Here is a 253,552-nt window from a genome sequence, read left to right as displayed (position 1 = left end):
TCAAATCTTTTTGGGATGATATTAAGTTTAGTATTTTTGATGAGTTTAGCTCTTTTTATAGAAACACTGTCATCCCTACTACTTTGGGCAAAACTTATTTGGTCTTCTTATCAAAGATTCAATGATTTCAAACATATCTCTTTGTGTAATATTTTATATAAATTTTTTTTCTCAAGTTTTGGCCAATAAGGTTAAATCTTATCTTGATAATCTTATAGTTAAAGAATAAGCTACTTTCATTCCTGGAAAAAGAGATGAATTTATAATAAAGATAAATTTATCATTTACTTTCCTAAATATTGTGATTCCTCTATAAATTAGAGAATTTATAATAATATTGAAATTCAAGTATATCGAACCCAAAACATTATAATCTTGAAATGCATAATAGTATATGAAACCCAAAACATGATAATACTCAATTTATTTAGATGAAAGCTGAATGGTAAACAATATGATATTGAGGTGTCAATCATGTGACGTCGAGATGTCAATTATATGATGTTGAGGTTTCCATCGAGTGGTGTTGAGATGTCGACCACGTTATTATTCATCAATGATCAGTCGAGCACCCAAGTAACATCTAAATTATCTTCGAACTCGTATCTCCGAGACCAACAAGTCAGACTGTTAGAGACATATATTTTATAAAACTCTTTCCGATTAATTAACAAAAGAATATTTGAGGATTTATAGGCATAAATATTTTTATAGAGCCAGATATAGAGTCCAAAGTGGTGGGCCGGAGATTTCTCCTAAAAGTCAGGAGAAAGTGGAGGTCTATCGGAGACTAGCGCGGAATCATCGGGCGATTTCGATGGTCGAAAATTGATCAAAATGTTAGATGCTACGATTTATGCCGTCATGCGTCGTATTAATCTGGCGGACTTCTCGATCCAAATGTCAAACGATGAGATGAGGTGCATTTGAGTCGACGTAATATCGAAGATGATATGAGATTCGATCGTCCACGTGTCAAACCACACAATTTTTTAGATAAACTGAACTTTGAATAGAAACGAAATTTTATGTTCTCCGAATATTAATATAAATTATTGCACTAATTTTGTGGATGGATTGATTAGTTTCATAGCCATGCATTCATGTTATCACAAAGCTTGCCAAGAATAGGGTATGGGTGGCTTGATTAAGACGCGTACCAAACTACGACACTGAGACGGATGGGGCCCAGGGCCCCACTTATTAATTATCCATTGCCCGAATCATATCGTGGTGCGGGGTAGGGGGTAGCTTTGAAGGGCAAAGGCTTCCCCCACTAGGACGTGGCAACATAGTAATAATTCATCGTTCGTCCTTCACTTACACATGCAGGCACACGCGATCCGCATCGCAATAACTCCTCTCACCCTACTGCATCAATTTGGAGCGTGCACGCATCCTCTCATCACGTGACTTCCATTAGTGATCGCTACCCTGTTCTGTCTCGTGACCTGGACTTTAAGAGTCGGGCATTCCAGATCGTATAGCTCTCTCCAAGTTGCGGCCGAAGCAAGAGCGAGTTAAGGGGGACGAGTGAGGCCTCCATGTGCCTCTGTCGACACCTTCCCGCTTCTCTCTCTCTCACTCTCTCTCTGTAAGGGAAAAGTGTGATCGTGAGAGGTGGCTCCCACGACATCCTACGGATCATTCATTGTGGCTCATGTGATACAACCATCCAACTCAACCAACCACGAAACGGCTGGCCATCACATCTCCCTGTACTGTTTGCAGCAGCAGGTGGGCCACTCCAATGACTGCGACCGGCCATTCTACTGGAATTCGAAGCGCCCATACAATTGAGGGTTAATTCCGACCACGGCAAATGAAATCGTCGTCTCCGATACGATGAAGTAACTGATAGATAGTTATCTGACCTTCATCCAAACCACCACCACCCCCTTAAAGGCCGTCAACGTCGGTGGCTTTGTTGACTGATTGGAGGGCCCTACGCAAACGTGGGAGGGACAATGACTATTAAATACGAAGAAGATAAACTAGAGAGATATGGCTCACACAAAGTTGGATGCCGATCACTTTTACTTCTTCTTCCCATTTGAATTGAATGATTTGGTTCTCAATAACTTAAGAGTTTCCACAGGCACTGCACAATTTACTGGACCATAGAAACGATTCTTGTGTGATCTCGGCCTTTTTGTATCTGTAAGCACAGAGAGTAAGTGATGCCGACACAGCCAATAAAATAATTGTGTGGTCGACAACATGATCATCTCCACACCAAAGCCAAAACTTAGTACAAGCTCGTTTCACAACATTACTACCATCATATCCTCCCATCAAGACTCTGCCACTAACATTATACATCCACATATTTCTTCTTCCCCATCTCCTTCAAACACTGCATTCTCTATACCTACGTTTCTACATTTTATATATATAACAACGATGACTATAGAGATAGCCGAGGCGGTGGTGGTTCGAACCGGGTTCAGACCCGGGGAGAGAGCCGGTTCACGAGAGCCAAGGCGTTGCTGGTGACCTGCGCCACCTCCACCACCCGCTTCCGAATGGCCGCCCGGACGGTGGGGCCGGCGTTCTGCGAGAGGCTGTCGAGGCAGGTGCCTTCGTCGGTGAGGGCGGCGCTGACCCAGGTCTGCACGTTGCTAAGGTGCCAAGCGAAGCGGGGGCTCCGAGCCCGCCCCATCCGCTTCATCTCTTGCACCGACCGACGGAGGCGGTCGACGCTGTCCCTCATCGTCTCCATGCAGTCCTGCACCGCCCCGGACTCCCGGGACCGCACAGGCCGCACCCCCACTGACACCCGCCTCACGAAGGCCGAGGCCGACCGCGCCTTGTCCGCGCTCACGGCCAGGGCGGCCGCCGCCACCCCGCGCGGGCTCCGGCGAACCGGCGGCGCGTAGGTCGAAAGGCAACGCTCACAGAGGTGGGGGTACTGTGTGGCCCGGCACGAGGAGTGGATGAAGTCGCTGGGGATGCCCCTCGCGTCGGCGGCGAGCGCACCCGCGAGCGCCGCGCCGAAGAGAACCATGGAGAGAGTGACAAAACGCTCCATTGTAGAACCCACTTCGTTTCCCGGCTTTTCTCCCTTATTATGAGCGCAGGGCTGGGCTGTTGGAGGTCTTTATGTAGAAGAATGGTGGCGTGGGTGTCACGTGATGCGCCACGTTCGTCTTTATTATTACGACTTAGTACACAAATAAAAAGAGGAAAGAATAGATGGAACACATCTGTATCCCATAAAGAATCAAAGGAGCATCATAATTGATATCGGGCTCACAATCAACCATAATGGATCAGAATGAGCTAAACTCGAGTTCGTGTGACGTTAATATTTTTCGCACGCAAGAGTGAAGAAACAGAAAGTTCGACGGGCGTTATCGATGCAGACACGTGCGAGCCACGATACAGACACATGGCCACCTGTTTAGACACACTTCAATTATTCAACTTGCCAGGGTACGAAGAGATTGGCCCGCGTGGGTGGGGCCATGGACCAAAAAAAGCAGGCGTCACCGGTTTATAGGAAAACACCCGCCCTAACCAAGACAGCATTTTTGGTAATAACACTGGTTTAATTGCATAATGTGATTCATGAGAGTTGTTGGATCTATAGATGTTGTGATGGATGGATTTATAGACGGTGGAAATTAGGGTACCACAGTGCTTAGACGTACCACAACGCTAAAGATTTGACACGAGTGCTGCCGACACCGCCAGCACTACGTGCCAATACAACGATCCACAACGCTCTGTCACGGGGTAGCGCTGTAATTAATTATAAGGAATGAGAGAGCGGCGTGCTGCGTTGGTGTTGGTATTATAAGCGCGTAATGGACGTACGTCGCGAGAGACAAGAAGCGGTGGAGCCTCGTCGGCTTAAAATCTTTTGAGACAAGAAGGATCGGATCACGTGGAAGTGATCGGTCACGATATATTAGCCGAGATGAGGACTCACTCAAAAACATCGGTGTCTGATCCCGGTGACACGTCGATAGTGTAGAATATACAATAAATCTTGTCAGCATCGTCCCAGCTTCCCATTTAGAGTAATGCTTTCAGATGGAATCGACGAAAAGATGACAATTACAATTTACACACGGTGAAAATATTAGATGAAATCATGTTCTTATTTATAAAAATCTCTTATGATAAGTTATTAAGATTACATATCTATTCTCAATCTTCCGTAGTCTCTAATTTATTACTCAGGAGTCCTGTAAAGTATACGAAGAAAAAAATAGATAAATTTAGTTTTCCATATAAATCAGAATCATTATAGATTTTGGATCGGACGATAGTGTCTGTAGATCAAATAAAGATTTTCTGAATGACATTAAAACGTAAGCATCATAAATTCAATCTATTATTATTTAATTTTAATTTTAATAGTAAAATTTTTTATATAACAATAATATAATGATAGTTTTTATGCTTACAATTGGTATCAGAGTTATATTTTTAAAATCAAATACCTTAGATCTATTTATTAGCATCTTTTGCTTATGAAAAAGTGTTATTCGATTTTGATTTACAATGCTTAAACGATCTATTTGTGTTGTCGATCTGCTTTTCTATCTTATCTGTCTTAGTACTTGTTTGCGGGTGATATGAGATTCTTTGTGTTTGATCGATCGAATACCATTGATAGCTTATTATCAATGATTGCATTGTTGAAGGTGGTGACCTCCGATAGTCGTTGGCCTAATCACGAGCAACACTTAAGTATAGGTGCTATCATACGCAGTAGAAGCATGGTGGGGTGCAACATATGATGGCAGTCACATGCACGGTTACCTTTGTGTAGTAGTATTACGACAATCGACATACTGACACGGACTTAGCTGGTTTTGCCTAAGTCGTGCGGCACCCTTGCGCGTCCGTCCGCAAAGGTCAGCCTCCCCGAAGCCTCCCATTGTCCCTTAGGACCAACAAAAGAGAGAACGGGTTAAAGAGAACGCCTCAAACGGGATCCACAAGCAAACATGTCCGAAAAACACTTCATAGACAAAGCAAATTACAAACAGACTTTACAAGCTCTGAACAGTGGCACAACAAAGGGTAAAATGGTCCATTACAGACCGAAAAGCTCTCGCACGTGTCTACATGACACAACCTTTATTTACAAGCCTAAAGAGGCCACCAACCCAACTAAAATGGGACTATTAAGCCTTCGGCCGCCCCTTTACATGTTGTACAAGGCATGAACATGCCAAACGACACGGACATACATAAGCATTACATCAAACACCTTGTTTAGAAGTTTGTCCGTGACATTCTCCCCCACTTGTCCCTTCGACGTCCTCGTCGAAGCCTTTGTGAACACTGTATCTCTTCGCCTTTGCTGAGTCTTCAATCTTCTGCTCCAGCTGCAATGCGCCTCCTGGCTCCCAGCTGCTCTCCGCTGCTCTTTTTGAGTAGTCGAACCTTTGATCCGCCATGCTGCTTCTACTCGCCAATGACTCTTACTCTGGTGTGGGGTTGGCTGAGTTGTGTTGATCCTCGTTGATTCCTGCGGATCCACCAAATGAAGGAAAAGATCATTCTTACTGCGCCAGTTTCTCAAAATTTCCACATGCTGCTTGAACTGGGTGGATGCTTGTTGGAGCTTTAACGAGCATCGCCTCGCGAACTTCTGAAGTTTTGGGTCCTTCCTCCACAAAATCTGCTCATTGACTCTTCTTTCAGTTAGTTGTCACATCCAAGTAGGTTCGCATCACTTCCGCTTTCGATTGGCATTTTGTTGGGAAATGAAGCGGACAATCTACTCTCAGTAGCACTGATCACCGTTGGTGAGGATTTGACAACTATTGTCTTCCATTATCTTCGAAGGGTCTTTGAACTTGTGCAGAGCTCCTCTGCTGGATAGATAAGAGAACTGGGGTACTCGGTTTCGCCCATTCTCTTAAGAGTTGAGAAGGCAAAGGTTACTTGACTTCGCCCGCCTCCTCGAGGTTGTACTTCATGCATCGAGCTGGTTACTGGCCTTCGCCTGCTCTTTGCTCACACTTCTGAAGCACTTGAAGTGTTTGCACTCCTTGCGTTGAGTTAGCTACTGTGATTCACCTTCTCAATGCCATTGAACTTCTGGAATGCAGGAAGTTTTCACCCCAACTTGGAGTAATTCTCTGATAGATGAGGTCGCCTCTGGGATTGTACCGTCTTCTCCATCAACCCTGCCGCCTACTACACTGAGTAGCAAAGGTACAGCACCGCGTACTGCTTGCTTCGTTCCTTGGTCGTGCACTCTTGCATGACCCGAAGTCCTTCACTTACGGCCATCTTGATGAGACACTTGTTGACACCGGTCTTACGAAGTTTCTTGGCCTCTGCCCTTCAGCCTTGTCTCGGTACTTGGAGATTGCCTCTGCATGCTCCACCTCCTCGGCCCCTTTCACGACCAAGCGCTCTCCCTCCGTGAGAGCAAGGGATCAATGACTTTGACGGAAGTCCCGCCTCTGCGGTACCATGGCGCTGCCATGCCCATGGCCCTACTATCCGTCGCCTCGCATCTACATCCCTTTTCTTCACAATCAGTAGATATGCCTTCGTGACACTCCGCTGAGTCCACCTCCATTCTCACCGATTGCTTGATTTTGGGTAGCTAAGTCCCTCTGGACTTGTCGTCGCTTCCTCGCCCCTTTCGACCTCCTGCTTCAACACCTCTGTGTTCTCCAAGCAGTCTGTTTGGTCGATGGAAAGACAGACTGCAACTCCCATGCATGGCCTCTGCCATCACATTGTAGGGTTTGCACCGATTCTGTTCTCCTTAGCTTCCTTGGTAGCAATGTTCGCTTACTCGACCTTGTCCTCCGACTTGTCGGGCTCCCTTAAGCGAATATGAGCTCTGGAGCAATCCAACTCTCCAGCTGCTTCGATCATACCTCTGCATGATCAAGTCCCTCTCATGGGACTCACTGGTACTTGCATTCGAACTTTTCCCTTGGTGGAACCCAGCCCCCATATGCTGATGACCAAGGTTTTCATCCGATGCAAAATTCGGTGCACGCCCGGAAGACCCGCCTCTGCGGTACCATGGCCTTCACTCCTTGAATCCATAGCCCTTCTTGCCGTCGTGTTGTTCACCAAAGCGGAGCTCCCAGTAGCTCCCGATCATACCTCCATATGATCTAGTCCCTCCCGGGACTGTGTCGTGTGTGTCGCATTGCCACGAACTGTTCCACCACGATCCGCTGCACCATGTCGCCTCCTGGTGACATCTCCATTGCATTCTGATCCTTGTGGAATAAACTCGAATTGTGAACCCTCCATGTGTGGCCTCTGCCAATACATCGCAGGGTCTCCTCCACCTTCGATTTTGTTCGCTCCTTTGGCAATCGACCTTCATCCACCCACTCTTGGGTCACACCTAGATGAAGCACCGCTCTAGGACAGTCCGTCGCCTAGAAGCTCCCGAAGTCCACCGACTTCGCTGTAAATTATGCACCATTGCCTGGATCCTGGGCCTCTGCCCCTACCAGCACAATCTCCGCTGCACACCGCTTCCTTCATAGCAACTCGAATGGCAACACTGTGGCATATTCTTCAAGAGTACCCGCCTCTGCGTCCTCTTGCCCCGTGCTAAGGCCTTCTGAACCCAACTTCGCCTCCGCAAATTGAGTCGCCTTAGTTCCTCCATCAAATGCTCCTCCGAGATAAGGTGCATGTGCCTAGAAGCTCCCTTCATCTTTGGCACCATGCAAGATGAGTCCGCTCCGTCAGAATGAAGGACCCATGGAACAACATGATCCTACTCTTGCCTCTGCAAGAGTTCATGTCTTTGACCTCTGTCTAAGGAAAGCACTGTGCTTCTGCTCCATGTTCCAACTTCTCTGCTGGCTCCCTTCATGCGGCTTGGGTACTTCACCAAGTTACGCCCAAGTTGCTCCGCTCCTCGTTTTCGCATTGAGTCGATGGTGGCCCTCGTGCCCACCATTCCACAGGTCAGCCCTCCCTTGAGTCCGATCTCCACATCGACTCCAAGTGTGCCTTCATTTAAGTTGCTTCAGGTCGCTCCCCCACTTGATCTCGCAATGCATCCACCCATGCATTCTCTCGAGCGAGATCATGTGACAACTCCTCGCTGCTTGCTCGGTCCATTGAGCTTCGTGGAGTTGTTGTTTGTGAGGTACTCCTCCTCAACATGTGAAGTCCATCTCACATGATTCTCCCTCTGGAGAGCCGAGACTTATCCCTCCTGGATAACTGTCCCATTGGAGCAACATCTCTCTTCGTTTCGGAGACCACCATCCCCTTGGACTACTCCGATCTGCAGAATAAACTGTGCATTGTTCTGCCTCCTGCAAACGCACTTGCTAGATTGCGCCTCCACGTCAATACAGCCACCACTGCACCCCTCAAGGCCTAGCAACATGCTGAACTCGTTGCACACTTCAGCCTCCTCCGGACGTATCCTTCGCATGCCGAAGAGAAAGTTTCAATGCTCCATAGCGTCGAGACTCGGTCGCCTTGGGATGGCCACGAACAATCCATCGTCCGCATACAAGCCCATGCATGAGTACCGAATTCTTCGAGTTAGCAATTCCCCTCACCTCTGTGAGCTTTGCACAACTCTTTCGGTCGCTGAGCAACTCATTCCACTTTGCATGGTCTCGTCCTTTGCCAAGCGCCTCGCTTGCCTTGAGCACCATCAAGTAAAGTTGTCAACGTTGAGCCGTAGCTCAAACTCAGCCATCCCAACCTTTGTGCGCTCCGCATTCTTCCAAGCTTGCCTGTTCTCGTGGTGCCTCTTGCGCGAAGGGTTGGTCATTCCTCTGAATGCCAATGTAAGATGCCCGCTCCTCTGAGCGACTCTTTTCCCTACATCTCCATGCCCGTTTTCCCTCAAACGGTCGCGCGTGTGCTGACTGCCCTCCATGCAGCCCCACTAGGTCCCCCACGTTTGCATGTCAAGTGTTTCTATGAGTGCTTGTCCCGCTCTGATACCATATGACACGGACTTAGCTGGTTTTGCCTAAGTCGTGCGGCACCCTTGCGCGTCCGTCCGCAAAGGTCAGCCTCCCCGAAGCCTCCCATTGTCCCTTAGGACCAACAAAAGAGAGAACGGGTTAAAGAGAACGCCTCAAACGGGATCCACAAGCAAACATGTCCGAAAAACACTTCATAGACAAAGCAAATTACAAACAGACTTTACAAGCTCTGAACAGTGGCACAACAAAGGGTAAAATGGTCCATTACAGACCGAAAAGCTCTCGCACGTGTCTACATGACACAACCTTTATTTACAAGCCTAAAGAGGCCACCAACCCAACTAAAATGGGACTATTAAGCCTTCGGCCGCCCCTTTACATGTTGTACAAGGCATGAACATGCCAAACGACACGGACATACATAAGCATTACATCAAACACCTTGTTTAGAAGTTTGTCCGTGACAATACGTTGGTCATAGGTGGCTATAGTAATGTCACTACTTACGATGGTTGTAATGCTTCCTTTAACCATCAACTATAGCAATGTCGCTGTAGTGGCATTTGCTGGCCATGGCTGGCATCTACTAGACACCAAAGTTCATGGTTCCTAACAATTGTGCAATAGACAAGAACAACTACAACGACCTATGGGGTCATCAGGTGAATGCGTGAGCACAACCACACCACACAACGATCGTGTGGGTTTATCGATCCACGCATATGCATAACTCCGTGGTGGAATGATAATCAGCAATGCTAGGTCATAGAAGTGTTCCATCAGTGAGGAACCAGTACATAATTAGAACAACCACATGTGGGTGCGTTGGCACAATGTGACGACCGATGAGGTCATCGATTGGCTGAATGAGAACAACCATGGCCCAACATGATAGCAACAAGCAATGGCCAGGTAGTTGCATACCATGATAGCAATAAGAGAAGAAAAAAATAGGGTTTCATTTATTAAAAATATAGTTTATATCCATTTAATAGTTTTTCCCTTCTAAAACTATGCATTTTCATTATGTGCCCCAAGTAAAATTACAAATTTAACTTGTATCATAATGTTATAAAATTAACTAATTTGATTTATTTTAATCAAATATTTTGATAAGGTTTAATCATGATTATATCTTGATTGTTTAACTGAATTTAGATTTGATCAATCAAGTTTTGATCGTAATCAAAGAAAATCAAATTTTGATCAAATTTTGACTTTAATTGATTTTAATTTTTGACTAACTCAATTAGGCTAATGTTTAGCCAATTCTAAGCATAGCCAATGAAACAGGATTGACCCGTCTAATTTAAGATTTCATACAAATTTTTTTAAAAAATATATGTTATGATTTTCTTTTATAGTTTTCTCATATGACATATTGATAAGATTTTTATATGTAATAATTAGATTATAATTATTATTCTTAGATATTTATTTAGTTATTCACATATATATTTAAAATTATAAAATAATATTTAATTTTTTTTTAATAAAAGTATGATTTCATACAAAATTTTAAAAAATATATATTATGATTTTCCTTTATAGTTTTCTCATATGACATATTGATAAGATTTTTATATGTAATAATTATATTCTAATTATTATTCTTAGATATTTATTTAGTTATTCACATATATATATATATTTAAAATTATAAAATAATATTTATTTTTTAATAAAAGTATGATTTATATTTTATCATGATTACAATTATCATTTTTTTTCTTTTATTTTGATTCATGTTTAATAATGATTATGATTATGATTATTATTAAAATATTTTTATATAAATCAAATTAAAAGATATTTAGTTAATATTATTTGTAACTTATATTCCTAAATTTTATTTGACTAGTAGTTGTCAAGGTAGCTTAGGATAATAGATTTATGATATATAAATTATAATAAATATTTTATCGATTATAATATATTTTAAATTATTGTATTAGTTTTATAGCGATCAAGCATAAACGAATAACTTATAAAATTATATTAAGAAATTAAATCTAAATAATATTAAAAAAATAATATTTATAATAGTACACATAATTAGGAGATGTAGACAATTCTAAAGGAGAATCTATTTTAAGTATTATATGATAAGATAGGATAATATATTTTTATAATTTAAAATTATATACCTAAAAATAGCAACATTATTCGACCTCTATAAATAATTTTGAGTGAACACTAAATATATCTATATTTTATCGAAAGGTAAAATATGGATAATATCAATAATTTATCATATTTTAAAAACTCAAAGTATTAATATTATTTCATATTTTACCATGGTATTTCCTCTATATACTCTTATGTTTCTAGTATCATTATACTCTTTGGTTCAAATTATTTGATTAGAATATGTTTGAAGATAGATTTAAATACATTGATAAGTCATTGATTGACACATTAATGAATGATGACTATGACTCAATATGATAGAATCCAAGAAATTCATAATTATACTCTCGATAGGCTCACAAAGATATAAAATTTAAAGTAGTAAGCATGAATATAAATGAATATTTCTTCATATAATTTATTTTCAAATATTTTTTTTTTAATTTAGCTTATTTAAGATTTAATATAATATAAATAAGGATAAGTGAGACTTGAATGAACTAATATATGTGTTCATGAAAAATAAATATTAAAATAAAAAAAATCTTATAATATTTTAATTATTAGTTAAGGAGTTAGTAATAAGAAAAGTAGATTAAAGCATCATCTATCAAATAAATTTATTAGGTCTAAAAATATTAAGCAAATTAATGAAAAAAATTTTATATTTCTTTTATAGTAAGAAAAGATGTGTGAAAAATGATTACACTTAAGATTTGATTTAGAATGAAATGTATAAATTCCTTCTAATATTTGATAGATTAATTCTGAATTAATTCTGATACTTCAATTTATGTTAACAATAAATTGAATCGTGTGATAGTAATGGAAACCTATAGATAAATTATCTGATACATCTTACAAATACATACTGCGTTCCTACCATTTCTAAAAATTTAATATTTTATTTAAAATTGATGAATTATGATACTGTCATTAAAAAAAAGACCACATATATAGATTTGGCAGATTTACACTTGCTATATGAAATTACTCTTATTTACTACTGCACGGGTACCACCCGCACTTCGCACGAGTGTTACGCCATAAGAAATTTACCCATTTACCCTTGCTACAATAATAACCATGACACGGGTACCACCCACGCGTCGCCCAGGTGTATGCCATGCGAGAGCGTGTCGTTGTATCGCTCACTATTGTGTTTGCAACATATTTGTGGGATAACACATATTTGATTTATTTTTAACATTATAAAATTATAAAATTACTTATTTCCCCTTGCTATGTGAAATTACTGAAGTGTACTCGCATTGCATGAGTGCATGCCATGCAAAAATTACCAATTTACCTCTGCTACAGTAATCGCCGTTGCTCAAGTACCACCCACGTGTTACTCGGGTGTGCGCCATGCGAGAGCTGCTTGTTGTATCACTCACTGCTCTGTTTGCATAGAGATCAAAGATCTTGTCTGCGGCCTCGGAAACAATCCGTCACAACGGAGACACGAGGGATGAAAGGGTTGGAGTCGGGATGTGAAGATATCGGGCTCTAAGCTTCATCGACGGCACGGTCTCTTCTTCTTACTCGTTATGGTCGTTTGCAACGGGAAGAGAAAGTCCATCAATTTACATTAGTAACGGACGCTACAATACTTTTATAACATTTCGGGTGTGAAATTAGGAGGACCAGATCCGACCCTTTTAATGTCGGGTCGGGTTAAATAAGAGATCCGCCAAACCGTCTTGTAAGTTTGTAGTCCCCCGTAGCAAACCACAGAACGAAAGAGGAGCGGTGTGCTTTTGCTTGGGCTGTGTCGCTGCGAGTGATTTTGGGATGGACTTGGTGAGCAAGGAGGGCAAGGGGAAGGTCTCGTGGCGATCAAAAGTGGCGACTTCGGTAGCGGGTTCGCTAGGGCGGCGGCCTGCATCAGGTATGCGTATGGCTAAGTTCTGAATTCAACACTGCACTCAAAGTGTTCGACACTCGGCTTACAACAGAAACCTCATCTTAGGTAAATGGAGTTGGTGTGTTCTAAAGTAGCATCAAGCAAATTAGATGTTTGGATCAAATTTGCAGATCAATGACGGTAAAAATTGTATGACTTGGTCGTACTCTGAGTTCGGGAGCCTCGGTGGATGGAGTTGGTGAGTCTTAATCTATTATCAAGCTATAGCTTCCAAATAATAACAAGCAAATTAGATATTTGGACCTCACCAATCAATGCAAATACATGGTTTGGCATGGACTTTTCTGAACCGGTAATATTCTTGATAAAGTCATTTAATCCCATATTCGTTTAGGAGTACGGAAACCAAAGACTCATAAGTCCGTCAGGTCTATGTTTTTTGAAGTTCACATGCTCCTCCGAAAAGGATGAAATCGTACAGATACATCCAAAGCGAATAACTCAAGCTATTTAATCCCATGTTGTGTCATAGACAAACTTTTAAATAGGATATTTGATGTAATGCTTATGTATGTCCGTGTCTTTTGGTATGTTTATGCTTTGCACAGCTTGTAGAGGGACGATCGAAGACTTAATACTCCCATTTTAGTTGGGTTTGATGATCGCTTTAGGTTTGTAAATAAATGTTACGTACTGTGAATACTTGTGAGAGATTTTCGATCTGTAGTGGATCATTTTGACCTTTACGGATGGACACGCAAAGGTATTGCACGACTTAGATAAAATTATTAAAATTATTATATCTATAAATCCAAAACTACTTGATAAAATATGCATCATTTAATACAAATTCATGTTTTGCAGATATTGTCGACACTTGTACTTTCAACAAGGAGGAAGAAACAATGCCTTTGATGTGTTCTATTTCCTCCGAAGATTACAATAGAGAGAAAGAAAGCCGGATGGGGAAGGAATAAGAAAAAGGTGATGTGGAAATCATTTTGTCGCTTTGAGGTTCGTGCTTTAACCTTTTTGACTCTGATATATATTTTTATTTTTACTCCCTCGTTAGGATCAGAAAACGAAGGCTGTACGGGGAAGCCCCCAAACTCCATCTCTTCTCTAATCTTCGAACACTGCCTCGAGAGATGTTTCTTCTCCTCGTCTAAGAAACCAGAAGAGAAGGTATCAGTTTCTTGGAGGGAACCTACACTTGCCATTTTAATCATGACCATAAGAGTGGCATCTCGATACAAATGTCTAAGCGAGGACAAGTATTTTTGGTTGTTTCATCTTTCGTTTTCCTTGAGAAGATAACCACGACAGCTATCCGTTCATTCGATGGAAGGATTCTTGGGCCCGAGAGCCTTCTCTGGAGGGGAATCTAAGAACCCTAAAGCTTTCGGCATGGACTTGTCTTGAAGAAACCTTCTTCTTTTAGCGATGAAGCAATGGCCCGCTTTCAACTTTCTTTTGTTTCTTCCCCCGTTCGCTAATCGCTCTGATTCCGAGTTGCTTCTTCCGAGGTTAAAACCCTCGAGTTCCCATCCATTCCAGTCATCACATGCATCATGCCTCGCAACCACAAGTGGGGCCCACTGGGCCTCACGAGGTTGGCCAATCGCCGAGAAGGTAAGCGGTGCGGGCCGAGCCGACGGTGACAAGGAAAACGTTACTCCCCGGAGATTCTAACCTCCCCACGCCGCACATGCACGCACCCGTCCACATCCAGCCATTCAAATGACCGGTTTACCCTTCGATACATGCGCTTCTCGCCGATGTACTTTTTTAGATTACTAAAAAGCCTCTCGGGGTAGTCATTATGACGAATCTGACCTCCTCATCCGACGGCCGATGAATTTTCAGACTTCAGGCCACGGACGCGATGAATGGAGCAGAGGTATATGGTAATCTTGTTATTATGACAACTTGGGAGGCCATTTATGTGATAGGCCCACTATATATATATATATGAGTCCACCTCCCCAAACTCCCTCGTCCGGTCTTTTCCCACCTCTCTACTTGTGTTTCTCGCGCTCCTTCTCTTCCTTCTTCCACAGCCGTCTGCCGCCGGTATCACGGCGGAGGAACCCGGCGGGTTCCGATCGCTCCTCTTCTTCCTCCTTCGTCGTCCCTTTTTTAGCCCTTTTGTCTGCGGCCCATCTGGTAACTCGTTTACTATCTTCGGGCCTTTTCTTGGCCTCGTCTCTTTAATCGATCTTGATCGCACCAAGCTGACGTGGCGAGAGGCGGAGGCCCACCGATGTCGATCCGCGCACCGAAACCTGGCGTGCTGGGAAAGCGGAAGGACCGCGGGCCGTCCGACTCAACCCGCACGCAATCCCAGAGCAAACCCGAGCCGCATCTGCCGGACGCGGCCACGGCGGCTCGGCCCACGCCGGTCGGGGACAACCGGCTGCTGGCCGGACTCCTGGCGCAAGAGTTCCTCACCCGGGGAACGCTCTTCGGGAAGCGGTGGGGAGGGGGTCAGGGCTCCGACCCGGCCCGGCCGCCAGGCGGCACCGAGGAGGGCCCGGCCAGGCCGGGTCGGCTGGGGTACTCCGAGGTGTCCTACCTGCTGAAGTCGGACGCGGCCCATATCCCGGGCGTCGTCAACCCCACCCAGCTCGCCCGCTGGCTTCAGTTCTGAGTGAGGATGAGGTGGACCCCGACGCGGTCCGCTGGTGGGTTTCCCTGTGCGCGCATTAGCCTCCTTCCTCGATGTGGTGAGTGACCCAAAACCACCCCGCCCATGAAAAGACAAGAAAAGGTAAGCCTTTGACATTGGTGGGCGTTCTTTTTCTTTTCCCTCATTTTGATTTCCATGACCCCTCTCTCTCTCTCTCTTCTTGATTTGCTTGATCGCTGTAACTATTCATGATGGCCTAATGGCTGGATTTGACGATGGTTTTGCTTGCCTTGTCGTCTTCGTTTCCTTCGGCGATACTCCTGAATCATTGTGTTGTGTTGTGGAACTCGTACTAAATTCTGTAGCAGCGTGTGTGTTTCTTCCCATGCGCGCTTTTACTGTATGCAACGGTCCATGGCATAGAACTGCTATTTTGTATGTTGCGGAAGTCCAAGTATTCTATGGCTCGTCACACTCATATGCTTTCTACCTTCATGGAAGTTTCTCCCTCCCTTTGTTCCTTTGTTCTTACAAACGTAATACAAGAACATTTGTGTGGTGAGGACGCCGATGCATCGCGTCTTCCGTCCATAAATGCTTGAGAGTAAGTCCAATTCTTATTGGATGAGGTGAGTTGTCCGATTAGAAGAGATTGGAAACTCTTTAAAATAAGGAATGAGATCAAATGTGGTGGATCTTATTGGATGAGGTGGGTCTTCCGATTAGAAGAGATTGGATACTCTTTAAAATAGGGAATGAGATCAAATTAGGTGGATCATCATATTGATTTGATGAATTATTCCATGTATGCGTTTGAATATTTCTAAATAATATATATGTTAGTTGAGATTAATTTTTGTTGGTACGTGGATGTTGTCGACAGATAGACTAATTCGATCTCAAAGGCGCAAGATTGTCCAGGGTCACGTGAGAATCTAGCAGGTTTGGTCCCGAGATGCATCTCATTCGCCAGGTTGGGCGTTGTTTCGAGGTGTCTTAACTTCGTCAAGAGTTTTACGCAAACGATCAGCATCGTGGGATATTCCTGACTCAACTCCTCTGAAGATTAAGTTAGTAGTGTGGTGATTATAATAATCTGTCTGCTCCTCTGGGCTTTAGGGTTGCTTATATACCTAAGTGGCTAGTGGAGGATAGTCAATTGCTCGTTAAGGAGCCTCTTTATGTCGTCAAGGACTCATTTATGTCGATGGCTAGTGAACACGTCTCTTTGAGGGTTACGTTAGGGAATAAAGATTGTGGGCACGTCATTTCTCAAGTTTGGATTTCGTCTAGAATGAACATAATATAATACTCGGTGTCATGTGTTCAGAGAGAAGAACTGAATCACACCATCTGGGATTAATGCTCTCTGTGATTACGTGTTGAGCCCTTCGAAAATCGTGGTTGACGAGAACGATGGGTAACTAGTGGTTGGTAACCCACACGAGGAGGGGGAAAAACAAAAGAATAAGCCTCATTGCTGTGTATCAATATTCTCAATAGTAGGCTCGTGTGACTCCCGAGGATGAGGTGGGGGCTGAAGGATCGTACGAGAGAAAGCTCTCTCGAGTGGGCCCCATCTCAATCTCCAATGACAAAGAAAAGATATGTATAAATTCTGAATCTCTCGAAAGGATTAATTATAATTTTTTGTAATTAATTATCTTTAATATTTTAATATTTATATTTTTAAAAAAATTATATTGAGATAAAATGAAACATTAAGATTTGTATATAAGATTAAAAAATAATCTTAATCTTAAGCCAGCGGGCGAGTTGGGTGGGGTTGACGACGCCCGGGATATGGGCCGCGTCCGACTTCAGCAGGTAGGACACCTCGGAGTACCCCAGCCGACCCGGCCTGGCCAGGCCCTCCTCGGTGCCGCCTGGCGGCCGGGCCGGGTCGGAGCCCTGACCCCCTCCCCACCGCTTCCCGAAGAGCGTTCCCCGGGTGAGGAACTCTTGCGCCAGGAGTCCGGCCAGCAGCCGGTTGTCCCCGACCGGCGTGGGCCGAGCCGCCGTGGCCGCGTCCGGCAGATGCGGCTCGGGTTTGCTCTGGGATTGCGTGCGGGTTGAGTCGGACGGCCCGCGGTCCTTCCGCTTTCCCAGCACGCCAGGTTTCGGTGCGCGGATCGACGTCGGTGGGCCTCCGCCTCTCGCCACGTCAGCTTGGTGCGATCAAGATCGATTAAGGAGACGAGGCCAAGAAAAGGCCCGAAGATAGTAAACGAGTTACCAGATGGGCCGCAGACAAAAGGGCTAAAAAAGGGACGACGAAGGAGGAAGAAGAGGAGCGATCGGAACCCGCCGGGTTCCTCCGCCGTGATACCGGCGGCAGACGGCTGTGGAAGAAGGAAGAGAAGGAGCGCGAGAGACACAAGGAGAGAGGTGGGAAAAGACTGGACGAGGGAGTTTGGGGAGGTGGACTCATATATATATATAGTGGGCCTATCACATAAATGGCCTCCCAAGTTGTCATAATAACAAGATTACCATCACCCTCTGCTCTATTGAAATACCTGAAGTACCCTCCATTCATCGCGTCCGTGGCCTGAAATCTGAAAATTCATCGGCCGTCGGATGAGGAGGTAAGATTCGTCATAATGACTACCCAGAGGGGCTTTTTAGTAATCTAAAAAAGTACATCGGCGAGAAGCGCATGTATCGAACGGTAAACCGGTCATTTGAATGGCTGGATGTGGACGGCTGCGTGCGTGTGTGGCGTGGGGAGGTTAGAATCTCCGGGGGAGTAACGTTTTCCTTGTCACCGTCGGCCCGCACCGCTTACCTTCTCGGCGATTGGCCAACCTCGTGAGGCCCAGTGGGCCCCATTTCTGTCATCTGCTATATCTTTTTTGATCTCCAATTTGGTTCAGTGTGTCACAGGTTTGAATGATTGAGTCTAATGTCTTTGGCAACTAATTGATTTGTGAGAGCACGATGCACCGTACCAGCCGATACATCACCTTTGGTTGATACATTGCCTGGTTAGTACATCCGTATCGATCGATACATCACCCATACAAACCAAGACAGATTGGTACCAATCAGAATTGGATTGATACTGACCCAAATAAGGTCAAGTTTGACCCCAACGGTCATTACATTACCCGTACTAACTGATGCGGGTCGGTCCGATCGGAATTTAACTAATGCCAACCCAAATGGGATCAAGTTTGACCCCGATGGTCTAGTTGACCGTTGGGGCCTCTTTTGGGGCTTTATAAGTTGATCATAATTTGACCATTGGGGTCTCTTTTTGGGCTTTAAACCTTGACCGTTGGGGCCTCTTTTCGGGGCTTTAAAACCTCCTCCCTCCCCTCTCTTTCACTCAGTCTCTCATTCTCACTCTTTCTCACACTTTAAAATTTTTAATCGACAATTAGTGATAATCAAGCTATCAATTGAAGTCATTCTCTTATGTATTGTCTCAATTAGGTCCATTCTCTTACATTTAGCCCCAGCTTGGGGGTATTTAGGTCTAATCACAGTCATATTAATTTATTCATGCCTCATGTGTACTCTATTCTTATTCAAATATAATAAAATTACTATTAAATTAGGAAAAAAAAAACCTAAAAAGTATTTTTTTTAATGAATTTTCAGCCACTTTTTGGTCTTTTATCAAAAATTGGTACCTATCGGCGTATGTTGATACGGTATGCTTGTACGGACTAGTATGTGTTGGTCTACCCATGGACTGATACCATCGGCCGAGACGGTATGGCTGTCCATGATTTGTAATACAGGTTACTACTACAATTGCCAGTACTCATTTCTCTAGATAACTTCAGAAATACCTTGTAAATGGTTGTGTGGTTGCAATTTATTGGATCTTTTCCTGCCGTTTAGAATATCTTGTTCTAGTTGCATTTTGCCATGTGATTATTTTTTTGTATATTTCTGATATTGTGGTAATAAGCTGTTTTTTTTTATTTTTTCCATTCTATTATTGAGAGTTAACATTAGCTTATTCCATGGTAGGTACTTTACAACCAAAGAAACTGAAGGCCAAAGTAGCTTGTGAAGCCATGGGCTTATTATGGCTTAATGAAGACATGTCTGTATTTATTGTAGGAGTCGTGTGTGACTCATGTGAGGTATGTTCGCCATGTCATATGCCTTATAACTCCTGTTAATTGCCTATAGATGATCATTACAAAGCAGATTGTTTTTAATCTATTCTGAATTTATGAAGGTAAGGAAACAACTGCATTTAGAACTTAGGAAAATAAAGAAACAACTCATTTTGCTTCCTGTTACTAATATTTTTCTAGAATCACCATTAAAGACATTAATTCTATTCATTTGAAAAAAAAAGATCAAATGTTATTGAGCTTTTCTTTTATTTTCTCTCTTTTTTCCTCCTGCATGGGAACAATTATTCTTTATTTTTTTTTATTTTTGATTACCCTTTTTTTTTACTCACTAACAGATATATCTGATTATTGGTAAGCGATACAAGTGTAAGGATTGGAAAGAAGCAGTTGGCTTTGACTTGTGTGAAGCATGCTACAAAACCAAATCAAAACTCCCTGGCAGGTTCAACCAGCAGCACACGCCTGACCACAAGTTTGAGCTTGATGAGCTGCGAAGAGCCAGTATGTTTAACATTGCTCAACAACGTCCTGAAGTAGTCTGACCCAATGGATGATGATCCACATGATGGAAATCACGACAACGAAGGGGGTGGAAATGAGGAGGATCTGAGATGGAAAGGGAAGCTCTTTGATGTCCTTGGAAGCAAAAACCGTTGTGTATTATTATCCAGATTTCTGAAGGGCACTACAATACAAGAATAGTGTCTGATGTTATCAGAAGGGCGCTGCAAAACAAGACTTCTATGGCTAGCATCTCGCTTCAAATAATTTGATTGATAAGGTCCTTTTGTTCTCTTCTCCCCCAAACCAAGAAGATTTGGAACCTCCCCCACCTGCGCCACATTGGTGGCGCCACGGAGAAGTGGAGGAACCCAGGTATCGATACGCTACATTTTTGTGTGATGAGAGAACATAGTTCAAGATTAAACGTGCATGGAAATGAGGTTGATTTATGTATATATTAATGCTGGTGGTACCATAAATATTTACGATGGTTTCTCTATTTTTGCTTTAAATGATTACGATGCACAAGTCATTAACTAGTGTGCAGCTATGCAGATTTTGGACTGCTGTTGAACTCCATCCATCTCTTTTACGGAACACAGCAGATGTCGGAATGCTGCACACCGGAAGTTAGACGTATGGATAACCTTTGGCCACTTAATTCTCCATCAAATTAATCGGGTGGAACAAAAATGCTCTGAAACCTTGTGCAGAGAGATTGGTAGAAACCATCTTTTATGGCAGTCGATGCAGCGACTTCCTTCCGACCAAACACTACTTATCTGAGAACTCGGTGGCTTTGAGCTCTGACATCTCTTACCCGTTGCAATCGAACACCCCCTTCCCTTGTTCTTGTTGAATTCAAAGAACGGTGTACTTGTGCGTGAGCATTGCCTCCGACATTTCGTCAAACACTCAGATGCTCAACAAGATGCAAGTCATTCATTACATGACGCACACCAATTGTTTTTTATGACACCGCTGTAAAAGTTTGGGTGGGCGTTCCAACAATTATTGGGCCACGTATGTGCAAGAACCATTAGGCGACAACAGAACCCTACTTTGTGACGCCATGATGCCGTAGGAAATCTTGCGGTATTTTGGTTGATTCCTTCCATGCACGCGAGTCCAAAGCCAAGTTTGCTACAGCCCGCACTGAACCATCAAAATCCGGAGTTCACAACCCTCATCCCACGAAGCAAGATGCCAAAATGACACAGTGAAGGCTGAAACGAGAGCCACCCCAGCTCACCTACGACTGTTCCCTTGTCCTCCCGGAGGACAGCCACTCCTGAATGGCCTTTTGGTGCCATCCGTGGACTTACTGTTCCCTCTCTGACTCCCGAAAGCGACTTGGCCTTGGGAGATTCCTCTGCGGCCTCTCGAGAATCCATTTGAAACTATGGTAGATGATGCTGAGATTGGACATGGTGAAAGCTGGGAGGACACCTGTTGATTGCAGCATTAGGTAACAAGCCATCTCTTATTGGTTGCAGCATCTTGTCGCTCTTTAATTTTTACTCCCGTTAAGATGACGATGATGTTTCAGTATTCCTGATTTGATTGATAACAAATCTTACTGTTTTATTAAGAAAAATTCTTCATCGTAATATGTATAAATAGAAAGAACATATCAATAAACTTCAATGAAAAATATATATTTTATTATCGTGGTATAGCATGTTGCCTAGAGCAAGCTCTCTTCTTGCCATCTGACAACAACAATCACTCCTCATCGAGCCCGCCACCTTTCGAAGAAAAATCTTAGTTGTTTTGCGATGCCTCTACTCTAATCGCTCATCTGCCCCTAGCAACCCCGTCGTCGTTCTTGTAAAAGCACGTCGTCTCCTCACTGCAATCGATTTCTCATTTGAAGATGTTGCAGTTCATACCTATTCCAGATGGTTGAGTACAGCGGTAGAAACGTTTAGTGAGTCGCGCATGCATCTCCCTAGGCTTCCTCCTCTGCCTTGACTCACCTCCGACGACGATTGATCAGCAGCAACTGTAGCGCTTTTTCACATCTCCAAAGTCGACTATTAGACGCATCATATCACTGTTGTCGCTCGGCTAACCACAACTCAGGACTCCATCCATCCCTTGTGCTACCCTCGTGCGGATTCATCGTATCAAGGCAACTTGTTGCTCTGATAACAAATAAGATTTTCTTAATTGTACTAGGAAATCTCATTACTTTATCGAGAAAAATCCTTCTTCCTAATCCATATAAATAAGAAAAATATGAAGGATATATCGATAAACTTTAATGAAAAATATATGTTTGATAACTTATAGCGATCTCCAGTAATCAGAAAGGAAGAGAAGCTTAAATCAGAAAACAAGTCTTTTTATTGATCCTGGTCTCCATCATTATCATGCGGTATGACTGCATTCTCCATCGCCATCAAACTTTCCAAGGGGGATCCGATTCAGCTCAACAGCAGTTTCCCGATCAGAGCAGACCCAGCATGACTCAAGAACAGTTCGTACTATTCTCGGCCAGCAAGAGAATGAAACAGAGATGGGCCATTCTGACATGTAGCAAGGTTGGTGCACGCCTTTGAATCTTTTGGCGAATTCCATCTCGCAATGATACAGACAGCGTACAGAGGCACCGAGTTGGACTAGGAGAAGAGATAAACCAGAGTGACTGGCTCCTCATGTCCATCATCTCCCACCGGGGAAGTGAAATAAAGCTGGCTTTCCACGGGATGCAGCAGCAGTGCATGCATCAGAGAACATATGTCACGGAACAGCCAACCCCTCCTTGCGTTCAGCAAAAGCAGGCAGGAAAACAAGGCCTCAGAACAAGAACACACAGCGGAGAAAAGTAGCTCGGATCCTTGTCCGCTGACGACCGATCCGTCTACCCTTTTCCATCAATCTATCATAGAGATCACGTTCCAGAACAGAAGCTTAACACAGTCAATCCTCGTGCTACTGAGATCAACAAAATGACCACCAGAGAAACACCATTAATGATGGCGGCCCGAAGAAACCTAATCCTTCGTCACCTACGCACCATTCCGGAATTAGGTTTCACGAGGGTCATAAACAAAGCATGCACGCATGCATGCATGTATATAAAGCTGTAACACCTGAGAATAGATTTGCATCAAAAGCATAGACATCGATTTGACACGTGAAATTGTGGTCAGATGGTGACGTCACCATGCTACATCGAGTACATCTGAGTCTGTCTATGCTCGAGGTGTCCCAAGTCACATAAATGGAATCCAAATTCAAGATCTCGTGGATTCGTACGAATATTATCGGATCTGTCTTCGCCGGTGCAGATCCGAAAACAAAAAAAAGATTATCTATGAAATCTTTTGATGATAAGAAAGTAAGATTTACGAACACTTGTGCTAAGATTCTTTTTCTGCACCCCAAACTACGACTTAGTTTTGATGCGTATGATTATGATTTCCGCACCTCAAGAAACACTCTTCCAGGCGGTCGGGTCCCACTTTGGCGGATGACCGTTGCACGCGTCAAACGCGTCCGATCGATCACCTGGATTCCTCGCCGATGAATCGGCCACTTCGTTTCCCGGGGCGGAACCCGATTGGCCGCCGAGCCGGGTGGGATCGGCCTCGGGTGGACCCCGTGCGTACCAAGTGGCAGCTGGCCGAGGAAACCGAGGAGGAAACGGCGATGGGACTCGCGCTCGCCCGGTTTTATTTAGACCTCCTCTTCCCGTTTCCCTTCGTTCTCTATCGTTTTGGAGGGAATGGCGACCCGTTGGTCGGGCACGTGCGGAAACGGGTCTATTTGATTGGCGGGAAAATCGCACGTGCGGGGTTGGTTTTGGCGCGCAGTCGGGGTCGGGTTTTCCAATCCTTGGCGGGAATATCCACAGCCAGAGATGCCTTTCGAAGAGAGCGGAGAGAGCGAGAATATACACATAGGATACCCCTCTCTCTCTCTCTCGCCCTCTCTCAAGTCATTATAACCATTAAATTGTCTAAAGCTTATCTTATGCTCTTTTTCCTCTCTCACTCGCCTTTACGTTCTTTTACTTTGTCACTACTAATCTTTTGTTGGAATTTAGAGGGGGGAGAAAGAGAGAGAGAGAGAGAGAGAGGGCGGTGACATAGACCATAGCATTTATGAGCATTAAAACAACTAGTAATGCGACTCTTCACAGTAGAGCTAAGCATAGGATTCCTTGAAGCTGATACGCGCGGCTTGGGGATGTGAAAACTTCAAAGGAGACGGGTGTTTCCCATCCGGTGATCATTGTTTATTGTTTCTCTTTGGAAGACGAGAATGGCCAGAGATGTGACTCCCTGCACCAGTGAGAATTTTCTATATCTGTTGCAGAGAAGTGTAAGATTTCAGTGTCATGCACCCATGTAGCTGCCGTGACTTTTGTGAGTAGTCTCTCCTGTTCCAGTAGATTTCTTTTACATGAGGATTTAATGGCGTCTCCCCCATACCCTATAAATAAATCAGAGTCCAACCAATCCGAGAAATTCTAGTTTAAATGATCGCAGGAAAAGGAAAATAAAGATAAATAATCCCTCAGGTGTTGTTGAATGGAGATTACGACGCATATATATATATATATATATATATATATATATATATATATGCGATGGTGTCAGTACCAAACCTTGTAAGCTAATTCATTAAGGAACAGCAATTAAGTACACCTGGGCCTATATTTGGCCTCAAAAGTACCAGTAATGTGTTGCCACTGCTTGTTATTTGACTGCTATTAGCATCGAGCTGTAAATGCTCGGAGCAAATGTTGACTTTGTGCTCATTTAAGGTCGAGTTTAATAACATTGAATCGAATGAGACAGTCAAAGTTCATATGAATCAATGAGCGATGGAGTTTGTTTTCGACCCCATGCAGAGTCCCTCCCGGTGATTAGAATCGCCGAAACCGCTCACCTCCGCCGCACCCTATTTTGAACTCAAAAGAGAATCCAATGAGCGTCGTGTCACATCTTATCGTCTCGTGACAAATTCACCGTCTTTTCGCGTTTCTTTCACATATCTCTATTTTTCTTCGACGTTACGAACCTTATCTGTTTCCATGACATATCGTAGAAACAATTAACCTTATATCGCTGCTTACGTCCGTCACCTTCCACTTAATATCTCGCCAATATATCCTCTCCTCAACTATTACTACATCCAACGCAAGTACGTATGCATCTCTCTCTCTCTCTCTCTCTCTCTCTCTCTCTCTCTCCACTCCTAATACAAATAGAATACCCCTTCCTATCGTTCCTCGCCCACTTCCATCGCCTATCCGTCGCTCTCCCCTCCCCCACCTCTTGATCTCTTTCCTCCTACCTTCCTTTCAAAAACTGTCTTTTTTTTTCTCTCTCACCTTTTCCTCCACCACTTCGAGCTTCCTCACCTCCCCTTCCTTTTTTATTTCGCATTTTCCCACTTCGATTCCCTCCACCAGCCTTGTGTACTTCTCTTTCCCTTTCTCTTGTATGTGCTCAGTGTAGATTGTAGAGAAGGGAAGGGGGGGAAGAGGAGATATAGGATATGGGCAAGTATATGAGGAAGGCTAAGGTCTCCGGTGAGGTGGCAGTCATGGAGGTCTCCCACCAATCCTCCGTCGGCGTCCGCACCCGCGCCCGAACCCTCGCCGCCGCCGCCGCCGCTGCGCAGGACTCCTCCCTCGCCTACCTCGAACTCCGGAGCCGCCGGCTCGAGAAGCCCCTCCCGCCCCCTTCGGCCTGCAAGCCGTGCAAGGACACCTCCAAGCCCAAGCCTAACCCTAGCTCCAAGACAGACTCTAGATTTAGCTCGCAGAAGTCTGGCCCCAATCGGAGATCGAATTCGGGATCGGTGGAGTCCGTCTCGACCAGGAGATGTTCGGCGGCGCTGGAAGCGGAGGCGCCGCCGGTTGCGGAGGTCTCGTTTGGGGAGAATATTCTCGAGGCTGATTCGAGGGACAGGTGGGTTTTGCTCGAATCTGTAGGGTAAAAAATCGAACCTTTTCTGCTAAAATCAGGATTCCTTTTTTTTTTTTGGGTTTTGTTCTGCCCGTTCTTCTATCTTTCTCCCGTTTTCTCTGTTTCTTTCATTCATCTTTCTGTGATATCAAAGTCGAGCTTTGCTGTTACTTGCAATGATTTTTCTCCTTGCTTGTTTGCTTACTACTATATTTCTCTTTTTATGGTCTATCTCGATCTCGTTTTTATTTTCTCGAGGAATTGTTCCGTGTTTTCAGCGACACTTCGTTGTTAAACATAGGTTTTGAGCTACATGTCTCATTTTTAATGAAGTAGTCCGACATCGGTGAGCTCTTCAACATAGTCTTCATCCGAAGCCGAAGCCTGCCGTGAGCTAAAACCTCTATTCTTCGCTAGAATTTATCCTGTTATAAAGAGTATCCACTCCTTTAAGCAGGACATTCATCTCTAAAAATGCTTCTTTTATTTTGCTTATTTTCTCGCGTATGTAAAAGTTGTGAAGTTGATTCTTCTTCTGTACTTTCTCAGCGAATGTTTATGTTTCCATTTTCTTTTTGTTCTTTCTGTGTGGATTTTATTCTCACAAACCTTATCATCACAGAGTTAACCTAGTTAATATTGTGCACTGATGCCTAGCCTTGCCTCTCTTCCGTTCTTAATGTTCTCTTCTTTTAACTATATGGCTGGACTGCCAAGGTTTTCGGTGCTGCCGAGTAATATTGCTTTGGATTGATTGTGTTGATTCCATTCCTCTTTTGTTACTATAGAAATCTATTAGGTTCTTGCAGTTTCTCCTCTATGGGTTGTTTCCGGAGCATGAGTACTTTTCAGTCATGGTTCTTTCATTACTGGAGTTATTGTGATGAATGGGGTTTTCTTTTGTCTTCAGTGATTTTGGTACCGGAGGGACAACATTAGTTGGTGATCATTTATGCCTGCTTGAGGAAGTTCTGTTGTTTACATGTCCTGACATTAATACCCTCTTTCTTATTTATTATGTTTCTTGGAATTACTTGCTTCACATTTTCATGCTCGTGGAAGACCAATTCATTTTCCTTCATGTTCTCCTTTAGCTTCGTCTTTTCACTTTTCCCTTTCCGGTGCTTCAAGCAGTGCAATGCTGTACATGATTTGGTTCATCACATGCAATGGACCTGTGCAGGCCAAAGTGCATGCAGTTGACCTGATTATTAACATTAGTTTTAGAACTACTTGGCAATATGCATGACTGGTAACGCTTGGCAGTATCCACAATAAAGTTTGAAAAGATAAGTTGGAAATTTTGGTCCCGTTGGAAACGAGTACCACAATGTCTTGTAATGATTTCTTTACTGACTTCAAACATGCCACAATGGTGTGGTCATTGCTTGGTACATGCTTTGCTGGCTCTCTTCTTGTATCAGAGAACATGATAAATAACAATACGCATCTGGACAGGAAGGAAAAACCAAAGCCTATCAGACTGAGGTAATTTGGATTATTGTACTCTATGTCTGAGCTACCATTAGAGCAATCAATGAAGCATTGTCCTTGCTGCTGTTGACTGTGCAATCATGAGCTTAGCTAAATAATTGTATTCTGTTTTCATTGTGGAACACTTTTGTTGCCAAGGTGACATTGGGTGGATACATACATGAACCTCAGGCCAAATGTTTGAGGGACTACGGATGGCACTAATAGGGAGCTTTCCATCGTTTTGTCCAGTGCGTGACAAATTTTGGGGCCCTTTTCTTGGTTGTCTATTGCCATTTATTGCTTGAGGTCCTCGTCACACCTGTAATAAATCTTCTAGATCTGACTTGCACATGACTTGGAACTGGTAATGGATCTTTGGTTTCTTTCTGAGTTGCAACTACATGCACAAGGCAATTACGTCTTTGGGATGCTAAAGTAATATTCGTTTGGTGGTAAAAAAAAACATTGTCCTGTTTCCTGTTTTTACTTGTTTGAATGATTTTGGCTAATCGATTAGTCTACACTGGTTTGAGCTATCAAAGAAGCTTTTGAGAGTTTTAGCGCTGTTCTGAACTATATTTAAGTTTCTGGAGGCTTTTCTAGTATGGATTAGATCTAGCAACAACATTTCATCGAGAAGCATACTTCTTTAGAAGAACCTTAATTCCATGTGATTGTTATGTTGCTGATGACCACTTGTTTGTCTCAGGTGTTCCAGAGAGACCACCCCTTGCAGTCTGATCAGGAATCCAGAAGCGATAAGGACTCCAAGTTCTACAAACAGGCCTTCCAATTCTACAACCACTAACCGGAGGATGCAAATTGTTCATCAGAATATTCCTAGTGCTCATGAGATGGATGAGTTTTTTGCCGGCGCAGAGCAACTCCAGCAACGAATATTTATCGAAAGGTATAGGAGGTCTTCAAGTTATTTTTTCCATTTATCTACGTAAGCTTACCTGAATTTGACCATTGTGGATGTACTCAGTCTATTTTTTCCCTTCTCTTGCCATTATCTCTAGGTACAACTTCGATCCTGTAAATGACCGCCCGCTTCCTGGTCGGTATGAATGGGTGAAAGTTGACTTCTAGATGGCAGATCTCTAGCTGGGCGTGGACCTTCTTTCCCTGCATGTTCTCCGACGATCTCTGCCCAGAATTTTCAAAGGGGGGCAGGGCTGCAATGCAATGTTGGTGGTTGCAATGACAAGTTGTTCCCAAAGGTGTTAGTCTAGTGCTGTGTAACATATAGAGCTGATGAGACAATGGTAGAGAAAAGTGAACGTGGCAAGTTTAAGCTTCATGTAACTTGTTTAACAGATCACTCACTACAAAGGATTAAAGGGGTCAATCATCTGCAAATGTCACTGACTTTAGAGACTCAGCCTGGGAGTATACAATGCTGCACTTGATTGGGTTGTCTTGGGTCATTTATCTATGCTTCTTATGGACCTAAAGGCCAATGGTCTAGGCAGATCTACTACATCTTAGGAGGATACTCTATTTGCCTTTACCATGATGTCTATCCTTTTATCTTATTAATAAATTTAGCTTTCCATTGATTTTTTTGCTGTTGGATTTAATCCAGTCTTACTGTAGACAATCTTTTTATTATGATTTTAAATGTGTCACATCCTGAATGTATGCATATATAAATTTGGAATATTCTGAACGTGTCAAACACTTCATTCTAATTGTCGAAGGCACAAAAAAAGGATGTCACATTTATTCAAAACTCAAATTGTTCCGAGGCTTAGAAAAAGATACTACTATAGTATCTTATCTCGAGTTTTGACTCTCTCTAGCAAAGTTGATGGATACTAGGTTTGTCGAAAGCCTTTAAACAAGGCATTTGGATCGAAAAAATCCTAATATAGTAGTTTTTAAGTCTTGACATATGAAGAACTTCCTTTTGTTTGTTTTCAACGCAATTGTGTTGGTCATAAAAATTTCAAATGCCTTAATATTAATCCCTCTTTTAAGGGTAATGTTGGAGCAATTGCTTGTGTTCCTTTACCTCTATATTTTGGTGGTCCAACTACTTTTACACCTTCTTACCTAAACTACTAAATTAGGTAACTCAGATCCTTTCTATTATAAATGTCAATTGAAAATATCCTATAAATGATATCCTCGGAAATCTCTCTTTAGTATCAAGCACATTTTTAAGAAGCATGAGATCCTCCCTAACTAAAGAATTAACCAAAACTGAAATCTTTTTTTCTAGATTGACTTCTCAAGTTAGAAGAGAGGAAATTTATTAGACCTTCGGTTTTAAGGAGGGTTCTTTTCCTTTCATATACTTTGGTAATCTTATTGTCCCCAGAAGGATATCTCTTATTGCTTTTGAATCCCAAATCCTGGGGTTTGGCAAGCCTCCTATCTTTCCCAAATCCAGAAAATTGTTAAGAATTTCTTATGATAAAAAAGTCATGAGAGCAAGGACATACACTTAGTTGGCATAAATTGTCCAAGTCTAATATAGGAGTGCTTAATATTCATATTCTCCGTCTTACTAAGGCGGCTCTTCGATTCATAATCGAGCTGATTCAATTTAGATTAACTTGATATATATCAAATATAACCATGTTAACATATTTAATTATCTAATCATATGAGTTGGAGTCGAAGATCCTTCTTGAAAGCTCTCGAGCAACTTTGTCCTAGCTTTAATTTTAAAACTAGGTATAGTATTTTAATTAATATTTTCAAGGATAACTAGTTATTTGAGGCCTTGTAAATTTAAAGACTATATTCCTCGACTGCAATTTGGTTTTTATTAATGTTTGGTTTCTTCAGTAGTGTCAGATGTGTTGTTATCTCATCAATGTGATGATAATAAATGAATATATAGGCTTATCCTTAAGGGCAATCATTAACCAAGTCTGTTTACACTTTGTTAAGCTCTTAATATACTACCTCTTCTTCAATATCATTTATTAAAATACCTTTATTTTATTTTATTTTTGTTAAAAACCATTGCTTAACCAACTATCTACTTTGGAGCTTTTTGAATCTCTTAGCATCGGAACTACTGGTGTGTGCTTCCTTTGCCAGCAGCATTCAGACAATTGGAGTCCCAGAGAGTTGATGATGCCAAGTGGATCTTCCACCTTGGCGGCGAGAGAATTGGGTTGCTGAGATAAAAAAGATTATTCCCTGTTTCTTAAATTTTAATTTTTATATATTTTAAAATAATAATAATAATAATATGATAATTGACTGACAAATAAAATCATAATTTCTTCATCCAATTTTGTATTCATTAGGAGCTTTCCTCGTGAAATCCCGCTGAACTTAGCACCAGCCACAAAAAATTTCTTCATCGAGTTTATTTCGAACCTTTTTCTTTCGGAAAAAAACACACACACCAACAATATTAAGTGCACTTTGCCAGAAATCAAGAAAATAATTGATACCCTCCCTATCCAAGGTGGAGTTCGCTTAAAAGAATGACCAACGCAGTCAAAGGGTGTAGGCGGTGCGGTAATTTGCGTGCATCCTTATTACGAGGGTCCATTAAATAGCAAAGAGCAATTATCGTCCCAAGTATTTGTGACTGCCTTCCCAAAATGATGGTGTTTACCAGGTCACAAGCTTTTCTCCCATCTCCCATTCCCATCTCCCATCTCCCATCTCCCATCTCCCATCCATTGAGCTGTAAATCCAAAGAAAACAGATTAAGAGAGTCAAGAAAATTAAAAGGAAAAGAAAAGGCGGCCTTTAGAACTTTGTCTCTGGGGGAAGAGAGAGAGAGAGAGAGAGAGAGGAAAGAAAGCGCAATATTTCTATTTCTACCCGCGAGAAAGAGAGAGAGAGAGAGAGGAAAGAAAGCGCAATATTTCTATTTCTACCCGCGAGAAAGAGAGAGAGAGAGAGAGAGAGAGAGAGGCAAGAAAAGAGCAATATTTAGAGAGAGAGAGAGAGAGAGGAAAGAAAAGAGCAATATTTAGAGAGAGAGAGAGAGAGAGCGAGAGAGGAAAGAAAAGAGCAATATTTCTATTTCTACCAGCTTATGTCTCACCCGCCGTCCGTGCAGTTAAGCAGATCGACGGTGTCAATAAAGTGGGTAAAGAAGTGGGTAGCGAAGCGTTGTCGGAAATGCAAAAAAGGCCGCAACGGTAGACTCGGTCGGCGACGGACATTTGCGGAAACGAGTTTTCTACGTTTCCCGCCGACATGAATCAATACTGGGATATGGAATCGCTGTGCCACCTGGCAAATCTTCGGCCTCAGGCGGCTTACGACCCCTCCGCGGGCCCCACCCAGGTAGGCGTTATCGGCCGTTCTTTTTTATAGAAACAAATTGATTATATATATATATATATTCTGTGTTAATTAAAATAATAGTTCCGTCCGTCGACCTTTCGCCGCGCCTCCCAAAATCTTCTCCTTTAACCCCCACCAACCCCCCCACCCCGGGTGATTTGAATCGTTCTGCCGAAGCGACTCATCCAAGATCGAAGGCTTCGAAGAATTAGACGGCGAAGGGAATCTTTTTATTTCGGGTTCTTGTGTGGACGCATTGGTCGGGGGATTTCTTGGTGGAGTTGGGTCGGAGAGATTCTAAGGGGGTCGGTGTCTTCTTTGATGGGCCAAGAACAACTCTGGTTTGGTGGGATTTAATAGCCGCCTGGACAGGTACGGTTTTTATTGCCCGCCTTTGATGGTTTGTGTTGCCGCCTTCGATCTCCGTTAGACGACAAGCCGCACTAAATATGGGCAGGTTTGCAGAGTCGGCGAGAGGTCTGCCGCCGGGTTGGAGTGGGATCATGCGGTGAAACGGGGGACATTTTGGCCAGTTATTCTTTTTTTCTTGGCCCTTTGCAATTGGATTAGGGTTTCGGGAGGACTGGGAGAAAGGGGTGGCTTAAGGTGGGGTTTGGTATTTTTGATGCTTTTTGGTGCTTCTTGGGTTGCTGAATTCAGAGTCTTGCATTGTAATTGATGCGTTTTAGGGGTTGTGTTTTGGGATGGGTTTCGCAAGAGTGAATTCTTTATCAGTTTTCCTTTTTATGTTTCCGTCAAACTTGTCTGTAGTTATTATTCATGCTTTGCATTTGAATTCTTTCATTTGTTTACTTGTTTTTCCACGATTCCGACTTTTGTTGATTTTCCTTTTCTTTTTTTCTTTTTCTTGAAATTGGTATTGGACATTCATGCAATTACCACCTTTTCTAGGTGTTTGGAGAAACAGCTTTTGTCAGGATTTAATGGTTCAATTGCTTAAGCGTTGCTTATGAGGCATGGATTAGTGTATTGTTAGTTCTTTCGCCTATGCTTATAATTCATGGAGATGCCGAGTTTAGACATAATGTTTCTGACCTTGGGGCATGCTTGATTGAGTTACGTGTCATTCTTCCTTCTTTTCCCTACTTTTTAAATTGGCAAGGTGGGGATATCAAGTGTTAAATCTGTGTAAAGGTCCCATCTAATTTATTTTCTGATTGATCACAAATGCTTTTTTGTAATTTGGATGGTGTATCTATCTTTTTTTTGACAAGATTTTGACTTGTCCCAGTCTGATTCAGTACGTGTTCTGTTGTAGTTTACATCAATACAATTGGGTCAAAAATGAGTGGCTTACTTTGTCAGTTTTGTTTCCTGGAAATTTTTGTAAATTTACTGTCCCTCAGTTGGTTGGCAATTGTTTAAACTCTTGTTTTCTGTGTTTGGTAGGCACTTTGAACAGGCAGATGGTAGATGTAATTTTCTTCAACAGAAAGCAGCATGAATGGTAAGAAATGAGTAAAGAGACAAGGAATTTTCTCATCTTCTAAGGAACACAATGAAGTGTTTGTGTTCGGATGATCAATTGCGAGTAGATGAAATGGTTCAATCGTCTGGGTCCCTGGCCACCAAGGACTGCTTGCCTGGCCATTATTCATGTCGAAATGGTGAGGTTGAGCGGAGGGTTGACACTGTAAACATTGAAGAAGCTGAATCATCTCTCCGTGAAAGTCTTTGCTTAAATGATGAGGTTGGTTCCTGAACATCTTTTTTTGTATCCTATGCATGAAGGAGCTGCTGAGGCTTGACAAGTTTTCTCCAAGTTCAATGTTAAACCAGGTTTTCTTGGCTTTTGATTTTGGTCAAATATGTTGTCTTCTCTAAGTATTGAAGATTTTTTCTTTTGGTTGCCAACTGAGGATAGTGCTAAGTCAGAACATGTATTTATTTGGATTGAAACCTATTCAACCATATGGTAGGGATGTAACTAAGTCAAGATTTGATGAGTTTAACCATGCTTTAGCTTGCCTTGTAATTAATTTCTGGGCTGAAGATTGATCAAGCTTGATATGTTACATAATCAGTGAAGCCTAATTTTGAATCAAGCCAAGCTTGAGTCTATGTTGAGCAGCTTGACAAGATACATTGTGCTTCATTCATGCATTATGTGGCCCTATACATCAATCCTTCATTTATTTTTCACAAGGTAATAATGAAGTTATGATCTTAATTCTACTCTAATAAATCAATGTTGATGGTGGAAGCCTTTACAAGATCCTTCTAATGTATAGGATATATGTAACACTGTCACTTATTCTGAATTTTGTGTGGTGTCTTAATACAATATACAAATGTTTATAAAAATTCTTGAATATGTGTCACACTGTGTAGACATGCAAAATAAGATTAGTTGTAATGTCTAGTGGAGCTTTATATTTTGCAGGAAGCAAGAGCCTTGCTTGGAAGGATAGAATATCAGAGAGGAAATGTAGAAGCTGCACTTCATGTTTTTGATGGAATAGATCTTTCTTCAGTAGCTCCTAAGATCAAAGCTGCTATTGCTGAAAGAATGGAACGCCCCAAGTGTCACTCAAAATGGGATGCACGACCAATGTCCATACATGCAATAAGCTTACTTGTTGAAGCAGTATATCTGAAAGCAAGAGCTCTACAAGATCTTGGAAGGTTTAAAGGTAGAGATCATATGTTGATCAATTTTTTCCAGTACCTTTACCTATTCAATTTTCTTGAATTTATATTTTTATAAATTATCATAGTACGAAATTTATTTTTGTTTTCTCAGTCCTCTCTTTTTTAGTTGGGAACCACCAAAAGAACATGTCAGTTGTAGGTGATATTCATATTATAGTTAAGGACATCAATATCCATATATACAATCTAATTTTGTTTTTAAGCTTGAGATTTCTTTCAGGTTGTGATTTGGTCCATGAGATTTCTTGTCTCCTGTCAGATTTTTCATCCTAACTTGGAGTCATTTGACCTTTGCCCCTTCATGTTCGTATCCATTGCAATCAACATGTATTGGTTGTGCAACTCCTAAGTTTCCCTCCTTTTCTTTGAGAAATGCTGTACTCAGGTATTCACTAGAAAGGTGGCCTCAGTGCCTTAGCAAGTGTTGTCTGTTGCAACATGGGCATGGGTTTAATTGAGGAAATTAATGTAGTTGTACGGTGGGTAAGTTTTAGTGCTTCTGACTTTCTCCAGAGAATAATGGAACAGTGGTTTGGTCAGTGGAAACCTAATGCACTGGGCTATTCTTATATAATTATTAGTTTGGAAACATGATGCACTGGGCTAATTCTTATATATCTATTAGCTTCACTTCGCAAATTTAAATGTCTTAATACCCATTTTTGTCTATTCTTTAGTTATTATCTCTCTTCCTTATGATGTCTGTATCCATTTCACAATGTTGAAATCAATGTTTTGTTCTTCATGTTGCATTATTGTACATGGTGCATGATAATAGATGTGTGTACTAGGATTCAGTTTTACTCACTCTCCATATAGGAAACCACGAGACTGGTGATAAGTGGCACATGTTGTCTCTGTTGTCTGATAGTAGTTTTACATGCGGGCAGACATCTTTGTTGTATAACATAAAACTGTCTCTGATATCGTTCTCATAGCAGTGTTAATCAATGATGTGGGGACATTTGAGGAAACTGGAGATGAAGCTGTACAAAGGCCTAAAAACATCTACTAGAAGATGAACTAAAATTCATGTTTTTTTATGGTATCACTATAGTTTTTTGCGGTGATTTAAAAAGCGCTAGGCGCCAAGGTTCTAATTAACAAAAAGTCAAGTATCCTCAAATGTCTCCAAATTTAAAAAGCTATAGTGATACCATAAAAAAACATGAATTTTTATTAGTGATACCATAAAAAAACTAACAATATCACATTAACAAAAAGTCTCAAAATTCAAAACAATAACAACAATTTCGAATAAATAAAAATTAGTAGTATTAAAATCAAAATAATATATTATTAATCTAATAAATAAAAAATATTATTACTAGTATACAGTTAACAGTATACTATCGAGTCGATGTGAGAAGAGTGAGTAAGACAACAGCGACGAGCAGCTACAACAGTGGCAAGTAGCGACAGTGGCAACGACGAGCATCGATAGTGGCAGCGGAGAGAGGCAACGACAGTGGAGAGGAAATGTCGGTTGCAGAATCGCGAGCAGGGTTAGGGTTGGAAAAGTCACGAGAGGGATGTTGGGAGCTGATATCGGTGCTTTAGTTGGTTCGATTGAACCAACTAAAGCACTGGGGTCGCTTGGTTTGACCTGAGCGCTCGTCCGAGCCTAACCGTCGGACGCTTTGGGCGAACGCCCAAGCAGCGCCTCTTTGAAGCGAACCACCTGGACATGAAGCGAGGCACTCGGGCCTCATCTCGCCTCGCCCGAGCGCCTATTGAAATCGTTGGTTTTTTTGTTATAAAACATTATTTCTGAGACTATTATGAAATCTAAATTGTGCTGTTTGGATTTTGATTGTACTTTTCCCCCTGAGACCGTTATGGCCTTGGGATTTATAACATTATATTTATCACCTGCAGCCCTTTTCCTCACGTCATATGCTCTGTATTTGTAAGAATGTATTTTTATATTTGTTTTGAAGAATAACACCTTCTAGAATTATTCTTACTTGTTTAAATACAAGATAATTAGGTACACAAATGCCTTGTGTAGTTCAGAATTCAGATTTTGTTGGTCTGATTTGCTCCTGGGGCTATTTGCTCATTTCTTAATTCTATTTGCTCATTTCTTAATTTCACATTCATGTTCTGTGATTTTTTTTAATATTAGTTACATTCCATCTATCATATACTATTTGTTCTTGTACAAGTATAATTTAGCTCCAATCTTCATTGATAGGTAAGAAACTTTTAGCTTGGTTCTTTAACGTGTTTTTGAACTTTTGGTTCTTCCCGTTTGTTAAAAGTGTCAGTATTCTTTCCATATGGACAAAGACGCGCGCAATTGTTTTTTTATGTTTTCACCTATAGACTGTTGAGTACTGACTATTATAGCTTATATGTTTATGAAGAAAATGAATTATTTTCCAAAGCCTGCTGAATTGCTGCTAAAAAGGTGATCACCATATTAAGGACCACAGAGAGTTCTTACTTATAAATCATTGTATGTCTCACTTATGTCAAAGACATGGTTATTCTGAAATCAATAGCCAAATGTTAAAATGCCTGTTGCATGACTGTAACAGTATTCATTTGGTCATGCAGAAGCTGCTCAATCATGCAGCATTTTTCTGAACTCTATAGAGTCTGCGTTACATGATGGCTTGCCAGGGAACTTTATTACTGATAATAAATTACAGGAGATAGTGTGCAAGGCAGTTGAGTTGCTTCCGGAGCTATGGAAACTGGCTGGATTTCCTCATGAAGCCATCTCAACTTACCGAAGGGCCCTACTTGGACACTGGAATCTTGATGATGTTACCATGGCAAAGATACAAAAAGAATTTGCTATCTTTCTTCTTTATGGAGGCTGTGATGCTAGCCCTCCAAACCTTCACTCTCAAATGGATGGTGCATTTATACCTAGGAACAACATGGAAGAGGCAGTTCTTCTGTTAATAATTCTTTTGCGGAAAGTTTCTCTTAGGAGAATTGAGTGGGATTCATCTATCATCGATCATCTGTCTTTTGCACTATCTATATGTGGGCAGCTTAGTTCTCTGGCCGGTCAGGTAGAAGGGTTATTACCTGGTGTCCTAGGTATGAAAGAACAATACTATACCTTAGCCTTATGTTACTTAGGAGAAAATGATGACCTTACGGCTCTGAATTTGCTGAGAAAGCTACTGAATGCTACGGATCCAGATTGTGTAAAAGCATTGATACTTGCTGCTAAAGTTTGTGGTGAGAATACTTCTTGTGCAGAGGAAGGTGTTTCCTTTGCACGCAGGGCACTCACCAACTTGCATGGTTGCTGTGATCAAATTGAAAGTGTAACTAATTGTTTACTTGGTATCTCACTTTCAGCTCAGGCTAGATCTTCTTCCTCTGATTCAGAAAGAGTTTCAAGGCACTCTAAGGCACTTGAGGTGCTTGAAAAAACTGAAAGAACGATCCATGGAAAAGACTGTAAAACCATATTCAATCTCAGCTTAGAACATGCTGAACAAAGAAAGTTGGATGCAGCACTTCGTTATGCCAAACAGCTTCTGAAACTAGAAGCTGGCTCAAATGTAGATGCGTGGATCCTTTTGGCACGAATATTAACTGCCCAGAAGCGGTTTGTTGATGCTGAGACCATTATCAATGCTGGTTTGGAGCAAACAGGAAAGTGGGACCAGGGAGAACTACTGCAAACTAAAGCTAAAATTCAGATTGCAAAGGGACAACTGAAGAATGCTATTGAGACATATACTCATCTTCTTGCCATAATTCAGTTGAGGACTAAGAGTTTTAATTATGGACTAATGTCATTGAAGGTAGTGTCTACTTTCTTCGACCTACTCCATGCAAATTTGTCCTTATTGTTCTTGTTTCTGTAGCCTTTCTTCAGCCTAAACTTTATTTTATTCCTGTCTATTAATTTAGTGCCTATTTTCTGTCATGCAGATTTCCCTTTTAGCAATAAGATATTCACTTATTTGCACATAGCTATTATATTATCACAGTAGGTTTATGACATTATAATTTGCACGTACAAATGTATTATGTGCCTTTATGTTATCAGCTTCGTTTTAATTATATGGAAATTCATGTGCACTTACTTTTCACATAACTTTTTAACAGGGTGGAAAAAGTGATAGAAGTTTGGAAATCCAGACGTGGCATGATCTGGCTAATGTCTACATAAGCATGTCACTGTGGAGGGAGGCTGAAATTTGCCTATCTAATTTGAAGGCTATTTGTCCTTATTCTGCTTTAAGATGGCACGCTACTGGTAGTCAAGATTTTGGACATTAGTTTATAGTTTCTACTTTCTACTATGTTTTCATTTTTCTATTATGATATTGATATGCTTGCTTTTATTTTTAGTGTGTGTTTTCCTTGTACTTTTAGTATGCTGATTTTGATCACACATATAAACCAAGAGTTTCCAAAATATTATGATCTGCTTAGTATTTAGTGGGGAATATGTAACTTAGTATTTGCTGGTTGCTGGATGTTGCATTTGTTGTTTTCTTTAGTTTGTCTTAAGTAATGAGTTACAGAACAGAAACTGGTTAGATTAGAACGTGTCGTGCAGATAAGCTTATTAGAGAATATCGTATGTTATATGGGTTGGGTGGGAATTGCTGTGAACGTATCCATAGAGACAAGTTGTGGAAGATTTTGAGTGATTTATCACCTAAATATATCCTCCCATATATACATTGTTCCCTGGTTAATCTAAACAGAAGTAACCAGCAACATAAGTTTACAACAAGAAAATAGTGTTCATGTTTATTTGGTAAGACTGTCACGCAAGATAGGTTTATATATACATATACATACATATATATGTAAACATTCTCATCATTTGATTGATTAGTTGCCTCAGCTCCTTATTCAATTTGATTATGTTTCGCTTCTTCCTCGGAGTAAGACGATTAGACAATTCCTAATCGTGGTCCTTGCGGATCGGATCATTTATATGGGATAAAAAAGAAACTTCATGTATTTGTCATCTTTCTCTTTGAATGATCTCAATTCTAGTTATGGTTTCATTAGATATCTTACAACTAGAACTCATCTTTTTCGATCAAATTCCTCCACCACTGCAAAACTCCGGTTAGATTCAGGCAGGAAAGTAGATTCATATAGGTATTTATTCATTCTGATATAAGTACACTTGTTTGCACAAAAAACATGATTTTTTCATCGTGCTGGGAACTGACTTTCCATGGGAAAAATAGTCCATTGGAACCCAATTGTTATGTCATAGTAGATCCAAACACTTGTCTCGAATTGACTTCAATATCATAATTTCTCTAGTGAATAACTAATAGTTGCTCACTTGCTCTAGTGAATTGCTAAATAAAATAGCTATCTTTCAGAGTTTCACGAAAAACTTATTTATATATATATATATATATATATTGAATCACAAAAATACTGTATTACTTATTCAAAATGTAATGTACAAATCTGGGATCTATACCATCCCAAAAAATGGGGGAGCAAAAGATCTAAACCTAGCAGCTTTATCAACTAGTTGATTACCTTTCCTATGGATATGCTCTATCGTGCATATGTTTAGTGATTTACAAGGGCTAGTAATGTCAATAACTATACTCAAAGAGACCAAGGAACAATAGAGATTCCTCGGACAAAATTACATAGGATAATAGCATCAATTGTCACCAAAATGCTGGACAATTTGAGTTCCTAAACCTCACAAAGCCCCATACGCAAGGCTTTGCACTCAGCCATAGTATTTGCAGAAGAGACTTGGCAAGGCCTGCCATCACACCCAAGCACTGAGTTGTCCTTAAATTTGATAGTAAAACCAACACCAGCCTGTACATTCTGTGAGAAAAAAGAACCATCAAGTTCTAGTATACAATCAAAATTAGACAGTTCAGACAAGTCTTCCCCAGCAGCATTTTGCATTCTCCTCTCAGACTTGTTTCATCTAGTGAAATAATCACAAGCATATCATAAGATCTTGTGCAACAAAGAGGTTGGCTTAGTTTGACGGTTGCTATATTTGGCCTCGTTGTGGAAGAAACCAAAGTTCGGTTTCAATAACAGGGAGAATCCAATCCTTGGAAATTTTATCATCAAGGCTATGTGTTTCCCAAATCCATCCCCACCAATCCAGAGGCCATAAAACAAAAGCAGAAACCTAAATGCTGTTGAATTAACAGCCATAACTCGAATGTGACCATACATTCCAATGAAATGTGATTGGGGGAATCTGAAGAGAGATGACAAAGATGAGAAGGTTCCATCTGGGAATGAGAAGCACAAGATAACCTGTTAGAGTAGGCAACCTATTCATGTAAGCTTCGATAGGAAGAGCTTCATTTTTGGGGCTACTCTCAAATACCAAATAGCCTTCCAGCCAGACCAACACTCCTCTCTATATCATGGCTGATTTGTCAAAGCCCTATAAGCTGCCTTGACAATCAGCACCCCTTCGGGGTTTTCCGACCATCACCATCTGTCGTCATTGGCTAAAGCAAAATGATGAATTCTAAGGATACATTCCACCACTGAAGAGCCAATGATCATTACACTCCTATTCACACTCCATTGACCTCCTGAAAAAAGATCAACCACTTTAGAAATCAACAACATTTCATTCACATTTACAAAAAGTAAATGTGACCACCAACAGTCATGCTAGTTGTTCCTGCCTCCAATAATAACCTGAAATCCCTCTCTAACATCCTTAAGAAGATTATGGATGATCCTATCAGAACACCTCTATATATATATATATATATATATATATATATATATATATATATATATATATTAAGAAACAATCTGTAATGTTTGTTTCCTATAGTTATTCTGAGTCTATGAGTTGTAGATGTTGATTTTCATAAGTTTTATCTTTACCTTGTTGGTCATCTGAATGATTATTTAAGAGGTTTCTTAGTTTATCTCACTCTTGTTCTTGTATATATAGGAAATATTTTATTTTAATATATGATGATTTTGTCATTGTTTACTTGAATTACCTTAAAGTTGTCCTTTTTGACTTCACATATGCAAAGACTTAAGTTATGCATCACTAGGTTTTCTTTTCTGGAAAAATTTCTTATACGAATCAATATAATATCATATATATCCCTTAAAAAAAAAGCAAACATCCTGTATATTTGTGCAAAACTTAGAAATCTCTCTCCCTTATATGCCGTTGATGGTAGACTTTGTTAGATCCTGTTAGGACCTATTTGCCTCAACATGGGTTGAGGTTGATTGGAATTTATGGCTAGATAACCTGTTAAATGGTTACTAGTGAGACCTAATAGGTCTATTGCTAGGGTGTAGATAAGGAGGTACCTTTAGATTTGTTAGATACATAGGATACTAGCATTTTTGTGTCTAGGATACTCTGGCACATTGCATGGGAACACCAGAAGATTTCCCTTTTTCAGTTGGATCATGCAATGATATAAATTCTATGCTGATTTTTGTAATTTTACAGTAGAGGATTTTCTTTGTGGGAATTATGGAACATGTTAACTACCAAGAATATTGAAGACCTTTTTTTCATTTTTTAATCAACCCAAACTTTTTGGAAATTAGCATTTTATAATGTAGATATGAATCCTTGACATCTCTTGCTAGGCTCCTTTTGGTCTTTTCTTGTGCAATTTCTCACCCCTTTGGTAGCTCACCTTGCTCTTCAGTCCTCCCTATCCTGTTCCATTTTTTTTTTTTTGGGCCATCCTTCATGGATGAAGATGGTGATGATGATTCCATGTTTATTTTTGGGGGGTTTGCAATTAATTTGCATTGTCTGGACTTGTAATACATGTAATATGAGACTTGTCAAACATATTCACATATTCTCTCTATTGAAGCTCATCCCTTTGATGTGTCTGAAAATTTTATCAACTGCTGGTTGATATATCAGAAGTTTATTGATCTGTTATGTCAACCATTGTTGGAGAGATTTATCTAAAGTAGCTATCTTAGCATCATGAGGAAACATTGAAGACTTTGCTTAATCACTGATTTTTGTTCTTTGCTTGAATTGGTTAGTTGCCTGTTTGAATTTTATTAAGAATTTTAGAGCCACTGTCTACGTATGTGGAATTGATATTAATTTTCACTCTCTATCTAGACATGTTCAAACTATCCACTCTGTTTTATTTTTCTCCACTCTTTGTAACCTTCTCAACATTAGTGTTAAATGTCAAAAACAATTGCTAATGTTTCAGGACAGCTATATGAAGCAAAAGGTCTCCTTCAAGAAGCTCTAGGGGCATATGCTAAAGCATTGGATATAGAGCCAGCCCATGTCCCAAGCTTGGTCTCAAGAGCAATTGTTCTTAGACATCTTGGTGATTGGTCATTGGATGTCATTAGGAGCTTATTGACTGATGCACTTCGGCTGGACCGGACTAACCATATTGCTTGGTTTAATCTAGGTTTAATTTATAAAGCTGAAGGTGCCAGATCAGCACTTGAGGCTGCGGAGTGTTTTCAGACTGCTGCTTTTCTTAAAGAGACTGCACCGGTTGAACCCTTCAGATGAGGTTTTTTGGAGTAATCAACTCTGTGAGCTATTTTATAAACCTTCATGGTTATGTTTGTTTTCTGCAGTATATAGGATATGCCGTCTGTATTGTAGTTTACTGAAAATTGCAGCTTATAAGATCATTCAGAGTATTACTTGAATCAAGAACCCAGCCTTCATAGTTCATAGATGGTAAATAAACAGAACGAGATTTCCTTATTGCAATTAATCTTAAATAGCAGCATGATTAGTCTGAAGGTGACAATTATTCTTTCTTGAAACTGTGGAGAATTTTCCTGGAAATTTGAAATGCAAAAAAAAAAAAAAATCAGCCAAGAAGAAGCAGAACATCAGGGGCTCATTTATTTGTATTTGGTGCATCCAATAATGAATATCTGACGAACATATGAAAATCACTGTCAGAGCTAATACTTGTCAACCATGTGACGTTCCGTTCCCAACTCATTCCTTTATCAACTGTAGCACATAAATGAAAAAGAGACACCAGTATGCCATTGCAGCAGTACATGTAATCATCTAAAGGAAGTTGTCCCCTTTCATTGCATTACTGTTATAGGACATCTTTCTGAGGAAGTTGGAGTTTTTTGCTGAAATTCTAAATGATATACGAGAAATTTGGGTTGAGACTCTACATTCTTTTCTTACGCACACAAGTAAATATTTTTTCTTCTCGCTTCATGAAATGGTCAACCTTTTACTGTTCCACGTTTGATTCATTGATGTCCACATGCATCTTATGGTATGAATCTGTTATGTGGAGTGGTCAAGTTGCATCAACTTTCCCTAGTTCTAGTCTTTGGTTTTAGAAATATTGTCCTATCATGCATTTTTTCATGTAAAAATGTGGCATAAAAGTAATGTACTCAGCTGTAACCCTTTGATCATCAATATATTATTACTCAGATTGAGGACCAACACCCTTGTGTGCTTGACACATGAACTGTCAATTACAATCAGGTTGTCATTTTAGTGGACCGGTTAAGATTATTAAAATGCCTGAAAAAATAAACATTCAAGAACTGTTTTTTTTTTTTGCATGCTTTGTTACTGGCTTACCTAAGAAGCAAAAACTTGGCACTTGGATGAGAGCTACCCAGAACCATGAACTTTCAGAAATTTGACTGAATTTTCCAAGTATTTATGAAGCTTACCTCTAATTTTGAAGTTAAAAGGCTCTTGCAGCAGCTAGGGCTCAAATGATGTTATTGTTTACTATATTGTAACTGATGTGAAGTTTAGTGCATGAATCTTTGTTATATTAAAATCTGGTACGGCGCTTACATTAAGTCCAAACCATTGATTATTTCCTACTACACCCACAAAATACTTCCTGCTCAAACAATTTTTTTTTCTGCCAAATGAACTTTTCGTGTAACTATCTTAAGTCCATACCACTCTTGTTTGCTGGCTATATGCTAACCTCTCTCCAACTTGAATTTTCACTAATGTAAGTGGTCTATTGAAAGGAGTTTCTGCTGTTGACATATGCCAAATCATTTCAAGCATACTGCTCTTCTATAATACTTTTGGATTGCTCTAGTTTGTTGATTCAATATTTGGGTCTCCTAATAAAGCTTATAGCGATAAGGATCATGAGAATTTGGGTCATATAAAAACATATTCCCACAAACTTGTTTGTGATTGCAAATTTCTTCTCTTGCCTATTCTTCTAAGTGGGTTTACATGTTCGTTTGCTCCTGAATTTATAGGCTTTGCATGAACTTAGATAAAAACAAGGATTGCAATTTTGCTTGATATGGTACAGTAAAGGCGGTACATGTTGGTCTAGCCAGCGACTGGCACATGGACCACTCTGTATCGGGCAAAACACAGGAGGTGGGGGTGTACCACCTGGTACATCCCAGAAACTGGATGAAACGATCGAATGGTACACCCCAGAAACTGGATGAAACGATCAAAACATGATCGTTATTGACATTTTTCGGTCGGTAATAGTTGTATCTTGACCAATACACATCAAGGGTCAGGATTTGTCATGGTCCAATGGTCAATTTGACTGTTGGACCTCAATTTTGGCTTGGTTCAAAGGTTTAAAAGCTTCCTTACTCCCCTCTAAATGACTGTTGGACCTCCTCAACTTTGGTCTAGTTCAAACTTCAAAGGTTTAAAAGCTTCCTCACTCCCCTCTTTCACTCCCTCTCACTCACACAAGTTTCCCCCTCTCTTTCACACTCACTCTTTCGTACTCTCTTAATTGAGCTTCCTAATCATTGATTAGAGGCTTAGAGCTTCAATTGGAGGGATTAAAGTTTTCAAACTTGTCATTTGGTGGAAGATCCATCCTATATGTTTCGATACGTAATCTAACATTGCTTGTATCTTTGTAGATGATTCAACATCGAAGAAACGGAAAACATGCTACAAAGTTGCTTCTCAACATCAAGAAAAGATAAATTCGCTATCTAAACCTTATTTCCACTCTATTTTTATTGAAATCTAATTTTACTTGCATTAAATTTTATTTAAAAGACTTAAAAAAGGGTTTTCTCTTTTCCAAGTATTCAAACATTTTTTATGGTTGTTTGGGTTTGTCAGTACATACCGGCATATGATACGTTGGTAATGACCGGTACATACCAGTCCAGCTATTGACCTGCACCACCGGTCGGACCAAGATGTCAAACCTTGGATAAAACAGTAATACATTGGTTGGTCTATGGACATTGTTAATAACAGAAGCTTGGTGCTTATGAGCTGAATGTTCCCTTTGTTTTGGCGCATGAATTCTGTCAAATATGTTGTGGAAATATGCATTATTACTTGGGAGCATGCAAGCTTAAAATTTATTCCTTATGAAATACATGAAGGCAAGAGGAGATCATCTATAATTCCTTGGCAATGCTGCTTTCAGTGCCATGTACACATTGTCTAGGTTTGAGAAGAGAAGTTGACCAAAAACACAAACCACTTGTCCAAACATGCATTTGTAGCGTGTGGTTTAATGGGGCAACTGGCAAGTGGCATCATCCGTCAACTTAAGCTTCGCAAAGGCTCTGGGGGGTGGAATGGAGATATGGTGTTCACTGTAATCTTATACTTCTGGTGGTTTTTTATCATCTTTAAGAGTTGCTAATTGCCATGAACTCTGTATGCAATTACAATATTCTGGAGTGTGGAGTCAGAGACAAATTCTATACACTTCCAAGGTAAGAGATCTTTTTAGCATACTCAATATTTAGTATTAGTTCTTATCTGAATCTTGTACTTTACAAGTGTGAAACTTTAAGCTAAATTTTGTTCCATTAAACATGGATTTTATCTCGTTGATGTATGTTTTGATTTAACATAGATGCTAAGATGTATCAATATCTCAGTTTTCTTTTATGAAAGATGGCATAGTTCAGTTGCAATTCTCTACTGCATGGTTACAAGAAAATATATTAGTTGCTAGTACTGTATTTGTAATATCCTTTATTTTTAAATTCTTTATGATATCCATGATTTTTTTTATTATTTTAATGTGAAAATTCATTTAATAATTTTTTGTATTAAATAATTTTATATTGAAAGTTTCAATCCTAGAATTTGAATGTGATTTGTGAACGTTTTATGTTATGTTAGTGGAGAAAAAAAAAATCCTATTTAAAATAGGTTCACACTTCAATGATATTATTCTCTGAATGTTATTTTGGGGATGTGACAGTATTCAAGTTTCAAATGTTGATCAGATTAGTATATTCCTAAACTGGTAGTTGTTTGTTCCACCAAGAATTGATTGGATTAGTATATTCTAACCAGCGATTTAAAAAGGCGCTCGGGCGCTCGCCTAGGCGCTCGGGCGAGGCGAGGTGAGGCCCGAGCGCCTCACTAATCTCCTAGGCGGCGCGCTTCAAATAGGCGCCGCTTGGGCGCTCGCCCGAGCCCAGGCGCTGGGCGCTTCGGGCGAGCGCCTGGGTTAACCAAGGCGATCGAACCAGGATTTTAGGTCTGGTTCGGTCCTGGTTCGGTCTACGATGGTTAGTTGGTTCAATCGAACCAACTAAAACCGATATAAGTGACAACCCAACCCTAACCCTCGCCGCTGTCGCTCTCGATCCCGCTGCTCGCCGCTGTCGCTGCTTGCAAACTCTACCGCTGTCGCCGCTCGCAAACTCTATTGATGTCGCCGCTCGTCGTTGTCGCTGCTCGCAAACGCTACCGCTGTCGCCGCTCCTGCTCCCGCTGTCGCTGCTCGTCACTATCGCCGCTCGTGCCTCCCACTGCTCGCCGCTCGCGCTCCCGCTGCTCGCCGCTGTTGCCGCTCGCCACTGCCGCTGTCGCTTCCTCTTTTCTCAGTCAGCAGGCTCAGCACCCCTTTACACTTCCTTTTAACAGTATACTTATACTATGTACTATTAATATTATTAAGTTTATTTAAAATAATTAATTTTCAATACTATTAATAGATTAATAATATATTATTTTGATTTTAATACTGTTAATTTTTATTTATTTGAAATTATTTCTAGGTTTCTTAATACTGTTAATTTTATATCTTAGATTTTCTTAACTTAATAGTATTTTTTTATTTAAAATTTTAAATAATTATATTTATTAATTATATTATATATTTTTATATTTTAGCGTCTCGCTTCGCTCGGGCGAGCGCCTAGCGTCTCGAGCGTTTTTGGACCTTGGCGCCTAGCGCTTTTTAAATCACTTATTCTAACAGGTATTTATCTGTTCGACCAAGAATTGGTACTGAACCATATAGCTCAGTACTGATTGAAAGGAATTGAATACCAAATGGACCTGTATGTACTAGCTAGTATTTATTATACTGGGTTGACCAAGTCCTGGTATCAAAGCGTATAGCTGGACATTGCTATATATATGATTTGTTTATATTTTTTATTGTCTTATTTGAAAATACGAAGCAGCATAGGTTGGTATATCACCTCTTACCAGTCGGATAGATCTCGAAACTGGCACAATCATTGCTGCTGGTGGTACAGTATAATTATACTAGTTTCATACTGCTTTGACGGGGTATTGAAACTGATACTGGACCAGGATTTTGAACCTTGCTATCATTTAAATATTGAGGCTTGTGCTAGAATTAGTTCTGTTTTAATTGAGGCACAGGAAAAAAAAGAAAGGAAATGAATTGAGGTGTGCCATCAATGCTCCTTATAGATGACTTACCCTGAGCCATGGTTTTTATTTTTAGATGGATTTGGTAATTTTGAACACTGCCAAAATGTTCTGAGATGGTAATAGGTATGAGTCCTTGCTGTGTCATCAGACAACTTCATTTGTCTCAGCCAGCTGTCAAGACACCTACTGTAGAGGTTTAACCGTGATATCCAACAACCCCATGCTGTAGAGTTCGGGTTGTGCACTCTGTTTTGGCATGTTACGGGCATGAGCTTGTCCGTGGAAAAGTAAAACCAAGTTTTCAAGCAGGAAACCTGCTGTTGGCATTCTCGTAAGGAAATGCTGCCACACTGGAAATGCTCTAGGCAGGACATCTTTGCTGGATGTAGCTTTCTTCAAAAAGAGGATGGGATAAGTCTGGAAGTCTCTAACGTTTGCTTAAAATTTCAACTATGGTCTTGCAAAGAAGTAGAAAACAAACAAGTATCATCATGGAGGGACCAATAAAACAAGATTTTAATATACCTTTCACATCAAATTTATTTGATGAACACAATTTAAACAGTAAAAATACTTGTAGATGTTCTTCAATCCAACAAGAAAACAAGTTATTTGAAGAACATAATTAATTCCAACATCCATAGGTGCCTTTAGAGACATTCGAAGAGGTGTCTATTAAGACCTAAGAGATTACATCTTGCCTCATGTTCTATTAACAAAGTTTATTCAGGAGATTACTCCTTGTTCCATGTTCCATTGAGAAGATCTATTTATGGGCACTTCATAGTTATTTTGATCGACAGTCCTAATGATGCCTTCAGTTACTTTAATAAGAACATTGCCATTTGGGTGTTATAATTCAACCCTTTAATATTTTTAAGCGGTATGTCACCTTTTGTAGAACTTATTGTGGTGGTTATGTGTGATTCCCGCACACGAGGTATGTGAGATACCACATCAACCCGAACTTTCAACGGTGATTCGGCCCATCTAATTTATTTGTTTTCCATTTCATGTGATGTTTTTGAACTGCTTTGTAATTTCTACAACAGATTACTTAATGCAGTTTTCTTTATTGCCTTGATCAGGAGTTTTACATGTTATTAATTGTACATGTTGTCAACTAACCTTCTAAACATGTCTTTCATTCTATGTTAGTAATTTTTAGATCATCTTCTCTTGTTTAGTGTTTATCCTATGCTCCCTTTAATGTATGCAATCTCCCTTTAGTGTATGCTATCTTTCTTTGAGTAATTTTCGGGTCCTGATATTGCCCCTGTTGAAGTCTTAAATTTAGGAGGCATGTTGTATCACATTCAACAAATATCTTGTGCTTGATGTCCATCTTCATTTTCTAATTTAGGGTTTGAATTTGAAATACATCACCAGAAGTTTTGCTTCAAGATTTTCCTTGTTTTGTTGATTTGTCCGATAGCCAGCTATGCTTTATTTTATATTCCTAATCAACAGGCATCATGCATCAGGATCACTAATTCTCAGTTTGATTTTGAAACTTGTAAGGACCGTTGCCTTCTCCTCGAGTGCATCTCAATCCAGAATCTTGACATAAGCAACCACATAGGCTTTAGAAGAATCTGATCGGAATAACATATGCCCCATTGAGATCTTGAAGCCTTAGTATGTGGTTGATGAATGTCCTTGGAGGAATGCCAAGAGGTGATGTCAGTATCGATTTGACATGCATTCCTGTACAGTTGAATGTAGTGTGCCTAAGGTAATTGCGGAAGGATATGGTTGGTATTGATGACACTAGGCCTGTCAAAAAGGAAAACCGAGGAAGATATCATGAATGAAAAGCATTTACCCAAAGGGGGTGGGTGATACATCAGCATCTACATTCTCCAAGAATGAAAAGCATGGTGGGGAAAACGTCGACAACAACCGATGGAAAAAGGTCGGTAGGTCGGTCGGTATGTATCTCCTTGATCTGATTCAATGAAGTTATGCTTTAAATGTTGGGTTGTAACAACCTGCGAATGCTGCTAGATTGGTTTCCATGCTGGTCTTCTGATTGAATAAAACTGCAGATGAAAACAATGTTATCCTGAATGTTTGTTGCAAAATGCAATATGGCTTATGAATGAAAGCCTATATCAGGTAAGATTCAGCTTTTTCCATTTGATTCTATGGTCTGGCTCGTCTTTTTTGTTCTCATTTTTTTATGCCTCCCTTTCTTTTCTTTTCCTGCTGCAATGTTCATACCAATTATGAGAAATTTGGGATATTCACGTTTTCCAACTCATGCCCAAAGTAAAAGTTACGGTCTCTTGATCCCAAAGCAAAGAAAAAGTTCCAACCATATATCTACAGAGAACACATAGTGTTCCTCTTGGATGATGTTATATAAGGTTCAACATATCCCTAAGAAAAAGTTTGTTTGTTATATAAATGATGCTGGCCCCAGAAATCAATTTGCCTCTGCACCTTATTTCCTCGGGTGACGGACGAAGGGTTGCTCTCTCCACCTGCACAAATTGTCCGTTTGCCACCGTCGTTGTGTTGTATTTTCCCAAAGATTCGCGTGCTTAAGAACGAACAGATGTAAAGACAATTCAACAACGAACAGAGTTCACACACCCTTCCATTTTCAGCTGTGTGAAAACTAGATTTAACTTAAGCCAGACAATACAACAAAGCATGAGAATCTCCAACAACGTTTGAGGCAATGAATCAGTCCAAAGTACAAAGGCCACTTCCCATCACTCCATTTAATTGGAACCTCATCAGTGTGATCTGGTGACAAGTCGCATATACGTAACTACAATGAATTTAACTACTCGGAATACTATAATCTAATTCTGACCACATGAGGTCTGATTAATATCATCCTCCTTAAACCTCTGTACCAAAGTCTACTGAAAACAACTCAAAACGGCCAATGCCACAGCCGCATTCATCTATGAAATCGTGCCAAATACATATCATGTGGGAAAAAGCCAGCTGTCACAGTCTGTTCACCGTAAGTCCGGCCGTGCAAACAGTGTGCTGCCATGCAAGTAGCTTCTGTCCTTAGAAACTCCACAAAAACACTGCCTGGTTCAAACAAACTGACATCAAAATCCTGGTGATCCTCTTTGTCACTAGTAGCTTCTTTGTCAATTCCCGTAGGGTACGTGGACAGGTGCTCATCATCTTCTTTGGTTAACTCTGCTTCCTTGGCAGACGAAGTCTGTAAGCAAGTATTTTCTGTCGATGCTGGATCGACATCTGAGGTTAATTCTGCTTTTTCGGCAGTGACGCTACTCAAATCAGCATTTTGTTCCACCTCGGCGGCATCCTCACCTAGCTTCGGTGTTTCAGAAAACAAACCAATTTCAGCACCAATTTCTACAATCACATCCTTTTCAGTCTCCATTGGTTGGTCAGCTGCGACATCACCAATCTGTTGGGCATCTTTCGAAGTAGTTGAGCCATCTATTTCACCAAAGATAATATTCTCCTCGATTTCTTTCAGAGGCATATTGTTATTATTTTGTATCTCTACAACATCATTCCTGATATCTCCAGGCCTCTCAGCATCTTTATGAGGTGCCATATCTACATCTTGCTTGCTATCGTTACTTGGACATTCCATGCTAGATTCTGCCTTGACCAAATACCCACTAGGATATGTTTCAAAATTCTCAGTAGCAGTCCCAAGATTGCTGATATATCTTATAATATTGACTGCTTTAACAGTTCCAAACCTGTCGATTTAAATAAAAAAGAACTCTTGTGATGCTTTTAAAAGGATAGACATGTTAGAATAATGATTTATATGGCAACAAACGCACCTTGTACATTCCAATCGTATATCTTCTATAACTTCCTCCAATTCAGATTCTGATAGCAGCAAAAACTCCTCTTTGTTGAACTTTCAAGGATTAAAAGGAAGATTGTCAGTTGTTAAAGGAAACTAAGATAATAGCAAGTATATCGTAATGCTCATGTCACCAAAATATCTCTTTTTGTTTATGGTTTACAACCAAAATTGATTTGGTATAGCATACCACATTTTTAAGCTGAAGGACTTTTGTTGATGGCCCGAGTAGTGACTTGGCATGCACAGGAATACCATAACATGAAACAATTTCAGCGTTCTCCTGAGAACCGACGGTTAGCAGGTCAACTAAAATTCCATCAGTTCAAACAAGAAATTCATAACAGATTGCTGAAAGTAACATAGCCTCACCTGGGCATCAGGAAGAGTTTGAACTGCAGTTAGAACACGCCCACCAAGCTTCATCCCATTCAGTCCAGCGCATGCTTTTGAAGTAATCGAATGATCCACATACTGTCACATCAAATTACAGCATCACTAGCTGAATACCATACATGTCAACAGCATAATACCAGGAAAGTTCAAGCAGCTAATGCAAGAATTGGGAATTTTTTATACCTCTAAGAAGGCACATGGTCCATTAAGTTCTTTGTTAAATTCAAAGTGGTAAGCATTTAGAGTCCCAAATGCACCAACAATCTCCATAAGCTGAAAGAACAGCAATCAACATTCAACTAGATCGGCACTGGTTGTCATTTATTCCATCAACCAGTGGAAAAGGATGTTGGACATCCATAAAGATTATGTTTTTTAATTCTCTTAAAAGTGATCTTTGAAAACTTACCATATTAGATGAGATAGCCTCAGAAATTCCTCCAATGAAAATCTGCAATCACAAAAAAGCATTACCGGACATTTAGATGTTAGCACGTTTGAAAAATTCAGACCAGATTTTGAAGTTTCATCCAATACTTTTGAATGCCAAAAGTCGAAATGCAGTAGATTTCAACTGCAATCAACTAGTTCACATGGCCTTGGCCAAAATCTGGTCAAAATTCAATACAGAAGGTGTACTATATAATCACTGAAGATGGGAGGCCTTTCATTCTCCTCTGGTCAACTAGAAAGTCCCAGGTAAAGAATAACAAATCTAGGCTCTGAAAGTAATTTCCTTATATACAACACATTTTTTACAATCCTTGACTTTCAAACTTTGAGACTTGGAAACTTAAGATTAGTTTCATAAATTCAGCTTTTTAGATAAGATTTTTGAGAATTTAATAAGATTTTACAGGAAAACAACAAAGAGGGTTGGAATTTTTAGCTTGACTTGGCAAGTTTTAAGCAGATATCTGACAAACATAAGTTGTATTTTCTAGCAGGGGATTAAGTTTAAGATCTTATATAGCATTTAGATAAGAAATTTGTGGAAGTTTATGTATATTAGGCTTTTCATACTCATGAAAATGTTTTAAAATACTTTTCAACACAACAATCAATCCTTTCAATTTTTCCAACTTCCATTCACACTGGACTGGACCACCCGAAAAGGGCTGGCCCCTGTGCCGGTTCGCCATGGGATTAGTGAAGAGCACCCCATATAGACTCGTCCAAGCAGTATTTAAAACTATGCTCCAAAAAGACGACAGAATTGAGATCACAAGAAAACTGAGTTTGATCAAACCATGTCTGTTCTTCGCTTGCTACAATAAGATCTTATAAGATGGTTTGCTGGTTATTCCTAAAATATCCAACTGGCATAATGAATGCAGAATAATCTTTTAAGAAGTGAAGAAATCAAGTGTTATAATATTTAGGATGGCTACTTTCTTTGATGGTACTGGTTGGTAAAGATGGGTAATTATCAGTCTGACAGCCTACCAATACGTGAACCAAGCAATTTCATTTGGTCCCATCAGAGAGTTTATTGCCTGATAAGCCTGTCACCTCCTCTTTCTTTTTTTTTTGTCTTTCTGGTCTGAGCAACAAGTACCGAGTGCCAGTATGCTGACCTGCACTGATACCATACCAGTCCAACTAATTATCGGTGGCAGTGTTGGACCCAGATTCTAATTCGTGGTCTTTTGAATTGTGCACACAAGTTAGACTGATCACTAAGAGAAAAACTTTATTTGCCTCAAAGAAATTACCTTAACAAATTATAAATTCATAAGGTCTTGATGGTCTCAACAACCCCCTCATTTTTTTCTACGTTACCATGCAATGCTACAGATTTCAAGCTATGATAACTGACCAAAGGCAAGTGAATCAGTCATCGATCATTATATATCCATTAACAATAAGAACATGAAGCTAATAGAAAAATAATATGCCTCTAGACTGGTACCTTATGGGATGAATCCTTCACAAAATCGTCTACTACCTTAAGCTCTTCCTTTGGTTTCTCTGGTGCAACAGTCTGCATGAAAATAAGAAGTCTGAAAAACTTGGCCAAGGTCATCGACCATAATACACCCCAGAAAGCATCCTCTATCCAAACAAGCTCTTACAAGAATCATGTATAAAAATACTACAAACACAATCTGGAAAAACTGCATAATAGATATATATGCAGTGCGCATACATACATTAACCAACAAGAAATTGGCAGGACACTCGATGGTCCAATGATAGCAAAATTAGATACTCATTATGGGTACAAAGTTTACAAATGAAGAAAAGACAATCAGAAAACAGCATTTCCATGGATGAAATAACATTAACTAGAGATGTAGGAGACAAACAAATTGACATCACAGTTGAACACAGTCATATATCATTGTGTATTGAATGGTACCAGAATCATATACCAGCTGCTAAATACCAACATGTTAAATAACTTTTTAAAGTGTACTGGGGCATACCAAACCAAACCAGTCAGTATATGCTAGTCTGATAAGGTTCCAGTATGGTTACTATTACTTGTACCTAAATCCATAAACAAACCTATCATATTCCCATCATAGACAGTGATGGATGACACTAATAACAAAAGTGCACAAGCAGAAAATAAGAACCTGGGTTTGCTTGCTGATACCAGATAAATTGTTGATAACAGTACATAAAAATGAGATATGAGAATAACAGTAAACGTTTCCATTTCTATCGGTAGAAAATTTGTCGCACATGAAACCACTTGCAAGAGCTAAGAAGATTTAACACACACACTATAGATAAAATAATAAAATTTAAACATGACAATTAGTACTTACTACAATTACTTAAGATACAAAAGGATGGACAACACTACCCATGATGCAGGAATGGAAATGCAAAACTGAGGATTAGTTTCAGATATTGGATAAATGGCAACCATACATGAACATGTTATATGACATCAACATTGATGTGACCACTTTTTTTTACTTTGCAACACATGAATTTATCTATAAGTGTAAAGAAAGAACAATCGACATACAAGCTAGCTAAGTGGACATGTTCATTTAAAGTAGAAAAGAATAAATAGTGACAAGACAAATAATTCACTAACTGGAAACGATTAGATATCCTGCACATCTTAATGCACAACAAACAGAAAAAATTTAAAATGCTGGCATGAGTCTATGTGGTACGCTAACTGGAAACGATTAGATATCCTGCACATCTTAATGCACAACAAACAGAAAATATTTAAAATGCTGGCATGAGTCTATGTGGTACGCTAACTGGAAACAATTAGATATCCTGCACATCTTAATGCACAACAAACAGAAAATATTTAAAATGCTGGCATGAGTCTATGTGGTGCGCTAACTGGAAACGATTAGATATCCTGCACATCTTAATGCACAACAAACAGAAAAAAATTAAAATGCTGGTGCGAGTCTAGGTTCCCACATAGCCATCTAAAACTGGTCAACACTTGTTCCACCAGTGTCAACCACCCTTTTCCCTCCATCACCAATATAGCATTATTGCCGAGATTTTTAATATCTTAGGTTCAGAAAACTAAGTTAAGATAAAAGAAATGTCTCACTTCAATAAAGGATAAAATGAAAGAGAATAGTCTAAGTTGGCATAGACATATGCTTAGGAGACCTACGGAAAATGGTGAAATGATTACCATTAGTGGTACAAGATAGAGGAAGACCTAAAAAGACCTAAGAAAAACTATAAATAATTATTCAAATCCTCTTAACTTAACTAAATATATAATTTTTTACACATTTCAATAGCGGCAAAAAACCCACAGCCAACATAAAATAAATGACTTACAGCTTTGTTGTTATTGTTGTTGTAGGTTTAGAAAACCAAGTTCTTTCTCTGCCCCTCTCATCATAAATGATGTAACTTGCATTTATATTAGCTCTAAGAATCATTCAGTTTAGACCTTAGTAATATCCAACTTGATGGAACTTTCTTCCAAGCCTAACCCTAGAAAGGTTCTCATATATGTCAAATGGCAATGCCAAGTTATTAGTTTTCATAGGCTTTTCTTTGGCTCTAGCAAGGAAGCCAAATACAGATGGGGAAATGCTCAAGAAGGCATAGATATAAGATGAGCTGAGTAATAGTGGTTGCTTAAAAGCTTAAGTTAATATGTTGGTCTTCTCATCTTCAGCATTTCAAAAATCCTATTATTGAATATTGTCCACTAAATGGATTTCTTTACTAAATAGACTGGAAATCCAACAAAGGGTGGTCCCTCTAAAGATGGGTAAGCAACTGGAAGAGGTATTTGCCTATGAGTCAGATGCACAACTTTACCAGATTCCTCCTGTGATAAAACTAAAAATATTTCTTTGAAGTAGTTCGACATGACCAAGTATTAAGTTTTTTCTTTCTTTTTATGGGGCAGTAAGTGGAAGTGGCGAAGGTGGGATAGATTCTATCCCAGGATCTTGCTATCAACAACTAAGATCCTCATCAGCTAAGCTATTGGCATGTTTGAGTATGACCTCTCAAATCTTACCAATGCCTAAGTGAACAACTGATAACAAGGATTGCCACTTCTTGGTACAGAGGCACTGGCTAACCTTTCTGCAAGATACATAACACACCTTCATGCCAAGATACATGACGTACATGGCAAAAAGGTTTTGTGATGTGATGGCAAAGTTAGGCAGGTGCAGGCCCATGCCCAATAGCATCAGTCCTTAACTCATAGAATATATGAAAATCGTTGTGCAGTCATTAACAAACAATAGTTCAAAATATCCTTCAAAAGATGAGTGTAGATGCAGTAAGCATAACCAACACACAATAAGAATAAAGAAGAATAAGATATGGAACAATGTCACGGCCAAAAAATCTGCATGGTTTCACACATCATTCAAAGAAAGTACAATAATTTTCTGATAATCCACTTAAAAGAAATATGATGCATTAAGTGATTGTGCTAAAGCAATGAACTAAAGTAAGCAACTTAGATATCTATTTCAGAATTAAATTATTTAATTCTCATTTTAGCATCAACAATAAGGATCAAATGGTAAAAACTTCAAAAACCTACAGGACATACAAGAAATGATAATTAAAGAACCACTAATACTGGTAAGAACACAGCAAAGGACAGAAAATAGGCAAAGATTTATCTTCTATCAGCGCATAATAACTACTGAAACTTGTTCGCTAAAGTCAACAGTAAATATATAAGAGTAATTCTTTGCATTTGAAAAATATTTCTAGATAAAGTTCAATTAATTGAACTCATGTGACATACAATTTATTAGTGTAGGCAAAACGAATATGGCTCTTGGACTTGCCTCTAGTTAAGTTTCAAAACTACGTCATAATTGCAAAAGAATAATGAAGATATCAAACTTCAATTATTTCCTAAGATGACACATATCTAATTGTCATCTAAGAAATTTAGCCACAAATTATTTGTTGAATGAAAAACCTTTACCTAGATTAAAAATTTTGAAAGAAGAATCATGACATCTAGAGAATAAGGAAACTAGGACTTTTAGCTAATTATTTTAGACAAAACCCCCACCTCTATGATCCGTTCCAATGACTGATGAACAATATGGATGCAGTAAAATCGAATGGACAAGCTAGATAACTTTTGAAAAAATTGCACTGCCCCTTCAGTTCATATCAAAATGACAGAGAACCATCATAAAATATAACACATCTTATTGCAAAATAGACAAATAATATCCTTCGTGAACCAGATCTTTGACTTCTCCGATAATGTAACCTCAAGTTGTGCCAAAGTGCCAGCATTCTTGATGATAGTTCAGCTGACATCATTTTGTCAAGTTTGCCATAAATTTAAAGCAAACACCAAAGAATGATTCACCAGGAAGGACTCTACTGAAAGTCAAAATCACCAGAAATCAGTTCCGAGTATAAGCAGTACATCGCTCTACACCTGGAAGTCAGCTTTATAAAGTCCCCGCTTTGTCACGATCATGAATGTGAATTATGATACACCCAATAAAAATACCCTATTTAAAAGAGATTCCAACATGATAGTCAGACAATGTTTCATTGTGGAATATAATTATCATGCCTTATGCAAACCAAAATAGCAAAAGTGAAAAAATAGCTGCTAATAGAAACCTCAAGAGCAATCTTCAGGATCTCAACATAAAAGAAACAGTAAGCTACAACAAAATAAGACATTTACTTCCATAGTTCAAGCAACAGAACATACTACTGTGTGGAAGTTTTCATAGCACTTTTGTATGCAAGTCCTCAGAGTAACAAGAATAATGAACTTCATATCAAATAATTCAGACACGACCAAGAAGGGTCATATAATTATAAATCAGAAACAGATTAAAAAATATGTATATTAAAAAGCATATGGATATTCCATATATAAGTTAAAAGATAAAAATGCATGATGGCAGCCAAGCACTCTTCAAGTATTTCTGGTTATTACAAGAAAAGAAACTGACAGTGCACACATGCCTAGAAAGACAGTTGATGGCAGCATAATACATTAATAAGTAGTCCAAAGAAATAATTTCATGTTTTTTCTTGCCCAAAAAGAAATATCAGGTGTTTATTACAAAGTGCAACATAGCGGACATAATATGCTCTTAGAATGAAATAACTAGCATTTAAATGCACCAAACTGCATCTAGGAACTACTCAGTATGACCGAATAAATGAACAAACAATACAGAGAAGCCTAGAGAATCACAAAACATTCTCACATGGACAGCTCATTTTAACAGCAACATCAGTTAGGAATTCACAGTTACATCATTAACTAAACATGCCAGAAAAATGAAAATCTGAAAAACAAAAACATGATGGACATTTATAAATATACTAACACTAAGCTGCTGGAACACATCTTCTATGGGCGAAAGGTAAAAGTGGACATCTAATAAAAATAGTATAACAAAAATGAGATGCTTTGTCAGTTAACAGTCAAAGAACAAGGAAGTATTTGCCACATGATTGCTTCATTTTAGCTAATAAAAGGATCACTTGAAATATTTAACTGGACCCACCAAGTGGATTTCTGGTCACCAATGTAAATATATACCTTTAGTTATCTGTCATACAGGCACAGTATTGAAAGGAAACTTATTAAAAGCAAATAGGACGACTTATGGTTATCAAATTAATTTTTAAGCAGATCTAGGACTTTTTATATCCAAGAATCATCTAGTTTATCTAATTTGGTAGTGGTTACATAAACCACGAGTGATCTGACATTTTCAAGTCATACCAGTTTAGGACTTGCCAGGAATAAGCCTTTCAAACATGTCAAGAGTTGGTATGAACTGTAACATATTAATATGCTAGTAGTCAAAAGACTATTGATTTACACGTGAATGCTTGATTTGTTCAAGAAGGCTATTTAACCGCATACCAATGTCACCCTAAGTATCATAATAGCAAACAAATCACATCCATGCAATTGATACAGGAAGATAGAAGATGATGCTACATCACTTGTTATAAACATATGCATCCCTTTATGCCAAAAATCTCTTAACACAATGCAATACAGAGATTGTATACAATACATGAACATTTACTTCACAGTAGGAGCATTTAGATTCTTAGTGTCTGCAGCATATAGGAAATAGCAACAATATTAAACTTCTTGCCCTGGAAAGGAGGATAGAACATGTTGATAATTTATCAATATTTCACTCAACATTTATGGCATCAGTAGATACACTATCAAGCCATAAAAGTAATTCATTTGTAAGACTGAAGCATCAAAAGGTGGATAAGCACAAAACTTTATGATGGATGCAACATAAGTTCAAAAGTTATAAACTCATCTTGAACTAGAACATGGTTATCAAGCTTAAATCTTGCAATGATATCATCCAAGTAGATATTTTTATTATACCTTTGCTACATTACCACAATAAATGAACCAATCTCTTCTGAATCTCTAACAAATAGATTGGGTTCTTGGATCTTTAGTTTAGAGAATAATAACGTCTAACAAAAAAGTGAAGTTATCCTGACCACTAAAATGCTGACATTCCACCCTAAAAGACCATAGTCTGTCATCCACCCAACAAACATTTACTCAATTCTTACCTCTTGCATTTTGCTTATAATTGGCAATCTTGAAAAAATGTATCTATAAGAAAAACATAAGATTCACCATGATTATTGAGGTCTAGGCAAGACATTATTCTGAGCCCCCCCATACAATCTATAAATTCTATGTACTCAGTATTCTTCACAATAATTGTGTGGACTGTAGTTAACCCATACAAGAAGTTGTAAACAGGAAATGGCAGGGATATGGATAATTAGAAGTCTTACTGCTGTTTCAACAAAATCTTTAGGCCTTCTGATTTTAAGAACAGATCCAGAGATTGATCTTCCATCATATGAAAGGGCAGCAGTAGCATCCTGTGGTGTGAGAAACTCAACAAGAGCCTGACTTTTCTCTTTATTTAACTGCGGAAAAGTAAATATGCAAATAAGACCAATCAACAAATAACTCAACAAACTGAATAGAACATGTGAACAGACAAACTACAGTTCAATCATCCATGTGAAATAAAATTTCCACTTACAATACAGCTGATACATGGACTAGTTCCTTTGATGTGATTAACACTAGATGAGACTAAAAGATTATTAAGAAAATCAACCAGTGTCTTTTCAGATGCAGATGCTGGTAAATTTTCGACATAAAGTCTCCTCATCCGGCGGGTTGCTTGTGTTAACTGCACAGAATCAATAGATGTGCTCATTACTACAGATGCAATCTCTGATGAAGGTGCATGCTGGTGGATTTTGGCAGCAGGTGTGACTGGACTGACTAGAGCTGGCTCAAGCATTTTAGTGGCAGGAGATTTAAAAGTATCAGGCGGGACTCCAGCACCAGAATTCTTTGCATCAGGAGGAGGTTGATCCCATTTGGCTGACTTTCGTTCTGGGTATGGAATAGTTGGAGATGGAGTCCTAACAGCTGCCTCAGGTTTTCTTTTCCTTGGCGAGTAGCCACCAAGTCCGCTCCCATGTTTATGGTAATGTTTGTCCCCATCGGAATGCTTCCTCCTTGACTTTTCTTTGAAAGATACAGATGAAGATTCTTCATATTCTCGTCCATGATAGGATCGCTTATGTCCACGAGGTGAGGATGAGACAGACCTGCCTCTTTCTCGTTCACATTCTGGGCTCCTAGACCTTCTCCTTTTTGACTTGAGCTGCTCAAAATAATGCTTGGAGCCATCCTTCCTCCTATCATTTCTTTCAGCATATTCAGGGTGTCGTGATTTTCCTAAATCATGCCTCCTCAGACTAGAATAATCAATTTCCAATCTATTCCTTTCATCAGCATAACTGTGCTCCTTTTTTTTCATCTCCCCTCTTGATTTTCTGTCTCTATCATCATGTCTTTCCTTTTCAGTGGTATATTTTGGTTGTTTCTTTTCAAATTCCTTGGCAGAACTATTTCCCAGCTTGTCACCATTTCTGCTCTTAGGATGATTCTGTTTCTCGTTCATTCTTTCTTTATCCTTGTTACTCCTACTGTAGATTGATTTTGGCTTGTGATCAGCATAGAGTTCAAGCTTATGCTTATGCATACCTTCAAAATCACCATCCTTCACCTTATATATTTTTTCTTTTGTCTTCTTGGAGCTCTCTTTCATGGTATCTTTGAAATCCTTCATGCCAGCCCTATCAGCATCCGAGCGATCTAAGGTGACTTTTGCATCATCTTTCACAAAGTGTTCCTTAAAACGACTTTCTCTTTCGTTACCATCTGCTGTAAGTTTCTTTTTCCTCCTCAACATAATCTCTTCAAAACTGATAGGTCGTGTGCGGGCAGCAGTGCCTTCATTATTGATCCCAGGCGCCTCCTTTCTCCTGTTTGTTCTACTCATCTTTACTTCAACATAAGAACAACTACTACACTCAGAATTTAATCAATCCTCCACAGATTATGCAATAACGAGGAGATTTATCTTCTCATTTCCAATCTTTATCTCTTTCTCTCCAGCTAGTTTCACTAAGAGGATGGTGCAAAAGTAAACAGCATGAGCTCCTCCGATGAACAATAGCGAATTCTTTGGAAATCTGCACTACAAATGGTAGCAAAACGGTGGAATAACACAAATGAAGAAAAGACACATTAATTTACAAGTGAAAAATTCATCAAAATGCAATTATTGAGTATCCACATGATCAAACAATCATAGCCGCTGCAATAAGTTTGGATAACCAACTTTGAGATCACTACTGATGACCAAGATTAGGTTTTCCCAGGACCTAATTTCTAAAGAATCTCACAGCAAATTGTTATTAGTTGCAAGTGACAAATTGCTAGAACGGGTAACTTGTCGCCACAACCATAACAAATGACATAACTCTTTTCTCAATAATTGCTCCAAGAAAAGAGACTGTTAAGTAATTTAAGCTAGTTATATGCCAGCATCTCCTTCCTCCGAATTTATCCTGTCATGTGGTAACAACATCTTATCCCCTCACCTAGTCAACGCTAGGGTAAATCAAGCTCGTTCCAAACTATTAAAGATGGAAATTCTCAATCGAACTTATATACAAATAAAACAGAAAGCATCATCGCATAAAAACGTCGACGACCAAAAAATCCTTGCAAAGAGGTTAAAAAGAAATTCCGATCTTGAACAGACCTTATTACTGCGCAAAACCTTTCTCCATTGTTGTTGTTAGGAGAACAAAATCGAAGAGGCAGGGCGAGGAAAAGAGCGTTACCAGGCGATTTGGGGCCGGAGGAAACGATTGCTCGTCGCCGACGAGTGAATACTTTACGCGAAGGCGAGAAAGAAGAATGGGGTTTCCTTAGAGGGGCCTCTCGTGGGTCGACGGTAACCAGTTGCCTCGAGTTTGATCATTTGAGGGGAAGTTAGCTGTCCTCATATGTGCAAGGTTCGGGGAAAAGGCATATTTCATTGTTGGAAGGAGTGGGGCCATCCACAAAAATTCTTCTGAAGGGAATTGACTTCCGTATGTGTGCAGTTTCCTGTCTTAAAGGAACAGCTAAGGGCGATCGAGGCTGGGCTTTAGGGTTTGGTTATGATTGGGCTCATGTTAACGAAACGCCGATCAAGAATGTACCACAGCCCATAAGCCGACACGGCCCAACTTTACGGTGAGAAGAATATAACATTTTATTTTAGTAAGCCATATAGTAAGCGGATAAAAATTTGAGTCGATCTATAAGGATTTGATGGGTTCAGTAGCATCAATTTGAACCCATTATGAATCGATGATTTAGACTTGGTATTGGGAATGGCGAGCTTCATGCATAGATAAGGTTAGATCACAACGTAGAGCCCCGCTACAAGGCCACATTAGTCAAAGTAGAGCGTGTGTATGTAGAGCCTCAAGTTGGAACAACTTGATGTGTTCCATCAGTATCTATCATGAACTAGTTATGATAGACGATAAACATAAATTGCAGAGAGTACCAGGGAGTCATATTACAGATGGAGCACTACATTAACGAACCATGCCCATGACAAAACAGAGCATCTCATGAGCAGGAGAGAAGTTGAGGAATGTCGACAACAAGCTGTTCTCAGTTCCGACGAAGCCGAATCAGGAATGACCGAGTACAATCTTACAGTAGAATAATACCAGCACAAATAGAATTTACTCTGAAGTCGATGTCTTTTAGAATTTGCATAACGAGACCATATCAAGCTGCCTTCTCAGTTTTAGTTCTACTCGGTCACCACCGATTACAGTATTGCAATTGGGTGATCGCATTGCAAGCATTATTGTGAAAGAAAGTCGACTTCTTTTAAATTATGCATATACAGCACTTGAAAATATTGTACACACTTCTCAATGCTTCAACTTGGAAACCATGTGTTCAGATTTCTGTAAAACGAAAAAAAAAGATATTAGTTATAATCAGCTAAGATATAAATGGATATGTCTATAAATAAATTGTGGAGAACACTCTCTTTCTTTGACCTTGTTAACTTTGATATGTATGTTTTATAGTCAAAGTCAACAAGGTCAAAGAAAGAGAATGTTCTCCACAATTTATAGACATATCCAGTAGAAACCACATGAATGCATTTATTTAGTTGCGCCACATTTATCTACATGCTTCTAGCTCGGAACTTAATATTTCCAAACATTTATCATAAGTATTTATATGCAGCAGCAGCATATAGGAACGAGTAATTATATGCTTATAAGCCTTTTTATCATTAAATGGGTCAAATGATGAAAACTGATTAATAGGTATGTCGGTACCTATTAAAAGACAAAACTCATGAGATAAATACTCGTATTGGAAAGTCAGATGTGAGACAATGCTCCGATGCTTCCCTTTGAAAAAAAAAAAGGGGGAAATATTATTCTGGACTACCCACAAGCAGACGTATAGCAGAAACCTTTCTACCTTTGAATTATAAGGTAAAATGCAAACTCTAGTTTAATGATCCACGTGGAGCTACCCACAGGAGACATCTGGCCGAGAAGCAAATGTATTGATAAAAGACACTGCAAACTTGGGGAGATGTATGAAAACATCTAACCTGCTCACTGAAAGGCAGATACTTGCCATCAAAAGTAACAACCACTCGGTCTTTTCCATCAACACCCTTGACTTTGTCAACTGAACAGTAGAAGTCTATAGCTGACATACTGAAATGTAAAAGAAATTTGTTATGCAGAAAGAAAACATTACTACAAACACTTGAGGAGAAAGGAACACAAGGAAAACAAAAAAAAACAAAAATCTTTGGAGAATATGAAATGAAAAGAAAGGTATCAGAATCTTTATTAATCCAATCCAAACCTACTATCAAGTATCAACGTCTACACAACTCAATTATAACCTGGAAATTTCAAGTCATTATGGTGTGGCGTTGCATTAGTTTAATTCTGATAAAAGAGCTTCTTGTTTAGTTGCCTCATGAGGAGAAACTGCTAATTCCTCCTAAGTAAATCAGATACAGCCGAGTGGAAATCATAAATAGAGAGGAAATATACGAAACCATTTCCTCCTGAAAAATCATAAACCTGAAGTTGAAGTTCTCTAATAAATTCTAATACGACTTGTTGAGTTAAAATTTTGGAATATGGAGTATGCACTCTATTCATTTGAAGTAATGGTTAGAGTTAGCCCATCTAACTTACAAAATAATATGTGGAGAAGACACAGCTCAATAGAGGATAGGATATCCATCAAGCAGTTTTAAATTTTAAGTAGAAGTTTTTGGTAATTATGTGCACTATATAGATTAATTAAATCCTTAAAGATCAACAGGGTTCATGGTTTAGGGTTTTTCCTGTTCCAATATCACACAACAATCTTGTCACAGAGTTTTTACAGGGGAGAAAAAAAAAGGGATCAATGAAAAAGTTTCAAAAACTGCAAAAAAGCTATATATGAAATCATGAGTCCTATGGATGATTGTACCAGCATGAAATACAAACCTACATAACTCAGAAGATTTAGCCATAACACAAAAAGGAATTGATCGCATGATAGGAAAGAAAGAATTCACATCTACTTACATGCCATCACCGAATTCCTCATTGATGATCTCTTTGATACTTTCTCCAAAATGCATAACAGCTTCATTTAATCTAGGAAATCAGAAAATAAAGACAACTAAAACATGGGAAACCAGATCAACTTTGGGAGATGGAAGAAAACTCGAAAGGATAAAAAAATAAATTGTAAAATTACAAAGATATCACAATTATTTTAGATTAAAAAAACCCTTCTTCAAAAGAATACAAAATAGCCTTTTAATTTAAACCCAAGATAAACTACTTGAAGCTAATCAAATATTTTTATGTGCAAAGTTGCAATTTGAAAGTCATCATTCTGTTCGTTGAGCCACAGGTTATACCCACTTCAATAAACATGAAAGTTAACCATCACTTGTTCGATTGGATATTATGATAAGGAAACAACAAATACTTGCTAGAAAATTGCAGGAAGAAGAATTGTCAGACGGTTTGGTAGCCTAAAAATCGAAGCTTTAAATCTTACATGGGACATGGAAAAAAGAGAAAATCCATACTTCATGGTGAATAGTGATAAAGGGAATAAAAAGGATAAGAAAACTGATTAACGAACGAATTAATAACAAGAGAGAATATTTGTTTCATATCCAAAACCCACTTTTGCATCGAAAACTGGATCACGCGTTAATTCAATCCATAAACACTGTGGTCGACCATAAATAAATCAGCGAAGGCAAATACCGGTGTGAGAAGTATCAAGAAAAGGCAATAACTAGGAAGCAGAGGAAGGGAAACCGACCGGTAGACGGCGGGCTCGTGAACGAGGTCGGGGCGGAAGGAGCGAAAGGGCGGGGCCATCATCTCGGCGACGAGGTCGTCGGTGAGGGCGGGGATGGCGGCGCGGAGGGCGTCGGCGGTGCCAGGCTTGAGCTGGGCCTGGCGGCGGAGCAGCTGGGCGACGTAGACGTTGGTGAGCCCCGTCTCGGCCGCTATCTGCGAGTAGTTCTTTCCCGATTGCCTCTTCGCCGCCGTCAGCCGTCCTACGACTCCTACCACCGCCCCCTCCGCCGTGGTCCCGTTGCCGCTGCCGTTCTCCATCTCGAGAGTTCGCCGTGAAATTATCTTGGGCTTCGGTCGGTAGGGCTTGCTTCCCTTCGTTGTCCGCATATAGCCCAGTCCGATATTTATCTTGTGACTGAAGTGCCAAAAAAAGGCACGTGAACAGCACGTGATCTATTGTCTTTGTGGGTGTCGGTATCTTTTTCATTTCATTACCACCAAATCATACGTGGGAATTCTGTGCACGGAATTCATTACCACCTCGTGTTCTTGGGCGGTGGAAGTCGAACAATTCACAACAAAATACTTTTATATTTATATATATGTATATATAAAGATACTTTTAATATATTTGAAAGGAAAATATATATTCAGCATAGGACTAATTACTTAGTCCTATTAGTATCATAAATTTTATATTTAAAAAAATTATATTATAATTTTTATAATTTAAAAATAAAATAAAATAATTTTATTTGTCTTAACATCGTCAATTATATTAATGAAAAATATTGACACTATATGTTATATTAACATAAATATGATGGGTAAAAATGATAATTTTAATATTTTTTTATTTTTAATAAATTTATTGATAAAAATATAATTTCAACGTCTCGGAAGGGATATTGAAATTATTTTTTTGTTTAACACTTTCGAGCTACTCCATAGTATCACGTGTTGTGTTTAAGTATTATTTATTTTACTATCTGAACTATAGGGGTCCTAATATAAATTATTTAAGTATAAAAATAACGATGCTAATAAGATCAAAGTATAAAGGATAATATGTAATTAGCTCTTCAACATATATTTTTTTTATGAATTGTAACGGCACAAAACAATTAGGAATCGATAATATATATAATATATTAATAGAAAAATATGGTAGAAGTGATATATATAGAGGGATTAACTTGTATATGCTTTGATTTCCATGATATAATTGTGGTAATGCAGACGGCTATACATTCAACTGATAAAGTATAATGGCACCTTCGAAGCTGCTTGGATGCAACACTCGTAAAGTTATTCTTCAGTACAAAAAGAAAAAACAACATCATTTCAGATGGCCTTACTAAAGTCACGAAGAAGAGGAAGGAAGATGATGGGCTTTGTATGCTGTTGTTGCTTGCAATCTGCTCAAAGTATCTAATTGGCAGTGGGAGAAAAGAATGCAGCAAAGAGATGCAACAGTCGGTACGATTTGCAGTAGCAAGCTAGAAAAGACTTGGGAGGATACCAAACGAATGGAAACGAGGAGGTTTGCAAAGTGTCTCATCTGCAAGTCAGTCGACATCTTATCACTGCTAGAACTTAGATCGTGTACTAAGTTCGCCTTCCTATCCATGAGACTATTGTAGCTAATTTATCAGTGTAATTATTTGGTACATGAAATTAACTCTATGTTGAAGCATAAGTAATGTGGATTAAGATTTTCCTATTCTTTGTTGGCAGAGGAAATAATTATTATTTTTTTTTTCTAAGGATGGAAATGGATCATTTACTTATCTGCTATTATGAGTTGATAGCACATGAAACAGCTATGCTGCAACATATGACATGGCAAGATCAATATTATGAACAGGCTACATATCTGTTCATGTAAGGAACTCTATGACAATAATCAAATAGTTTGTGGCAGCTAATCCTTCATTTAAAAAAGTACTTATCAATTTTATCATTAATTTATTGCCACTCATATTTTTCGAATAGTCATTCCTATTTTAAATAAGGATAATAAACTTTTGATCAATATGTCTTGATTCTTCTGTCCCCATCTCCTAATGAATTTTTCAAAATATTTCGTAAATATTTTAATCATTAAAAATTCATCATTCTCAATAGATTTTTCAAAACATCTCATCGTATTTTCGATACTTGATTAGATAATATCTCTTTAATCAATGACCTTCATTCTTGAATATAGATGCTCGGGATATGCTCTCGGGCTTTCTGTCTCATTTAACGGATCATCATTCGTCGATTTATTATAGTTATTATCATGTCTCCTGTGCATGGATAAAATATGTGTTATTCATCTCTCTCGATAATCTAATGATAACAGTTGAATTTTGGGCGTTAAGTCCTACAAGTTTTAATACTAAAATTTTTTACTATAATTAATAGTACTTATAAATGCTTAATAAAAAGCTTAATACAATTGAAAATAATTGTTGATTAAGGATTACTTCTAAAATCAAAATCTTTCTTTATAATAAGCTACAATAATCTTGCAAGTGACTCTCTACCTTTCTACATTGCTAAATTGGTCATTGTTTTTTTTATGCAATCTTTACTTTTATTCTTCTACTCATTTATTCTTTACATGCTCCTCCTATGCACTTTCTTTTTGTCCTTTTGCAGCTAATACTCTCTTATAATTCTAAAAGTTTTTATGATGATCTGAACAAATCATCCAAAGAAAGGCTTCGTAGCATCATAGCTACTGGGTTTTGATTTATTTGGAACACTGAAAATAATTTCAAACTTAATACTCAAGCAAATCATCTCTTCCGGTTCAAAGAGTTGTTTCCTTTGCTAATGACAGCTTCACAACCATTGGTGTGATAGAGAGAACTATTACAAAGGAGCTGCAGAATCAATCTAACCCAACCAGTGATTGATTCATGATATAAGCTTGGATATATGCTTTAGGACCCTAAAAGACATCTACAATATTATAACAATTAAGATCAATAGATTGTTTAGGCAAAGATGGAATACTAATTGTCGTGCTCAATCAAATACACATCATCTTGTTCGATAAACGAGTCCCAAAAAAACACAACAAAGAAAGAGAAAGATATGACAGGAATCAGAGCAGTGAAACTGGGAATTTGAAATCCTACAGGAAAGTATTCATTGAGCACACCATTTTGTAGAGCCCCTCTCCAGGATCACTTGGAAAGGAGTGAAAGTGCCAGTTCAGCCAAACAAAGATACGAGTGCTCCTACACCTTCGATAAGATTCATGTGCTATGTCATTCAGTATATCTCTCCGTACTTGCTGATGGTATTTTGAATGCCTGTGTGCTCGTCTCCGTGGTTCTTACAGTTCCGGTACACAGCCACAGTACCCAAGATTGGAATCTCCTCCGTGCTCCTGCTAGGGAACCTCCCAGGCGAAGATGCAACTGACGCTTGCTTAACGTCGCCCAAAACAGGCCGTCGTTCCTCTTGGCTAAACCATGAGTAGTTCGGCCGATCACGTGAATTGCTCAACTCAGGCCCTTCCACAGTCGAATTCTCCGACCAGGACAACCAGCTCGAGAGGCTGGCTTCCACTGAGACCTCCTGTTTGGTAGGCTTCTTGACTTTGACCATGGGCTCCATTTGGTTCTCCTTCTCTGCCCCAACGTTTTCTTTCGTGGAATTCTTCTTCGCTGGTGCCGCACGTACCTTGACTTCCTTCCACTGCGACACGTTTTCTACAGGGTTCAGTACTGAGTGCACATACTGTCTCCTATCGCGTGTGTTGCCTCTTGCCAGAAGGATCGGCCGCCTATCAGGGGAGGAGGAGGGGCTATTAGCTTCTTGAACACCTTGCGGCTCATCATCGTTTGCCAAAGAAAAGAGGAAATCATATGACCCTTCCTCATCTCCATCCTCGTTATCCTCTTCCTCATCGATATCACTATCCTCGTAGTCCTCTTCATCTTCTTCGTCGACGCCTTCGTCATCATCGCTGCTTCCACAGTTCTGATACCTATGGTTAGAGGGGAAAGATCCAAACTTGGTAAAAGATTTATCTTGCCCTTTATGTGGCTTCCTCTCCTCGTCTATAACTTCAGTCGCTTCGTCATCTTCCGATGGACACTTAGGACCTTCATCGCCTAATACATACTCATGCGTTTGGACGTTCAAATCGAACGTAACCTTCTTCCTGGTTCGCCTGAAGCTCCCCTGCGCAAGATTCTCCCTGCAAACAAAATCAAAGCTTAAAAGAAATCCAAAATGTCCAAGAAGGGATCGAGTCGACATATCGACAAACATATGAAAAGCGACTAAGGGAAAGAACTCAATATCACAGCTAGCAACACAACTATTTGAACTAACTGGATTAAATCGTGGCACTTCAGCTGCAGAAGAGTGTCGGTTACTGTATCCACCGGAAGATTCGGCGGCGAAACCTTCGGCATGAGGGGCATCGGCGTGATCTGCTTCCGGGAAACATTCGAACGCGAAAGTCTGTACCTTTCGTGCACCTAACAAGTGAATGCACAAAATCCAGTTAACAGCATATATCAACCGTACGCTCAAAACCCAATCCAATTAATTGGAGAACCGAACCGAATCGGGCGTACCCTCTCAAGCGGAAGCGACTTCTTAGGCGATCGACGCCGCTTTCGATCCTTGACATCTCCGAAGCAGGCAAGAAAGCACCCCATGCTTGAGAGGAGAACAAGAGTGCTGTGTCTTTTCTCGATTTCCCAGTTATGAGATGCTTGCTGTGGGGAGAGCCAATCTAATGTCCCGAGAACTTCCTCATCACGAACACAGAACAAGAGATGGCTTTAGGTGGTGGGGATGATCTGTATCGGGATATGTGCTCTTTTTGAGGGTGTCGAGGAAGTAGACCGTTGGAGGACGACTGCGTTCGAACCTTGTGAGGCCAAGCGTCGCGTGCACGCTCCTACACCCAGCCTCGGCATGGGGATGTGCGCACGTGGGTCCCGTGCATGTCTTCATCATCGCCGACGTTGACTAGGTCAACTCATCTTGAATTTTTCTGAAATTGAAATTATCATTTCCATCCATTATCCTATAAGTGGATCAAATGAGCGTTGATTTCCGTTATGGAAATCATTAAAAGAACTCGATACGTGGAGACGAGTGATATTTTTGTTGACATGCATGAAGAAATAATCATCAACAGCATTGCATTGATAACACGACAAGGCTGATGTAATTGTTTAATATTCATGAAATCTATGCCCTTTTTCATGTGTGACTAATCCTTTTAGAAAGTTTCACTAATTATTGTGCCCCCCTGATGGGAATCCTCACTCTGTTCCAGCACCTCCGCTCTGTAAACAAAGAACCGGCTCACCACACAGAAGGTGATGAAGTTGAGGCAGTCGAGGATGGCAAAGAATGCATAGTAGTAGTCCAGGTGGGAGGCATTCAGGTTGTTGAGAATCCACCCGGTGTGGCCATGCTCCTTCGTTACGCGCGCGACCGTCGAGAGAAGGAAGCTACTGAGGAAGTTGCCGATTCCCAAGCTGACCATCGCGAACGATGTGCCCAAGCTCTTCATCCCCTCCGGCGCCTGGTCGTAGAAGAACTCTAACTTGGCCACCTCCAGGAAGGCGTCTGCGATCCCCATCAGCACAAACTGCGGCAGCAATATGAAGATGGTCAACGGAACCACCCCTCCGCTCTGCACCACACCGCGCTCCCTCGCCACAGCGAGCCTGTGCCGTTCCGTCAGCGAACATATCGTCATGATGACGATGTGGATCGACATTCCCACCCCCATCCTCTGCAGGAGAGAGATCCCCCTAGGGTTGTTGGTCCAACGCCTCATGAATGGCACCAGATACCGGTCGTAAACGACGACGCTGATGAGCATGGAGATGGTAACGAAGGCCGCGAGGCTCGCCGGCGGGATCTGAAAGTGCGGCCCCATGTGTCGATCGAGAGTCCTCCCCTGCTTCACGAAGAGGGTGTTGATTTGAGCATACATCGTGCTGGGGATGAAGGTCGTGATCAGGACCGGAATCATTCGTAGCATTTGCTTCGTCTCCTCCACTTGAGTCACCGTGCATAGCATCCACGGACTCGTCGGGCCAGTCTTCACTGCTGCTTTGTTGAGGATCCTGCGTGCATGTGGAACGGATACTGCTGAAGGTTGACCATATGCATGCAAACGATCAAAATCTTCAAGCAAACCTTAAAGTTGGCGTGGAATCGATGCGATATATCCCGTCTGCAGCATATGCGTTCAGATCCAGTTCATGGAGCTCCTTGGGATCGCTGGGCACGCGAACGGTTAACTTCCTCGCGGCAGCAACAATAACCCTGGCCATCTTAGTGAAGGGGCTGCCCGAGGGCAGCTTGTGGCGGTAGAACGGCGTGCCGACCGCGAAGACGGCGATGGAGATGGCGAGCCCGAGGGTCGGCAGGGCGTAGCCAAGGGCCCATCCGACGTTGTCTTGGATGTACACCAGCACGGTGTTGGCGAAGAGCGTGCCTAAGAAGATGCTGAACATCCACCAGTTGAAGAAGGAGAACTTGTGGGCGCGTTCCTTTGGGTCGAACTCGTCGAACTGGTCAGCGCCGATGGTGGAGATGTTGGGCTTCGTTCCGCCGGTCCCCACGGCCAAGATGTATAGCGCGCAGAAGAACACGCCCAGATGCAGCGCCGAGGCTTTCTCGTCGCAGTTGGGGTCGCCGGTGTTGGCTCCGCAGGGGGGCGGTTTAAGCGAGTGCAGTGAGACTGACAAGGTTAGCAGACACATTCCCTGTGCGAGTGGAGAGAAGGAATGTCAGCTGCTTACACATTCATTGTGATTGTGCAGGAGATTGATAACAGCTGCAATCTTTTCTCACAAAACATCTTGGAAGCTTTTTTTTCTTCTTTTTTTGTAAATTTAGATGAATGAATGGATCTATGCTTTGACTTTGTTCTAAATATAAGCTATATAAAGTCCCAAAAAAAATGGCAGAACCTAAATTTCACATCAAAATTAGTCATGATTAAGATTTTTAATTACAATTTATGAGCTTTATAGGATAAGACCAGATAGCTTTAAAGCGAATTTGGCCACGCCCAACTCCCAACACATCGTAGCTTCCTTATCGTCCAATCTTTCCCATATATAATTTCATGATGTGACGTTTAGGTACTCCAGGAATCCAAGTCAAAGTTTATAGGCCGCATTTTCTTGATCAATAATTATTGCAATGGGCAACAATGACAAAATTGTAAGCATGACACATCTTCTTCCAGAGAATTAAGACTATGTCAAAGCGTAATGAAAAATATGCAGGTTGACCAACCTCATGACCTGTATTATACTCTGCACCAATCAGATCCTGGGGAAGATTGGAATCTTCTTCACCAAGACGTAAGGCCTACAGGGTGATGGTTTAATGTATCACTTGAGAACAATACTTGGGAGTCAATATTAGTTCATCATCAATGGCCATTGACTAATCGACCACCTCAAGAGCCAAAACCGCCGTGCTTTAAAGAATAGTATTCATGTCGTCAGCTTTTCAAACTCCCAGCAAATTAATATAGGTCAAGATGTTTGGAGGGGTAGACAAACTGCTCTCGTCAAACTGGGTTATATTGCTTTGACAGTAGTCATCTAAAGTCTCTTTGGTTGCGTTATAAGATGTCCTTAGAACATCGAACATCACTAAAAAACATTACACAATCATAGCAAAACACTCAAGATAAGAACATATTAGGGTTACAGAAACTCAGGATGTATAGTCTAATGTATTCATTTACTAGACTAATTGTTCGATAAGGTCTTGACATCTTCAAATCATCTCACTTCAAATGTCAAAACACATGCCGTGAAGTGCAGACTGCAACCCTAATAGTGAACGACGGCATACCTGCTATTACACGTTTGACTATAGTGCCAAACAAGACAATACGGATTTCAGCCGAGGAAACATAGTTTTCAAGGCCAAATGACATGGTAGATGAGCCTCCCCGTATCATCGCGGAATCATATGGTACAAATGATTTGGACAAAGTATATTTTGCCGGCAAAGATGCAAGATTGGAATGTCGAATAGCCATCGACATGGGATCTAGAAATGGACAGTGGGCGGGGAAAACAAGAGAATCGGTGAGGACAATGAGCATAGTTATCTCAGAAGATTCAACTGTCTGCATATTGGGTTACAGTAGTGGTCCCTGGGAAGTCAGTATCTTTCAGGAGGACGAAGAAACGTGATCTTTTGAGTCATTTATAACCTCGCATCCTTAATCTTAAGTTAGAGTTCATCTTCATCCGAAACGAGAATCTAGCAACTACACCTGAAGCCAAGAATACAAGAGTTTGACTGAGGTGGCAGATGTCATATACACTGCAGACATGACATAGACCCTTATATTGTTAGGTACACGAATCATAAATTAGGGCCTTGTAGTGGTCAGGATTCAATGAGGATATTTATCTAGTTATCATTTTCTGCTACATGATTAATCTTCTAACTTCGTATCTACAAAGAAAATGATCCGTTGACTTGGAAGTGAGGCCTTGCAGTATTATGCATGTTACCGCTACTGCCGTTTTTGCTGTTGTGATGGGTAGATATTTCTTTGCGAGTTTTACCTAATTATATGTCAATGGCCTTCAAAGCGAGCAAAGAGATAAGATGGTCTTGGAAGCTTTACCGAAAGGTAGATGATAGATGCTATGATGAAGGTCCAGTAGCGGCCGAGGTGCGCGTCGGCGATGTAGGCGCCGACGATGGGCGTTAACCACACCGCGCCGACCCAGTTGGTGACGTTATTAGCAGAGGCGACGGTACCTTGATGGAGCTTGTCGGTCAGATACAGCACCAAGTTTGAGGAGATGCCATAGTACGCCATCCTCTCGAACGCTTCATACACTGCAAGTTGGTCAAAGAACGTGATAAAAATTGAAATCAGGTAGCTGGTGGTGATCGAAAAACCATGGTAGGAAGTGATCTACAGATAACATAGGAAGCTCGATGTGAGTTTTCCGGTAATTACTGGTGTGTGATACCAAATTCGACGATATCAACTGAAGCCCTTTCGTTCATAGTGAACGATTTACTGATTAATTGTGCTTTCTAAAGGAAAGTTTCAAAGACTATGATCGCAGGGGTGTCCATATGCATCAGTTAGTCATCATGTATCTTTGACACCTTCAGATGAGATTTACTGCCGGAGTTTAGTAGTTTGAAGGTTTCTCAAGACATCAAAGCCTTGAGCTCCATGGTTATAGCATCCAAACATGAGCCACAACACTCACAAGAAGAGACAAAACCTTAAGAGATGGAGTGTGAGACAGGGGAGGGCATTACCGACGACAAAAGAGCAGGCAGTCCATCCTCCTCGCTTGGATCGGAGAACGGGGTTGCCCTTGAGATCGACGGTGCCGTCCTTGGTGTACTCCCCTCGCCCAGACTCGGAGTTCTCCGCCATGGCTCGCCAAGAGATGAGGAGCAGCTCGGAGTTTTATAGACTCACGAGGAAGACAAGCCAACCGATCGCCGGTAACCAAGGGAAATAATGGCGGAGACTATGGAGTCTCCTGTGGGCATGCATCGTGACGCTCACACGTGAGATGTCCTGTGGGAATCTTAAAATAAACATTCTCCATTTAGCGAAGACCAGATTGGAGTGTCATTGAGTTCGTTGCATTATGGTCGAGAGGGCTCGTCGTGCTTAGTTACCTTTAATATCTCGAATTTTATACTTTAATAATTTTATATTAATATTATTATAATTATGAAAATAAAATATTTTGATCCATTTATCTTAACATCGCCAGTTTTATCAATAAAAATATTAAAAAAATTTAAAAAAATTGATGTTTCAGTTTATGGTAATGAACGATGTCGATGGTGATGGATAACAATATCGTTCGAGGTCGCGAGTAACTATCATGGACAATGAGAGCATCGGCGAGAGGTTAGAACCACTTGATAACTATTTCAAAGTAACTCTCACCTCTCGTCACTATTCTTCTCATCCACAAAAGTCACACATGGTCATTAATAGCGTCGTCGTCCATTATCATAAACTGAAATATGAAAATTATTTTTTATCATTTATTTTCATGTTTTGATTGGTAAAATTGCTCACGTTATGGTAAATAAATCTAAATGTTAATTTAATATTTTAAAGTTTAAAGAATTAAATATTAAATCTAGTTAGCTATAAGGGATAATACATAATTAGCTCTGATTGAAATGATCTCAATTACAAGAAAGATTACGTGTGTTACACACGTGACAACCATTGCGAAAACTGTTGAGACAATCCTAATTGGAAAAGTAATAGTGCTGACTTTCTTATGATCATTGATAGGGATAATATTCTTGCTTATATCAACCTTATTTGTTTTGATCTATGTGTACAAAAGATTTAATGTGATCAAATGAAAAAATAAAATACATATATGAGAGCTGATATAGACTCAGATAATTATCCAACGACTAACTTGCATAAAGATCATAATTCGGATTCTCGACGTGATCTCTCAAATACTTAAGTCGTCGATAATTGTAAAGTAAATTTAGAAAATCATAATTGATTTTTATTACGGTATCTCGAGTGGTCTTTTATAGGGGGTTAATCATATAAAATATTCAATAATATCAATAGAATATCCTTCCCCTTATAATTTTCATTGCTACTTTATTTTTTGAAGTTCATTGTGTTTCATTGATACACATTTACTAGTCATAGGAAATCGGACACACAACCATGCAATAAAAGAAGAGATCACACTTTGTTCTACTCGTCCTGTCATGATCAAATCATTCTTCCTCACAGTAAAATAAAGTCCCATCTCTTTCTTTTATTTTTTGGCATCTTTCTTCATTGTAGAAAAGAACACTTACATCTCTCTTCGATTATATCGTTAAGTGTTTCCAAACATACACCCATGAGATCAAATTTGATCCGTGCATAACAGGTGCCCACAAAAGCACCATCCTATATATCATATTATATTAGATTTTTCCATGTTGACTTTTCGGACAATTTTTGTTTTGATCCTGAAACTTGTTCACATTAACCATCATATTCCCGTCGACTTCCACATCTGTATCACGAAATGTGACGGATTCCTTCTCTACCTTTACGTTTCGTGTAACCCTGAAGGAGGTGCAAAGACCTCTCCATGCTTCGTGCCAGCTGAAGCATCAGTCGGCACAGCAAGTTGCATGTATGGAGACGGCTGTGTTCCTCATCACCAGTCCATTTTGTAGGCGATTCCGAAAGCTCTGGAGCTAGGGTTTTGGATGCAGAATGCTTCCTGTCAAACAGGTCACAATCGATGATGTTGTGGATGCTGCACTTCCGCGAGTCTCTTCGCGAGCTTCCACAAGTCAGAAAGTTGCGATGCCGTTCACTTGGAAGACTATATAAATCTCCATCACTTCTTATTCCGTCTTTTACTTGTTCATACAGTGAACAGGATGCTGAATGAGGAGATGGAGAAGAAGAATTCCACGCTCATCAGATCGGTCAACTGGTCGCCCCGAGATGAAAGGAAAGATGGCGTGGCATCGCCGCAGATCCAATCTGAGCAGGAATTGATGAGCTGAAAGCGTTGTGTACCAGACGAAGTTCCGAAGAAAGAAACGAATGCAAATTGTCTTCATGGAAAAGAGAGCATGGAAAACATGTAGAGTAGACAAAACTCATAAATGCAATTTGACTGCCTCGGTGAATGGCACATCGCTGTCTTTTCACCAGCAGGCATACGATAGCGTACGACCTCGAAATTTGTACTTTGGTCGGTCTTTTCCTCTTCGATTGGATCCCTTTCTTTGTCATTAGTTCTTATTAGATGCCTCCACTTCGAGGTTTGAATTTTCTACTCATCATTATGTGCTACAAAATCTTGCCTTTACTCGGATCCACTTTCATCATAATAAAAGATGTTCTTCCGAAATCAAAAGAAAAAGAATGCGGATTATATACTCGCTATGTCAGTGATGGTCCCTTAAATATCTGATGTAGAAAAACAATAATAATAGTTCATGTTGACTACGAGTAAACTACAACATCAAAAAATCTGTTCCCAAGGAGGAGGATTGCTTCCCAGTCCCTTTCATGTAATCTATTAGTTGCAAGTATTTGAAGTTTCTCTATCAATACTTTTGTATATTGTATTTTGCACCTTTCTTTTTTTTTGTTTTCTCTCTCTTTACTTTGAATTACTTGTCCACCAACAAAATGCTTGATGATAATAAATGGGTGGCGATTTCATCAGATACAGATCGTCCACTCACATGGTGATGAACACAAGTCTTTCTTAGGTAAGTCAACTAAAGGACAAAGTAGCCTTCTTCACATGTATTTGGAAGAGTCAATAGACTAAATAGTCGATTAGGTGTAACTTATTCTAAGATACAAAACTATTCTAAGATGCATACACAAGCAAGAAATATCAAACAAAAAATTCAAGAAAAATCACTAGTCACATCAGTTCTTAGCACACAAATGCTTCGGTAAGTTAGTCTTTGCGGCCATGGCAAATACTTGATTCCAGTCGAGCTAATTTGTTTTTTTGTATTAGATTTCACCATGATCATTTTCTTTCTAGAAAAGAAGCTCTTTGAGGTCGATTTGAGGCGCATCTTCACGTCACGAACACCGAAAAAATGTGGTCAATGAAGCAGCGGAAGCTTCGGAGGAATCGTTTGCGCTGCTTAAAAGGTCAAGCTGCCAGCTCAAGTTGCAGGCAGCAATGCTGACTCGAGTTATATCACGAGCTTAGAAATCAGAGAGAGAGAGAGAGAACCGCAATATGTTGGATAAGCTACTGTCAATCGTCTCTATCGGAAAAATGTCAAGACAGATTCTGGCGTAAGTGGGTGTCCTCGTCTTTCATTGGATCACGAAGTCGCAGAATTTCCAAGTGACTTTTCTCTTTCGAGAAGGATAGGCTACTTCAGCTAATACACACGTCTTTGATCTACAGTGTACCCCAAGAGTCAAACGACAAGCATGGATTTGAGCCAAGGGAGGGGTTATCGGGGACGAGCAAAGATGGAGATAGAAGAAGAAGGATTCCTACTGTTTAGTGTTTGTGTGCTTACCAATACATGACCCTTTCATTGCTAACATAGGACATATAGATCGGATGTCACATCAGCACCAGTGGTCTAGTGGTAGAATAGTACCCTGCCACGGTACAGACCCGGGTTCGATTCCCGGCTGGTGCATTTGGTTTTTATATTTGTTAACCCTTATTTACTCATCTCTTTACCGCTTCCCCTCCCTCCGGCTAGTGGAGATGCTTTCTTCGCTCGTTACTTGCACATCTATTTATTGTTTTTTTGTGTTAATATTTTTCTAAAAAAATAAAAATAACTATATTAACCTATAAAATAATTGTAAATGGTATGAAGCTTTTTATAATTTAAAACATGTGGATCATAATTAATCAAAATATTATAATGAAAATCATTAGGCTTCACTCTTCCATTTGTTTTTCTGTTTCTTTTCTTACTCTCTTTCCGGATGAAATCCTCTCGTTTTTTTCATTTTAACTTTTTTTCGTCTTAACGACTTTAGTTAAACTTTATAAGATTTAATAACAGACATCTCTTTATTTAAAGTTAGATTCTTGATTTCTAACTACGATGGATGATAGTTGGAAACATAATATTTAAAGAATATTCTTTGATAAAACACTTTCCTTAATTTTCTCGTATGGTCTCTTTCCAAAATTTAAATTTTTTTTTATTATCATATAATAGAATTTGATTGTCGACTTCTTTTATTTTTATTTTTCTTTTGAAATAAACAAATATTTGATGTGCTTCTTTATTAGAAGATAATCATGTTGGAAAGAATAAAATATAATAAGTTTTATTAAAGAAGCTCGAATGCATTAACATGTTCCTCTCCTATTTATGTAGATTAAGATAGAATATTTTTCTCAATAAAATAGAGAGATTTTCTCGTATAATTGAAGAAATTTTATCTGCTATCAAATCTTAAATCGTTAGTCAATCATGATATGATAGGACAATTCTAAGATCCGAAAGTCGATAAAAAAGAAGAGCTTCACGTAACTTAAAGATCAACTTCATCTCTCCCCTCTTTTGAAGATAATTCCTCTCTTCCTCCCTCAAAATCTATTTATATTTTTAACCCTCTTGTAGCATTGATGTCGAAACACTCAAAGAAGCACTACGACCCTTCCTCTTCATACGACCATGAGTTTACTTTTTCAACCAGTTCTTCCAATGGGATTCCACCACTTCTTGCCTCGTCTCCTTCCCTTTCCAATGCAACCTCCTTCGATTCACTTATGGATCGCATGACAGAAGTCTTCATAAAGGTAATAACCGATAATAATCACAAGATAGAGGAGGCCATTTTGAACAATCAAAATCAAAATCCAAATTAACAGACATTATATTGTTTGAGATCAAAATCTAAAAGACACATAATAATAAGGTCTTTATTTTGCCACCCCTTACTTTCAAACATAAAATTGAAAGAAAAAAAAAAATCTATCATAACGTGAACTACCTCTTATTCGTGATTCATATAACTCTATGTTGATGAAGTGATGTACTATGACTAATGAGTCAGCACGGTCTAGTCCACGGGTCGATGTTGGGAGTCAACGATTGATCGAACGGGTCGCCAAGGTTGATCACCCGCAGGTCGGGATGCCGAGCCTGTCTGAGGGAAGGTGTTTCTCGGTTGGGATGGTCGCGACTCGGGGTGTGACTGTACTCTTACACAAAAGGCCCTCGTCGGGTGATTACCGACTTTGGCCTCTCTACGAGTAAGTTAGTACTTGGTTCTCTTCTTTTTTTTTGCCTCCCCCTAGCCAGATGCCGGTTAGGGGCTCTTATATTACTATGCGGGGGTCGATCGTACACGATTTTGATGCGACGATTGATCCTTAAGGGTCGAGGTGGTACCTTTATGTAGTTGCCATCTTGGAATGTATGGAAAGACACCATACGACACCGTCTCGAGCTTCCCGGGAAGGGATGTGCCGAGAGGTGCCTTGTACTGATCTTGGTTCGACGCGTGGGAATACCCCTCTTGCTGACCTAACGGTGACGTGACACGATGTTGATTGTCACGTGGATGGGCTCAAATTTTACCTTATCTCTCAATATTCTATCTAAGAATTATACGAAAGTAATAAAAAAGAAATGTGAGGCTCTTCACAACCTCATAAAGTCATGCAATTTGAATATTATAATTCTACTATAGACTCATCTAAATGACCGCCAATCCCATAACTTCTTAAGAAAGTTGGATAGGATTTGGGTTGATATCTATTACTTTATCAAAGGACAATCAACAGTTCATCGGAAGAAACAAGTACTAAATCTGCTAATCTAAGACTTAGGTACGACTTCTTGGTTGCTCTCAGCGATCTATGACTTTTTGGTTGCTTAGAAATCAGAGAGAGAGAGAGAGAGAGAGAGAGAACCGCAATACGTTGGATAAGCTACTGTCAATTCTCTATCGGAGAAATGTCAGACAGATTCTGGCTTAAGTGGGTGTCCTCGTCTTTCATTGGAAGAGTCAAACGACAAGCATGGATTTGAGCCAAAGGAGGGGGTTGTTGAGGACGAGCAAAGATGGAGATAGAAAGAAGAAGGATTCCTGCTGGTGAAGTGCTTGTGCATGTACCAATACATTCATTTGGTAAAATAGTACATATAGCATAGATGTCACATCAGCACCAGTGGTCTAGTGGTAGAATAGTACCCTGCCACGGTACAGACCCGGGTTCGATTCCCGGCTGGTGCAATTGTTTTTTTACTTCTTTTTATCTCACTTGTCTTACTTATCCATACACCCGTTTTATTGTTTATTTATGTTATCAAATTATATGAAAAATGATACTGAATCAAATAAAAATTAAATATCCCATTTGCTTTCAAAATATACTGTAAAATTTTAATGCATGCTTTGTTGAATCTCATATTTTGACGATGAAACCAATTGATGGTGTTTATCTGATCCACTTTTAAGTGATGTAGGACTAACTTCGATCGGAAAAGATAAATCGATTAAAGCAGGAGGAATCAAACATTGAGTCAGAGCAAATATATCAAAAGATTGAACGTCGGGCCAGAGGATCGGTCGACGTGTTGGCAAAAAGCTTCGGTCCGTGAATTCAGCATTGGGTTAAGAAGATCGAATATTGCGCCAAGGAAGTCAGATGTTGCGAGAAGACAACATGCTGATTGAGCAATACTCTGAAGGATTGGACGAAGCGTCGGAAGAACCAATGACATGTCGGACAACATAGGATTCGCTTGTAATCGATTATGTCTAGATCGAGTTAGTTTAGAGTATAATTGAGTCGATTTAGAATGTAATTAGACCAACTCAATTAGGAGCCAACTAGGCCTAAGTTTGGGTTGTGTTGGACCAAGTGAAAGGTCCAAATAGTGACCCAACAGGTAAAACCATCGCGACACAATCTCCGAGATTTTGTTAGGCGATGGTACAGCCCAGACACAGTCTCCGAGAGACTGTCAAGCAGTGGTATCGCCCAGTGTCAGTACTGCAGGCGATGGTACCACTAGGACCCGAAAAACCCGGGATGAGACACTTTTAGGCTTCAAGTTTGAATCCACTTGAGGCCTATAAATAAACAAGAGAATTGAAAGCAAAAAGAAACAAAAACGTTGTTGTAATCTCGTGAAAACTCCTCTCAAGCTATAAGTGTTAGTCTTGTTTAAGAGATGAGTGCAGAGGGTTGTAAAAGTTCTCTCCTAAACCTATCAAAAGGAGAATCGAATTGTAAAGGTAATTGATCTTCATCCATTAAGGAAGATCGTTAGTGGATGCCGATGCCTCGACGGAAGAGGAATTAACGGAGTGGATGTAAGTTACGACGACCGAACCACTATAAAACTCGATTTGCATTTTCATTTTTACAATTTATCTTTACCGCAAACTGTCTTACTTGCTTACTGTTTTCACTACGCTTACGAACAAATTTAAAGTTATCTTTCCGATATTGGTTTTATCAAACGAAAAAAAAAATTCGACTTAATTTTATCCGCTGCATTAATTCACCCCCCCTCTTTTAATACTGACTTCATCGTAACTTTAGTATACATTGAAATGCATTATGACAATAATAGAATGCATATCTTGCAATTCATTAGAATGCAAGTTAACCTAGAGGAGTCCGACGGTATAATATAACTAATCAAAGCATAAAAATAACACTAACCTGTTTTGTTTTGTGATACTTGGTACAATGACTAAAAATAACACTAACAATGACCGATAGCAGCCGATTCTTTTATATCTGAAAGTTCAGCGTCAGGCATTTTTATCTCGTTACCAACTTGCTTTGAACCTTCTTTTGTATTTGCACTGTCGTCACTGTTCTCTGGGACGTCAACCTTGTCAGTTGAATGCATTAGATCGGAAGCTGTGGTTGATGGTCCTTCCACAGTGGTGGCAACCGGGATGCTCGGTTTGCATTGCTTCTCAAGCATCATTTGCAGGTATCTTCCTTGCTCTTCAATTCTCAGCTGCAGATTCCTCTGAATCTGTGGCAGAAATCATATAGACGATTAGCTCTGTTAGTGAGTATTCACCTAAAACACTCTTCTCACATGCGCAACAGCGAAGACAGACAAACTGAACACGTTAGCTTCAGATTTACTGTGCCACTAGAGAGTTGGCTATTCATTCCAGAATTCATCTGAGTGGTGGTGGACAAGCATCCCTAAATGCATTCAGCAAGATTTGGGATGTGTATATGGATCTAAATACCCTTTGGTGATCACAAGACTATAAGTGAAAAATTTAGGAAACACAATTTGTACCATTTTGTTGCACAACTGAATCTAAACAGAACGGGGTTTAGGCTATTTTAGTTGTATGGTTAAAGAGAAAATTGCTCCAAGATTCTTTTTTTTTTTTTACTCCAGGATAGTTCTTTGGTGGACATTACTAGGGTTTGAAAGAATGTAAATGACAGTTTTAGTTATTTACCTATATTTTCTAACCTAACCGTGGTGAGATAGCAATAAGATACGGCAAGATCTCTGTTTTTTATTGTATAGAGAGGACCAAGCACATAAAATCAACATGAAGTATACAAGATTATTTATGTAGTAAAATAAGGAAAGATATGCAATCAATCGACAACCACCAAGTATAATTATCCAAGAACCCAAAGACATGGTCCAAGTAGGGGCAATATCATATATAGCCTTCATTAGTAATATAAATTTTTATGTATCCTCCTCCAGAGTTACAAGTACCATGGATGGCCTTTTGAACGTAAATTGTCATATATGTCCATTGTAGTTGTTTGTACCTCCAATGGTCCAGAGTGAAATTGAAGTTTAATTGAGGTTTGACTTGGATTCATCCATAGATTGCCTGACCCTGACTCGGTTGATTGTAGTTTCTTTTTTCTAATTGAGCATTGTTATATACCACGACAAGGGATTATACTTAATGGACTTTGGAAGGCTATGATTTTGATCCCATAGAACAAAACATTTCTCAGCATGTTTGGCCTGATTTATCAAATAATCTTATCAGGCCTAATAATAGGTAACTAAGCGTCAATGAAAATCCAAAAGGATACTCTTGAAAGTTTAATAACTTTAGGAGGATATTTATGGTATTCGCAACTTCACAGGGCTTTTGTAAATTATGAAAAGTTGGTAATGATAAGTCCTCATATGGTGACATAGGCAATAGCTGGATCAAGGAAATGTGAAGGCCAGCAGTGGCAGCAAAAGTCATCATATCCTATAAGAAAGTCCTAGACAGCATAAAGATATATTTGCACAATCTTATCGATACTATGAATTGCATGTAGTTGAATACTGCTAATGCAAACACACTTATATCCTATAAAAGAGTCCTAGATGGCATGCACAATCTTACTAATACTATGAATTGCATGTAGTTGAATACTGCTAATGCAAACACCAAAGAAATAAGTAACATAAATAGAACAAGCTTAGCTTTTGTTTCCCAAAAAACTACAAGAAATGTCTTTATGAGTGAAAATGTGGAAATTTGCAATCTATACGATAAAACTTGAAGAAAATTAGTCACAATACAGCTCGATAACAGACCATGAGTACAAATAAAAATATGTTCACAAACTACCTAATTGTTCTACATGAGATGAATTCTAGAAAATGATAACTCAGCTCAATAACAAACCATGAAATTCTTTCAAGGCATTTCTTAACGAACAATATTTTAAAGACTAAGATTAAGCTTAGAAAAGGCATCATGTGTAAAGCTTGACTATAACTCGACCATACAAATTGTACCTCAAGTTGCTCATGGAGCTGTTTCTGAACTTCCATTTGGAGTTGCAGTGCTTCAGTAAGGTCAAAACTCCTGACATTGGAATGCTACAACATTAAATATCCAACCAACCATAGTACAACCTACTGAACAGAACTTAGAAGGCAAGATCAAGCTTTCCAAGTTGAAGCTTTAATATCAAGAACAATTATCTGTAACTATGAACGGACTAAAATTGGTGAATTTCCTTAAGATGAAAAATAGTGAGATGCTTCACTGTAAAACAGGAATACCAACACATAACCGCTCGATCAATATATACTCAAGATCAAAATAATGCATCTGCTGTATATCTGGTTCATATTCATATCAGTTTTAAACAAATATTGCTCAAAATTTTAGTATTTGTTCGATATCCATATCTGAATTCATATCAGTCGATTAAAAATGAATGCAGATATAATTTATTTACTATCCAATCTGTACCTTATCCATTTCACCCCAGATAGAAAACATCAAATAGTTCATAAGAGAAGGATATTTATGCACATAAAAATAGAAATGGTTTGTACTCAAATTCAAAATGTTTCATACACAAGTAGTCAAGGAATATTAACTTAACTCCAAAGTAAATGTCAGGACCAGCATCCGATATGTAAAATTAAAAGACAGTAATAAGACTCAACAATATATTCCCAAGGCCAGTGAAAACTCAACCAAATAAATCCAAAATCATTAGGCCCATTGTCAAATGGTTACTTGCATCAAGGTTTTCTCTTTTATTTTCTTTTCTTTAAGTATTTGAATCAAGTTTCAAGTTAACCTTGAAGATATACCTTAATAATATTTCATAATTTGCTGCAAATATGTACACTACACCACAGTGTTTCACTCAAGATACTTTGGCATAGTGACTGTAACTTTATGTATTCAAGTAAGGTGATTGAGTGACTTTATTTGGATGTCTAACAACCATAGTGTTTAGCATTGTTAAAAAAGACAATAAACTAATAGTATTGGTTTAACTCTTAAGAACAATATAGCCAGAGTTACTTAAAAGATAGTAGAAACAATATGGGAAAATTTTCTCATTAAATTATAGTCAACTCACGTCTTGAGGTCTAGAGAAGGGATTTCTTCCTTCAAAGTGATCTTCTTGTTGAATATCTCTGCTTGAATTAAAACAAATGTTATAATCGCTTCCGGCTAATGTTACAAAAAAGAGCTGAAGCTACTGAAATTCATTAAAGAATTTATACAAAAGCAAAGAAAGATATTAGTGCTGCAGACAAAATAGTTGTCAATAAATAAAAAACTGCTGATCCCTAGATGTGTATTTGCTTCATCAATGATACAAAGCAAAAAAGTGAAAAAGGAAACATCAATAACAGTATAACATAATGTTTCTGGAGGAAATGAATGCCATGTCCAACTCTACTTACCTTCCGAAGAGTCTGGCCTGTGCCGAGCTGTTCTGTATTTCTGAAATGTAAAAAAAATAATAAAACAATTAAAACGCAGAGAAAGAAATGTCACACCAACTGAAGGAAAACAACAAAAAAAACCAGGGACCTGGAGGTGGCTCTTAACATGGTATATTGTCAAGCTTTCCACTTTCATGAGCTTCAGCACACCTTTAGGAGTTGCTTCTGAAGGTCAAGATTAATAACAGGTCAACTGATAAATAAATATGGTATCAACAGAAAAAGAAAGGGCAGCATACTTTCACTCCCCCCAAGCTGGTTGACAGCATCTACAAAGCATTCATGAAGCTCCGGAGTCCAGCGCATGCGCGGCTTGGCTGCATTAGTCGCAGCAGATGACGAACTAATAACAGCACAAGTCTCTCCTGAATTAGATGGAACAGAATGATGGATTGGTGGCTCATGCACTAATATATTAGGTGTAGATTGAGTTGTTGAGTATACAACCTATATGACAACCAAAAATATTAATCAGAAGTAAAAAAACACAATCGTAAATAAGTTTACAATGACAACTACTTGAAACATAATTGTTATTGCCTCTAGAACACTCGCACGTAATGCTAGTTAGTTGTCCACCTTAATTTTTCACTTGTCGGATTTGGGCTGCCTACTAAAATGTCCAGTAGCACACGTAATTTACAATATGATTATCCTTCTTATGATAAATTCAGATGGTACCATCTTCCATCTGCTTGAAACAAGAGAATTGTAGCCAACAACAAAGAAGTGTCAATTATCTAGCAAAACCCACGATATCATAGTAAGATTGTTCCTTTCAACCTAGGTGATCAGGATTTGAGTCATGAAACTCACTTCTCTGGTTATGGGAGTAAGGCTAGATAATTTTACCCTCCCCATATCCTACATTAGCAATAACCTTGTGCATTATGTTTGCCCCTTTTATGTAACAGCAAATACGATTGAACTTGTATAGTTCTGGGTATGGACATTGATTAAGAAACAAGGAGAAAAGGCGGATAGTCTTGAACAAACTTTTACAATATAATACAAATGAAATTCACAATTAAATGCAATATACATACCTTTGGCTGAGATTCAATAGCAGTTGTCTCATTAAGAATTTCCTTCCAATCTTCATCTATTATATCTGTCCACCACTCATTTTGTTTACTAAGATCATCAGAAACCATGGCAGAATTGCTTGGCATTTGATTGCCCACACCAATGTTATTGTCTGTAAAATCAAGAATGTCATCAACTGCATCTGGGCACCAGGCTACTTCAGTGGACTGTCTAGGAAAATTAGTTGTGATAGGTTGAATTGTTCCTGTACATGATGGATTAGTTGGATGCAAAGAGACCCCAACTCTCAGTGATTGTGTAGCAAACAGAGGATGGCCCTCGTGAAGTGAAAAGGAAGACCCATTAAGTTCTGAAGAAAATCCTGAAGGGGATGAATACAGAGATCCAACAATCCCACCATCAGAGATAAATGGAGTACGGTGAGAAGCCAGTGCAATGTTTCTTATTTCCCTCTCCACAGAAACTTGTTGTAAGTCTGTCAGCTTAGGAAATTTCTCTTCTGAGGGGGTCGGTAGAACAGGTAAAGATGATGACATAAGTCCATAACTTCCATTTCTTTCCATTCACAGATTACCTGCAAATAATTGATCTCATAAATAAGGATGATGCCCAGAAATAACTTTTTTTGCTCACTAATAACTTGCAAAAGTTAAGCCTCCTCCAGTTTCAGAACCTTCCAGGAAAGGTGATGTTGTATTACAACTAGAACTAGTAATAACATAAATATACGTGTGTGTGTGTTTATATATAGAGAGAGAGTTAGCTACTAAGCATTTAGTCAACTCACCTAATATGCCTATAACACTATTATCTCGAAATCAAAGTATAGTTCATCAACGAAAACGAAACAACCAATCAACATATTAAAACCACTATTCTGTCAAGTGAATACAACATCCACAATCCAGATGAAGCGGAAGGAACAAAAACATTACGAACATGTATGCACAACTGAAACATGAAGATTACATGAAAAGGAACATATCAAGATGAGGCTTCAGATTCTACAGATTATATATAAAGAGGGGACAGATGGGAAAACTCGAAATCGAAAAGGGGACATCTACACGCTACCTAAACAAAACCTAACAATCTTATGCACGTAAATTGAAGGAAAACTATAAAATTCATCGACAGGAGTAATTTTTCGAGATTGTCCATAGAAACACAAGAACTCGAAATGGGATTTCCAGCCACGACCGAATTAACCGAACGGGACCGAACAAGACAATAAAAAGAGCATTAGTTGCCCAAATCGGCTTCGGTATCACCTCCTCGAGGGGCCGAAAGGGGGAAGAAATAGCTGCCACCGGAGACGTAGTGGCGAAGGCCTTGGGCGGAGAACGAGGGAGGCAAATGATTCCGGTGGCCAGACGAGACACGCAGCCGTCGCAACCCTCTAGAGAGAGGAAACTTCCATCTTAGCTTCCACACCCAAATCATCAAAACTGATTTGTACCCTCCGCCACTTTACCTGCTTTAGTTGACCACGAGGGCGTCGTTCCCCTTTGCGGACCCCGCTGCGCAAGCATCGGTTCATCCAATCACGACACCGGGAAAAGAAACGAGTGGACGTTGCTCGACAATCGAGGATAACCAACAACAGAATACGGAAGAGTTTGGAAGCAACTTTGGGGACGCGAGGGGAACATACCACAAATGGAAATGAACTTTAAACTGACTCCACGATCCACGTGTCTTACAATTGCGGTCAATCAATGGAGGGAGATTAAATTGATCCGGCGTTAGCATGTTGCTAAGCCAAATTAACTATTTAACCGGAATTTAGATATGGAGCTGTTGTACTGAGTTCCCGCATGATCTTGTACTAACAAACATCGGCAGTACCAAATTGTACTGAGGACTTCGCGTGAGGCATCATAACATTTGGATTCGTTTTGTCCTCGCCGACAAAAAGCTAGATTCTGCTGCGGTGCGCACACGAAGGCAAAGAATTATTATTAGGTGTAATAGCGCATAATTATTTTTCCACCCGGATGAACATTATCGATGGTTACTTTATATTTAATTAATTAGTGGGTTATCATCCCAATTTTCTATCATAGCGAAGTCTCCGATGTAGGGAGGTGACTGCATCCGGAAGTTTGGTTAGGGGGTAGGACTGTAATTCTCATCGAAGCCCAGGGTGAAAAGGGGAAATGCAAAGAAGGCGCACTGGAGTCGGTTGGCTTCAGTGCGCCCCAAAGGCCGCCCGCGGTCGTCCATGTCGACCCTTCGCACCAACGAAGGAGCCCACGCCTCTCCCTGCGCTCTCGTCGCACGAGCTTCTCGTGTACGCGATACTCCTCGAGACTTCGATTCAGCGCGCCAAAGGCGGAGACAGCTGGCCCCCGCGGTTGGTGCAGCGGTCACCGGCATCGGTTGCCTTCCGGAACTGCTGCCGTGCACACGCCCACATTGCTCTTTCGAAGGCTCTCCGTCCCTGCGGGAGAGTGGGGTGGGGAAGGTGAGGTAGGATGGCCAGTGACGCTGGAAAGGAGGATCCGGACTGACCTGGAGGAGCACCTTCCTAAGAGGATTTCGATGCTTGCTCTCCACTTCTTCACTTGAACCTGTATTCCATGTTTCTCTCGTCCATCTTTCATCTTCAAAGTAGGACTACATGACCTCCTAGTTCATCCATCGTGGAAAGGAGAAGACGGCCACAAATGCTTAGTTGCACATGAAACTGGAATTGAATTTTCATGCTGCTGGTCCTATTTTTTGGTTGTTGTTCATGCAAGCACTCGTCTTTGTATATTAGGATAGGAGTGCTCACAGTGTTTTTGAACTAGAAGTTCGGCTCGAGCATTAGCTATCGTCGACCTTGAAAGTACAAAACACCGCAAGCATCTGTCATCTGAGTGTTTCTGCAGCAACATGTTGCCTTCTTTAACTTGGATGATAATGGGAGTTGTGTACGCTTGAGAAACCTACCTGCGCAGGTATAATACATATTAGATTGTTGCCTTCTTTGACTTGGATGATAATGGGAGTTTTGTACGCTTGGGAAACCTATGCAGGTATGAAACATATTGGATTATGCCATTTGTCTTATAAGAGAAGAAAGGAAATCCATAGACTTCTCGTTTCTTGATCGAAACTAAGACAACAGTATCATGGGTCATCGGTTTCGACCCTATCTTGCTTATGGCAATCCTTATTAATGGATTTATGAGCCATCCATCCCTTCGAGTAAGTTCATCAGAGAAGTTGGAGAAATGATATCCATGTATCCCAATATTGTTGAGAGAGAGAGAGAGAGATTTCATAGAGAAGTTTAAGAAAGAGAAGAAACGAGACGGAACAAGTAAAAAAAAAAGAAGACACAATCAACTTTATTTCTCAATCTGCTCTCCATAGAAATCTTTCTCTAATGTATAACCCTAAATTAATAATTTTCTATTTCTAATCAAACATAGATTTATAATTTAAATTATATCTCTAATATCTTCTCTTAATTTATTCTTTTTAGCGCTATAATTCAACTCGAACTCCTAATTAAATTTAAATCATATATCTAATATCCTCCCTTAATTTAATTATTTCTTGAACCTCCAAGTTATCATCGTAAGTGTTCAAACGCTTTAGTTTTCAGACACAATGGGTAAGTCGCAAAAGTTATATTCGAGCTTAGTACCTTGCGATATATCATCAAAGTTTTCATAAGCTCTATAAAGATATTTACAACTTGATCTTCAATCCTATAATACTTCAGTTTGATTATTTTATTCTTCATTTGATGTCTTAGGACATAATCTCTCGTATGAATATGGTTGCTTTTGCCATGATTGGTTGAATTTTTAGATAATTTTAGGGCTAAAGAATTATCATAAAAATTTTTGATTAGCACATCTTGCTCAATATTGCTACAATAGATTGCTTCTCATAATTTCATGAAGTTCCTCCAATACCTAAAACGAAAATATAACCAAATATGCTATTATACATGTTGCCTAATTTTAATCTCAAGATAATATATCATTAATCCAAGTTAGTGATACCAAATTATTTTTTCATAAAAGATTAAAACTTATGAATCATGTCAGCATCATTACTAGTATAAATTATATCATTCATATATAAGCAAACAATTAATATCCTTCTTGTCTCTTCATATTTTACAAATAAAGTACGCTCGTAAGATGATTTTTCAAATCTATATGTCTCAAAATATGCATTAATATGACTATATTAGGCTCTGGGCAATTGCTTTAGATCATATAATATATTTTTTAATATATATGCTTTATTTTTAATTCTCGTAATCATAAATCCAAGAGATTGATCAACAGAAACTTCTTCTTACAACTCATAAAGTAAAAATGCTATTAATATATTACTGATAAACTAATCAATTATTTAGAGTTGCAATAGAAAATACTAACCTCATTGTCCTTTTTTTTTTTTTTTCTATTTATAACTTTTTACAACTAGTCTATATCTCAATAGTGTTATCTTATCTCAGTTTTATTCTGCAACTTTTCCTTTAGAGCTAAATCAATCAATTCTCATGCTTGATTCTTTTCAATAGAATTAATTTGCACTTACATTGTTTTTCTTCATTTTTTATCTCAAAGGTGACTAGATCATCATTTGCAAATAATACAAGGTGAACTAGGATATTATCAACTTCTTCAACATCTATAAAATTACGAAGATCCGTAACATAATCTTTCATCAATCACGATTGTCTTCTAATTTTCTAAGTTATAGGAGCTAACATAGATTATGATATTGAGGATTTTTTTGAAGTTGATGGGCTTAAAAAATCTCTAGCTAAGGAAGGAGATGTTCTTGATGTACTACATCTTCATTATCTATATTTTTGAAGTTAATTGGAACAAATTTGCCCATATCTATAATCTTTTTTAAAGTTTTTTTATTCATCAAAAACAATATATTTTATTAATTATAATATTCTTAATGATGGGATTATAGTTACTAATTATAATTTTTTCATAAAAAATTTTCATTGTAGCCCAAAAATATACATGTTTCTACTTTATCATCCAGTTTCTTTTTTTTTTTCTCATTCGGAACGTGAGCATATGCAACACAATAAAAAACTCTAAGATCACTCCATACTTCTTCGGGTGTTATATTTATATTTTCTAAGAAACATAATTTTAAAACATATATACTTCAAAATGCAATTTCAACCTAAAAATTCTTAGATAATGATTTGATTTTCAATGTACTTCTAAGTAACATCATTTTGCTCTAAAGTATATGCTGCAACTTATTGTCTCTTATAATATATTTTTATAAGATCTATCAAAATTATTTAAAGTAAATTCACCGTCCCTATTGGTTCTCAAAACCTTTATATAACAATCGTTTTCATTTTCAACCAAAGATTTAAATTATTAAAAAATATAGAAAAGTGAATTCATCAATAAAAGTGAAAAAAAATATTTTTTTTTATTACCAAATAAAGTTGGATCGATCGGCCATAGATATTTGAATGCATAACTTCCAATGACTTTCTAGTTTTTCTATAATTATTTTTGAAAAAAAAGGGTGACGATTTTGCTTTTGTATAATATATTCTTCTTCACATGCTTTATCGAGATGGTTAATTATAGAAAATCTTATGACCATCTTTTACTCATACAAGATTTTTAAGCTATAAAAATATAGATAATCAAACTACAAATGCCATAAACAAGATTCATCTTTAATGAATCGAAATAAGAATTATTAGCAATATGAATATTCAAAGAAAATATCCTATTTTTGGTATCTCAACCATAGTAATAATTCGACTTTTATCATCCTCAATTTTGTAAATATGATTTTTTCGATTGATTTCATATAGGTAAGATAATATTATCACTCACGCATTATATGGATGAAATAAATCTAATGCTAATGACCTGAGATGCAAAATATCTCGATCTAACGAGAAACCCGAATCACAAAATCTAAGAGTGGTGGAGAGATGCGGATCGTTGTGATGCGCGGCGTCGCGTCCCCAAATCAAACGCGTGACGACCCCGACCGAGTGTGGTATAGTCTCGAAGAAGCGAAGACGCGGATGGTTTCATGGAATCCCAAGAACGGCAGCGGGAGGAAAGCCTCTGTTCCCAATCCACTCCTCTCCGTTCCTCGATCGAAGCCCTACACCTTTCTCCGATTCCCGCCTCGCTGGGACTGGCGTTCGTCTGCGCCTCCCTTGTCCTTGTCCGATCGCAAACCCTCAAACCTCTCTCCACCGCCATCAAGCTCGCCGACAGCGCCATCAAGGGCACCGAGGCCCTCCGGCTTCTCCACTCGCCTTCGCCCCAGTCGGTCTTTCTCGCCACCAAGGCCCTCGTGAAGAGCTACAAGGCCTCCAAGTTCCTCCATCCGTCCAAATCCCACCCTAAGATCCCTTCCGTTGTGGCGGCGAGGCTCAAAGCTTGCCTCGGCGCCGTCAGCCTTCTCGGCTACGCGAAATCCCCATCCGTCGCGGATGGTTTGCTGGGGATAGGGTTCCTGAAAGGTGGATACAAGGTTTCGAAGAACACTGCCAAGGTTCTTGAAGGGTTCGTGGGTTTTCAATTGAATTCGGCGCTCAGAGATGGCATCGATGCGTTGGGACTGCTGGTTAAGGCTGCGACGGTGGGGAGAGAGATTAAGCGCTGGTTTTCGATTGAGTGGCGCACGAGGAATCGGCGCGTCCGTCTCTTTCTGACAGCTGATTTGAAGCATGGGGTTCGTTTGAGCTACAAAAGATTGGATTTTGATGGCATTCGTGGATGTACAAGAGTTTTCTACTCGGAGCCATTTCCTTTATGGGAGGCAGCTGTGATCGGTGAGATGGCTGTAGCTTTCCACCCGTCTGAATTGCTTTGCTTGTCAATTCCTGTAAATGAGGTAATCCCAACGAAATCAATGTAGCTGCTGTATAGTGGTTATCTTGTCTGTAGTTGCAAAGTAGTCTATGCTTATCTTGTATCTCAGGCTCGTAAACTTGTATAACTGATAACGGAAAGTTTTGCTGCAAATTATTTTAATCATGGCTTATAATCTTCTCCATAATTTTTTAGTGACATAGCCACTGAGTTCATTGGAGAGGGCATTGCTTAGGTTTTGGAGATTGATTTATACTGTAATAGAGTATTGCCTTTGTATGATATTGAATTATGACTAGCTATGCCCTTATTTTACCTAGGTCCAGTGAGGAAAATTCTCACCATTTGAGCTAATGCTTTCTTCAAAGTGGAGTCGATTTGAGTAGTTGAGTAGAATGCCGTTTGGATGAGAAAAGTTGTACAACTTTTTAACATGGTAAGCGGTGCATAAATGGAACTTGTGATCATTAGGTAACCTAACATCCTGATAGCAACAAAAACATCATCATGATTGCCAAACGAGCAATGCCTTCTATTGCTAGTTTGAAAATTGGCCTGGCATAATCTCCAAAGTAATATTTACCCTAGACCAACTGCACCACTAGCCTTTTTCTTTCTCGGATTTAGATGTCTCATGTCACTTGAGTAATTTTTACCCTAGACCAACTTCACCACCAGCCTTTTTCTTTCTCGGATTTAGATGTCTCATGTCACTTGAGTAATTTTTACCCTAGACCAACTTCACCACCAGCCTTTTTCTTTCTCGGATTGGTGAGCAATACATCTAATGAAACATGAGCAACATGGAGCCTAGTGCCTTAGTAAGCTGTTGGTTTGGTAACATGATTGAGGGTTTTTCACTTTGAAGCCAAGCCGGAACTGGGATGAGGTGTTAGAAGATGTTAGATAGGTTCTGCAGTCATCGTGCTTTCCTATCTGACCATTTCGGATAAATGATGTGGTCTACTTGGCTTTGGTAACTAATTAGCTTCCTCCCGTTGCAGGATAAAACAATTAACTATGACCTCTGCTTCTATCTTCTATTCTTAATTTTGACTTTCCTAATATGTTCAGGGTCTGCTTTTGGTACTCTACTTTGCTTACCTTTGCTGTTGAGCCTAAACCTTTTGGTGATTAGACCTTCCTTCATGTGCTCTTGAGTGCCCACTTCTTTTTCCTAAACTTCATCATCCGTCCTTGTTATAATTGGCCTAGTCTTATTCTTCAAAGTATCTTCAGATGCAAAAGCTTTTGTTATGTTGACTGGTTAAGGCCTCCTTACTGGCTTGCACATTTGTTTTTTCCTCGAGAAACATTAGGGGTTATCCTTTCAAATCTTTTGTCATAAAAAGAGAAGCATGATTTATACGCAAAAGTAAACAAACAAAACATAAAGAAAAGTGATATATAAAGCTCAGGTGGGATTCCGAAGGAAAGTACAGAAGTGCCATATGTTATAGAAATTATGCCAGAAAATCTCATAAATTAACTCTTGATTAGTCATAATATTATCACCATCCACTGGCTTGTGAATGTTTCTCAGAAATTCCATATTGCATGTGACACATCCTAATTATTCTCAGTAAATATCAGAAGTAATTTCTATTACATGCTAGAATCTACTTTTTAAAACATTTGATTAGTTGATTGCTTGTAAAATATTTGGATAAATCATTTTACTACTTCAGTTGGTAAAGGTCCGAAATACTTCATCACCCACTATAGTTTCTTTGAAGAGGCATCGTTGACTACAGTTAATTTTGTGTATGCTGTGGTTGAAGATTCTTTCCTACAACTTAGTTTTCCTGCTTCATAATCAAACCGGATATTAATGTTGAAAAATATGAATAGATACAATACCTACATGGGAATTATTTTTCCTTAGTTTTCTCAAGGATAAACTTGGATGCCATTTCAATTTTTTTCTTACTGAAGTCTATTTCACCAATACTAAAATGGGTACAAAACACTCGAGCTGCCAAATTGACCCAAATTAGTTCATAATTCAGTACATCCACTGCAGAGCGAACTGGTCAAACGCTTGTTATTGTATGTAATAAGTTCATGACTGTATGATTACATATCCACAATCTGATGTCAACCTCTTCTCTAATTTTGACTAGAAAACAATTGACAATGTATTGTTTGATTTTAGTGAACGACAAGCTTGTCAATTGAGGTCAATTGAATCAGGTAAATCAGTTACTATACAAACTCCAATGGTTCTTGCTTTGCTGAACACAATTATCTAATTAGCCTTTGACTTCCAATTAAGTAATGTACTGGCAAATTTTAGCACCTTGTTATGAATAGCTAATGCACTCATGAAAATATGAAAGTTAGCGAAAATCCAAGATGTATATTGCCCATCTTTAGTTTCTCATTTGACACTATTATGTTCCTCTGGAGCTATACAGGGTCCACAGTGATTATCTGCCATGACTCCTATGTATGTTTCTTGGTGTTGAAACAATGAGAAATGTGAAGACAATGTTGTGGCAGTAACATTAGTTTCCATGCCAGTCATTTTATTGTATGGTAAATAATGGCTACATCAGCTGTTGAATGCAAGTAAAAAAAATCAGCAATATGAGTCAAACTTGTCAGGTCATGTGACTCATTTGCTTATATCCAAGATTCAAGAGTGAAGTTGTTCTTAAAAGAGTTCATGCCACTGATATGTACAAGGATGTCTGAGGAGTCGAGTATGTCTTCTTCCTTCATAACCACCTACAAACAAAAGCAGCACGTAATTAAAATGAGTAAGATATGCATACTCATATAGGAAAGGAGCCAATGTCATCGAAGTAAGTTTTGACGTGAGGTCATCTTGTGGAAGCTTTGCGCTGAATTTGGTTAGGGGCTATTTTACCAAGTAGCTGAGTTTTTCTAATTCTGATCGTCTACAAATTTAATCTTTAAAATGTGGGTTGAATTTGTAAATTGATGTTAGTTTTAAGCTTCTAAGCTCTCACATACAATGATTATGGTGACTGCAATTTTCTTAACGGGTCTTCCTTTTGATATACGTGAATAGTAGTAGCTACTGCTTCTTCAGAATTTATCATGTTATTATCCATCGGTACTGATGATGCTAAAGTAAGGTGCGCAAAACATTTTGCTATTGTTGGACAAACAGAATAGCAAGTGTTGAGGGAAAACTGCCAGAAGTACCAGATTGTGGAAGCATGTTTTTGGTATAAAGGTAAAGTGCAATGAATTCTGGTGATTTTTAGAAATCTAATTACAGATTTCATAGTATTTTTTTTTCTTTTCTCCAAACAAGCTAACCTCAAAATCATTCTATATTGTTGCAGATAAATTATGATCTCCTAGTTTTTGTGTTCTTTTTATATTTTTGTATCATAAATGAGATGCACATTTCTAAGCTGTGAGGATCTGTATCATGTGAGACAGAGTCTGAAATAAGAAGGGTCGGTCTCTGGAACTGTGTGTTGAGCTGCAATAAAAATGGTAAAAGTAGGTTCTTACTTCCTCATCCATTTCATGGTTTCTGGAACTCGGTTTTGTCATCTCTCCAAATTCATCATTCTTTGCAAACCGCCCTCGGACTCTAGGTCGGCTGTCTGCTAGAGTCTTCCTGCAAGCATACTGCCAAGTGTATTGCAATCAATTTAGGCTGTATTTCAATTACTTTCAAAACTGTTAATTATACCTTGATCTTTTTGCTGAAGTTTCTTTGATTTCTCTTCTTAATGTATCTGGTGATCTTCTCCTTCCTCTCCTCGACAGACAGACGACCTACTTTGAAGGTGGACTCATCCATCGTGGAGACGTTGGAAGCTGGCAGGGGTGTTGGGTTGCCACTGTTCCCAGCCATCAGATGTTGGCTCCCTCCTCCAATCACCTTTACAAGGCAAATGAAACTCTATTACATCCTTTTATGAAAAGGGCAAGGTATGTGATCTGTATTGTGCAAAATCTATTTACTACAGCACGAGGCTCAAACTAATTGTCAGTTGATACTTGATAAGCTGGATCTATTCTACGGCGATGCGATCAACTGAAACAACCTGGTCTTCAATTCCCAGGTATGTACCATCTGCTATAATCTATGGATTGCGTGGAATAATGTATCAACTGTTCTAGCATCTGATAACTTTCTTGTCAAAAGAGCTGCTGAGGAAGCATATAGTCAATGGTCTTAACCCATTTTTCTTTCACACAGTCACTTTCAATCATCGATTGGCTTGCATATAATATAGTTGGGAGAATCCTGCTCTGGGCTATTAGAGTTGGTATTACATTAGTCGCTCAGACCTTCTATGGATGCACCAAAGATCAACTTTTTCTTGTAGAATAAGATATATTCCACAGTTTGATGTAACAACTAGGTGAATCTTAGGGACTCGACTCTTCAATCAAAAAGATTGTGGATAGCTTCTTTTGCCTGGAGGCAGCAGAAATGCAACCTAAAAATGGCTTATAGCTAGTGCCGCATAAGTGTTCGCATATTAATTGACGTGTTTATGTTCTCAGTTAATTGTTGCTCCATCGGAGCTTGTCAAATTATGGGATACATCAAGCTTGGTCATCCACAAGATCTTGCATGTGCGCAAAGAATTAGGCCCGAAGTATCTGTTGTCCTCATTCAACATCATCATTTGCGGACACGTGCTTGGACGACCAGGTCATGAGATACGTGTGTTTTCGGGCATGAGTGTTAGTTTCTGTCACGGTTCATCATGTCAATTATATGTGAATAATAACAAAAATGTATTTTAGGAGCAATAAAGATATGATATCAACTAAGATATTTATAATGTAACTGTCCTTTTACGCGTGCATGATTATTCATGTATCGGTGCAGACGAGGAGAGAACTTAAAAGTGCTATGACGTCGACAGAATAATAAACAACTACAGAGGGTGTTATTTGTACCTGCAAATTCCCAGTGCGGTACGCTCGCAGCGGCGGCGCTTCCAGCCCGTACATCCCCGAACCGGTTACGATCGCCTGGTAATCTGCCACGTGTTCCGAACCCATTGGCCCTACCTCGGGCCCCGCCGCCATCGTCCCTCCCGCAGGAAAGAACCCGTGCGGCCCGTCACCGCGCGCCGACCCGCCCCAGTGGTACGACGCCCCGACGCCGCTCCCGTCGAGGACTGCACACAGCGGCGGTGTCATCCCGACCGCCGCCGCCACCGCCGCGTGGAATTCCTCATCGCTCGCCGGACGCTGCTGTTGGCACCTCGGCGGGCCACCGGTCGCCGCCATCTGGACCGCCGCGTGGTCGGGCGGGTACGGCCGGTATTCGCTCGTGGCGACGTCGCATATGGAGATCAGGTCGTCGAAGGGTTCCAGGCTGAACTCTCCCGCGTACGGTGGCTGGGCCGTGAACATGTCGAGATGACGGCCCAGCGACGAGGAGGAGGCCGAGGAAAGGTAGCAGACGTCGGGAAGGAGGTCGATCTCGGGGTCCAGCATCTGAGCTGGGAGAGCGTCGAGTGAGGGGAGGAGACGTTCGCGATGAGGAGGAGAACACGTCGTGGCCGTGCCGGAGGAGGGCGAGGCAGCCTCAGGTCGGAAGGAGATCGTTGCCGATGTCGTTCTCGTACAAGTCGAGGATATGGACGGCGATGGGAATGCAGATACACCCTCCGATTCTGCTTCCGAATGGGCCATTTTAAAGGAGGAGGAGCTACAAGAAGTGCGGAAACTATTACAACAGTACCACCAAAAAGAACACCGAGAGGGACACCAAAGCGTCTCCATTAACGATTTTTTTTACCTCTTTTTTAGATAATTCAGAAAAACAAAACACATGGAAAAAGACTTGTAAAGGCCTTTTTGTTGGAGAAGGATAATATTTTTGTTTTACCACTAAAAACAAAGCACACAAAACACATGGACAAAGACCCAGTCCCATTACCTACTCTCAGTAACTACACCTTGGGCTGCATTTTTATTATATTATCCAATAACAATAATGTTCATTATTTTTTTGTACTAGGAGGTACACAAGATCAACAAAGTTATCTTGCAATATTAGATAGTATCAACCATAAATGCAGATTCCATCACTCCTGAAAGGAAGAAGCAAAGAAGGAAGATTTAACTATCAAAATAATTAACTGTACTTCTCAATATTCCTCAAATAAATATGATGTATAAATTGTTTTGAAAAGCGAGATTTTGTAGGCTGCAGTGTAACAACCAATTATATATAAAAAAAATACGTGTCTTTCCTGTTCACATGTACAATTCATGCCACCTTGATTGTGTCAGAAGCCTTTGACTTCTTCAAAATCAACAAGAGAGAGAGAGAGAGAGAGAGAGAGAGAGAGAGAGAGAGAGAGAGAAATAGGACACATCATTTACTGAAAGGATTGGCCGTTTTATTATATACTACATATTACGGTCACCCATAATTATGGCCTCTTATGTGGCGACTCGACCGTCTTGGAACAGCTCGCCAACGTCGGTCTCTGTTGGCAGATCACGCCGTATAAAAGGCATATCGTCAATCTTGATGCACTCGTGGCAGATCACCCATTGCTCGCATAATTATATTACCTTTTTTCTTCGTAGAGATCCAAGTGGGTCGGGTATAGCGTTAACGGGTATGAGTTTCGGATCTCTGATTCCGGATCTGGTCGTGAACTCGAATCAATATATCGTCGTCAACAAAAGCAGCTTTCGTAAACCCTACCGCCCTTGCGGATTTCTCTTCCGCCTCTCTCTCTCTTGCTGCCCTTCAAGAATCACAGTTCTTGCGAAAACCCTCCACCTGCCGATTCCGCGGTCGAAACCCTCAGTTGAATCCGCAATGATCTGCGCAAGTACGGCCCCGCCACTTGTTTTCGTCGTCTGCGAACCCCAGGGTTTGTTTTCTTTCGTTTCACCGTTCGGTTAGGGTTCTAACCTCGATTCCTCCTTTTCTTTGTAGTCTCTGGCGAAGTGCCGGAGGAACCCGTGGTCTCCAAGAAATCCGGGCTTCTCTTTGAGCGGCGGTTGATCGAGCACCACATTGCGGTACGCTTTTTTTCCTTTCTAGGGAAGATTGAATGGCTCAAGATTTCTAGCTGCATGAAATTTGTCCTCTGCTGCATCTGTTCTCTACCTATACCATTTTCTTGCCGAATCTTGATTAGTCTGTGCTCTTCTTCCTATCTGTTGGATTGTTAGAGTCATGGGAAATGCCCCGTTACCAAGGAGGACCTCACGACAGATGATCTTGTACCTGTGAAGACCAATAAGGTGCATTTCATAACTTCGATTAGCTCTCAGTTATTATTATCTTGATAGTAAAAGCATAGTACTATTGGCACATAGATTAAGACACTAGAAAAAGAACCATAAAAGTAGCAAGATTTTAATTCGGGGGAACCATTTGAAAGAATGTTCACTGCAAAGTGACATGTCAAGAGATAATGAGCATCTTGTTGCATGTTGTGCAATTTATTTGGTTTCATTGTTTTAAATTTAGGAAAGATCATAAGTCAGTACATGGAGGGCTATACATCTGTGATTTAGCTGTACAGGCTATGAAGTCCAGGTGTCCCCTCTCTGGGACATAAAAGTTGATTTTCTATGCATAATATCACCATAGTTTGCTTGATAGGGCTTTGGGTGTCATGAAAGAGCACTTGAATCACAGATTCAGTGTTGAATGGGTTTTTGTGTTAGGCAAGTTACATTTACTACTAGTCAAAATCGTCAAAAGAAAACAACACCAAGAAGATCGTGTGACAAACATGGGAGAGATGAGATGTGCAGTAGTGAGAAAGAAGAAGATGGGAGAGGACAAGGCATAAAATTGCACCATGAGGAAAGGTCTGGAGAATTATTCTCAAACAACAGAATTATTGTGAATCATAATCTTCTGTGTGAAATAAACTATAGATCGCAAATGCCAAGAATCTGCTGTTCTTAGGCTGTTTGAAAGAGATTGAGGAGATGAAGTTAAATCAGAGGCATTAGTGAGCTTTCCTCCTGCCTTTTCCAATCGGCCATCTCTTCTGTTTGTCCAATCTAGCAGGCTTGTACCAATAGAGAGTGAGTTTCTCTAAAACACTAACATTTATCAGACTCCACTTTAGGTACATTTAAAAACATAAGCTAACCGTTATTCATCTGATCAAGGCTTCTTACAATCCACATGATGTTGAATATCTATCTTTGCTTAATGATGTTTTGATACTATGCAGCTATAATTTGTATTTTGCTATGCAGTTTGTTTCTTGCTTGCTATTCCCATGACATAGAAGTCTCCATATAAAATACTTGAGCATATGGCTCGAGGGTTCTGTATTGATTGCCTCACTTAAACTGCAAATAGACCTTACACCCTGCATGATCCTTGCAAATGTTGATTGGTTCAGAAGCCTCTGCCTATGGCCTTAAAGAAACTGATTATGTTCTGTTATAACTTTTGATACTTTGTACATCCGGGGACCTTGATGGCATGCATTTTGCTTATGCTACTGGGTTGACTGTGCAAGATATAAAGAACGGTATCTTTTAACAACACTTGGTCTTCTTTAGTGTGACCAAATCACATGGCTCAAAGACATGGGTTAACATCATCTTTTAATGGATACATGGATTCAGTATTTGCATTCTTGCATCACATATCACTGGTGTTAGGGACATGTTTTGCCATTCAAGTAGCATTTGAGAGTTATAATTCATATTGGTTATAGTTCTTTGAAACAGTTCTTTGCTGCTTAAGCAGAGAAAAGATATTTTAGCTGGACTGTATATGAAACATGGTATTGAGAGTGGCATGATTAACGCACGATAATTTTTTCTTATCTAATGCATAAAGCTAACAGTTCTTATACATTGATAGATGCTTCGTAGTTTTTTTCATCTGGAATCCCTGATATATACACTAGAAAATCAAGTTCTCATGATATATGTAATTCAAAATTTGATATATGGAAAATCACCTATTTTTAGATTAAGGCATCTGCCTAATGAAAACTGATAATGTTTTGTTTAGGTCCCTAAGCAAGAACAAGGTATCCAAGCACAAATTTTCATCTAAAATGGCAGGGCCATGGGTGCTACTGCTGAAATACCCAAAATGAACTTCCAGCCGAGTGACCTAGGAATAGCTTGCACTTCCAAACTCATTGAAGTAGACTTAGTTTACCACTGTCATTACCTTGCTTGATTCCTCTGCTGTTCAAATTTAACTTCTTTCAAACCATTCCTATTAGCATGGCAAGTCCCATGTCCAAACGAACTTTCAAGTTTTATGATCATGTAATGAACTTTCGAATTGCCTCATCGCATAATCAACCATGTTTGTAGTGATTTTCAAGTTAAGTCTGGATAAGTGTTCCGATCAGGCTGCCCTGTTTGTGCCTCTGAATAGGACCAGATAGATTGGTATAATGTGCTGTAGTAATCAATATTATACGAAAAAAAAAGCATAAATTGTTACTAGGCAAGAGCGAAGTGTTGTAAAAGTCTAACTTATTGACTTGGATTAACTCCTGCTGAGTTTATTGACTACCTTGCACCAAGGTTCGTCGTACCGTAGCTTATAGCTTGGTACTAGCAGTATGTACCTGTCCGACAGGGGACCGGCACGGGTCGTACCTTAGTATGTTTCCATGTACCATGTGTTGGCACATTTGGTACGGCTTGGTACAGCTCAGTAAATACTGTACCAACAGCTGACCATTACACCAGCACGGATCGGTAAGGTGAATCATGCCTTGCATGAACATAAATAAAGAGCTTAGCTTGTTTAGAACTTAAACGATGAGGACTCGACTTTACAGAAACTGGAATAATCTTCTTTTTTGGATTCTTTTTGTTAATTGATCCATCAATTGCTTGCTTTATATGTGAATATTTTTGCTGGGTATGATATTATTGCAAATGCAATTGGATTTTTAAGCAGCTGTTGCATTTTGCACAATGTTATTTTGTTTCTCATTGTTGCATGTTTTTTTTTTCTTCTTTCTCAATCTTTTTCCAATGGTAGGTGGTGAAGCCCAGACCCTTGCAAGCTGCAAGCATCCCTGGGTTGCTAGGAATGTTTCAGAATGTACGTCTCCCCGAACTCTTTTGTTTATTTGGGGCTTCTCTTGTTCGTTTAATCATGTCCTGAAAAATTTACTACTGTTATTACAATCTGAATGTAATGAATGGCAAAATCCTTGATGTTAGTGCTTGTCAGTAATACTGGCTATTAGTTGGAACTTGGTAGTCCATGATGTAGCATCTTCTTTACTTCAGGGAATATAAATATATGTTGCAGGTTTCGGAAATTTCATTTGTATGATTTTCTATTCATATCACCATTTCATTGATAACCCATGCTGCCATGTAGTACATGGATTTGAAGTGTCAGCTGAGTTGCTTGTCTCAATTGGCTTCCTGTCAAATAATAGATGGAGGAGTGTGTTTGGTTATTCTTCATTGGTGTTGAGAAATAATCTGGTTCTAATTTGGTAGTTGTGTAATCAAGGTGATATGCTACTAAGTTTAGCATTTATTGGCCAAAGCCATTCTAAAAATTATTTATGCAAGTTTTACTACCTTTATCTGCACTTGTAACGAGATAAGATGGCAATTCATCGAGGGACATTTTTGTTAAAATAAAAAAGAGAAAGTTGCATTTGGCAATCATTTCGTTTGTTCACCAGGGGCAATTTAAAGCCTGAGGCTACCTAATGTTGTAGAGCTTAATTCTTGTGATATGTCCTGGTTATGTAAAAGTCGTCATAATGCAAGAGCTGTATGTCTATGTAGTTATGTCTAATTGGCAAATGCTTCTTGAAGACTAAAAGTATTAATGAATTTTACCCTTTTTCTGTTTATGTAACTTAATAATTCTTACATCAGATCCTTATTGACCTTTTGGGAATTGAACCGTTGGTTTCTTTTTCTTTTTATGTAATAGGAATGGGATGCTCTAATGTTGTCTAATTTTGCATTGGAGCAACAATTACACACGGCGAGGCAAGAGCTAAGTCATGCCTTGTATCAGGTATGAATTAATTTCTTGTTTATGAGAGGGAATATGGTTTGATTGTAGACCATCAGTCTGTGTTGTCCTAATTGTGTTTTTTATTTATTCTTGCTTTTTGCATTTGATACTTAGTCATTTTTCATGATTGTTTTTGTTAATACCTTTCTCATTAGGTGCTTGTTATGCACAGCGGCTAAAAACTTGAGAATACAGGGATTATAACCTAGTCATGTGGTTTGCCAACCATTCGGATTAATTCTAAAGAAACATGCTTGGTTCATTATTAAAATTACTTTCTATCATTTTTTCCCTAAATTGATTAGGTAATGAGGAACAACAGATGCACTTGTAGTTGTAGATAAATGAGCAGCAATGATGGTGGTGTCTAAAGTTTTATCAAAGGGTAGATTAGGCTTTTTCGGCAAAGCTAGATATCATGGATGTTCTTACAGAATTTCTCTCATTAGTAGCATTTTCTTTATAAGCTTAATCTTGAAACTTCCAACAGAATCTCACCTTGTAAATAGAAGAATGAAAATGGACCCTTTGGTTTGGTCCCTTAAAGGCCAACCTCAAAAAAGAGCTCTTGAATCATGTATAAATTCTTTAAAACAAGATGCAAAACCCTGTTCTGAGGGATAATCATGGGGACTTGAATCACCTGGATCATGTGAGAGTTCTGTTATATGGATCAAACATATATTGCATTATTACCAGGTGAAAACACTTGGTGTGATTAACATAGTAAGAAGTTAATTCTAGTTTTTTAAATATTGTATAATATTCGAGGCAAACCAAATTTGTACATGTTATCTAGCTTTAGATAATAGATATTACATGGTATTTGCTGCAAACTAGAAGTTTACAACGTGCCTACTTGGTCTTAAGGGTGTCTTCATTTACTTGTTTTCTTACGACCTCTTTTGAGTTAAATTAAGTGATACTATAAGTTTTGAGATTGCTTGCATTAGTCTAAGAACTCTTTAAGCCTTGCCATTGGAATAATTAATAGTTTTGGTGGTCTCAACTATAAGGTAGTTATAACTTATAAGTCATCATCTTTTAAATGAAAATGTATAGGTAGCAGTTAATTTAGTCATGACATTGTCCCACTTTGTTGGTGTTTAACTGTGGTTCTATGAGAAATTATTAATTATTATATAGTTTTTTAAGTGATTCTTTTTGTTTTATGGTGGATGGGTTGAATCTTTTGTTAGTTTCCTTGCATTTGATCTACCATCCTTTGTTACCCATGTTTTGTTGTTTTTCTTATCCTGAGAGTACATGGCATTGCTTTTATGCTTTTCAATGTTCGGACTACTATTTTGTCATTCTTGCCTTTCCTTTTCGAAATAGTGCTAAATCATGGGATTGGGCTGAATTTGGATGGTCTTGCAGGACCAAATATCATATAGCAGGGTTGGAGCTAAGTCCAAATTGTAGTTATGATTGAATTTGAACATAGAATTAAAACCAAAACTGGACTAAGAAGCTGAGGGTGGAACCAGCAGAGGGTGAGAGAGCAAGGAATAAGACAATTGGGGGAGATAATGATGAGGGAGACCAAATAGAAGAGTGTTAGGGTTCGATTATTTATGAAATGAATTTTGATTTAAGTTGTAAAAATGAAATGAACTGATGATATGATATTTAACTGACGGTTCTACTTCAACAACACTCGAAGGATTCCTTTTATATATATTGCATCAATTTTAAGGCCTTAATGTTCCAACTCAAGCACATTGGGGCTTGTTCAAGCTTAGTTCTTTAAGAAGCAGATTTGTAAAAATATGATTTGATCATGCTCATTGGGCTTGTGAATGGGCTAGGGGTTTAAATAGGGTGCTCGCCTAAGCACTCGGGCGAGGCGAGGCTCGAGCGCCTCAAACCTCGACTAGGCGGTGCGCTTCAATGAAGCGTCGCTTGGGTGCTCGCTTGAATCGAGGTGTCGAGCACCTCGGGCGAGCGCTCAATTAAAACGAGGCAACTGAACCAGGCTATTAAGTTTGGTTCGATTGAACAATAGCTTAGGTGGTTCAATTGAACCAACAAAGCTATATAATGTTACTAAATATATGCACACAAACACCCTCCCCCCCTCCCCGCGCAGCCCCAAGCCATAAACCCTATTTCGTGCGTAGTTGCTACCTTCTCCGTCATTGCCTCCTTTGTTTTTACCTTTGCCATCGACGCACAGGACCGACACTTCCTCTATCGTCGACAGATGGGTACGAAGGTCTAGCTTTCGTGTGTAGTTCCCTCCGTTGTTGTTGCTTCCATGTGCAGCTCCTTCCACCGTCGAAGGAGAGGACCACAGCTTCCTTTGCCATTGACGAACACATTTGAAGCTTCCTCTGCCCACGATGTCATCGTCCACAGCTTTTGTCATCATCGTTGTCATCGTTTGAAGCTTTTTTCGTCCCTGCTGCTGTTGTTCGAAGCTTCCTCTGCGACTACTGTTGCCATTCACAACTTCTTCCGTCGTTGTCACTAACGTCCGAAAGTTCTTTCGTCATCATCGCCCACCCTTTCCCCACTTTCTATCGTCAGTAACTCTTTTCTCCTCTCTAACTACTGTTAACAGTTGATTAAATACTGTTAACAGTAGATTGTTAACTATTGTTATTATATAATAGTTCCTATTTAGATTTTAGCACTATTAATCTCTATTTATTAATTATATTTTATATATTTTATATTTTAATATTTTAGAGCATCTTGCTTTGTTCGGGCGAGTGCCTAGTGCTTTTTAAATCACTGGAATGTGCTGGGCTCAAACCAAATGGCAGGTTGAGCTTGAGTTCATGAACCTCATGCCTTGCTTACATCACTATACAACATTGTCTTGAGAGTTGTATTTATTATTTTACACATGCTTGTCTGATTGGTTGTTTTAAAGGTTTCTGATTGTGCTTGTCCTTACAACTTAGATATGGTATAGGTTTGGTCTTTTTCATGAAAGGTTTCACCGTGAGAATGATCCAGGGGCTCCCTAACAAGTCAAGGTGGAACTTTGTTTGAGGCATGGTTCGCTTTATTGGTCCATACCGAGGTACCGATTGGCTGTCGGTATGGTACGTACCCGCCCATATCGATGTACCAACACATGGTACAGTGGGGTATATTGACATACCAGTATATATTGCTCGTACCAGCCTCTCGTTGGACTAATATGTACTGCCTGTATCGAACGGTACGTTGTGATATGGCGACTTTGAGGTTCATCTACTTTATATTAGGCCATGTACAATTTTTTTTTTGGTGATAAGTTGCTATAATGAGGAAAATAATAAGATGGTCATGGAATAAAAAATTGGAATTAGGGAAAAGTTCAGTGTAAGATGAAGTGGTTTCCTATTTTTGTTGTTTTTTTGGTTTTAAATTCACTTTATCGGTGTTGATAAGTACCTTGTTCCAATTATGAGACTGAAGTTTGCAAGGTGTATAGAGTTGTGAAATCTTTCCACTGATTTCGTAGCCTTCTAGTGGCGGTGTGAGTTTAATATGTGGTCTTTTCCTTCTCTAGGTTCTTCTTTATTTTTCTGTTCTTTTTGTAGTTGTTGAAGCCTTTTTTTTGCAAATTACTTTGGCCACAAAAACAATTTCAAACTGCTGATGCTGTTTCTCATTCTTGGTTCTTAGAGTAATCATTATCAATCGTTTTTATCTAGATGTTTTTTAACTTGAAACATGGCGCAGGGAGTTTATGATTGTTCTTTCTATGCCTTAAATTGGTTCATATTTAATGCTGTGGTAAATGTATGTTCAACATTCAATTGCTGATTGCTGCATTAAGTTCCAGAAACTGCTTTGTTTGCATTAATTTTCAGACAAATATCTTTCTTGAAAGTTTAAACCTTGAATTCACTATCTTTTTGTTATGCAACTCATGCGCCAAATCCTTGGAAGTTGTTTTAAATTTTCTATTGATTGTTCTGATCTGATGATCTCCTGATTGGATGTAACTAAATTAAATTGTGAATGACCTGATGGCTCTTGTTTCTTATCAGAACCTTCCTTTGTATTGCTCTGCATCAGATCTCTAGAATCATTGCTGATACTTTTTCCCATTAGCTTTCTTTTGTTTTATATATTGTTTTAGCACCTTGTTGGTCAGATCATTTTTGCAGCACTAATTGCATTATCCTTCAGCATGATGCTGCATGCCGTGTCATTGCAAGGCTGAAGAAGGAAAGGGATGAAGCCAGGGTGCTTTTGGCTCAGGCTGAGCGACAGATCCCTTTATTAACGGCTTCAGCTGCTAATGCAACAACTATTGTCAGCAATGGGAAAAGAGGTTTTGATCATTTTAAATTCAATGTGAAGTTTTGCTTCTACAACAGGAATTCACTACATCTTGTAAGATTTTATCATACTTGCAGCTGCAGAGGATGAGTTGGGTCCTGATGGAAAGAGAATTCGTCCTGGTATTAATCCTGCTATTATTGCAGAACTTACAGAATGCAATGCTTTGCTTTCTGGACAGCGGAAGAAGCGGCAGGTACCTTTTCTCTTTTCTATTGCAGTCAAATTGGCCTCTTCCTCAGCCATGTGATCAGTATATTTTAACACAACCATTTGACTGTGAAAAGCAGCAGGATCACCACCACCACTTTCATCATGCTATCTATCCCAACTATATGTGGTCATGTTTGTTATGGAAAAGCAAATAATAATTGTGAATTGCAGACAGTCCAAGAACACATAGATGTAAACGATGGGTGGATACTAGAAATCCTAGTTCATTCATTCCATTATATGCTTCTTTTTTTGTATGTTAGATCCCAGCAACATTGGCTTCTGTTGATGCGCTGGAGAGATCCACTCAGATCTCTAGTCATCCTCTTCACAAGACTAACAAGCCAGGCATTCTTTCTATTGATATTGATGCTTCCAAGGTACATCAATTCTTTGGTTGCTTTTCTGGTTACTTTCTCTTTGTTCTTCAGTTTATATATATATATATATATATATATATATAGTCACATGCATACACACACACACACACACACACATATATGTATATATATGTATATATATATATATGTATGTATATCCATATATACATATATGCACACACATACATATTATATATATACATACACATACATATGTACATACACATGTACATATATAGCCTCATTTTTCGCAATAGTCTCTCTTTGAGTTGCATATTAGTCCAACCGTTCTTTATATTGTATGTTAATCCTGACAATGTTAAATCGTAGTGCTTATTGAACCTTCTACGTATTTAACTTTTGCATGGTGAAGATGACCATACGACTTCTCTGTCCTCAAAGTAATGCTATATAATGTTTATTTTCTAGTTTTATACTTTGTTTCTCATTCTATGTTAGTCTTGATATTTTTTTATTAGAGTGGAACTTCATAAGTTTTCTATTAGAACTAGTGATATCTAGGAGATATCATTTCCTTTCAAGACCTTGAATATACATAACCTAAAACCTTACAATCATAAGAAAATGATGCAAGGAGATTAGTATGTTAGTTGAAAAGTAAAGGTGAAATATTGATACAAATGCAAATCCTCAGATGAAATCTAGCAATTTGCTGTTTGGACTGTTATTGTGATTGGAAATTGTAAGTGGTAGGATTAAGAGACATTGTAAGGTGCCTTTGAACTTTTTGGAAGTATGGTTCCAAGGAAGAATGGGATAAAATTGATAAAATCTTTAATATCAAAGACTACCATGATGAATAGACAAGTCATCCAAGCAAGTAGAAGATAAGGGTAAAATCTTCAAAACTTATATTATCAAAGTTTACCATGATCAAAAAATCTTTCTTGATTTCTTCTTTATTGGCGTGTTTATACAAACTCAAATCATGAGGTATCTTTTGAACTTTTAGGAAGTATGGTTTCCAAGGGAGAAGAAGTGTGTAGAGTTGACAAAACATTTATTATCAAAGACTACCATGATGAAGAAACTTTTTGTTCCAAGGAAGGAGAAGTAAGGGATAAAATTTTCAAAAATTTTAATCATCAAAGATTACAATGATGAAAATAATTTCTTGAATTGTTTCCTTATTGTTGTGGTTAAACAAACTCAAAAGGCTTTTACGTGATATGGCTTGGGAATTTTTAGGGAGTAACATGAAAAAAGGGTTGAGCTATTATTGTGGAAATCCCGTCGATATGGGGAATTAATATGCAAAATGCCTTTAAGGATATGCATGCATGCATGCAACTGGTCAAACTTTTGGCATGAATGGACAATTGTACAGCCTTTGCAATGGGATGGTAGAACTTTTTATGGACATAGTTTACCATCCCAAAAGTAAGGCACTGGATTTAGAATGCATTAAAGAACTAGTGTTTCAATGGTTGGATATTCGACTGTTTATAATGATACATGAAGACATGAAATGTAATGTAGTTTTGGTTTCTCGGAATTTGCTTTAGCCTACAAAGAAAGTGCAACACCAAATATGCAACATAAGGCTTGATAATTAATTTTTGAAACATAAATATATTGTTTGTCACACTCTTGATGGAAGGCAGAAGCATATGAAAGCTTATGTTCCCAATTTTCATAACTTATGAATATTGCTAATCTGGCTGCAAATAATGCAGGAATAGCAGAATGATATGTTTATCCTAGGATTACTTTATTCAATATTTTCTCCATTTAAGAAGACATCTACTATTTTCTTAATGAAGATATGAAACTGGGCAATTTGTGTGTATTCCATGCCACACCACTTATATGAAAATTGGCAGTGCTCCTATTCTTTTACAAATCTGATGGATTTAGGAATTTCTCTATTGGTTTTGATATTAAAGTTTCTTTCCTAAACACAATTTGCATTTGGATAATGCTATGCTAGCACTATATTATCTATTCTATATGATGGAAACCATGTCTTGTTTGAGACATTCCTGGATGACTAGCAGGACATGATTGCTACGGGGGGTAATGATACGAATGGAGTACTTTTTAATAGGACATCAGGTCAGATCTTATCTACACTTGCTGGCCACTCAAAAAAGGTTTTTGCTTCCACCACAGCTTACTGTTTCTGTTATTCAGTTCTCTATATTTCTTTCTTTAGTGGTTTCTTAGTGAGTGAAAATTTTTCAATGATTCTTTTTCTTTTCACTGTAGGTTACCAGTGTGAAATTTGTGCCTGGTAGTGAAGTGATTGTAACTGGGTCAAGTGATAAGGTTAGTCACAATTGACTAGTGTTTTATATATTCTCATTGGCTTCATATGCAACTTTATGTAATATCCTCATTTTTGTAGCATTATATGATGAATTCTTCAATGATGTTAAACTGTATGTTCACATAATCCAGATTAGTCACATATTGGTCCAAATATGTGCTACAAATTTTTTATGGAACTGCCTTTCATACAAATTTGTGAAGTTCAGGTAGATATCTCTTCAGATGTTCTTTCTACTGTGTAGTCTACTTGTGCATGTAAATGCATGTGTTTTTTTTTAATTGACATGGACAAATGCCATGTGATTGTTTAACACGTTATATAACTCAATTTCTTATGCATTTAATGCACATCGGTTTGACATTGATAAAATCATGGTATGATGTACCACCTGATCGGTATGAAACAGTCGGTATGTATTGGTTTGCCAGCTGATTGGTATGTGGATCAGCTTGTTTCGGGCACTAGGTACATTGTAAGGGCGGGTATTACGTGGTTCATCTCTTGTAAAGCCCTCTCCCTATTTCACTTATTGTCACTCTAATTGTCGCTGTCTTTCTCACTCTCTTTCTTGCTTTTTCTCACTCTCTCACTTGTTTAATCTTCCTAGTCGATGATAAGTGAAAATCAACCTTTTGATTGGTGATAAGTGAAAAATAGCCTTTTGATTTGGATAAAATAGGGATTGGAACTCGAGATATAGTGGAATTTCTCTCCAATTGAAGGTATTTAGATCAAGGGTCCCAATTTCGTACTGTACTAGAGTATCGAGTTCAGCTCGGTATGGTATGATATGGGTATATCGAGTGGTACGTTCTGGCGTATCGTTCGGTTTATATATATATATATATATATATATATATATATATATATATAATAATAATAATAATAATAATAATAATAATAATAATAATAAAGTTAAAAAATAAAAAAGGGTTGACGTCGCCTTGTTTCTTCTCCCCGCGAAGCCTCGGCGACATCATCGAGGCTTCTTCTCTTCGCGCGGATGACGAGAAGTCACCGATAACGTCGAGGCCTCGTCGCCTCAAATGAGGAGGCGGCATCTCATCTGCAGCATCCGACGAGGGAGGGCGACGATAGATCGGGATTGTCGAGGGAGAGCGGCACCGGATCTCCAGGTTCTCTCTTTTCTTCTCCCTCTTCTTCTTTCTCCCTCGGCTAATATCGCCCCGTAGCAAGTGACGACCGTCATTGACTGATTTCGCATTATAACGGGGTGGAAACAACTCCAATCGGTACGATCGGTATCATTCGAAATTAAAAATCCAGATTTAGATTCTTTACATTTTAGTTATAATTTCATATAATTAGACTTGTCAAAATCAACCTAGAAATTTTTTATTTATAATTTCATATAATTAGAGGAGTGGAAATCAACCTAGAATTTCTATTTATTTATGGTTTATATATACTTTATTCTTATCTGAATATAATACATATACAAAGAATTTAGGAGGACTTCTAAAATAGTTTTATTTATTTCAGGTCTTTTTTGATTTTTTTGGAACATCGGTATGTACAGGTGTATCAACATACACCTACCATTACATACCAGTCCGAGATGGTCTTCCTTGACTATAATATATATATGAAGAAATTAGGAGAAAAGCCCTAAAATAGGGTTTTTTTTAATAATTTCAGGTCATTTTGGCCCTTTTTTCCAAAACATCGGTACATACCAGTGTGCCTATATACTGGTATGGCTGATTGGTATGAGATGGCATTCCTTGACTAAAATTATGTGATTGTATTCTTTTAACTAGACATGTTTTGATTCTTCCATCTGTAAATTCCTGATTCATTGTGTCTGTGACTTAATTGTTTGGGCTATCAATTTAGGCATTTATAGTAGAAACAAATTAATTAATTTGACCATATGTTTTGCTTGATTATAGGAAGATTAATTTCTTTGTTTGAGAAGATTAAACAAGTGAGAGAGTGTTGATGACCATAGTGAGCAAAGAAATTTGTTCGTATGGTCATCAATGCAAAGACCAGTTGATGACCATTAATTTCAAGAAATCAAGATTAATTTCTTGATTATAGAAAATTTGTTTGTTGATGACCATTTGTTTTTATAGTCATCAACAGAAATAACCCATCAACACTCTCTTTCTTCTCATTTTTCTTTTTAATTTCTTTGCGCTGATTGTTGATGAGTAGTTCTGAGTTATTTTCTTCTGAGCCTCTCGAAGAAGCTTTGTGAATCAAAATCCTACAAGTGTGTGATGTTTGATTTTGATGATCTACATTTGTGCTTCTTGAATTGATTTATGTTTTCTTCAGACTGTTCGTGTTTGGCAAGGGACTGAAGATGGTAGTTATGATTGTCGACATGTCTTGAGGGACCACACTGCTGAGGTATGCTGATCTATTGCATCTAGTGTCTATTATTGATTATTTCGGATGTTTGTATTTGCCTTAAGGGCAATTGTCTATCCAACTTTCATGTTAGAGATTGAAAAGGTTTTAAACATGGGTACTTTATTTTTGTGAAGTTTCTTAATAGTGACTACTTTGTGGGACAGCAGTTTTAGTTGGCCTTGAAACATACTATGAAAGGAAATCATGTGACTGTAATGCTGTTCTGTTTGCATTCTACATACATCAGCTTATAATTGCTTAACTGTATTTTATGTCTGTGCTAAGATATTAGAAATGTGCTGTTAATTCGTTTACCTGGCTTCATGTTTTTACCTACAATTTCTGGTTCTTTGAGTCTACTTTGGCCGCCATTTTATTGCTCTAATTTCTTGGAAAGGCTGGTTTTAGAATCTGAAGAATATGAAGAGTGGTTGAAACATTTCTGTAGATGTCATTTTGATGTCCAAATTATTAATTGAACAATTAGCTTTCACAAACTAATGTTACTCAATTTGCTTAATATGGACATCTTTAGATTAATAGACAAAGAAGTAAATTGATAATCTAGTTTATCTGTTTTCATGAGTATGAAATAGAAAAGGTCTCGTGTAAAGCAACATTAAGATCCTTATTCTTTCTTTTATCTGAAAGAAAGAATCTGAATATTGTTACTGAGGGGAATCATGGATATTTAAAGAATTAGAGATCACCTTCTGCAAATCCCTTTCACTCAAGTGAAAGGTCATTATTATCGAAATAAAACAATATAATAACAATATTTGTATTTTGACATTTTAACCTTTCCAACAGGTGCAAGCTGTTACTGTTCATGCCACTCAAAAGTACTTTGTGACTGCTTCCATGGATAGTACTTGGTGTTTCTATGACCTTTCTACTGGATCATGCCTCACTCAAGTATCTCTCTCTCACTCAAAGTACTTTTGTGTTTTTTTTGTTTCCTTCTTTTTTCTGCCATCATCAACATGATACACAAGCAAGCATATGTACCCTCAAAACTTGCAGATGCTCCACTTGAATGTTGATTTATTAAGAACATGCATATGCAGGTTGGTGAAGCTTCAACAGAGGAGGGATTTACTTCAGCTTCCTTTCATCCTGATGGTCTTATTCTTGGAACAGGCACCACTGGAGCCATTGTTAAGATTTGGGATGTCAAATCTCAGGTACTATATTGGCAATTTAGAAAGGTGATAGTTTGCAAGGCATGAACAATTTGATTGCCTTTTGCTTATGCTGATGGAAACGAGAATATTTCAGTCAAATGTTGCGAAATTTGATGGGCATGTTGGATCAGTGACCGCTATGTCATTCTCTGAGAATGGTTATTTCCTTGCGGTAGGCTTTTTTTTTTTTAAATGTAGGAACAGTTATAGAGGTTCACACTGCCTTGTAATGATTTATTGTTTTGGCATTGATCAGACTGCAGCTATGGATGGTGTGAAGCTTTGGGATCTTAGGAAGCTAAGGAACTTCAGATCCTTTGCTCCCTATGATCCAAATACGCCAACAAACTCTGGTATGCCACTGCTTTTTTTTTTCATGAAACGTTTCTAATTTCTTCCTGCAGTCTTGTACTTTCTAATTCTAGTGCGCATGTTTAATTTTTGATATAAACTGCTCTATCAGAACTACGAAGATTAATTGTGAAATATGTCACCTCTGCTGCATGTAAAAGATCCATCATACTGCTAGTGATTCAATTGTTTCGTTGCTATTATGTTTCCTTATGTCATGGGAAGTTATTTTTTTCTTCGCATGTTCAGTGGTAGTGTCTTGGGGATGGGGGAAGAGGGTCTGACCAATAAACTGCAATGGTTAAATTAATGTCATTGAACTTGGTGCTAATTTTCTTTAAATGACAATTTAAAAGCATCCTTTGTTTCTTGATGAGACGTTATGGCTAAATCAGACATGCTTTTGTTGCAGTGGAGTTTGACTTCAGTGGGAGTTATCTTGCTATTGCAGGCTCGGACACCAGGTATGTTATTTTCAATTTCTGGCCTCCGAATAATAATGTGCATATCTATCATGAGTCATTTATTGGAAGAAAGGACATGGGCTTAAAGGCTTTTGTGCACTAGAAGACGTCTGGTTGTGATTCTAAATGTTGGTAGTTGCTAATCAGAAAGATAAGATGTCATCCTTTTCATCTGTTGTGAATAGAAACGTAATGGTGGATATGGTCAGTCCAGTGATTCGATGCAAATTAAGTTAATAGTCATTTATATTTTTTTTTTCTTTTAAATGGCTTGTTTCAGGGTGTACCAAGTAGCCAACGTGAAGTTGGAGTGGAATCTTATCAAGACGTTCCCTGATTTATCTGGAACAGGTGCAGATTTCTGATGCCAGATACAGTCGTCTGAATTATAAAACCTAGTTTCTGTTGATTGTTTGGTGTAATAATTTTGATGTCTCCAGGGAAAGTCACATGTGTTAAGTTTGGAGCTGATGCAAAATACATGGCAGTGGGTTCCATGGACCGAAACCTACGGATGTTTGGTCTTCCAGGGGATGACTCAGAGGAGCCGAGATCCCCTGATAATTAATGAGCCATATTGCCAAAATCTCAATGATCAGGTGAGTTATGCCTGTCTGTCTATCAGCGATTTTTTTTTTTTTTAAATTGATGTTATGGAGGAGCGGTTTGAAACTGCCTGCCCAGCATTATTGTACACTTCTTTGGGAGTTCCCAAAGTGCAAACTTAATTATTGTCGAACACGACCAATGGAATCGTCTAACGTGAATTATTTTGTAGTTTTGACTTTGGAGCATTCATTCAAACCATTTTCACTTCCCTAGGGTTTTGATGGTCACGTTAGACCTATGGTCGCTAAATTAATTTGTTGGATCCTCGTTTAAACGCAGCGATTTGGATGAGATCGCCTTATGAACGGACATTCAAATTTGATACTTCCAAAATCCTAGGATCGCCTTGTGTGTCTATCGGCTGCTCTTAGGGTGAAGTATGACATGGAATGGCTGCACTCTGCTGGCCATCAGCGAAAGCCTCGGGTAACGTGCATCAAACAGTACAGTCACAGCAAGCAAACGTAGCAAAGGGTATAATAGAGAACAAACGGACGAGGCTCCCGTCAGGTTCTATGTTTAGGGAGACACGAGATGGATAAATTTCAAATAGAACAAACTAATCAAGGTAATAATACAACATATGATGTGTGTCGGGACAATAAATAATGCTGTAATGCAACCCATCTTAATAAAAGAATAGGAATAAATAATTAGTACTGGCGTCTTCACCCCCATTTAGGCGAGATAATGAGATGAATGCGCAAAACTCCACAACTGTAGCAACGTGATAATAAGATATTAAGACAACATTTCTTAAAGTAGTCAATCTAAAGAAAAAACACAAAAAATAATGCTGAAGACTAGAATTTGAGTTAGCTCGTATGCAATTATAATGAACACAGAGATAAAAGAGATTAATATATTCAATTAGCATAAAAGAACTCATTCTGGGAGTAAGAGACCAATAATAAGATTATTATTCTTTCTTTGGCTCGGCCATCAAATTTCAAGCAGCTAGTCAAGTTCTATTGCCACGAGATATGTTACCTGGTGGCAATAAGGGTCATTTTTAATCATCATAATGATCATAAGAATAGTGTGCCATCTCATAGTGTCTTCTATTTCTATTATTTGTTGTCTCCCAGCTTTCCCTCTACTTTCTCTCATTTTACCCTTCTTTTAACTCCCTCTTGACTTCTTAATTTCTTCTTTAGTTTGCATGCATAGCCTTGAAGTAATATCTAACATGGCCAAAATGCTAAAAATTTGCATGCATATTATACAATGAACTGGCAGAAGCTGGGTGCTCGGATGAATAGAAGGTAAAGGCAAATAGCAAAACCAATGTACAGGTAGGTGTTAAGACATCAAACTAGATTACAGGTTGTTAAATATTTACCTCAACATTCTTCAATTCAAATTCTGGAGTATGAGCCAAGCATAGGCTTCCAAATGTTTCACATGGGCCACTAGTTCCATGTAACCTTTTCAACAAAAAATGTAAAGGCAATAGTTATTCCAAAAAGTTTGTTCATCTGAGGAGGTATTATTATACATCAAAACATGAACCGAAGATTCAGTATTTACGAAATAGAAGCTGAATGCACATTACTTACAAATCTTCATCAAGAGATAATGCAAAATGCCCACCCCCACCAAATGCTAGCATATCATCCAAGCACAAGTAGTAGAACCTATTTGTGCCTGCAAGCAATGGCCCAAGATTGTATACTTGCTTCAGTTCATCTTTATCAAAATATGCATATTCCACTTTGTACGTTGTTCCACACTATTTGATGTCAAGTATCTTACAATATAATTTCTAAAGCAGAAACCATCCAAAATTTAAGAGGTCATAAACCATGATGTTATTCAATATAAGTTCCAGGAAGTATAAATAATTAGATATCATAAAGACTGTCAAATCTGATCATGTGTATAAAACAAAGCTGTCAGCACTAGGCCAATAATTATTACACATTGATGCACAAAATAACCTAGATGTTGCAATCCTAAAAGTAACTCGATCAGCAACCACAATAAAATAGCATCAGGATCATATATATATATATATATATAGTAAAAGAATGGGCAAACGGTGTGCTTTAATTATAAAATTTCTGATCAAGAATAACCAGAGGAATACATGACCAGAATACATTAGAATTAGCGATCCATATCTTGGACATTTTTTCCTCTATCCATAAACTACATGTGGAACGAAAAATTGTATTCTTAAGCTTTTCTATCCTTGATTCTGGGCATAAAATTGAATCATACCGAACCGTCTTTGATGCACTTATATAAGGTAACAAAAAAAATATTCTATAATGCACTTATGTGAGCAAGTAATTCTTTACTCCAAAGCAGACATAATAATTCAAAATAGATTGGACATTTCTACAATAACATGGTGACTGCTGAAGAAGCACTCAAGATTATCACACCACATGGTCAACAAAATAGATGTTTCTTCACAAACCAATGCCCTTCTACTCCAATTGAAATTCAATTTTCCAACCAGTAACTTCTAGTCAAACACAACATTTTTGAAATCCATGATCTTAGTGCAGCATCCAAGGGTTTGTACCTGAACATATCTACAAGGTTGGTTCAGTAAAAATTATCACATCTGCTGATAGATGTAGCGTGGCTTCTGACAAACTTCATAATTTCATTACTACATACAATTTGCCTTTTTGCTAATTTCAGAGGCTTATGGACCAAACTTTCTCAAGATTGCATTGCTACCGAAGAACTCTTCAGACATAGCTCCAATTGGCTACTAGATAACAAGTAAACCAATTAGGACTTTGGATTTTACAAATTGAACAGTCTCTACTAAATTAGACAGACCTATAAGTTGAACAGAAGTTCTGTTAAAAGCTAAAAATAATCCAGATCCTCATAAGTGAGAAGAAATTCATCCGACAGAACTATAGCGGATTGAGTTTGACCCTCTTGTGCCTCAGTTGTCCTTGTTCCATTTCAAAAGCATGTAAATAGCCCCAAATTATATCATGCTGTTCATGGTCTAAACTGTCGGCAGTAAGACAGGCCTTTCCTGCTAGGAAGGGATGAAAAGAATAATGACAAACATCCAGGATCAACTCACCAATTGGGTCCAAAAAATTGCCAGCTCTGATATTGGTAGAATTGAATACCATTGCAAGTAAATCAAATTGCAAAATTTCATGTGTTGGTCAACAGAAGAACAGAATATGAAGGTTTAGATCTTTCTTTATTGCTAACACTTAATTAAATATGATTAGTAAAGACTAGACAGATTTGTAAATTATAACTGACCTATATGCCACTCCCGTCATATAACATTGCCATTTCTTACAAAAACACATTTACCAGATTCTGATAAATCCTACTAGCATCATCTGATACAACAACAATGGTCCTTATATCATGGTCTTAAGAACAGTTTGGCAAAGATAAATGATTGTGTTAAACATTTACTGAGGAGGTATGCAATCATATACAAGTGAAACAATGAAATTAATTACCTGTTGCTCTAAAGAGCCTTGGTTCCCCATAAGTTGTAGTGAATACAAACGTTTGACTTGTTCCCTGCTCACTAACATTGTGATCTTAATCAAACTCGAGAAACAATGAAGGTTACAGAATTATAGAACAAATTTACAATAAGATGCACATTGTTGTGATGAGTTTGTAGAGTGTTACTTGGTAATTTCTTTTAGCTGTAGGCTTCAAAGGACTATCCAAAAGGCCACCAAATACAGCACCTTGCATATCTCCAACAATCTAGCAAGTAAAAAAGAAAACCATCACAAAAAACTATTCTTCAAAGGTGAAATAGATGAATGGTTGCAATATCATACAAGGATGAGTGACAATCAAAGACTGAGAGCAGACAAGTACAACTTACTAATAGATATGGCCCTGGCTGGTTCACACTGTTACGAAGAAGTGTTCGAAGCGATATCCCATGTTTCCATGTGCTGCCCTTCAATGGAGAAAGCAATCATATATCACAACCAATAAGACTATCATATAGCCTCTCGGCAACAATAGGATTGATAATATCTTACCTATACAAGAGAACCCATTGGCATCCTTTCACTATATTAGGCAAACATGACTGGAAAAACTCAAAAAGATCAGCAGACATAAACGTAGACTTCTCTGTAAGATAAGAAAGATATTCGCTGGGGTCATGTGTGATGGAGGTTTCATCAAGAACGCGAGAAACATTGACAAGCCTTTTCGGGAAATGATCCATGTTTTCCTTTGTACTCTCAGGCAATTCTTCACTCTCAAATCCCGTTCCACTTTCCTCGTTACAATCAGATGATCTATCTTTCTGCGCAAGACATTTGGTTTTCCATCTTCTTGGAAGTGAGCTATGTGAAGAAAAATTTACACCACGCCGCCAATTTGCAGGTGAGTTTTGCGCATTCGCATCAACAGCACAACTTGTTGAGTTCGGAAACGATAAACCTTGTGAAGAGTGAGAAAATTTCTTTGGAGACACATATTGTTGTGAAAACATTTCCTACAAAAGAGAGAGAGAGAGAGAGACATGATTTCAACGCATTTAGATGATGCAATGTCGTAGCATGTTAAAATCCCGACCAAGAAAGTTCAAGAAAATTCAGATCTGTAGTTCACGGTATCTTTTAAGGACGATCCATCCAATCAAACTTCCAAGAAATTGATCCCAGCAAACAAGGGGCGGCGTACGAAACAGATCAAGAAACTAGCGCTACAAGAATAAACACACACCAAATGGGACTCCAACGGAATGTGCAATCGGACTCCAACAAGAACAGATCCGATCGGATACACCCACAAAAGGGTACGACGAGAGCATCGAACCTTAACAAGAACAGATCTAATCGCTTCGAGGAACCGGAAATCAAGAAAACGAGAGGGCGAGATCGAGCGGAACTACCTCAGGCTCCGACGAGGCGACCGGGGAATAATCTGCGGATGCAGAGGAAGGAGACGAGGGGGAGTCGGCAAGGAGCCGGGAGAGCTTCGCGGCCACCTTGTCTTTCCATGAGATCATCGCGGCCGGTGGCAGTGCCAAGGGGGAATCTCGGGATCGGAGCTTCAACCCTAACCGTAGATCGGGAGTCGATACGAACTTCGAGGACGCGGCAGCAAGAGAGGTGGCGTCCGTCGATGCTACGGTCCGTCCCTCGGCCGCTCGGATGGTGGGTACATAAATGCAAGGCGTGTCGTATAGAACGGAACGGAAAATGGGGACGGAAACGGTGAACGGCACGAGACGGCGTGTTTCCCAAAATACGCCTACGAAACGGACGTATTCGTTTCCTTTGTTATTGACGTTGGTTGGTTAGCTTACGCGGTGGCATGCACGAATGGAAACAGAGAGCAATCTTGACTGGGAACCGCGGCATGCCCAAATTTATCATTTCAGATCCGAATCCGAAATCGACTTCTTTTTTTTTTGTTTTGATAATCTACTTATTTATTTATTTTATTTTTAAAAAAATAAATAATAAATACGAGATTTAAACTTAGTATTGATTAAATAGAGAAATAGTGGGGTGCTAAATCTACCATAAGATGTGTGCATGCATCCGTTCTTGGAATGAACCCAACAAATTATTGTGTGTCTCACAAAATTATTAACATGACGCAAGTAGAATTATTTACAACTTTTAATTAATTTGTGAATCTAAGCTAAATTAGTCTTTTAATTTTTCATGAGGAGATAAGAGTCTCCTCATATGTTTGATCTCATGGTTGCATTCACAATCTTACCTACCTCTACGATGTTAAGTGCAAATTATACAGATTAATAAGATAGTAAATTAATTTATATTAAGAAACATTAATGCTTTTGAATTGTTTCGATTTATAGAAAAGAGGTAAAAGCTTTTGAGAGAACATATTGTTAGATTTTGTGATTGTTTATAACATGATAAGATATATATAATATAACTAATTAGATTCTGATATATATTAGTCGATAGAAAAAAAAATATATTTAAATTAGAATTTCGAACTATCTTAATTATTTATCCTAAATCCTTTATTCTCGTCTATAAATAAACAAAACATCTAGGGATTGAAGATCAAAACAGATATATCTTTTTCAAATAACATCATGTCCACATCATAAAACTAAATCTAATTATATTTAATTTTAATTATAATATAAAAATATTTTTCATATTTAATATAATATATTATAAATCTAATTATTTTTATATTTAATATAATATATTACAGATTTTATGCTTCCACATAAAAAATTAATGCACACAAGCGGCTGCACGAACAAATTGATCATTTTAGTCATAATAATAACAACAATGTATTCCGCAAGTCATTTGCACAACAACAAATCAATTATTACATTTATATTGTCCCGTTAAAAATGGATAAAATTATTTCTTTTTTAATATAGTTCCTAGGTCGGATTTGAATATTATCCTAAACACATTGTCATTCGACATTTTTTTCCACACTATAATTTAATTAAGATTAACTATAAATTATTTTATATAATTAATTATTTTAACATCTCAATTCTTATAAAGTAAAACATTTAATCTCATTTTTCCTTCGTCAATTCTGCTAACAAAAATACTACAAGGTTTATCACTAAACATATGTGGACTTTACCTTTGATTTACCATTGAGTATATGTAATATTTTCGTCAACAAAATCGACAACGTGAAAAAACATTAGACTAAATTTATCACTTTCATAAATATAAAAATCTCAATATAATTTTTAAAAGTATAAGAAACGAAATACTAAGAATAACTAATTACAGAGATAATCTATAATTAGCTTCTTAATTCACTCTTCTCTCTTCATTCATCGATCATCGACTTCATCAACTAATTGCAAACATATCAAACAAAACATAAATAGTGCAGGAATCCACATGCTGGCATCGTCTAATTGCAATCATCAATCTACAATTTAAGAAGTTAAAACTCATGCAAAGTGACTTACCTAGACGGTGCAGTTCAAGTTCCAAAAGAGCATATATAATAGTCACTGATCTCCAGTAAACAGAGCACACAAAGGCCCATCTCTCTGGGACCGAGCAAACAAGCAGTGGGAGAGAACCGAAGAACTGAAGGTTATCCAGCCTATGTTTTCTGTCGAGAATATTCCCTTGAATCTGTATAGGGTTACATCCCTCCCAGCCCAGAGGCAGATGTACATAATGATGATGATGAAACAAAGAGCATCTCCTTACAGGGAGTCAGCGCAGATCGGATCCGACACATTATTCTCTCACTCACATGGTGGATGACACCCATGCGAAGAAAGGAAACAGCCAAAGGGAGGGCGGGCCTCTTCAGCATTCCATCAACTCTTACCAAAGGGACAAACATCCACTCCATCCCTCCTGTCCCTGAAGTCCAATGTTTCACAAGGACATCTTTCCCTCTCCATAGCCAAATTCCCAACAATTACTCCTCTGTTGCTTTCCTGCCACCACCAGTCCTCAAAAATCTGCAATCAATTCAACAGACCAGAGAAGTTATGTCACTGACACGCATGAAGCAAGCAACCCAAGAAGCAAAAGAACCAATCTCTCTCTTCTCAGAGACACTTGCCATCCTTCTTCTTCATTACACTCCTGGCAAACAGCAAGCAGATCACCAAGAATCCAACCCCTGCTGCCCCTCCCACCACTATGGCCACTGTTTTCTCTGTTTGCCCTGATTGATACCCAACACCATTCGATTAATTACCATGTCTATGATAGATGAGAAAAGAAAGTATTAAGACTAAGAAGTGAATGCTTTTACAAAAAAAAGGCATTTCTACCTCTTTATCTCGTAAAAAGGAAAAGAACAAAGAATAAAATATGTAAGCAACTTCTTAACACCACAAGAGTAGAATAGTAAATATTCTCCAAGTTTATCCAAATATAAGATGAAAAATGGAAAGAATGCAGTAAGAAAGTAGTCGAATGGAATGTGACGTTGAATCCATTACAAGCTTTACAAGAAAAGCTAAGCTTGGAATCATATAATAACCAAATCCAAAGGGAATAAAGAAAGCAGCTTTTAACCACAAATCAAACAAAAGAAATGCAAGGGAATGAAGGCAGCATTTACCCTCTCCGCCACCGCCGCCGCCGCCGCCGACTCCGCCTCCTCCGCCGCCTCCGTGGGGAACGCCATTGGCGTAATAGCTGTAGCTGATGTAGCATTTGTCGAGGTAGACTTGGCCGGAGGCGGCGCCGCCGCATTCCACTTCAGACTTTTGGACCGCCTGGGCGATGCACTCGCTGCAGTCGCCGGCGGAAAGGTCGCCCTCGCACTGCGCCATGGCGTAGACGGAGGCGTAGCTGGTGGCGTAGAACCCCTGGCCGCCGGCGACGCCGCTCTGGAGCTGGGCGAAGGCCGTGTCGCGCTTCACCTCGAAGCCGCCACCGCCGCCGCCGGAGCCGCATGCCTTGTAGAGCATCTGGGTGCCGGAGACCTGCGGGAAGCCGGAAACCTGGTACAGGGCGTAGCACCCGTTAAGCTGGACACGGGCAGCGGCAGCGGGGCCACAGAGGGACGTCCACATGGGGAGCACGCAGCCGACGCAGGCGGAGCAGTCGGAGGGGGAGAGGTCTCCGCGGCATTGAAAGAGACCGAAGAGGGGCTGGCCGCCGACGGCCGAGGAGGTGGTGGTTTTGTAGAACTTGGCAGCGGCAGCTCGCGCGGTGAGTGCGGAGGAAAGGGCGGCGAGGGGTTGCATGTAGGCTGCCCCGCTGCCGGAGAGGGTCTGGTTGGCGCAGCCCTTATAGACCAGGGTGCAGAGGTCACCCGCCACGGCGGGGAGGAGAATCGTTAAGGTTATGGTAACGAGTAGGAATGGGGTTCTGGAGATTCGGGGAGGAGAGGAAGAGTGGCGGTGGCGGTGGTGGTGTTGGGCTCTAGAGATGCCCATCGACTAGGGTTTACTCTCTCTCTCTCTCTCTCTCTATCCCCTACTTTTCTTCTTTTGCGGGTTCTTATTCTAATCCCCTTCTAGCTCTTCTGGGTCACCCTGCGGTGGGAGCGGGGAAAGACACAGTGGGATCCCATTTCACCTTTACAACTTTGATTTGGGGACTCTTTTCTTTCGACAGGGAGCCCGGAAGGAAGTGCGTTGGGGACTTTTTCTTTCGACAGTGTGTCGCGCTTTGGATGGATTTTACGTTCTCCACCTTTAACCTTTAAGACTGACAATGGAGATTTGGAGACGATGGGGCGTGGTGGACGTGGCCGTGAACAGTGGGGGACCGGATAGGGGCATAAATCTCTGCGACGCGCGCCCGTGGCTTCGATTCAACTCCTCAAATTAAACACGGCCATCCGATAGCGCAACAGATAAGTATTAACCGTCCTAGCATCATCACAGGCAATACAAGATTTCCCGTAAGCCTCGATGAATAGATCGGGAAACATCTCAGAAGCTAATCTTTTTCAATCAAACTAATTTATCCTTTGGACATCTTTCAACTATACCTGCGTTCTCCGTCCTGCTTGAAATGTGGGTATGGGACGCCAACCCGTGCCCTGGATTGCTCGACCCACATCATAAGCCAGTTTACCTACGAGCAACAAGTTGATAGAGAGATCAGGAATATACCAAAGAAACTACATAAGCCACCCAGCAGATACAAAATATAAAGAGTCAAAAGACTAAAAGCGAAAATAAACATTGGGCTGCTTCTGAATACCCGCTAATAAAATGCTAACACAAAATTGACACTCTATAAAGAGAGAAGAATAACTTTATTGCAGCTCTTGGCAGAAGCTGGCCGCAATATATGCATGCATTAACATAATAGATATCTAAAACAAAGCTTCTGCTGGGTTGTGCCCATTTCTTGGAGCTTGACTCCCCAAGATGCCCCGTTGTTGGCGTGGACCTCGCTGGAGGTTTCCATTTCCTCTCAGGCGACTGTTATAATCCTTATAACCGATTTCTTGTGCCACAACCCTGCCAAAACTTCGACCACCAAAACGTCCCCGTGGAACTTCAGACTGATATCCACCTCTTCCTCGGCTCCTTCCTGCAGAAAACAAGAGAGCAGTGACATCTTGTTTACCAACTAGAGTAGATTTCTGGCAAACAAAAGAAATTATCATGATTGATTATAAAAATTGGCAACAAAGAAGTCCATAAATGCTGCCGCACATATACATGCGAGGACCACAGGATATAAGTCGAGGATAGAGTTTCATCAACATGAGGTACGCAAAAGAACATCAGAAAACAGATAAGGTGCAGTATTTAACATAAGGGAATGAAGACGAATCAAAATAAAAATGTCATTCTAAAAACCCTAAACGTATTAGGCCAATGCAAAAACACAAAAAGGTCAAGTCTTGACAGACCTCCAGTCACTGAAACTAAGGTTTAATATGACTGAAAGAATGATGGCCCGTTAAGTGAAACTATGTTGCCTAGGACCCTAAACAACACCTCACCTAGTTTTCCCTGGTAGCTCGTCAGCCAATCTTTATATGGACCTGGCAGATCATTCAGACAAAAAATAGAGAGAAAACTGCTGCTATTGTAGGTACACTATATGAAAATGGACAACACGATTGCTATCTAGAATCTACATTACATAAATTACAATAGTCTCCAAGTGATCTAGGTTTAGAGGAGTCACTTGCTGGACCAATTTCCACATCAGAGCAGAATATTTGCACATGAAGGCAATGTAGGAGGGATACTAGGAGAATAGAGTGCAGTAAATAAAAAAAAGGCCTATGGTCAAAAAACATAATTCTCATCTCAAAATATCAATAATTTAATAGTCATGGAATGAAGGCTCAACGTGCTACAGCATAAACAATATATGGAAGCATATGCAGCCACATACATGATTCCATATTCATATAGCATTTGATTAAACATAAACAAACATACAATTATTAATGGTAAATATATGCTAAAGACCAAACAAAGAATTTATACAAAAGAAGATAAATGTCAAAGTAGTGAAGTCACAACAAGCTATATCCAATCTTTAGTTTTGTAACAAAGTTGCTTTGAGAATTCTCATCCTTCGTTCACTTCTAGCAATTCTCAAACTATACATTTCTGTCGTAACCTTTGGACCTAACACATTTACATCTTTTTAGAATGAGAATTCCCATCATTATAATTATACATAGAACATTAGTTTGATGGTGATGCACCGGACCTTCTTACCAAAGGTTAAGGTTCAAAATCTCATTAGTCTGATCAGGATGCCCACTTTAAAAAGTTAATGGTTCAAGACTTCATATGATAAATTTATACTTAAAATATTAATTTGGAGACAGTATACTAATCTACTTTCCAAAGGTTAAGGTTCGAAACCACATCCAACATATCTTTTCCAGTATGAAAGCTAGTTTATTCGGTAGAATTTGATTATTGATAGTAAGGTTATGGGATCGAATCTCAATTTTATAACTTATGCTTTGCAAACAAAAAAAATATGGTAAGAATTATACCCACCACTCTGAAGGCAACTAAATTGTCTCATATAACAAAGATGCTCGTCTCTTAGATTAATATTGAAATAAAGATACTCAGATAAAAAAATCAAATCTAATCAAAACTTAGCATCATGATTCGAGGCCACTCTGACACTCTCTTTCAGCTGTGATTTTAATCTCTTCAAAGTCAATATTAGATAAGGACTAAACGTACTAACCAGCACCAAAAAATTGAACTGGCAACATTACTGTGCCATGCATCAGAGTTTTTGGCTCTTCCATTAGCTTAGCCAATTCAAAAATCAATTAAGAGAATGAAGGAGAAAAGTTCTTCACTCATGAAAACTATGATTGAGTTGGGTTCCATGGTTCTATCCATATCTCCAACTATACATTTTACAGTTCCAACAACAGGTTTCAAAGCATAACAACAGTATCCACAGCTAGGAGACAAAAAAACTAGACAGCACAAATGAAGACAACAACATGGAGAAGGGATATATGCAAGTAAACTTATATACTAATCCTAGTATGACTAGCCATATTTACTCTACAAAAAAGAAAAGGATATTGCAGAAAATGGATGGGTCAAGCTTTGTTCAGTAATTAGAAATTTTAGAAGTGATTCCTGCATAGTATATGTTGGACTTCTGTGGTAAGGTTAAGTCCTGAAGTTATTTTTCTTCAAGTTTGAGCATTTGCAAGCAATATCTTATCTACTCAAAATAGAATATAAATGGAAGATATTACTCTGCAATAATAAAGATAGGCTTTTGAGTCACAAAACTGTTCAAGTACATAGTTCAAAACTTCCAACTCCAATGCAAGATATGCAATGGGATGAAATATCATAGTGCAGATAAAACTGCAAATCACAAAGAAATTAATTGCATTTAAGTTCTTTGCTTAATAATGATTTCCATCCTTCAAAATCAACAATGCTATATTGTCTTTAATCAACAAAGTACTCCAATAAAATATTTGCATAGATGCATAGAAGACTTGCATAATATGTAAATATTAAAAAATATAAGACTATCAAGTATCACATTGCTTACTTCCTCTTGAAGCACCCCCGTTTGGTCTTCTCTCCTCAACATGAATCAGTCGCCCATTTAACTGTATTGGAGATGCCTGGAGGAATACAATAATTCAGAGCATAGAAAAGAACGAGATCTACAGGATAAAACACGAGAGAGAGAGAGAGAGAGAGAGAGAGAGAGAGGGGATCTTTGTGAGCTACATGCACATTGTTACATTTAAGTAGTTTTCTCAATATAGAATAGAAAGAAATCCTTCAGACTGAAAATTAATATAAAATGGATTTTCAATTATGAATTTGAAGTGTCCCATCAATTGTAGCACTTGGAGAAAATTACAGAATTCCAGCTTTCAGCCCGAAGTTATTTGGTACTGAGTTAAGACCGCATTAGAAATAATAAGTTGACATATCTCCTGAAGTCAGCCTACCTTAAGTGCATTCTGTACTCCAGTGGCATCTTCATACTCGATGAAAGCATAAAAGACACCAGCCTCCTGTAGATCAAGAGATTAAAGCAATTATTTAAGAAAAGGAAAAAAGGCCAAAAGATGCAGCAAAGTCACCTTGCGGCTCCTAATGGAAACACCATCTGGTTTAAGTCTCCCAAAGTTTTTAAACTCCAGCTCAAGGTCGGAAGTTGAAATGGATGATGGAAGATTTCCGACATAGACTGATCTTTCTTCCCCTGGCACAAAGAAGGTCAAGATTAGATACGTCAATATATTGAATGAAGCTAAAAGAATAAGGATTGATCATAAGGAATTACATTTTCCAAAAAAGGTATTAAAAGCTAAAAGCAGTAAGCGTTAAATATTATTAAACGGAAAACAAACAAGCAAATCTGAATATTGATTTGGAATATGGTCTGAATCTTGATATTGACGGAAAAGGTTCACTGAAAGCGAAAAAAACACCAATGTACGAGGAAACTCAAAACATTACTAGACTGTAGAGCATTTGAAAAATCTCATGTTACTAGTTTTGGTGCTTAATATGTTCAACATATTGTAGTAATTTACTAAACAACCAGCTATCCTATCAAAAATGTGATTTCTCCTTTCAAGATGTCAAATAGTTTTTCCCCAGTCTTTGGAAATACACAATGAATATGAGAGACACAGAATCAGTTACTTTGATATAGATAGAAACCTTCATCCTCAACTAGTAGAGCTTCATCAACTGACATTGAGCTAGACTTCTCTGTTACCAGGGCAGATCGCAATTGTTGGGTGGTTGGTGGTGGTTTGTGATGCCTGTCTGGAGCCACCAGAGAGTTCTTGGTTAAAGACGTAGGGTGAGGTCCAGCTTGTCCCTTAGCTTGGAGCTGAGGTCAAACAGATTAGCCTGAAAAGGAACAAGATACAACTACATATTGAAAGGTAGTAGTATAACATACAATGGAAGCATAAGTTTGCCTCCCTGCTTCTGCTACTGGTTCTTCTGCAGTAGGAGATAGGTCCCTTAAGTTGTTTATTGCATTTGGATGTGTCATAGTACGCTCTTCTGGAGGAGTTTCATCTTCTCTTTCATCACAAACAGGAAATTCCTGTGGCACTTCATCAATGGTATTATTATCACTTGAGTCATTTTCTTCTGCATCAACCGGAGACACAAAATTCTCAGCCTGAATTTGTTCTGCTACTGTGTAGCCAGAAACTGCAAAATTGATCACAAGTCAAATATATGAGCCAAGACCAAGAACAACAAAATGAAAAAGAAATCTATTGATGTCCTTGATAAAATGATTTTGTGAATTTAGAAACTTAATAACATTGATCCTTAAAAAAAACAAACTTATTACATCTGCTGAGAGAGTGTAATTTTCTCATTGATATCCTAACTAAAAGGAAAAAATATATAACAAAAAAACTCAGGTATCAGGTTAGGCTACTAAGAACTTAAAAAATTGAACAAAAACATAGTTACATATGTGATGGATGATTATTATATATTCCTTCAACCAAATGAGATGTGACTATCATACTACTTAAGTGGAAGTTCCTGCACAAACACATCAATAAATCCACACAAAAAGGAAACCAGACAACTGCATATCATGAATGTAGTTTTTCAGATATCAAAAGAAAACAAAAACAAATTCATGTAAAGATGTCTCTGTTGCTGATTCTGGTCTTTAAAGAATATGATTTATAATCAAGTATTCCACATTGGCCCATAACATAGCCTCAGAGAAGATGGATAATTTGCAAACTAGTCTAAATCTTCAAGTTAAAAGAAAAAAAAAATTCACAACTTCAAACTACTGAAAAAAAATGGAAGCATATTACTGAAGTTGAATCCCAAAGTGCATACTACCTGGCTCTGGCAAAGAGTTGGTTGCATCTTGTTTGGTCTCAAAGTCACCATGAACCAACACAGACTCCGGGAGCTGATGTACATGTTCCTCCTCAAGAAAATGAAAGATGTCATTAAGAACAAAGTACCCTTTCTCTTGAGGAGCAAGGAAAAATGTCTGCACAAATTTTCTCCTGATAATATATTCTTTCAGCTGCACATATCCAGAAACCATCACCAACACGCCTCCATTCCAAGATTCCAAAAAATGGGCTGTTTTGATTTCAATCCCATTAAAGTTTAAGCACATGACAAGATTGTGAATTTGCTGCAATGTTTAGAAGATATTAATCATCAACATGGATCAGCAAAGACTGAAGAAGAGTAAATAGTTAAAAGCATATAAATCCTAACTCTCAGGAAGACAAGTTGGCCCAATGCATGAAACTTTTGACAGTACATTCTTGCTCTTATGATCAAATGGTTATTTATGCAACTTGAACATTTTAACACCCATGATGAAAATGGGCAATTCTCTCATCTTGTAAAATATTCTTATACTCTTAATCTATTATTAAACAAGAAACATGCATGTAAAAAATAACCTTTCTATGGAATTTTCATAATTCTTGACATCCACAAATAATTAGTGAAAATATGGGAAGCTGTTTGCTTTTAAGAAAAATAGAATTAAACTTATAATAAGAGAAGACAAACCATTTATCTGAAATGCAGTATAATTTTTTCTCAATATTATAAGCACAAGAAATACAAATCCCAGATATTAAGCTAATAAATTTTGGTACACATAAGTAAGAAAAAGAAATAGTCTCTCAAATAAACTGTTCAATGAAAAAAAAAAAAACTTATCGCTTCTGCAGTAACAACTAGAACAGAAAACTTCTCTTTTGGGAAGAAACTATTTTCTTTCTCAGTTGACTAGGCATCAAGCTAAATGTCTCATGCTTCAGTTTCTTAGCTATGTTGCAAGTTTGAAATATACAACCTACCATTTTTGTTGAAGAAAGAGGATGCAATAAAAATGGGATACTCAAGATTGCTGTCAAATAATCCTGAAAGTAAGTTAAGGACTATCCTCTTTTTAGCACAAGAAGAGTTTCTCTACATAAGTTTGGTATACAATTACAAGGAATTTATCTAATTCACTTAAGTGTGAAAATTTGAAAAGAAAATATGTAATTGTATATTATTATTTGAATATCTGCTTACTGTAGGAGATACCTTAGAAATACTACTCAACCAACAACTTTTTCTTTATATTTTGGTATGAGCTTCACATACAAAAATTTGCATCTTGAAACCTGATAATCTCTGCATGATAAATCACTTCATAAATTCTCATTCTATGACACCTTCTTTGACTTAGCGAAAAAGAGTTAAGCTGCCATATGACAGATGATTCAATGCAATTATCTCGCTCATTAAGAATGCTTCATTGGAGTAAGTACAAAAGTGGTGGGTGTTATAGTGTTTCCATTGCACATGGGAAATAGCAGGCAATGGCTAAAATGAAAAAATCATCGAGAACAAGTTTTGATCCATAAGGATATATAGTAAAAATCACCATTCCAACATGTGCTGATTGGTACATTACCAGTATGAGTCGGTACACATGCCGGTACATGATAGGACAGGTGTGGTATGGTTGGTTCACTGGTATGATCTGATATTTCAAACCTTGATTGCCAAAACTGTATTAAACCTTGTAAAAATTATGTAACAATTTTATATAGCCCACAAAATTCGACCACTAATATTTATCTTTTTTTTTGTTGGGGGGGGGGGGGGGGAAAGAGGGGTATGATGCCTTTTGATCCAATGTCTGCCCTGCCAGATAAAATCTCAAGCAATTGTGACAACGAAAAGCAAATCATTAAGATTCCACCATTTTATCATTTAGAAAAAAGAAATGAAAAATCATTAAATTACACACAAAAGATTACAAGAACATAATAAGGTCATTAATATACAGATCATTCAAGAAATAAACCAACAGCTGATGGACTAAAGGCATTATTTCTTTCTTCTAGTTATCGATGACATGCCCAAGTATACAATTTTGATCGTCAAATATACCAATTAGAGTACAATTATATCTAGTTACAAAGGAAAATCCAGAGTAAATATAATTTACCAGCATCCCTTGAGCAGACTCTGTCGCAGCCCCATCAGATCGCACCATGGAGCTCAGATTCGTATAGAACTGATGGACGGAATCCGGTTGCTGTTGAAGAATCTGATAGTACTGACACACAAAGTACGTTCCTACCTGTAGTCATCGCGAGAAAAACATAAATTAAAACCGACAACACAGCAAAACAGAACATTTTGGGTACTTGAAATTAGAAACACGCAAAAAAGAAAACCGCGTCTCCTGAGGCATCCGATTGGGTTACCTGAGTCGCATTGGCATGACCAGGATAGAAAGACGTCATTGTCGCCCTTTATCGCCCTCAACGAGCATGCAAAGAGATCGAACGCCAAAACCTAACCCTCCAATAGAGCCTCGTAAAAACAAACCCTAGATCGGAAGAGAGAGAGAGAGAGAACAAGATTCGAACGCTCTCGACAGATCGATCGTCAACAGGGTAAACTACAGATTCGAATTCGATCGTAGAATCGAGGAAAGAATGGTAGAAAATATCTCAAAAAGAGGCGCCTGGAATTCGCCGCCTAGTCTCTCCTCTTTTCGCCCTTGTCTTTCTCTTCTGTGCTCTTCCCACGCCGTCGTGCGCTTCAAATGCCTTTCTATTTCTCTTTGGTTCTCTTTGCTTCGCTTATCACGAGGACAGCGACCTGGAAGCAACGCGACTGCTCATTGATCTTTACCGTCGATCCGTGGTATCTCCCTTCTATACGATCTCATCCGTCAGATTAGTAGGTTCCATTACCCAAGAGCACGGATTATAACGGAACAATGATTGATGCAGAGCCAGGAGCTTGACTCGAGAGTAATAATCTTTTCTACGCGTTGTAATTACCTACCTTGCTGATGATTTGCCTAATAGTGGTGGGCCCCGTAACTTGTCAGCGAGTTGAACGGGTTAGAAAGTTTGACGGTTGGTCAGGTTGGGTTCAAGTGGCGTGATAGGCGCCGCGCCCAGTTCATCGTTTGCACCTGCGACTCGCGCGGAGAGCTGTTGGCTCCTTACGCGTCATTATATATGTACATGTATCCTGTAACGCTGCTGACTCCGCGATCCGGTGAAACTAGCGTAATAGCCTCTCCACTGGACACTGTTCTTCCCCTCCCATCTCCGTCCCGTGCGCTCCACTGTCCTGTTACCGCCTTGTCGCCCCCACCGCCATCGCTGCCGCTGCGCCTCCATTATTGCCGTGACCCTCGTATTTTCCGACCCCTAGTTTCATTTTCAGGTACTATCTTCATTGATTTTTCTTTGCTAGGTTAGGGTTAGGGTCTTGTCTTCTGGATGAGTTCCCATTTGAATGTATTATTTTAAGCCCGAAATTACATGTTAGATTTAGGATTTATCTTATTAAGATTTTTGCTTCATTTTTTTCTTTTGATGGGGGCTGAACTTGTGATTCTTTAATATATCGTTGTGCAAGTCTGAATAGTTGGGAATGTTGGTTTGGATTCTGAAAAATCCATAGAATCTATGACATGAAGAATCCATTCTCGGAGAGTGCCTTTTCAAGATCAATAGAACATTCTTGGTGTTACTCTTTTTTGACTTCAGTCGTTCTGTAATTGTCTGGAACCACCTCAAGTAGGTACTATCTTCATTGATTATACTTTGCTAGGTTAGAATTAGGGTCTTGTCTTCTGGATGAGTTCCCATTTGAATGCCTTATTTTAAGCCCGGAATTACATGTTAGATTTAGGATTTATCTTATTAAGATTTTTGCTTCATTTTTTTCTTTTGATGGGGGCTGAACTTGTGATTCTTTAATATATCGTTGTGCAAGTCTGAATAGTTGGGAATCTTGGTTTGGATTCTGAAATCCACAGAATCTATGACATGAAGAATCCATTCTCGGAGAGTGCCTTTTCAAGATCAATAGAACATTCTTGTTGTTACTCTTTTTTGACTCTAGTCATTCTGTTAATTGTCTGGAAACATCTCGAGTAGGTAACTGATCCAGATTGCAAGGTTTTGTTATGTCACCGTATTGTCACGAACGGTCGTCGCGCACCCACAACAACTCCGTTCAATGAACCGTTCGTCGCGCTCATCTACATGTACAGTTACTTGGCAGCCTGTTTTGCTTCGGTTTTAAGTCATTTTGCTTGTAAAAATGTAAGTTCGAACAAGTTGCAGCGCTACAAAGCGACCGCTTACCGAACCGAGCAAAACAGCCCCAAAACAGCTCCGTTTTTGTGTGCTGTGGGCTGTTTTCTGCAGCCCGCCTCCACTCACCAAAACGTCAGCCATCTCAGCCCCTTTGAACCCCCCGGGTGGCACAGGGCTGGATGGGGCTTCGGTATAGTGTCGGGCGTTGAACAACCTTTCGCAAGTTCGCACGTTACCTTGACGGGAACTTGTTGTCGCGCCCGGCACCCGATGAGCAGCTGTTTGTGGACTTGCAGCTGTTCGTTCAACCCTCTAAAGTCCTTGTTTTCCCCCTCTCCCTCTTTTCTCTTGTGCACGCAAGGTGCTCGCTGAATTGCTTGTAAAGCTTCCCCTCTTTCCGCGAGACGTCGGGACTTGTCCATCGCTCGTTCTTTTGAACTAATCAACTTTCTCTTTTACAGGTCCTTCGGGACCTGCGAGAGGTTGCAAGTGGACTGATCTTTGCGGAGCAATATCGCAAGGGCGAAGCGCGACTTAGGTAACGCAAGCTAAGTTCGCGTCTTTGCCACAAGGGTGCCTCGCGACTTAGGCAACGCAAGCTAAGTTCGCTTCTTTGCCAAAAGGGTGCCTCGCGACTTAGGCAACGCAAGCTAAGTTCGCGTCTTTGCCGCAAGGGTGCCTCGCGACTTAGGCAACGCAAGCTAAGTTCGTGTCTTGGCCGCAAGGGTACCTCACGCCTTAGGTAATTCTAGCTAAGGCCGTGACAGTATGCAATCCTGGTTTCTTGCATTGTTGCGTTTGATCCAAAGAATTGTAAGCTTGAGCGATTGGTAGACTTTCATTCTAATATAGCCGTAGCATTGAATTCTTTACCAATTTTAACAGGACATATGATATTCTGCCGAAGTATTGTCATATTATTTCATTTTCGAGGGTGCTTTTATGTTAGGCTTACTCATGCACAACTTAAGTCTTGATGCATTGTTTGTCCATGGGCTTATTGCTTGATTTGGATGTTTTTCTATAGAGGTCACGGATTAAGTTGATTAAATGCCTTTTAATTTATGTTTGACAAGATCTAATATTTAGATTTTATTCTGCACGTGTGTGCATCCATGTGTAGCTGACTTGTCTTTAGCTACGTGGGTTAGTTGTTGGTGCAAGATGGAAGGTAGTCAACCTAAATTCCACCAAGAATCCACTGGTACAGAATATACTTCTTCAGAACATGTTCCTCTTGAATACAGAAAGTGTTCTGAGTGGTGGAGACCCTGTTCATTCTGTATCATCTGCTGTTACAGCTCATGCTTTGGTAGATGGTTCTGGTACCAATGATGGGAATGCCTACACTCACGTTCGAAATTCAATCTCACAAGATGCTGCAACTAGTGTGGTTTATGAAGCCAAAGCTGATGCTGCTACTGCTGGGCATAGTGAAGGTGTTGTCACTGATGAAAACATGGCTAGTATCTCGCAGAACATGGCTGGTTATGATTCCATTGACAGAAGCACCAGCGAAATGACAAATTGTCAATCTACTGGGGCTGTCGTGAATGGAAGTGTCTAATGAGACAGGTGGAGCTGTTGTTGAGCAAGCATATGATGATGTTACTGAGATTTTACCCTTTTGATTATTTAATATTCATTCTCTTAGAAATATAATTTTTAGAATTTTTTCTTTCCACTTTTTTCTATTCTCTAATTTCTATGTTGTTGTTTCTAATATAGTTTTATTAATCCTTTCTCTTTTTTTATAGTGGTGTAGAAGATAGGTTGTGGAACATGGTTAGAGCAAATTTCTTAGATTTCAATGCTTGGACAGCATTTATTGAAGAAACAGAAAAAGTTGCTCAGGTTATATGATTCTTTTGTTATTATCTTAACTTATTACTTCTGTTTGTCAAATATGTTTCTGATTGGATCTAGTTTATGTAATCCTTGGCTTATGCCAAATATGCGATTTTCATAATATATTAGCTTTAAGATATAATTGTTTCATATTGTCTGTTCTGGGTAAATTTAAATTCAATTAAGGCTTTTCAGGTAGAAGATTTTTTTTTCTAGTTTAGTCAATTATGTAAATTGATGCTGTAAATCAGATCAGATAAAATGCAAGATCCAGATGGCCACATAGTCATGGTTGTAAAGGTCACATGGCACAAATGAAATGAATATGCTGTTTTAGCCTCTCGTCCAATTAAGAACTACATGCCTCAACTGGAGCATGTGCTGTTAAGTGTCTCCTCAAATTTTACTTTTTTGTTTAACAGAAGAGCTGGTTCTAACCACTTTCAGATGGTGCCTTTTTATCACTCCTATTTGTTAATTTGGATTTCATGCAAATTTATGTTTGTGGCTTGTTTAAGAGTAATTGACTCTGTAATCAAGTTAATTTATGTACGAGTTTCACATCATATGTTACACAACATATATCTTATTGTACATCTGTAGGTGACAAGATTTAGAATTTATGTACTTATGATGAGCATCCCACACAATGGATATTTTAGTAATATCATAGAAAATAAATTTATTAATTATTTGTTGCTGTCACTCGTGATTTTTGTTACAAGGTCAATTAGGTGGACTTGTAAAGTTTATGATCAGTGATTAAGTTGGGTGATAGTTTTAACAGAGATATTAAAATTTGGTTATATTGGTTGGTATGAATTGTTATTTATTGGTCCAATGACTGATTGGTACAAGTTACCTGGTAAAGTAACCAATACCAGGCCGTATAAGTTACTAGAGTTCTCGGAAAAGTTTTGTGTCAAAGGCTTCTGTTAATCTTTCTATCTGAAATTCTAGTCTATCCCCAAAATTGAGCTGCTTCTAACTTTCCAGCTCTGAAAAGACAAGTATATGGGAAATTGTTTCCCATTTTCTTGTGCAACAGTCCAAGCATTAAAGATTATTTATCCATGGAAATGATGTCTACATCACATTAATAATCATTCTCATTGCAAGCGAACCACTTTTTCTTTAGCTGGATTAGAGATTTTACAATTGTGCATTAGCAAGTTGATGATGTCTTCATTTCTTTAGATCTCTTGTACCCTATTAATCCTTTTTCCATCTATATTAGTAAGCAATGAAAGAATTAGAAGCAAATAACCAGTGTTCTTTCATTGTTGGGAAGAATGTGCTTTGGAAAGGTTGTGCAACATTATATGCTAATTAACATACTTACATGAATCGTTATGCATTGTTGCTACGAAGTTTGACACTTTAGAATGTTTACTGTGTTTTTGTCATGTCTATGTCAGATTCCTGTGAAGTTCTTTTGAATGTTTGCCTGTCATATGAATGGTTTTTGTGCTTCTTATAAGTGACATATATGATAATCATAGATCATCTTTATTGTGTAAAGTATAAAATTAGAATAATATATAAAGACATATATTAACTATGGTATTAATGTTGCGTCATGTTTAATTTTAGTTCATGTTGTGTCTGTTTATTTGCGTTGTGTCATCTGTGTGCTCTGTTGTCGGTTGTCCTTAATATTGCTTTCTTTTTAAGCTGGTCAAATGCTTTTAGCACAATTAGTTGTTGGTGACACTCTGTGATAACTTGTATGCTACTTTTGCTTGGTCTTTGTTCACATATTCCTCTAGGGCCTGGTTGTAAAGCTAGCATAAATCCGGTGCCCATTTTACATCTTTGTTGCCTTGTGTTATGGGGATGTTATTGGTCCTATTGTAGTAATCTTGTCTTTTTTGTTCCGGCACCAACTTAATCTGATTGTTGGTTGTGCAGGCTTATCCACAACCAAAGTTATGCCCAGCCAGCAGCCACCCCAGTAGCACCAGCATTTCCTTCCCAACCAGCACCATCTGCTCAACCATATTATGGAAGTTACTATTAATGTAGCTGATCATTTGGGACAACTGACGCTTAGCAAGCTGGGTTACGACCTGTTTGTTTCCTTGGCTGTTATAATTTCAGATTATGATATTCATGTTTCTTCTTTCAAGATACACCAATGCTTATAAATGATGAAGGGCTGATCAGGTTCTAATGTTATGCAATGATGATATTGGTGACAGGTGGGCTGTGCTAGATCTCAGAGTGTTTCCGACTCTTTTCCTGCCTCGTTCCCACACATTCAGTTCTACAATCAGCCTGCTTGTGGATTTGTGTTTTTTCCAACCTGGAGATCCAAATGAGGGCATTGATATAGACAAGGTAATAGTCATTTTCACTTGGGGAAAGCTCTGAATATGTGATCTGGAATCTACTGTTATCCTAAGAGAAGATTTTGATCATTCCAGCTAGTATAAAGCCTCTTTGGTCAAGATGCCACATCTGATGATATTCTAGCAAAAAGAGTGTTTCTTCAGATTCTAAATTTCTTTAATGAACCAATGTTTGTAGAAGTTGAAATGTTTGAGGTTTCCTCTGAAATTTCTCCGGCCTGTCAATTGCATGTCCAGTGTTTAGGGTGCCAATTTTCCTTTTGACAATTCAATTACCAGATTCGAAATTTCTTGAATGAACCAATGTTTGTAGAAGTTGAAATGTTTTGAGGTTTCCTCTGAAATTTCTCCGGCCTGTCAACTGCATGTCCAGTGTTTAGGGTGCCAATTTTCCTTTTGACAATTCAATTACCTGCTTTGAATATTGGGGGTAGCATGAGTGTTGATTCTCAAAACTGATTTGATGATAATATTACTGAAATATATTGGATTTGCATCCTCATGCGAGTCTTATGATAACTTAACGGAGTTTAGGCCTGTACCACAGGAGTAGTTCCCATAAATCTAGGGACCTCAATATTATTTTTTTTAAATATAAGAACTAGAATACTATTCATGATTAACTATGGGGGGTTATATGCAATATTTAACAAATAATATCATATTAATAAACATAAAAAAGTAAACGTTCAATGAGCAGCCCAATGGCCTTTGGATTACGAGAGTGCTTGCACCGTGTTCTCGACGCCTTCCATAATTCTGGTATGACCTGGTTGATAAAAAATAGAATAGAATATTTAAGGAAGAATTCGGTTGAAACAAATATTAATATATATTTTTACTTATTACTATATTTCAGTATAATTTTGAAACAGAGAGACATTCAATGAGCAGCCCAATGGCCTTGGGATTAGGAGAGCGCTTCCGCCGTGTTCTTTCGACGCCTGGAAAAGATCCGAATCAGGGTTTCCAAAGCGGCAGAATAATCTACCCCACCCACCCGCCAGACTCTCTCTCCCTCTCCACTCGCTCTCCGGTGCCTCTCTCATTTTATTGTACTCCTCCTTAGCATACCAACTCCAATATCTCCGCTTCACTGTCTGGACTCTTTACATCATCTTACTCTCTCTTTCCTGTTGCTGCTATTTATTCTATTTAATTCTAGACGGACTTTGATCGTCTAAGAATTGGTTTTGGTCCCTGAGATGCACCAAACCATTGTTGTTGTAATCCAGCCCGAAAACCTTTTCTTTGGGAATCTGAGCCGTAAAAGCGTCGGGATTCATGGGCCCCGATCACGCCGTCGTGGTCGATATTAGCTCCGATGAGGAGGATCTCGGCCTGGACGCGTCTGATGTCCTCTCTTTCAATTCGTTCGAGGTGCTCGATCGGTCGGATGTGCGGCGACAGGAGGAATCCGATGACGTCGTGATCGTGGACGAGTTCTCGGCCTCTGCCGCGAAGAGGCGTAAGAAGGACTCGGGTTTGTTGGCGCCGGACAAGGGCAGTGGCTTTGACGATGACGACTGCGTAGTGTTGGACTCTGACCCGGATAAGCCGGTCTCGGTGGTTGATGACAATGGCGGCGAAATTGGGGATAGGGGCGATGACCTGCTCATCGTCGCCGAGAAGGGGCAGGTGAGGACCTTGTGAAAAATGTGGTGGTGTTTATGCTTTAGTTTATGTTATTATGTCTCATTCTGTAGATGTCTTGCCTTCTTACTTAGATGTCTCTTGGTGTTATTTGTTCCTGATTGAAAAGAAATTTGGCTATTTACTTTTCTTGATGTCATTTGCAGCTTGCATGCCTTCTTGTTTATAATTGAGAGCCTCGTGCATGTTAATATGGCAGAGAACTCCCCACTAGGTTAAGCACCAGTTTTGTCTGTTTTGGACAGAGCTGCTAGAACATCAAGCTTCATGTTGCTTCTGGCCTATTTTAACCTGACCTTAAAAATTTCTTAGGAGGAAGACCGACTTAATGGTTTGTGAAATATATGCATATCTCAAATTTTGGCTCCTCAGAGGATTACATAAAAATGTAGTTTTAACTTGGCACTTCGATATCTTTGAAATAAACCAACTTAATGCTTTGTGCAATATATGCATATCTCAAATTTTGGCTCCTCAAAGGATTGCATAAAAATGGGATGTCCTTTCACTTGTTACTTTTTGCATTATATTGAAGTGGTAAACCAATCTGTATTTGCACTTTGAGAAGTTTCTTCCATCTGGCCCTGGTTTGTTGCTTTATAGTCTGCAGAAAGGAATTTGCAAGCCATTTTATCATGACTGTGTTTTTTGATGCATGAATGATCTGGATATCCATTTGGAAGAGACAGCATATGGAGCTTGAAAAATTGACTTGCATGTTACTATCATAGAGTATATAGAATTTTTTGTGAAAAATAAGCATGTCCTTTTGATTTTGGCTCTCTTTTGTGAGTATTTTACATGCTTTATTTCTTGCCTTCATTGAGTTTGACCTCTTAGTATAAACACCATGAATGAGGACTGTGCACGAGGATAATGTCGTCCTGAGGAGTAATCTAGATGGTTCGTCAAAAGGTTTTATAATTTACAACTTGTTTTTCCCTTTTCAGATGCACTCACTAACGAATGCCTCTCATTTTCTTCTGGGACTACATCTTTCTCCATATGCATCACATGAACAGATATAGTATATTGAAAATTTGTGTCGCATGATGTTGGTGTTTGCAACTAGTACATGTTTGTCTTGTCTTATGTAAACATGATATGATCCTATTATGGGTCTCCCCTGAGATATTCAGACCTTAAATGACTTCTACACTGTCCATGCAAAATTTCACTGAAAATATGTTGGATGCTCAACATCTGAATGCCTTTTTAGTGGCTTTTGTCATATGTTTACAGCAAACCAGTATTGGTTACTGCCAACAGAATGTTTTAGATTGAGCTTGATTGTGGATCCAATGAGCTAACCTACAAGCTATTTGTTGTCTCCTTTAAACAACATCTATGGCTAGCATTTGGCATATCAATGCACGTGATCAAATTTGAATTCATACTGTTCGAAATGTGAAATAGGAAACATATAATTAAAGAAACATACTAAAGGTTAACACAGAAAGAGCTAATTTCATCTTTTTCCTGTTTGCAACTACTATACCAAAGATTAAATGATGGAATATGTTTCCTATATTACCTTCTCTGTTATTAGTCTTCACAAACAAACAGTTGAGATTTCCTACTATTAGTGATTTAAAAAGCGCTAGGCGTCTAAAGGCGCCAAGGTCCAAAAATGCCCGAGGCCCTAGGTGCTCGCCCGAGCGAAGTAAGACGCTAAAATATAAAAATATATAAGATAATTAATAAATATAATTTTTAAATTTTTAAATAAAAATATATTATTAAATTAATCTAATAAATACAAATACTATTACTAGTATACAGTTAATAGTGTACAGTATACTGTATACTGTTAACAGTATACTATCGAAAGAGGAGAAGAGTGTATGGGAAGAGTCGGAAGACCGAGGGTGTTGACTGAGAAGTGCGGGAGTGGTAGCGGTAGCTGCAGCAGCGACAGTGGCACCGGCAGCAGCGAGCAGTGGGAGCGGGAGCGGGAGCGGTGAGTGGAGACAGTGGTAACGATAGCAGCGGCAACGGGAGCGGCAGCGGCGACAGTGGGAGCGGCAGCGCTAGCAGCGAGAGCGGCGACAGCAAAAGAATATGTCTGAGACAGCAGCAGCAAGAGCGCCCGAGCGCCTTTTTAAATCACTGCCTACTATGTCGGCATAGGTTTCACTTAGCCCATGAGTATTATAATAATAAAGATATGTCCACATCAGATACTACAAAAATGCCTTTCATTTATTATGTATCTGATAATTATGTTTATTCTTTATCTTTAATGCAAAAGAAAGAGTGGGTCTAATTTGTTCGAGCATGTCCTTGTGGCTTGCAAAAAGATCTGAGTCGATGCTTAAGTAATTCGTCTTGCAAAAATAATCTGTGATTTTTCCAAGTACATCTTGCTGGTACTTAAGAAAGAAACATAATTTTTTTTTCTTTTTTTTGTGATGATACATTCTTAACCAAAATGCATTATTTGTGAAATATAGTAACATAGGTGGTGAAAGAAATAGAAAAACAGATTAATGGAGGAAAGCAAAACTTCAAATAAAGAAAGCGAGAACAGAAAGGTAACTGGAATAATTTGTGAAACCCAATTGTTTGTAGTGCTTAATGAAAGCATATTAACATTATAAAGGCATGCATTTAGGCATTGATCATTTTGACGAAACTGGCGAGGTAATTGCCTAAGGCACACTTCTGGTTACACTACTATGTCATGCTGTCTGCTATATAAATATAGCAATCTTATTTGGCATTCGAGTTCTTATTATAATTGCATGTTTTAGCTCAATACATGTTCTGCTCTATTGTCACTATTTTTGCATAATTTGTTGGTATGACAATGTTTAGTGTATATAGCTGATAGTCTTAAAAGCCTTTCTTGAAGCATTTCACTTATGAGTTGGGCTTTATGAACACATCAATGGGAAAAGTCTTGAGCTTTTCAAACCAGTCCTTTTTGTTTGAATTTACACCTATGGACCAAATAAATAAAAATGCGGACTTCTGTCAAAGTGATAATTTTTATCTGTGTGACCACTTTTTCCCTTGAACTTAAGGGTTTCACTTTTCTTCAATTTCAGAAAGCTTGTATGGGAATTTGTTGGTTCATTGACGGATCTCACAATCACTTTGTTTGTTTGATTATTAGGATTCTTTTGTGCTTCCTTAAAGAAAATTGTAAAAAAGGTATCTTGCTGTTTTATAAATTATGGTTGCAATCTACTATTTAAGCATTTTTCATTGACAATAATGTCAAAAAGAAAGGAAAGTAAGTTCCATAATTATTTCTAGAACTGGTAGACAACATACATTTAAATATCATGCATAAGTTGGAGAATTTGTTGCTAGGTGAAAGATGATTCAATTGTTTTCATAAGTATATTTTGCTTTTTGAGGAATATGATTAACATTTTTAATTATCCATGCACTACTTATCCTTTTTATTGTTTTAACAGATGTTTGCTTCAGTGCCTGGGTTAATGCTTAAGCTGTAACTAAACGTCAGGGAGTCTAGCCTAGTACCACCATGTGTACAAGAATAGAATCTTATATAATTCATACATGTGCTATATATGTATATGTAAATGTATATAATTATTAATATGAAAAAAAAAAGGATTTCATTTATATATGGCTCAGGTGGAGATCAAGATATTTTTTTAGTTATATTATGTTCGTATAGGTATTGTGAAAACAATCTCAACCTGCTTTCTTTCTAAACCCTATTTGTTTTAACCTGAACTAGCCTGACCCCTTGTATGAGTTGATTCTAAGCTCAAGAAACTTGAGCTGCTGGGTTTGGTTTGAGTAGGTCCCATTTGCATTTTTTCAACCTCTCCAGAATTCAACTTGACCTAGGCCTGTCTATTGAGTCCAAAAGTTTCATCCTATAATTGCAATTTTTTATTTGATTCATGATCTGATTTAGTCATTGGATTAACGTAGCAGTCAGTTCAGATGTTCATCAACCCTGATTGGATCCATTTATGATGCTATCTGATTATCTGATATATAAACTGTATTTTTTTAGGTTATGTCCACCAATATGGGTTGGAAATATTATGAAGAAAATAATATGAGATCCATGAACATATTCTTTTCTGGGATTTGGCATGTCATGCATATCTAACTTTTCTGCTTTGAGGTTAAGAATAACAACGTTGAATTTTTTATAAAATCATTTTTTAATTTATTTAGTACTTCCAGATTTGGTTGTTAATCTAACTTAAAGTTATATGCAATTATGCACGCAAAGGATAAGGTAAAATCTATTCTTATATGCAACAAAATAATGGTTGTATTTAAATTATTTCTTGTATAGTTAATGTAAAAAGCCTTTGGATCTTGTATAGTTAATGTAGAACAGAGTAGATAAGTAGAAAGAAAGAGAAGGGAAGAGAAAGTAAGAGAAGTGTGAGATAAGAGAGGAGAATAAGAGACCAGAGAAAATTGTATTCAAATATTAAGTAAGTTATTCATTGACAAGCTCCACTATTTATATGGGTTTAGGAGCCTTAATATAATCAATGAAGGCCATAATTCTTAAGAGTAATCTCTTAGAGAATTAGTATGTCTTTTAGAAATTAAAAAAAAATTCAAAATGTGACTTTTAGGATACCTAAATAGTAAACGAGTGTACTTAATACAAAAGGCTTTTCAATTTTCAACACAACTCTTTTAATTTCTATACCAACTAATTAATGATTTTTTGTTGAATTTTTTGCCTAGAATAAATTTTTTTTTAAATCCTTTGTAAAACTAGATGGTTCTCCATTATTCTTTCTCGATAGAAAATAATTTGACCCTGGAGAGTGATTAGCAAGGTATTGGTCCACTAAATCTTGTGCAAAGTCATAAAGTTCCTTGAAAGTAATCCAAGCGGTATCGGAAACTAAACGATCATGCCACTTGTGTTGAGTAATGCTAGTAACAGACTGACACGGACTTAGCTGGATTTGCCTAAGTCGTGCGGCACCCTCGCGCGTACGTCCGCAAAGGTCAGCCTCCGAAGCCTCCCATTGTCCCTTAGGACCACCAAAAGAGAGAACAGGTTAGAGAGAACGCCTCCAACGGGATCCACAAGCAAACATCTCCGAAAAACACTTCATAGACAATGCAAATTACAAACAGACTTTACAAGCTCTGAACAGTGGCACAACAAAGGGTAAAATGGTCCATTACAGACCGAAAAGCTCTCGAGCGTGTCCACATGACACAACCTTTATTTACAAGCCTAAAGAGGCCACCAACCCAACTAAAATGGGACTATTAAGCCTTCGGCCGCCCCTTTACATTCTGTACAAGGCATGAACATGCCAAAAGACACGGACATACATAAGCATTACATCAAACATCCTGTTTCAAAGTTTGTCCGTGACATTCTCCCCCACTTATCCCTTCGACGTCCTCGTCGAAGCCTTTGTGAACACTGCAACTCTTCGCCTTTGCTGAGTCTTCAATCTTCCGCTCCAGCTGCAATGCGCCTCCTAGTTCCCAGCTGCTCTCCGCTGCTGTTTTTGAGTAGTCGAACCTTTGATCCGCCATGCTGCTTCAACTCGCCAATGACTCTGACTCTGGTGTGGGGTTGGCTGAGTTGTGTTGATCCTCGTTGATTCCTGTGGATCCACCAAATGAAGGAAAAGACCATTTTTACTGCGCCAGTTTCTCAAAATTTCCACATGCTGCTTGAACTGGGTGGATGCTTGTTGGAGCTTTAACGAGCATCGCCTCGCAAACTTCTGAAGTTTTGGGTCCTTCCTCCACAAAATCTGTTCATTGACTCTTCTTTCAGTTAGTTGTCACATCCAAGTAGGTTCGCATCACTTCCGCTTTCGATTGGCATTTCGTTGGGAAATGAAGCGGACAATCTACTCTCAGTAGCACTGATCACCGTTGGTGAGGATTTGACAACTATTGTCTTCCATTATCTTCGAAGGGTCTTTGAACTTGTGCAGAGCTCCTCTGCTGGATAGATAAGAGAACTGGGGTACTCGGTTTCGCCCATTCTCTTAAGAGTTGAGAAGGCAAAGGTTACTTGACTTCGCCCGCCTCCTCGAGGTTGTACTTCATGCATCGAGCTGGTTACTGGCCTTCGCCTGCTCTTTGCTCACACTTCTGAAGCACTTGAAGTGTTTGCACTCCTTGCGTTGAGTTAGCTACTGTGATTCACCTTCTCAATGCCATTGAACTTCTGGAATGCAGGAAGTTTTCACCCCAACTTGGAGTAATTCTCTGATAGATGAGGTCGCCTCTGGGATTGTACCGTCTTCTCCATCAACCCTGCCGCCTACTCCACTGAGTAGCAAAGGTACAGCACCACGTACTGCCTGCTTCATTCCTTGGTCGTGCACTCTTGCATGACCTGAAGTCCTTCACTTACGACTATCTTGATGAGAAACTTGTTGACACCGGTCTTACGAAGTTTCTTGGCCTCTGCCCTTCAGCCTTGTCTCGGTACTTGGAGATTGCCTCTGCATGCTCCACCTCCTCGGCCCCTTTCACGACCAAGCGCTCTCCCTCCGTGAGAGCAAGGGATCAATGACTTTGACGGAAGTCCCGCCTCTGCGGTACCATGGCACTACTATCCGTCGCCTCGCCTCTGAATCCCTTTTCTTCATAATCAGTAGAAATGTCTCCGTGGCACTCCTCTGAGTCCACCTCCATTTTGACTTATGCTTGATTTTGGGTAGCTAAGTCCCTCTGGACTCGTCGTCGCTTCCTCGCCCCTTTCGACCTCCTGCTTCAACACCTCTGTGTTCTCCAAGCAGTCTGTTTGGTCGATGGAAAGACAGACTGCAACTCCCATGCATGGCCTCTGCCATCACATTGTAGGGTTTGCACCGATTCTGTTCTCCTTAGCTTCCTTGGTAGCAACGTTCGCTTACTCGGCCTTGTCCTCTGACTTGCCGGGCTCCCTTAAGCGAATATGAGCTCTGGAGCAATCCAACTCTCCAGCTGCTTCGATCATACCTCTGCATGATCAAGTCCCTCCCATGGGACTTACTGGTACTTACATTCGAACTTTTCCCTTGGTGGAACCCAGCCCCCATATGCTGATGACCAAGGTTTTCATCCGATGCAAAATTCGATGCACGCACGGAAGACCCGCCTCTGCGGTACCATGGCCTTCACTCCTTGAATCCATAGCCCTTCTTGCCGTCGTGTTGTTCACCAAAGCGGAGCTCCCAGTAGCTCCCGATCATACCTCCATATGATCTCATCCCTCACGGGACTATGTCGTGTGTGTCGCATTGCCACGAACTGTTCCACCACGATCCGCTGCACCATGTCGCCTCCTGGTGACATCTCCATTGCATTCTGATCCTTGTGGAATAAACTCGAATTGTGAACCCTCCATGTGTGGCCTCTGCCAATACATCGCAGGGTCTCCTCCACCTTCGATTTTGTTCGCTTCTTTGGCAATCGACCTTCATCCACCCACTCTTGGGTCACACCTAGATGAAGCACCGCTCTAGGACAGTCCGTCGCCTAGTAGCTCCCGAAGTCCCCCGACTTCGCTGCAATTAGTGCACCATTGTCTGGATCCTGGGCCTCTGCCCCTACCAGCACAATCTCCGCTGCGCACCGCTTCCTTCATAGCAACTCGAATGGCAACACTGTGGCATATTCTTCAAGAGTACCCGCCTCTGCGTCCTCTTGCCCCGTGCTAAGGCCTTCTGTACCCAACTTCTCCTCCGCAAATTGAGTCGCCTTAGTTCCTCCATCGAATGCTCCTCCGAGATAAGGTGCATGTGCCCCGAAGCTCCCTTCGTCTTTGGCACCATGCAAGATGAGTCTGCTCTGTCTAGGGAAAGCGTTGTGCCTCTGCTCCATGTTCCAACTTCTATGCTGGCTCCCTTCATGCGGCTTGGGTACTTCGCCAAGTTACACCCAAGTTGCTCCGCTCCTCGTTTTTGCATTGAGTCGATGGTGGCCCTCGCGCCCACCATTCCACGGGTCAGCCCTCCCTTGAGTCCAATCTCCATATCGACTCTAAGTGTGCCTTCATTTAAGTTGCTTCAGGTCGCTCCCCCACTTGATCTCGCAATGCATCCACCCATGCATTCTCTCGAGCGAGATCATGTGACAACTCCTCGCTGCTTGCTCGGTCCATTGAGCTTCGTGGAGTTGTTGTTTGTGAGGTACTCCTCCTTAACATGCGAAGTCCGTCTCACATGATTCTCCCTCTGGAGAGCCGAGACTTATCCCTCCTAGATAACTGTCCCGTTGGAGCAACATCTCTCTTCGTTTCGGAGATCACCATCCCCTTGGACTACTCCGATCTGCTGAACAAACTGTGCATTGTTCTGCCTCTTGCAAACGCACTTGCTAGATTGCGCCTCCACGTCAATACAGCCACCACTGCACCCCTCAAGGCCTAGCAACATGCTGAACTCGTTGCACACTTCAGCCTCCTCCGGACGTATCCTTCGCATGCCGAAGAGAAAGTTTCAATGCTCCATGGCGCCGAGTCTCGACCGCCTTGGGATGGCCACGAACAATCCATCGTCCGCATACAAGCCCATGTATGAGTACCGAATTCTTCGAGTTAGCAATTCCCCTCACCTCTGTGAGCTTTGCACAACTCTTTCGGTCGCTGAGCAACTCATTCCACTTTGCATGGTCTCGTCCTTTTGCCAAGCGCCTCGCTTGCCTTGAGCACCATCAAGTAAAGTTGTCAACGTTGAGCCGAAGCTCAAACTCAGCCATCCCAACCTTTGTGCGCTCCACATTCTTCCAAGCTTGCCTGTTCTCGTGGTGCCTCTTGCGCGAAGGGTTGGCCATTCCTCTGAATGCCAAACTCAGATGCCCGCTCCTCTGAGCGACTCCTTTTCCCTACATCTCCATGCCCGTTTTCCCTCAAACGGTCGCGCGTTGCTGACTGCCCTCAACGCAGCCCTGCTAGGTCCCCCACGTTTGCATGTCAAGTGTTTCTATGAGTGCTTGTCCCGCTCTGATACCATATGACACGGACTTAGCTGGATTTGCCTAAGTCGTGCGGCACCCTCGCGCGTACGTCCGCAAAGGTCAGCCTCCCCGAAGCCTCCCATTGTCCCTTAGGACCACCAAAAGAGAGAACGGGTTAGAGAGAACGCCTCCAACGGGATCCACAAGCAAACATCTCCGAAAAACACTTCATAGACAATGCAAATTACAAACAGACTTTACAAGCTCTGAACAGTGGCACAACAAAGGGTAAAATGGTCCATTACAGACCGAAAAGCTCTCGAGCGTGTCCACATGACACAACCTTTATTTACAAGCCTAAAGAGGCCACCAACCCAACTAAAATGGAACTATTAAGCCTTCGGCCGCCCCTTTACATTCTGTACAAGGCATGAACATGCCAAAAGACACGGACATACATAAGCATTACATCAAACATCCTGTTTCAAAGTTTGTCCGTGACAAGACGTAACAAGATAGTCATCAAGAATAACCTCTATGCCATCCTTGTGTTATGGGAGAATCGATGCTTTCGGAGGATTATCACCTGTAGGAATACCAGTAGACAGAGAAGGCTCAAAAGTACCATGATATAGAGTTAAATCCTTCACATTGAAGACTGAACTAATATTTAAATTATAAGGCAAATCGAGCACATATGCATTAGATCTTAGTTTTTGGATAATCAAGAAAGGACCAATGGCTCGAGCATGTAATTTTTTGAATGAGTTTTAAAAATATCTCTTAGGGCGAATATGAACCAAGGTATAATTGCTAACTTGAAACTCTTTGACTTCTATGATATGCATTAGTAACAAATTTGTAACTTTCATTACTCGGGGTATTTTTCGTCGAATCTTGACATGCAAATCATGAATATGTTGAGCAAAGGAATGGGTTGGTTTTGAGGCATGATAGTTAAGTGGAAGGAGTGCAAAGTCAATGGGGGTGCGAGAGTATAGTTGAGGACAGTTTGAAATGGGTTTCTCTGGTGGAGCGGTTGACTGAGTTATTATATGTAAATTCTGCAGTGGGCAAGGTTAAGTCCCAATTTTCGGGTTTTTCCCCAACTAAACATCTAAGAAGATTTTTCAAGGAATGATTAACTATCTCAGTTTGACCATCAATTTGGGGGTGAAAAGCTGGAGAGAACTACAATGTTGTGCCAAACAATTTCCACAATGTTTTCCAGAAGTAATTATCAAACTTCACATCACTATCGGACATCATGGTTAAGGGTAAGTCATGTAATTTAACCACTTCTCGAAAGAACAATTCAGCAATGTGTAAGACGTCGTTGGTCTTGTTACATAGGATAAAGTGAGCCATTTTTTAAAATCGATCAATAACAACCAAAATAAAGTCACGACCACGAGTTGTTTTGAATGTTGTTTTCCATTCATCACCAGGTCTAATACAAATTTGGTGGCATTCACTTCTCTAGTCAATTTTTGAAAACCAACTAGATCCAATGAAAAGGTTTAGCATCTCCTCGAGTCGAGGAATCAGAAAGCAATATTTGATTGTTATTTTGTTGATCGTTCGGCTATCCACACACATCCTCCACGACCTATCTTTCTTATGGGTTGCAAGGCAAGGACTAAAGCTATGTCGTGCAAAGCCTTTAGCCAAAAGTTCCTCAACTTGTTTATTTAACTCAACTCTCTCCTTAGGATTCATTATATAATGTGGGAGATTAGGGAGTTGCGATCCTGGGAGAAAGTCAATGGCATGCTGGATAGATGGCAGCTCACTAGGTAATTCCAAGACTATGACATCAGAAAATTCATCTAATAAGGATTTAAAGGGCTAAGAATTTCTCTAGCAACGATGGACATGCAAAGTTTGTTATCTAGGCTCTCTATTTCAAAAGATTTAGGGTCCAGTAAGTAGAGTCTCTTGGTGATTGGGCCAAATACTTTGCCACACTAGAATTCAACTATTTAAGGTTTAACAATTGTTCAACCAATTGGCTTCGAAAGTAGGTTGGTAAATATTTATCCTTAAGTTTTTGTTTCATAACTTCCCATTGAGTGATGGGAGGCTCTCGACAGTGTTAGAGACTATGTTGGATATGGTACTAATATTTCCTAGTTGACTCTATCAATTTTATTTTTTCAAATGGTATAGGTTCAATATCAATCATTCCATACCACTCAAAGTAGTCTTCAATGCTATCTAACCAGTCAACAAACATATTTGGGTCAAACCTACCATCAAAGTTCGATACATCCACTTTGACTCTTCTAACCATTTCCCCCAGATTATTAGCAAACCAAACTTGTTAACCCATTACTTTGGTTTGTGGATTTCTAGTAGGTTCTAGGAATTCATCGTTAAGGTTAAAGGCTTGATCATCAAGAATTGTAGGAGCATGATTGTGAATAGGTGCCCTATAGGTAGATCTAGTATTGTTCAAACTGAGGCTTGGGGAGTAGGTAAAATTCCTTGATTTGAAGCTATAGATTATGGAAAATGGACATGTTGCCTAACCTCCTCATTCAGGAGTCATTTTTCAAGATTTTGGAGAGCTCTTAGGACTTGGGTCATTTGATCACATAATTGGTTCAACATTGTGTCTTGATTTGCTAGCTTAGTTCTAAGAGTGTCTACCTCACTTTGTTGGCTTAGGGATTTACCAGGATTGATTTGGTTTTCACCTTGTCGTATCATGATTCTAATGCTATCAACAAATTACCTTTTGGTAATGTGGTTGTTAATTGTTGTAACGCACAAGATATAAATGCAATGTTTCAAATGGTTTTCATTTTTTTTTTCCACACATTTTTTTTTGGACAACTTTCAAGGGTTTAAATTTTTGTGGTAATGTAGTTGTAACTAAAGGGGATAGAGAGTGTGATAGGTAGAAAAAAAAGGAGAATATGAGGGGAGAAGCAATGAAAACCATGATCTAATGGAATATACTATTTTTCTTCCCAACAAAAAAAATTAGTAAAGTTTTTAAAAAATTTACTTGACAATGAGAGCTATGTGGTCCACCAATTCCATAGGGATAGTCACCACAAAGCCCAACTCCATATGTAAGGGATTGATGTTGGAGGTGCAAGGTTTCGTGAGTGACGTCATTGTTGATTGAAGTTACTAGTTAGGGCCCAATGAGGTACAGGGTAGGTTTCTTGATGAGCTATGATACCAAACTGATGTAGAACAAAGTAAGAAGGTAGAGCGAAAGAGAAGGAAAGAGAAAGAAAGAGAAGTGTGAGATAAGAGTGGAGAGTAAGAGACTAGAGAAGATGCAATTCTCTTCATTCAAAACTGAAGCAAGTCATCCATTGACAAGATTTACTATTTATAGGAGTTTAGGAGCCTTAGCATGATCAATGAAGGGAACAATTCCCAAGAGTTATCTCCTAGGGAATTAGTATGTCTTTTAGAAATCCAAAATGTGATTTTTAGGATACATAAATAGTAAATGAGTGCACTTAATACAAAAAGAGTCCCTAGAAGGGCAAAAGACTTTTCAATTTTCAACACAACTCTTAGAATTTGTAGGCCAACTAATTGATGATTTTTTGTTGATTTCTTTGCTTAGAATAAAACATTTTTAAAATCTTTTGTAAAGCTAAATTGTTCTCCATCACTTATTAGCTCATTGGTTCACTAACATCAAGGGAGTTGAGATTGACAACTAAAAGAGGCTTCTTTTGGTTTAAATATGTATATAGAAATAAAATAGAAAAAATTCTGGCATAATAACATTATGCTTTCCAGGGACCCATTTTAAGAAAATAAGTTCCAATCAACCAAGTCCTGCCACATGCTTGTTTTGACTTTAATGGTCACAGCACAAATGAATATACTAAAGCAGACGGCGAGGCACTAAGAACTTGGTGCTAGAATTGCTTGTTATGTCATATGTTCAGCAATTGACCCTCTAAAAGTGTATTATCAACTAAATGACGAGGGCATTTAGCACCACAAATTCAATATCACTTAGTATATACCCTCCATATCCCTTCCAGTTAACGCTATGGTAATTCTATACATAACATGTAGTGATTAGCGTTTCCTCTGTTTCGTTTATAGTTTTCAAAATTACTTCATGAAAATGAATCATGCAAATCTTAGCAAAAATTTTGGTCAAGAATGGATGTTGACATTTTGGAACTTTAGAGAAATGATTTTGGCATCCTTTATTCTTCCATTTCATATTATAGATTATGAGCTATTTTTAAGAGTTCAAACTGGCTGTGTTTAAGTTATTATTTGCATATCCATAACAAGTTTTGTAACTTATACTGTCCAAAAATTCTCATATTGGACTGTGAAGTGAATATGAGTTATTTTTCAGGGTTCGAACATGCTGCATTTTAGTTACTATTTGCATATATATAGCAGGTTTTTGGAGGTTATATTGTCCAAATACTCACATATTAGAAAGTGCAGCTATTTCACTGCTTAACCTTCAAAAGAGATACTTAATGTTGTTAACATAAGCTGCAGTTTTTCTATTTTAGTGACTCTGATTTTCTTTTGAACTACTTTTATATGCTTATGCAGTTTGCTTGCCGGGATTACCCACATCCAAGACACCTATGTGCTCATTTTCCTTTCAGCTCATCACCTCATGAAAAGTTCTGTGATTTGGTGAGTCCTATACATTTAGTTCAGAAACTGGTATTCTTTTCGTCTAAGGCCATAATCTGATTGGTTGAATGATTCTTTGCATGCTTTCCTAGAACTTGAAAGACTGGTTTTCTTAGGTATTTTGTTCTCTTATTTTTTCATGCAAGCAAATGGTTGATGCTGCCTTATGCAATGCAGTGCCATTGTTATGTCTGTGACTCTCCAGCCCCTTGCAGTTGCTGGGATATTGGTGATAAAAGTACTGACCATTGTCATTCGACTGATAAAGAAGAAAGGTGGCAGTACCTGAGGCAATATTTCAAACAAATTAAGTTGGAGTCTATGTTTCCACAGAAACCCACGGATAACCCCACTTCTAAGATTCCACCTTTTCAAGATCCAGTGCCACTGTCTTATTCAAACCTAAATCCTCTATTGGTTCCCGGTTCCAGATCAAATTCACTCCAGACTTGCTCTGCCGCTAGTATCTCAAATTCAAATGCAATCAACCAGAGAAACTATTATCAACCTACCATTCTCTCTTGCTCTTTCCAGAGACTTGGCCAGCGGCCAACCAAATCCTACCCACTTAATCCTAGTATACAATATATACAGAGAGATAGCCGTGTTGCTGGTGCATTGACCACTCAACTCACGAATTCTCATACAAGATTTAAAAGGGCCAGGACTATGCAATATAGCTTTACTAGCTTGAATAACCCACCTCACAACACCATTGCCAGTAGTAATCATACTCCCAGGGGTGTGCTACAGAAATCTACTTATGCGACGAGGACATCACAGAGACCACGAAGCCCTCAAGTAGGACAGCAGAGATCTGAGGATCCGTTGGTGACATCACCAGGTGCCTCAGCATATCAGATGCAAGCAAATATATCATCACACTTTACACTGCCAACAAAGCAGAGTTCTATGTGTCCCCCAGTGACAGCAGCAGATGATAGTCAGGAAAGTTGGCAGAATCTACTGGCTAGCGTGGCTTCTGAACTTGGAGTTTCCATGTTTAGCGACACTGGTACCTCTAATGCCCAACAGCCTCCAATGTTTCCATCTTCATCACTACCTTTTGATGAGTCTTATTCCAAAACCGATGCAAGTCAGGATACTTGGTCCAGTTCCAGCAAGCACTAACCCTGGTTCATTATATTATGACTGTAGATGGTCAAATGATACAATGGCCCAGATTCAAGAACGTAGTCCGGTAGAAGATCCTCACTTATGAACATCCTAGACATCCAACACTCTGGTTTCTGGAAGTGACCATTTCAGTAGAGACTTTTCTGGACAATTTTTTGAGCTTCCATAGAGAATGAGAAATCATAGTAGAGTCTGTTAATGAGCCAGACTTGGAAAATGGATCTGCTGTGTTCATTTGGAGTCTCAGGGAGCAAAGTGGCAAAGTTGTAGAGTGTCTGCTCAGTTCTTGGCTCCTTTCAGTTTCAGTTTGGTCATAGTGGAGGCAATTATGCCCCTCTATAGTTCAACAGGGATTGAGTTTATCTGTCTTTTCAATTGCTATGGAACAACATCCATAGATCTACTTGAGTTATTTGAGGTTGAGATGAACTATTCATGTTTGAGCAATGATACATAAGTCTCCAGTATCCAAGTTAGCATGCGGTTTCATGGGCTTTCAAGTAAAAGGTGGCTGTGGATCATGCAGGTAAGTTTATCTGTGAAATTTTATGTGCATATCTAATAAGCCTTCCTGATTTATTTATTTAGCGGCAGCAATCATGGATCCTTAACTGTATTCATGCTCCGTCGGTTGCAGGACCCCCATCTACCAGGTAAATACTTGTAGCAACCCAAATGCAAGGATATGACTTAATCGTTCATGATTGGTTATAGGTATGGTGTGTCCATAGGTTTCGGAGTGTAATATATCAAGTACTTCCGGTATTCATACGGTTGATGCCGATCTTTGTGGATGCTATGTTATCAATACACCCAAGTAAAAGATAATATAAGTGCATAAGACTCTCACAATGCAGAATATAGGAAAGGTTAATGTTGGTAGCTTTATCTTTGCAAGCAAAGATCACCTGAATCCAGTTGTACCATTGCACAAAGGCAAGAGGAGATATGCATCTCATATACATAATTTATTGGCATGATAACTTATCTGAATGAGTTCATTTCACTGTCGATCTATTCTATTCTTGTGCTAATTAATTGTGAACGGAACAAATATATTCTTTTATACTATATTTTGAAGAAATTTAGCTAAAATGAATAATTGAAGGCACATTAGAAAGCTTCATTTTCATTTTGCTGTTGTTATCTCCTGCTTTATCATTTACTGGCGTGAAGGCCACTTAATATTATTCTTCACGCAAGAGGTTGTATTATTTCTTTTTCCTGGGAGAACACATATTATCTTTATGTCCATTTCCACCAACCTTTTGAATGTGTCCTTTTGTTTAATAGAAGATCCCTTGCATTAGCCATTTGTGAGTTTGACTTCTCGTCGTCCATTTATTTCTTCTCAGTACGTGTACGTTTTGTTGCCACTCCTACAACACTTGCTTTGTTTCGCCACACCAAGTTCTTATTCACATCATACCATCGTATGAAACCTAATATTCTTCTTCTGTCTGTCTTAGCTGTTCTACCTATCAAACGACGGGCAATCTCCTGTTGTTTTGCTCACCAGTTGATAATATTTTTCTGTGATCACCGACTCTCAAAGCTGGCCCTCTCTAAGATGTCATGAATCTAACAGCCATACGTTTGTACAGCACATGATTATGATTGCTACATCGGCTTGTCCCAATGGAGTATTTTATTGGATACGTGGTTGGCTGGTCTGGTATCGGGAATCCAAGTGCACCGCGAATGCATCTGAGCCACTGTGACACGCAACACTGAAGATAAGAAACATGTATTTTTTTAAGGTAATAAACTATCGGTGAATCTTTTTAGATTCGTTCACTTTTCGTTGTCATTATATATTGAATCTGTTGAAGTCTTCCTTACACTGCTTGCCTTTTATCTTCTACTGGTGCAGTATGGTAATTATGTATAAGTTGGTGAGAAATATTCTTGTATCAAGCCAGGAACAACTTCCCCAGGTTCTAATAAGCCTTAATGAGCATGCTTTCTTGAATGTTCCACAAGTGTGTATTCCGTCATTGAATCAGCATAATATGTACTCTGTTTTGCATAAAACTTGGCGTTTGAACTTAGGAAAATGAAATATAATGTTCTGCACAATTTTATTTTTTCAAAAGATAGTGACATAGTAGACTTGTAAGTTCTTAGTTTTTTTTATTTTTTAATCAATGTAAGATTAAATATTTTTATCAATTCTAATAAGTCAGTAGGATTATAAGGAATTATCTGTTTTAGATATGTCTATATGATTTTACTCATAAACCTTAAAAAAGACTTTTGAAGATAAAAAAAAATGAAGCTTATTTGTCTTAAAAGATATAAAAACTGATCATGCACATAACATTTTTTGTATATTTTATTTTATTTTAGAAGTACAGCACATAAATCGAATTTGGTTTTATCTTACGTGACTCATAAATTTTATTATAACATCTCTGATTAGTCTCACGAACAAGATTAAGATTGACTTATAAGAATATTATGAGTATATTATTATTAATTTTAACTTAAATATTTTGATTAATAATTTAGATCAAATGAAGTTGACAGTTAAGATTGGTGCATGGAATTATCCCTTCGTGTTGAACAACAAAACTTGAGTAGCTAATTTAGTTTCATTCGGATCAATTATGGTTCGATTCAGTTCTAAAAGCCCGAAACTTAGGTTTCGTGATTGCTTTGAGTTGAGCAGTTTGGTACGGACCCGAATCCTTCCGTGTGAGCTTTTCTCCCTAATAGTATCTTTCAGAAAGGAAGTGATCGCCGTCCACTCATCAAGTGCTATTTTTGTAGGCTGCACTTTTTGACCTCTCTCCCATTCCTGATGCATATGTATATCTCTCCTATCGCAAGCAGGAAGCGAAAGGCAATAAATGCATCGCGGCCGACCCTTCACATTCATAGCTTCTTTCCAAGTCAATGACCTCTTTTCCAAACCCATGTGTCATAAATATTAGAATCTCTCTCTCTCGTTCTCTCTCTCATGGTGGATGTTGTTGACTAATTGTCCTTTCCCATAAATATTAGAACCCGATGATCCGAGTTCTAATTTTGCAGATTTCTAGTCTTGATAATTGATAGATATAATCTAAGTAATAGAAACCAAAGAAAGTTAATTCTAAGACATGGTTTAGGATCTTTTACTACATCCCGTAATGCTCTTGCTGTCATTATAATCAAAGATTTCCCTACTTTCTCCGGTTTCAGTCGAGGCTTCGTCCTCTTTCCTGTTGACAAGCATTGGACTGCAGGGGAAGAACAAATAGACAGACTTCAGAAGCGTCCATGGATCGTACGGTTCAAAGTCAATCCGCTTCACGAGCATCAACATCATGTCTTTGATCTCAGAATCAGATTCTTCTCCGGTTCTCTCGCCACCGGACTTCGACAGCAGATGGTGTTGCGAGGTGAGGAGGATGGAGGATGAGAGACTGCAATTTCTGCAGGCTTGTCCCGGATCTCGACGCCTTCCATGGTTGACTGAGCTCGGTGGCCACGGGACCACCAGTCGGTGCTGCGCCTTCTTCGTTGTCTCATTAGCTGACCTCCAATGCCATCCGAGAGTCGTTCCCACATTATTGGTACCGCAAGGAGGCATATCACGTTAATAAACCTCCACTAGTGATACTACTCTGTCGCCTCGTCTTCCTACCCCTTTCTTGCTTTTGCTGGTCTGTACGTTTAGGAGGAATCACCTCCATCACTTGATTCTTGGCCACACCTTTCTTCAGCAAAGAACAAGAACCATTTCCACGGGATTCACTCAGATCCTTAAAAGAAGTCTCCACCACCACCACCCACCAACCCATACGAAAAAGGTAAAAGAAGTTCGATTGCTGGTAACATCATGAACCCAACACCATTACAATGCAAGACGGGGGAGAAGACAGAGACACGTAACCTAATCCAAGACCCTGGTACTACTAGATTCACCGGTCACCACAGAACCAATCATCCTGTACACATTACCCTGTTCTTAGCAAGGACAGAGAAGAGAAAACACGTCCATCTTGGAGAGTTACACCTGGTTGGCGGTGGCCGTCTGGTTGGCCTTCGGCTTCACCGCCGTCGGCGAGGACTTGAGCATGAACCCGCCTCTGGGGCTGCCGCCGTGTGCGCTGGGGTCCTCGTCGTGGTAGTCGTAGGCGAAGCCGCCGTGCCGGGTGAGGTCCATCCCGGCCAACTCGTCCTCGGCGGAGATCCTGAGCAGGTTGAGCTTGTGCAGCGCGAAGAACAACGGGCCCATGGTGCAACTCACCCACCCGGTGATCACCAGGATCTGTACGATGTGGGCGCCCAACAGCCGCCCGCCCCCGCCCATGAATAGCCCGTAGGGCCGCCCCGGCCGCCCCGGGTACACCTCGTTCACGTACTTTTCCCGAGCGAAGAGCGCAGTGAAGATGATCCCCCACGCGCCGCAGCCGCCGTGCAGCTGCGCGGCCTCGAGGGGATCATCGAACTTGAGCTTGGCGGCGAGCTTGTTAAGGCCGATGAGAACCCAGGCGGAGACGAAGCCGCAGACGATGGCGGCCCACGGGTCGACCACGGAGCAGCCGGATGTGATGGCCGCGAAGCCGCCGAGGAGGCCGTTGCAGACGTCGAGCACGTTCCAGTGGCCCGTCTGGAGGCGCTTCCCAAAGAGGGTGGTGAGGGCGGCGGTGCAGCCGGCGAGGGTGGTGGTGACGGCGGTGCGGCCAACGGCGGACCACTGGCCGTGGATGGAGCCGCTGGGGCCGTAGGTCCGGAAGATGATGTTGAAGGAGCCTGGGTTGAAGCCGTACCAGCCGAACCAGAGGAGGAAGGTGCCGAGCACCACCAGGGTGGCAGAGTGACCGCGGAGGTTCACGGAGCGGCCGGCGTGGTCGAAGCGCCCGATGCGGGGGCCCTCGATGATGGCGCCCCACAGCCCCGCGATGCCTCCCACCATGTGCACCACGCCCGACCCCGCGAAGTCGATCACTCCGGTCTCGAACAACAGCGACTCCCCGGCGTTCCTCGCCGCGGCAGCCCACCCGTCGCCCGACCAGAACCTATCAGCCATCACCACATGATCATCAGCCAAAACAGAGGATCAACCAAACATGACGAAGATGAGATCGTAAAGATCAATACCAGTGGGAGACGACGGGGTAGACGAAGCCGGTGAGGAAGGAGGAGTAAATGAGGTAGGCCACGAACTGGGTGCGCTCGGCGATGGAGCCGGAGGTGATACCGGCGGCTGCGATGGCGAAGGCCCATTGGTAGAGGAAGTTGGAGTAGTCGAAGCTGGGCTGCGGCACCTCCTTGAGGCCGAAGAAGTGCTTCCCGATGAAGCCGTTCGAGGGGCCGCCGAAGGCGAAGGCGAACCCGAAGAGGTAGTAGAAGAGACCGCCGGCCGCGGCGTCGAGCACGTTGGTGAGCATGATGTTCATGGTGTTCTTGGCGCGCACGGAGCCGGCGCAAAGCATAGCGAAGCCGAGCTGCATGGCGAACACGAGGTAGGCGGAGAAGAGAAGGTAGGTGGTGTCGATGGCGAAGCCGGCGTCCGTGAACTGGTTGCAGATGTAGTCGGCTGCCGCCGACGAGTTGGCAACGCCGCCAAGGAGAGGGGCCAGATCTGACGTGCACGACGACATCGCGCCTCGAACGACTGCTCTCTGCCAACCGCGTGCCCGATGGGTGGATACGGGGGAGAGAGGACCAGAAATGGAGTGAGTTCTTATGGGCCACCCGATCGGAGGAAGCGACAAAAAGGAGGCCGAACAAAATAATAATCTTTTATTATGCTAAAAGTTCCATTTCCACAACATTCGTTTCAATTAAGTCTGATTTCGTCCTCGCAATCCACTTTGTGTTGGCTTGGAAATTACTTTTTAATTACGAGGCCCAATATCTTAAAAGAAATCTCAATATGAAAAGGCTTTCTTATGAAGAATAAAAAACAAAAAAAAATTAGGTACCACATATACTTAAGTGAGAAAGCCAAAATTTTCAAGATTTATATAAAATATATATAAGAAAATATGTTAAATAGATTATATAAAAATATCTATATCTCTTGTCGTTTGTCTAATTTCAGTTCGATGATTGAAAATACTAATATCGTACCTTTAGCAAAAGACTACGCCAAAGATTTATCTAGCAAAATTTCTTCGACGATTAACTTAGTATACATCTATAGGTACGTAAGATATGTAAATGTTTATTTAGTTATTTCTTATGTAAAAAACACTTGACATAGCTGATTTATATAGCAACATTCTTATAATTATTGATTTAATAAGAAAATATACTCGAGAGATGTTCTATTGATATGGCATGTCTAGTATATGTTGATTGGATTCTACGGAGTGTCTTTATCAAAAATAATTATCATATTATTTATTTTTTATTATACTTTGGGATAAAATGTTTATCCATCTCGGAGCATAATGTATATTTTGAGACCTTAAACATTGTCACTTATATTAAAAATTGATTAAGTTATGCTTTGGTTGCTTTCTTATCTTAAGTGGACCTATTATGTACAAATAAAATATCTTAAGATATGTTGAGTGTTTCGAATGTTTTTAATTACGCACAAAGGGATGCTTTGGGATACATTAAATGCTTTGAATGTCCTTTTGTTACACCTTCATGATTTATTGAGTCGTAAGTATAAAATTATATCTTTTGGCACATGTGATGAAATATCTAAAACTTGGATAAGGAAATTTTTTTAAAAAAATAAAAACGTTAATATCTTATATCTATTGTCCTACTTCAATTTCAGAGTAGAAGATATTTGTATTCCATATCTTACTTCCTAAATAAGTTTTTCGATAAAATCCCTCTGATGATTAAATTAGTATGCACATGTATGCTTTTAAATTATATTTAATTAATCATTAATTTAATAAAAAATATGAGCCGTCTAATGACACTTTACTATCTTTGATAGTTGATGTGACATATATAATAAACACCAATTAAATTTTATTATATCAAGTATCGAATAGTAAAAAAAATAATGATCATATAACTAAAAAATTTAAGATAAAATTTGAACTTCTTAAGATATAATTAGAGTAAATATAAAATTATATTAATCCAAACATAATCACCGGATCATACTTTTGTTAGGATCGAGAGCACTAAGAGGGGGGGGGGGGTGAATTAGTGCAGCGGAAATCTTTCAGCGATTAAAAACGAAAGCTGCGTTTGTTTGATAGAAACTATTTTGATGCAAAAGCCGATTCTAAGATTACTTATGATTGAGTACAGTTTACGTCTAAACACAGTTTGCGTCTAAGCGCAGTTTGCGTCTCAATGCAGTTTGTGTCTAAATGCAGTTTACGTCTAAATGCATATTGCGACTAAGCGCAGTTTGCATCTAAGTGCAGTTTGCGTCTTAGGCTCAGATTGCGTCTAAACGCAGTTTGCGCAGTTTGCGTCTAAGCGCAGATTGCGTCGAAGCTCAGATTGCGTCTAAGCGCAGTTTGCGTTTAAGCGCAGTTTGCGTCTAAACACAGTTTTACGTCAAAACGTAAATTCGGAAAGATTTGAACTTAGACACTCGTTCGTAAAAGCGCAGAAGTCAGTTTGTAGTTATAAATGGAATGTAAACGTAAACTGCAGAGAAACTCGTTCGTAAAAGCGCAGAAATCAGTTTGCAGTTATAAACAGAATCAAGACGTAAACGTAAACAGTAAAGAAACTCGTTCGTAAAAGCGCAGAAGACAGTTTGCAGTTATAAATAAAATCGAAACGTAAGTGTAAACCGCAATGTAGAGATCGTACGAAAACACCGATTTACGTCTGAATGCAGATTCGGAAAAAAACAGAACTTAGAAACTTGTTCGTAAAAGCTCAGAGAGTAGTAGCTATGTAGGAGGTTTGCAGTAATGATAAAGTGCTCAAAATGAAAGCAAACCAGAGATTTAGAGTGGTTCGGTCAGTCTTGACCTACTCCACTTTTGGCTTCCTCCACCGACGAGGTCACCGACGTCAACTAGAGGCCTTCCTTCAATAGGCGAAGGCCAACTGCCCTTTTACAGTTTCACTCCTTTTGACGGGCTCAGGAGACAACCCTTACAGAACCTTTCTCTCCTCTCTTTACAACTCAAGACTCGAAGAACAGAAAGAGGAGAACTTTTGGACTTAACACAAATTTGAGCTCTTAGAATCACAGAAAAGATCAAGAATTCGGTGTAGTTCTGTATCTTTTCAGTGCTGAATGGGTGGGGTATTTATAGGCCCCAACCCAGTTCAAATTTGGAGCTCAAAACGATCAAATCCCGGAATTCCGGGATCAGGCGGTTGCACCTCCTGACTGGAAAGGTTGCACCGCCTGGCAGAGCTCGAAGACTGAGCCTCTGGGCGGTGCCACCTCTGTCAGGGGCAGTTGCACCTCTCTGCCAGAGCTCGAAGACCGAGCTCAGGCGGTTGCACCGCCTAGCAGAGCTCGAAACTTGAGCTTTGGCTGTGCTACCTCCTGACAGAGGAGGTTGCACCGCCCAGTCTCGCTCGGAGACTGAGCCCTGGGCGGTTGCACCTCTTGGCTGGGGCGGTTGCACCGCCCAGTTTCGCTGGGAGACATAGCCTGGGCGGTGCTACCTCCCTGCCTGGGCGGTTGCACCTCCCACAGCAACCTGGGTCCGAATGGGTTGAACCATTCGACCCAATTTGAGTTCTTCAGGGGCCCAATTGCCCCAAGATTAAGCTAATGGGATCACCTCCCATTTCTAACTTAATCAAAGTGCTAACTACGATTATTTCCTAAGACATATTCTGCAGCTTGCTTCGGTGCGTCACTCGCTTCTTCCGGCGAACTTCCGTCGATCATCCGATGAACCCTCGGTGATTCTCCTGCGGACTTCCGGCAAACTCGTGGACTGCGACGATCCACTTGGCAAGTTCCGACGAGCTCCTTTCGCAAGCTTCTGGACTTCTCGGATTTGTTCCCGCAGAACCTCCGACGACTGTCCGAACTTCCGTCGAGCTCTCGAACTCCCAACGTGATCATTGTCATGACTCCCGCGCAACTCCTGCTGCATGTCTTACTTTCATCGTAGTTAATCCTGCACATGTAAAACAAAAACTTCGATCGAGACAATTAATCCTAAGCAATTAACCAAGTTGTCCGGCATGTCATTGGTCCCTCGACGCTTCGTCCGATTCTTCGGCGCATCGTCCTTTCCTGCAGCCTATTGCCCAATCGGCCAGTTGACTCTGCAACTCCGATATCCTTGGCACAATACCCGCTCTTCTTGGCCCGATGCCCGAGTCCACGGCCCGAAGCCTTCTGTCGATACGTCGACCGATCCATCGGCCCGACGTCCAATCTTCTGACATGTTCCTCCGGCACAACATGATTTTCCTGCTCTAATTGTCTCATCCTGATCAAAGCATCCTGCGTCACTCAAAACGCAGATTAAGTCATAAACATATATCAAGTAGTTTCATCATCAAAATACAAGATTCAACAACTTTCACTTCAAACTATTTTGTATATAACCAAACGATTCCGAACTACAATACCAAACTTTATCTATAATTTTAAATTTTAATCAAAAATGTTTTTTTTTCTCAAGTTTTGGTTTCGAAAAATTAGAAGTTTATGATGACGTAATTTGGTGATGGAATATGATCTTTGAGTTTGTTTTCACCTTTATATTGTGGATGACTTTGATTCTATTCTTTTCCGGTGGCTGTCATATTTTAAGATAATGGAACCTTTCCTTGGAGTGGCGGTCTCATTTCTTCCGAGAGGTGGAAATCCCATACCAATTAATAGAACATGAGTGAATCCAACTTAAGACACATTAAGTTTATTCAGACATGATTCATTCTTACTCTGATCCTTTGCCACCTCTGACAAATTGTAGAATCCATCACAATTTCCCGATAAAATAATGTTCTGTCATCTTAAAATGTTTTTTGTTTTTTGTTTTTTGTTTTTTGTTTTTTGTTGTTGCAAGAGACAGATGATTTATGTTGGGCTCGAATCTCAAGGGATATTAAGTGGCAATGATGAAGCTGATCGTATGTGCCAATTTCCCATCCATTAAAAATACCTGGTGGTGATATTTTAATGGAAAGGAATCCATGAGGCATACGACATGTGTTTGGTAGGCGATGGAGATGCTTTTGATACCGTCAAAAGTGGGCCATTAGAACATGACCGTCAAGAGTAGATGTTGTTCTTATTTCCTTTTGGTTATTGTCTTGTTGTTTTCCATTTGAACATAATATGTTTTATTTCTCCTACTCATAATATAATTCGTATAAAGTTGGCCTGAGCAGATTAAATGAAATGAGTTAGTTTAGTATTGTTCTTTCTACACACGACAAAATCTTTCTATGTGATGATGTAAATCCAGTAGTTATGTTGGGTAAGCATTGAACATTTTTATACCTCAAGCCTTTAGTGTTCTCATATATTATGTGATCGACTATGGTGATAAAAAGTATATATATATATAACACCATTGATAACATCATATATTACCTTAGTCAGTAGTTTGTCAATTAATATTGTCCATATTGTAGTGGCAAACGAAGATTGCTCCACACGTAACATTGATCTTGATAATGGCATGGCAGTAGTGCGTTTGGTGTCATCTTCTCGAAAGCACAGCATTTTTTTTAGAGATAGAGTGTGGTGAAAGGTCTCTACCCTAATAAATATTTCCAAGCAGAAAATGGAAAGTTGACATTTGACTCTGCATGGATTTCCTACACAACCAATCACAAGAGACCGTGGACTTTCAGAAGATGACGTGTGAGCGTTTAAAGATTACAACTCTCAATCGAGTTGATGTGTTGTTGCGTATGACGCTGTGAGAGTGAATGAATATATATGGCATTCAAAGAGGGAGCTAATGAGCAGCAGGAAGGAATCTCAGGTCACGAAAGACAATATTATTCTTTTGGAAGATGTGTGCAATAAGAAACCTCGAGAAGAATCTTGCAACAAGTTCTTCTCTTCTCTCTCTCTCTCTCTCTCTCTCTCACACACACACATGAAGTACAACCAACGAAATTAGAATCAGTATCTACGTAAGCTTGTACAAATCTCAATCAACAAAGTCAAACTTCTCTACCGGGAAGATCTAACAGTGTCATATTCGAATCCTGTGATGCAAGACTTGAAGTATTTCAGTTCATTTTCGTATGCATCATGTGGGACGTACTATAAAAAATATATTTAGATTATTCATATATGCAGTACTTCCAGCTAGCCGCTAAGTTTGATGATATCTTCTCAATCTTTGCTATTACTTTAAGGTAGAACAACAATATTTGAAGCATGTCATCGTAAGGACATGACATAGGGAATCTCGGTTTTATTGGCTCTCTCTTTTATGGTATCTTCTGTTGAGTTTGCTGTTCCTTCAAGGAAAAGGTTCATGGAGAAGTCAATTCTTTTCTAAGTAATTAATTATATTTGCATGCCATACATATTGCAAGAAAACAACTCAATTCTTTGCAAATTGTTTGCTGGAGGAATTGGCAAGATGAAGTGACTGAGGATTATTTTTATAGCGTTGAGAATTAATCGATGCAGAACTCCGGCGGTGGTCCGGCGTTGGATCTCAACGTCAGGATTGAAAGTCCACTCGATAGCTTGTGCCAACCGCGCAGTATCACATATCAAAATAGATATGACCCCCAAGGCTACCTAATCAAACGATTTGATGGCATTTAGTAACCCTACAAATACTCTCACAACTGCTCAGTTCATGATTTTGGCAGTCTTTCTGTCCATGAAGAATGATGTTTGACATCAGCCTCATCAGAAGTTCTACAGCACAGTTATCAATGTCCTCCGAGATGAAAGGGATCTCATGCGGTGTATTACTCCGTTCGTGGTCTCGAATTCGTACTTCGATGTGAGTTGATCCCTTTATATAATTGGGCCTGAGACTGGGCTTCCATTGTCCCAGTTTGCGTGGGCCGTAGCTGCACACGACGTGACCTTCTCCATCATTCCTTCTACCATACAAGTTTGTAACCATTGGCTCAGCAATCACCTGGGTCTTTAGTTTCTCGAGACCCAGATCACCAATTTTTCTTGCTGCTCATCTTGGGATGGACAGATTTAATTCACATCTGAAACACTGAAACAAAGATGAAGAAGAGTCCCCACGTTTGCTTTTGCTTCCTTAAAGAGAGAGAGAGAGAGAGAGAGAGAGAGAGAGAGATATGAAAGGATGCCGAATGCTACTTGAGAAAAATAAATCACGATAACATTCTCATGATCTTCTTAATATTTAAATACTGTTTCTAAACCATAAAATTCTGATAATATATTATCACGATTCTATTAATAATAAAAATCGTGATCTCAATCTCATCTCCTAAATCATGAAATGATTTAGTGAATATTTTATATTTATTATTGACTAAGAAAATCATGTAATCATGTATATAAATTTATACTTACTATCAATAAAATTTAGCAAGTTATTTTTTCTCATGATATCAGAGCCATAGTTGCTCCAAGAAAATTTTCTTTTTTAATCTTCTCTTTACTATTATGGCTTTGTACCTCTTCCTTCAGTGTGGTTGAAGGTAGAACTATAACTCTTTGCGGTTGAAGGTAACATTGTAACTCTTTGCTACTGTAATTTTGTACCTCCTCGTTCATTATGGTTGAAGGCATTGTAATTCTTTGCTATAGTTGCTTTGTACCTCTTCTTTCATAGTTGTTGTTGGAGATAGCATTGCAACAAGCTTTATGCTCTAGCAAACCTCTCTTTCTTGTAAGTGACTTTAGGTTTTTTTCTTTTTCACTCTTCGATACGGTGGGTAATATCTCTTCAACTAGCCACTCATCTTATATCATCCCCAACTCTTTTATTTCTGAAAATAATCTTGTCTCCATTAATGTAATGTTGAAGCTCAAGCTTCTGTCAAACTCACATTCATAAAAGTGTCAACATTTCAATAACAAAATCACATGTCAACAATTCAATAACAAAATCACATGTCAACAATTTAACAACAAAATCACATGTCAAATATATGATTTGTAAGGTCATATTGCTAAGAAATATTATTGCTCATAAACTGCTAATATCAACCTTGATACCCATCTTATTTTGTATATCCTACTATATCACTTACTTGGTTTTCATTATCACTACTGTGTGCTCACTTTGCTGCTTAGTAATTTCAATCTTCATCAAACTAGTTTGTTGATTGTGGCTTCTCATCACATTATGTCTAATTTAAATAATTTATTTTTTCATTCATAATGATTTATATAATTTTATAATAGACGATGATAAAAGACTCAAAATAATTCATGATCGATCCATAAACTTCGAGCACGTGTAGTCAAAGGTGAACGCGAAAGGTAAAATCGAAGCTTTAACCTTATCTTCTGCTGCCCAGTGGAGATTGCACTCAAAGTCAAACCTCGAGAACTGCTGCATCTTCCCATCCCTTATTGCAAGGTGGCCAAACTGCTATTTTGTAGATGCAATACCGGGAAAGAAGTCTTAAGAGTCTCTCTCTTCTTAGAGGCCTGTGAAACGTGAGTGTCGTTCATGTGAAACTTGAAGACTATTTTCCCAATCAAAGGGAAATCTGAATGTAAAAAATAAGAAAAATGATATTCTCATATTTATTTGTAGATGCTTTTTTTGCCACCCCAACCTACCCCCACCTACACACCATTAAGAAGAAACTGACCTGCAGTAGAATCTGAGGCAGACTGGGATCAGACTTCATTGGCGCCGAGGTGGCCTTGGTTCCTGTTCCTCTAAGAGTAGGAGAGATTCCTGTAGCCTATTGTAGGACCATTCAGAAATCCAAGGTCTTTGACGAGCACCTGAAACCTACTTGAAATCATACATTTCCTTTCTTTCGCTACCTTCTTCTGAGCACTGAATTGATTGTTCACTTCTCTCTTAAATATACTGCATTTATAGCAGAAACCTACACCAGTCCCAACATACACCAGTCCCTGAAGAGCCTAGATGTTTGACTGACTGTAGAGCCTAGGGCGCTTGGAACTTCTCATGACCAACTTGGCTTAACTTGGAAAACTTCCGCATTGTTCTTGTAACAATCGGAAATTTTCTTATTGTTTTGTTCTTGTGTTGTTTCAAAAGTTTCTTAATACAAATATATGATTATAGTGGAAACTGTCACGAAATGCATGAGCAAGAGAGCAACCTAAGCATGATAGTGGAAACCGCTGAGTTGACTATCGTAATCTAAGTTTAGTGAATTGGGTAGAAAGGATGCTAAAAGGTTCCAATCCATGCTGTAGAGGCACCTACGTGGATTTAGCCCAATTCTAAACTAGCCATACTAATGTTCGATTAATTCAGGCCAGATGTGGTTGAATTCCGCCCATTAACAGGTGGAATTGCTGCAGCCAGGCTGATGGATGTGTGTGTTCAATAGTAATACTTTGGTCTTCGGTAGAGTTTAGTACAGATTGGATCTTTCCAGTGGCGGATGAACAGATTATTAAGAACAATTACTTTCAAGAAATAAAGTCGAAATTTCTTGTAGCATCATCCACGAGTGTCACCCGAAGAAATGTTTATGCATGGCCAAGTCCTGGTGGTGGATGGTGGAACAGAAGTTGCCCTTCTTCTTTTATGTACAGACTCATCGTTGGTTTACCAGAAAGAGGAAGCATGAACTTTATGCATGATATTCTTTGTTGATTCTCACCAAGTTGAGCCGAAAAAATAGCTGCTGGGTTGGTTCAATTAACTAGTCGACGTCAAGAGAATGACTGCATTTTATATATCTAACAAAGTTCTCTAATCTTCGAGTAATGGATGATCAGAAACTATATATTTGTTGATGGTTTAAGAATCAATGGAATGAACAGTAAGCTAAACCGTTTATATGAGCGTTCATATTTCATAGTCGGCTCCCAATGTTTTCTACTGATTATATTAAACATTATACACACACACACACACTCTCTCTCTCTCTCTCTCTCATATGAGATTCCAACGAAGAAAACTACGTGTAGAGCCTCCTAATGAGTGAGCGGAACTTCCTGTTCCCACTTACAATTAGGCTTTATGAAGACCTCATCTTAAGGACAGATGGCACTGCTGCCTTTCGTTGCGCCTTTTGAGAGCATATACATATGCTTTACTTGCTTCCCGTTATGGTGCGAGGAGGTAGATAGGAAGGAGAACCATTTCCTAAGAACCCTAGGAAAGTTTCCTTTACCTTAGCCGTGCGAGCCTAGCAGGCTTTATGGGGCAAGTCAACATAAAAGTTACAGAACAGGCTTTACAAAAGGGAGCTTTGCGAAGAGAGTCCTCTCCTCGTGAGCAGCTTCACAATGATAAGCATACACAGCTTGACACCATGGCCTTGAGATGATGACGATGATGAAGTACTGAGCTTTTCTGTCACTCTTTCATCTTTTCTCTCCCTGCTCATGATGATTTAGCTAACAACATCACGTCACACCACACGAACTTTAGCTTAGGATTAGCTTTTTTAAGGACATGCACAGACAAAGGCTATTTTGGATAGTGGAAAGGTCGTGGTGCAAAATATCTGTGGTTCACAGGAAGACATGCATGTTGCTAAATTATTGTAGGGTGTGTGTGAGAATCTCATCAAAATGGACTTCACTTTTGATGGGTAATGGAGTAGTAGCTTTTCAAAGCTGGATTTTGCGCTGCTTTTAAAGCAAGCACCCATGCATGTCCACAGCTAATTCCACTGTCACGAATCTTACGCCTTTCTAAGTATGTGGAGCAAAGTAATCAACTAAGCATGACTTCTAGAAAGAAGACAACAAAGTTAATGGAGTGTCCTCAAACTAAGCACCTCCTACTTCTCTACACATGCTTGTTTATATATGTGCCGGTTTAAGAACATTTACCGTCCTAAAAGTGATTCATTCAAATGCGTTGAGAGAATAATAATATACTTCAATCATTATCATGAACCTGAGCTGGTTCCGCCTGCTACAAAAGCAAGCATTTCGGCAAGTGTTGCGGCGGTAGCTGTTGTGGCGTGGCACCGAACTTCGATTCCATTTCATGTTGGGAATTACTGAGGTAGCTTTTCATGGAGGCCATCATCCCTGTGGGGCCGATCCCGAACTTGTGTCTAGTGCGGTTCTCAGACTTGAGCTCTCCAAGTGTTCAATGGTGGAGTGGTCCAAATAAAGTATACTCGGTGGTTTTGGCAGTGCAATGGAATTCTAGTGCAATGGAACAATGCACCACGTTCAATGGAATTTTACTGTGTGAGAAGGAAACCAACACTAAGGTTTTAACTACTGCGACTAAAAGGTGAATGAGGTGGAGACGACGGCAGGCATTCCTATTTTTTTTCTCGTCAGTGATTGAGGTGTTGGGGTTGATAAAGCATTTCTTTTATCTCTGAAGTCAAGAAATTTCAGTAGAAAAAATCTCAAAAAACTAAAGATTGATCCTTTTATAAATATCTCATACATCTTATTTAGACTCGATGAAAGAAAATGCTTTGAGTATTCTTCGTTTCTCTCTAAAATGTGTAAGAAAAATGATGTAAATTATAATATACAAAGGGAATTGCAATGGATAAGTTAGGGGTTTTATAATTCTATCTCACATGATGTAAATTTTACACCCATTTTTGCTATGATAAGATGACTGAGTAGCCTTTTGCTTTCGATTCTTATCTCTCTCCCATAGCATATGTGTCGATTCTTACTATGATAGGATGACCAATCGCCATGGCCTAGTCAACGCCAACATGTTGGACTTGTCTGAGGTATTCGATCATACCAGAGTCCAGTTGGGCTAATTAAAATTCCTCCATTTATGAAGTCAGTGGGGGTGTTATTCATCTTAATCGATACCATTGCTAGCATTTAAACCACATATGGATGCACAACATGGACGACGATACATAATGACGGGGACTTGGTGCCCGCGACACCAAAGTCAAAAGGCTACTCATGATTCCGTGAACGGGACCATATAATATGATCCACCACCCAAGAAGGAAATTAGCTATGCTTTTCTTTAATTGTATCTCTTATGACCAACAACGAAGGTGGCGTGTGAAATCGTAATATGTTTAATTAATCCTAAACTGTGGGCCAATTGATCTTAATTCGCCCGATGTTTTCTCATACGGAGATGAGAAGATATAGAAATGGAGAGAGGAAGTTGACTGGTAGAAGCCTCCTCGTCATCTTGATCTCTCAAGCTCGATGTATGTGATCATGGGAACCCTAAATTATGATTACTACACATCGAAATTCTAGTGATTAGATGATCGACATGTAGTTGGGAAACTCACTAAAACGATTAGGTTCTTTCTTTCTACTGGGGAAAGAAAGAATCGTATTATCAACAAAATGTACAAACTAAAGAATCGATCAACCTCACCTTCTCCCACCAAGACATATTTGTTAGAATAGCGAATGCGTCATTTCTTTTTCTTCGTAAAGAAGTCTTTGTATACTAAATTTTTTTGTCCTCCAAGGAGAATCCAAAAACACTTTTAATCCCAAGAGGCTGTTATCCTTACTGGGAAGATAACACTTTGAAAAGGACTTAATTCTTATGCTTCATTTTCAATGCACAGAAACCAGGCATTGTCTTCTATATATCTTACCTATTTCCAATTCTAAAGCTGAAGGATTAAGTTTCGAGCGACGCTTAAGTTCATCCGGAATGGCAGCCACCGAAAGCAGCGACGAGTCCTTCCAAGGCCAGGTTATCTTTATTCTTACTTTACCCGATTAATCGAGGCTTTGTTCTTTCACCCCCGCTTTGATCGCTCGAGTGGGGGTGGATGTGGTGCCGCGGTGGGCGTCTGAACTCTTCGACAGTGCCACGAAGAGGAAGGGAAAGGAATTAATGGAGTAAAGAAGACATTTATGAGCGAAGGGCCATGTCGAAGACCATACTCGCCGATGTCTGGGCACAGCCATGAGGGCAGCCGTTCCCTAGTAATCCCCTCCTTAAATGTTGCCTTTGGGTTCTGTGCCCTCCTCCGTTTCTCACCTTCCTCTTTCTCCGCTTCATATCATTCCGCCCTCTCTCTCTCTCTCTCGCCGCTTCGTATCTGTTAAGGGATCTCCTCCCCTCCTTTCAACGCCAGCTTTTCCTTCTCTGTCTTCTTAATTTACTTTATGTAGGGGCTCGTGGTTGGACGAGACAGCGAAACCCATTCCTTCTGCCTTATGTCACTAAACTGCCCCTTACAGTGACCAAGGTAAGGGAATCGATCGAGGAAACGGCAAGGGAGCGTGCTCTGAGTATTTGGTATAGGTGACGCTGCCAATTTAGCATCTCAATAAAAATAAATAAAGTTTGTGCTATAAATGTTACACTTATATTTTTTATTTGTCTTGAAATTTTAATTCATGCAACTCGGTCGTCGATTCCTCGACTCGAGAAACGCGTTTCCCCAACAGATGGGGAATCCGCCGGGTGGACCAAATTACCAGGGTCAAATCCGGAAGTCAAAGCCACCCTATCAAATCCTTTAAATCACTTTCCATTTAGCCGTCCAAGGAAAACAATTCCCCTCTCCCTTCTTCTCCTCCCTTCCCAAATGTCAGACCCTCACCGTTTCCTGTGGCAGCTCCCTCTGTAGGTGATCACACCACCTCCGCTACCCATTTTCTCCTTTGAACGCGTCCCACCGCCGCCGTTGCCACCCTTAGTCTCCTCTGCCCATCCGGCTTCCTCGTCTACCAACCCTAGTTTAGGAGTATAAACCTCTTTCCGGCCTCCGAAGCTTGGTTCTAAGATCTGTTCTTTTTGGTGGGGTGAGAGCGGGGGAAGAGGAAAGGCGGGATCTTGATCTTGTACGCCACAAGATTCTTGAAGAAAACCGCTGAGGAAGAGGGGAGGAGGTAGAGAATGGGGAGTACGTGGAGGAAGGTGACGAGGGCGCTGGGTCTGAACCTCTGCGTCCAAGTCCCGAGGGAAATGCTTCACGACGACGACGGGGGGTCTCGACCCGGTGGGTCCGCCGCCGGACGCAGGGCCTCCGTCGCCGCCTCGAGCACCACTTCCTCCCCGGCGGGGTCGGTGGAGGCGTCGGATTTCCGGGCCCTGATGCCGACGATGTCCGGTGGCCTCCGGCTATCTAAATCCGGTAGCAGATCGTCACAGGTTCGGTTCTCGTTTCAACCCCTTCTGTTTCTTGATGATTTTTCTATCGGTTCTTTTGATTCAGGCGGATTCATGTGAGAGTTGTGCATACAAATGGCGATTGAATGCATGTGTTCGCTCCTCCTCTAAAGAACTTTGTTTAGTTTCTTGCTCTTTTCAATCTTGTGCAAAATCTTGGAGTCGGATGCTCATTTATTTGCTTCCGTGTCTCTTTTGGGCGTTTCTTTTGTTGGTGTCTCTGTCCTTTGAGGACCAATAGCATTTGGCACGCGAAAAGAGAAAGGTCAAAACTCCTCTTGTCTTTTTCTATTCGAATGCCTTGATGCCTTCACAAAAGGGGCAGTAGACTGCTTCATGTGAAGAATTTTGTTTTGTTTTTTGGCTTTTACTTTTCTAAAACAAGTCTCTGTTGATCAATATTGGAAATGGATTTGTGGGTAGACTTTGTAGCGATTGTGCTGGTTTACTTAGTCTAACTTTTCTCGATTAGCTCATTGTCGTGTTCTTTTTTTCTGACTTTGTCCGGAAATAGAACATTATGCCTGTTTCTTAAGCCATCTGATGTGGAAATTGTAGCAGAGTTAAGCCCATGATGCGTTCACCAGTTGATGCTTTGGCTTTTGTGTAGCTTCTATATTAGAAACGGCAAGAACATCTAGAAGAAGAGGAAGGATGAAAAATGTGCATTCTCTTTTGAATTGTTCATCATTGTTTACGGAAGAGGTCATATGGTTTACTTTTCTTCTCGCCATGTTGGTTTTTCATTTTTGAGATTTTTGGTTGATTTCCTGTAATGTTCTGCTATTAATTTAGCCTCAAATTAGCTTCAGCGAACTAGTTCTTCTTAGTTTGCTCACTGCTGTAGTTTGCTGCTGCTCCAGTCTTCTGACATTGATTTGAATGCTTTGGTTCAGAAATGTGCTATCTGCCTTGGATCGATGAAAGCTGGAGATGGTCATGCACTCTTCACAGCTGAATGCTCCCACACGTTCCATTTCCATTGCATCACGGCGAACGTAAATCATGGCAACTACGTCTGCCCTCTCTGCAAAGCCACATGGAAGGAGATCCCTCTCCAAGCTCCCCTGGCTCTTGGGAATCCTCATCATGGGAGAGCCAGGGTAAACCCAGTCGTGGAGGATGGTCGTATGCATGTTGTACGCCGGCTCCCTCGTGCGGCTTCCGCAAACAGGCGGCGCAATCACTTTCCTTCTTACTTTTATGGTTCAGAACCGAGCAGTTTTAACGATGACGAGCCTCTGGATCTGCAATCTGCAGCAGCCAGAGATCTCCGTCAAGGTCGTCCTGAGATGGTAGAGGTCGAGATACATCCTGAATTCTCAGCCATAGCGCAATCTGATTGCCTGGAGAACTTCGCCGTCCTGATGCATGTGAAGGCTCCTCATGCCACCATGAACCAGAGCCCCCGGTCGAACCTCACCGCAGGCTCTACTGTGCTGCAGAACGTTCGTGCTCCGGTAGACCTGGTCACGGTGCTGGATGTCAGCGGTAGCATGGCGGGCACCAAGTTAGCGCTTCTCAAGCGTGCCCTGAGTTTTCTGATCCAAAATCTTGGGCCCTCTGATCGCCTTTCGGTCGTTGCCTTCTCGTCGACGGCGCGCCGACTCATCCCCTTGTGCCGGATGTCTGACTCTGGCCGACGACAGGCCTTGCAAGCCGTCAATTCTCTGGTGTCCAGCGGTGGGACAAACATCGCTGAAGGCCTCAAGAAGGGGTTCAAGGTGATCGAGGAACGGAGGGAGAGGAATCCAGTGTGCAGCATCCTCCTCCTCACCGATGGCCAGGACACTTACACCTTATCCTCGAGCGGCAGTGGAGCTCAACGCTCACAGCCGGACTACAAAGTACTTGTTCCGTCCTCCATTCTCAGCAGCACAGCGGTATCTGTCCATTCTTTTGGTTTTGGCGCGGACCACGACTCTGCTGTCATGCACGCAATTGCAGAAATTTCTGGTGGCACCTTCTCCTTTATTGAGTCAGAGGGCGTGCTTCAGGATGCCTTCGCACAATGCATCGGTGGCATCCTGAGTGTGGTGGTGCAAGAGTTGCGGCTGGGCGTGGAGTGTGCGCATCCTGGAGTACGACTAGCTCCCATCAATTCCGGCAGCTACAGAAACCAGTTGTTGAATGATGCTCGGACTGGATTTATTTACGTGGGCGACCTTTATGCCGATGAAGAGAGAGACTTCCTGGTTTCGGTGAATGTGCCGTTCGCCATCGAAGAGATCGTGCTGCTCAAGGTGGCCTGTGTCTACAAGGACCCGGTTTCGAAGGATACTGTTCATTTGCCGATCAGAGAGGTGAGGATCCAAAGGCCACAGGTCGTCTCGTCTCAAACTCCATCAATCGAGGTCGACCGCGAGAGGAACCGCGTCCAGGCCGCCGAGGCCATGTCAAATGCGAGGGCTGCAGCCGAGCGAGGTTTTCTGTCTGATGCAGTTTCGATTCTGGAGGAGCGTCGGAGAATACTGTCGGAGTCCCTGGCGGCGCGGGCGAGCGACCGATTGTGCCTGGCTCTGGATGCAGAGCTGAGAGAGATGCAAGAGAGGATGGCGAGCCGACAGCGGTACGAGGACTCGGGGCGCGCTTATGTGCTGTCGGGGCTGAGCTCGCACTCATGGCAGCGAGCAACCGCGCGTGGGGACTCCACCGACGGTTCCAGCCTCCTCCATTCTTATCAGACGCCGTCAATGGTCGAAATGCTACACCGTTCCCAGACGCTGCGCGACTCACCCCGGCGTCCTGCCCCACCCATCCAGCCAACCAGGTCCTTCCCATCTCGGCCACGACCAATCTAGTGACGGTGAACAATTGCAAGGAAAAAAAGAGAAAGCTACGGATTCGATGGTATACGTTTTCGTGGAATGAGATGGAAAGTGGGTGGAACGTTGGTGTAGGGTTGCAGGGGAGAAGGTATAGGTATGTTGCTTTTGGTTTCGGTGTTGTACATAGGAGAAGGTCTTCCTTGAAGACGATTGTAAGAGGTATTGATCTCTGCAAATACTTGGGGGTGCATTCTTCTATCTGAATCGTGTAGCTGTCTGGGTCAGATACTTTCTTCTCAAATCTGTGCTCTCATCTACTAGTAGTAACCTTTCCCTTTGGCTACGGTAGATGGTTCCGCCATGGCTCTCCTGCAACATCAGTTTCCTTCTTTCCATTACAGTATTGCAGAACTCAGTGTCTTCATTAATCATTCATTGCATGACAATTTGTGAAATGATTCAAGATTTATTCGCAAAAGGAAATGTTCATAAGAAGCATTTACTTGTTTTTTCTATCCAAAGGAGAAACTAAACGAGTCACGCTCAAAAAGGTAGAAAGCTTGTCAGTGAAAACACAAACAAATTTACCTCCTACAAACAAATAAGAACTGATCTTCCAAGCTAACCAAAATATATAGCCTTATCCTGACTGAGACCAATAGTCATTCCCTCAAGAACCCAAAGAACAAAAGGAGACTTCCAGATTAAGCTCAATCAAAGACAAAACATCTCTAATGAACAAGCACTATAAGAAAGGTGTAGCACACAGTCGGAATGCTGGTGGCAAAGAAAACACACACCAGCAACATCAATGTCTTGAGAATTAAGGAAATCTAAAGTAGATAAGTGGTTAAGTAATAACTTCCAATAGACAAAAAACACACGAGGAATAGTAGGTAATTTCCAAAAATATTTCTAATCAATAGAAGGTGAGGGAGATGGAAGTTAACTGAGAACTCACAAACGCACAGATAGACCTGATTAATGATTGGCGTTGATGATCGGTCTTCAGATTCATTTGTCATCATTAGGCTGATGAGATAACACTATATCCGATATCACCGAAGAAACCATAAGACCAAAACAAAAATCTGTCATATCAAAGTTGAACGCACCCACACTAAAGAACTAACAATATTGCATATTATCCGAAACTTTGATATGATAGATTTTTGTTTTGGCCTTGTGGTTTAAGATTTATAGGGGTCTCAAATAACTAATTATATTTATGGCTCCATGGATGAGGCCATCCCTTCTAATGCTACAATAACTACAACAAGCATAGTACGCAACACATTGGCACGAGGGTAGGAAGGATGGTTCACCATATCTGACATTTGTGTAGTACGCTATCATAATAGCATCTTCTCCGAGGAGAATTGTTGCCCGATCATTTGTTGCCGGACATAGATCCATGGGCCATAATAGAATCCTCTAGGGAAGAAGGGTGATGGATGCTAGCCACATCAGAGCCTTCCTATAGTTACTTCGATGACAGTGCAATTGTCTCCTTGCCCATAATTGAGGAGCTAATTGCTGCACCATTAGGACATTCAAAGTTTTTGTGGCCAACACAACTACATTGAAAACAAAAAAATGATTGTGACCTCTCCTCTACACTGCTGACTTGGATGTCCATACGTGGATCGCCACTTCATTGCAATGATTTGTCACGCTCTCTTAAACCTATTCACTTTGCGGATTTTGCTCTTTTTTCTATGTCTGTAATCCATGAATCCAGGAATCCAGGTGTTGACAGGATGGTGCGTCCAGCTTGTCCTCGCGTGCTTAAAGAAGACACAACTAGAAGCTTATCCCATGTTTAGCCAAACTGGCATCCCACAAAGCTCGTTATCGAACAGTATTCGGCATCATCATGTACGACACAAAGCAAGATTAAAGGCTATTTTGTTGAACCATGTGGTAAGAAATAGTTGGCGGTGTAGTCTCCATCGAGGAAACGATCACCTTCCATTAGCATAAGCTAATACGCACTTACCTCTTTGCTTTTCTCTGGTGAGATCATGGCTAGCCTCAACTAAGCACAGCAGACAAGTGGATGCGTCGTAAGGAGTCCGTACTCACCGAGTTCCTCCAATCTATCATTTCATCCTCGGACTTGTCAAGATATGGATGTGTCACTCACACTTAATCCTTGAAAAAGATTTAATGAACACCCACTGCAGTCAAGCTCTATCATTTCAGCATCAGACTCGACTCGTGCCACACACGCACACCATAATGTGGCCAATCCTAAAAGACACCTAAATGATAGCTAACCCAATGCTAAAGTTTATGCTTCTGGAAAGGACATGCCATCGATCACTATCGAGTACGGTGTAAGCATGCTATCATAGTCTTTTTCTCATCACCGATCGACAAGGCGAAGGCTTATATATAATCAGATATTCTCGATTGCTCCTGCTATAGTGGAAGTTACGGGTGAGGCGATGGATGCGAAGTTTGGCCTGGGAACTCTGGATAATGAGGGCTGGAAGAAGGGGCCGTGGACTGCACAAGAGGATAAGCTCCTCATGGAGCATGTCAACCTCCATGGTGAAGGAAAATGGAACTCAGTCTCCAAGTTGACAGGTAATCGATCGCCATGGCTCAGTTACTCATCTTTGGTCTCTATATTAACTACAGTTTACTGCGTTGCTTTCATTTCTTACGTGTTGCTGAACTTGTTGTTCTGCTGCTGCTGCTGGTTTTTGCACTGCAGGAATAAGGAGGAGTGGGAAGAGTTGTAGGCTGAGGTGGGTGAACTACCTGAGGCCTGACCTCAAGAGGGGGAATATTACTCCACAAGAGGAGAACATCATTCAAGAGCTGCATGCCTTGTGGGGAAACAGGTATTCACTGCCAGAAACAACCATTTCTTATGTTGTCGTCTTCATCTTCGTGTGTGTCCGTGTAGGTGGTCCACCATCGCCCGAAGCCTCCCAGGGAGGACCGACAACGAGATCAAGAACTACTGGAGGACCCATTTCAAGAAGAGCAAGCCGTCAAAGAACGTGGAGAAGGCGAGAGCGAGATTCCTCATCAGGCAGCGGCTGGAGGACCAACAGCACCAGGACGACGAGCAGCAACAAGCGGACGTGAGAGCGTTCATGGAGCAAGCGGAGGAAGCCACACCGGTGGAAGACACGGAGGAGATGACCTACTTGAACTCGGTGACCTTCATGCTTCCGGGCGGCGGCGTCGACGGCTACCTGAGCGATGGCTCCACCGAGGAGGGCTCGTGGGGAACCCTGTGGAATCTCGCTGACGCACCTGATGACACATAGGGCGGTTCTCGTGGCACTTCTCGATGTCAAGTACTCGAGTCTTTGCTGACAACAATACATATTGGAGAGTAATAATATATGTTCCATAAAGAGATTAGAATGAGGCTGAAGCATATCTGAGAAACATGTGGCCCGAGATCTCAAGCAACTTTACTTTGTGATGCCACTTCTTTACTCATTAGAGTCATTAAAATGACTATGGTGGGATGAAGTACGGTGGAGGTGAATGTAATTGATAAAGACAAGAAGCACTATCAAGTACTAACATCTTTAAGCATCTTTGCCACTCAAAAAAGCTTACTAGAATATGTATCAGTGACGATTAAAGAACCAGCACCACAAATATGAAAGTACGACGGGTCCAGCCCAGTCACCCATCGGATCCAATCATGTTTGAGTCCATATCATCCATCATATTCGGGTTTTTGTATATCATATCCACTTAGAAAAGGTTCAAAGTTTGGAGTGTTATTTATGCTTGAAATATTAGTTTAGTTATGGCATACAATACCTATGTATCCAATTAATTTTTAAATATATTAATTAAAATTTTTTTATGGTTACTAATGATATCTTATGCTCACATCTTAATTTTATCTCTTATCCTTTGAAGTGGGCCAATAGTAGCTTGATGCATAATTGACACCAGTATGGAGCATATCACATAAAGAAGCACAAGATACACCCATGCGACTGATCTAATTATTGTCATCATAATTGATCAGGTGTACAAGCATGATTTCACTCTCTCAAGTGCCAAGTCGGGGAGAGCTATGGGAACGTAAGGACACCCATGGCACACAGTTCGAAAAGCCCCGAGCTCATGTTGCTTCTCTCACAAGTGTCACCTCCGTGCCGACACAGCCACCTTGCTATTTAGGCTCCCATGCATGCTTATCCCCACCCTGCCCGAGAAGTCGGCGAGCATCTAAGGATGGTGAAGTAGAGCTTTTCTTGTAGCCGTCTTCTGTGCTTTTAGAGCCTTCAAGGAGCAGCGGTGGAGTGTTCGTCTTCCTCTAGATGGCTCAGACGCCGCTGCTGTTTCTCAACTTCATAATGTACATAATCGTGATAGGCTTCGCGAGCTGGAACCTCAACCACTTCATCAATGGCCAGACCAATTACCCCGGGAGTGTTCTCCTTCCCTTCCTAGTTCCACGTCATCGAACTATGCTGCTTACAACAGTAAACTTAATTGATCCATTGGGCTATGTTGTTGAATGAACTCGTGAGTAGGTGTGGCGGGCGACGGTGCGACCTTCTACTTCCTAGTGTTCGCAATTCTGGCCGGCGTGGTGGGAGCAGCCTCCAAGCTCGCCGGAGGAAACCACATAAGACCATGGAGGATAGCCTTGCAGCTGCGGCCGTTTCGTCCATCATCGCATGGGCGATTACCACCTTAGCCTTCGGGGACATAGTTCTCTCTATCATCTCCGGGAAGTAAATAACAAAGCCGACAAGAGTCGAAGCTGTCGTGAGGTATGAGGCTACATATCAATCCACGAACGAGGCACGAGTAAAAAGCAATCCACTCATGAAGCCAAGTCTAATGAGATATGTAATACATAAGAAATAAATTAGAGTAATGAAATAAAAATAGTTATCATTATGATTTGAACCCTATACCTGATTGAATTAAAACTATATGACTAACATATCTTTTCATATAATATGATTAGTATATCATGCTTTTCCATATTAATATATGATTCTTTAGAAATATTTCATATAATATGATTGATATATCATGTCTTTCTATATTATTATGGTATAATAGTTGATATATCATTCTTTAGAAATATAAAACTTATGGTGATGAAGCCAATGATGTTGCAAATGCTCTTAGAGAATTATGGTGGACTTGGGTGCACGTTTCAATTTTGACCTATATGAAGACCAAGATCAAGTAGGTTTCCTAATTCAATTTCTATAACATTGAAGTCAGTGTCAACAAAAGTAGAGTAGATTTAGTAAAAAATAATTAACCTTGATTATTATGTCTAAGATAATTTTTTTTTTTAATTTTAATGTGTCAATTATGTTTGTGAGTACATGTATCTACAAGGATTCGCCCCAAATGAGACAGAGACGAAGATATAAACAATAATAAGGGACATTTTCTATTACCCACATAGTTATGGGTAGGGATATGTATAGGACCCTACCCCACCCTCGTACCCATCTCTATCGATTTATATTATTATATAATATAATATTTAATAATAATAATATAAATATAAAAATATATTTAAGAATTGAACCCAACATCTATAACTCCAACATTAACCACTAAACCAATTTTATATTTAATTTTAATATATTTAAAAAAATTATAAATAATAATAAATAAATAATAAAAAAATTCCACCAAAAGTTTAAGACTGATTATGGGATGAAATGTATTGTATGAATATTAATTCGAGTGAAAATATTTTAATTTTTATCTATTTAGTATTAATTCTTAATTATTCTTTCTTATGTTATAATTAATTTTTAATAATAATATTTATATTATATATATATATATATTAGATAACTAATATATATATATATATATATATTAGTTTTAATAATATTATTTATTTTTAAGCTTTTGTTGCTATACACTTTATACTTTTTCTTATTTATGTAAGATTCATCTTGCATGCATATACATGAGCAAAGAATTGAAAAAGTGAGATCAATAAAAAAAAAATTAATTTATATATTTATTTAGATATATTTGTATTTATTTGATTGTGGTTATATTTGAATATATTTGGTTATATTTATATATGAATATTGTTATGACATGTGTACTTTGTAAATATTATTGTTAATCTTTAAACTATTAATTAGTTTTGATAATATTTTTTATAAAATAAATTAATTAGGAGAATTGAAAAAGACCTATGATTTTCCTACTCCTAATAGGGATTTCTAATGCCTGCCTATTTAAACGGGGAATGGGGTGAGGATGAGATATGCGGGAAAAGATTGAGACTAATGTGGGTATTTTACGAAATGTTCCTAGGACATTCCTCAATTATCCTTTTGGACTAATTTCTATGACTCAATTATTGATCGGGTTTTGTCTCCTCATTGTTGACTGTATTACTATATATTCTATCTAATGTTAAGTCATTATTGGTATAGAGGATTACCCCTATTATACATGACACTAGTTATCTATAAATAATAATTATTATATGATTATATTAAAAAAATTATATAAATTACTTGATATTAATTTCATTGAATATTAACTGATGGGCTTTATAATATGAATTTTCGTATCTAGATTGGTATACTAAAACACTATATAATATGTACTAGCATCACTATTGATATTTATTGAGGATATTGATTGCCGTCATTCAAATAGTATTGGTAGGATGATTTAGTTTAGGGATTTAGTGGGTTATAGACATGGCAACTAATAGTCTCTTTCCTAGAAAAGGAAAAATATCTTTTCACTTGTGGCTAGTGAAAGACATTACTCTGATGAAAGTATAATATAGACCCTATTCCAGTGTTATTGGAGAGTTATCCTTCTAATGAGTTATCGATTGATATAAGTATGTCGATAAGTGACATATGTTATGATATTTATGAATGTTTCATATTGTTATTGTTATTATATTATATCATATTAATTAAATAATTTATTTAATTTACTGTTCATTTAGTATACCATTTGTTGTTATCATTTTATTTTATATCTACTCAGTAATTATTGCTTAATCATATTATTTTTAAATTTTTTAGAGCCTCAAGCTTCTACAAAATACCAAAACAGAAAAAAAAAAATATATGCTTGTATAAGTAATACAACTTTTATTATATTTTTTATAGGTATACAATTACAACAGTAAATGTTTTGAAGGTAATATATTCTTTATATGTTACATTATGATACTTGTTTATTACCAAGTCTTTCTATGTAAGTGATAAGGTAAAAACACATGGATTAGGTGTATAAACCTTGCGTTTGCAAAGCGAAGGTTTGAAGTAGTTTTCGACTAGGAAGTGACTGTGTTACAAAGATTGTCACAATTGATCTTGCAGTTTGAACATGAGAGCTGGTGAATGATATGTGATTGACGCATCGGGCCCACGTGATCGACACGCTAATTTCTAGAGGCTATAATAACCCCTCATGATCGACATCATGTGTTTGGAGCTTGGATTAAGCTAATAAATGAATGCTCAAGATTCGACACACAGTATGCCATTATCCCAATTCGACACAACAATCATTTCCATGATCATTATTGATTTTAGGAGTAATAACCCTTAAAACTACCTATAAAAGGGGTTTCGGAGGTATGTTTCCTCACACACTAAAACTTTTTTAAGAGAGTTGTTCGATTAATAGTCTAAATGCAAAACTAGTTTAATCGTCAGAGGAGCATTTGTTGGGGAATGCCTTCGACCTAGTTTTATAAGTTTACCTTTTTCTACCGGTAACTTGGACTATGATTGACAGACTTCCGTTGTATATGAAATTATCTTCGGCTTGAACCACAAGAATTTGTACTAATAAATATCGACAACGTATAGTTGAAAAGCCAAATGCTTATATCAATGATGCATAATTAAAATACCAAAATGTACATAAATGACATATAGTTGAAAGACCAAACATGCATATTGATGATATATGATTGAAAGGACAAACATATCAATAACACGCACCAACAGGTTGAATACATATATCAACAACATATAGTCGAAAGGCCAAATATGCATATTGATGACGTATAGTCTAAATTTGTACATCAACAATGTGTAATCATATAGCCTAATTCACATATCAACAATGTATAATCAAAAGGCCAAATGTGTATATCGATGACACCCCAATCGAATGCCAATCATCTCTCATATAACACCTATAGTGTTCGCTTCTCGACTCAATAGTGATGCATTCAAACGAGCCAAGAAACAAGGGCCTAGTAATAGTTGGCAAATGACATGATCAACAGTTTATTATTATATGTCGATCGCTCAAGGCCATATTAGCCACACACGACTGATATATGGTAGATGATCCTAATGGATCATGAATGCCATGTGACTATACCAAGGCCACGTCGACCCCGTGTGGCGAAGGCTATGTTTTTTGGATCAAGTTTGTCGATGAATGCTTGAAATTCAACTCATATTATATCATTATCTCTATTTAGCCCAAAGAGAAACGAGCGATCACTCTCATGATTGTCGATGATCCCTAGAGTAATAACCTTCAATGGCTCTTCAGAGGTATTCTCCCATACACTATAATTTTTTTTCAAGAGAGTTGTTCCACTAATTTGAACTCAAAAATGATTTGATTATCGAAGGAGCATAGGTTAAGAATCAAAATATATACTCGCAAGAATATTACTTCGCGGTAAATATTTTGAAGCCTAGGAATGAGTTTTTAAGAGCAATTCTATTATACGAAGGAAAACAAAATTTATTAGGCATCCAAGTCGAATTGGAGTCAGATTCAGATATCAGAGCAGTTACTAAGGTCGGATGAGATTTACTCATATCTGCTAGCAGAAAAATAAGAACTATATTAACTAGAAACATGGCAGATCCGAAACCCCAAACTATTTATTACCAAACACACCAATACTAAACTGGGAATTCACGAGAGCAAATCTATTGCCCAGAATCTATCACCGAACTCGCCCACTCTAAACTGAGAATTCAAGGAACAGTACAGGTTTGGCCCATCCTGGACATCAGAGATACCCAACGAATCTCCTACAACGTTACGTAATCTATCTTGGACTGTTCCATCAAGATTAAGTTCTTACATCAATTCTATATCATCATCAGTGCGTCAATGCATGTCTGTACATCCTACTGTGCATCTGTGAGATCCGTCATCGTCTCCCTCGAATTATTTCTGGTGTCATGTCTCCATCCTCCACAAAAGGATCGCAATGGTTTCCACATGTGTATTGCACCTCTAGATGTACAAGCCATGCGCTGTGGTCTGAGTTGTCCATTACGCACGATTGGATGGAAAAGCTGCTTCATGATTTCTGATCTAGCGTTGCCTGCTCCACCTCCTTCCTTTATTCTTATGAATCTCTTTTCAAGGATTCTCCCCCTTCCACTTGCATGGGATCAATGCCTCTCCCTACTGGAGTAGCTTTTCATGGTCACAACTCCTTGAATAATGGACAGTGCTTTGGAGGATATCCCCTCCTGAAGCTACCTGAGAAACCAAGCATTAGACGTATATGCATTCAGAAATAGTATCTGGCAGATACCTTTCATGAACGACTAGCTCCCATTACTTGACCAACATGCAGCCTGAAAGGAGCATGGGATTAAGGCTAGGATTCTCCTCTCATGGATAAGCCTTGTGGAGGATAATGTGGTACCAAAGCACTCCGAGGGTAGCATCAGGTGATCTTTGCGATGGTGCTGCTGTGGGGGAGCACCTGTTTCACAATCACATGGAATATGCTCTTTGGATATGATCACGGGCGGGTGTCTTTGCTGCCTGCATTCTGATATCGAAGAACAATTGGACAGGGATTGTTTCAGTATCTCCTTATGCAAAATCAAGGATCATGTGTCTCTATCAGTTATATATTGTGCTTACAGGGCTATAAGACAACATAGAGTCTCTTATATGGTCTCCAAAAAGATGCTTGACATGAAATCATCCTAACTTTCTCCTTTTTATATGCCTGCCGAACTTCTAAAGAAACATGATGATGTCAAAGATTGTCTCATAATCAATGTGAAGTAGTGATGCTATGAGAGGATCTTGCATTGTGTGTGCTTGATATGTTATTATTTTGGTCCATGCGCATACTTAAGTGAGAAGTATACTGTGCATGTATATTTATGCATGCCCCTTCGCTCCTTGACACATTTGACGTGACGTGTACATTCACTCGATGCCATTTACTCGCAAATACTTCAATACGAAGGAGAGGTTTTGTATGTGATGGGGCATATTTTGGTAACATGCCCTCCTATCACTATTTATAGTCACATCAACATCAAGGTCAAACGATGCTGACCGAGTATCATGCCATCCCGCAAGAGTCAGGACGGCACTGACCGAGTACAGCACCATCCCAGAAAGATCAGATCTGTGCAACCGAGTACAGCACCGTCCCACAAAGGTCGGGACGACGCTGCCCGAGTACTATACCATTTTGTAGGATTTAGGACGACGCCGACCAAATATAGTATCAAAAATCATAAATATGACATATACGACTGGCCCCCTAGGGGAAGGATAAAAACCCCTCGTGGGGACAGCAACGATGGCCGGTGATTTTTCACTCAGTTCTAACAAGATTTTCGGAGGGATCGAAATCAGGAGCCCCCTTTTCGACCCCGACCTGTGTGCAGGGACCGACGACAGAAGGGCAGTTGTTCCACCAAAGGGAGTTTCCCGACATTGAAGCTAGAGCCCTAGTCTGACCTCGCCAGACCACGTTCCTTGCTGACCGAACATCGACGTGGACGATCTTACGCACCCGGGACTGAACCGAGCCATGCTGACTTCCTCTGCCACGGTGTAAAGGATCATAGTTTTCATGATTATAGTTTTCAAAAAATAATCATATATAATTTAATCCCAGCCATAGAATCTTTTATGATTCATGTTGCATACAGATGGTGGGGAAAATAAAAATATTCTAAACGAGCAAAACTATGAGCTTTGAAAGTTCAATTTAGAAGTTTCTCATCCCAATTAATTAGTACAATGGTGATAAGTCTAAGGTTTGAATCTACCTGTCACCATCATATATGTTATTTGATGTAATAAATTTTTTTTATTTTTTAATAAAAAAAACTAATTAGAAGAAATTTTTTGACACAACATTATGTATGCATTATGATGATTTATTAATCAAGCAACAAAGGCGACAAAAACTTAGGGAATAAGAGAATACTCTTAAAATTACATGTAAATATGTTCATATGTATCCGGATTTAGGGAATGGAAGAATACTCTTAAAATTACATGTAAATATGTTATCCGGATTTATGGTTTCCTCTCATGTAATCAATGAGAATCCACTGGTTTAATGTCCTTAAATACTGTGTTTAGAAAGCTTAATCCAACTGAAAATTAATTAGGTCATTCTCAAATCAAAATCACGACACTATTTCTAAATAAGAAAAATTAATTGCATGATTAAGAATCTTGTTAATGTTCAAAGAACGCCAAAATCATGATAAGTTTTCTCATGTATCCATTACAAATACTTCTATTGGATATGCTATGTATCATTTCGTTCACAATACGTGTTTACGTAGCTAATACTTTATATGACTTTAGTGTCCGACTATAACCAGTGGTTGAGGTGTTACATCAGTCTGACTAATATCCAATTCATCCCACCGTCCGCTTTCATTAAATAGGTCAATTATTATGACCCAACAAATTTGTGTGCATGTGCACATTACAATACCCTCCTCCTATTGATTTTGACTCATATTTGACGTAGAAGAATCATGAAATATATTCTAAACTTTAATCAAGAAATATAAGAATACATATACATTATTAATGCACAAGAGACGACGGCCAGAGAGTTCAACAGGACACCTGTGGCGTCATGAGAAGGTGGCCGCCACCGTGTTGCAGGGTGGCGGTGCCTCAACACCCGACGCATTGCACCGACTCCGTCCTCGCGTGGAAGCCACGGTCGCAATCCATGGCTTTGTCCTCTACACGCTTTAAGTTCTTTCCATCACTGTGCTGATCTAATTCATGTCTCCGGTGGTTTCATCGGCATGAGTCGTCGGCATTAAATGAGTTCGTATGCTGACTCATCCTCAAGCCTCTTAATCTTTGGTAGTATCTATCTTACGGAGGATTTTTCTTTATTGTTTTTGGTCTTGATAGATGTTGGATCTTTTCTGCTTATCCCAAAAATTTATGGTTAGAAAATAACTAATCTATATTAATTCTAATGTCAATTAGTGTAAACAAAGAAAATATTATACAAATGTACGAGTTTGTTCGACATCGGGTCTCCTTCTCGGTTTTATCCTTTTAAAAGATTTGAACTTCAAAAAATATCTTTAAGGATAAGGGAGACCTTGCGGACTTATGAACCCTTGATTTTTATACTCCTCAATCAATATAAAATTAAATAATCTTATCAATAAGATTTAAAAAATAAATAAATTATCATTATTGTCGATGAATGCTGCCAAGAAAACGGATTGCATCATCCCATTATCACCTTAAAATGTTCTTTTAAAGAGAGAGATGCTCTCACAGTCACACTCCACCATGCATTATCATCTCCTTTCGTTCCAACCAACGCCACAAAGTTTAATTTGCGTGCATATGTAAAAATCATCTTTTTGACTTTTCAGAGTCTTTTATTTTTTTTTCTAGTTTTCGAAATATCTTTATTAGTCATTTATCTCTTTTTCTTCTTTTCTTTTTGTTCTTATTGATTCATCCATCCATACGGTCAACCGATCCAACGACAATAATGCCCGTAGCTGTAGCTGAAGTCCTTTTGACTTTTCCTAGGTGGTGGTGTTCTTCCTTGTCAAAACTCTCTACTAGAATCTTTTTTCCTATTATCTGAAATATTTTTATTAGTCATCTATTTTTTCATTGTGTCATAGTATTTATAACAAATATTATAATATAATATGTTATATAAAATTTCTAAAAATACTATATTTATAATGTAAACACAATACTCATTTTTTTCTTGAATTATATTATTTTTTTATTATTAAAAATATTATAAATATACTATATAAGAGAGGAGAGAAATAAGATCTGAAAATGAAAGATATTTTTGGGAAAAAATTAAAAAATTTTTTTTTTTTTTTGGAATTCGCTCAGATCTTTAAACCTTAAATATATTTTTAATGCCTGATTTCATAATAAACACATAACGGAAACATAAAAAAGATATGAGTCGAATCTAAAACTGTTCAACAGCATGACCAGAGGATATCTATCTATCCATCATAATAATGTGTTTGTCAATATCAGAATATAAATTATGGGGAGTTTGGCAATCATCCTCATGCTATTCTTGTGCAAAAGAGGAGCCCTGCCATTTTCTGTGTCCTACTCGTCGTCCTCCTCATCCTTGCATGCGGAAATAAAGCTTCACACACAAAGCTGTTGTCACCCCTCTCATGTATAATAATTAGTCCTGCAACATTGCATCAGCCGTAAAAGAGCAATCCGAGACAAAGTTGAGCACAGCCTCGCCTTCAACAACCATCTTTTAGACTCGCGATAGAGGTTTCCCGAAATCCACCCGCCTCACCCACCACTCGATCCGATGCATCCCCCACAGGCCAATGTCACTGCAAATCCCCCTCCCGTGTTACCCGTCTCCAGGGTGGCCTCGCGGTAGCATCATCCCACCGGTTTGGTGTAGGAAAGAGAGTAGGACGGAGGAGACGGCGATAGGAGAAGCCATTGGAATTTAGAGCACGAGAGCGCACCCCGTTGCCCTGCTCCGCCTCCCTGCACCTCTATCAGTCACTCACACCTCTCAAGATCACAGCTTTGGAATCATCGAACGAGAAAGAGAAAGGAGAGGGGGTGGAACGAGAAGGGAGCCCCGCGGACCAGGTCGGTAAAGATTGGATTGTTCGGGGTTTTCCTCTGGTTTTCGCTTGTCTGTTTGCGCATGATTTCCTTTCTTTTCCTTTGGTAGATGACCAGGAAGCCCCTTTTGTTGTCATGTGCAATGTGTCTTCTGCTGCTGTGCAACGGACGTCAATCTCTCTGCAACATGTCGCCGTTCCTTAGTTCTCCTCCTCTCTTTTAATCTCCGTACCATCGGTGGTGAAATGCCCGTAGCTGAAGTCTTCGCCTTGACCCCTTACCGTTCGAGATCTCTCATCAAAATCCAATCGTTTGTCGGGCTATGGGTTCGTTTTCCCTCAGCTCGTTCGGCGACCTCCCTTTTCCCGAGCAGGTCGCGGCGGCCACCCATGCATCGCTGCTTCTCTTCTTCTTGTTCTTTGCCTCTGCACGGCGAGTTTTCGCCTGCGCCATCCGCCGCATCCCGGCTCCCAAGGATGACGTCCAGAGCCCTCATCCCGTTCGTGGCGATTCTGGTTGCGATCGGTTTGTGATAGTCGGTTATTGGTTCAAGATCACAGCTTTCTGCTGCTTCTTCGTTTTCTTCCTTCAAGCGGCGGTCTTGGGGTATGAAACCGTGACCTTCCTTACAAGAGACGCTGAATCAAGGGATTACACTCTTCTCTACCTGCCTGCCGTGCAAGGATTGGCGTGGCTCGTCTTGGGTTCATCGGTATTCCACTGTAAATTGAAGGCATTGGCCAAGTTTCCATTCTTGATTAGGTTATGGTGGTTTATTTCATTCATCTTCTGTCTTTACATTGGTTACCTTGATACCAAAGGATTGATAACGAATTTGATTATCCTAAATTCACACATACTAGCAAATTATGCCTCGTCACCTGCCCTTGCCTTCCTTCTCGTTGCCTCAGTTCGGGGTGTCACATCTGTAGAACTTTATAGGGCCCATGGAGACCTCAGGGAACCATTGCTTGCCGGAGAAGAAGAAGCGGGCTGTCTTAGAGTCACACCTTACAGTGAGGCAGGTCTTTTCAGCATTGCAACTTTGTCCTGGCTTGACTCACTCTTGCTGCTGGGTGCAAAAAGGCCATTAGAGATACGGGATGTACCTTTGCTAGCCACAAAAGAACGATCAAAGACTTGTTACAAGATACTGAATTCAAATTGGGAGAGGTTGAAAGCTGAGTACCCTGAGAACCAGCCATCATTGGCATTGGCCATTTTTCGGTCATTCTGGAAAGAAGCTGCTTTCAATGCTATATTTGCTGGATTGTTCACTGCAGTTTCTTATGTTGGTCCATATCTGATAAGCTATTTTGTTGATTATTTGAGTGGCAACATAGCATTTCCTCATGAGGGTTACATTTTGGCCTCGATATTTTTTACTGCTAAGTTGATAGAGACTCTTACCACCCGACAGTGGTACCTAGGAGTAGATATATTGGGCATGCATGTTAGATCAGCCTTGACAGCAATGGTGTACAGAAAAGGGCTTAGGTTATCAAGCACATCCCGACAGAGCCATACAAGCGGTGAGATAGTAAACTACATGGCAGTTGATGTGCAGAGAATAGGTGATTATTCATGGTACCTCCATGATATATGGATGCTTCCACTACAAATCATTCTTGCTTTGGCAATCTTGTACAAAAATGTGGGCATTGCATCGGTTGCAACACTGGTGGCTACCATTGTCTCCATTATTGTTACAATTCCTCTCGCCAAGATACAAGAGGAGTATCAGGATAATTTAATGGCTGCCAAGGATGACAGAATGAGGAAGACCTCTGAATGTTTGAGGAACATGAGAATCCTAAAGCTGGAGGCTTGGGAAGACAGGTACCGCTTGAAATTAGAGGAGATGAGGAATGTGGAGTTCAAGTGGCTCCGAAAAGCCTTATATGCACAATCTGTTATAACCTTCATTTTCTGGGGGTCTCCTATATTTGTCTCAGTTGTAACCTTTGCTACTTCTATATTGTTGGGTGGTCATCTTACAGCAGGTGGTGTACTTTCAGCTTTAGCTACTTTTAGAATTCTTCAGGAGCCTCTTAGGAATTTTCCAGATTTGATTTCCATGATTGCTCAGACAAAGGTTTCTCTGGACCGGATATCTGGGTTCTTACAAGAGGAAGAGCTACAAGAAGATGCCACCATAGTAGTTCCTCGGGGCCTTACGAACAATGCTATTGAAATCAAGGATGGAGAATTTTGTTGGGACCCCTCATCTGCAACACCAACACTCTCTGGGATACAACTGAAAGTTGAAAAAGGCATGCGTATTGCAGTTTGTGGCATAGTTGGTTCTGGCAAGTCAAGTTTCCTGTCTTGTATTCTGGGTGAGATACCAAAAACTTCCGGAGAAGTAAGTAATACACCAAAGATTGACTTTATAGTGTAACTCTTTTCTAGGTCACTTTTGACTTGTCTCTCCTATTCCAGGTTCGGATAAGTGGCTCTGCAGCTTATGTCCCTCAGTCTGCTTGGATACAATCTGGAAATATAGAGGAAAACATTCTTTTCGGTAGCCCAATGGATAAGCCAAAATACAAAAGAGTTCTTCATGCTTGTTGTCTGAAAAAGGATTTGGAATTGTTATTGCATGGAGATCAAACCATCATTGGTGATAGAGGTATTAACCTGAGTGGTGGCCAGAAACAAAGAGTGCAGCTTGCTAGAGCACTTTATCAAGATGCAGACATTTATTTACTTGATGATCCTTTCAGTGCACTTGATGCTCACACAGGAAGTGAGCTATTTAAGGTTAGGATCCACAGCTCTTCCTCATTCGGTCCCTTCTAGCAACCTGACTCCCACAACTCATGTAATTTTGCAGGAATACATACTAAGTGCATTAGCTAGCAAGACTGTAATCTATGTTACTCATCAAGTGGAGTTTCTACCAGCTGCTGGCAAGATACTGGTATGACAAGCTTTAGATATGTTCTACTAAGTAATAACTCATTTTATGCATCTTCAATTTCAATTTATTGTTTCATAATATGAAAAAAAAAGTCCCTCTTTTACATTCTTATAAAGATCTTATGTTCTTGTTGGCTGTTATATAAGAAAGCTGCTGAAGAATTCTCTAACAGTTTAAATAAAATTGTCAATATCCCATCTGTCCTTTACCTACTTCATTCCCTAAACTTCAACCAACAAGATCCTCCATTTTTTTTAATCACCATCAACAGCCAAATCGTCCACATTATTGCCAATTTTCTTGCAGCTGTTTCCCAGTGCTTACAGCGTTATATAAACTTATTTTTTCTCCCCATTATTTGCTTCTAAGTTTCACAGCTGGTAACTAGTATTTGCTGTTATCAAGAATTGACAGCCAACAAGTTAAGTGGTGAAGTTGGTGTTTTGTTCCCATTTCTGGTTGTATGAAGTTAAAAAATGCATCAACCTTATTCGCATTGATATGCTGAATATTTGTTAAGAAGATTACTGCTGTGAGGTAAATGATTTTGTGAAAAAGGTTCTTTCTTGAAATTGATTGATCAACTGCCATTGCAAATTGATTGGAACTTATTTGCAATATAAATATTGATACTTGAGTTACTGAATGACCAATCTGAAAAAGGACAGCCTTGTAGGAGTTATTCAGGTCCATGTACGAAAATTTCACCATGTTATTCTTAGCTCATTTTAACTGCTGCAGGTCCTGAAAGATGGTCGGATAATCCAGGCTGGAAGATATGAAGAGCTTTTGCAGGCTGGAACTGACTTTAATGCTTTAGTTTCAGCTCACCATGAAGCAATTGAAACAATGGATATTTTAGAAGATTCAAGTGAACCCAATAGGAAAAGGTTAACATCAAGTCCAAGCAATATTGATCAAATGAAAAGTGAAGCACCGGAAGATGAACTGCCATCTGAGAGAAAAGCAATAAAAGAGAAAAAGAAAGTGAAACGTTTGAGAAAGAAACAGCTGGCTCAAGAAGAGGAACGTGAAAGAGGAAGAGTTAGCTTAAAAGTATACTTATCATATATGGCTGCGGCATATAGAGGAACATTAATACCATTAATTGTCCTTGCTCAGATTATGTTTCAGGTGCTCCAAATAGCAGGCAACTGGTGGATGGCATGGGCAAATCCTCAAACTAGAGGCGACAAACCAAAGACAAACAGTGTGGTTCTTTTAGTTGTCTATATGAGCCTTGCTTTTGGGAGTTCGCTGTTTGTTTTTATAAGATCTGTTCTTGTAGCTACATTTGGCCTAGCAGCTGCACAGAAGTTGTTTCTAAGGATGCTTAAAACTGTCTTTCGAGCACCAATGTCATTTTTTGATTCTACTCCAGCTGGGCGGATCCTGAACCGAGTAAGTAATAATATTTGGTGTTATTATTTAACATGTCTATCATGTGTTATTCTATATTTTTCAACATTGTTTATCATCTGAGTTTACAAATTATCAGGTCTCTGTGGATCAAAGTGTTGTGGATCTTGATATACCTTTCAGACTTGGTGGTTTTGCTTCAACAACGATACAACTTCTTGGTATAGTTGGTGTAATGACTAAAGTTACTTGGCAAGTTCTGTTTCTGTTTGTCCCCATGGCGATTGCTTGCTTATGGATGCAGGTAATTGATTTCTACAGATCTACTGTCTGACAGTATTATTGACAATTGTCTGGAAAATGATGCAATGATTGTCTTCTAGTCTATGTGTTTTGCCAATGGTCAGATAATATCTTTTTGGGAAGTCATGATAGGAACATACATTTGTATTTTTAGCAACTTATTATGGGATGGTTCGTGCCAAAACAAAAGCCTAGGAACTCAAGACAATAATCAGTTTTTGATGCAATGATAGTTCTTTTTTCTTGTGATGCTAAAAGGTCGGTACAAAAAGATCATTCTGATTTTGTATTCCATGGTGTCATATTGACTTTTTAGCTTTTAGATGCTAGATAACCAAAGCTTCGATAAAATGATTTTTTTATATTGTTTGTTACCTGGTAAGAATGTTTATCTCCAAGTACTTTCTTTTGGAATTATCATTTATTATGGCTAAATTAATTGGTAGTGTTTACAAAAGTGAAAAAGGGAATGGAGATATGTACTCCCAACGGATGGGTTCTAAACATTTCGGTTAATTGAGATTAATGTAGGCATTCTAAGAAAACAAATATTACAAAGCCTCAACCATTAGTCAAAGTATTTGTTACTCCTTATTGTAAAGCTGACAAAGTTGTATTTCACCTGTATATTCTTCTGTTTGAACTGTGGTAAAGTTACTCTTGTTACTCTTGTTATCAAACTGTGGTAAAGCTGACAAAGCTGACAAAGTTATTCTTGTTATCAAATTGAATGTGTTCTTTAAACAGGCATAGAATGAACAACATTCAGTACCACCCATACCTGTGATAATCTGAGAGGCACTGATTTTTTTTTTTTGCATTTATGATGGTTAGTTATTTGATTTTTGGTGGCATTCAAACCGGTCTATTGGAGATAATTTGATTAGCTTTGGTGTAAGATACCAATTTTTGAAAGCTTTTGAATGGAAACTGCAAGAATGTAGACTGAGGTGGTCTTTCTATGAGTTTCACTCTTGAGCTGTATAAATCATGTATAATTATGGTACTTAGGTTTAACATGCATTGTTCTCCCGTCTGTAAGAAGTGGGATATTTGCTATATACATATTTGGGATATACAAATATTCACATTTGTATATTTACCATATACATATCTGGAATATTGTTAAAGTACTTACATTCTTGGTAGATGCTTAGACAGTTTTAATGAAATTAGACTAGAATGAAAAATTTTGCATGAAGTACCAAAGTAAAAGAACTTTTAGCATGAACAAATGTGAATTTTAATTTCTGTCATGCCATTATTTTGGTTGATATCTGGAAGTGTAATTGCGACTTTCTACTGGATTTGAATTGTGTTGTTTGTATGATATGATGACGGATGGTAAACTTGTGGGTTATTCCTCAAGTACATGAATTCTTGTTGAATAAGTTTTAGCTGATAATTCTCACTACTTGTGCAGAAATATTACATGGCTTCATCGAGGGAGCTAGTCCGGATCGTTAGCATCCAAAAATCCCCGGTAATCCATCTTTTTGGGGAGTCAATTGCAGGAGCTGCTACTATTAGAGGCTTCCGTCAAGAAAAACGTTTTATGAAGAGGAACCTATACTTGCTTGATTGCTTTGCTCGTCCATTCTTCTGCAGTATTGCAGCAATTGAATGGCTTTGCTTGCGGATGGAATTGCTCTCAACTTTTGTATTCGCTTTCTGCATGGCTCTCCTTGTTAGCTTCCCACATGGATCTATCGATCCCAGTATGTATTCTGTGACTTCTAAATAATCTTCAGCATTCTGATAATTTGTAAATTCTTCCTGATACATGACTGAACCCTGATGAAACTTCAACACCAAAACCCCACACACCCCACCCCCCTTCCTTAATATTTAAAATGAAATGAGTTTTTGTTTTCATTTCACATGACTTGTTAGTGGAAAGTTCTATTTCCATGACATTTGCTTTGGTATTGAAGGTATGGCAGGTCTAGCTGTAACATATGGCTTAAATCTTAATGCCCGTTTGTCACGGTGGATATTGAGCTTTTGTAAACTCGAAAATAAAATTATTTCTATTGAACGCATACGTCAGTATTGCCAAATCCCAAGCGAAGCACCACCTGTTGTCAAGGATTGTCGCCCTACATCTTCATGGCCAGAGACTGGAAAACTTGAACTGATTGATCTCAAGGTGTGTATTCAGAACTCATTTCTGTTCTGCTATCTAACATAATTGTCAGGTTCATTACTACATTGATCACTAAGTACTTTCAGTATATACTGTTGTTTGGACCTTCTATCATGTGTTATCTTGACAGAGCTATAATTTGTTCCTGGAACATTTATTATCTGAGTATTAAGATTACTTCCCTTGTGTGGATTTTCACCCTGTTTAATTAAGTTCCCTAGGTTTATCATCAACTTGCTGATTTAATTCCTGGGCATTGATAACACACCTCACTTCTTTTCCATTTAAAATATCTTGTTTCCATCACTTCTAACCAGGACAACTGGCAGGGTAGTTATGCATGTGAAACATTTTATAATGAATCGCAAAACCATTTTCTTTAAGAGAACAGCAAGTCTTTCTGATGACTTTGCTAAATTCATGATCTTTCTTTCAAGTTTTCTCTTCCATATAACTAAATTGACGTCTGATAGAATTACCAGTTCCTATCAAATGCCACCTTATTTCAAGGGAAGAGGATCATTTTCAAGAGATATAAAGGGAAGAGGAGAAAAAGAAAGATTAGAGAGAAGTGACAAAAAAGAAGAAGACTTACAATTGTACTTACAGAATAAACTTCAAGACAATGTCCGGGGGGCTACAATTATTATATATAGATAACCTGAACTAGTCTTGTCTAATATATTCAAAACTAAAAATATATAAAATAGTTATATATTCCTTTATTGGGATGCTGGAATACCCTTACCTGCTGGGACAAGCTTCTGTGGATGCACTATGTTATAAAGTTATTGATATGGCATGACTGGCTCCTCTTATAGCCGTCCAAACCCAATAAGTAGCTATAGTCTGGATGCTTCCATGTAGTTACACTCTTAGCATGGCCGGCCTTGGCTCCCCTTTGATTGACACTTGAGTGGCTGATGGATGCCTTTTAATGCTGGTGACAATAGACCAACTGCAATAATTAGTTCATAGTAACAATATGTTTGTTGACAGAGCAATTCTATAGAAAAATCTGAAGGTATAGAAGTCAATGGTGACCCATGCAAACTAGATAAACATCAACTTGTGGGTATGTGTGCTAGTCTTCGTCTAGTCTTGGTAATGAAGTAAATTTAGATATGATAATGTGGATCACCAGGGTGTCTGTCACCATGGGATGGGGAAATAATGAAAAATTCTGAGGTAAGAAAATGCAACTAGTCATGCAATATGAACTTCTGGATTGTAGAAATGCGCACTTACAAACTTAATGCATTCCTACAAGAACTTATGCAACCACATGGGCACATGATCATCAATCTGTGAACCTTAATATAAAATGAAGTTCTTGGCATTTTATCTGTCTCGTCTACTGACTGGATGACCAGCAAATTATTAACATGCTATTTTATTTGTTAGAGAGCTAGAATGTATTCCTTTAACTTAAAGTAATTCATTTCTTAGGTTGTTGGTGCTCTTCAGCCTTCCTTGCAGTTGGAAGAATATCTTATGAAGGGTTACTCAAGTTGTATCATTTTGGATCTCGTTCATAAGTGCTATAACTTAAAGCAAATTCATTATGGCCACATCTGATGTATTACATCGTTAGCATATCCACTCTTATTTCCCGTTGTTTACTTTAATCATACATTCTGATTTCCCTTAATGTGAACTTTGTTAGTGATCTTTATTATTGTTATTAGATATATTGTTTCTAGTTATAGGCCAATGTTTGTTGCCAATATATCGTGATGGCTAGATTTTAAGAGCACTTACTGAAAATTTGATTTTGAGTTTGTTCTGTAAAGTATCTTTAATAGGATTATAATAGGCAACTAGGCATTTTGACCATTGAGATATGTCCAATGGACATTTTGTTAAAAATTTGAACATATACCAGTAGCAGTGCTTGTGAGTACATAGTTAATTCTAGCTTATAAGAGCAGAAGAAGAACAAACATGGGATTATATGTCACAATTAACTTGAACTACTACAATATCTTCCATCTCTAGGTCCTCAAATTAGTCTAACATGTTTGCTAGTGGGTGTCACCCACCTTAGAACATTTCTGTTAATAAAAGTATGTTCATGTCAAACTATAAAACTACTGCACTCGATCTTTCTTTCATATTTTTTTTTATTTGACTTGTGTTATTCTCATCTTTTTATGTTCTGTTAGTTTTCAGATAAATAAGGTGCATTGACATGTTATGTCACATGGGCCATATGCTTTCTCTCTCTGATTGATGGAAATCACATTGTTACTGAAATATTTTTGGCAATTTATCCAGAACGACCGTACTTTATGGGCTTTTACCTAGGAGTGTGCCACTTTTCAGAATTTACTTGGGATGCTTTAAGAAGATGAAAGGACAAGTATCCCCTGTCCTTTAAGGATTATTATATTGTTCAACCCAAATTCGACTTAAAAACTCCTAAAGTACCCTAAAGAACTAACAAAATCACTATTTACATTATATTTGTCTATTATATTTAAGATTAAAGTAAGTTGGACAAACTTTATAGTATTACATTTATAAATGAATTGAGTTATAATTGATTGCAGAATCAATCTGAAAATGTATCAAATTCATCCTAAAAAATATCCTAGAATCACTTAAACTTAGAAAAACCAATTGAATCATTATGTATCCCATAATTGGCTACCATGTTAAAAAAGTGAGGTGAGTTGGATGAACTTTATAGTATTTCACTTGTAAATGAACTATGGTACACTCGATTATAATATCAAGATGAAAGAAAATTATGTTACATTGGATTCTGTATTGTGTTTCATTTATGGGGGTAACACCATAATGTTTGTTCAACCCATCTCAAACTTTAGCCCTTGAGGGAAAAATGATATATATTTTAACTCTCTTCTAACTTCAACCATTGATTTTTTTTTATTGATTTTAGGAACTTTTATAGTTTAATTTGGTACATGTTTGTCTTGATTCTGCAATTGAATATAGCATAGTTCATTTATGAGTGCAATACCATAAAGCTTGTCCAACTCGCATGATATAAATAATACGTAAACTTTCACGATTGAAATATCATTTGGTTTTCTATTTTTTATAATTCTAGGGATTTATTTTAAGTTTAATTTGGAAGAAGATAAACCAATTCGGTTCATTTGAAGGTTTAGTATATCAATTCAGTGGCACTTTAGATATTTGAGAAGATTGGAGCATCCCAACTAAATTCTGAAGTGGAGGCTCCTAGGTAACAACCCATAAATTGGGGTTCTACTGGGTAAATCACCCAATATTTTCCTGCACTATAGGTGAGTGCTTTTATGCTTATGTTGGCAATAAAGTTCTGCAAGGTTCTCTCTCTCTTGTAGAGGGTTGTAAAATTGCACCGTTATCGAAATAATTTCCTCCCCAAGTAAGTAATGCTTTAATGCATATATTGCAACAAAAAATTGCAGGGTGCTATAGTTTAGCACTATAAGATACTAAACCTAAGCTCTCAAAATTTAAATCCATACATTATTTGCTATAATATCAATGTGCAAGTTCCTAAATGCATAAGGCATCCTTGATCATCATGAAAGATTGTAACAATTGTTTGGTAATGTAAGTTCTTAATGTTATGATCTTTCCATGTAGACTAAATTTTATCATCCAAGTTGTGCCGCTCAACCAATTGTGCAAACCAGACTTGGAAAATCACTTCTGCATAGACATAGAGCATATATTATCTTGAGAATAATTCACTTATTTTCAGCCAGAAATGTTGATGATATATTTAGAAGTTTCTCTTGCTTTAAATACTGGATATTGTTTTCACTGACAGATACGGTAACAACTGACTTGATTTTTCTCTTAAATAACAAAAAAGGTGCGTTATAAAGACACCTTACCTATGGTCCTTCATGGTATAACCTGTGCATTTCCTGGCGGGAAAAAGATTGGAATTGTTGGGCGCACTGGAAGTGGTAAATCTACCATGATACAGGCACTGTTCCGTTTAATTGAACCTGCAGAAGGCAAAATCATCATTGACAACATAGACATTTCTACCATTGGCCTCCATGATCTTCGTTCTCGACTTAGCATCATTCCTCAAGATCCCACTTTGTTTGAGGGTACAATCAGGGTTAATCTTGATCCCCTTGAAGAGCATTCTGATGATGAAATCTGGCAGGTAAACTAATCCAGGATCCTGAAACTCCTTGTGCACTTATTTCTCTTGACATTGTACTATGTTCTGAAACTTTTTCCCTCTTCAGGCACTTGAAAAATGTCAGCTTGGAGAGGTGATCCGGTCTAAGCCACAAAAGCTAGATGCTCCAGGTATGTTGCCTGTTCATGTGCCCAAAGGCTGTTGAGCAGTTTCTATCGGTAAATACTAGGGTTGCAAACGAAATTTTCTGGATTGTCAGCTCAAATGAAGATGAAAATAGTATTTCTTCTCAACTATACAAATTTTATCAGGTTTCTTATATGCAGGAGCATCTTTGAGAGGCTTGACCCACAGATAGGTTTTACTACAGAGACCACAAGATACATAGATAATAGATTAACATATTTATTTATTATGATATCCCTCATTTATTTTAATTACATGGGCTTGTTTATGATGAATTTCTAGGTAAAACTTTCCAATGAAAAGTAAATTCTCAAAAGCTTTCTATGTGTGATTCTTACTCTGTGATGTGCAACTAGAAAAGACTGCATATGTGTTTATTAGCTTCAGTCTGCTAGCTCCAAATTATAATTGGCTAATAACTGTCACTTTGACCTCTCCAGTTCTGGAGAGTGGAGACAACTGGAGTGTTGGACAACGCCAACTTGTTTCGTTGGGCAGGGCTTTGCTGAAGCAGGCTCGAATATTGGTTCTTGATGAGGCAACAGCCTCGGTTGACACAGCTACAGATAACCTTATTCAGAAGATTATCCGAAGAGAATTTGAGGATTGTACAGTCTGCACCATCGCACACCGTATCCCTACTGTTATTGACAGTGACCTGGTTTTGGTGCTTAGCGATGGTAAGTTGTTTATCGAACCAAACTCCTAATGAAAAATGGAATTAAATTACTAATTTACGAATTTATTAGTTGACTTTTTGTTCGATAGTTCTTTAGCGCAAAAAAAAAGGAGAAAGCATAAAAGATACCTTCTTTCTCGTTTATTTTCTCAAAAACTTTTGCTGGTTTCTTTCATAGTTTTCCTTTGAGAAATACTGCAGTGTTATTTAGAACTATACATTTGTTGTAGTTTTATCAACATTGTATGGAATCAAAAAGAGAATAAAGTAGTTCACAGTAGGTTCTCATATAGCATATCTTCATCTGCCCATCCCCTTTGCTTATTAATGACATGATAAATATAGATATTTCTTGTCTCTTTGCATGTGGTTAATACTTTCAACCAATCTACAAATTTGATAACCTACAACACAAGCAAATAATTGGAACCTTAAAAGCTCCTAATCTGTTCATTATATTTCTGCAAGATAGGTTGTCAACTTCGATGTAGATTTCCAACTGTTGGACTCATCTTACTTTATTATAATTGATGCATCTCAGGTAGAATCACCGAATTTGATAGTCCACACCGGTTGTTGGAAGACAAGTCTTCGATGTTTCTCAGGCTAGTTTCCGAGTACTCTACAAGATCTAGCAGTATGTCAGATGCTTGAGTATATGGGGCTATGGACGAAGGTAGAAGGCAAGGACTCATGTTCTAACTGATGACACTGTTCCACTGCATCCGTGGAGATCAATATCACAGGTAGTTTTCTAACCAATACGAGGAAAATGATGAAAACATACTGACGGCTGGGATAATCTCGTTTAAGAACTACAAACTCAGAGTTGGGACACACTTGCTGTATAACGGAGCTCAAGAAATTGGCCACAATTTTCTGTTGAGGTACAAGAATAAGGCATTTTTTGATATCATGTTTGAAGTGTTATCCTCATTTCTCATTCCCCGGTAAGGCTAGAATCTATCTGTAACGTGAACTCCGTTCTGTACCAATAAATCAAAGTCATCTCAATGAAGAAATAATTGTTCTCGGCTAACAGTGTTGCTTGCTACCCTTTCAGCATGCAGCTTCAGTTATTTGTTCTTCTGCTTTCCACTTAAAATTTCAATTCCACAAGGTGTATCAGCCACCTACTTTCGACCTTCAGATTCGGAAACTGACTATGTTCTTGTGAAATTGTTTTGTTTGGTTTTCAAGGTGCTGTTTTTTGTGTTTTATTTGAAGGTTAAAAACATGTTTTTTGTTTCATGTACCCCTCGAGGCTCATCCCATTTTCTTCTCTCTTTAAGATTCGCGGAAAAAATATTTTGCTTCTGATAAAGGCACATAATGACACTCGATTTGGATCCCTTCATTGTATTCCGTCACAATCAAACTCATCTCTCTCCGTTTACATTCTTTCCCTACTGGTTGTAGCTATCTATTGTCAAGAACTGTCAACTGACACTGCAACCAAAACAAGCACTGGCATGTACTCTCAGGTTCCATGTTCTTAATTCTTCAGGTCTCCTGTGAGTTTCCATCTCGAATGGAACTTTGAGCCTTCGGATGCGATTGTAATCTCTCAAGAGAACTAGCTGGACTCCCCTTCGGGACTTCGAATAAGCCATAACATGTCAAGATGAATCGAATGAAATGTACACACTTTAAATGACTGCCTTTGCGTTTTCGTTCTGAATCGGTGAGATGTTAACGATGGCGAAGGTAGCTGCTGAAAGCCTCTTAGTCTGAAGCAAACTCCAATAAAATGACACCGAAAAATTTATTTGTGGGAAGAAGACGAAGCTTCTTTGGATCCCAAACAGGACGACGTATCTGTTAGGCTTACAGAAACAAGAGCAAGCCCAAATAAAATCCAATGTAGATTAGTCTGGTAAATATAAGAAAGCTACAAAATATTACAAGCTTCAACTAAGATCTGGCTCAAAGCAGATTGCAGGAAACTTCAAACCACATTATACACACATAATATTTGATAATACCAGCTAAAGACGATATAATATTTTATTGCAAAAAAAGTTGTTCCATTGTAGCAAATATATTGAACATGAACCTCAGCACTGACAGATAATAACTCAACAAAATTCACCTACTTTGAAACGGCACAAGACATTAGAGCATTGCAGAAAGTCTGCTTGCCATTGGCCATATTCATGAAGATAAAGAGTTTTCGAGCCAGATAGTGGAGATAAGCCTTTCGAGACAATAAGATGATTCAACACAACATATATATGTAACACCAATGCAAAGGCCGCCATCCGAAAGATTGATCGGAAGCATTAAAATACCAGAGAACCTCTTTAGAAAATTGCTGGTTTGACGGTATCAATAGCTTCAGTAGTGGTTCTTAATTTACTAGACCGATACCACCCTCTTTCTCAGCATCAGGAACATTGCTGTAGCAATAGAGGTCCAACTCCAATCCTCTTTCCTCGACATGGTCATTGGAGGCCACCTGTTAATCCTCACATAGTGATCCCAGATTCGTGCCTCGCCTATATAGCTGGTGATGATTATGTGCATTCATGACCTCCCCATACTTTATCATCAGGATCTGCTTCCTGAGAACCATTTGGCTGGAAGTAGCTGTGGATTGGAGGGCCAGTACCCATCGATGAAGGATCAAGGTTCTGCCAATATTCTGGAGCAGTCTGTTGATTGAAGATGTCAAAAGATGGGGAAGAGGAAAGATAAACACAAGTAAAAACAGTTCAAATAATTATTTCAAGTAAATGAAACATCGTCCTTCGCATCACTTTCTTGACATGCTATCAAAGGCTATGTGCTTGATGTTTTCAAAATCTTGACATATTCCAATTCTACATGTAATCATAAGAAAACATTAGCTTTAAAACACTTCATTATTAGTTTATAGTGAGTCAATAAAACCCTCCGATTCATCAGGCTAAAACATTCTGCTTTGGGTAGAAATTATTGATCTCATGACCTCCAAATTTGACCCTAGCCCGATTAAGTTCTACACTAAACATTTATCCATTCAGAGGCAATGATGCTCAGATGTCCCCGTAGGAAAGAATAATAATCATAATAATAAATATTATAATAATAACTTAGTTGATCAATAAATTCAATACACAAATGAGCAGAGAACTTATACATGTTAGATATTGGCTATCTGCCAACCAAACATTCAATATCTGAACTTTCGACCACCAATGAGAAGAAAAGTATATGAATATTCAAGATCATGGCTTTGGCAAAACAAATTAACTGGATTTGCAAAAATAAGAAAGAATGTTTGAGGTGAGAGCACTAGTTACTCCAGCACTTCACCATGTAGAAGTGCATACCCACTAAAAATGAAATTCCCAAACATGATCACAAAGGTCCTCCTCCGCGATGCGAGTCCGAAAAGAATAAGTGATAATGAAGTGTTAGAATGTAGTGTAATATAGAACAACACACACGTTCACATGCAAATGAGGTGATCATTGGAACTGGCATAAACATGTCTGAACTCAACAGCAATGAACTCGGTAGAAGATATCGTATAAAATGATATAATAATGTGGCCTTGTCTAATATACAAGAATATGGAAAACCGAAGATAGCAGATACAATTAATTTACTTTGTGGAGACTAATTTTTATACTAATCAAGCAAACACAAATACACAAAGTGACGTCAAAACAAGCTACTAACTACTAAGATTAGTCTTTTAGAAATATCTGTCCCTTGACAGAAACTCATTAGCAGCAGACAATCTGAAAATAAAGTCAGAGCCATATCATGATTAGATATGGCCTAGAACAGTTAGATTGGTTTTTGACTTCATATACTTTACATGCCTTGAAATTAAGATTACAATTTCCAATGGTGGGAAGATGAGGACTAAGATGCGCTCTTGTTGACCTTACACCATGGGTTTTGTCCACATTAGATGCATGGTAAAATATCAGTGAAATTAAAAGGATTTTGATATCTAGGCACTTCAAATGCATTGGAGTTCAATAGTGTTGATCTCATAATAAAAGCAGCTGGAAATCCTACCCTTCTTTAGTATCTTTACAGATTCTCTTTTTTTAGTATACATATTGGTCCATGTGTATAAATAATTACATTTCAGGTACTAAAAAAGGTGGAAGCAAAATCAATTTCAGTTTATTATACAATTTAAACAGATCCAACAGTTGAAACTTCTGTTGAAATTTTAAAATCTCTTTAAGATTATCAAAACAGAAAAAAGGCCCTAAAACTAAATTTCCAAAAGAATGTGTTATATTTAAAGGAAAAGATACAGCAAACCTTGCAACTTTCTGTTTGCTTTCAATGTTAATGTGGGACGCATATGCCAATGATATCGATTTAGCATCATGTTCGTTATTGATTTAAACAGAACATGCATATACATCCAACACACTCTCTCAGACCTTTCAGGTAATGGCCATTCAGCTATATTTCTTCATCTTCAGATAGCTTTAAACTGTTCATCGTTTGTTCCGGAGGGTTAGATCATCTGAAACACCCCATCAAAATTTTGAAATCATTTGCTTAACTGAAAACTAAAGTGGTTAGATGAAGATGGAGTCTACTGATGGATGGTTCAGTGAGGGAGATTGCATGCTCATTTCTGAAGTCACACAAAATATTCACAGCCACAGTTATCGCATAAATGGTTGGATATGGATCATGTCATCATGGTTTAGTTATGTATAAGTTTTACTCTTCAGTCCTATATTAGAAACAATTTTAGATCAAGACAATTTAAGGTATACAATAAAAAAGATAATTGAAGTAATTACTGTACCAACTATATCATATATCTGGCAGAAATTTCTTATAAAACATACAAAAAGATGTACATAGGTGAATCCCTAATCCACATTAAACGTCTCATACCACAAGTTTATCTTAACTCTAATCAGCCACATCAAAATTTTATATCAAAGAACAGAGGTGACGAATATTTTGTTATTTGTGCACACTATATTCAATCTAAAGGCTATCCCTTACTCTTTTTGCATCCATGATGGACATAGAATAGACTGCTAGTCTTGACGCTATGTGCCTTCCCTTTAAACAACTCCTCATACTAACACAGGACCAAACAGTAGTAATTTTATTGAAAAGAAACCTGGCGATAACACAGAAGAGAGTGTCACTTCAAAGAAGAAGTTACAGCTAAAAAAAAAAGAAAAAGAGAATTGCATGAGAAGAAAAGGAAGCCAAGTCTATGAATTAGAACTTATGCAGAGCCAGACAATAATCTCATGAATCCCCTTCAGTTAGTGGAGCAAAGAGACGGAATTTCTCATGGAATCATATTGCAATACTTCGAATCCCCCCGAGTTACATTAACGAAGGATTCAAGAACTGAGTTCACGTCAGAAGACAAGAGAAAGGAGTACGCTTTGGCGTAAATAAAAACCAAACCTTTTGGGCCCAGAGAAAGTCGCTGGCGGCGATCTCGTGCCATCTGAGAGAAACCAGAGTGCGCCGTGCCACGCTGCAAGCGTCAGAGGACTCGAGTATTTTCATCATTATATCCGGCCCTAGCGCCACCGGGGGATCCATCGTCGCTCCCATCGCCTCCTCCTTCTCACCGTCACTTGCCGTCTCCTCACTCGAGTATCCCTTTCCATTGATTCCACTCCGGGTCCGCCGTTGGGCTCCGGCCTAGCGTGCCGCCTTTTGTTCCTCATAAAGCTGCTTCCGTCTCTCCCGATTGCTGCCAATGACCGCTCAACGGAGAGGGCCGACGAGGCAAAGGCGCACGAAGAAGTAGGGGTACAAGGTATTCGGCGGACACCGAGCACGGCCTTCCAGAGACGCGGGCCACCGCGAGGGTAAGATAGTGATTTCACGAATAAAGAACGTTGTTGATCTTTGCCACGTTGGCACAAGCGCGGACTAACATGTGGTTTCTCTCTCACGCATGCGGGTCCCACTTAAGTGATGCTGGGCGGACGTCATCCACTATTTTTGTACAGCTGATTCGACCCGTTCTGGTAGTTCAATTCACAATTCCCAGGTCAAGCACAAGCATCCGTTTGATCGATCGCCGATCACGGCCGTCGGTGTCAGATTGGACTCACTGGATTTGGTACTTGTTTTTTATCATGCATGGAGTGCAGACATCCATAGATCTCTGAGGAACTGTTTTAATCCTGACCGTTGGTGTGATTGGAGAGTTTATCAGTGCCGTTGGTGCCAATTTCTTGCATAACTCTATTCCAATGGAAAATTTGTTAATAATTTAAGAATTTTAATTTTATTTAAATTAGTTAATAAAATTTTAATTAAATTATAACTCCTTAGTAAATTAGGATTTGTTTCTATAAATATATCTTGAGTCTTAAATTTTTTGGTGAAAGAGAGAATTAAGAAACTTTGATTGCTAGAGTTAACGGTGATATCTAAGGTTTCTAAAGATAGTTGAGAGAGCTCTTTAGGCTTACGTGAGAGGTAAACAAGAAAAATCATAGTTGAATATAGATAACTCAAAAGTCTTATAATTGATCTCATATATTGAAGAATATATTTTCTTCATGAATGTAGATAGTGATTTATTGAACCATGTTAATATTGTATCGATTTTTTGGATGTTTATAGCTCGTTGATCTTTGAAGTTTTTCTTTTGATTTTTAGTCTTTCTCCTCTTTCTCTCTCTCCAACAAAATGATTTTAGAGCTCAAAAGATATAGTGATTAGGGATTCAACAATGATGTCATTAGTTGTTTTTGCTAGTTTTATTATAGAGAAATTTAATAGAAGAAATAGTTTCACCCTATGATAAAGAAGAGTGAAATATCTTGTTCAATAAGACCTAACAAGAATATCAAAAGGGTCAGTAAGCAAATTAGAAAAGATGAGTAATGAAAATTAGGAGGAGCTCAAGACAAAGTGTATAAGTATTATTTATCTTTGCATGATTGATAATATTATCAATAATATTATTGATGATAACTTCACCATGATTATTTGAGATAAGTTATAAAAGTTACGAGTTATATCTGAAGTAAAAGTTATATAAGAATAGAGAAAAACATAGACTTGGTAAAGCATATGAATATATTTAAAAGAATATTAGATCAATAGAAGAAGTTGATGTAAAGATAATAAGACATTGCTTCTTACATAGCTTGTGACTCCTATAATAACTTTGAGTGGATGATAATATATAGAAAAGTTATAGTAACTCTAGAATAAGTTAAAGAAGTTTTAGTGTCTCATGATACTAAAAAAAAAAGGATAAATTTAATAATATGAATGATGAGGCATTAGCTACTCTTGGTAGAGGTGAAGGTCGACGATGAGGATTTTTTAATAAAAGTATATCTTAACGTAAAGAGTTGAGATCAAGAATCAGATCTTTGGATAATGTTTAGTATTATAGATACAAAGAGTACAAGCATATAAGTGAAATTATCTAAAAGAAAGAAATTAAAAGAAAAGACTAGTGAGTGCTTTTTTGTGATGGATAATGATAAAAATGTCCAGGAGTACTCTAAAATAACATCGTTTTAGAAGAGTTATTTTATTGATTTTGCTTGTGTTAATGATAAATTGATTAGTACATTGAATCTATATTATGATTCTATGGTAAAGATCATGGGTGTTAGTAAGGTAAAGATTAAAATGATTCATAGAGCGGTATATATTCTAGAGGATATGAATTATGTTCCAAAAATATTAAAGAATCTAATTTCTCTTCTTTTATATTCTTAGGGTTATAACCGAAAGACTAAAGGTGGAGTTATAAAAGTTACTTAGGGTTACCTATGTAAGCATAAAAACCATATTATGATATTATTAAGCGAAAGATTTTAATACAAAAATCTGAAATCAAATATCAATAGATGTAAAGATTATGATGTGTACCTTTTAATGTTATTTAGAAAAAAATTTCACTGATCTATGAGCATACCATTGTCGGATCCAAGATCTATAGTGACATCGATATGTAAGGAAAATTATATTTACCTTCTTCTCTTTTTCTATTCTTCAAAGGACCACTATAATCAATGGATTTAGGGACAAAAAAAATATAAAAGAAGATCTATGATCTCTTAATCATATTGTATATCCACACATTCGCATACCCGTATATTTGTTTATTCAATTATTGTATGTTTGTATTGTGTTGAGTCATTTGGAGATTCTATCTATTTATAGGCAACAGAAGGTGAATCCTACTATAATTGAACTTCCTTTCTATTGACGGATAATCATAATTAGAATCTAATCATATTCATAATATATTTTACCAAATCATATAAGTCACGTAATCTAACAAATCTTGATGAAAGTAAGATAACATGGAAATAAGTTGTATGTATAAGGGATGGTAGTTACCTATAATAGCAAACTTGATATAAAAAAATAATAATACTCATGATTTTTAGAATGTAAATAATTATGAGGGAAAAAATTCTCTTGATGGGAATCGAATAGTGCTACTGATTTGGTTCAAGCTACATAGGATGCATTGGCGAGTTTATTGAAATGATGGATCATGAACTGATTTGATTTATACAGTTGAGTAAATTTTTTAAGCCAGTAGTCTAATTTTCATAGGAGAAATAAAGTGAAAATTATTTCCCAAGATATAGATTGTTAGCATTGGTAAATATTTTTAAGAGTTCTAATTATATTTAAATTAATTAGTAAAATCTTAATTAAATTTAAAAAAAACCTTAATGAATAAAGATTTATTCTTATAAATTTATCTTGAGTTTCAGGGTTTTGATGACTTAAAAAGTTAAGGTATTTTCGTTGCTAGTAAGGATGATTTTAGAATTTTATGTCGAAAGAATTTTTTAAATTTATGTGAGACGTGAATAAAAAAGTATACGAGTATAACTCGAGAATCTTATATTTTATTAAAAGATATAAATTTTTTAATATAGATAAGAATTTATTGAATAGTATTAATCTTATGTTAATTTTTAGTATATTTTTAACTTATTGATCTTTATAATTTTTTATTTTAATATTCGATCCTGTAATTGGGTTTGTCAGAGAAGGGGGGTTTATGTAATCCGTCAACTAAAACGTATCGCTGAAGACGCCATTGGAAGGGACAGCCGAGCAAACGAGAGGAGATGACGGTGGCGGAAGGGAAGAGCGGAGGCCCATCCGCACATGGGGACGATGAGCTCACGCGAGTCCCCATGGCGCATGACGTTGGTGCGACGAGTTCTGAGTGAACGTTCCATACGTCTCCGAGGCTATCGTATTCCACGTAGCGAGTGCCGACGCCTCACCTAATTGCAAGCAAAACACATCTTCTGTGTTCTCTTCCCCACCTTCCTCTAGCCATGGAATATGGTGGAGGAAAAAGAGAGCAAGCATGCACACGATGAAGCACCAACCATGTTTCGTCTGTGGCGTGGAGAAAACTGTGGATTCGAGGATTGTTCGTATCTTTGTTCCAACAAAGATGGCTGATTGATTGAGATAAGGAGTCAACAGTGAGAGGAAGGGACAAAGGAAGCCGTTCCTTTCTTTCCTTCTTTTCTTTAATGCAGTATCTATACTCTTATCAGCATTGATGTGAACGCTTTGCCTTCTGGAATCGTTTGTCTTGTACGACACTTGAAGTTCCAGGTTTAGACATGCACATATTAAGTGGCGTATTTACGCAAATCTCACTCATTGTGGCTTAATAGATCGACTTTCCAATCACTCATTCCATGCAGTAGAATGATATCCAATATATTTTTTTTCTTATTTCCAAGAATTCAAGTGAATCTCTCACCGCACTGTTGAAAGAGCTATTGCCATATTTTTTCTTATTTTAATATGCTTCATATTTAATTCAGTATTTATGCTTATCAGGAAAATATTAGTGGTAATTATAATTCCTTATTTATAAGATAAATTTCTTTAGGTTTTGCAAATAAATTAATAATAATTCCAAAGGTCCGTAAAGAAGGCCAAAGCGGGTGTAGTTTCTCGTTCATACTTCACGCCAACAGTCTGCCTCTTGACGGCAAGCCACTGCTGGCGAGATCTGCGAGCGGAGCGGCGTCCGGAGATGGAGGATTCCGGTGTCGGAGCGGCGACGCGCGGCCCTTTTGGTTGAGATTTAAGGTCGGATGAGGGGATGGATTCGATCAGATGCAGTAAAGTGATCTCGCTTTTTTTCGGCCCTTATATATTCCAATTCTTTGTGCTCAGCTGTTTCAACACCCTGATCTCGCATTCCGGAGCTCGGTGGATCGCTTTCGATGCTGTAATGATTCCTTTTTCGTTTGGGTTTTGGTGCTAGGTTTCCTCTTCCGTGCGAGTTTGCTATTCTCCCTGCCTCCCTCTTGTCTCTTTCTGCTTGATTTCCCTCGATCAATCTTCTGCTTTTCATAAGGATCTCTGAGATCTTGGCCTGGATTCGTGGGTGTTGGTGTTCATTTAAGAGGCTATATTTGAAATTTTTGAGCTTTTCCCCCTTTGCCTGTCATCCTTCGTCATATTTCAGGAAAAGTGCAGCCTTTTGCAGAGATTCCTTTGGAGAGAGAATTATTCTCTTGGATCAAACCTTTTTCTCTTCGAAATTCCTATAAATACTATGTTGCTTTTCTTTTTCCCAAGACCTGTCTCTGTTAATTTCTATGTTTCGGTACTCTTTTTCCTCTCGACATTCACTTCTTGCTTGCTTTAACCCCCACCCGTCGAAGTCCTGGGTTTCGTTTCATTTGCTATAAGTCTGTCTTTCTATATGATAGGACTTCAAAATAGCATATTTCTATCGTCATCTGTCGGCTTTTTGTGTTATGATTTAATTGTTCCCCTGACAAAGAAACTTATAATGCTGTCCTTTTTGGTCTGCAATTTGAACGGGCGACGGTCGAGACGTGAATGTTGGGTTTCCACAACCTTTGAATTAAATCAACCTTTGAACGCCGCTGTAATTTTTAAGAATGATTTATCGGATTACGAATGCTGTACCCTTTTCCCTGTAATCTAGCATTTTCTGACATCTATTTCTTTGTGTTCTTGTAGTCTGAAGCCTAAAGTGAGAGCTTCTTTTCTTTGAACATGTGGAGATTTTCTGCTTGGTAACCCGGTGAGTGATTTATGGTACTGTGCTTAATAAATAGGTGATGGCGGTGAATTTTTCTGATTACCTCAGGTATCGGTGCATCCTTCCAGGAGTTGAGATGAGTGGGTTTCAGAATACGGAGGCAGAGTCTGAAAAAGCCATCCCTTGGATATATAGGAAGGATGATCAATATATTTGACTTAAGTGCCGGAATGGCAGGAACCAAAATGCTGCCGGAAAGAGATCATAGAAATGGTATTACTTTGGGCTTTCTATACATTTCCTCTGAGTCGGTTTTCAGTATTCTTTTCCAGATTTATAGTTAGTTTTCTCTCTTCAGGACATTTATACTAGAGTATTCACTTTTAGTGTGCTTTTTCGTCCTGGTTCATTGTTTTGTAAGTGTTTTAGATATGCTTGTGATGCTAGGATTATGAGGCAGAGTTTGTTGATTGTGGATGGGTAATTGATTACTTTCAGGAATTATAGCTTGTCTCAGCGTTGTTTGTTCTTGTAGAAAGGATCTGCCAATCCTAAGTCTGTTACTATTCTCTTTCTTTGCCACTTATGGTTATTTTGGACTGATATCATGCTTTTTCCTTAACCTGGTAAACCAGAGACTTTTTTTTCATGATCATGGCAATTTCTGAAAACAATTACTACAAGGAAAATGCATTTAGTCCATTTGTTGGTGTCTCTAGATTAATCTCTTTGTATTTTTCCGGCTTTAAATCAATGCCAAAATGCTTATTATTCTTAAAACATCTCTCTGCCTGCTGGTTGTTAAACAGGTTCTCCAGTTCATAGAAACAACCCTAATGTCAACGAAGCCGCCACTCCGAGTGCGACTAACACAGATAACAAACAAGTAAGAATCCGATACTTTGTCATTAACAATGAAGCATTAATCCTATTTTTGGATGGTTTTGTGTTATGGAATCCATATTTGATTGCAGATAACCAGTGTCCTGTACCAGAATTCTTCAAAAAAGAAATCTGGTGGAACACCAATGAAGATGCTAATAGCTCAGGAGATGTCGAAAGAAACAAAGTCCAAGAGGAAACCACATAGTGTTGTTGCCCGACTAATGGGCCTTGATGATGATCTGACAACACAATTGTCGCCAGTGGCTAGTCAAAGAAAGTTGCTAGAGGGTTACCCTCAAACTGCCTCAGCAGGAGTCCATAGAGGTCATCTTCAAGATGATGTCTTTTGCAATAAGGAAGTTCCATGTGAGCTCCATCAACATGATTGTTTGAAGATGGAACGCAGATATGTATCTGAAGTCTGGAAGCAGCCATCTCAGAGCAGGAGCAGAAGATGTGGAGAGACTCAGAATGACCTAAGAATGGCTCTTGTCCGTCAAAAGTTCATGGAAGCAAAGCATCTAGCCACTGATGAAAACCTTATTCACTCCAAGGAATTTCAGGATGCGCTAGAGGTTCTGAATTTAAACAGAGACTTGTTTCTTAAATTTCTTGAAGAGCCGAATTCTCTATTTTCTAAGCAAACATTTGATCTTCGCTCTGTCCCTCCACCACCTCAACCAAATCACATTACTGTATTGAAGCCATCAAAAAAAGTTGAGACGAAGTTTGAAAAAATGGTGAAGAAGCAGGAAGGTCCAGAGATTAAGGAGAGTGGAAGGGAAACAAACAATCACCACTGGAACTCTACCTTCGACCATTTAAAAGCTGAAAGCTTCTCTCAGGCGACCAGGATAGTTGTCTTGAAGCCTAGCACAGGAAATCCTACCAAAGCACCCACTACAACCATGTCACCTAAGCAGGGTGATCTGGGAGATAGTGAAGCCTTCGGACCAAAATACATAGAGGAGAGAACTCAGCAGATGCATAAGATTCTATCTGGTCATAGGAGGGATGAGTCTTTGCTATCTTCTGTTTACTCAAATAGCTTTGGTGGAGATGGGAGTTCATTCAATCTGTTCGAAACTGACTACATTGAGGAAGATGGTGGTGGCTTTAGCGACTCTGATGTAGCTGCTCCAACGTCACGCCATTCTTGGGATAGATTCAACAGTCCTTGCTCAGTGTCATCTTTCAGCCGGGTGTCACATTCACCTGAGTCATCAGTGATTAGAGAGGCAAAGAAGCGGCTTTCAGAAAGGTGGGCTTTAGTGACATCAAATGGTACAAGCCAAGAGCAAATGCATTTACATAAGAGCTCAAGCACTTTAGGTGAAATGCTTGCAATTTCTGATGTAAAAAGAGAAGAATGTGTCAATAGGTATACAGTCTCAGCCAGCAGATCATGTGGAGGAGATGATGAATTGATGTTACCAGCATTCTTCTTATCGGTGGATGGAAAAAAGATTTCAGGAGAGCTTTCCCCTGAAAATTTATCAAGATCAAAGTCTGTCCCAGTCTCTTGTTCAGCTTACAAAGACATTGGCTTGAAATATGAAGGTTCCAACACTCAGCTTTGTGAACCCACTGTGTCAGAGGTGTCAAAGACCAAACATGGTAAATCATCTTTCAGAGGAAGATTCTCTAGCTTTTTCTTTTCTAGGAGCAAGGAAACTAGAAAAAGACCTGTTTCTTCTACCATGGTGGGCTCTGGTGGTGCTGATGTGGTAGCAAGCAGAACTGATGAGATGCTAAAATCAGTTCATGGTAGTTCGTCTGCAAACAGTCAAGTAAAAGATGAGGAACAATCTGCCAGTACAGCTTCAATATCGGTGACAAATGTTTCCAAAAAAGTTAGTATTCTTGCTGTTCTTGCGGATTTGAACACTTCCATTTTCTACTTTGCTCACATATTTACAATCTTTTACTTCACACATGTTTTCTTTTCAGTTCAACGTCAGTGATAAATTTCTTATTCTCTGCAGCCCATGCAATCAGTTGAAAACTCCAGGACAAGTGACAAATCTAGTGAGGAGGAGAAACTCAGTCCACGTCAAAATTACACGAACAACCTGGACCAACCTAGCCCTACTTCAATTCTGGATGCACAATTTGAAGATGATGTGAATGGAAATCTATTGCAGACATCTGAAGCAAATGCTAGACAACAACGTAAGTTTTCTCTTGCATTCGGATCCATGCTTATCTTTCTATTTGCTGATTGATGTTTTATCTCCATTCAGTAATTTCCAGGGCTTCACCTATAGAGTCAGTTGCTCGTACTTTGTCATGGGACGACACCCATCTGGAAATGCGACTCCCCCAGCCCTCAAGTTTTAAAGTAGCTTTGTCCAAGGCAGATGGTGCTGACCAAGATCATTTTGTATTTGTTCAGAAATTGCTATCTTATGCTGGCTTGGAGAAATCTGATATGATGTTCACTGGATGGCACTCTCCTGATAGCCCATTGGATCCAGTGTTACTTGACAAACTCTTGGGTCTGAAAGAAGATGAATCTAAGTGCATGGAGAAAAGTCCAACCCTGAGGCTCCTATTTGACTGTGTGAACTTGGCCCTTTTAGAAGTCAGTTGGTCTACCTTAATGAGTGTATACCCATGGAACAGGGCGTCCTGTGGGGCACAGATTAATGCTTGTGCAAGTTCTGCCTTGTCAGAGGAAGTGTGGGGTCTCGTGAGGGATTGGTCTTCTGGCAACCGGACGGTGGTGTTTACTGAGAATGACATTGGTAGTCTAGTTGTGGATAGAGTATTGAGGACTGAGGCGGGAGGAAACAGATGGGTTGAATTGAACAGGATAGTAGAGGAGATCGCTAAAGAAATAACTGGTGATGTATTGAAGGATTTGGTTGGAGAGGCTTTTTCAGATCTTGCTGCTGCATGTATCTACTGATGCCTTCTTTTCCCTCTCAGCCTCTTCTACTTCGCTTTGTTGTTTTTGCCGCAGCGTTCAGATTTCTACCATGCCACAGGTGACAGTGTATATGTATTTTCTGATATTTGATGATTTCTCGTGTCACTTGGATCTCATTCGGCTTTCTTTCTTTGTCCATGTTTGTTCTTCAGTAGCATGATATAGCTTCAACTCTGTTACTTATGTCAATCTCTGTACCTTCCAAGTACTGAGCTGGCCACTTGAGAAAATTGGTAGGTTAACTATGCATTTTGGCTGAAGGACAAGGGTGATATTTTTCACCCTCTGTATTTATTTGCAACCTATGATTTTAAATGCATTCTTTTAGAGGTAAAAGTCTTCTTTGATTCCAAAGTCTGATGTAAATGTGATGTGGATGTGGTTGAATTAGGCTGGAATGGATGCCCGGTCAAGCCTGGGAAATTTCCCGAGATGCCACCATTTGGAACCACGACGTGCTCCTCCAAGGATTGGCCTAAGGGGTTATTATATATGAGGCCCATGGAGGACCTCATTACTGACGCCCATAAGTCTTTCGCTATGGTGAGTGTTGGTAATACATTGAACTTTCCTTTATGCTTTTCGTTTGTTTTGATCATGAGTTATGCTTTGCAGAGACACCATTTGATCAGGTCAAAGAAAAGGACAACTTCACAGTGAGGGCTGCAGAGAGAGATTGCTAATGAGGTCGAGAGAATCTTGAGTCTAAAAGATGGAACTAGTAACGGAGCATTGTCGTTTGATGGATTTGGCCAATCGACGAACAAGGTGACATCGAGGCATTGTTGAGGTCGGACGTGGAGGTAGCTTCCCTTCACATGGAAAACATCAGTCGATAGCAGGCAGTGGAGCAAGCAACGAAGCAGCTCTAAGCAGAAGAGGAGAGGAGGCCAGAGTACTAGGTAGGCCATTGGGATCGCCACCTTTAACCCAAGCAACACTCCTTAACAGTTGGCACATTGGGTATCAACGTACGATATCCCAAACGTGCTACGATCATCTCGGCCTCAAGCTCCCAAAAGGCCACAACAACAAGCAGCCAACTAATACGAAGGTTGCTTTCGTCAGATCCAATGGACTCGATAATCACAGTGAGTTTTCTCCGCCTACGACAAAAAGGGAAATTCGAGTCTAATGATGAAGCCGAGTGTGGGCTCCTAGAGGAGGAAGTCGAGATAGCTATCAAAACCAAAGAAAATTGGGTTATTAAGGTTACTATCAACCATTTTCATGCTATGCAAAACATGAACAAAATTGAAAGACACAGATATACATGAGCATTACATCAAATACTCCGTTTATCCATGACACTTAGTGAAAAACTTTAGTGTCATATAATAGTTGAAATAATCGCACATAAACAAATGAGGGTTGGACACCCGATCCGAATGTAGCGTATAGGTCTATTGTCTCCGACCCCAGTGAAGCTAGTAAGTCTAGATGAGATGGGTTGAAGATATTCATGCTTAGACCAATTGTTTGAAAGGCATTAAAATATATGATGTCGACTATCAACCAGGATCCTCTTTACTAGTTCATTAAAAACTTTGAGCAACACGACAAGAGCTCTAAGTGCTTAGCTTCCCCTTCTTTGAACACGAGTAGAAGGTTGCCCATCAAGTGAAACCTCTTAGTTTATGGTTCTTGTGCTTAGTTTTTTACAGGAGGATGAACTGTTATCTCTTAATGTAGGCCAACCAACAATTACATCCACCTTGTAATCAATGAGCCCATGCGGTCTTAGAGATGTCTCTTGTACCTTGTGTAGGTAGCGATTGAGATGACCTCTTTGAGCTCTTCCATTTGCAGTTTTAAGTCATGGCAGTTTTTCATGTCATGCTTATAGTCTTGATGGAAGCATCGAAACTTGGGATGATTCTATCTAATGGGAGGAGTCCAGAGAGGGTGGGGTGTGCGAAGCAAGCCTTTTTCCCTAATTTGCATAGACACTTAATGTGAGAAGTATTCAAAAGGGTGAATCACTATAAGAAGGTGCTCAGTTACCACGAAACATATCATTATGAGGTTGCTCTGAGTTACTTAGTCGTGAGCTTCTCTCCTCCTTAGCAGTTTTTTTGGGGTTGATAGTTTTCTTTCTAGCAATTACTAACTTTGCCACTATACGTCGATTGGCCTATTATAGCAACTCTAGAAAAAAGACAAAAAGTTATATGATGACTGAATAGAAGAATATAAGCATTAATTAAGATGAACAAACTTAGGTCTACTACCATCCTCACTTCAACATTGAAATGTTCAATGTAGGCTTCCCAAAAAAGCTTTAAAAACCATTTCCTTGAAAAACCATTTCCATCACGGGGTTGAATGGTAACTTGTCGACTCAATCCATTTGACATGTTGTTAGGATGGTCAAACCCGTCAACTACGTTTTAGCATGCGTGCTCTTCGTTATCTCATCTTTCTCCTATCAAATAGTAAATTACAGTATTACCTTCGCAATGTATATTAATGATGCAAAGGAGTTAGAATTAAACTTGGTTGATAGAGAAAAGATACTTATCTCTACCTCTTTGGACAGTAGAGTTATTCTGTGACAATTATGACAGTATTCATTATCTGATTTTGATCTATTTTAGTAAAAATTCTAGAAACTTCATTTGGAATAGAAATGGTAAAATAATAATACATGTTTCTCACAGGATGAAGATAATAAACATCAAGTGGTTAGCACATCCTGAGCAGTGCTGCTTAATACGACAACACGCCATGGTGTGGCATTCGAATCAAACCACCAATATTTTACATCAATAATAACACTGCTAATCGTTAGCCTTAGCCTCGAGATGTGCTAAGCACTGCCTTCATTTCACACCTGTCATCCCGCTGTTCCTCATTCTCACCCTCACGTCTATGGTACGGACTTCTATTATTATTATTATTATTATTTATTTTTTTATTATCGAACAAGGATAAATTATACATGAGGAGAGCTGTGATTTACTGTTCCAAGTACAGAAACAGTAAAGTCATACTCGTTGAGCCGAGTAATCTTATTCGGCTCAGAACATGATCTATCAGTAAATCTTATTCCTTATTGGATCTATCTAAATGGCCGTTCAAACCTGACGCCCTTTAAGAGTGGGAATAATAATTCATACGACGATCCAGACATGCCATTATTATACAATGCGTATCTGTTCCGGTGATCAAACCACGATGAGACATGACGGCATATGCCCCGTCATCGCTCCAATTCACTATCATTATCAACACCCAAAACTACTAACTTGAGTTACTCGTAATTGGTCTCTGTCGTCTCATGAGATTTGACTTTGCGTATTAATATGTTTCTAATTGGTAATGTCACCGACGTGGTAACCTTGATGACAGACATCTCACCTCATCCATCATTATCGATGCCCAAAAGCATAAGCATGGATTAGGACTAATTGGCGTGGATTAAGGTAATATTTTTGTCGCTTTTGAGCTTTGACTGTGACCTCTTATTATGTTCCTAATTAACACACCACCGACGTGATAACGTGTCCCCTAATTGACGCTTACCCAGCCGTTCTGTGGGCCCCAAGAGCGCCCCCACTTGTTTGCTCTAATCAACAAACGAGTAGCTTTAGCAAGACCGGTACGGCGAGTGTAGCTCTTTCTCACGAGCAACGATTTTGTACCTATTTGGTCCTCCCTAGAACTCCACCTGCTTTACCATTTGGCATATCGAATGGGATCCACATGGTACTTTGTCGTACCTTCCGGGGAAAGACAAACGGGTGAGAAAAATATTTTCATTTTTTTTATGCTTCCTAAACGGATCCTGTGACGCGTGGAACGTCGGCACCGGTGATGCATCGGTAAACGCGACCCATCTGAGCGATGGGGAGGGTCACCACAGAGGTGTCCCGCCGCCACCGCCGCGAGCTAACGGCCGTTACGGAGACGATGGCGTAACGGCGTAATTTTTCACAAATTGCCGGGCCCCGCGGCATAACTTTTTGGCATTGAATGGGGGGAGACCGACACGTCGCGGGGTGCGTCCGACCTGGCGGAACAAGCAACCGGCTACCGACGGAGAGGCGGACTGGCGCAGCGTTCTAGCGTGCGCGTCTCCCGGCCCTTTTCCCATAAGACAGAATACCAGAGTCTTCGTGACGCCAACGGCTGTTGCTGTCTTCCCGAGATCTACCCCATTGAGCGTGGGTGAAAAGGAAAGCCTTCTCTCCCCTCTTCGCGGCGTCGATTGCTCCGTGAGTCTTCTCTTCCTGTCTCTCACTCCATTCTTCTCATTGCCTCCTCTTAATTCATTTGTAACTCCGTCGAAATTTGTGTTTTTTTTTTTCATTCACTATTTGTTACCATCTTTGTCGGTGCAAATCGAGACTGGTTGGCCTTTCTCTTCCTGTTGGGATTTTAGAAGGAAATATGGAATTTTGTAGTGGCATTTGATAGGTTTAAAATTGTTTTGTCGGTCAGGCTGGGAATCCCGATCTGGGATCTGATTTCCTGCAAAATTTTGTAATTTTAGGGGTTTTGAAAGTGAAATGTTTCGTAGTCTATATGAAAGATTTGATTTTTAGCGAGAGTTTTTTTTATTGAGGGCTCCGAAGACTGTTGGGTAGTAGTTCCTCTTGTCTCATTTGGATTTTGGGGAGGGCTCAGTAGAAGCGGCCAATTGGATCTGCTCCTCTCAGTTTGATAAGAATTCATTCCTTTCGGATCGATCAGTTGAGCTGATTTTGGGTCAGAATCTCATGAGACGGCGGTCATCGGCGTTCAACCATCAGGAGGAGATGGAGAAGGCCAACGGCAAGCCTCCGCCATCTCGGCTCTGCTTCTTGGCTACCCTATCGGTCATGTTCTGGATCATGATCTTCTACTTCCATTTCACCGTTCTCAGTAGCAACCCCATCAGCAATCCTGAGCAACCCGTTCCCTTCTCCTCCATCTCGTCCAAACCCCAGCGGATTTCGGAAGCATATGAAGCACTTGAACTGCCCAAAATGAAGGCGCCGACCAAATCAAAACCAGCAGATACCCGTCGAGCACCAGAGGCGTTCCCCTTCACCCGTGCCCTCCAGACTATCGAGAACAAAAGCGACCCTTGCGGTGGGAGGTATATCTACGTCCATGATCTCCCTTCCCGGTTCAACGCTGACATGCTTAGAGATTGCCGAAAGTTGAGCCTTTGGATCAACATGTGCAAGTTCACAAGCAATGCTGGCATGGGACCTCCGCTCGAGAATTCAGATGGGGTCTTCTCGAACACAGGATGGTACGCCACTAATCAGTTTGCGGTGGATGTGATCTTCAACAACCGGATGAAGCAGTACGAGTGCTTGACAGAAGATCCATCCATCGCTGCTGCTATCTTCGTGCCCTTCTATGCTGGTTTTGACATAGCTCGATATCTTTGGGGATACAATACCTCAGTCAGGGATGCTGCATCTCTGGATTTGGTTGAATGGCTCATGAAGAGGCCTGAATGGAGTGTGATGGGGGGAAGAGACCACTTCTTGGTGGCAGGGAGAATTACTTGGGATTTCAGGAGATTGACTGATTCTGAAACAGATTGGGGAAACAAGCTTCTATTCTTGCCAACTGCAAGAAACATGTCGATGCTGGTTGTGGAAGCAAGCCCATGGAATGCTAATGATTTTGGGATACCTTATCCCACATACTTTCACCCAGCAAAGGATGCTGATGTCTTCATTTGGCAGGACCGGATGAGGCAGTTGGAGCGGAAGTTTCTCTTCTCATTTGCGGGTGCACCACGCCCTGATAATCCGGAATCAATCAGAGGGAAGATCATAGATCAGTGCAAAAGGTCCAAAGTTTGCAAGTTGTTGGAGTGTGATTTTGGAGAGAGCAAGTGTCACTCCCCAAGCAGCATAATGCAGATGTTTCAGAGTTCTTTATTTTGCTTACAACCTCAGGGAGATTCATATACAAGGAGATCAGCTTTTGACTCCATTTTGGCTGGTTGCATACCTGTTTTCTTTCATCCTGGCTCTGCTTATATACAATATACATGGCATCTCCCAAGAAACTACTCAACATACTCGGTGTTTATACCTGAGGATGATATTCGAAAGAGGAGTGTCAGTATCGAGGAAAGGTTAAAGCAAATCCCTCCCCATGTTGTGGAAACAATGAGAGAGACAGTCATAAGCCTTATACCAAGCCTGATATATGCAGATCCTAGGTCTAAGTTGGAGACTCTTAAGGATGCCTTCGATGTGGCTGTACAGGCAATCATCGACAAAGTTACAAGACTAAGAAGGGACATAATTGAAGGCCATGAAGAAAAGGATTTCATTGAAGAGAACAGCTGGAAGTATGCTTTGTTGGAGGATGGTCAGCGAACAGTTGGGCCACATGAGTGGGATCCTTTCTTCTCTAAGCCTAAGGATGGTAATGGTGATTCTGGCACTTCATCTGCTGAAGCTGCTAAGAATTCTTGGAAGAATGAACAAAGGAGTCAGACTTGACTTCTATCAAGATTGATTTGGAAGATAAGGCTAATTGCTCAAGTATGGTTTGCCGTCATAGGTGCAATCTGAAGCTACTTGACAGAAAGCGAATTTTCAAATTATAGTTATGTGGATAAGTGAATTTTTGATATTTCATTTTGAGTGAATTTGATGAGCTTGTTCACAAGTTGTAACACATGCCTACAACAATGTTAGAAATTCCAAGGTAGGTTGCGGATGTTGTCTTCCCTACATATTGAATTTGATATATTCTTTTTATTTGAACACATGCTCTATTATTAATTCTCTGTAACTCTTCCATTACATGTTTAACAACGATGGAAATACTTTTATCGAACCGAATGTGAGACATAATAATGATAAATTCTTTAGCTTTTTTGCATACATTTTTGTCGATATATGATTACTTTGTGTCTTACTGTGTGTTTTACTTGGTGGCAATATGATTACACAAACAATTGCGACTGTAACATAAGATGCTTCTTAAAACATGAATTGTAGCATCCTGAAAATTCATATGGATGTAAAACTTTGGCATTTCTATTGTAGTCCTCTGATGAAGATTATCGATATTAGAATATACATACATATATATATATATATATATATATATATATATTCTTTTTCTTAAGTTAGTGAATCCTAATCATTTGGATGGGAATCAAAATGCCTTTTGACACTCGGGTAAGTTGCTAAGCTACATATGCAGCTCAGTGGTGAAACTGATCTTTGTGTTTGTTTCATGTGATGCATGTTTCATGTGTATAAGATATTTGTGTTCCTAGCTTCATGTGCTTCCAAGAACCGTGTCACTTGTTCTTCAAGAATACTCAAGCAATCAATGTTGGACTGCATGTTACTCCTTACTGTGCATGATGACACTGGCACAGAGGTAGGGGACAAAGGTTCTGCGACAATCTTTTCTTCTTGGTGCTTGATTGAATGATTGATCCTTGCTCAGCTTTCATCAGTCTTAAAATGTGTGATGCCTACTGCGGAACTTTAGAGACTTTTTATATTGCTTACATTAGAATGCTTTATTAAGAACAACTTTGTAGGATGTAGGATATACATAATATGATTATTCGGATTAATTATGTTCTTGCTTTACTTTTGCTTTATATGGAATCTTGTCCAAGAAGCAGAAAGATGTTGAAAAGCATCTCAGCACGCTGGTGGATTGGTAGATGTTAAGTTGTGCTGTATGTCACCATGTTGCCTCTGGAAGTTTGGGGTTTCTGGCCAAGCTTGGACTGTGTGCTGGACCACAAAATCCTACACCATTCAAAAGATCTGGTGGGATAGGGATCGCAAGATGAAGGACATGAGATCGACAAGATCGATGGTTCGGATCATCTGGGTGCAGCAATTGTTCGTGCGCCGAAAGATGTGGTTGGATAGGGATGTCGAGATTAGGTTGCAAGATCGACAACACGGATGGTTGAGATCATTTGAGAGCACGAGTAGACCGTTTGGGCATAATGGAGAGATGATGAGCTGTAATAAACTTTGGTGAAGAAGTCCATCCCGATCTTAAGATATGGATATGTAATGCAGAGCGAGGAATCTTTTAAGACAATACTAAAAAGGGTTAAAAGTTTATTTTGTGATTTTGACCATGAATTAGTTAAGTTTTTTATGGTTAACTTAAGTCTTTATGATTTATTTATATCTAAAATAATTTTTATATTTAAAAAAGCATAATATATTTTTTTTCGTTAAGTCTAAGTTAATATATATTAGAGATATGTTGATTCACAATAAATTATTAATATAATAATATATATAATTTAAGTTAAAAAAATATTAAGATTCATTTTAGTCGTTATGATTTTTTGCTATGGATCACTTAAACCCTTATAGCTTACTAATATTTAAAATAATTCTTATATTTTTAAAAATATAGCATATAATGATAAGTATAATTTAAGTTTAAAAAATGATTAAGATTCATCTTATTGAAAAAGAGAAAGCGTCAGAGGCCGTAGCGACGGATGAAGGCGGAGAGGTAGAGGTAGGAGAAGCTGGAGGCGGAAGTGAGGGAGAGTTGGACCAATACATTGTAGGTGTAGTGTAGGAGATGACAAATTGGGAGGCGATAGGGACGAAGATGCTAGGAGGATAAAGAGGGACTAGAAGACCACTACCTGCATAACGTCAGATTGGTTGATACACATCCACTTGAGACAAAATCAAAAGCTCTTGAGCTTGTCATCAACGTCGAAGAGGCTACATGCATATAATGTCCTATTATGCAACAATGACTCAGTGTTGTTGTTGATGGTCGCCTTCGCGACAATGCCTCCTTTCGCCATTGATGGTGATCTTAATTTTTTTTTAACTTAAATTACATGTCATTATATTATTGATTTATTAAGAGTCAGCATGTCACGTAAGCAAACTCTAACGTATGTTAACTCAAACTTGACCGGAGAAGTTTTTATGTTATATTTTTAAAAGTATAGAAGTTATTTTAGACATGAATAAACCATAAGGGCTTAAGTGATCTACGAGCAAAATCACATGAGCTAAAATGGATCTTAATTTTTTAAAAATTTAAATTACACGTATCATTATATTAATAGTTTATTATGAGTCAATATGTCACGTAAATAGACTCTAACATTTATTAACTCAGACTTGATGGGAGGGACTTATATATCATATTTTAAAAAATATAAAGGTTATTTTAGACACGAGTAAACCATAAAGGTTTAAGTGGTTCATGACTAAAATTATAGGGTTAAAATAAAACTTAATCATACTAAAAATAAATCGATACAATAAAAAAATATTAAAAAATTAAAATTAAACATTGTTAGAAAAAATATATATAAGAAACAATAATCCAAATATGAATTAGTCTTAAAGGTGAAATCTCATCATTTCAAATCTCTTTTAACATCATCGGTGGTATAAAAACACAACTGATCAAAATAAATTTGTATGTTATGAACTCACCCTTCCCCGTGAAAACTTTAATGTGATATTACCATTTACATTACATCCATTCACACAACATGATACACTCCTCGGCAGAAGCACCCTTTCACCTCATCCCATGCATGCGAATCTGAATGCCTAAAGCACTGCCAAATACTATTTTCCTTCTCTCTTCTCATCATTTGATATTTAAATACTTTCCTTATCTCGATATGGTTCACACGAATGCCCGAGCAAATTCATCCTCTGTTGGGTAGTAAAACATCCACAATGACTCGCCTCGCAACATCGATTTGTTCCCACGCGTACACGAATCGCTCTCAGACATTAATGGCAATGAAGAGACCCAAAACAGAGCCGAAATGGTTAAAAGGTAAACAGGAAGAAGCAAGAAACAGAGACCGCCAAAAAGACATAAAGAAAGAAAAGAACAAGGAAAATAAAAGAGTAGGAAGAAAACTGCTGCCTTTCATCTCTCGTTGGTCTCCGCTGCTTCCGAGCTGTCGGAGAAGGCGATGGTGGAGACGTTGGAAATGGCGCCGGCGACGGCGGGGGAGGCGTGCTTCGCGGACGAGGTCCTCCTCCTTGAGTTACCCTCTGACCCTTACCATCCGTCCGTCGCCGAGTTGAAGCATCAGGCCCAAATTTTGCAGGAGTTCTTTGAGCCATCCGTCGAAGGGCTTCCAGTTTGGCACCGACCTCCCGAAAAATCTGATTTTTATGCTTGGAAGATGATAAAAATCTGATTTTTTTTCTTTCTTTTTCTCTTGCGTTTGGTGGCACCTTTCTAGGGCTTGCCGACCGAGGGGAAAGGCGGAGGAGACGAGGAGGAAGAGGAGCTCGAGTGGCTCGCGAACAAGGACGCATTTCCGGCGCTGGAGACGTCGTTCGAGATGCCCTCCCGCCCGCGCACCGGCAGCGGAGGCAGCGAGGGCTGGGACGGCGCCACCGTAGGCGCGGTGGCAGAGCGCAAGAGTCCGGTCTCGGCCTTCTCCGCCGCGACTTCATTCTCCGCGCCGGTTCGACCGAGGAGCAAAGGGCGGAGGCCGCGCCGGAGGGTGCTGACCGGCCTCTCGCCCGAACCTCCCACCGTGGCAGTGGCGGGGAAGTCGACGGCCGTGGAGAGGCGGCGGTGCCGCCACTGCGAGGCGGAGGAGACGCCGCAGTGGCGGGCGGGGCCGGAAGGGCCCAAGACGCTGTGCAACGCGTGCGGCGTGAGGTATAAGTCCGGTCGCCTCGTGCCGGAGTACCGGCCAGCGAGCAGCCCCACGTTTTCCCCCGCCGATCACTCCAACTTCCACCGGCAGATCCTTGAAATGCGTCGCCAGAGGTCTACCCGCCAGCGGAGAAGTGCCGGGGCGCCACCGCCGGCCCCCCTCGTTAATTCTCCGGTGATGTAACCCACCGCTCTCTAGAAAAGACTAAATAGACAATAAATCTCTCTCTCTCTCTCTCTCTTAGAGAACTGTTTTTTCTTTTGCCTTTGAGGGAGGACTACATATTTTCCATATTTTAGCCATAGAAAATGTTAGCTTTACTTAATTGGTACTCATTTATTTATTTATTTAGCGAGTTTTAAGGCTTATTATAAGTCACAAAAATAAAAAAGAAAATCCAATTGGGTTTTTATTTTTAGTTACGTCATATGAATTTTTAGAGAAAAAAATACAACTCTCTCTCTCTCTTTTATACTTCAATAATTAAAGGGTCGATCTTTCACTTGTATATTGAAAATTATGATGTATTTGTCCTCATCAACAATCACTTATATTGACTTATATTGAACTTTTGTCCTCATCAAGATTTTTCTTCACCTGTGAATTGACTTCAACCTATTCTTGTCCTCATCAAGAATCTTGATTGCCCATCAAACCTAACTACGACTGCAGCACTTTAGAGCTTTTCTAGTAAACAACTGTTGGATTCTTGTGAGGAAGATGCAGTATTATTGCGTGTTCATATCATGGCGATGGCATCTTATTCTTTTCTTCTTCTTCCTCCTCCTCCTCCATTGTCCTTAAATAGTCATTACTTTGAACATCCAACTCTTTAGTTGATGATAAACAAATTTTAATTATATTGTCATTTTTATTCTTTAACATCGATGATAAACATGATTAGTATGTGGATGATCGAAATATACGGAGGAATGTATATGTCACGATGGAATTTATAGGGCATATATGTTATTTTTGAACTTAATATATATGTAAAATTCCCAAGACAATATAATATGTAAGGGATTATTGTAAATTAAATTTAATAATGACCTATAAAAGGCTAATATGTTGTTGATGTAACGAATAAAAAATGTCGAAGGTCTTCAAGTCTCGCCTTGATCACTTATCTTTTGTAATAAAAATAAATCATGTTAAAGAAAAATTGTTTTTTTAGAAAAATAAAATGACTGAATATATTGATTGATGATGGAAGCAAATGTGTTTCATTAATATCTAATATATATTAAAAATTATGAGATAGTAAAAAATAATGTTGTTTATTTATACCAAATCATAATTTTTTTTGCCTAAATGCTTCGTTCCGAATAGATTTGAGTCTTTTATGTATAAATAAGACTATAGTATTGAATTTGTTGGAAATTGAATAATGAGGTGTTTGCACTAATTGCATAATTGATTGTTTATCGGTTGCATATTAAATTTATCTTTTTGCATGATGAGTTATTTATAGTGAGCAGTAATTTATGCTAAAATATATAAATAAAAATAAATATTATACGGATTAAGTCAAGCATCCAAAATATGATATTGTCAAATCGATGCATATCGTAAGACATTGACTTGAAAAACATCCTTGTGAACATACTTTATTTGTAAAATATAGAGAGGTAGAAAGGATATTAATTGCTTATTTATTGATAGATGATGTAATTTATATTCATAATGATGCTAACATGATTCAAGAGTTTCGAAGGAATTTTAGGAAGCAAAAGGAATATGCGCATTGACAGGCGAAATATCAACTTCTTTGGCCAACCTCAGTGAAATCCAATACTTGTAAGTGCAGGGATTTTTTCTTACAATAAATTGACAGGGTCAGTACCAGCTTTTCTAGCATATCTGCCATCACTGTAGTAAGTATTCCTAATGACTTGTATGATTCCTTTGCTGAAACTATTTAGGCTTAACATCATGAAGCTGCTTGCAGAGATTTGGCAAACAATGAACTGAGTGGATTAGTACCTTCTTCTCGCCTTACAAAATCACAGAATGGATCACTTACGTTAAGGTTTATTTCCTTCTCGAAACGTCGTATCTCTCTCTCTCTCTCTCTCTCTCTCTCTCTCTCTCTCTCTCTCTGTTATATACCTTATCATTCAACGTAAGAAAGAACATAAATGAAATCATGATGAATCCTTGCCACGAATTATTCATTGCAAATCGTCACCATTTAATTGACCTTGAATCCTCTGAATGGTAGAATCGAGGATAATAGGGATGTTTGTTTCGATGCCACTTCATGCGAAGCAAAGCGAAGAAAACTGCACCAACCTTTACGCCATGGTCGAGGTGTTAATATGGCTTGGTCTAATCCCAGATTCACAAGGTTGATGTCGGGTCAAGTTGGGTGCAAGCGTCGTCTCCCAAGTGTGGTTCTTCCTCGACGGGTTGCTGTTGCTTTGTTACCGGTTCTTACACAAAGGTCGAGGTCGAGAGAGGGATTTTTCAACTCGACCCTTCCGAAGTTCAAGTTAGCTTTTTGGTGGAATGAGAAAGAGTTGAGTGTTTGAAGTACCCCTCATCTCCTGATTAAGGAGGGTTAGCTTTTATACATATGATGATAAGTTGGTCGTACAAGGTCAATTAATTACGGTCAGCTTCTTAGGCGGCCAGCTTAAGCTTTTGTGCGAGCGTTGACCGACCTGTACGGATCGACGCCGCACAGTACCGCCTTGAGCTTTCCGGGATGGTTGTTCCATGATGATGTGATTCATACGGAGGGGGCGATAAACGGTTGCCCACCACATGTGTATTGCATGTCACATCGAATTTGAAGTTTCATATCTATAAAATAACAAATTAAATTATTTATTAATTCTTGAAAAAGTCAAAAAAGAATAATTCATTTTATATAAACAGGTAATGAAATATATAAAGTTTTTAAAGTTGTAGAAAATCATGAGTGAAACATAAAAGATTTTATTCGTTTATGTGATTGCTTTTATCTCTTTTTCTTATCTAATTTAATATTTAAAGATTAAAAAAAAAAGATGAGGATGACTTCCCGGATTTTGCGGGGCGGCCGTCCATCTAATGGAACAAAGGAGAGAGTCACTTTTTTATGGGTGAAGGTGTGTCGAAGAAATCATGACTCGAGATCAACGAGGGCCCCAACAAATGCAATACAGTGAATCCGCAGCATGAAACTAACGTTTAGTATATTCTAACACCGAGGGTCAAGCTGATACTATCTTATCATCATCTTGATGATGTAACCAATGCAAAAATATGTAGATGCATGTTTAATGTTAGCAAGGTGCTATGGCACGTCTCGATTTGTCCGAAAGTGCTACACCGACGTAACTGTGAAAGATCTGAGTTGAAGATATATTAGTGGACCAGTATATTTGGTACTATATGTTCTGTCCTCGTCAATAATTAATTTAAAATATAAGAAGTAAAAAAAAAAGTCTCAAAGTCAGTAATTGCATGAAAGATATTTCAATCGTTAACCAATGAATGAGTATCGTACACAAACAATGACAGTTATCAGGACAGATAAGAGATACAATTTCTTCAATTATACGAGAAAATCTTTTTATTTTTTGTGGTAAGAAAACATATTAATGTATTTGAACTAATTCATATTTTTCAACAAAACTTTTTTAATAATTATTCTAATCTTCTATTCTTTCTATTAAGCTCTACCAATCTCTTTATAATCATCCCCCCACCACAACAATCGGCAGCTCGACGCTTGTGTCATCAATGGAGCGCATCAAGAGTCAACATGTAGTTCTCTTTCCCTTCATGACTCCAAGCCACATCAACCCCTTCCTCGCCCTCGCCCACCGCCTCGTTCGGCACCACCCCGCCCTCACCGTTACCCTCGTCAACACCCGTTTCCACATCCAATGCATCCGTAGCTCCTCCTTCCCCTCTTCCATCCGTCTTCGATCCCTCCCCTTCGACCCCGCCGCCCACGGCCTCCATCCTGACGCCGAGAACTTCGCCACTGTACCCAACCACCAGAAACTTACTTTCCTCATCGCCTCCGAATCCCTCCTGCCCGCCTTCGACCAGCTCATCGTTGACATAGCTCGAGAAGACGGCCGTCCTCCGCTCTGCATCGTCGCCGACTTCCTCCTCGCGTGGACCGCGGACGTCGCGCACCGGTACGAAGTGTTTCATACCGTATTCATCCCCGGCGGAGCTTACGGCATGGCCGTATTCGTCTCTCTGTGGACTCACCTACCTCACCTGAAGACGAGATCCGATGAGTTCGCGCTGTCCGAGTTCCCCGACACAACCATCCACCTCTCGCAGCTCTCGAGATTCATGCTTCTCTGCGACGGCACCGATCCGACCTCAGGGTTCTATCAGAGACTGATATCTCATTGGAAGGAGACAAACGCCATGCTTGTGAACACGGTAGACGAGATGGAGGCCACAGGACTGCGGATGCTGCGTAAATTGTTTCCTGTTCCCACCTGGGCCATCGGTCCTCTGCTGATCTCCTCTCATTCTGTTGCCAACGCGAGCCAAAATCGATGTATCATGGAATGGTTGGATTCACAACAACCGGCGTCCGTTTTGTACGTCTCGTTCGGCTCGCTGTGCACCATCACGGCGTCGCAGATGATGGAAGTGGCGACGGGGCTTGAGGCCAGCGAGGCACGGTTCATATGGGTCATCAGACCGCCTTCAGAGTTCGACAGCAATGAGGAGTTCAAGGCGGAGTGGCTGCCGGAGAAGTTCGAGGAGCGGATGCGAGAGCGAGGGACGGGGGTGTTGGTGCACGGATGGGCGCCGCAGCTGGAGATCCTGTCGCATACGTCGACGGGCGCGTTCCTCAGCCACTGCGGGTGGAACTCGGTGTTGGAGAGCTTGAGCCGAGGCGTGCCGATCGTGGCGTGGCCGTTGTTGGCGGATCAGCCACACAACGCGAAGATGATGGAGGAGATGGGGGTGTGCGTGGAGGTGGCGAGAGGGAGCATGGAGAGCTCGAAGGCAGACCGGACGGACGTGGAGAGGGTGATAAGGGAGGTGATGTGCGGGGGAGAGAAGGCGAAGGAGATGAGGAGGAGGGCGGAGGAAGTCGGGGAGCTGATGAGAGCGGCATGGAGGGAGGGAGTTGGGTCATCGTTGAAGGGATTGGCCGACTTCTTCCGGGCTGCAGCTTCAACGGGAGATGTGCCGAGTTTGTTGATCGACTAAAATAAATTATTATCGATTAATTAAAATTACCGATTATGTAAGATAGTCTAATAAAATCAAATTAATGCATATGGGTGTATTATCTTTCATTTGTTTGTTTACTATCTTTCAACGAAGTATAGAAACAATTCGATTCAACTCCGCGAACAAATCCTCTACTATTGGAATTACTTTGACGGGACATCTCACATAGTAAACTGTACCATATAAATGATATTGGTCGATAGCCAATAAATGCTATTGGTCTCGTAAAGTAACTCAAAAGTTGTCGGTATATATATATAGAGCGATGCAACGTTTGGAGAGAGAAGCCATATCGGACAAATAGCAACGAAGTGTTAGCCATGTGGTACCGAGATATGAGCCACATGGTAGTCAGGTATTAGGTATTGACCTTATAGCTTTGAGGTGTCAGACACATGGTAAAAAGAAATCAACCACCACGATGATGTGTCGATCAAGTGAAAATGAAGTGTTAGCCTCGGAGTATCGGTCGTACAATAAGAATGTATCATTATTGCTGTATAATATCATATCATATTAGTGTTTTGATATTGATTCGATACGATACGATATCGGTGTATCGAGCGGTACATCAGGATGTACCGAACGATACATCGAATTATTTTATAATATTTTTATACTATACCATTGTTATAGTACAACATTGTAGTACTATAGCAATGCTACAGTATAATACTGAAGCACCGTAACAATCCGTATATCAATATATCGTCGGACCGATACATACCATTCATATTGGGTGATATCATTCGGTATCGTGTACTTTAATTATTCCTATATCACCGTTATAATTAGAACATGATTAAATCATGATATAAAAATAAGTAAATTTTACAAAAGCAAACACCTACTATAAAAGCGAATTCCAAATCCCCTTTTTACTAGACTCGAAACAGATGAAATGCTAATAAGAAACACCAGCTTGATATAGAATAAAAAAAAAAATCCACTCATAGTCGTCCAAGAAGTAGATGAACTACAACATAACGTGAATGCTTTTGGTCAAACTGAAAGAAAAGAAGGAAAGAGGCATCTCGGCATTTGCATTGCCTGATCAAAACCCTCTTTTGCAGCCCAGACTGTGCTGTCATGTAACAAAAAGCTCCACACTTCAAGTTAAAACTTCACACCCAAAATACTATCATATATCAGTGATGACTGAATCAGCTCAATTCAATATAGGTCTTCATACATAACTAGTCTGATGTGCTTAGAAAGAAGGTTTGAATGTTAGTTCAATAATTAATATGCACGATGGTCGAGATCGAATGAGATTCTCGACGTTATCTTTCTGATGCTCTAATTAGTATTTTAAATAAATAATAAAAATTTTAAGTAATTAATAATTAATCTTAATCACTATGATACGATGGAACGACGACAGAAATGTACGAGTTTTAGTTTAAGCTCTGACATAGCAATTAGCCTCGATGGAAATTAGGGATGCTTGATTAATAGATCCAGAGTTTAAATATCAACAAAATAAAAAATATATGAGTTTTTTTTTTATCATAGTGTTTTTTTAAACGTCAAACAAGAGAAACAATTTATTTGTCCGATTTTATATTTTTAATAAAATACAAAAGCAAATTACAAATTTGTTTTACAAATATCTACTGATTAATAGAAATAAAAATATCAACAGAAATCAAAAGATTTTTTTTATCCAAAATAATAATTGAAAATTTGAGAACAAGAAGAGTGAGAAGCTTTGGGTCCACAGATTTCTTCTTCTCCTCTCTCCTCTACTGCTCTACCTGGCAAGGCACGTCTTGTCCACATTGTCCCTGTCGTCCTCGGACGATCATCGCTTGGTCCTTCCGAATCCTCTCTCGGTGACTGTCTCCCTTCTCGTGGTTCCACTGGTCCCAAGTCCTCTCCTCTCTTCTTATAAGAAGATTTGCTGGCCTCATATGAGCCTCTTTAATTCATATAAATTTAAATAACATATCATTTTAGAAGAAACATCACAGGTTGGCCGTGGCAATCATGGTTCCGTCTGTTCTTCGTCGTTCCTCTTTCGTGATGGTGTCGTCTCTCGTGACGGGAAGAAGAAACATGGACTTTTCCTGCGTGCCGTCATGGTTGCCTACCTCGTGGCTGTCGCTGCCTCCTCTCTCCTGCTTTAATTGATTGACAGTCTATCGTGGTTACCCAAATGTCACGAGTCTCTTAAGAATAATTCGGGATGGTGATATTAAACTTCAATAATTCATTGAAATATTAAAATTATATAAATTATCATATTTTGTACATCAATATTTCTTAGTTTCATAAATTATAAATCTTTCATTTATCACAATGCCCTTAATTCTGACTCTAAAACCTCATATTTACTAAACAAAAAGTTCATTATTTTAATATTTCTACCTTCACTCTCTAAATTAAAAATTAAATATTAAATATTATGTGAATTATAAAATCGATAGTGATGTTGTCAGCATTCAATGAAAGATATGAGAATACTATCCATGCTAGCGATCAATCTTGTAATAAATCAATTAGTTATGAGATCTTGATTTGCTTCGAATTAATTTTGTCAATTTTTTAAACCATTCATCATTTATGAAATTCATCCGACAAAAATAGTTGCTAACATAATAATTATCGATGTGAGTGATCCATCTTATCTGACTTAACCGACTATGATATTTTATTTGTCTCAAATTTATTTTTATTCAAATTTCTTGAATAATTGCTAATCATGAAATTCATTAATTGAAATAATTATTTGTAGAAATTTATGTCGCCTTCATCTTAAAAAATATTAGATAATTCATTAAAATTTATATTGTTTGGATGTTTTATGGTAGTGCTGTTTATTTTAATATTGATATAATCTTCTTAGCTTTCAATTTCTAATATTTTATTTGGGTTTGTAGATTTTCTTACTAGTTCGATCTTAATAACTTATTTGATGAGGCAAATTTCGATTGTCCATCCTAGAATAAATATCCAGATCCAACCATGGCTCTTTTAGATGTTTTCTTCTAGATCATCTCTTGTAAGATTAAGTTCCTATAAAACTAAATCGATGATATTTTCGACTATAGCCCCTTCGACAATCAAGGCAGTGCTTTAAGCTTTGTAATGATCAGACTAGTCACTAGTAGGAGTTCAATTCACGTCGATGCTTTAAGCTTATGCTTATCGGTCTCAACCCCTCTAAATTAGTTGAATGACTCTTTTTGATGTGTGGGTCAAACTGAACGTAATGTAAAGATTTTATTTTAGAGGAATAGAAAAAAATTTAATTCATAAAAATGTATATATTAAAGTATAATTACATTGAAGATTGATATGCTCTTAAGGATAGTACTTTCTCGGCTACATGATCCAAGTCTCGGAGATGTCCAACCCCTTGAGGGTTTACAAATGATAAATTCTCAAACGAACCTCCTCAACAACCTTATAAGGCCCTTCTCAATTGGGTGCTAATTTTTCATAGGAATAGGTTAGATCACTTACCTTGGCCTTATGAAAGACTTGATCTCCTACATTGAGGTGCTAAGATCGAAACTTTTAGTTGAAGGCCTTTGTCACTGTTCTTTTATAAACTAAGTTTCGAAGATGTGCTATCACCCTAACTTTATCAAATAGATCCAAGTTAACTCGAAGCCCCTTGTCCGATGCTTTTTGAGTCATATTTTTATGTTCGGATATCAGTAGAATGATTTCGACTAGAGCCATTACTTTTACGTTGAATGTAAGGAAAAATAAAGATTTTTCAGTCAGAACTCTTGGAATAGTCCGATAGCTCCATAGGATACTTAGGTGTTCAACATGGTTTCTTTAACTTTTAACATCTTTTTTTTTATCCTTCAAGAATGATCCGATTGGTAACTTTAGCATATTTGTTAGTTAGGGGGTATGCTATCGAGCTAAAATAGAGATAGATTCCAAATGATTCATAGAAGTCTCTAAACTTGAAGTTGTTAAATTGGATCTTGTTATAAGTGATGATGACTCTTGGAATACCAAATTTGATGATAATATTTTTCCAAACAGTTTTCCATTTATTTTTTAATAGATCGAAGCTAATGGTTTGGCTTCAACCCATCTAGTAAAGTAGTCCACACCAACCAATATAAATTTGCATTATCCCAATGCCGATGGGAAATGATCTCAGATATCAAGTCCCCATTGTGCAAATAGCTAGGCTACATCTAAAGGGAATAATTCTACAATTGGGAACCTTTGAACATAAGCATTGCATTGACATCTATCACATCACTGTACATATTTTATCGCATCTTGGCGAAGTGTGGGCCAATAGTAACCTTACCTAAGGATCTTGAACACCAACGTGTTCCCCACATATTCCTTCGTGGATTTCAAATAAGGCTCGAGTAGCCTCTTCGGGGTGTAGATAGCAGAAAAGAAGCTGGGTGAGAGAAATATGATGCGATATATTGTTTATAATACAAAACCAAGGTGACTACCTTCGAACTCTCCTAGCTTGCTTGAGATCTGCTAGCAAATCTCCGATTATTAGATATCGCAGTATTCCGCCCATCCAGGTGGGATCAAGGGAAGTTGTTGCAATCCCTTCTTTATGGATACTTCTTTTGACTTAGCTTATGAAATGCAACTCTCTTGGTAGATGGTGGAGCTCCTAAGCCAACTTCGATAAAGCATTAGCCACTATATTGTGCACCCGAAAACTTTGCTCAATACTAAAAAAGGGTAATGTCAGCGGTCACTCGCTTTGCCTCCATGAGATAGAGAGTCATCACTGGAACTTTAGCTTCGTAGATTCCTTTAACTTAATTGACGATTAACTATGAATCACTATATATCTTCAACTTTCTTACCAGCATTTCTTTGCTAATGTGAAGTCCCAACATAAGAAGAGCCTTATATTTAGCTTCATTATTGGTTACTTCAAACTCAAAGCGAAGGGAGTGCTCATATTCTTTTTGCTTCCTGGAGGATGAGCCCAATGCCTCCTTTGGCTGTAACTGACCCATTGACATCTAAGATCCAGGGTGAAAAGTCAAAGGATGTGGTCTTTTGTGGTCGTTAACTCCATGACGAACGAGTAGGACTTGGCTTTGATGGTAGTGTGTGATTGATAGGAAAAGAATGACAATCATATATCACGTTTTGATTGGTTAGTTGCTAAATTGTCTTAATAGATGATGGTGCTTCATATCGGAGATGGTTTGCACTTTCTCTAAATTTACATCAATTCTGATTTGATGGACTATGAAACCTAAAAAATTTTCAGAGCCAACCTTGAAAGCACACTTAGTTGGGTTGGGTCACGTTCGAAACTTCTTTAAGAGTCGCAAAAGTTTCAACTAGATCTATGAGAAGCATGTCAAATGTCTTACTTTTGCCCCCACTAAAGGCTCTTCAAATGCATTTTAGCCTAATAACATGACATGAAAACAAAGTAATATTCTAATTATAATCTTATTTGTAGTTGCTTGAGTTCAAAAAGACATTATGCATTAATTGATTTAAAAACTCAGATCAAGAAAACAACACATTTCGAAAATATAATTAACCGAGTGTTGAATGTGAGTAAGAGTTTTAAGTAAAGTGAATAAAAATAAGTAAGAAAGATAAAAACTCATAAGTAAAAGAAAGAATTCAAATCGATTTATAGTGGTTTGATCTTTCCAACCTACATCCACTCATAATTTCTCTTCCCTCGAGATCATCAACTTTAATTACTGACATTATTTCTAACAGATGAAGATAAGCAACATTTACAATATTTTTTCCATTTTGGGTTTAGAAAAGAACCTTCATACTCACTATTTTATATTAGACTTCTCATATCTAATACTTTATATCATAACTACGCTCAAAAGAGTGGAGAAGACTCAAACAAAACTCAAAGAGAGAATTATAATATTTCATAACCTCACGAATAGATGCACCATCGACAAAGTCTGAACAGAATATTTATAGTCACCATAATATTTCAAAAATATGATTAAAATTTTAAATATCTAAAATTTTGACATACAAGCATTACTAACATTGATATAAAGTGATATTACTATCTTAACTTTGATGTCATAATTCTGGATCTGACGGTTTTATTATTATAAAATTTAAATTTTGGATAATACCATCATCGTCTTAGGTGATATTACCATAGTCATTACTACTATCAAAAATATTAATAAAATATTATTTATTAATTTTTTTTTTATCTTCTGGCATGTTAATTTCATCATCTTTTAATATTTTATTAATATTATTTATTAAAAGATATGATATCCAATCCTTATTCCATAAAGTTTATTCTTTCACACATTTGACAAATCCTCATTTTCAATTTCGACAAAATAGCCTTTCGACATAATTTTCGACTCTTACTTTTAATTATTATATTATATATTTTTTATATTATTTGAATATTATATATATAATATCCAAATAATATTCAAAAACACATAATATAATAATTAAAGAATTCTCCTCCTCGCCACGACTCCGCAGTCACTGTGATCCTTATCGATATCTCCGCATTCGCCGTAGAACATATTTATTTATATATGGAAACGAGGTATTCTTCGATAAATTCTCCCGTGCGATTTGCGGAGATTCCTGTGCGAGCCTCCGTATATAAATATATTAATGCTTATCTGCGTCCTTATCGAGGAAGCTGACGTAAGTGCTGCTGTAATTGCGATTCTGATAGCAAAAGCGATGGAGCTGCCAAGCTTGTCGGTAGAAATTATGCTTGTTATTTCTCTGATCGTCAATGGATATGCCAGCGAAACCATTAGATTAATTGCACACGGACGTCATCGGGTTGAGTTACTCGGACGATCTCAATCCAAATACGATGAGGTTATAATTTTGATGACCAGTCAATGAATAAAGAAAAGGAAAAAGGAAAAAAAACAAAAGAGTGGACATGATTGACTTCCACATCCAAAGCTAGTACATGACCTCCACCATGGGTCGCCCAACAGCGCACTCTGAACACTGATCCTCGCAACAATGGAGGACGGCGAGCGCCAACACGTGGTTCTCTTCCCCTTCATGGCCCAGGGCCACATCACTCCCTTCGTCGCCCTCGCCGAGCTCCTCCGCCGCCGCCGTCCCACTCTCATCGTCACTCTGGTCAGCACCCCTCTCAACATACAAAAGATTAAAAGTTCGTCCTGCCCTCCCTCCCCCTCTTCGATTCGACTTCGCTCCATTCCTTTCTCCCCCGCCGCCCACGGACTCCCCCCTGAAGCTGAGACCACCGGGGCCATCCCCTTCCACCAGATCGTCACTCTCCTCCATGCCTCCCGGTCCCTCCAGCCCGCTTTCGAGCAGCTCATCGAAGACATAACGCAGGAAGACGGCCGTCCGCCTCTCTGCATCATCGCTGATAACTTCTTTGCATGGAGCGTCCACGTTGCGCGCCGTTTCGGAACTTTTCATTCCATATTTTTCACCAGCGGAGCTTATGGCACGACCGTTTACTCCTCGCTGTGGACTCACCTACCCCACAGAAAGACGAATTCCGACGAGTTCCCGCTACCTCAGTTCCCCGATACCATCATCCACCGCTCGCAGCTCCCGAAGCACCTGCTCATGGCCGACGGCACCGATCCTTGGTCGGACTTCCTTCAGGGACAGATATCTCTCTCGTCGGAAACCGATGCCGTGATCATCAACACCGTCGAAGAGGTGGAGAAGACTGGGTTGCAGATGCTTCGCAAAGTGCTTCCGTGTCCCGTTTGGCCCGTCGGTCCAGTGCTCTCTTCCCCTTCTTCAGCCAGCGCTGGGAACGATCACATCATGAAATGGTTGGATTCGCAACCGCCGGCATCCGTGTTGTACATCTCATTCGGCTCGCAGAACACCATCGCCGCGCCGCAGATGAAGGAGCTGGCGATGGGGCTGGAGGCGAGCAGGACCCGGTTCTTGTGGGTCATCAGGCCTCCTGTGGGGTTCGATGTCAAGGGGGAGTTCAAGGCGGAGTGGCTGCCGGAGAAGTTCGAGGAGCGGATGAGAGACGAAGGGACAGGGGTGTTGGTGCACGGTTGGGCACCGCAGCTGGAGATCTTGTCGCACGCGTCGACGGGCGGGTTCCTGAGCCACTGCGGGTGGAACTCGGTGCTGGAGAGCTTGAACCGAGGCGTGCCGATCGTCGCGTGGCCCCTGTCGGGGGATCAGCTGTACAACGCGAAGATCATGGAGGAGGAGCTGGGGGTATGCGTGGAGGTAGCGAGGGGGAACATGGAGAGCTCCAAGGCGGACAGGGTGGTGGTGGAGAAGGTGGTAAAAGAGGTGATGCACGGAGGACAAAGGGGGAAGGAGATAAGGAGGAGGGTGGAGGAAGTGAGGGGGCTGATGAAAGAGGCATGGAGGGACGGACCCGGGTCGTCGGTGAAGGGGTTGAGCGAGTTCTTCCGAGCTGCGGCTTCCATGAGAGGTGCGGGGATGAAGATGTGACGCCTACATTTGCAAGTACCAAGTCGACTCCGTGTGACTGTTACTCTAATGGCCTTCAAGTATGACCATCTTTTAGTTATTTACTGTTATAAAGACTAGAATCTAGGAGGACACGTGGTACTGACAATCAACGACCCTCCCGATGGATGCCATCTGGCTTTTGTCTCTATTTCATTGCGCATTATTGCAAGAGTCGTTGTGGCGTGTTTTTCTACACCAGCTGGTCGTAACTGATCTTTGGAATTTTGACCATTCATTGCCTGCAACTCAACCTACGCCGCTACGGAAAAGCTTGGTTCTCTTCTTCGATCGAAAGCACGCGATGGTGTCATTCGTCCGTACCTTGTTTTCTTACGTCGCAGGAGGAGACGACAGAGCTTGATATAGATGATAGATTCACGTGTGGATACGGTCATATTTCTTCGTTCTAAACTCACTTAAGGGATTTAGTTCGACAAAATAACGTTCCGATATAGGAAGTCTTCGTGTCAAATTTGATTCAATTTGATGAAATAATTAATTTACTAATTTCACCATATTTAGATTATTAGAAAAAGTTACTTTTAAATTTACATGCTCTCTAATAGATTCATTCGTTGCTTGGACCAGTAATTATGAACTAGCACTCAGCCAATTAATGATCTGATGAGGGTAATAATTACGATAAGACTTGCGTGACACCCGCTGACGTCCCACTGCCCTGTTAGTCCGACACCGCGTAACTGACACAGGTCGAAACGTCAACCGAGGCCCATTAACGACCGCTCAGGTTCGATTCCACACGCTACACCGATAACAATGTCAGACGTCATTAGAAGGTACGACCCTACCCCCTGCGGGCAGGCACATCAGGTAACACCGAACTCCCCTATAAATACCCTTGCATTCTAAACGAAGGGGAAGGACAAAAAAAACAACCCCACCACGATTATTTACTGACTTGATCGTCGGAGAGGTCGAGTCGAGTTCTCCCGTCCCGACCTGTGTGTAGGGACGAAGGCGAGGCGTTTCTCTCCGGGCGCGTTGGCCAGGAATCTCCTCCCGAAGGAATCGGCGACCCGTCATCCAGACCCGAACCAAGCCGCGTCGGCCCCGAGGTCACGGCTAAAAAATTGTTTACACTAACATGATCTATCTTATTTGCGTATTTTATCAAAATAAAAATATTATTTATTTTTAATCGGATGATGCCTCTCTAATTTGTTTGTATATGAGAATTTTTTTTAACAATAAAAATAACCTATCAACTAACCCAACTTTTAAACCTGTTCAATTAAACATGCCTCATCTCATTCTTCCTCCTTCGTTACCTTCCCCTCGTCCTTTTCATCTATCTCCTTCCTCCTCATTCATCTTCTTTGCTTTTGCCTCCGCCCCTATATCGCTCCCCTTTCTCTTCCTTCGTCTTATCTCATTCATTCTCCTCCTCCTTCACCTTCTTCCTTTCTATCTTATCATTTTTCGCCTCTGCCTCCTCCCCTTCGCTGTCTCCTTCTTTCCTTCCACCTCCACCTTATCCTTATCATTTATCTGTCTTCTCCCTTCCACTGTCTCCTCTTCGATGGCTTCCTCCCCGTACTACTTCTCCTCTTATTTTGCCTCTCTCTTCTTGTCCTTCGTCGTATCTCATTCTCTTTTTTTTTTACTCCTACGCAAATATTTTTTTAGGATCTAACTGTAAATATTAAACTATTAGAGATTAATTATAAAAAGCAAAAAAATAAGGTTTCCGTGCCGCTGCCTCTCTCACAAGTAAAAGAGAGACTGCGTGGGAGTGAGGGAGAGAGAAACATGAAATTTAAAAGAATAGAGAAGAAAGACATGGAACAGAAAAAAGAGAGGAAAGCGAGTGAGGATCTCGTGGGAAGAAAGGAGAGGAAGAAAGAAAAGAAAAGAAGAAGAGAAGAAAAACGAAAGGAGAAAGAAAGAGAAGAATAAGAGGAAATTTTTTTGGGAAAATATGTTGAGGTCATAGTTTGATATAAGATGAAATTAAATCATGTCAAAAAAAATTACATTAGGTATATTTTTGAATTCCCTTGTCTACCTACTGATTAGATAAGTGTAGAGATCTATAAATTAATTGATTTTGATGTTCTTAGATTATTTGATATTTATGTTATGAAGAGAATAGAAGATTATAAAATCGATCATTTTAGAAAAAAAAACCAAAGAAAAGTTTTTTATTATTATTGTTTGACGATTTTAAGGTCATTAATATAAAAAATAAGAAACTTTCAAGTTGTGATCGAGTGTAACGTAGTTCAAAAAAAAAAATAACTTAATCGATTTGCATGAAACCTATTCAAACTCCTACAAAAGTTTTAGCATATATTGGTAAGATAATTAATAGGATGTTTTGTAGTTTTTGAGAATTTTAGTGTCATTAATATAAAAATTAGGGAATATTTTGAAGCACATAATTTAGTTCAAAAACGAGGGTAACTCCGTGAACTTTCACATAAACAATCCAAACTATTCTAGAACTACTCGGATATAATTCTAAGATTTTTAGGAGTACTTTTTTTATTATTTTAAAGTGATTAATTATCAAAATAGGATATTTTTGTTTGAAACTTTGAATAGTATAACTTAAATAAAAACTTAGTATAACTTGGTGAACTTTCACCAAACTAGTTTCAACTTCTTTGCAACTATTAGGATATGATTCTAAGATAATTAGTAGTATTTTTCTATATTTTTTGAGAATTTTATAGTGATTAATTATCAAAATTATATATATTTTATGTTGAATCCGTGAAGGAGAGTGTAACTTAGTTTAAAAACAAGTGTAACTTAGTGAACTTCCACCAAACCATTCCAAGGTTTCTATTTTTTAGCATTTTAGGATAATTAATAGAATTTTATATGTTGTGGTAAAATTGTAAGATACTACCCCAATGATACCTTAACTAAATTATGATTCTTACTTAACCAAAATCTACCTTGAGAACTCAACTAAAGCATAATTATAATAAGGATTATAAGATCGATCGCACATTGATAACTTCATATTCAAAATTAACAATAGTTTACAATGTTAATGTTTCGTGACACATTTGCCAAAAACTTATATATATATATTATTTATAAAAAGACCACCTCCTATACTCAATATAGATAATAAAAAACTATAATCAAAATTAGGTTATATAAAAAACTGAAGATTCAACATTGCTTTACAATTGATAATATTGAGTTAGACAACCATTGAAAATTGCATGAGTATCAATTGTGACTTAATTGTTAACACTTTGTAGTTCAAGAGTTTTCGAATGTTCGCCTTTGTAAAACCACTCGATTCTTATTTGAAATCAAGCTTCATATGACTAATTATTCAAATTCTAATCAATACAGAAATAATACATCAATTTGGTTATAAAACACAAAGAACACCTCAAACTTCATTGAATTGTTCTACAATATAACGAAGGATTCGTCAATGTAGCTGAGGGTTCGACGATACAGTGGCGACATCTTCCTTCAAAAGTTTGGCGACACAACTATGATCGCCAATACAGTGGTAAAGCTTTCCATGAGTGCTTCATGATTGTGATGGTAAATGTTGTAACAATGCAGTCAGACTTGGTCGACGCTGTTAAGGTTTCAATGATGCATTAGTGACATCTTTCTCTAATAATTTTTTGGTGACACAACAACAATACCCACGAACACATCAACAATGTAGCGAAGGAGGGGGAATGAGGTGAAGAAGGAGAAGCATGAACGAGATGAGGCAGAGGGAAGGGTTGATCCATGCAGTCTTGTAGACTTGAATCACAATGATTCAGACTACAATAGAATAACTTTTATAGCGTGACATTATGACTCGTCCTTGTGACTCATCAACATCGTTACATTGAGATGCGCATGTGGCATGTCTCAGTCCAACACGGCAAACAAAGAGATGGCATGCCACGGTCAATCCCCGTCTTTGGCTTCACGTCGCGTCCTACTTATGCCTCAGTAGTGGGTTCGATTGCCTATAAAAGTACCATCACTCAATCATATTAGTCATGACAACGTAGAAGTAGAATCACATTAAAACTATCGACAAAGTACAAGTCCTTCGTATAGCTTTATCTCAGAATCAATTTAATTGAAGTCACGATCGGTAGCCAACTTCGTCACATCAAATCAGCTAACCGTTCGGGGCGAGAATTCATAGCACACGCAGATATATATATATATATATACGCACACTACCACAAAGGCCTTATTACCATCACAAGAAAACCATAGTCCTCTCTAATGGCTGCTGGTTCGCTTCCTTCACTGGTCATCGTTCTGCTACTGTCAACTGTTGTTCTTAGCTACGTCCAGTCGTGCAGCCACAGCGGGTATTTGACCGGAACCACAAGCAAATGCAACGAAGAAAAAGGCGCGGAGTGCTGCAAGGCTGGCAAGAAGTACCGCCAGTATCGCTGCTCGCCGCCGGTCACCGCAGCCACGAAGGCACACATGACCATCTACGACTTCTCCGAAGGCGGCGACAGCGCCGCTCCTTCGAAGTGCGACGGTGAGTACCATTCCGACCACGAGATGGTCGTCGCGCTGTCCACCGGCTGGTACGAAGACGGCAGCAGGTGTGGCAACACCGTCAGGATCGACGCCAATGGCAGATCTGTGCTGGCCAAAGTTGTCGGCGAGTGCGACTCGGTGAACGGCTGCGACGAAGAGCACAACTTCCAGCCTCCCTGCAGGAACAACATCGTCGATGCGTCTCGAGCAGTGTGGAAGGCGTTGGGCTTCTACAAGTCGCACAATGGTGACTACGACATTACTTGGTCAGATGCATGATCCCGGAGAGCTTCAAGCTCTGCTATATCTATCTATCTCAATAACATCTCGATCCATGGGCAACGCCCAGCACCCTGCAGTCCATGTAGCTCGAGAAACCCGTCCCCGGTTACTGCTAGCCTAAATAGATGGAATACTCTGCGTTACTCCATGCACCAATTTCAGCATTGTATCCTCGAAGACGCCGAGTCATAAAAGATGAGGCCAAATCTCCTAAATTTCTGCCGAATCATAATATATATCTATCTAATATCGGTACTGTCCAAGAGTGCCTTTCTTTTCACTACGGTTTGCAAGAACTTTTCATGGAAATACTCAACATGATGTTTAGAGAAGTGAACATCTAGGAAGAGGAAGAAAAGAGAAGATACACTAATAGAATGGTAAGATGATAGAGAACTCGTGTCTTCTAGCAACAGTAGATTAGTTGACTGCTAACGAGTAGGGCAGTAATAGATGGCTCTTCGAGATGTCACCCACACTCGTACCCATGAATGCTATGAAGGAACGCGTTTGTATCGAGCAGCCATCGACCAGGCTGGAGTCTGTGCATCATTGCGAGTGGTTCTCTGGTGAGCCTATTTGCAGTTGATCTCCACTTGGTGGAAGACAATTGTAAGGAGAAAAGCATGTGATTCTCATTTAGTGGGTGATTCATTAGAATAATAGCAATAGATGTGATTCTCTCTATACGCAATGCGCGCGAATATTTGATAGTTGAATGAATGTTCATAAAGAATGTGATGGACATTGGCGATGAGGTTACCGTCCTCCAAAGCCTAAATAATTGAATGACACTTGCAAGCATATGATAGATGGTGACCCTCCATGATTACTACTACACTTCTAAGGTCACTAAAGATGGCTGATATGATGCATCAACCTCTTAAAAAGGTGTTTTCGAAGTAGAAAAGCATTAATAATTAGATGATTTCTTATTGATAGGAAGCTCATAGAACTCCCTATCCTACTAAAATAGTAGACACAAGGGGCCAATTTGCTTCCATCCTGATAGTGGTATGTGGAGCATTCTCATATACATCAAAGAGAATTGTGGTATGAAAGTGAGAAAAGCCTCATCGTATCTGTCATGTCAGGCACATTCCTGTTCCATTGAGAGAGAGGGTTCTGTGCAGTTTTGCTGATCTGTGTTACACTAGTCTACAATCCGAGTAACGCAAGAAAGGAGGGAGGGAATTCAGCAGGAGACATTTCATCAGATCTGAGAGATGCATCGTCTATGGCAGGCGACGGGTCTCTTGGCGGGCTTCAGCTCCTCCTTCCACATCCTGCCGATGTCCTTGGCAGTCCTCACTGCGTCTGAGGAAGCACCAGAGAGGCCCCTCCTTGTGAAACCCACAGCGTAAAGCCCGGACTGTCCTTTCCACCCGTTCGGGAATGCAGTCTTCGGAAACCCATCTTTGGAGAAGAATTCACATCCCTGAAAAACCAAACAAGCGTGGGTCAATCTTCCATTCTTCCCTTTTTGTGTAGAGATTTTAGTTTAAGCCTTAATCTTTCTATTCTAGACCACTTTCTCGGATGTCATTTTCTTGTTTGTACTGAAGAAGCTGTGGTTTGGATAGTTCGCGAACAGTAGCAGTGTCTCATCAGCATTCTTTTCTCTCTCAACTTCACTGGAATCAACCTATATAAAGCTCTAATTCATGTTACTGGCGATCAACTAACTTGTGTGTAATAATCTTTGTTGGTACCTGAAGCCACTGAGGGACGTTGCTTCGGTAACCTGTAGCCAAGACGACAGAGTCAATGTCGAGGACCTGGCCGTCGACGAGCGCGACTTTTCCGGGGGAGAACCTCTTGATCCCAGGAACAACCTTGATGTCGCCAGATCTTATCTTTCCAAGAGCCCCTGTGTCGAGAACAGGGGTCCTCCCCTCTGTGTTCTTGAGCGCCAGAGGACCGGTGGAAGGTCTCCTCAGGCCACACCTCTCTATGTTCCCAAGCACCAGCCACGCCAACACTAGTAGGATCTTGTCCACCAGCCACAGCGGCAACCACTTCATCAGCAGGACAGCCAACTCGAACGTCGATTTCCCGAGTACCTCCCTCGGCAGTACGTGAACCTGTAATCAAGTTTCATAAAGGAACTCCATTAAGGACAATGTTAATGGCAGAGATATGTTCGGAGTGATGGCTTTCGAGCAGTGATTGCTCACCGAGTCGCGAACCACCATAGCTGGAAAGGCATCGTAGTCGCAGAGATCGAGACAGACCTCCATGCCGGAGTTGCCACAGCCGACCACCAACACGCGCTTCCCGCGGTAGGCCTCACCGGACTTGTAGTCACAAACATGCATCACATCACCGCCGAACTCCCTGAGCCCGTCCAGCTCGGGGACTACACTCTCCGCGTTCTCGCCGGTGGCCACCACCAGCCACCTGCCGATGTACTCCACCTCCTGGCTCCGGCTTCCAGCGGCGGTGCCTGTTCCTGTGGTCCTCACCCGCCACAGGCCGCACGTTTCATCGTACCTCGCTAACTGCACCGACTGGTTGAACCGTGGGCTGATCTCCAAGTGCTTAGCGTACGACTCCAAGTAGTCGATGAACTGTTGCTTGGTAGGATACTCGGGGTAATGCTCCGGGAAGGGGAACCTGGGCAGCTGGCAGAACTGCTTGGGGAGGTGAAGCTTCAAGCGGTCGTAGGTACGCTTTTGCCAGAGGGAGGCAATGCAGTCGGACCGCTCGAGGATCACCGACGGTACGCCGTGCTCCTTCAAGCACGCTGCCACGGCCAGGCCGGACGGGCCAGCTCCGACAATGATCGGACCGTTCACCCATACACACCTCCGGGAGAAGAACGCGAATTGATCAGCCATGCTGGACATTGTACAGTAGCAGGAAACAGGGCAGAGCTAGAGAAGATTAGTTCGAGCACAAGTGACTTTAGCCAGTAGGAATTTTGGCTTCGGAAGATAGGAAATGAAGATGGCGAAGAATTGGGATAGCGAAAGGGAACTAGAAGAGAGACTTGCGCTGAAGAGGATGATGCTTAACAGGAAGGGGAGGTGTTTATATAGGGGGTGTTACCACATTACTCATCCGAGCTGCATGTTCCTGCAGTACAGAGAAACAGGTATCGTTTAGGTCCTCGAATGATAAATTTGCCGCCTCTGCTCTTTGTTTAGAGTTCATAGACTAGTTTACTCTTTAAAATACATCAAAGACAAGGTCTCCCATGGATATATTTCTGGGAGGAGTTGATCGCGATATCTATCTAAGTTTGTGTCAGATACGTTGGCTGCTTGGAACCACCCATAGATAATGCTAAGACCGCCGTTTCATAGTATCAAACAAGAAGATGTAGGTTGGTATACAGAAAGCTAAGTTAAAATCTCAAACAGGGGAGGATTCATCTTAAGCACTTGTTCGATCAATCATTTTCAGATGGATGTCGCTTAACTATTAGCCACTGTTTTCTGCTGCTGCTGCTTTTGCTTTTAGTTGATGGGGATCGATAGGGGTTATCGTTTTGACATCTTACTGCATTAATGTCGATCGATAGATCTGTCAGAAAATATTTCCTCCGTCCATTGTTCCTCGCAAGAGCCACAAACTCCTTTGTCGTAGTCAACAAGTGGTTGAGATCATTACTGTTGTCATAATAGCGGTGCCCTGTTTCTGCAAGGCCTCACGTAAGAGCTTTCGGAGCCTGATGGCTATCTTCTTCCTATGGAAGAACGATGTCTACATGATTAAGGCGACATAACATGAATGGATGGATTTGCTCGTCTTTTATTTCTAGTCTTCCATAAAGTCCTCCACTGCCGATGGAAACCTGACTACTTTCACAACATTAAATACAAAAGTTTGGATCCACTATTCGATGGTCCGTTCATCTATCAATCAAACTAAATAAATAGCAAGAAAAAGAACTGAAAATGACGTGGCGAACATCGACGGGAACACGGCCTCCTCTTCCCTACCGAGCCCTTAGTCCTAATAATCCGCTACCTTGTGGGTCCCACCGTCAGGGAAAAGAATCTGAGTGCGGTGGGGGACCCAGACGGCACTCGCCTTCTTCCCACGTGGTTTTAGGGAGTCGGCGCCTTCCCCACCACCACGTTAATACCCTCGTTGGCCAACGCGCCATTAAACTACGTGTTCATGGTGCACAAATCCTGTCCGTCTCAAAGAAAGAAAAGATCCTTGATTCCAAGTTGCAGATTACAGGGTCAAAGACACCCACTGGGTGTCATCATACTACCGAAAACGTTCGAAGCAGGAGAGACAGACAATGTATCTCTGCCGTTTTACCGAGGGAGTTTGTATGCGGGGAAGAGAAGACTAAGATGTGCTGCATTTTTTTTTACATGGAATCACTTCGAGCATGTTCTAATCTTGTGCAGCTCACTTTCTGCCATCTTTGATCAATGTGATCTTAATTTCGCTAATCAGGAAGCAGCAACCTGTGATGCTTGTGTGGTGCTCAGCTTGAAGATGAACTAAGGATTCTTGTTCTTAGACACAGAGAGAGAGAGAGAGAGAGAGAGAGAGAGAGAGAGTGTGTGTGTGTGTGTGT

General features: G+C 39.4%; 26 protein-coding genes, 3 long non-coding RNA genes and 2 other non-coding genes across 67 annotated transcripts; 19 read left to right on the top strand and 12 right to left on the bottom strand.

The window, feature by feature from the left end:
* Window positions 1-2,196: 2,196 nt before the first annotated feature.
* Window positions 2,197-3,083, bottom strand: LOC135596815 (pectinesterase inhibitor 9-like). Its single transcript, XM_065089001.1, has one exon. It carries the CDS (start codon window positions 3,029-3,031, stop codon window positions 2,447-2,449), a length of 585 nt encoding a protein of 194 aa, XP_064945073.1. The 5' UTR covers window positions 3,032-3,083; the 3' UTR covers window positions 2,197-2,446.
* A 9,674-nt stretch (window positions 3,084-12,757) lies between these two features.
* Window positions 12,758-14,102, top strand: LOC135596537 (uncharacterized). Its single transcript, XR_010480957.1, has 3 exons — window positions 12,758-12,927; window positions 13,768-13,887; window positions 13,976-14,102. It is a non-coding gene; the product is annotated as an uncharacterized LOC135596537 (long non-coding RNA).
* Window positions 14,103-15,166: 1,064 nt separating this feature from the next.
* LOC135596373 (uncharacterized) lies at window positions 15,167-15,553 on the top strand. The gene has a single exon (XM_065088432.1). The coding sequence runs from the start codon at window positions 15,167-15,169 to the stop codon at window positions 15,551-15,553; it is 387 nt and encodes a 128-aa protein (XP_064944504.1).
* Window positions 15,554-19,401: 3,848 nt separating this feature from the next.
* LOC135596536 (uncharacterized) lies at window positions 19,402-20,791 on the top strand. Its single transcript, XR_010480956.1, has 3 exons — window positions 19,402-19,632; window positions 19,968-20,508; window positions 20,692-20,791. It is a non-coding gene; the product is annotated as an uncharacterized LOC135596536 (long non-coding RNA).
* A 4,596-nt stretch (window positions 20,792-25,387) lies between these two features.
* On the top strand, window positions 25,388-29,101 carry LOC103970242 (cyclin-dependent kinase inhibitor 4). The gene is made up of 3 exons (XM_009383942.3): window positions 25,388-26,066; window positions 28,249-28,449; window positions 28,562-29,101. Exons 1-3 carry the CDS (start codon window positions 25,651-25,653, stop codon window positions 28,629-28,631), a joined length of 687 nt encoding a protein of 228 aa, XP_009382217.2. The 5' UTR covers window positions 25,388-25,650; the 3' UTR covers window positions 28,632-29,101.
* A 2,787-nt stretch (window positions 29,102-31,888) lies between these two features.
* LOC135585202 (protein NPGR2-like) lies at window positions 31,889-50,212 on the top strand. Of its 10 annotated transcripts, none has more exons than XM_065088999.1 (9): window positions 31,889-32,180; window positions 32,274-32,414; window positions 33,219-33,519; window positions 34,213-34,462; window positions 37,044-38,257; window positions 38,565-38,715; window positions 42,656-42,778; window positions 42,866-46,142; window positions 49,594-50,212. In XM_065088999.1, exons 3-8 carry the CDS (start codon window positions 33,328-33,330, stop codon window positions 42,970-42,972), a joined length of 2,037 nt encoding a protein of 678 aa, XP_064945071.1. In that variant the 5' UTR covers window positions 31,889-32,180; window positions 32,274-32,414; window positions 33,219-33,327; the 3' UTR covers window positions 42,973-46,142; window positions 49,594-50,212. The 10 variants fall into 10 exon arrangements, with proteins under 10 accessions (XP_064945071.1, XP_064945070.1, XP_064945069.1 ...); XM_065088998.1 differs by having other exon boundaries at window positions 42,656-42,995; window positions 45,848-46,142; XM_065088997.1 differs by having other exon boundaries at window positions 42,656-42,995; window positions 45,532-46,142.
* Window positions 50,213-50,719: 507 nt separating this feature from the next.
* LOC135596814 (splicing factor U2af large subunit B-like) lies at window positions 50,720-63,128 on the bottom strand. 3 transcript variants are annotated; one of them, XM_065088987.1, is made up of 10 exons: window positions 62,978-63,128; window positions 60,811-62,325; window positions 60,554-60,691; window positions 54,201-54,272; window positions 52,698-52,739; window positions 52,472-52,561; window positions 52,265-52,366; window positions 52,083-52,175; window positions 51,867-51,946; window positions 50,720-51,779 (listed from the first exon to the last, which is right to left on the bottom strand). In XM_065088987.1, the coding sequence occupies exons 2-10, from the start codon at window positions 62,125-62,127 to the stop codon at window positions 50,987-50,989; spliced, it is 2,727 nt and encodes a 908-aa protein (XP_064945059.1). In that variant the 5' UTR covers window positions 62,128-62,325; window positions 62,978-63,128; the 3' UTR covers window positions 50,720-50,986. The 3 variants fall into 3 exon arrangements, with proteins under 3 accessions (XP_064945059.1, XP_064945058.1, XP_064945060.1); XM_065088986.1 differs by having other exon boundaries at window positions 60,811-62,320; XM_065088988.1 differs by having other exon boundaries at window positions 60,811-62,320; window positions 62,896-63,036.
* A 723-nt stretch (window positions 63,129-63,851) lies between these two features.
* LOC135596813 (cyanate hydratase-like) lies at window positions 63,852-66,897 on the bottom strand. 2 transcript variants are annotated; one of them, XM_065088984.1, is made up of 4 exons: window positions 66,519-66,896; window positions 65,762-65,833; window positions 64,777-64,885; window positions 63,852-64,108 (listed from the first exon to the last, which is right to left on the bottom strand). In XM_065088984.1, exons 1-4 carry the CDS (start codon window positions 66,884-66,886, stop codon window positions 64,073-64,075), a joined length of 585 nt encoding a protein of 194 aa, XP_064945056.1. In that variant the 5' UTR covers window positions 66,887-66,896; the 3' UTR covers window positions 63,852-64,072. The 2 variants fall into 2 exon arrangements, with proteins under 2 accessions (XP_064945056.1, XP_064945057.1); XM_065088985.1 differs by lacking the exon at window positions 65,762-65,833 and having other exon boundaries at window positions 66,519-66,897.
* Window positions 66,898-69,482: 2,585 nt separating this feature from the next.
* On the bottom strand, window positions 69,483-71,388 carry LOC135596812 (protein bfr2-like). The gene is made up of 3 exons (XM_065088983.1): window positions 71,086-71,388; window positions 70,838-70,986; window positions 69,483-70,700 (listed from the first exon to the last, which is right to left on the bottom strand). Exons 1-3 carry the CDS (start codon window positions 71,167-71,169, stop codon window positions 69,767-69,769), a joined length of 1,167 nt encoding a protein of 388 aa, XP_064945055.1. The 5' UTR covers window positions 71,170-71,388; the 3' UTR covers window positions 69,483-69,766.
* A 294-nt stretch (window positions 71,389-71,682) lies between these two features.
* LOC103970236 (protein NRT1/ PTR FAMILY 5.2) lies at window positions 71,683-76,030 on the bottom strand. The gene is made up of 4 exons (XM_009383931.3): window positions 75,800-76,030; window positions 75,144-75,361; window positions 72,674-73,245; window positions 71,683-72,600 (listed from the first exon to the last, which is right to left on the bottom strand). Exons 1-4 carry the CDS (start codon window positions 75,918-75,920, stop codon window positions 71,742-71,744), a joined length of 1,770 nt encoding a protein of 589 aa, XP_009382206.2. The 5' UTR covers window positions 75,921-76,030; the 3' UTR covers window positions 71,683-71,741.
* A 3,577-nt stretch (window positions 76,031-79,607) lies between these two features.
* Window positions 79,608-79,678, top strand: TRNAG-GCC (transfer RNA glycine (anticodon GCC)). The gene has a single exon. It is a non-coding gene; the product is annotated as a tRNA-Gly (tRNA).
* Window positions 79,679-82,173: 2,495 nt separating this feature from the next.
* On the top strand, window positions 82,174-82,244 carry TRNAG-GCC (transfer RNA glycine (anticodon GCC)). The gene has a single exon. It is a non-coding gene; the product is annotated as a tRNA-Gly (tRNA).
* A 1,302-nt stretch (window positions 82,245-83,546) lies between these two features.
* Window positions 83,547-89,720, bottom strand: LOC135585666 (protein PHOSPHATE STARVATION RESPONSE 2-like). Its single transcript, XM_065088982.1, has 8 exons — window positions 89,545-89,720; window positions 88,273-88,847; window positions 87,466-87,673; window positions 87,315-87,391; window positions 87,185-87,224; window positions 86,854-86,911; window positions 85,766-85,835; window positions 83,547-84,010 (listed from the first exon to the last, which is right to left on the bottom strand). The coding sequence occupies exons 2-8, from the start codon at window positions 88,834-88,836 to the stop codon at window positions 83,729-83,731; spliced, it is 1,299 nt and encodes a 432-aa protein (XP_064945054.1). The 5' UTR covers window positions 88,837-88,847; window positions 89,545-89,720; the 3' UTR covers window positions 83,547-83,728.
* A 4,508-nt stretch (window positions 89,721-94,228) lies between these two features.
* On the top strand, window positions 94,229-99,960 carry LOC108951649 (uncharacterized). Of its 10 annotated transcripts, none has more exons than XR_010481045.1 (4): window positions 94,229-95,134; window positions 98,866-99,030; window positions 99,108-99,164; window positions 99,944-99,960. XR_010481045.1 is itself a non-coding variant. In XM_065088980.1 (2 exons), exons 1-2 carry the CDS (start codon window positions 94,322-94,324, stop codon window positions 98,881-98,883), a joined length of 831 nt encoding a protein of 276 aa, XP_064945052.1. In that variant the 5' UTR covers window positions 94,229-94,321; the 3' UTR covers window positions 98,884-99,565. The 10 variants fall into 10 exon arrangements, 1 of the variants encoding a protein (XP_064945052.1); XR_010481044.1 differs by lacking the exon at window positions 99,944-99,960 and adding an exon at window positions 99,613-99,887; XR_010481043.1 differs by lacking the exon at window positions 99,944-99,960 and adding an exon at window positions 99,302-99,565.
* A 1,798-nt stretch (window positions 99,961-101,758) lies between these two features.
* LOC103970233 (pre-mRNA-processing factor 19) lies at window positions 101,759-118,422 on the top strand. Its single transcript, XM_009383928.3, has 18 exons — window positions 101,759-101,915; window positions 102,023-102,108; window positions 102,262-102,333; window positions 105,077-105,139; window positions 105,998-106,084; window positions 110,219-110,363; window positions 110,449-110,567; window positions 110,848-110,964; window positions 112,983-113,078; window positions 113,194-113,253; window positions 115,562-115,636; window positions 116,450-116,554; window positions 116,707-116,823; window positions 116,918-116,995; window positions 117,080-117,176; window positions 117,587-117,638; window positions 117,919-117,989; window positions 118,079-118,422. The coding sequence occupies exons 1-18, from the start codon at window positions 101,903-101,905 to the stop codon at window positions 118,204-118,206; spliced, it is 1,581 nt and encodes a 526-aa protein (XP_009382203.2). The 5' UTR covers window positions 101,759-101,902; the 3' UTR covers window positions 118,207-118,422.
* Window positions 118,423-118,782: 360 nt separating this feature from the next.
* LOC135596811 (uncharacterized) lies at window positions 118,783-123,408 on the bottom strand. Its single transcript, XM_065088979.1, has 8 exons — window positions 123,115-123,408; window positions 122,252-122,715; window positions 122,089-122,161; window positions 121,884-121,964; window positions 121,706-121,769; window positions 119,807-119,894; window positions 119,590-119,674; window positions 118,783-118,964 (listed from the first exon to the last, which is right to left on the bottom strand). The coding sequence occupies exons 1-8, from the start codon at window positions 123,229-123,231 to the stop codon at window positions 118,926-118,928; spliced, it is 1,011 nt and encodes a 336-aa protein (XP_064945051.1). The 5' UTR covers window positions 123,232-123,408; the 3' UTR covers window positions 118,783-118,925.
* A 1,874-nt stretch (window positions 123,409-125,282) lies between these two features.
* On the bottom strand, window positions 125,283-127,242 carry LOC135596810 (plasmodesmata-located protein 2-like). The gene is made up of 3 exons (XM_065088978.1): window positions 126,282-127,242; window positions 125,775-125,879; window positions 125,283-125,670 (listed from the first exon to the last, which is right to left on the bottom strand). Exons 1-3 carry the CDS (start codon window positions 127,102-127,104, stop codon window positions 125,663-125,665), a joined length of 936 nt encoding a protein of 311 aa, XP_064945050.1. The 5' UTR covers window positions 127,105-127,242; the 3' UTR covers window positions 125,283-125,662.
* Window positions 127,243-127,674: 432 nt separating this feature from the next.
* On the bottom strand, window positions 127,675-135,746 carry LOC135584946 (nuclear transport factor 2-like). Of its 5 annotated transcripts, XR_010481042.1 has the most exons (10): window positions 135,393-135,746; window positions 135,131-135,265; window positions 132,997-133,303; window positions 132,077-132,336; window positions 131,812-132,004; window positions 131,244-131,365; window positions 131,109-131,174; window positions 130,697-130,772; window positions 127,934-128,215; window positions 127,675-127,750 (listed from the first exon to the last, which is right to left on the bottom strand). XR_010481042.1 is itself a non-coding variant. In XM_065088974.1 (9 exons), the coding sequence occupies exons 1-9, from the start codon at window positions 135,429-135,431 to the stop codon at window positions 127,995-127,997; spliced, it is 1,419 nt and encodes a 472-aa protein (XP_064945046.1). In that variant the 5' UTR covers window positions 135,432-135,746; the 3' UTR covers window positions 127,827-127,994. The 5 variants fall into 5 exon arrangements, 4 of the variants coding, with proteins under 4 accessions (XP_064945046.1, XP_064945047.1, XP_064945048.1 ...); XM_065088974.1 differs by lacking the exon at window positions 127,675-127,750 and having other exon boundaries at window positions 127,827-128,215; XM_065088975.1 differs by lacking the exon at window positions 127,675-127,750 and having other exon boundaries at window positions 127,827-128,215; window positions 131,830-132,004.
* A 6,513-nt stretch (window positions 135,747-142,259) lies between these two features.
* LOC135596809 (RPM1 interacting protein 13-like) lies at window positions 142,260-158,232 on the top strand. Its single transcript, XM_065088973.1, has 3 exons — window positions 142,260-143,089; window positions 156,542-156,628; window positions 156,806-158,232. The coding sequence occupies exons 1-3, from the start codon at window positions 142,736-142,738 to the stop codon at window positions 157,757-157,759; spliced, it is 1,395 nt and encodes a 464-aa protein (XP_064945045.1). The 5' UTR covers window positions 142,260-142,735; the 3' UTR covers window positions 157,760-158,232.
* A 3,320-nt stretch (window positions 158,233-161,552) lies between these two features.
* LOC135596808 (ammonium transporter 1 member 2-like) lies at window positions 161,553-163,424 on the bottom strand. The gene is made up of 2 exons (XM_065088972.1): window positions 162,857-163,424; window positions 161,553-162,774 (listed from the first exon to the last, which is right to left on the bottom strand). The coding sequence occupies exons 1-2, from the start codon at window positions 163,357-163,359 to the stop codon at window positions 161,763-161,765; spliced, it is 1,515 nt and encodes a 504-aa protein (XP_064945044.1). The 5' UTR covers window positions 163,360-163,424; the 3' UTR covers window positions 161,553-161,762.
* An 11,906-nt stretch (window positions 163,425-175,330) lies between these two features.
* LOC103970226 (E3 ubiquitin-protein ligase WAV3) lies at window positions 175,331-179,952 on the top strand. 2 transcript variants are annotated; one of them, XM_009383921.3, is made up of 2 exons: window positions 175,331-175,413; window positions 177,738-179,952. In XM_009383921.3, exons 1-2 carry the CDS (start codon window positions 175,372-175,374, stop codon window positions 179,640-179,642), a joined length of 1,947 nt encoding a protein of 648 aa, XP_009382196.2. In that variant the 5' UTR covers window positions 175,331-175,371; the 3' UTR covers window positions 179,643-179,952. The 2 variants fall into 2 exon arrangements, with proteins under 2 accessions (XP_009382196.2, XP_009382195.2); XM_009383920.3 differs by lacking the exon at window positions 175,331-175,413 and adding an exon at window positions 175,435-176,823.
* A 2,102-nt stretch (window positions 179,953-182,054) lies between these two features.
* Window positions 182,055-183,109, top strand: LOC135596535 (MYB-like transcription factor EOBI). Its single transcript, XM_065088586.1, has 3 exons — window positions 182,055-182,201; window positions 182,332-182,461; window positions 182,527-183,109. The coding sequence occupies exons 1-3, from the start codon at window positions 182,060-182,062 to the stop codon at window positions 182,894-182,896; spliced, it is 642 nt and encodes a 213-aa protein (XP_064944658.1). The 5' UTR covers window positions 182,055-182,059; the 3' UTR covers window positions 182,897-183,109.
* A 9,825-nt stretch (window positions 183,110-192,934) lies between these two features.
* LOC135596807 (ABC transporter C family member 5-like) lies at window positions 192,935-206,200 on the top strand. 2 transcript variants are annotated; one of them, XM_065088969.1, is made up of 12 exons: window positions 192,935-193,469; window positions 193,555-195,810; window positions 195,888-196,208; window positions 196,282-196,368; window positions 197,110-197,769; window positions 197,867-198,031; window positions 199,454-199,748; window positions 199,965-200,179; window positions 204,012-204,317; window positions 204,403-204,466; window positions 204,923-205,162; window positions 205,703-206,200. In XM_065088969.1, exons 2-12 carry the CDS (start codon window positions 193,768-193,770, stop codon window positions 205,813-205,815), a joined length of 4,509 nt encoding a protein of 1,502 aa, XP_064945041.1. In that variant the 5' UTR covers window positions 192,935-193,469; window positions 193,555-193,767; the 3' UTR covers window positions 205,816-206,200. The 2 variants fall into 2 exon arrangements, with proteins under 2 accessions (XP_064945041.1, XP_064945042.1); XM_065088970.1 differs by lacking the exons at window positions 204,403-204,466; window positions 204,923-205,162; window positions 205,703-206,200 and adding an exon at window positions 201,626-201,755 and having other exon boundaries at window positions 204,012-204,150.
* Window positions 206,201-207,150: 950 nt separating this feature from the next.
* On the bottom strand, window positions 207,151-210,952 carry LOC135596806 (uncharacterized). The gene is made up of 2 exons (XR_010481041.1): window positions 210,559-210,952; window positions 207,151-207,815 (listed from the first exon to the last, which is right to left on the bottom strand). It is a non-coding gene; the product is annotated as an uncharacterized LOC135596806 (long non-coding RNA).
* A 4,109-nt stretch (window positions 210,953-215,061) lies between these two features.
* LOC103970221 (uncharacterized) lies at window positions 215,062-221,032 on the top strand. 10 transcript variants are annotated; one of them, XR_010481038.1, is made up of 10 exons: window positions 215,062-215,220; window positions 216,127-216,190; window positions 216,257-216,421; window positions 216,958-217,034; window positions 217,123-218,886; window positions 219,019-219,205; window positions 219,277-220,023; window positions 220,118-220,198; window positions 220,357-220,508; window positions 220,581-221,032. XR_010481038.1 is itself a non-coding variant. In XM_009383909.3 (7 exons), the coding sequence occupies exons 3-7, from the start codon at window positions 216,349-216,351 to the stop codon at window positions 219,942-219,944; spliced, it is 2,769 nt and encodes a 922-aa protein (XP_009382184.2). In that variant the 5' UTR covers window positions 215,062-215,220; window positions 216,127-216,182; window positions 216,257-216,348; the 3' UTR covers window positions 219,945-220,081. The 10 variants fall into 10 exon arrangements, 7 of the variants coding, with proteins under 7 accessions (XP_009382184.2, XP_009382185.2, XP_009382177.2 ...); XR_010481040.1 differs by lacking the exon at window positions 220,118-220,198 and having other exon boundaries at window positions 220,357-220,447; XR_010481039.1 differs by lacking the exon at window positions 220,118-220,198.
* Window positions 221,033-224,538: 3,506 nt separating this feature from the next.
* On the top strand, window positions 224,539-226,643 carry LOC135596804 (xyloglucan galactosyltransferase KATAMARI1 homolog). Its single transcript, XM_065088966.1, has one exon. The coding sequence runs from the start codon at window positions 224,687-224,689 to the stop codon at window positions 226,421-226,423; it is 1,737 nt and encodes a 578-aa protein (XP_064945038.1). The 5' UTR covers window positions 224,539-224,686; the 3' UTR covers window positions 226,424-226,643.
* Window positions 226,644-229,581: 2,938 nt separating this feature from the next.
* Window positions 229,582-231,008, top strand: LOC135596805 (GATA transcription factor 1-like). Its single transcript, XM_065088967.1, has 2 exons — window positions 229,582-230,055; window positions 230,161-231,008. The coding sequence occupies exons 1-2, from the start codon at window positions 229,885-229,887 to the stop codon at window positions 230,767-230,769; spliced, it is 780 nt and encodes a 259-aa protein (XP_064945039.1). The 5' UTR covers window positions 229,582-229,884; the 3' UTR covers window positions 230,770-231,008.
* Window positions 231,009-234,280: 3,272 nt separating this feature from the next.
* Window positions 234,281-235,856, top strand: LOC103970218 (UDP-glycosyltransferase 92A1). The gene has a single exon (XM_009383897.3). It carries the CDS (start codon window positions 234,319-234,321, stop codon window positions 235,765-235,767), a length of 1,449 nt encoding a protein of 482 aa, XP_009382172.2. The 5' UTR covers window positions 234,281-234,318; the 3' UTR covers window positions 235,768-235,856.
* Window positions 235,857-242,628: 6,772 nt separating this feature from the next.
* LOC103970216 (UDP-glycosyltransferase 92A1-like) lies at window positions 242,629-244,420 on the top strand. The gene has a single exon (XM_009383896.3). The coding sequence runs from the start codon at window positions 242,758-242,760 to the stop codon at window positions 244,204-244,206; it is 1,449 nt and encodes a 482-aa protein (XP_009382171.2). The 5' UTR covers window positions 242,629-242,757; the 3' UTR covers window positions 244,207-244,420.
* Window positions 244,421-248,443: 4,023 nt separating this feature from the next.
* LOC135596803 (putative ripening-related protein 1) lies at window positions 248,444-249,154 on the top strand. Its single transcript, XM_065088964.1, has one exon. The coding sequence runs from the start codon at window positions 248,458-248,460 to the stop codon at window positions 249,004-249,006; it is 549 nt and encodes a 182-aa protein (XP_064945036.1). The 5' UTR covers window positions 248,444-248,457; the 3' UTR covers window positions 249,007-249,154.
* Window positions 249,155-250,106: 952 nt separating this feature from the next.
* Window positions 250,107-251,986, bottom strand: LOC103970215 (probable indole-3-pyruvate monooxygenase YUCCA9). Its single transcript, XM_009383895.3, has 3 exons — window positions 251,187-251,986; window positions 250,722-251,093; window positions 250,107-250,447 (listed from the first exon to the last, which is right to left on the bottom strand). Exons 1-3 carry the CDS (start codon window positions 251,856-251,858, stop codon window positions 250,223-250,225), a joined length of 1,269 nt encoding a protein of 422 aa, XP_009382170.2. The 5' UTR covers window positions 251,859-251,986; the 3' UTR covers window positions 250,107-250,222.
* Between the last annotated feature and the right edge of the window lie 1,566 nt (window positions 251,987-253,552).

This window comes from Musa acuminata, chromosome BXJ1-11, assembly GCF_036884655.1.
Source record: "Musa acuminata AAA Group cultivar baxijiao chromosome BXJ1-11, Cavendish_Baxijiao_AAA, whole genome shotgun sequence".
NCBI lineage: Eukaryota > Viridiplantae > Streptophyta > Magnoliopsida > Zingiberales > Musaceae > Musa > Musa acuminata.
The sequence above is the reverse complement of the archived record's forward strand: the minus strand, read 5'-3'. Positions and strand labels throughout refer to the sequence as shown.

Coding starts and splice junctions, on each gene's coding strand:
- LOC135596815 (XM_065089001.1), bottom strand. CDS start 3,031: ATGGAGCGTTTTGTCACTCTCTCCATGGTTCTCTTCGGCGCGGCGCTC.
- LOC135596373 (XM_065088432.1), top strand. CDS start 15,167: ATGTCGATCCGCGCACCGAAACCTGGCGTGCTGGGAAAGCGGAAGGAC.
- LOC103970242 (XM_009383942.3), top strand. CDS start 25,651: ATGGGCAAGTATATGAGGAAGGCTAAGGTCTCCGGTGAGGTGGCAGTC. Junction 26,067..28,248: donor GAGGCTGATTCGAGGGACAG/GTGGGTTTTGCT, acceptor TGTTTGTCTCAG/GTGTTCCAGAGAGACCACCC. Junction 28,450..28,561: donor CAACGAATATTTATCGAAAG/GTATAGGAGGTC, acceptor CATTATCTCTAG/GTACAACTTCGATCCTGTAA.
- LOC135585202 (XM_065088992.1), top strand. CDS start 33,328: ATGAAGTGTTTGTGTTCGGATGATCAATTGCGAGTAGATGAAATGGTT. Junction 33,520..34,212: donor GTCTTTGCTTAAATGATGAG/GTTGGTTCCTGA, acceptor TATATTTTGCAG/GAAGCAAGAGCCTTGCTTGG. Junction 34,463..37,043: donor AGATCTTGGAAGGTTTAAAG/GTAGAGATCATA, acceptor TTGGTCATGCAG/AAGCTGCTCAATCATGCAGC.
- LOC135596814 (XM_065088987.1), bottom strand. CDS start 62,127: ATGAGTAGAACAAACAGGAGAAAGGAGGCGCCTGGGATCAATAATGAA. Junction 52,367..52,471: donor GACCATGTGCCTTCTTAGAG/GTATAAAAAATT, acceptor TTGATGTGACAG/TATGTGGATCATTCGATTAC. Junction 51,947..52,082: donor TCCTTCAGCTTAAAAATGTG/GTATGCTATACC, acceptor AATCCTTGAAAG/TTCAACAAAGAGGAGTTTTT.
- LOC135596813 (XM_065088984.1), bottom strand. CDS start 66,886: ATGCGGACAACGAAGGGAAGCAAGCCCTACCGACCGAAGCCCAAGATA. Junction 65,834..66,518: donor CACGAGCCCGCCGTCTACCG/GTCGGTTTCCCT, acceptor CTGATTTCCTAG/ATTAAATGAAGCTGTTATGC. Junction 64,109..64,776: donor ATCTGCCTTTCAGTGAGCAG/GTTAGATGTTTT, acceptor TTCGTTTTACAG/AAATCTGAACACATGGTTTC.
- LOC135596812 (XM_065088983.1), bottom strand. CDS start 71,169: ATGGGGTGCTTTCTTGCCTGCTTCGGAGATGTCAAGGATCGAAAGCGG. Junction 70,987..71,085: donor AGTCGCTTCCGCTTGAGAGG/GTACGCCCGATT, acceptor TTCACTTGTTAG/GTGCACGAAAGGTACAGACT. Junction 70,701..70,837: donor AAGTGCCACGATTTAATCCA/GTTAGTTCAAAT, acceptor TTTTGTTTGCAG/GGAGAATCTTGCGCAGGGGA.
- LOC103970236 (XM_009383931.3), bottom strand. CDS start 75,920: ATGGCGGAGAACTCCGAGTCTGGGCGAGGGGAGTACACCAAGGACGGC. Junction 75,362..75,799: donor TGCCTGCTCTTTTGTCGTCG/GTAATGCCCTCC, acceptor ACCAACTTGCAG/TGTATGAAGCGTTCGAGAGG. Junction 72,601..72,673: donor GATTCCACGCCAACTTTAAG/GTTTGCTTGAAG, acceptor ACATGCACGCAG/GATCCTCAACAAAGCAGCAG.
- LOC135585666 (XM_065088982.1), bottom strand. CDS start 88,836: ATGGAAAGAAATGGAAGTTATGGACTTATGTCATCATCTTTACCTGTT. Junction 87,674..88,272: donor CTATTGAATCTCAGCCAAAG/GTATGTATATTG, acceptor GTTGTCATATAG/GTTGTATACTCAACAACTCA. Junction 85,836..86,853: donor CCTTCTCTAGACCTCAAGAC/GTGAGTTGACTA, acceptor TTCCAATGTCAG/GAGTTTTGACCTTACTGAAG.
- LOC108951649 (XM_065088980.1), top strand. CDS start 94,322: ATGGAATCCCAAGAACGGCAGCGGGAGGAAAGCCTCTGTTCCCAATCC.
- LOC103970233 (XM_009383928.3), top strand. Junction 102,109..102,261: donor TGATCGAGCACCACATTGCG/GTACGCTTTTTT, acceptor TTGGATTGTTAG/AGTCATGGGAAATGCCCCGT. Junction 115,637..116,449: donor TGAGGGACCACACTGCTGAG/GTATGCTGATCT, acceptor CCTTTCCAACAG/GTGCAAGCTGTTACTGTTCA.
- LOC135596811 (XM_065088979.1), bottom strand. CDS start 123,231: ATGATCTCATGGAAAGACAAGGTGGCCGCGAAGCTCTCCCGGCTCCTT. Junction 121,965..122,088: donor AGCCAGGGCCATATCTATTA/GTAAGTTGTACT, acceptor TTTACTTGCTAG/ATTGTTGGAGATATGCAAGG. Junction 118,965..119,589: donor TTGAATTGAAGAATGTTGAG/GTAAATATTTAA, acceptor ACGTTGCTACAG/TTGTGGAGTTTTGCGCATTC.
- LOC135596810 (XM_065088978.1), bottom strand. CDS start 127,104: ATGGGCATCTCTAGAGCCCAACACCACCACCGCCACCGCCACTCTTCC. Junction 125,880..126,281: donor CGGCGGCGGTGGCGGAGAGG/GTAAATGCTGCC, acceptor GGTATCAATCAG/GGCAAACAGAGAAAACAGTG.
- LOC135584946 (XM_065088974.1), bottom strand. CDS start 135,431: ATGACGTCTTTCTATCCTGGTCATGCCAATGCGACTCAG. Junction 131,366..131,811: donor AGGTTTCTATCTATATCAAA/GTAACTGATTCT, acceptor TCTTTGTGCCAG/GGGAAGAAAGATCAGTCTAT. Junction 130,773..131,108: donor GAGTACAGAATGCACTTAAG/GTAGGCTGACTT, acceptor GTATTCCTCCAG/GCATCTCCAATACAGTTAAA.
- LOC135596809 (XM_065088973.1), top strand. CDS start 142,736: ATGGGCCCCGATCACGCCGTCGTGGTCGATATTAGCTCCGATGAGGAG. Junction 143,090..156,541: donor TCGTCGCCGAGAAGGGGCAG/GTGAGGACCTTG, acceptor ATGCTTATGCAG/TTTGCTTGCCGGGATTACCC. Junction 156,629..156,805: donor ATGAAAAGTTCTGTGATTTG/GTGAGTCCTATA, acceptor TATGCAATGCAG/TGCCATTGTTATGTCTGTGA.
- LOC135596808 (XM_065088972.1), bottom strand. CDS start 163,359: ATGTCGTCGTGCACGTCAGATCTGGCCCCTCTCCTTGGCGGCGTTGCC. Junction 162,775..162,856: donor TACCCCGTCGTCTCCCACTG/GTATTGATCTTT, acceptor GATGGCTGATAG/GTTCTGGTCGGGCGACGGGT.
- LOC103970226 (XM_009383920.3), top strand. CDS start 176,569: ATGGGGAGTACGTGGAGGAAGGTGACGAGGGCGCTGGGTCTGAACCTC. Junction 176,824..177,737: donor CCGGTAGCAGATCGTCACAG/GTTCGGTTCTCG, acceptor GCTTTGGTTCAG/AAATGTGCTATCTGCCTTGG.
- LOC135596535 (XM_065088586.1), top strand. CDS start 182,060: ATGGATGCGAAGTTTGGCCTGGGAACTCTGGATAATGAGGGCTGGAAG. Junction 182,202..182,331: donor CTCAGTCTCCAAGTTGACAG/GTAATCGATCGC, acceptor TTTGCACTGCAG/GAATAAGGAGGAGTGGGAAG. Junction 182,462..182,526: donor CATGCCTTGTGGGGAAACAG/GTATTCACTGCC, acceptor GTGTCCGTGTAG/GTGGTCCACCATCGCCCGAA.
- LOC135596807 (XM_065088969.1), top strand. CDS start 193,768: ATGGGTTCGTTTTCCCTCAGCTCGTTCGGCGACCTCCCTTTTCCCGAG. Junction 198,032..199,453: donor TTGCTTGCTTATGGATGCAG/GTAATTGATTTC, acceptor CTACTTGTGCAG/AAATATTACATGGCTTCATC. Junction 199,749..199,964: donor ACATGGATCTATCGATCCCA/GTATGTATTCTG, acceptor TTGGTATTGAAG/GTATGGCAGGTCTAGCTGTA.
- LOC103970221 (XM_009383909.3), top strand. CDS start 216,349: ATGATCAATATATTTGACTTAAGTGCCGGAATGGCAGGAACCAAAATG. Junction 217,035..217,122: donor CTAACACAGATAACAAACAA/GTAAGAATCCGA, acceptor ATTTGATTGCAG/ATAACCAGTGTCCTGTACCA. Junction 219,206..219,276: donor AGCAAATGCTAGACAACAAC/GTAAGTTTTCTC, acceptor ATCTCCATTCAG/TAATTTCCAGGGCTTCACCT.
- LOC135596804 (XM_065088966.1), top strand. CDS start 224,687: ATGAGACGGCGGTCATCGGCGTTCAACCATCAGGAGGAGATGGAGAAG.
- LOC135596805 (XM_065088967.1), top strand. CDS start 229,885: ATGGTGGAGACGTTGGAAATGGCGCCGGCGACGGCGGGGGAGGCGTGC. Junction 230,056..230,160: donor CATCCGTCGAAGGGCTTCCA/GTTTGGCACCGA, acceptor GCACCTTTCTAG/GGCTTGCCGACCGAGGGGAA.
- LOC103970218 (XM_009383897.3), top strand. CDS start 234,319: ATGGAGCGCATCAAGAGTCAACATGTAGTTCTCTTTCCCTTCATGACT.
- LOC103970216 (XM_009383896.3), top strand. CDS start 242,758: ATGGAGGACGGCGAGCGCCAACACGTGGTTCTCTTCCCCTTCATGGCC.
- LOC135596803 (XM_065088964.1), top strand. CDS start 248,458: ATGGCTGCTGGTTCGCTTCCTTCACTGGTCATCGTTCTGCTACTGTCA.
- LOC103970215 (XM_009383895.3), bottom strand. CDS start 251,858: ATGTCCAGCATGGCTGATCAATTCGCGTTCTTCTCCCGGAGGTGTGTA. Junction 251,094..251,186: donor CTATGGTGGTTCGCGACTCG/GTGAGCAATCAC, acceptor ACTTGATTACAG/GTTCACGTACTGCCGAGGGA. Junction 250,448..250,721: donor ACGTCCCTCAGTGGCTTCAG/GTACCAACAAAG, acceptor TTGGTTTTTCAG/GGATGTGAATTCTTCTCCAA.